Consider the following 253,147-nt stretch of genomic DNA (forward strand, 5'->3'; position numbering starts at 1 on the left):
TCTAAATAGCATTATCACATATCTGATTGAAACGCTTCAAAATGCAGTCATGGCTCCATCTGCTGCACAGAGACAGATTGATACTCTTCACTCCAGGCCTACATTCTTCTATCTTATTAAAATGGAAAATGTGAATAGAAAACTTATTTCCAGAAATGCTTCTGCGTGACTAAACTAAAGCAAATCTGCTTAAATAGATACTGTAGCAAGACATCACTTAGTATATGGGTCCAGTATATTATGTTTTGCCCCAGTTTTTCATTCTCAGTCGCCTTACGTTCAGCTTATTTGAACATTTTACATTCAGCAGTAATTCCTCATTTGCCCTGTAGCAGAATAAGGACCAATCAAGAAAAAAATACTAACTAATTTAGAAGATCCTCAAGATCGTACAGCTCCTAGAACAAAGAACAAAGAAAAGAGAAAATATGTTTATGTTAAAAAAAAAAAATACTGTCAGTAAGATTTTTTATGTCTTCTGTTTTTAGGGCATATTATACACTCTTAAAAATAAAGGTGCTTCAAAAGGTTCTTCACAGCGATGCCATAGAAGAACCGTTTTTGGTTCCACAAAGAACCATTCAGTCAAAGGTTCTTTAAAGAACCATCTCTTTCTTACCTTTTTATAATCTGAAGAACCTTCTTTCCCCACAAAGAACCTTTTGTGAAACAGAAATGTTCTACAGATTTTAATGTTTTTTTTATGGAACCATTTAGACAAAAAGGTTCTTCTATGGCATCGTGAAGCACCTTTATTTTTAAGAGTGTAAAATGGCATTTAAAGGAACCTTATGATTGAGAACCAAATCCAAAAGCATTTGAAATCCTTTCCATACTACACTATTCCCCAGTTACGCATCTGTCAAACTATTTGCAAGCATTCTCTCGTTCTATCTACATTGTAACCAACTCCTGTCAACCTTCACCACTGACCAGACAATCAGTGGGAAAAACAGCAGGAAAAAGCAAAACAACACAAGGACACAAAGTACATGCTACATGCTCAACCAAGGGCAGGATACTGTCAAAATCATTCAGTTCTCACAAACTCACATCTCTTATTATTTAAAGTGATAGCTTGCCCAAATTTAAAATCCTCTCATCATTTTTACACTCTCGTGGCCTTTCAAACCCATTTAACTTTCTTTCTACACAGTAAAAAAAATATCCTGTTATATTTATAGCAGTTGCAAAATGCCAAAATTCACCATAAAAAACATGTTCTTTAAAAAAAAAAATTCTTGCAAAAACCATATGTTTGACAGTATTTTACAGTAAAATTACATACAATATGATGTTAAACCATTTAGTTTTTCAACATATATGGCAAGGTAATTTAACCTTTTAACAGGTTTTTACTATAACATTTTCTCACTGTATTTGACACTGTACCGTGGAACAAACAAAACAATACATTTCTGATGAATATCTCAACACAGCAGATAGCCATTTACAATATTACCAATGGAGAAGTGGCCAATCAAATAGTCAGGAATAGACCGAGGGAAATAAACACAAAATAGTGTCTTTCAAAGAACATACAAAGAAAGCCAACTGGAAATGATTACACATTTCCACCACCTGGGCAGAGGCTGAACTTGTGACACTGCCTGACCAGCGCACTACGGTGACAGAGATTGTGGCCCAGTTTATTCAGCAGCTCTGAGAGTTGAGCCAACACAGGATTTGTGTGTCTGCCTTATAGGACCATAATAGATCAACCTAATTTCAGCGTGGTCACAAAAACGTCTAATATACCAGCTGGCTATTACAATATTCTTAAGTCCCGTTCACACTGACAGCAGTTTTATTGCTGCTGTTGATTGCTTGGTGTTCCTGCCGCTGAATGCCTTAATGTTACTGAGAGGATTTGTAACTGGCCACAGCTTTGAAAATATGCTCACCAATGAGATGTACTGCTGGGAAAAATAAGATGTCTTTGACAAGAAATCTGATTTCTTGCTGCTAAAAACATTTGTATATAAACTGCAGCAGTGCATTATCACAAACGATTGTCAGTGAATAAAATTCATTCAGAACGACAATCGCTGACATGGTTTCTATGGGATTAGAAATTGTGATGTTGAATGTAATACTACAAAATGTTAAGGACATTTGTCACTTTTTGTCAATTTAATGCATCTGTGCAAAATTTAAATATTAATTTAAAAATAAAAAAATGACACCCCAAAATTTCGAATGGCAGTATAAAGTACATTGTTGGCCAAACTAGACGGGCAAAGATATAAAAAAAAAAAAAATGCAAGTTCTTCAGTGCAAACTACTGCATAATACTGTAGTTTTTAAAGGGCATTTTAGCAGCTAGCTTGATCTTGAATATTTCCTGAAAATATATGCATTTTATTAATCTCATTGTGAGGAAGTGGGGCAACTTTCGTAAAGCTCATTATTTATTAATAACATTATTATTAGGTAACTGTGATGCCATCCTAAACGATTTACAGTCTTGTGACCTTCACTTGTGTGTTGAAAAATCAAAGCAAAGAGCTTGTGAATTTTAAAAAGATCCATGAATATTTGAGTAACATGTGATCCGTCCTGCTGATGTGTGAATCTTCACAGGTCATGTTGTGTCAGCAATTGTGTATGAGAAGATGTGCATTTCAGTCAGAATACAGATGAAGAATAAGAAAAAGCGACAAAGAAATAAAGTGCGTTCTAGTTGGGGGGGGTTCTAGTCAGGAATCACTGTTTATTCCAATCACGTCAACCTGCCAATCTCTTCTCTCCTCCCACGGTCAGCCTGCCTCTAGACTGTTTTAATAAGAAGCTGTGAATTAGGAGATGGTGGGTTGCTTTGCCCTGATGCAGTCTACTCAAGCTTGACACAAATACACAATTAGTCCCTTTGTGTTCAATAGATGCATTTTCAGTGAGACCACCCCCACTATGAATAACAATCTTCAATAGCATTGCATATATTATGTTTACATTCAAAAACGTAATACCTACCTAACTAGGTAACATTTCCAAAACAAGTACACCGAATACAAAACATATGAACTATAACCCTATATCAGCATCAAACCTATACCAATTTCCCTGTCATTTGTATCAATATTTTGCTTTAAATGGCCAACATAACTCACTCACTCAAGAAGAAAGCACAAACCAACACAAACACTGTCTGTACAGAGGTACAGATGTACTTTGTCTGAGAGAGAACGGGAGGCAATGAATCCTCTAAACAATTCTGAAAGGCAAAAAAGGCATACCAAGGGCACATAGGGGGCACTTGTGAAACCCTTCTTAACTTAAAATGACAAAAGGGGCACCCTCCAATAACGTGAACTTCAAAAACTCCAGCAAACAAAGACCACATGGCCACAAGTACAACACCAAGTGCAAATGAAGGCAAAAAGTCATAAATGGAGGCAGAAATGCTCAACTACATATAATAAACTTGATTAGAATTTTATGTGACTTGGTTTTAATAAATAATTTTTTACTGTAAATTATATTAATATAAATGTACATTAATGTTACAAAGCTTGCGGTCAATAAGATTTTTTAAAGAAATGAATACAGTTACAGAGCAAGTCTTCACTAAACTCTGTGATTAATTGATTCTGTTCTTTTGAACTCTAGTCATCAATGAATCCTGAAAAAATATATCACAGTTTCCAAAAAATATTAAGCTGCAAAACTTTTTTCAATATTGATGAGAAGAAATGTTTCTTGAGCAGCAAATCAGCATATTAGAATGATTTCTGAAAGATAGTGTGACACTTAAAATATAAAACGGTTAAATTATCACGATTTCACAATATTAACATTTTTACTGTATTTTTGATCAAATAATGCAGATTTGGTGAGCATGAGAGACTTCTTTCAAAAACAAACATTTAAATAGTAGTGTTTACTTTAAATGCATTAAATTTACATTGATAAAAGTAAAAATAGTATTTGTTGGTTGTCAGCAATCTCAAGTGTAAGCTAAGATAAAGTTCAATCTGTAAGCATCAAATAGAATTGAACAGAGAAGGGACTTTGCCTCCTCATTTCAGAAACCCCTCACACACCACCGGTCCAGAAGCATAGAGCAATGCCCTTGCTGCAGGTGGAAAAGTGAATTATTGATTGAGTGGATAAGCATGCTGAATAACTTTTACTCAGCTCTTCAGAAATCTCCCTCAGCCATCAGTCACCCTCCTCACACACAGCAGGGGCCGCTCTCAGCCTGCCATTGCAGTAGAGCACAACTGGAAGCCCCTGCTCTCTGGCTCTCTCTCTCCGCAGAGTAAGCTCTTACACTGCAGACGCCCACACAACACTGAAGGCTGTAGGCTGAAAAGCCGAAAAACTGTCTTTTCTGCCAGCGTACAGAGAATCATGACAGACAGACAGACAGACATACAGAAAGAGAATCAGAAAGAGCAAATATCGCTTCTTCATAACCTCAACTGGTTCCTGAGGTAAACCTAAGTAGGATGTAAACCGCAAGTCATCGAGGAACAACGATTACACTGCAAGCGCTGAAAATTATGCATCACGCAGACATCCTTACCTATAGCGATGATTCAAAAGGTGAAAACTTGTGGGTGTTTCCATGACTGGCAAACCACAGCACAACACACAACAGATGGGAAAGTAACACTTCAATAAAGAACCGTTATGTCCACCGAGAAGACAGCAGATGCATTGCTTTGCTGCTAGTTGTGAAGTCACATAGTGAGTAAGGGTGTTCCAGATCTGCAATAATAGGCGATAATTATAATAAAGTGCTAAACCTCCAGCATTCTGCTGTGTATGTGTGTGTGAGAGAGTGTTTATGTGTAGGCAGGCCTTTCACACAGAGATGATGCTGCACCATGGAAACCTGTGCAGATATCTGCAGCTAATTATGCAGCGACCTGCTGACAGATATGAAGAGGAAAAAGCACCATGGAATTAAAGTGCCAGCTCTGGCTGCCTCCATTCTCCACACCACTATTGATAGTGAGAAAATGTGTTTATAAGAGGGAGATAGAGAGTAAAAACTTAAAAGAGTAACACATGGCATGATGTAATCCAACAACTTTAGGAGAAATCCTAAAACTACATGTGAATCCAAATACTTAAAAATGCTTGAAGAGCAGTATGATGAAACGCTTTAAAGGTCCAGTAGCAATTTCATGCAATAATAATTTGATTAAAGCAACTGTATGTGTATTTCTGTGACTTTGGAGCCCCTATACAGTTAAGTGAGTGGAACTCGCTGTGATGTAAAATATATCACTGTGGTAATTACAATGGATAGCTGTACATGTGCATTCACCTTATTAGAAGTCAGTGTACCATCAGAATGATTGTGAAACCAATACTTCAAGGTAAAAAAAAAAAAATTATGAAACTAAAAATGGCATTTGTTATCATCAGACCTTGTATGTCTAAGCACTATATATGCAAACTGTATTTAGTATGTAACTAAACAAACTATTTTCTCTAAAATATTAGTTTTTCACCTTACCAGTGTGGACTATATACATAGATCTGTATTGGTAATCCACACCTCTTCGATTATTTTGTATGTTGTGAATTTAATAAATGTCTCTCCTTGCTCTATCATGATATAGGTACATTATGATTAAAAAAGCTGAGTATTTTCCATGGGACAAGCTATGTAGGTCGGGGTGACCTAGTTGACAGAAGACCTACTTTAATCTGATTGGCTTTATCAAGGCGATCCAGTCCCTGCTCTGCTGCTTCCTTCAAACCAGGTCTGTTTATGTATCATTAATCCTGAAATCATCATAATAAACTCTGAAACACAGAGCCTCAAATGGACCCGTACGTACATCAAAATTAATACATTTTAATTAATCACAATGAATAATTTTGACTCACCCAACTGTTAAATATTTTCTTTAAAAAAAAAAAAACAGGTTTTCTTGATTCTGAACGGGTAAGGAAGTTAATACCAATATTTTCTCCTTTTTCTTTCTGCTCTTTCTAACATGAGAGACCCAGATAATTTAGCTGACTCTTATTGGCCTGTTGCCCAGGCAAGATGGTTTTAGATAGATTTCTAGAGGAAAACATTCCAAGGATTTGGTGACCTTGTGAGGGAGTGATGAGCCTCTGGAAGGCAATGACTTCATATCTTTCAAACTACCTTTTTATCATTTCAAACTTTGTATACGGACATTAAGGATGTTGTTTTGCCATATAATGAATACATTTTGGTTACAAAACAAGCCAAGTGCACACTAAATGTCCACTGAGCTCCATCAAGCAATTGAATTATTTGGTTCTGTGCCTAAATATTATTCTGTTAATCATAATAGAATAATCTAACTCATAATGTAAATGCAAATTCATTCTGCATATCACTCTAAATGCTTATTTGTCTAACCTATACATGCAACCAAAATTAGAAACAATCCTGCATCTCTGACATTTTTGCAGATGCTTTGTAGAAGAGTAAATAATATAGGTGGCTTCTGAGTATAAAATGACAGTATATTATGTTAATTAATTTTATTATATTAAAATATAATAAAATACAGTAATTCTTGGCAATGCATCAACAAGAAGTCGATTTAAAGTAAACCTTTGCACTAAAATTCTAAGTCGTGATTACTGTTAAGTGTATATCATTCGCCCACTCTTAGAGTTTGCCCTTTTCAAACAACTTTGGAAACATTTAATAACCTGCAAGCTTAAACAACTTTGCTTTTATTTATTTTGCTAACTATTATGTGGGCTAAATGTTCTCACTTCAACATTTAACAACACAAACCAATCAAAGTCCCATGGAGTTTCCAAAATTATTCCTCAATAAAATAAGGATTCTGTTATGACATGACTAATTTTCAAACCTCTAAAGCCACATAAAGTGTATAAAATGTTACAAAGTGTTCTATATAGACTCATATTCTGTCTTGAGAATACTCTGAGAATCTTTAGGATCTCTTACACATTAAAAATATGCAAAATACATATGTAGGCTACTATTCTGTTAAATGTTCAGTTAACTAGAGTGAATATGCATCTAAAAACCCCCAATGAAATCAGTGCACCATAAACTAAAATGGTTTAACATTAATGCAGCCATTTTGGTTTACTGTATATTTGAAAAACAGACAAATGACAAATTATCTTCAAGCGTCCCACTTTACCTGTATTCACCCTGTTGCACACTTCTGACAAGTGACTGTTTGTTGCTGAAAAGTTGATCAACTACAGCCTCTTTTTTGGGGTTAATAAAACCTACGTATACACACTTAACGCGGTTAACTCAAGTAAACCTTACAAGCAACAGTGCCAACCTGAACACATTAATGATCAAAATTCATAATGATTTGACACTAGAAATGACCGGAGAGATTGCGAACAACTATGTTAACTTGTGCTACTTAGCAAGAACCCGTTATGCACCTGAACTCCTTTGGGACAGAGAGGTCAATACTCCATCAGAGGTGCTTCTAAATATTAGAGACATGATACCCGCAACATGCGCAAAGCTCTGCTGCTGACTTTGAGTAGGCGTACTTTTATTTCAGCCAGCTGCGTCTCAGTGCAGATGCATGAACATTCAAACGCTGGCACTACAATGAAACGAGTTCTTTAGAGAGCAAAATAAACATGTAAAACATGCACTCGATTCGTACGTACCGCATGGAGCAGTTGGCTCATTTTGGGACCGAATGAACAAGGTTAGAAAAAGACGTTTTCCAAAAAAAAAACGGATTTCGGCTCCCTCACTTCCAAAAAAATCCAGTGGAAATAACAGTGGATGACGTTTTTAATGAAAAACGACAGAAATCTCTGTTATTAACCATCGTGCCTCCTTGTAGATCTCCATCCTCTCTGCGTCGTCGGTGCGGTTCAATGCAATGGCTGCGCGCGTGCATACGGTGGTCTGCGGACGGACTCCCACGACGTCAATCAAACAAGTTCACCTACGCTTCACTCCTGAGTGCGAGGATTGGTTATGAAGTTGCATTATGTCTCAAATCATAAATTATGCTCTCCGCCACATTATTAATGTCATAGCGCCTCCTGCTCGCGCATGTGTTTACAGGCCACGTGAGTTTGCCCCGAGCTCATTGAGCTCTCACGCACCTTTATAACACAGTTTTAAGTAGCCTACAGAATCTAGATTTCTGAAGACGTAGACTAATACACAGATATCATGCAAATGTTTGGTTTTTAGGTGTTCTTGTTAAAGCATTGCTAAGACACAATCTTCCTGTTATTTGGCAGTAAAAGGTGGCAGGTGATTAAGTAATATTGTTAATTACTACGATTGCTAGTGTGTCATTGCTTTTAACAGTTCACTAAATAAGAAAACTTAGATTCAGACAAAAATGGCAAGTTACTTTATGCATTTCTTGTACGAAAATGTCTAAGAATAGTTCTTAGCACTTGTGAAGTCAAAACAAAGGCTTGTTTCAAATGTCAAAATCATTGGCAGATTAGGTAGTCAGAGAGTGAGTTTAGACAGTAGTAAATAACAGCAATGGCAGGGTTGTTGTGGGTTTGATTCATTGGGAATGCATGAACTGATGAAATGCATATCAAATGCTTTGGCTAAATATTTGCCTAATGTGAGAGAAGCTTGCCAATCAGCTGTTGTATCCTGGTTTGAAATCCAACACTCCTCAAATTCATAAGTATTTGTGATTTTATCGTGTGTCCTATTTGCGTGTGAAAACTAGACTTTAACACTCTGTGATATTCATTATACTGTACTCAGCCATCATTACCATGGCAACTATAGATCATGCACAAAATACACCAGTGAGCTAAATTCACTTTCCTTTTCAGTGAGCAACAGTAATGTATTTCTATTCCATCACAAATAATGCAATACAGTGAATACAGTCTACAGTGTATTATAGTTTAGACTGAGCTGGAAGTTAAGTGACAGTGGGGATCTACAAATATCTCATTTTTCTAGTTCATGAAAATGACGAGTTTAATGTTAGGTGATATTATGCAATGAGTCATAAAAAGGATTTTAAATGGCTACATGTCATAAACTGATGCCACAGGCTTGCATTCATTCAGATACAGCCCACTTAAATGGACAGTAAAACTTGCACACTGCAGTATAGAATGAGCACAAAGGCTAAACCACAAGTGAAGCTGCCAGTTTTCTCACAACCGAATATTATATTTCAAGCCATTGTTGGATTTTATCCATAGGGCAAAAACGGTTGTCTTATATTTGAGAGTTTGAATGGTGCTCGTTAAATAGGTAGACTTCAGTTACATTCACTTTCTCCATATTACAGCAAGAATCAGCTGAGAGAAATACACATGGAACACTGATGTGTCGAGTATGTACTGTACAGCAATTGTTAGGAGGTTATCTGACTTAAGAGGATTCTGCTTTATTTTACAGTTGCTTAGCAACAGCCTGATCTCTGAAAATTGCAGTGCAGAAGGAATGAATCTAAAAACTCTTAAAAAATGTTCATGCTCATTCTGTATTTTGTCCTTGACTTTAGACCAGCTTGAATTTTATATTTTTCACAGGCAATGCACGTTGTTATTAATTTTAAATAGTACAGAATGCAGGAGATACAGTACATTGGTTCCCATCACTGTAGGGCTTTATGAGCATAACGCACGTAATAAATTAAACTGTACATTCTCTCTACGCCAATTTGCATTTATCCTTGTTTTGGATGTTAGAGGTAAATATAAATTCTAAAAAAAAAAAAAAAAAGGATTCATTTAGTGCAGTACGTAGCTTTGAAATTAACCAAAACTGAACTGCTTTAAGAATCATTGAATACATTGTTTCTATAAATAAATATATATATATATATATATATATATATATATATAAACCAATGTTGAAAAGTAAGTGTGGTTGTGGTGTTTCTATGGCAGTACAGCAGAGGACAGCATGCTCACACCTCAGCACTGCCAGTGTCTCATCACTTTATTTCTAGAGCTTCTTCTCTAGACATTACAGCAAATCTGTTTGTGTGTGTTCTGTATACTGAGATTCGATCAGAGCAATACCTTTGCACTTTTGACTATTAAAGGAATAGTTCACCCCAAAATGAAAATTTGCTGAAACTTTACTCACCCTCAGGCCATCCAAACTGTAGATGAGTTTCTTTCTTCATTGGAACAGATTTCAGAGATATTTAGCATTACATAACTTGCTCACCAATGCACCTCTGCAGTGAATAAAAAAAAATATTTTTTATAAAAAATAAAATTATAAAAATTACAAAATAATTTCAAAAGTATTTTTATATTAAAATCCACCAACATAATTGTTTAGAACTGTTTTGGACTGTTTTCACTTGTAAATGTTGCTTTATCTGTGCATATTTCTCTCCTGATTCAGATGTCTTTTTCAGTGTTTAAAACATGCTTATAGATAAAAGACTATTTTAGACTATTTTATTTAGAAATTACTGGTTTGAAGTTAAAATGCCTTGATGGATTGGTTTATTACAAACATGCAGCTTTTCACTATACAAGATTAATTGTTGGGCACGAGTGACGTGGATTACTTATGGATTATTGTAATGTTTTTATCAGCTGTCTGAACTCTCATTGTGACGGCACCCATTCACTGCAGAGGACCCATTGGTGAACAAGTGATGTAAATTTCTTTAAATCTCTTCAGATGAAGAAACAAACTCATTTACATCTTGGATGGCCTGAGGGTGAGTAAATGTTCAGCAAATGTTCATTTTTGGGTGAACTACTCCTTTAATGTGAAATAATTAGTGTGAACAGCATGTGATTGAGATGTTTGTTATAGTGTAAATAAAAGGTCTGCAAAACATATTTATTAGTATGGACACCATACTGTGAGCATTATAGAAGTGTAAAAAGTCTATAATGAAAGCATTGCATTTAAGTCTTCCCATCTCACTTTTGTCAAATTTATTGATAAATATCACTGAAATCATTACATTTTTAATACATTTAAACATTTTGCAGATGCTTATCCAATAAAACTTGAATGGCATTCATGATACACATTTTACCAGTTTGTGTGTTCCCTGAAAATCAAACCCACATCCACACTTCCAGTGTGCATGTAGAACCTTATTTATTTACTTTGACATAGATATACAAGCAGTTTCCAATCTTAATGTAATAATAGCTTATTATTCATGTGGTAATTCACGTGGCAATTTAGGTAATTTGCAGAACTATTTCTTTTTATGCTAGCATGGAGAGAGCTGATGAGAAAAACTACTGGTTTAGAGGTCTCTAATGACCTGTTGCTGAGTGTGTAAATGCTCTTTTGCTTTTCAGCTGTCATTGACAATGAAACTACTGTAGATAGTCTTGCTTGTTTGCTTTTCTCACCCAGTACTGTAAATAAACAAAAGTTCTGCTATACCTTCCATATGATGGACCCTCTCTTAATAGTCCAGATCTTAGACCAACTGAGATCTTCTGAGAGATGACAAATAAATCTAAAACAAGTGATATTTTCTTTGGCATTTTTCAGTAATGCATAAGTCTTTCATATGTGTTACGAGCCCCTGCTCTTTCTCTTTTTGTTTTCTTTCCTGAGTGCAGCTGCTAATTGGATGGGGGCAGAGACTATTACAAACACCTGAGGCCTCTGACTATTTAAGAGCTGCTGGTGGCACTTCAATGGTGGCTTGCCCTGGGAACTCTGTTTTTGTGTTTGCTTTTGGTCTTGTTTTTCCTTATTCTCTTTTGTTTAGAATGGTGAGTGATTGCTTGTTTAGTTCGAGTACATAGAAAGCATAGGTAAATGAGCTGACCCGGAAGACTTTTGCTGTGTTTGATTTCTTCCTCAGGAGATAGGAAGTGTTCTTTACTCTTGTGTAAGTTGCAGTTTAAATTAGTTAGCTCGCCAGTCCTTATTTATGATTTGTTTGTTTAAATACATTTCTTGTTGTTTTCTATTTTTTTGGTTGTTATTTTACCCGAACAATAAAACATGAACTCTTTGCCCTGGCCACTGTGGTATGCCTTTAGAATGACTTTGGTCCCTAAACAGGGTCGTAACAAATTGGGGGCTCGTCCGGGATCTGAACCCGGGACCTCTCACAATATTCATATTCATGTGCAGTATTCATGCTAATTAACCACATATGTCAAATATATTAGGTTTATACTAAGCAATCATCCCTAATAATCTTCAAAAATAAATAAATGCGTGAGTCATATTGGTGCTGCATTAGTTATCTTCATCGCTCGCTTCGTTCTTGTGGCAATCCAGTATGTTTTCATAGTTTTTTTGTAGTTTCATATTCAACAAACACATGCTGAGCTTTAATTGAGTTAGAATGAATTAGCTAATTAAAGGTGCTATGAAATTAACTAAAAATGTAAACACTTTATGATAACCATCCTTTTATGTTTTTATCTGACTGTGAATTCTGAATTTCTACAATAGCATCTGAGTGCACTTTAACTGGTAGGTTGAGCTGCCAAAAGACTATATTAGATTTATAATGTAGGCACAACAGAAGGCCTACACAGAGAGAGTGTGTGTGTTCCCTCTGGCAGGAACAGAGGATTGTCTTACTCTAGGATTGCTTTGCAAGCAGCACAGCTGATTATTTTTATCTGCATTGATCCAAATTAGGTATATGTGCCTTAGCAAGCACAAAGCTGATGTTTTTTTTTTTTTAATCTTTTTTCCAAGAACGTGGGCAGCTCAGTCTGCATGCCTATCATAATACATTTCTGAGGCATTTCTTGCTTTCAGAATTAGGCTAGAGAAGGCTACTTCAGCATGACAGTACTTGTACAAGAACCATCTGGCAAAGAAGAAAAGAAAAACAAAGTGAATCTAATGTCCACTGGGAGCTCATTTTCACAGAACTATGAAACTTATGAACAGGACAGAGGAATCAATGGAAAGCTTACCCATGAGTGCCCTCTCTGGGAGCAATGCCATGTTACATATTAATTCATGATTTTTAGAAAACTAAGTAAGATTTGAGAGAATATATTATTATTCGCTATATTGACTTATGTTATGTTGATAGTATGTCAAAGCACATCACAGATCAAAAAGGCATTTTACTGTACCAATTATATATTTGTAATTTAAATATTTCAAACAAACATTAAACAGTGTAAAAACGATTAAGTGTAGGCCTAAATTAACAGTGGAATCTATTTAAATAAATTACACATTTTATTTATTTTTATTTATTTATTTTCAAATGTGCAAAACATTCGAATCAAACCATTTCTTATATTAAAACGTTAGCTTACAGAATGATGCCTTTTATATAGCGTTTCTGACACATCAATGATATTCGTTCCCATATTTTGAAAAATAACCCTTTTAATTTTTAATCTGAAGCCACTATGCAGACTATTCGTTAACTATTTCAATAAATAAATTATGTCTAAACATATTTTGAAATTACCTTATTCATAAGTGCTTAAAAATCAGTGCGGCCACACACAGTGAACAGTAGAGGTCGCTGCTGCTCTGATTATTTTTGATGAGGCTCGCACTGCACAGGTAGATAGAGGCTCTCCCCTCCTGTAAGCGTTATCCTTACAACAGATCAGCCTTCTGCCATCCAGCATTTCAGCCTTTGTACCTCCACTTTTGTACTTTTTGTGTTAGGTTAAAAACTAAAAGGGACATCTACTTGTTTCGGTTCGTACAACAGTTGGAAAACTTTGGATGTGGCTGAGGGAAGAGATGCAAAGTGCGGTGTTGATCCACTTGTTGATTGAGTAAGACTCGCGGTTAGCTGACTAGCTCTACCGGCACACGCATTTAACACAAGATTGGACGAATGTAACCTTGGTATGAACACAGCGAGACATTTATGACTAACGTTAATCTGGAATTCGGATTTACGACTCGAATCCGGGCAGTTGCGTTATCGACAGCCAGTCAGTGAGCGTTTGTTATTATTAATTCAGGAAACACTTGATGGCGAGACCAACTTAAACTGAACCTTTGGCTAATGCTAACATAATGAAAGGGGTTAGATAGACCATAAACAAACAAAACTACACATTTCGGTTCATCGCGGTTTGTTTGAAGAATTGAAACAAACATATATAGGTTTGTAAGTTTGTTTTGTAAGTTTACACCCCACTTTATTATTAAACGGTGGTCTTAAATGATGGACAGCGCCTCGTCCAGAGGAGAAAACAAGGCAACGAAGTATCCAAGAGATGTTCGTGTGGAATAGCATCAACAGCTGCTTTTAATGTGGAAGACTATGTAGGATTTTTGTTTTTGCTTTAAAAAACACACACAAAAGACTACAATTTTGTTATTTTGGGAGACGGGTTGTGTATGAAATGGACACGATCAACCAATACCCTATAGACTCTGGCTTTCCTGAAGGAGATCACAGGATCTTTTTCAGTTCAGAGAGATCTGGGAGTTTTGATGAACATCATGGTTATGGTGAAGGATGGAAAGTGGTGGATGTGACCCTTGCTGGGGGAGCACCATGGGGTTTTACCCTCAGAGGTGGACTGGAGCACAAAGAACCTCTTCTTATAACCAAGGTAAGATATCTATCGACTACATGTTGGGCAGGGTAACCTCAGGACTGTTTATCTAACCTGGGCATTATTGTTAGAGATGTAGCAAGCTTTGTAGTGTACAAAAACATCAAATTCTTGAGACTCGCTGTTGTTAACGTTTATTATATACAAATTATACACAATGATTCTTAGTAAAACGTTTTGTGTAATTAATATTTAATGAAAGTAGATTAACGTTAACAAAGCATAAGCTGCTCTTAATATTTTTAAACATATTTATTTATTCAGAGATGTTGTTTATACTAAAACTTTATTTACTTTGCTCATATTCTTCTTCTAATATTTTTTATGCATTTTTCCGTACCCTTTTTAAAATAACTGCGAAGTGTGATTTTTTTTTTCTACGATATGTGCTCGGCACAAGCGTTGGTGGTATAGTGGTTAGCATAGCTGCCTTCCAAGCAGTTGACCCGGGTTCGATTCCCGGCCAACGCAATGTTTTACTTTCTTGGAATCATTTGGTTCTTACAAGGAAGTAACTTGCAAATAATGCTGTTTGAGGAGAAAGTATAGATCTTACAAATGGGAAATGTAAGCAAAGCTGTATCGTTCCTGACCAGGTGCAGTAATAGTGGCCGAAACAGACAGCTAGCCAGATCTGCACTTACACACTGAATGAACTCTCCGGCGGAACCATCACATTTAGGTTATTTAGTACAGAAAAAGACAGTTTTTATCTTGCATAGGGCACCAGAATATTTAGGTTAGCTTAGTTTGGTCATCATCTGGTGTTTAAAGCTGACTTTTGTTTGTTGACAGCACTATAGTTTATGTCATGAGGCACACTTCACAGAAGTACCTTTTAGAAAGAGCTGTTTAAAGTAAAGTAGGTACAGTTGTTTGTTTGAACAAGTGTTTTAAGCATATTTGAAAGGAAAACCTTTAATTTTATACTATGGCTTAATCTATGCAAATTGAGTTATACAGGTCTCATCTGCTAATATTTAAAACAAAAGTCCCTTGCAGTGGTCTGCAAAAAATGAAATCAGGTCATCCAGTATTGTCTCATAGAAATTATTTGTGAGTAATATACCTTTAATATTCGAAGGGCAGAACAGGATACCCTTTCCCACATTGTACACTGACATAAGAATGTGAGCTATGCATCAGAAATAAATATCAGAAATTAAATTAAATATATATTTTTTCATGTATATATATTTTATTACATAAATGTTTATTCATTTACTAAATGTCACGTGTACCACCCAAATTTAATAATTCTATAATTACAATCTATAATTGAAGTCTATAATTTTATAGACCCTTTACCTACAACTACAAATACACTACCATTCAAATGTATTGCTTTCTGCTTACCAAGGCAGAATTTGTTTGTGTTAAAATACAGTTAAAAAAGCAATATGGTGAATTTGAAACCATTGTTTTCTGTTTTATGTATTTTAACATGTAGTTCATTCCTGTGATGGCAAGGCTGGATATTCAGCAGCCATTAATCCAGTCTTCAGTGTCACATGATCCTTCAGAAATCATTCTAATATTCTGATTTGGTGGCCGAGAAACATTTCTTATCAATTTTGAAAACAGTTTTGCGGGGGTTTTTTTATGATTCACCGATGAATAGAAAGTTAAAAAGAATAGCATTTATTTGACAGAGAAATATTTGTAACAATGTTAAATTCTTTACTGTCACTTTTGATGTATCTAACTGCTGAAATTTCTGAGATTTCTTTAAAAAAAAATAAACATTATTGACCACAAACCTTTGAACGGTAGTAGAGTGGTGTTATGATGGATATAGATTATCTAATATATTTATTACAGATATCTACATTGTTTGTGATTTCTCGAAAGAGTGTGTATTATCCAACGACAGTTTGCAAATTTTAGAATGTAGCCTTACATCAACATCTATTACTATGAATATTATAGTTTACATTTTTTTATAGGCTATAACTGTTGAAACGGCACTTTGGTCTCTTGTAGTGTAGTTTATCAGCAACTCATTTTGAAGCGTGACCGAAACTTTTTTTGTGTGCTTTTCTGGTTACTCATCAACTTTGAAGGACCTCGTAGATAAATTTGGAAAGAATACTCACCACTTTTACTTTTAGCTTAACGTTCTCCATTAAATGTCTTTCTTTTCTAGCCAATTTTAGCTCAAAGTTTAGCTAGAAGAATATTAAATAAGGCGGAATGTGACCATCTCTAAAGCTCTGGTGGCCACCCCTGCGTACACTGTAGTTTTGAGGTGCATGCGACTTTCAGAATTAAATTCCTGCCATTGCTGAGGTCTTTAAGGAGCTAAAATGTTAAGTTAGGTCATTTCATGGAAGCCTTTGATTTGGTACAACACAGTTTCTCAGAGGATGGTTTAAAGACTGAGTGTGGGTTTTCACATCTTTGGACGTGTATTCACCAACAACAGTTTCTGTGAGTCCTGCAGACCCCGTCACACTTCAGGAATTGGTAAGAGTGGTTAATAATATACTGAAGTTTTTTACCCCCCCCCTTGTTGATGCTCTTAAAGTCATTTGTTGTTCCTACTGGATCATATGATGGCAAATCCTGCTGTAAAATAACCTTTGCACCTGTTTTTTTTAGATTTAGGCTTAATTGTGTCTTTGTTTTCATCAAGGTTTCTTTACCTTGGTTCGTGACTGACTAGTCAAAGTGAGTTTAATTATTTTTCCATGTTTTCTATGCACTCATTTTTGCTTTGTTCTTGTGCCTTGTTTGCTGTATTTTATGAGGCCGATTTGTCAGTGTTATCTCTCTTGTTATACATTCGTGTTTTCACAAATGTATAGATTCATCTCGTGATACTTGAACTTGGAGTACAAAATAAGTATGATAGATAGTTTGATTTATTGAATGATTATTCAGTTCTCGTGGGAATATTCAGTATTACTGAATTACTAAAGCTTACTGTATGTTCCTTGCTCAAGAGTGCAGAGCTGTCATAACTTTCTCAGGAACCATGCTAAGATTTCTGCTAAGAGATTAGATATGTCCTTAGATATGGAGACAAAAACCATTTGTGGTTTCATTAGCAGCTCAAGCCTTAAACACGGGTCTATCGCTTTATCAGAGGTGTAGTACACTTCCTTTCAAAAAATTAATTATTCTGCTGATGAATGAGCCCGATAATTTATAAAGATGTTAAGGACTGAAATCAGAACCTTCATACTTGGCAAAACACTGTACCTCAATACATTTATTCTGCAGGTAAAAGGTTTCCACAGCTTGTGTGTAGTTGACTCTCCTCATATTGCAACATTAGTTGTGAATCCAGTTTGTTATTCTTGGCACATTGGTGTTTTTGTTCGAACCTACTGCTCTAGTACAAGTGCCATAGACAAAACAATTGAATGACCTTTATCAAGTATGACCAAAAATCTGCAGGTTGGGTGTGGAGCACCTATGTTAAGTGTTTCTTAAATATAAGATCATCTATGAAAACTATTTAAACCAAGGCCAGTTGCAAACATGGGCTGCATCTCAATTCACATACTTGTACTACGTATGTGGTAGAGGTGCTACTACCACTCTTGATGAAAACGTATGAGTATGTAGTAAGACAGCACGTTATGGTCATAAAATTGTCTTGTACTGTTTGTGTTAGCATTGAGTACATATATTTAAAAGCTGCTCTAACTTGCTTTCCTCAGAACTTGTTTGAGACTGAAAAGGTGAATCTCCTCTTTTACAGTACAAGAGGTTAGAAAGTTAATTTAAAAAAAAATCTGTTGGCTTACTGTTTTCAATGTGCATTCCTCGCATACTGTTTAGCCGCCCTAAATAGAATGCAAGAAATGAATTTTATGTGAATTAAGGTCATCTCTAAGATTTTTAAAATCTGTTCAACAATTATTTCTTATTGTACTGGTCTTTGTGAAAGTACACATTTCGTTATCGTGTTTTGGATTCCATCCAAACCTCAAGGCATACATCAAGTGACAGACATAATGATGAGGAAATTATTTGATGACAAATGTTCAGAAAGAAGTTCAAAAGGTCTGTTTTGTAAACTGACTGTTCTCTGAGAGTTACATTAATCCACAAAAGGCAAAAAGATACAAGGTTGTAAACAAGGTAGTACAATTTAGGGAAAACTTTACCTTAGCTACAGAAGTAAAAGGTTGAATTTAAGGTGTTTTGTAGGTTTGCAGGTTAATTAGCAGTTTGTTTATTGATTTTCTGAGCTCGCTCTGTTTTTCAGTGGATTATTTCACTACAATTCTCTGAGATTCCTGAGGCAAACTGGCAGTGCCAGGAACAGCACAGGAATGTTGAAGCTTTGCTTGATTATCCAAATGTACTGAATTATCTTCGACAGCCTGAAGCCAGTTGGACTTGCATGATACAGCATCTGGGATAAATTTTGATTGGATTAAAGGAACCTGGGCAAGTTCACTTTGCCTTTGACGTCTTGTAAGTGAAGGATGAAAACCGTCCGTGGTCTCACTAAATTCTTAAAATAATTGACATGAAGTGAGGTCATTGTAACATGTTTTGAGACAGGCTATCTGTATACCTGTGCGAATTTCAGTCACTTTTTGGAATAGACATTTCATTTATCTTTACCTGAGAGAAATATGGTCTGTGTTGCTCATTTTTTTTGCATGTTTTTGAAAGAAGTCTCTCTTGCTTATCGAGACTGCATTTATTTAATCAAAGATACAGTACAAACAGTGATGTTTTGCTTTCTATTTTAATATATTATGAAGTGTAATTTATTCCTGTGATGGCAAAGCTGAAGTTTCAGCAGCCTTTATTACTCCAGTCTTCAGTGTCACGTGATACTTCAGAAATCATTCTAATATGCTGATTTGCTGCTCAAGAAACATTACTTATTGGTATAAATGTTCAAAACACTTGTGCTGCTGGTGCTTAATATAACAATGCAACATTTGTAACATAAATGTCTTTACTGTCACTTTTGATCAGTTTAATTTAATGAATCTTTCAAAGATAGATTTTTTTTTTTGTATATCTATATGTATATTCAGAAGATGAACGCTAGGCTGTTGTGGGTGGTTACCAGGCTGTTGCGGTGCAATTTTGAGTTTTCTGACCCATTAGTTTTTATTTTATTCGTCCATACATTACATTAGGTGAAAGGGCTGCAGTAAGCAGCTTTATTTATTTATACAGAAAAATGGAACAAATTAAAATTCCCCTCATTCCTCTCATGCCTTTTATTTGCCAAAGGTCTTCAACACATTTATTTTAAGTCCTCTGTTTCAATAAACTCTAATAATCCTGTTTTACACTGCATGCATCCAGTGTAGCCTTTCACACGCTGCCTGTGTTTGTTTTTCATTTTATGCATTTTCAACACTGAGACCCTAAAAGGGCAGCCATTTAATGAGCACTGGTAAATCTATTTGTCGACAACCGGATTCATCAGTCGACTGTCATGTCCCGACCCGTTCAGAGCAAATTTGGTGCAAACAACCCTTCACCCACATACTGAAAGCCATCAGAGGAAGAATCTGTTAACGATAGTCTTTTTTTAGGTTAATAACTTCACTTGAGGAGTTGCAGGAAACAGTCAAATTTTGTGCAGCTTTCATTAGTATTTGTTTCAGAAGAGCTTGACTTTTAACTCTACAGTTCATGTCTGTTCATGTTCAGAGTAAGAAGTATCAGGAAAGAGTATTTAACCTCACTTTGCATGTTTTGAAGTATTTCAAGAACTTTGCTCTTATCTTTTCTGAGCCCTTGCTCAATGCAAAATTGCAAATACACACATGCGCACGCATCTATTGTTTAGCCTGCACCAAACTGCCAAAGGCTGCTGTGAAAATAATGGTGATTGTTTAAAGAAATGCACATTATACTGTGCAGTACGAAAGATTAATATTCATTTTGAGATTTGCTGAAGATTACATTGATAATTTAGTGCTTTGAATGATTAACTTTAAAGTGAGTGTTAAATGAAGGTAAATGCAGTCTTGATGTAAAAATAGGGGAAATGATAATGCACAATTAAAGAGTTTTAGGCTATCCAATATCAGACAGTATATTCAATATCATCAATACAAATAAATTAAGAAATATAGTATATGAACTGAGATGTTTTGCATCCTCGGTATGTATGAATCTCTTGATATTTTGAACATCCAGAGGTTGTCCATTCCCCACACAAACTCAGTATTGCTCTTTGGGAACGTATAGGAGGCCTCTCGATATGGAATGTGATTGCAGCAAAGCAAGTCTTTATTTTGTTGCCTGGAGGAATTTAGATGCATTCCTACTGCTAAGCCACAAGGAGCTCATGCTCTTTTGTTTGTGCTAGGATACAATGTTCATTCAAAAAAAACCTTAATCTGTACAGTTCAATACTTCTGTTGTAGCTGGAGTCGACTCAGATTCTTTAGTACACGATCAAGTTAAGCTGAAACAACAAAAAAGTCCTTAGTCATATTATTCTGTGCAGGCATAGTCCTGTTATAGCTCCCAGTGTGTATTATATGTACTCTCATTGTCAAGATTTGACAATGGCACCATTGTGAAGAGGTGATGTCTCTTGGAAGATCATTTGTACTTTGAGTATTGTGTGTGTGTGTGTGTTCAATGCAGCAGGATAGGATGTAAAGTAGCTCTAAAGCTCAGTGCTCTGTCAGCATAGAGCACAGGACACCAGTCAGCAGAACTCCCACATTCTTCTATGCCACATCCTACCCTCACCTCACCCCACACTCCAGACCCCATGCAGAGACAGCAAGGTCATGGAACTTATTTCAAGCTTTTGAAAAATTCTTTGGAAATGCCACCTGGTTGATGGAGGTGTAGTGTTCCATTAGCACATAAAACAGTGATCCATGGAGCCATTACCACTGTATTGAAATGGTACTCCAAGTCGATACTATGATTGATACATGTTGGAAAATGCCATGATATTGCTTTGACAAATGCACTCGCATATATACCATAGAGTAGGGCTGGATGATACATTTTTTTGCAGGAAAATATTTATTGGGAAAAAATTAAGCCATGATATTGATAAACTTAATTTTTATTTAGCCAACCTAGATAGAGTTAGAGTTCTGTGTCTTTGTGTGAATGAGCAACATAATTTCAGCCTGCTGTCTCACTATATAAGGGCAGTCTTCACAACAGTCCACCTAAATAAAGGTTTGGTTTAACTTGAAGAAATTATGACAAATGTATTAATTTTTGTTATTGAGGAATACTATACAATCAAGAGATTTTCATCCATGTGCAGCACACATGAAACAACACACATGTTTTAAGAAACAAGTAGATAGAATAGAAAAAAAGAAAGCTAGTGTTTGTTTTTTAAGAAAAGCTAGCAGTTAGAGAATAAATATGCAGTTGATGTGTGTGTGTGTGGGTTTTTTTTAAATTAAAAAAAGACAGATAAATATAATAGAATTAGAATAGAGAGTAGAGTTAGAGAGTCAAATAAAGATGGAAGAGATGTGTTTTTAGCCATTTCTTGAAGATGGCTAAGGATTCAGCTGCTCGGATTGAGTTGGGCAGGTCATTCCACCAGGAGGGAACAGTTAATGAAAAAGTCAGTGAAAGTGATTTTGTGCCTATTTGGATGGCACAATAATGTGTCGTTCACGTGCAGAACGCAAGCTTCTAGAGGGCACATAGGTCTGAAGTACTGAATTTAAGGGGTGCCGAGCCAGAGGTGGATTTTTAGGCAAACATTAATGCCTTGAATTTTATGCTATATATATATATATATATATATATAATATACACACACACACACACACACATAAACGCACACATGCACAAAAAGAAAAACAAGTAGATAGAATAGAAAAATAGAATTTTAGAAAGATTTTGTTTTTTACATTTTAGACAAATAAAGTAGAATTAAAATAGAATAGAGAGTGCTAGAGTTAGAAGGTCAAATAAAGATTTTATGCTGATTCATATGCATAATTTCATGCTGATTTATGTGCACTGATGTCTGAATTTGTTTATCACTTTTTAAAAATTCTTGTCTAAGAAAGGAGTAATTTAAGGATACAATAAATATGTTGTAAAATTGCTGAAATAGAATAAAATTGTCCTGAATATGCAAAAATGGCTTTTGAATTTAATTGAAAAGCAGTGAATTGAATAGAATTGTTAATTGAAATGTGACCCTGGACCACAAAACCACAATACATTGTATGGGTCAAAATTATCCCTTTTTCTTTTATGAAAAGAACGCTGCTGCCAGGATTCTGACTAGAACCAGAAAATCTGAGCATATCACACCAGTCCTCAGGTCCTTACACTGGCTTCCAGTTACATTTAGGATTGATTTTAAAGTACTTTTACTCGTTTATAAGTCACTCAATGGCCTAGGACCTAAATATATTGCTGATATGCTCACTGAATATAAACCAAACAGACCACTCAGATCATTAGGATCGAGTCAGTTAGAAATACCAAGGGTTCACACAAAACAAGGGGAGTCTGCTTTTAGCTATTATGCGGCCCGCAGCTGGAACCAGCTTCCAGAAGAGATCAGATGTGCTAAAACATTAGCAACATTTAAATCAAGACTCAAAACTTACCTGTTTAACTGTGCATTTGAATGAGCACTGTGCTGTATGTCCGAACTGACTGCAATACATTTTATGTATAATCATTTTCTTTAAATTTATTTTAAATCATTTTCTATATCATTTTAAAATTCCTTGTTTTTATTATTCTTATTTCCATGTTTTTATTGATTTTAATGTCTATTTCACTTTCTTTTATGTAAAGCACTTTGAATTACCACTGTGTATGAAATGTGCTATATAAATAAACTTGCCTTGCCTTGCCTGCCTTATGCCAAAAATCATTAGGATATTAAGTAAAGATCATGTTCCATTTAAAATATTTTGTAAATTTCCTACCGTAAATATATCAAAATTATAATATACATTTTTGATAGTAATATGCAGTTCTAAGAACTTTTTTTTTTTGCACCCCCAGATTCTCGATATTCAAATAGTTGTATCTCAGCCAAATATTGTTTTTTCATTACAAACCATACATCAATGGAAAGCTTATTTATTCAGCTTTTGTGTGAAATGCATTTCCTCCCCAGTAATGGTAGTAAATGAATATTGTTATAAATCTCTGCTTTTGTCGTCCAGGGTCACAAATAGTTCTGTATTTATTAAAATGACTTTTGAATGCACAATCAGTGAATCAAATAGTTCTATACCCCAATTTATTGGAATTGTACCATGGTAATACCATGACAAACCTTGAAATACCATGTAAATGACATGTGAGTTTGGCAGTCAATGTTGCAGTACTCGAAACCATACTCAAGTCCCAGTCCAAGAACCACATTTTCATGGTCTTGTCATGAACTCTAGAGCATTTGGACTTGACATTGACTTGGAATGCGTGGATGCATTTTGAGGTCACGCATATGCATGATACAGAGAAGAAAATATGTCTTAATTCACTCTCACCTCTGCTTTTGCTTCACATTCCCATTAAATGTCACCCCCACGCTCATCCCAATGCTCCAACAGTGTTAGCTATGCTTGTGTGGGTCTGATACCTCTCTAGTGAACATTTCCATTGTTCAAAGTCATTTATTCTATCAATATGGTGCGGAATGCCAGAGGGGGGCACCCACTGGCGTGCCTGTTTAACATTAACGTTTGAGGTTATTATAGTGCTTCTTATTTGGGCATGCTTAAAGTTTTCCTCTTCTTTTATAAACTCTGAGGGGGGCTCTTAAGTCCGGATGTCACAGAGTCCTGCTGCTGTTAAAATAATAAATGCAGGGAAGACCACATACAACAAAGGAATAACTAAAATAGCCACATTTGTGCATTCTTGACCATGCACGTATACGCAGTAAGATGGTTTATTATAGGGTCGACTGGTGTTTGAATCTAACCACAGCTGGTGATAAAGCAAGCAAGAATAATCACTCAAGGTTTGTTGTCCATTTGAGCTTAAAGTTGACCTTCTAAAAATGTTATGTTGCTAATAGTACCGTATTATGATAAAAGTACATTCCGGTGTATGAATATTATCCCTCCAGAGAGGATCATGTTTGATGAGTAGACATACCTGGAAAGTAAATAATGAACAGCCGTGATCAACTTTGGGGTAAAGGCTCAAATACCAGATAACTGGCTTACTGGAAGATAGAGCAGCATTACATATCATGTCAGGAATTTACTTTAGTTTAGACCAAACCCCCTATTTGGCTACATGTTCCCTGAAATCTGCACTTTATGACAGAATATTTATGATTAACTCTCTTCTAGCTCGGCTCTGGAGGTAAAGTGTTGATGTGGAAAGCTTATGACTTGCCCCCCTGTGCTGCTGATTTAGAAACGTGAACGTGCCTTTCTCATTTGGTCATTTAAGGGCAGAACACAACAAATAATGTATTTGGCATTGCACTGTTTGCAGTTGTTTAGGAAATGCTTTAATACTTTGCTCACACTTGTTTTTCAAATCGGATCTTTAGGACTGATTGTCCACACTGTCGTTTTGCACATGATAAAATCAGATCCGTTTCTTTCATACTGTATGTGTACACTGCTTATCATAGTTATGTCTGTGAGAGGTGTGTGATGTTGTTTTATGATGTGTGAGATGTCATTCACATTGCAAAAACCAAACAAAACACGCCTTGAGAGTCCACGCATTGACTGCTGAATGCAGTTAGAATGCCTACGAAAATGGTTTCAAAGAAAATACAGAGTAGAGCCGTTGCAACACAAAGATGTGTTTTGTTACTGAATGAATTTGCAGTTTTGAACAAATCAGTTTTGAATCATTGAATGATTCAATTACCCATTAATGAAGATGATCACTTGCTTCGTTTCTAAATGAAACGGATGATTTGAACGAATTGAATTGTAAACAATATGAAAAGCTTCAGGATGTCCAGAACAGGTCAGCACAAAAACACACCAAATATCGAGCATTCTCTCTAGAGAAAAGAACAAAGCAAAAATTGGATCTTTATCTCTGCTCATGTCTATCGTGACATTGTGTCATTGTAATGAATAACATAAGCATTGTTGCATTGCTGCATTTTTGTGTTTTGCATAATCTTTCATATACAGTGTATTTGCATATTTTTGCATATGATACTTGAAACGGGATGCTTCATTCATTATTAACTACACAATGGATGTATAGTTTTTAGTGAAAAAATAAAAATAAAGCAAAAAAGTGACCATTCACACTGAAACGTAATCAGATTTGAAACCAAAAATCAATTTGGTTTGGACTGGGTGTGTAAAAATCTGATTTCCATTTTAATTTTTTTTGGTGTGCTGTTCACACTATAAACAATTTAACTGAATTAAGTTGATTATGCCAAACCAGATTTTTGTTCCCTATATGAATTTTGCGCAATTGCACTACATTGCCTGACAGTGGCTAGGTCATTTACAAAAGATGAATGCTTGTCCAAATATTGTCTTAAGCCGTATTCGCACGGGATTAGTATTACCTGGTGACCTCCAGTCATTTGTAATAATTGCGGAGGTTATCTGTGATCTTAATCCTGTCCGAATCGGCCATGTCTGTAATTTGTAAAGTAAAAATTCCCCCGCAAATGACCTACCATATTTCGGCAAACACCGAGGTCCTGTGATAATATTAGTCCCGTGCGAATCGGCATCTCTGTGATTTGGCCAGCATTTGGCAGATCGTATATAATTTTTCAAGGTTTTTGTTTCCTGTGCGCCTTTTTATCCATCTTTCGCAAAGAATGGAGCTGCGTTGGAGTGTTTGATAGTATTTTGGGTGCTGTCATTTTGCTACACCATACAATTTGCAGAAAGAGAAAGCTGAAAAGGTTTAATGTATTACAAATAAATCAAGCATAAAGCTTGAGATATTATTTTAACCTGGTGAAATGTAAATGACACGGAGCACAAAACTATATTAGTTTCTTTTCTTTTTTTTTAAATCCATCTAATTGGACCATAGAACGGGACTCTCAAAGCCTTGACATCCGGGTATTCGGGAGATAAGTCAGTAATTTCGAGTAAAATCACAGGCTTCGCTTATCCCGTGCGAATGCACCACACGAAATTCAGATGTGGGGGGGTAATTTCAAAATCACACATGGTCCCCAGATAATACTAATCCCGTGTGAATAGGGTTTTAGTTTGTTCAGTTTCAATCTCTCAACAAAGGGAGAGCTATTAGTACAGGTCTATTCATCTGTAGCTGATGTATGGTCGTGAAACAGAGAGATTTGATTGAGATTGAGTGTATTGTGTCTGTGTCACAGGTGGAAGAGGGCAGCAAGGCCGCAACCGCAAGACTGCAGGCTGGAGATGAACTCATCAAGGTCAACAACATTTCTCTCAGCGGCTACAGACAAGAGGCCATCTGCCTAATCAAGGGCTCCCACAAGACTCTCAGCCTGGTGGTGAAAAGGTATTTATATTCAACCTCACTATCATTTTTGGGGGCCGATTTACACCTGAGATTAAGACCTGTCTATGGAATGTGATCACAAGTAGTCAAACTACTTTCCCCTAATCACATCACATATATATAGGTTTTGAGGAGAGGTTCCCTGATCATGCATCACTTTCTGCGTCAGTGTGTTATTGCATGTAAATAAGCAAGCACAGAAAGTCGACTGACTGTTGCTTCCAAATTTTAATCTCACTTCAGATGGGATATTTTGAGCAGAATGTTCAGTTATTTTAGTCAAGCCACTATACTAACTGAACTTTTTAAAGCCATTTGGCAAGGTTTAGAATCATTGTTTTAGCACAATGACTGACTGGCAGGTGATCAGGGTGGAATAGCATTTACACCACAATTGTGATGCGTTTACATGCATGCTACGAATGAACGAGGTCACAAGGAAAGAAAGCGGCATTCAATGCTGCCCACTTGTGATCAGGTTGTCAGAAACAGATGTTAATGCCAGGTGTGAACAGGGTCTTTAATATTTCCTCCTCAAAGGGGTAAGAGATACCGTGCCCTCCATAAGTATTGGAACAGTAAAGACAAAATTGCTCTGTTGGCAGTGTAGTCAAGACATTTGCGAATATGATTAAAAGATGAATATGAGACAAAACTACAGAATGTCACATTTGATTATTAGCCGTTTCAACACATACATGTTTTATCAAATAAAAAGAACAGCACTTTTAGAGTTCATCCCACTCATTGATGTGAGCATAAGTATTGGGACAGTTGAACATAAGGCAGATATAAAAGATTAAGAGCTATTATTTAGTTGTAGATCCCTTGCACACAATCACAGCAGTGAGTCTGTGACCCATAGACATCACCAGACTCTTGGTCTCATCCTTTGAAATACTTTTGCCAGACTTTAATGCAGCCAATTCCAATTGTTGTTTGTTTTGGGGAGTTTCTGCCTTTACTCTCCTCTTCAGCTGGTGAAATTCATGTTCAATCGGATTTAAATCGGGAGATTGACTGTTTCAGAGGCAGCCATGCATGCCCATGCCATGACACCACCTCCACCATGCTTTACAGATGAGACTTTATGCTTGGGATCATTTTCAGTTCCCTTTTTTTCTACACATTTTTGCTTTCCCATCACTTAGATAAAGGTTCATCTTTGTCTTATCGGTCCATAAACACAGTTCCAAAACTCTTCTAGCTCACCTGTGTGCTTTTTTGCAAACTCTAATCTTGCCTTTCTATTTTTGGTGCTGGTCAGAGGTTTGCATCTTGCTGTGTAGCATCTGTAATTCTGTGTCAAAGTCTCCTGAGGACAGTAGATTGTCAGAGCATCACCCCAGCTTTCTGGAAGTTGTTGGTGATTTTACAGACACATCTTTTAGGGTTCATTTTCACAGCTTTTATGATTTGTCTGTCATCAACTAATGTTGTTTTCACAGCCGATCAGGTCGTTGTTGGTTGCTGGTGGTTTCCAAACTCTTGATTTCTCCATGCCCTTTGTTTTTGCTATAGCTCTAATTGACTTCCTCTTTTCTTTTAGCATCCAAATTGCTTGCTTTTCTCTCAAAGTCAGCTCCCTCATCTTCATCCTGGTTTGTGTGTGTCATCATCGAATGCAAGATTCAGAATGCAGAAGTAATGGATATAACTGATACAACACATTCTCTGCTTTTAATATCTGAAGAATTAATGCAACAGGACACAGCTGATCACTTAGAAAGACCTGTGAGGCAACTGTTCCATTTACATTTACATTTATGCATTTAGCAGACGCTTTTATCCAAAGCGACTTACATTGCATTCAAGTTACAGTTTTTACATTTTATCAGCTCTTGCTTTCCCTGGGAATCGAACCCATGACCTTGGCATTGCTAGCGCCATGCTCTACTATTTGAGCTACAGGAAAGCTTCCAATACTTATGCTCACATCAGATAGGGGGATGCAACTCTAAAAGTGCTGATCTTCTTAGCTGGTGAAACATCTATGTGTTGAATCACACAATAATAAAATGTGACATTCTGTAGTTTTGTCTCATATTCATCTTTTAATCATATTTGTAAATGTCTTGACTCCACAGCCAACAGAGCAATTTTGTCTTTACTGTTCCAATACTTTTGGAGGGGCACTGTACGTGGTTGCTTACTGTTGTTGTTTGTATTTCATATGTTACAAGATGCTTTGAATATTTTGAGCAGGACTATTTGTGTTCCTATCAATATTGTATTGCTCTGTTACGTAGAAACACCAATGAATAAATGTACGTCACAGGTGGGAAGTGAATGAGTTTAGCCACTGGGGATTGGTGTTGTTTGCATCACTAGCTTAGGGAGCCGTTGAATGCTTGGCAGTCCAGTTCTGCCAGATCACTGTTTTCCTGACAACTGACAAGCACACACTGTGAGATAGGAATAGAAAGCTAAAATAATACTGAATCAGTTTTATTTCTCATTTTGGCTATATACTGAAAGTATATGCTGGAGGTATTATATATAAAAAAAAAAAAAAAAAAAAAAAAAAAAATATATATATATATATATATATATATATATATATATATATATATATATATATATATATATATATATATATATATATATATATATATATATATTAGTGTATAAATATATATATTAGTGTATAAATATTTATGTATTCTTTTTCATACATTTTTTGATAATTGACCTAGCATCTTAAATTATTTGATTTTAAATGGATCAAAGTTTTATTATTTATTATTTAATAAAACTTCATTCTCAAGTATTAAATGAACAGCTTTCAATATGGTCTCAGACTTTGGTTCCCAACTAATAAAAACACTTTTTTTCCAATTTATTTTGTTCTGTTGATGGATATTCTTACCTATTTGACATGGAATTTGTATGTTCTCATGAAAAATTTAATTGTTAATCATTCCGTTTCTAAATATGGAACATGGTACAGTCTTTGGAAAGTGAAAGTGAAAGTTCATTCACGTTTGTAGACGGTGAACATCAGATGTTATTTTAGCTCCAGTAACATGGCATTTATTTTTATTTTTTTTAAATTGAAACCTCAAATAATGCATCTTCTGAACTCATCTACTCTTCCAGTTTCTACTGAAGTAGTCAAAAGCTAACATTAAAGTGAACAACCGCTATGTTTTCACGAACAACCCTCTCTGAAGTTTCTATCTGATGCAGTAGATTTGCATGCAGGCTGGTAGTGATGTTCTCAGTCAGTGGACACTGCGGGTACAGAACGCGTGTCGACTGTGATGCAAATGAAGTGATTTGGTCCTGATTCACGTGGTCTGATTGTTATCACCTTTTCTCACGACTTCTGCTCTTTTCCAATCCCATACACAAAGGTGAGGTTTTCTCACCTTGAAAGCAGTGTATGCATATGTTTACAGCAACAAATAAATGGGTGTTAAACAGTTTCAGGTTTGCTTTGATCTCGTCTATAGAAAAATGTGTATTATGATACACGTAGTATTTTTCTGTTAAACATGCATTACATTGGCTCATTGCTGTTGAAGAGGAGCAGGCTGCTCAGTCCACGTCTTTGTGTGCCAAACACTGTCCTCTTTGTCTCAGCTTGGCCTATCTGGGAACACAAAGTGCGTTTGGTCGCATTACAGCATAACTGCTAAACAAACAATTTCATCCAGAGAGAAAAACTGCCTGTGTTTATCTATTAGTCCGAGCCATTACTGCGGGTGATAGAAGGTGACTCGAATTCTATGTTAAGGTGACTTAAAAATCTATTGACGATTCACTGTAGTTGATATTTAATGCATGGGAGTTATGAATTTAAAGCTTGGTTTGAATCAAACTCCCCTCTTGTCATTCATCAATGGCATTTGGCTTTGGCATGTGCTTTTTTTACTGGATAAATGTTTATTGTAAATGCGAAATGAAATGAGGGCTGTGTAATGTGACTTTAAAACCTAGGACTGAGTCACGTTTTCGCATCTCCAACAGTGAAATGAATGTGCTCCGATTAGGCAATCAGGGATAAGTGGTTGACATTGTTGAACAAACACGTAACTACTCACAGCCCATTTAGTTGGATTAATGCATTCCAGTTGAGTAATAATTAAAGAATTCAGTAGTGTTTCGTGATATGACGTTTGGATGAGAACCTAAGCCCTCAAGTGGAAAAAATAGTTTATTATTTGTAACTGGGCATACATTTTCCTGTATTTTTCTGTGCCTATAGTGGATAAATTCATTGGGAAGTGAATCATAATTATCACACAGAGAGCAGAGATAACAAATCATTGCTGGACCTCAGTGGAAGGTGCGGTGTGCGTGGGCAGTCTGCAAACTCGTGTGTTTAACGAGAGGTGTGAATCTCATTCAAATGGCTTTGAATGGCTGTCATTTTGGATAGCCTGATCTTTTAAGCTCTTTCAAAGGTTTGGGGTCTAGGAACCAAATAAATAGGGTTATTTTGAACTTTTGAATTTATCAAAAAAAATCCTGAAAAAAAGCACCATTGGTTTCCACAAAAATGTCAGTTTTTGGGTACTAGACAAAATGCAGTAAAACACTGATTTTTGGAACTAGACAAGGCTTGATGTTTAACAGGTTTTGAGTTACAGACAGAACTCAGTTGATTTTGAATATTAGACAAAATGCATATTTGCTGACAGGATCCAGTGCCTGAGTTTGGATCTAATATTTCTGACGTGGAGACTCAATCTAATATTTTTGGCATCGTTGGCATAATCTAACAAACTGTAATAAGAAATGCATCTTGAGCATATTAGAATTATTATTGGTCATGTGACATCTTTGCCATCATAGGAATAAATTGCACTTTAAACTGTTATTTTAAGTTGTAATAATATTTCACAATATTACTGGTTTTATTGTGTTTTTGATCAAATAAATGCAGCTTTGGTGAGCATGAGACTTATTTCAAAAACTTAAAAAAAAAATCTCGTCATCCCCTAAACTTTTGAATGGTAATGTATATGAAGTTTATAATTGTTGTGTTTGGGCCAGTGAAAATCTTGGAGGGCAAGTACAAATCTGAACTACTGGGGTCTACTTATGAAAATACGTTTTAAATGAAAATACTATTTTGTGTTGCCAGCATTACAGTTTGAGTGAAACGTTTTCTTTCAATGTAAAACATCTAAAATAAATAATATTTGAATCCCAGATTCGCAAAGTGGTCTTAGGCTTTGGAAATCCACTGTAACATACATATTTACAGTTAATTATAACGTGCTGTTTCATCACTCCACCCTCATGTTGCTTTAAAAACCTGTTAAGGCGTGTCATTTTCATAATTCTTTATAACTGCAAGAGATATTTGTCAGATGTTTTGTCAGCCAGAGGCAGATCACTGGGTTGTGACCAAAACGACCCTGAGCCCAGCATACCATGTGCCTCAATCTGTGCATTATGATAGAACAGAGGATGATGTGTGGCTTTTAACAGTGTACTTTTTGAAAGAGATTTCATGTCTGAATAAGGCCCAAGCAAAATAAGTGTTTGACTGTGAAATGAGGAAATAGGAAGTTGTTGTGTATGTAGGCGGTGCCTGTTTTGCATATTCTGACTTCATTTGAAACTATGAGTTCATGGTATGAGCTGGAGAGAGATTGTTTAGTTTGGCATGACCAAGGCACTGGACAAATAGAGAACACAGCATTTATGGTGGAACAAGGCCATCTGTATGCCTGGATAGTACAGTGTTCAGTGTCATAAGTTTAAAAACCATATTAAGAAATTTGCTATAATTTAAATTAAATGTGACCTCGGTAGTTTTTTCTTATTAAAATATTTTATACATAGAAATGAAAATCTTTAAAGGGGATCACATGAGATTCAGACTCATACAGTGTTATTTTAGTATAATTTATGGAGTATTATACTATTTATTCATATTTTAAATGAGGTTTTATTTTCATTTTTATTTAATTTGGTTTAGTATTTTTGTTATTTGCATTTGTCACTTTTATGAGTTTTTGTTTTTTAATTAAGCTTTATTTTATTTTAGATTTTTAGTTTTATTAATTTTAGTATACTTCCACTTAAACTCGTTTTTATTTTAATGAGTTCCCAAGGCTGCATTTCTGAATTTGTTTAATATAATATTTGACTTTATTTTAGCTTTAGCTTTATTTAAATGAACAGAAATGATTCCTATCATTAGTTTTCGTTTTATTTAACAGTGCTGTCATATTAGTAGCCTAATAAAAGCTTTTTTTTTTTTTTTTTTTTTGAGTTCACGTGAGATCAAGTGACCAGCCCAGTGCTATTCACTTTTCACTGTTCACATGTATTAATGTAAACTTTTGCTTGCGTAATAAATGAATCATGGCTAACTGAATTTCTACAAAGCTATTGGTAACTGAAAACATTTTTTAATTGGTTTTGCATGATACAGCTTGACAGCAAATTACTGAGTTCACCTTTAATTAGGCATACTTTTGTGTTAATGTAACCACTTATTTACACAGTAAAATATTGAGTAATACTGATAAACTACATTAACTGGTTTTTACACATTCTGATTGTTTTACGATGATTGTTCACTATAGTAAAACAAGTGTTATATGTCGTACAGTGATTAATAAGATGATTATTAACATGATTACTAAACTCTTAGTTGAATGAAATGCATCTAATGACAGACTAAATATTGTCGCTCATGCATGATGCACAATTGAGTGTTTCTGTGAATGCCAATGTGCCCAGATGCCCCACTGAGTAGGTAATCTAACCACAGAGATATTGGGATTATGGTCAGTGTGATTAAAATGGGATTTGGAGTCTGTTGCTTGTGGATTAGATAACTCATCCACACTTTTACAGACTGTCTTGTCTGGTGCTACAATTGGAGCAATATGATTCTATAGTACTGTTATATAAAAAGAGTGGAAAATGTAATGCAAAATCTGTCTTCAATCAACAAACACTACATTTTCTAAATTATTTGGGCTTTTTAAAGTTTTATTTTGGTTTCAGAAATATTCAGCTTTCTCTATAAACCCACCATTTTTTTTCTTTCAAGAAATGAAGGCAATTCTATGAGAGTATGTACTGATGTTTTAAACAAAAGCAGCAAACTGGATTTAACCCAGACAGAGATGGATGCGGATGGTTCATGTTCACAAGAGAACAAATACACTTGAGTCTCTTGTTCGAGAAACCAATACCTCACAGGTTCTCGGTTGGCAGCTTCATTGAAAAGTACATGCCAAGCAGCAGTTTCATCTGGGATGAAACCTTTTGTGCTGAGTTAAAAAAAAAAAAAAAAGCCACATCTGGAACTGATGAATAATAAGAAGAGATTCAAAGGGGCAAAACTATAAATTATTAGAAAAGAGAGTATCAGAGATGGATAGTCTGTTAGAAGAGCCCTACATACCAATAACACAGATGTGCTACAAAAAGCATCAGATGAACTTAAAGGGTTACTCCACCCCAAAATACACATTTTGTCAGTAATTACTTACCCCCATGTCGTTCCAAACCCGTAAAAGCTTCGTTCGTCTTCGGAACACAATTTAAGATATTTTGGATGAAAACCGGGAGGCTTGTGACTGTCCCATTGACTGCCAAGTAAATAACACTGTCAAGGCACAGAAAAGTTAAAATAGTCCAGTGGTTCAATCTGAATTTTATGAAGCGATGAGAATACTTTTTGTACGCAAAGAAAATAAAAATAACGACATTTATTCTACAATTCAGCTTCTCTCTGTGTCAGCGTAATGCCATTTTGGAGAGCATCCAATGGATGCAAAGTGCATACACTGTTCTCTGTCATCAGTAACGCATGGATACATTAATGACAAAATTTACATTGAGGGGTGGAGTATCCCTTTAAGATAAGCTGATTGAATGCATAAAATGCATGCTTTTGTTCCTATATTTCACAATTCACAGTATTTCACAAGGTCGAGAACATGTAAATACTGATTATTTTGCTTAAGGAAAGAGTAAGTGACTCTCAAAAGTATTAATGAAAATAACATTAGTCACTAGTGGAAATGTCTGAAGTGACTTTTTTGTGCATGTTCCGCATGAATATTGTGGTTGTTGAATTTAGAAACAAACAGGGACTTCACACATACAGTCCTTGAAACGGATGAGAGGAGGCAGTCATGTGACAGAGGTGTGTCTGACTCTAGAGTGGCGTTCAGAGTTACTCAGTTGTGACTGATTCAAAGAAATCTTTTTGTGAGTTGCTATTGTTTTAGGAACATCTGCTAAGTGTCTCGTCTTGAAATGACCTTCAATTCTCCAGTGAAACTATCAAAGAGAATGTGTATTGTGTCTGTCTTTCAGATTTGGTCATTTGCATAAATGATCTTCTCACATGTGTAGTCTGTGAAGTTTGTTGATTGTTCATTTACTATTCTCAGAAACTTTGATTGGAAAAAGACCTCAGGAGAGCAAGTTTAATTCATCATAATTTATTGACAAAAACTATATATATATATACAGAAGCAGGACTGGCCTATATATATATATATATATATATATATATATATATATATATATAGGCCAGTCCTGCTTCTGTAGCCAGCTTCTCACATAGACAGGCTACTGCCACCTAGTGATGTAGAGCCATAACACATGATATGTGAATGATAGCACAAAAGGACTTCTATAACAAAATGTTCAGACAGTAGAATCACATTGTGGAAAAACACATTGTGGAAAAAACGGAACATTGGATAATACCTTTTGTCTTATATAGGGGGAATCAAAAACCTTCAGTGCCTATAATAAGGTATGATGTAAAGATTCAAAGATAAATCGAAGATTAGTTTTTAGCGAACATGTCCTTTCAAATAAATAAATAACTGAGAAGTGAATTTCTGAATGTGTGTACAATGCCATTTTTGTAGAGTTTTTTTTTTTCTTGAAAAATACTTTTATTCAGCAAAGACACGTATAAATGTATCAATCACGTATCAAAAGTGACAAACACATTTAAACGGTTAAAAAAAAATCTAAATAAATGCTGCCCTTTTATATATTAGTTATTTTATGTATTATATATTAGTTATTTTATGTATTATATAAATATTCTATTTAATATATTTGGCTGGTGAACAATGTTGTACTCTGGTATTGTAGATGGTAGAATAATCGAATAATCCTGTGGTGACCAAAGCTAAGAAAATTAGCTCTCTTCATTCCTTGAATTTTTGGGATAGTGTTGACATTTGTGTTACACTTCCTGAAAGTGTTCTGTTAAAGGAAGATAAGAACCCACATCCCTCTTGCAATAGACCGGCTGTCAGTAACTAATGGTTTTCCCAGGATGCAGCTGGAAAGGGTTTCTTTCTTCTGTTGGTTTAAATACAGACTTTGGTTGCAGAATTGTTCCAAAAGCCTGCTTAAAACAGGACATTAACATTTTTCCTCCCTCTTTTAGTAATTATGTACTTTATACAGCTGTAAAACTGCATCTAAATGACTAAATATTTCAGCTACAGGATGTAGTTTAAATGTTAAAGTGATGCATTGGGTAATAGGCCCTTCTAAGACAATTGCCATGCCAAAATTTATGGCAGCACTGTGTACCCTATGCTTCTGCCCAATAGTGTAAAATAGGTGTGTGGCTATAGTGACGAGCTGTGTCACTCTGAGCTTCAGAATCCAATTATAACTAGTAAATCCCTCCCATGGCATTAACTGAGAGAGGATGACTTGAACTTGATCACCGCAGAAGGGGTGAAGTCAAGTCATCTGCATATGATTTATAGAGGCGCTCAGTGGTCCAATAAAACTACTTTCTTGTTTTCTTAATTTCACACTGTAACTCTTGAATTAGCGCTACCTAAATGCCAAAGTGGTTTTTAATTTGCAATTTCACATGGTGCTAATCCTTGATCCACCCTTTTCTAAAATGATTTGTGGAACGGTCCATTGCCAAGGTGAGTTGACACCCATGGGTTACACACATTTCATTAGCATTAGAGGAAGAGCTGCTGTTTTCACAAGTACTGTTGGAGAAAATATAATTAAACACAGAGAACCACAGTAATGGGAGTTGCGCATCATGACTGAATCAAACCAGATGCTATAGTGGGCTCAGACTTTTTGGACAGGTGTTATTGAGGTATGTAAAGTCTTGAAATATGAAAATGTTGGCAAACTTTTCCAGTTTTGTAGTGTCTGGATTTCATGGCTTAGAAATACAATATTTTCCTATTTTGTTGCACTTCAGTCAAGAGAGAAACAAATACTTCAGAAACCTGATTGTTGTTTTTTTTTCAGTGCTTTGATTTGAAAGAAAAAGCCTTTTTTGGACATCAGGTCTTATATTAACAGCAGGTGGCTTGGCTTTACAGGAAGCAGCATCAAACAATCATTCGGACACGCTCCTACAGTGCTCTGGTGATGAGATCCCTCTGAAGCTGTGTTCCTTTTAGTTGCTATGACACCTGTTACATCAGCAGCCTGTGAAATTGAAAGGTACATGGAAAGGTGGTGCTGTGGGATTTGTCTGCCTGAAACTGGCTCATTCAGAGGGGGAAACCAGAAATGTTTTTAACACTATTAGTACACTATTAATGTTAGATTTGGTCCTAATCTCAACACAAAGTAGCTACAACTGTCTATTACAAATGTGTGGCATTGTAAAATTGCTTATTATGATTCACTTATTCATTGTAATTCTTTCTCAAACAATTCTGGGTTAGTTGATCTATTCATCAAATTCATAATCTCATAAGTATTCTTATTTGATAATTATTTCATAATTCATAAGTACTTAAATTAACATGGATGACACTTTTTCAGACCTTTTTAAGTCTGATTATTAAAGTGTAAGAATATCAGGGCTAATCAAAATATAAACTAGATTCAAAAATGTATTGTAAAAAAATATTATTTTTATTTACTTTTAATTTATTTAAATAAATACACAGCATTAATTTTATGTAAATTCTTAAGTGTTTATTAATTAATTGCACATGTACCAACAGGTAGTTCTCATCTCTTCTCAATTTGCAACACAGTTTTATGAACTAGCTGTGATATTTGTCTTTATGATGATCAGGTCTTTAATAAAGTCAAAATTAAGTTTTTTTTTTTCTTTTTTTTTTTTTTTTTTTTTATTTAATGCTCAAGAGGAGCACTTTTTTATTGCAAAGGAATTGGAACATACAAACTCTACATGTAACTATTACCAAATTAAATTGTGTAGTAATTACAGAAGAGTAATTAGATAAGAGATCAAAAGTAAGAGTAAAAAGAAGAAATGTAACTAATAGATTAAAAAAAAGAGAGTTTGTGATGTCCTTTGTGTGTTTTCTGAAAGAAACCGGGTGAAGTTCTCATGCATTCTTACAAAATTAGGTTGAACTGTGTATTTTCTTCTATGAATGTAATGCTGTTTATTTAATCTCAGTAATACATCAGATCACTGCAGGCTGTTCTCAGTCTAGGTGTGTGATCAGATGTTGATCTACGGGTCACATTAAGTTTTTGGGAATGTAAAACTTTGCACAGAATGGTTCAGTCTCCTGTGCTTACCGTTTCCAAGAAATTTTGGCACGGAGCAATGAATTTAGAGTCCTTTGGTCACCTAAGTCTGATTACTGTGTACTTTTCTTGCTGCTTACACTGTTAGCTAAGGTTAGACCAAGGGTATCCTTAACCACATCAACATGCAGGAAACCCGGAGTAAGCAAGCCATCGATTTATTTTAATTTTTTATATTTAATTGTTCAGATATAATAGTAACGCATAATATGTGTAAGTTTAAGAAATGCTTTATGCTGATATATATTAGTACTGTACACCCAAACAAAAGAGCCGCAGCTGTGAAACCAGCAGGGGACTAGACGGCTATTGGTTCTTTGGCTGGTATGACATGCAGCTCAGGAATGTGCCTGTCATTACAGGCACCTCACGGTTGGCCTCTCCTGGCCCTGTATTAGTGGTCTGATTGAGATGCGTTCTGAAGAAGGCCTTTGTGCAGACATTCCACGGCCAGATAAATAACTGACTCCAATGTGGCCAAAACTCTAGCGGTGTCCCCTTGTGTCCAATATTACATTGAACAAAGTGTGTTTTCCATTAGATGAATCAAAGTCATTGATCAGATAAGATCTTGTTGGACATATCTCCTTAAACACTTGTTCTTGTCTCCTTGAAAAACATCAGCTTAGAATGGATTTTCTCTCTAAAATAAGAGGTTTACAAATCTTTACAAATTTACAAATGTTTTTGCTTGCTTTACCTTTTTGAGGCAGTGAGAAAAATGCAATGTTTATGGGAGCGTTAATGCCTAGGAATGGCCTCCTGTCTGGAGTGCACGGATGAGAAGTCGTCTCACAATAGATCATTGTGAAAGATTTCGTAAAAGCCCGCCCATCAGGCATAGGCCAAAACAATTCTTCTGTAATCTTCTTGAACTGTCACCAGACCACTTGTTTTGATGCCAAGAAAAGTTTTAATCAAGCTCGAAACTTTGTAGGTCAAGCTCCAATCACAAGCTTCACTCTTTAGAGATCTGTTTTACAAAGCTAACAGGTTGATTATTTGAGATCTCTAGCCTTGTTTTAACCAGATGGCTTTTGTCAGACCTGGAGTGATCTACTGGTCACATGATCGGTTTTGGGGGTTGGGAGGGTTAGGGTTTGAGGTCAGCGGTAATGGTGACGTTTATTGCCATCAGTTAGTGGGGCGCCTCAATAGTAAAACTCTATTGTTGTGTAGTGCAGAGCCACTACTGAATATTCATTGTTGGATTGATCAGTTTATGGCAATAAATCTGTTTATATTTTGAAATAAATTCACTTTTCTTTTAAAAATGTAGTTCAATTATTATCTTTTTCTTTGGTTTCGCTCCACTTGACAAACCAGTGCACTTAAGATTCGGCAAAAATCAACCTGTTGCCATAGTAATACAAGAAACAGAGGGCCGCTACACAAGAGGGGCTCAGCAAGAACATTTGGCCCTCTCGACTGCTCATTAGCATACCATCCCTGACCCAATAGGGAGACAGAAGCTGCTAGATTGCTTCAAGGAGACTGGCTATGACAACAGCCCCCTACTCATTCCCTACCCCCTTCCTTCCCGGGGTAAAATCACCATAATCCCTGTATAGATCTGCCCTGACTGCAAGTCACACAGGCACTGGAAGTAGATATGAGAGTGTATGTGCTAAGGCTCGTATGATCAGATCTCTACATGTGGTTTGTCAAGGCTACCTTTTTCTGTAGTCTTTCATATGGAAGAATTGGATGGTTGAAAAGACTCACACTGCGGTCCGGGACCGGCCGTCTATGGAGGGCCCTTTGTCCTGGCCTGTCTTTGATGTGAATGTGGAATGCGCTGCCTGGGGAGTCCACTGGAGCAAACCCGGCTCTCAGTACCGTTTCATCCATCAAAGCGTCTCAGGTCTGCTCATTTAGGGACCAGTTTGGCAAACTTACTTGCTTGAGGGATTGTTTGGTGAGTTTAGAAGTTTACATTTTGCGGTCTTTTTTTACATCTGCCGTCTTTGTCTCACACCTGTTGTTGTTCCTTTGCTTTTATCTTGGCATCTGTTTAGTCTCGTCTTATTTTACTGTTTGTGAAATCTAAGCTTTGGTGCAGCTTGTCCCTCAGACGACTTAAACGTGTAGATGGTATGTTAAAACTTGACCTCATGAAACCTGTTGCCTTTATCTTGGCAAACCAAAAATAGCCTTTGATGGTTTTCAAACAAACACTGCATCAGATCCTAATCATATATTAGTAAACAATAGCATTTTCCCTTTCAAAAGCTTGCTGATCTTTCACGTAGGTGTCTTTTGAACACTTTTTTTTTCTTGTTGGTTCATCCTGTGAATTAAGATTTGGATGTTAACTCTTTACCCAAGCTGAATGATTTGCATCAGGCTTTGGATTGGTTGTTGTCTTTTCAGAAGCGATTTGTTTGTTTTTGAACACGCCTTTTTCAAAAACAGTGGGGGACTTTCCCCTCCGAACCCCCCTCCTTGGCCTCCATTCCGCCTGGGCGACAATGATTCGGACCACTGGCATATCTGCGCTAGACCAGCTGTAGCCCTGACAATACGTCTAATAAAGAGAATGTCATTAGCATCTGAATAGCCAGCGCCATGTGTGGCGAGCACATACACACTTGAAACTTTTACACAGGAAAAGAGAGCTGCATTGAGCAAAAGCAGAGGGTGTCTTTTGGGCCACTCTGTTTATAATTTGCAGTTTAATCTGTTCCGCCATCTTTTAAACCTGTGACAGGGATGTACATGGACATCTTGTTTTAGACAACATCAGCTTAGGTAGCCAAAGCTGGTTTAAGCAAATGTTTCGGGGTCAAGGATATTTGGGTTAGCATAGTAGTTTTTATTTTCGTAGTATTTCGAAGAATGTCTCTTACTGTTTACTGGTTAGAGGGTGACTGGCACTTGACCTCATGTTCTAATGGAGCAGCACTGCATGTCTTTGATTGACTGTTGTTTTAACCCCTCCGGTCTCATGGAGAGTTGCATAAGCTTGGGTTTTAGACTGTTTGAAATTCAAGGAGATGGATTTCTGTTCTTACAATCCTATCAGTAAACCAAACGACTGAGTTTCAGAAACGATAGGAATGTTTTGACTCTCAAAACTTAAAGGTCACAGGTCAGGTGTGGGTGGACTCTTTAGTTTGGGGAGATGATGGGCAACATGCTGAGGAATGTTACATGCTGAACACATTGATGTAAAAGAAGTGGCATGCAGCCCTCAAATGCATGCACAGATCCTGGAAAGAGGTTGTAATATTTAATGAATTACTTATCATCTTTTTCTCAGTTTTACTTTATTTTATTTTGTCATACATTGTCACATGGAATTGTAGTGTTAAATCCTAACCACTAGATGTCTCCCCATGTCCACTATTCACACTATATGATTGTTTGTAAGTTGCAGATCTTTTTTTTTTTTTTTTTTTAGATTTTGTCCTTTTTTAAACCCTCTCAGTGCTGGTGCTGGCATTTGTTGAATGGCCTTATAGCTAAAGTTTTTGCATGCATGTGCTTCTCAACTCTGCATAAGCATTGAAAACACAGGTTTCATTTATGTGGACTGTCTGTTTTTTTACAGTGTATTTTTCATACAGTATAACGTTTTAAGTATAAAATTTTGTGGTTGTTTTGTCTGAATTTATGTTTTTTATGCAAGGCTATATTTGTGTTCTTGCGTATAATGCTTGACTAATTACAGACAGTGTTGTGGCCCATGCTAGTATGTCTGTATTTTCCCATCACAGAGATGGCTTTCCATGTCTCCATTTGGAATTCAGCACTAGAGTCCCTGTCAAACTTTACTGAACTCAGAGATTCCGACTATATGTGTCCCTCCCCCTTTTAACCCCCTTCAGGAAGATGAAAATGGTGGATATTGTAGCACAGAAAATGCCATCAGAGAGCGACGTGCATATGGCCCGGAGCTTTCTCACGAAGATTTTACGAAGTTCCATGAGGTATGGTATCAGTGTATCCACAAGAAACCCCACTTCCTTTCCTGTACCACCCATTCTAGCCATAATGATCTACAATCATATTCCCTCCATGGCCTTGTGATATCATCCATCAGAAGTTCAAATTTCCATCCAATAGTTTTCCACCTTGCATATGCTCCACATTCCTTATTCAGGGTTCCCATGATCATGAATGTCCTGGAAATATTAGGGAATTTATAATTGTTTTAAAATTTCCAGGCCTTATTTTTCAAATCCAAAATGAATGGCAAAAATAATAGAAATTTCTCTAAAATATTATTATCATTTTTTTAATTACTCTTTAAGTGCAATCTCGAAAATTATTTTTAAAAATTATTTTCCAGTTTGGAAATTTATTGGAAGCTGTGGGAACCCTGTTCATTAGTTCTTGCAGTATTGTTTTAAGTATGGATTTTGTGAGCATCGGTTCCAAATTTAGTTGTTTTTGTTAGTCTAAGATTTTGCAAAAATTTGGCAGTGCATATAGAAAAAATCTATGCACTGACTGAATTATTGATAATGTCATATGGACAATGTATTCAAGAGGCTCTGTTTAGTTGTGGTAGTTTCAGTAACAATTATATATTTATGTCTGTTTCACTTCATGCATCTCAGAAAGAACCGATTTAAAGGGTATGTTGCTGTGGTATGAGTGTTGAGAGGACATGTGGTTTATGGATATTTAATGGTGTTTGTAGGTATTTGTTAGGCTTTGTGGTTGACAGCTGAAAAATCTTGTGTTGATTGTGAATGACTGCAACATCGGCATGCTCACAGGCTACTTCTCTGACTCTTGCCATGATCATTACACTACTTCCATAATCATCTATCATGTTTTGACACTACTGTCCTTCTGAATAGTTGTAGTTCTGCTTGGTAATCTGTGTTTGCCATTCGTTTTGCAGCTGTTCACAAAGCAACATTTTATTGCCTTGTTTTCTAATCTTTCCTCCTGCTCTACTTCTTTCTCTATCCTTCTCTCTTTCCCTTTTGCTGCCCACAGGAGAAATGAACCCATGAGCAGACCTCACTCCTGGCATGCCACCAAGTTCAACGAAACCCACTCAGAAGCCAAAAACCAGTCCACACCCTCACCAGTCTGGCAAACAAGATATGATGCAAGGTAATTGGAGAGACAGAAAAGAATTTGTTTCTGTTTATATTGCTTCTTTCAGTTAAGATTTCAGAATGAAGACCTCTATTTTTCTTTTACGAATATACATCGAATGGCAGAAACTTTTGATATGGCTTACTACAGTTGCATTTTCAAGTATATACAGCCTAAACACTCTATACATGTGTTTGTTTTTCATAGTTCATTCTCTTCTGAACTCTCAACTGGCTGGGAGCAAACAAATCTACGGAGAGTATCCGACCAGTTCAGCTCTTTGGGGAGTATGGACAGCCTAGAGCATAGCTCGCATCCCTATCCACCTGGTCGTCTTTCCCCAAGCAAGTCCAACAATAACAGCATTGAACATTTGGGCAGTGGTAAGCGAGACTCTGCTTACAGCTCCTTTTCTACAAGCTCAGGAACCCCAGATTACACACTGTCCAAAAGTAACGCTGCATCCACTGAGAACATGTTGTACAAAATTAATCAGTGGGACTCAAGTGGCAGGCACAGCAATGGCAGACATAGCCAAAGCCTAAGCGAAGGGGTACGACAAGATGAGAGGCTTGGATACTTGCAGCATCTCTCAAGTTCAGGTAGCCATGAGATCCCAAAAGCCGAAGAACAACCAGGCACTCGGCATTCAAGCTCCGGAAGAGTTAGTATCGGACCTGTCTGGCATATTCCAGATATGAAGAAAAACATGGTATCCTCCACCCCACCTCCTGCTCCACCGACACGCAGTGATAGTTTTGCTGCTACCAAGGTTCATGAGAAGGGGCTGATCACAAGCACCTCTGAGGGTCTTGTTGTTCACGCCCAGTTAAAGCCTCAGGTAAAAGCATTGCAAAAGGCAGGAGAAACCCATGAAAGCACACAAAGGTCTCACCAAGTCAACGAGACTGCTCTTGAGGGTCGACGCGATTATAACCTGCCATCCAAAAATGATTCCTCAAATCCCTACATTTCATCCGATGCCCATCATCAGTATCCACCCCATATGTCATCAGACAAGACTTACTCCCTATCAACGACAGACGTCAGAGATAGACACCAATCCTATACCCATGTTCCATACCATCCACGGCAGTACAGCGACGAGGGCACTTTCCACGCTCAAACTAGGAAAATACCAGCACTGAAACCTCCATTCAGTGGCTACTTCAGCAGTATGCAGGAGCTGCCAACAAACAACCACATGCAAATCAATAGCCAGAATCAAACAAGAAGGCCAGCTGCATCAATGTCCAGTCATGTTGGAGTTACCTCTCATCATATCGCTCAGGGAATGACCCAAGCTTCTTTAGTGAGAGTTGATGACTCTAAAGCTTCTTCGGTCTCAGAAATGTCACACAGTGGACGGGACAGGATGTCCATAGGTTCTCAAGGAGGAGCAAAAGACCGCTATTTCCCACCCCAATCACAGCAACATGATCCAGAGCATAAAGACAACAATGCCTCCTTCAAACAAAGTGACAACCACCATCGCGTTTTCTCTGCACCAAGTAATCCCTTGAATGTACCTGATTTAACAAAATCTTCTGAATTGAGGGAGAGCCAAAAGCAACACCAAGTGTCTAGCTCAGAAGAGCATTCTGGTAGTTATCCCTCAAGTAAGCAACCTGAGCACAGGAGAAGTGCTGGTCATCTCCATCTTAAAGAGTACTCACAACAACCCTTTCCAACTAAAAGCGAGTCAAAGATTTGTCCCCAGAAAACACCTATGATGTATTCTCTGGCCCAAGAGCACAATGACGTGGAGGACTGTCAAGATGAGATCAACAGCAGAAGTGCACAACAGGAAGCCCTTGACGGTCAGAGTGGCAAACAGGCACGACGAAGTGACCGATTTGCCACCACCTTGCGCAATGAGATCCAGATGAGGAGGGCCCAGCTTCAAAAGAGTCGAAGTGCAGCCACTTTAGAAAGTCCAGTTGAAGCTGTAGAAGAGCCTGTAGTCTGGAAGACCACTGGGACTTCTTCTTCCTCCTCGGATGGCTGCTTTTCCAGCTCTTATAAAGACCATCTGAAAGAAGCCCAAGCCAGAGTCCTCCAGGCTACATCCTTTAGGAGGAAAGACCTAGAGCCAGTCTTGTTTGAGCATCCAGGTACTGAGGGTCCCCCTTGGAAAGACACACCTCCGCTTCCAGGTGTCTCCGAGGTCCCACCTACCAAACCCACCTCAGGGAGTAATCAGGTGCTTCGCATTGGTAGCCGCAAGCGGTTTTCTGCAGAAAAGAAAGTTCAGTCTTTTTCTGAGCCAGATAAAATTCATGAAGTAGGAGCTAACGAGCGCTCCAGTGTGCCTGATAATGCTGCACCCTTAGAAAATCAGCACAGATTATTTGAGGCAGTGGGGAAACCAGCTTTCCCTAAGCCTATGCCAAAGCAAAACCTGCAGATATCTGAAGACACCAGACTGTCCAAGTCTGGAGGCATGCACTATTCTGCAAAGAGTGACACAGCAGGGCGGAGTAACAGTGAAAGCTCAACCCCCACTGAACACAACCTTAATGAAGGTCAGGATGGCCCTCACTCAGTGAACCAACAAGCCATGCTAGAACAACAGCGACTTGGCACCTTTGCGGAGTATGAGGCCAAATGGAACATCCAAAGGAAAATGGCCGAACCAAGGGTATCTGGACGATACCACTCCGCTGATAACATCCTTGATACAGGAAATGAGAGACGGAGTAAGCCCACCTGTGTGCATGAAAGATCTAGATCCTCCCCTTCTGCTGACTTCTATGGACAGGTTGGTTATTTCATATTTAATGAAGTCTCTCAGTTTTCTGTGATTTAATTCAATCTTTTCAAATTGTGTAAACTGTTTTCTAAATATGTACTGTCAGAGTTTGTTTTTATTTAGGAAGCATCATAAATCAAAAGTGACTTGAGTCTCACATATAGCCCCAGTGAATAACAATATAAAAGACTGAATTTAGTCAAACATTAAACTAAGTCACACCCTCAGACCAGGAAAGTTGCAAGTAAGATCACACAATCATGTCAACCGACAACGACAATAATTACAAAAGACAATAGTCTTAAAATAGCCAAAGTTAACAGCAGTTGAGGTATATTAATACCTGAATGAGAAGTTGTATGTGTATTATATTCCTCCCAGAAACTTCCAGTTCAAGAAAAGAAGTCAGCTGACTATTCCAAGCCGGAGAAAAATCTCTGCAAACAGGATAAGAATAGCACAAGGTGAGTGCTGTTTTGTTATTTTTCCATTGCCTTGCAAGTTGTGTTAAAGAGTAAAAAGATAATGCATAATTTGAATGTGCTTATTAAACATCACTTTTAACATGTATCATTTTTATCATGATACGTCTGGTCTTGTTTGAAACTAAGCCAAACAACTCTTCCCTTTGTAATGGAAATTATACCAATGCCAACAGTCCTCGCTGAGACTGTGTCAGTGTGTCGGTGAAACTATTTCTGTGCTAATGGCTCTGATCTTGACCTTGTTGCATACAGAAATCCACAGTCGGGCCATCAGTCAGCCCCCTTTGGGTCAAAGACAAACAGTAGACTCTTTATGGTTCTTGCAGCTTTGGGATTTAGCCCAGCTGTGACAGCACTGCTATCCTCACTGACTGGGCTTTGTTACAACGAGATGGGTTTGAGGTGTAGGCATGTGAGTATGACATAGGAAGTGTCCAATAAGTCCATTCATAATAAAGGCAAAGAGTAAAATAGCAGCCTAAATTTAATTTTTGCTCTTCCTACTTCTTTAAAGGGCTTTTTAAAGATATTTTGCCTCATTTCAGTATTTTAAAGTTGTGAAACTTTGCAAAGATGAGATTTAATTCAAGTTTTACTCTACATAATTGTGTAATCTACTAGGTATTCCATTTTATCTTGTAAGAAGCATGAATGGTAGCCCCGTACTCTGCTAAGGAGAAACTGCAATGCTTAATCCAATTCATAATGACGAACATTCTGAATTTTAAAACCATCTAGATGAAGAATAGAAGGCTTGTATGTATATTGTGTGCTTGAATAATGTATGTAACGGCATAGAAAGGAAGTGGCATTAACTGTGTGAAGCTACAGTTTTTAAGCTTACAGCCTGATAGTGTGGTTTGCGGTGCATGAAATTACTTCCAGTTACCTTAGCAAGTTTTGAAATCACGTCTTTTCATGTCTAGCCTGTGAAACATGTTAAATTGATTCTCACTTACTTTATCACTTTTCCCACTATAATCTAGAAAACACAGAATGAAAGAAACTGTCCTTTGAAGATACAGTTTAAGGATAAGGGATAGTTGGCTGGATGTTATTCCTTTTACATGCAAACTTTTTAGGTGGGGCTCCAGTAGTGTGATTCAGGTCAAATTGGATATGTACTCTTTGAGCTGCTAATTAAAGTTTCAGTTTACATTGCCATTAATTTGACTCTTTCTAAAGCAACCATATCATTTTCTAATGTCACTTCCAGTTGTGTGTGTGTGTGTACAAATTTGTACCCAAAAGGGAGGTAAACCTGACAAAATCTCCAAAAACCTCCCTTTGGGGACGTCCTCATTTGTAAAACGGGTTTAAAAATAAAGTAAACAAATTTTTTTTGAAGTTGTAAAAATGCAGAAAGTCTCCTGTGAGGGCTAAGTTTGGGTGTAGGGTAGGTGGGTTGGTGCAGGGCAATAGCACATACAGTTTGTACAGTATAAAAACCATTACGCCTATGGGATGTCCCCATTTAGATAGCTAAGTAAACGTGTGTGTGTGTGTGTGTGTGTGTGTGTGTGTGTGTGTGTGTGTGTGTGTGTAACAGATGACCTACCTGACCCATCTTAATATTAAACCTTCATTTATTTATACAACCAGAACTTTTCAGGCATGTCATCCTTTGGCTTCTCTGGGTCATTCTCTTAGAATCCTATGTGTAGACGTAAGGAGTGGCAAACTTGAATAAGCATGTTACCGCCAAACATCCATCATCCAAAGCCTTGTAAATTGCCCCCTATGAAAGGTTTTGTCTTGATTCTTGCTTGTAATTAAGGTGCTGTGGAGAGCAAACTATGAATTATACCATAGACCTGCATCTTCATTTCATAGCGGTACGAGTTTTCTTAGAAATCGTTGTTTAAATGTAAAAGTTGTCCTGTCTGCCACCCAATCATTTTACTTGCGTGCAAACACGCACCACTCAATTATTAAAATCTAGCTGAAGGTCCTAGCTGAAAGGATTCATGTCAGTAAGTGATACTGACAGAGACTTCTAATGTTAGAAAACTCTTTTGCAACTGTTGACTTTTATAAGTACAGCTAGTGTGGACTAAATCCAGTTGGAAACATTTCAATTGAGCTACAAGCATTTTAGCCCCACCCAGATTGAGATTACATATGTTCAGGGCTTCAGGAAGCACCTGTCGCTGAGATGAGAACTCCCAATCATCAGAGGTGAGCACTGTTTCTCATACAGTCAAGTTTCATATTTAATGCAAGGATTGCTATTTAGTTGTTTTATAGAAGCTTTATATGGACAGCAGCTTGAGTACATGGATTATGGACTTTTCCGTTTGCAGTCTTTCTGATGAAGTTTGAGTCATCCTGAGTCTGTAAAATTAATTTCAAGAGCTGTTTTTTTATTTATCAGGTAATTATACTTTTCTTGGCTACTCTCCATTTTTTTACTTAATATGTGAATGCAGGTCAGTGTTTGCATGTAAAATACTTAGTAAACAATGAAACAGTTGCTTATCCACGTGGAGCGATGTTTGGTATGTCTCCCCATTAGACATTTCTAGTACTGGTAGATGTTTTGTCATATGAACTTTATCAAACAAGGGAAGTAAGCAAGAGACTGATGTTTGAATATAGGTGGGGTGTTGTGGACAAAAGCTTACATAGTATTACAGCAGAGACGTTCTGCATGCCAGATCATGTTGAGATCAAATGCATGTGTTAGACACTATAGTATCAGAAAGAACCTGCATCCTACTTGAATGTTACCCATGCATGCATGCAATACTAAAGGCATCTGCAATGAAAGCATGTTTCAGATAACATTGAGAATGACATCTTAAAGTTCATACTTTATATTTCTTCATTTGCATATTTCTACATATTTCCTTCATTCTTTTTTCTGAACTTTGCCTTTTGTCTTCCTTTTGTACACTACCCTTCAACCGTTTTAGGTCTGCAATATTTTTTTACTTTTCACGATTAATATTTTAAATCAGCAAGGATGCATTAGCTACATTTATCAAAAGTGAGAGACTTTTACATTGTTAAAAAATAAATAAAGCCTATGGGAGCATAGGACACTTCAAAACGTTTTAAAAAATCTTACAGACCACAAACTATTCAACTGTAGTATAACCACTAACCATTCAACAAATATTCACTACTTATTTGCTTTTCTTTACTCTTCTTTAATCACTTTATTTCTCTTTCTTTGGAGCACAGCCACTGGTTCTATACACCCAGCAGGTAATTCAGTATACCATGTCTTTCTGTGAAACTTGGTAGATTTTTTTTAAATTGGTATAATTCCTTTGCACATATTGACTGTGGGAGGTATCACCAAAATTATTATAAATTGTACAGTAGAATCTGTATCAGCTGACACATCTCTAATAAATATATACCATCCCATCCCTGATGGACGTCTGTAAGGTGGCTTGCTAAGACTGTAAATAAATACATTTATATTTAATATCTTACTTTTCTTTCCCAAGCTATTTTATATAAAATATTCAAACAAGAGCCGCCTTATCCCTCTCTGCCCACCATAAACAAGAAAGAGAGTAAAAACATAAACGAAAACAATCAAGATTAAGAAGGGAAAAGTGTTCTCTTTGCCAGTTGCTGCAGGGGAAAGATCATTCATTCTCCACAGCATGACAGGCTTGTGGGAACAGAAATATGCTGGGTATGACAGCCAGCCTGGGAGTTACCATGGAGAGATGGTGAAATGTGGGAGAAATGTCTGCCTGCCTATCGATTTACGCTGAACACAGTGAGGCTTTGTGTGCCAAAAAGGACAAATACATTCAGAGTCTGGGCCTTTGATAAATCTTCTTTGGTTGCGTGCATTGGTGGATTGAGAATTTTACTTCAAAGCATTTCTCCTTTGTTTTCTTAGGTTAAATGAGAAAGGATACAGTGAACTCGTATGCAAGGAGAAACCAGAAGCACCTCCTTTGGGTTTGACTGAAGACCTGGAGAAAAGGGATTTAGATCCTCCATCCAGTCATCATAAAACTGCACAGCATTTCTCTGACCATAGCACTCGCATTGAACCATCAGCCCTCTCCAAAAACAAGAGCTCTGTTCTCTTGCCCCATCTGAAGAAGTACAAATGCCCTGAGGGCACACCACCTCCTCTTAGCAAATTTCAGGAGGTCCAGCCTGGATCACGAGGAGGAGACTTGGCCTCACTTTCTCCTGTCAACAATCAAAGCTCCGCCCCTATTTCAGTCCCTGTTCCCTGGGAAGGTTCAAAGCAGCACAGCAAAGGGCCAACCAGGGAGGAGGAGCTACAACAAGAGCTTGTGCCTCCTCCCTTTCCTCCTCCTCCCCCTCCAGCTGTCCTGCCCACCCAACAAACCGCTGGCCCGACCCAGCCCACCATGGAGGGGCAGCGTTCGCCCTCGCCCCAGTTTGCTCCCCAGAGGCTGACTGACAAGCCCCCTGTCTCCGTCTCCATACAGGATGACGCTCCTGGAAGGTAAGACTTTGTGTGTTTAGAGTTAAATTCCGCCGTTCAGGAATTCTTTCAGGTCTGTGCTGGAATTCAGGGAGATTTCCACTGGCAAACCACAGCTGGGCTTCTCTCAACTGCAATCTTAAAACCATCACTGGAAACTCTCCCTACAGCCCAGTAATTTAATGACAGTGCTTCTCTGACTCTCTTTATTGTATTCATGCACATACAAGGGGCTTATTCATATGTGTCCTTACTGCAGATTGCCCATGTGTGCTGCAGTTCTTCAGATCAGTCATAAGAGGGATACCCCCCAGGCTCGACTAAAGACTGTTGAAGTATACCATTTCTGATGCCTTGTTTTTGCTGGAATATGGGAACTTTTTAGTAGTCTTACAGCCTAGAGAAGCCCAAGGTTTTGAACTGGACATTTGAGTTATAGTGACATTGTTGTATGATTCTTAACTCTATGCATGGATTTGGTCACAGGAACTGACATTTCTTGTTTTCCTGTATGCAAAGTCTGCTAGCCTGAAGTAAAAGATTACATTTCATGTTTTTCTACGCAGATTATACCCATGAAAATAGTTTTTCCCTGTCCTTGTTTTTTTATGCGTTTGCCTAGTTACCTAGTTTTTATTATGTTGCATTTCTTTCATTCACCATTAACATGTTTCTGTTTTCATTATTGTTGTTTACCAGGATGGATAGGGTTAAAGATGAGAACATGTCCGTGAAGAAAGTTCCCATTAAGATTGTCCACTCCGAGAGTGACACCGAAAAAGAAAGTCGTCAATATCTCGACCTGCCCATCGAGACCCCTGTCAGCTCTCAAGGACTTGGAGTAACTCATCTTCAGAGTTTGGGAAACCCGGATCAGTCATACTCTCTGTTCTGTACTTACACCAGGCAAAAGGACCAGGTGCCTGATCCAAGAGAAACAGATATGGGCCCTCTGAAAGACCAGGGTCCGCAAACCAACGTGAACCCAGTATCTTATGCGTTACATGGCCTGCAGATGGCCCATTCATCGGATCAAAGCAGCAACGGAGTGTCTCCACATCCCTCGCAGTCAGAAGATGATGAAAAAAGAAAGGAGCTTGCTAGAGACATAATGGACAAGGACAAGTCCCTAGTGGACATTTTAGACCAGAGTAAGATTAAGACCACCATGGATCTGATGGAGGGGATTTTCCCTCAAGGAGAGCAGCTACTGGAAGAGGCCCAACAGCGCAAAAAAGCTGCACCTAAACAGCTCTCTCCTCGCAACTCTGTGGAGAAGTCAGTATTTCTGTATTCCTATTTCCTCAGTTTGAAAAAAAAAATTTATTTATTTTATTTATTCTAGGAATTTACCCTTAAAGGGATAGTTCACCCAAAAATAAAAATTCTGTCATTAATTACTCACCCTCATGTCGTTCCAAACCTGTAAGACCTTCGTTCATCTTCAGAACACAAATTAAGATATTTTGTCGTGGGGCAGCTGACATAGAACAGCATACGTTGTTTACGTATATGATACTCTCCAAAATGGTGCCAGGGTGGCGAGGAGGAGACGAATTATTGAATAAAGTCGTTATTTTTGTTTTCTTTGCGCACAAAAAGTATTCTCATAAAATTACGGTTGAACCACTGATGTCACATGGCTGGACCTTAATCATGGTAGGATCCTTGCTGTCTATGGGAGGGTCAGAGAGCTCTCGGAATTCATCAAAAATGTTAATTTGTGTTCGAAGATGAACGGAGGTCTTATGGTTTTGGAACAACATTGGAACGAGTAATGACAGAATTTTCATTTTTGGATGAACTATCCCTTTAATTATAAACCTATCCAGAAGAAAGACAGATTGAATTTGTATGTTTGTTCCGTTTATTTATTTTTTTAATCAGAAAGTCAGGGTTGCTGTTGAGCCCTACCCATGTGGTTTTAATTTAAAAAAAAAAAAATCAGAGAAAGGTATTTAGTGAATATTTAAATTGTAGCCTGTCCAATTCTACTTCCTCATTCAAGTTATGATTCATAAGCATGGTTTATTTTTCTTGCAGATCTGGGGCAATCTGGCAGACTTTGTGTAAATCTGAAGTCACTGAAACCGAATAGCAAAAATAATTATTTTTAAAAACTATCATATCTGCCTTTGTTTGGGCAAACAGATAAACCCACCTCAAACTCACATCACTGTTTGTTTGTTTTTGTCACATGTAATTCTGTTGCGTTTGGATCCATTGTTTATGTTATGATCAATTTATGTTTCTCATAAAAGCCATCTGTGGGTTTTCAGGAAAGAGGAGGACAGCCTGGTGGCAGCCACTGCTTTAGTGTCTAATTCAACCTACTACAGTACATCTGCACCCAAAGCAGAGCTGCTGATTAAGATGAAGGACATGCAGGAGCAGAGTGTGGAACACAACTCAGAGGAGGAGCTAGAGGAGGACAATGAAAGCGATCTTGCCAGCAAGAAGGTACTAACATGCTGTAGCAAAACATCTGTAATACAATCAGATACTTCTTACTAGTCCATAGTATCAAGTAACTTTGTCCTTGTTTTTCTTGCAGCATGAGCTGATTGATAGTCTCAGCAAGAAGTTGCAGGTGCTGAGGGAAGCTCAGGAGAGTCTACAGGAGGACGTGCAAGACAACAATGCTCTTGGGGAGGATGTGGAGGCCATCGTCCAGGGTGTCTGCAAGCCTAATGAACTCGAAAAGTTCCGTATGTTCGTTGGTGATCTTGATAAAGTGGTCAACCTTCTGCTGTCTCTGTCTGGACGCTTGGCCAGAGTAGAGAATGCCCTGAACAGCCTGGAGGAAGACGCTTCACTGGAGGAGAGGGTGAGAATGAGGGATTTGGGAAAGCAGGACTGATGTTGTGGGGGAATGACTGTCCAGAATTAACAGGCTGAAAAAGAACACAGAATATTATGAAGGCTCCAGCATTAACATAAACGTAGCATGTTATGCCAGAGATATGGCCTACTGCTGACACAGACGAAACTGCTTTGAGTCCAGCTCACATCACTTCCAGATCCTGTTTTTTTGGGGTTTTTTTGTCCCCTATCCTTTACTCTTTCCTTACAATCTTAATCCGTAGAGCCTTAAATTGGTACTATGGAAAATGGTAATAACTGAGTACCATGGTATAAATTACATTACTATTCTAGTATCATAGCTTTTATATAGATTTAAACGGGCTACCAGATCATTAAATTGCACTTATCTGTATATAGATTCATGTTTTGTGTCCTATACACACACACGTAGAGAGAGCAAATTAAGAATATAAATAGCTAATAATCATTATTAATGATTTAAACTAACTTTTTGTCTTTATTTATATGTTTGTGAAGTTTTTGCATTGTTTTTGAAAGAAGTATTTTATGCTCACAAAGGCTGCATTTATTTGATCAAAAATACAGTAAAAACAGTAATATTGTGAAATATTACAGTATAAACACTGTACACTGTCCACACACACACATATATAATATACACACACAGACACACACATAATATATACACACACACACACACACACACATATATAATATATATACACATATATATATATATATATATATATATATATATACATACATACAAACAAACAAATATTCATGGCCAAAAACTTTTACAAGGTGCTTTGCATTTAAAGATAAAAGAATGATTTTGATTGAATTATTCTTTTATTGAAAATGTTTATCATGTTTCTGCAGCGTACACTGACAGAGAAACGCAAACTGCTGATCCGTCAACATGAGGATGCCAAGGAGCTGAAGGATAACCTTGACAGGAGAGAGCGGGTCGTCTACGACATCCTGGCGAGCTACCTGTCAGAAGAGAATATGGCTGACTATGAGCACTTTGTGAAGATGAAGTCTGCCCTTATTATTGAGCAGCGCAAGCTCGAGGACAAGATCAAACTGGGGGAGGAGCAGCTCAAGTGTCTGATGGACAGTCTCCCAATGGACCAGAGGACAACCAACTGAGGACTTAAAAAACAGTTTATGCAGTGATCCAGAGCAACTCGCTTGGCGTCACCCTAAATAACAGGGTTCCAAAGCAGTACTTAATGTGGTCCATTTACTGCCAATGGAATTGCATTCTGGTCATATATTGAGTGCTTCTTGTCTGCCCCAGCAGACAGCATTTTGGCAAGACTCATGAAGACTGTGAAAGTGCTGGGCACTTTTAGATCATGATTTGACCAAATCACCTATTAGCTGATCTTATACTTTCATGACGTTTCAATGTTACACGACCCATAGAATTATATGGTGAAATAATCATTTTTAAAGACGCTTTTAATTTTTTCCCCCACTTCTGTTTCAAAAGATCAAGCCCTTTTTGCACCAATGTGCTCTCAAAACTTGACAACTCTGTATGTACATGCCATGGTCACTCACTGTGCTGTATCTTTTTAACCACTAGAGGGCAATAAAAGACGCCTGAACGCCAACACAAAGTCTTGTGATTCAAAGAGACACTTAAATCCCGGTGGCATGAAGCTTTGCACATGTGAGCTGTTTCTATTTACACAAGGAGGTTGTAATTAACTTCCGAAAGTGACTTTTTGATGGTGCATTATTTCAAATGACTTGTCACTATTCTGGTCATAATAAAAATAATTCAGTGATATTTTTACTAATTTATTTTAGCCTTTTGAATCTTTGTATATAACTAGAACAGGCTAGAATTTTACTCCCTCGCTTCATTTTAGCCAAGCAAACTACCACTTTAGTCTGAATGCTTTTTAAAGATGAATGTATGATATATCACCATACAATGCATTGTAACATCAGAATTAGGATTGACTAAGTATTCTGCTGTTTAAAGAATCTAAGAGACAAACAATATAATATTATTTCACTAAGGATTCAGTGCTTGTCTATAAAATACCAGCTGCCTTTTACTCCATGTCATGTGTGTGTCATTTATAATTTAATCTGTAAGATATTTGTGGTTTCATGTTTTATGTGGTCAGAATAGACTCAAAATGCATAAATATCGGAGGGAAAAATGCATCATATTCCAGTCTAAAATCTCCTGAACATTTACACAGCAATTTACACAACATGTAATATAGTAAGTAGTAACAATTTTGCAGATAGATAATGAAAAGCAGCGTCATGAGTGTATTAACTTTGTTCCTCATAATTATTATATTTCAGTTTCAAACAAATCTTTTTCAGAAAAGATACATTGCATAGAAAAAACAGCATGTATTACTTGATCGTCATGTTGAATTTAGCCGATACATAACTGGCTCCGATTCCACAAATATGTGGATTTTAGCTGCTTTACCAATGACATTGTTTTAGAGGGTTTTTAAAGCATGCAATGAATGCTTTCTTTCATGCCACAGCTCAGGATGGTCACTATTACTTTATTATGACGCTTTAAGACAACGATGCAGTGTGATATAAATTCATCGTTTCCGATACAATTGTAGAAATGGCAATTATTGTTTTTTTTTATCTGAAAAGCTCTGATCACCTAATATTTAACTAAAGATAGCCTTGCCTAAAGTCTTATTCCCTTGGCCAATCAGGAAAGAGACTTTGACATGTAAAACTCACCTGATATTGGTTGAGAAAAACAATGGCGGAACTTACATAATATTATGGCATTCATATTTCAACATAATTACAAACGTATTATTTTAAAATCTGAAAACAGTAACAGAAATATCTACACTAAAAATGCATGCGCAGCTGGAGCAGCGTGAAAAAATAGCCTACGTGATTTAAGATGAAGAAACTAAAACAATATTATGCGATTGTTGTCAAGTTTTATTGATAATTTGAAAAATATTAAAAATAATCCGTTAATTCTAGGCATACCTAGATTTAACACAGAATGTGGCCTACTTGTGTTTACTGATCAAACGATGCAAATAACACGTTACATTATTGTGAATACATGTACAGATTGAGGGACGTTCTCAACGAATATTCACCTACGACATGTTCAACTGACCATCTGGGATAGACCGAACCAATACACAAGTTTATGGTAACAGTAGGCCTATGCTATAGGAACTTTTCATTGTTTTGCATTGAACCTCCCCGCCCTCTTATCCATTTATTGGATATGCTGCAGTAATCATTAACCACAGTTGTGTTTGACTTGTTCTTGTCAGTTCACAAAGTTGTCGTTTCCACTAGTTTCGTTTGAGTGGCACAGGTAAGGAATTCTGTATTTTAGATGAAGCGATTTACAGTTTAGAAGATCCTCCGGAGCTCAAAACATTTCACAGGTAAGCATGAGTTTGTGTTTTATGTATTGACATTTCGATGGATGTATATTCAGCCTACTTTATCAATCGGCTTTACACAACTGTTCACTATAAATATTCAATTGTGGATAACAAGAGCTTGAGAAACTGCTGGAAATAGCGAAAGGGTCATATTAGGTCATAGAACAACTGAATTTGCTCAATACATTTTACAACAATAAATATGACATATTTTGGCTATATAATATATTAGGCAGAAATATCGGGGAGTTATTTACTGGGGGTGGGGGTTGGCAAAGTGTTAAGGAAATCAATTCTCCAAAGCTCTATGAATTTGTTGCCATCTCTGATTCCTGTGCGTGAAAAGATTATTGTAAATGACCTTTCAGCTTATCCTGGAACATTCCGCAACCCCAGGTGTGCAGGGAGCCAAGCAGGAAATATTAGTGCTCTCTCTCTCTCTCTCTCTCTTTTCTTGTCCTCTTCTTCCTCCTCTGCTTGGTCTCAAATGCGTAGCCTTATGCTTGACCTTCAATGCAGTGTCCTTTTCCTCCCTCTGGAAACATCGCTCGTCACCACAATTTTTTAAACACTACATGTGAAAAGCATTTTCTTCAGTCTGAAATGTTTGCTTGACATTGACCTTCTGTGTCCAAAGGAAGCACTTTGTATATTCCAGCCATTTACTTGTTTTGTGAATTGTCAAGAAGGCTGTGGCACTATGGGATGCAGGTTTCATTCTGGCTTGCGTCATGTCCCTGTCCCATTCCCCTCACCTTCTTCCTGTATTGTCCTGTTTTCTCTTTATTGTCATATTGTTAAAGGTACAAAAGTCCAAAGGGGGTGTTGGTGATCCATGGAAAATTTCCATATAAAGTTTAACATTTATTTTATACTGTATTTCTAGTTTGTGATGACTGGTCGGAAATTATTTGATGATTAACTGTTTTTTTTTTGTTTTTTTGACAACCCTGGAAAAATAATCATATCCTTTTCTACAGCTTTCAATAGAAAAATGCCTTTGTTACATTTCTTAAAATCAATTAAATATTTTCCAAATAATATTTTACTCTCTTTTGGCAATTATTTCAGTTTTTTTTTTGCTTTAGTACAATTACAATATAAAAGTCAATTGTTTACTTTTGTTATACTTTTTATTATTTTGAACTTAATGATTTTAATTCATTCATTTTGTCTACATAATATCATGCTTACTATTTTTCCGACACAGTACAAATGCATTTTTACATGAAAATATGCTCTACCATTTAATGGTTTGGTTGTAAGATTTTTTAAAGCATTTTTTAAAAGAATTACTTTATATTGATAACTGTTTTCAGCAGTCGTTACTCCTATCACCAGTGTCACATAATTCTTTTCTAATTTCCAATATGCTGATTTGGTGCTCGTGAAACATTTCTTATCACGTCGACAACAGTTTTTTTTTCTTTCATATAACCTATATATAAATAGTAAGTCCAAAAGAACAGCATTTTAAATATATGTTTTGTAACAGTGTAAAAATATTCACTTTTTTATCAAACTAATGCTGAAAAAAAATGTACTGATCCCAAACTGTTGAATGGTACTAGTTGCTGTTGTATTTTAGGAATGGGGGCCCCTAGTGTATTGATTTGAGGGGTTTTTATGCAATTGACAAATGTTTCTTAGTTCTCGCTATCGCTTTTTAGGTTAAAATAGCTTTTTTATTTTCTCTAATCTAACAGAAGTGGTGTGACTGCGATGTAGCCATGCTCCTGAAGGACAGTGTGCAGACCTGAGGAAATAATCATCACCACCTGGTGTCAAGGACTCAGCAGTTTTAGCAATGGCTTACCTTTCCCAGTCAGTCCATTGGCAGTTTGCGGGTCTAGTGCTTGGGTTTGTAGGATGGATAACGACAGCCTCTGTTTCTGGGGTGAACGACTGGAGGATTAACATCCCGTGGTAACTAGGAATGACAGAAGCTACAGTCTGGATCCAACCCTTAAATGATCTGAGATGACCGAACACCTGAGAAAAGATAATGCCAACCCCTCAGAGGACCTCAGAGGATGCCAATGCTCAGACAACATACAGAATTGCCAAATTTTGCCGTAAGTTAAATATATTAATATATTAAATATAAATATATTGTGGAAACTTAAATTCCTGTAGAGCTGCTTTGCAACGATTTGTATCGTAAAAAGCGCTATACAAATAAACTTGACCTTGACCTTGAATATGGTACGTGGACAATCAGACAGTCATCACCAGAGGATTTGCCTGGGTGGGAGTGTGGCGGGTCTGTTTCAACAGCCACATTTTGGATTCGGCTGAGATCTGCAAAAGCATCAGCCTTACAGATTCTTTCACTCCACCAGAAATAGCAGCCGCCCAGGTAGTTTGCATGGTTGCTGTTGGCGTGGGGGTGCTCGTGATCCTAGGGGCGGGACATGCGGTGAGAAATGCCATCTTTGGGGTTAACAACAGGCGTGTCAGTTTGACCTTTGTGATGGCAGGTTCCTTGTTCTGGTTAACTGCAGCGTGTTCGCTGGTCCCCGTCTTTTGGAATATGAATTCTGTGCTGGCGAATCTCACTAAAGACTTCCCTGCCTGACTTCTACTTGCCTTCTGTTCCAGTGAAACAGGAAGTGGGTCCAGGGATTGGGATTGGGATCGGTTCAGGTTTCCTGCTCATTGTAAGTGAACTACTCTTAATGCGCTGCAGGTATCCCAAAACCAAAATGCCTAAGAGTGGAAAAACAGGACATTTTGACAACAATCCAAGGGATGAAGGCGTCCTTGGTGTAATTAAAGAGAATATGTGATCAATCCAGTTTATGAATCAGAGAAGCTTTAATAATTAATTAAAGGTGCCTCTCTATGGAAGCACGTTGAAGGCTCTAAACACAGTTTCTTAACTTGTATTACTGAGGACCCCAAACCAAACCAAATATCTAAATACGGTATATTTAAATGAATTTAATATAGTTATAATATGTCTATAACACTGGACTTTACAAGTTGTCGTCTTATTGTTACATAATGTGAAGGGCACACAATGCTGTAAGAGTATACTCACTTAAATGTCTGTAATGTATGCATTTACCACAGTTTAAAAAGCTTGGGGTCAGTAAGATTTTTTAATGTTTTTCAAAAAGTCAATTACGCTCAACAAAGCTGCATTTATTTGATGAAAAATATGATAAAAACAGCAATAAAAAAGTTGTCTAATTTAATATATATATTAAAAAAATTGGTCTTTGGGTTATTCCTGTGATGTAAAGCTGAATTTTCAGCAGCCATTACTCCAGTCTTCAGTGTCACATGATCCTTAAAAGAGTTAATATTTTTGTGGAAACCGTAGTACTTTTTTTTTGGATCCTTTAATAAATAGAAAAAAAAAATCTTACTGACCCAAACTTTTAATAGTGTGTGTGTATTTGTATAAATAAAATGTATGTAAAAATGTACATTTATTATTCTAATTAATATAATTATTATTTTAAAGTAAAAGTGATCTTTGGCTCTCATTTGATTAAAAGTGCAGTGTGAACTATTTTCTGTTGTTGTTAAGACTCAACATACATTCATCTGCCACTAAAAGCTGTTCGTGCAAAATATCTTGAATTTGATGTAAGATATGATTTAGCTGACTAAGAGTGGATCTTTGAGCGGGGACAAGGTGATTTCAGAGGAAATAACCCCTGCCATGAGTGGAATGAACTTTACTGTTATTTCACAGCTTGATACTTGCCCTTATTACTGTGTTTTTCAGCACCCCCCATGGGCTTTGAGTTTGTTACTTGCCAACATTTAATCTTGTTAAAATTGAACATTAATTTTGACAAATCCCGCTGGATATTACATGATTTTCTTCTATTATAAAACCACATAATCCCTCTGATAACTCGACAAAGGGAAATAATTTCTTGCCAATTAAAGGGGCTTTTGTTTTCTGTGTAAAGTTCACTAGTCCATTGAGGTCGCTTTAGGAGTTTTGATGGTTTATCCATCTAAAACACCCAAACATGTACACACAGAAGAGGTGTTAAGGTTCATAATAATTGTGGCTGGAGAATTTGTCTGCCAGGATGGACTCGCTTGGCCACTGGCGATTTGACATGTATTGTTCTGAGAAAGAGGTGAAAGAAACGTCCTGACAGAGAAGAGCCAAGACCCCATGCTGAGACGAACGCATTGTCTTAGAGAGGGCAGCTATAGCACAAACACATTTCTGCTCTCATGTGACCGAGAGTGGGGCGGGATGTTGGGGGAATTAAACAAGCTTTTATGGCTCTCAGTATGAAACCTCCTTTACAACAGTCTGCTATATACTGGCAGACAACACAAACGGCCTGTGCCTCAAAAGGATGCAAGAGTGATATCAAAACAATAGTTTCTTTACTGAAAACCTTTGTGCAGCGTATGAGCCGTGTGACATTAACACTTCTCATATTATCATACATACTGTGATAAGAAAGTAAAAACAAAGGTGAATGGCAATGAACAATATCATTGTTATATTGAACATATCAACTTCATTGAACAGTATTATTCCCATATTAGAGTTCAGCAAAATCATGACAGATAAAACAATAAACTTGGAGTGTTTTTCTCTCTCTCTTTTTTTTTTTTTTGAAGATTAAAAATGTTCTTTGTTGTGGAATAAAAATAATTCCATTGATTATTATATTTTTAGAAGGAACAGTTTTACTTTCTCTAATTGCTCCAAATTGAATCACTTTTTTCATGGACAATCTATGAGGACCAAAGGCTGCATACTGTCCCTTTGGTTTTTAAAGTGCTTAATTAAAGTTTAACTGCTTTATGGATTATAAAGTGATTACAGATGAGAGTAGATCAAAAGCAAATATTATGAATATCTCTGTACAGTCATTTAGCTTGTGGACATCAATTGTGTCTGTCTTAACCCTTTCTACAGCCATCTTTACCAATTACTATAGAACATATTTGGAGAGATAATAATTATAAACAATAAATTGAGCCATTTCCAATTTGCACCATTCTTGCTTTGTTGTGTTTATTTGTTGATGGATGGATGGATCAATCGATGAATCGATGGATGAATTGATCGATCGATGGATTGATTGATTGATCGATTGATTGATCAATAGATTTATCAAATCAATTGCATTAAAAAAATTATTACATTCAGTTGCATTTAAAATTATTATTATTGTTAAATATGCTTATAGACTATGAAAAATAGTTAAATAATAATAATTTTTAAAAAATTAAGCACAACTTTTTTTTATAATTCAAAGTGTTAATAATTCAAGGTGCTAGACTGTTACGCAGTTTTGGTGAATTGTGGGTGTGTACTGCAGGGTGTGTTGTGTGATAATTTGCTGGGTGTGCATGTGATCACACCGGGTGTGTTGTGTGATCAGCACTGCTGTTGCAGAGTGGCGTTGTTGTTGTTTTTTTGGCATCAGATTTTCACCTGTTAGAAACCATTGGTATTTTTAGACAATCTAGTTATTTATTTTAAGTATCTCCACTGGCCTTGAGCTTCAGCTTGTATCGCTACACAGAGGTCATCTTACCCTCTGCTGTTCTCTTCTGCCCTTTTGCATAGCAAAGCAACTAAGTAAAGGGTATAAACTCAAATGAGTAACAGCAATAATTAAGGACTTGATGGTATAATTTTACTTGAGGACATTCATTACAAGTCTGTATACTAAACCCGCTGAACAGATTTTTAATTTTTTTTCCCAGGGAGTGTTCATACACATAAATGCTTGCACAAAGCAGGTTATCCAAGCTTTTACAAGCTTGTATACAGTATATATATATATATATATATATACATATTTAATAAATCTATTTTATACTAGGTACAAAAAAGTGAAACACTCAGCACCGTTTGGACAAAAATGTCCCCATTGAAACCCATTAAACTGCTATTTTTAATCGCAGTGTCGTTTAACTGTAAAATGATGCAATTTTTTTTAATAGGCTTTCATTCTGTTGGCAAGGCTTCAAAATGTTTTTTTGTTTGTTTTTTTTACTATTTTTTACCAGATGGTGCCATTTTTTCAGGTTTGGTCTATAAAGGGTCTATAAAGCAAATACTTGCTTTATTCCTGTTTTCTGCTTCTGCATGTTATAGAGCCAATTGGATAAATAATGTAGCTATAATTGTGTGGATGTGTTGGTATAGATGTCATAGTGTGATTTGTATGTGTGTCATAAAAAAGAATTGTGTGTGTGTGCTTGTAATATTTGAGAAAGAAAAACTCTACTGTAAAAACTCTACATGTACAGTATTTGTGAAGCATTCGTATAGTTTGTATTTTTTATCTTCTATTTTTTAGTTTGTATAGGGTAATATTTATGTGAAGCATTCGTATAGTTGTATTTTATATCCTTTATTCTTTTAGTTTGTATAGGGTAAATATTATATATATAGTATACTTATAGTTAAATCTGTCAGTAGGTTAGTAGTGTATAGGTTTATAGTGCTTTTTACTTCATTGTTGTATGTCTGTATTTATGTAGCACCGTGGTCCTGCGAGACACGACATTTCGTTCCACTGTATGTCCCCACATGTAGCGGAATGACAATAAAGCTCAACTTGAACTTGAACTTGAACTTAAATCACAAATCCAAGCACTGTGTGCACCAGCAGAGTTTTGCTGGCATCTAATGGGGAAAATTTGGTACTGCACCCAAACAAAATCTTACTGAGAGCTCATTTTTTGAGATATCAACCTCAAATTTTGAACACAACTTGTTTAGATTTATGACTTTGATTTTCTAGCAGGTTTAGAGTTCAACATGTTTCACATATAAAATATTCATAAAATAAAATATAAAATATTGTTCATAAATCATTTTCATAAACTTAAACCTGTATAACTGTTTTTTTTTTTTGGTATCACTTTTTAAACTTTTTTTTACTTCAGCAATAATCTGCCATGGGTCTTCTTTAAAATGAGACCAAACTTAAGTCTGTGCTCCCAAGCTTCCAATTTTTATTTTAAAACAGTAGTCTTTCTTTGAAACAGGTACCTTTTCTAGTTTGATAAAGTGATTTTAAACAGTTTTGTAACATTTCAAAGATTATGTTAGGCATATAGCCCCAGTTTCACAGACATGGCTTAAGGCTAGTCCCAGACTAAAATGCATGTTTGAGCTGTCTCAACCGAAAATATCATGCTCTGACATATCTTAAAATATTATGTATAGATATTATAAATATTATATATTATATGTAAAATAAAATAGTTCTGTCTCAAGATGCACACATGTACGACTTCTATGGCATTTTTATAAAATCTGCTTAAATATCTTAATTTAATTTAGGCCTAGTCCTGGTTTAAGATAAGTCTGTGAAACCGGGCCATAGTGTGTTTAAATTGTAATAAATTGCAATTTGCCATCTCTTTAATATGCTGCAACTGCACGTTCTTGGAACATAATTCCGAACCTGGGAAGATGCTACAAGCTGTTTCCTAAAATAAATAATTTATTTATTTGTTTGTTTGCTAATTGAAAAAGGGTCAAATTATGTTAATAATAGGTTTGACAGCTTCACAAGAAATACATAAGTCAACTACAATCAAATATAAAGAGAACGCATTATTTTGAAGAAATAAATGAAAAATAAATAAAATAAAGAGGATTAATGTTTTTTGCTGATTTGTGGCTACTTTTTGCTGAAAGGAACAACAATCAGTGATAATGCAGCAAACATATTTATATTTGTTTTGATTATTGTTCTCAAAAGAACAAAATATTAAAAGGAGAATTGTACAAGTGGAAGTGTATGTTTTCTGTGTATGAGCTAGCTTTTTTCCATCTTAATGAATGTTTTCTCAAAGACAGAGTCATCTTCATGTAGAGATGTGATTATTTGGTTAAGCTCTACCTGGGATGGGACTGTACCTGTTGCAGTTTTCTGGAGGAAAGGAGCTCCCCCGTCTGCTCCTAACCTGGTCAAATCAGAGTAATGATGGAGAGGAGGAGGCAGCACTGTTTGGCATTCCTCAGAGGGCATGCTGCTCGTTAGAGTCTTCATTAAACACAGCTTAGACTCCATTCTGATAGCGAGACCATCAGAGACAATTACACTCAAGCAGGCATTTATATTGCCATTAGCTCACCTGACTGAACACACACCAAATCTGATTTTCTTCCATTCATCCCTTTTGTACTCTTGTTTGAAAAGTATTTCAGGAAAATAAAATACAATAAAATTAAATTCAATAAAACTGAATTTTTATTGTTTTTCTAAAAATTAATAATCAATTTAATAAAAAAATGTTATGTTGAAAACAGCTGAGTAGTTTTTTTTGTTTTCTTTGATGAATAGAAAGTTCAGAAGAACACTATTTATCTGAAATGGAAATCTTTTTTGACATTATAAATGTCTTTATCATCTTTTGATCAATTTAAAGCATCATTGCTAAATAAAAGTATTAATTACTGACTCCAAGCTTTTGAATGGTCTAGTGTATAATGTTACAAAAGCTTTTTATTTCAGGTAAATGCTGATCAACACAATAATCCCACAACTGCTCATAAATAAACTAAACCTGCTGGGCCTTAACAATTCCCTTTGTAATTGGATCCTGGACTTTCTAACTGGAAGACCTCAGTCAGTCCGTGTCGGCCACAACACCTCGAGCACCACCACACTGAGCACAGGTGCCCCACAAGGCTGTATGCTCAGCCCACTGCTCTTCACACTGCTGACCCACGACTGCACTGCCAAGTTCAGCTCCAACCACATCATCAAGTTTGCTGATGACACAACAGTGGTAGGTCTCATCAGCAACAACGATGAAACGCACTACAGAGAGGAAGTGGCACAGCTAGCTGAATGGTGTGGCACAAACAATCTGTCCCTCAATGTGGAGAAGACAAAGGAGGTTGTGATGGACTTCAGGAGAAACTCCATTGACCACCCCCCACTGACCATCGACAGCTCGACTGTGGAGAGAGTCAGCAGCACTAAATTCCTGGGGCTGCACATCACAGAGGATCTCACCTGGACCACCAACACCATGTCACTCTCCAAAAAGGCACAACAGCGCCTACACTTTCTCCGCTGGCTGAAAAGAGCAAGTCTCCCTCCACCCATCCTCACCACATTCTACAGAGGCACCATTGAGAGTGTGCTGACCAGCTGCATCACTGTCTGGTACGGGAACTGCATTGCTGCTGACCGCAAGACCCTCCAGCGGACAGTGAACACAGCTGCAAAGATCATCGGTGCCCCTCTTCCCTCCATCCTGGACATTTTCCTTACACAATGCTCCAGCAAAACCAACAGCATTGTGAAGGACTCCACCCATCCCTCCCACAGTCTCTTCCAACTCCTACCATCAGGAAGATGGTACTGGAGCATCAGAGCCCGCTCCGCCAGACTGCTCAACAGCTTTTTTCCCCAGGCTGTGAGAGCCCTAAACTCAAATCACCCACCCCCCTCTGAAACCCCATGCAAACCCCTACCTCCTGAAACATGGAGGTTCATGTGACACTGAAGACTGGAGTAAAGATGCTGAAAATTTAGCTTTGAAATCACAGGAATAAATTACATTTTAAAATTCTAATAATATTTTGTACCTTTTACGCTTTTCTATACTAGTTATATGTATATATAATATGTATATTAAAGCATACAATATCTGTGAACAAAATTCCGCAAAATGACAAGAAAAAAAATACTGTTGTCTTTTTTATCAATCACTACATCTCTATTAAAGCAACTGAAAATTTATTGCAACTTTTCAATAATAATGCATTACTGATAATACAAATAATCAAATAGACTACTCAGATATTAAAGGATAAATGCATCATAATAATGCTTTACCTGTTTCAAGAGTTTGATTGATGGATACACTGAATGTAAGTATAAAAAAGTTCCAGAAGATATTATCCAAAAGTTTTTTTTCCCTGCTCCATCAACATTAATAGGCATTACACAACAAAAGTACTTCAAACATACTCAGAGCGTTTTCTTGAACCATCGATAGTTCTGATCTCCTGCCTTTGACGGTGATACACCAGATGTGGTTCACTGTCTCTTGAGTCAGAGCAAGAGGCGAATAACAGCACGGCTGCCACAATGTCAAGAAGTCCAGCAGCCCAACCGATGAACAGCGCGTCCCCAAACTCTGAACGTGGCACCACATGAGGTACGGTTTCATCAAAGAACTTAATTACAATATCGTGAGCGATGTAGGAGACGGGAAAAAGCACAAACAATCCAGCGATGCATAAAAACACACCAGCCGTGATCTTCAAACCTCGCTTGGTCCTCCGTCCCTCCTCACTCTTACAGCAGTTGATCTGACTCATGGCAGGGATGGCGAGGAGAAGTCCGAGAAGACATGAGGCATCCGAAACGCACATCAGAACACGGGCCAGCATAAACTTGGGATCGAGGCCTAGGATAGTATCATAGGGGCGACACTCCGTGCCAGCAACCTCCTGGATCACGCAAGCCTCCCAAAGCCCTTGTTCGTAGCTCTCCATGCCCAGTAGTTCAGTGGAAAGTGACAGCCATTGAGGCATGATGGTGGCTGCCAACGAACAAAACCAGCCGCCCATCCCGATCAGCATCCCAAGCAATTCCAGAAACACCGTGCATGGGTTTGTCATGGTTACCTCTCACTACCGTGTCCCTCTCGGGGTCTGATGGCCCTCAGGTTTGGCTGGCACCTCAAGAACCTTCTCTCGATGAGATGGAATGAGAGAGGAATGGAGGAGAGAGCGACAAGAACACCTTGGATCCAGATACTGTAGAGTTCTGCTTGCAGGTTCTTCGCAGTCCGTCGGACTTCAGTAAGAGGAACTCATCATCCTAGCATAAGAGGTAGAGGAAATGTGCACATGGGGAGAGAGGGCACTCAAACTTTAGGCCCTGCCCTCTAGGATCCTAGAGAGAAAAAGAGAGATTCTTTTTATTCAAACCCTGGTCTCAGGAGGACACCAAAGGCCACACGGGATGCCATTAAACTGTAGACAGGATGCCATTAAATTCTGATTGTTTTCATTTTGAAGGGACAAACTGATGGGTTTACTACGTCATTACAGTTTGTTTGTATCTTTTCATTTGGTTTCCCTGCTATCAGCAACAGCACTTGCCGTAGAGGTTGCCATGGGGAAAAGAGAAAGGAACATTTTCACTGTTTATTAAGTTTTTTTCAAGGAACGAATGGGTGCCAGTGCCTGGCAGTCTATTCTTTGATGCAAAGAAGAGCACGCCAAATATGCAACGTGTACCTAACTAGGGATCTTTGATGCCTGCCGACTATAACTCCTCCACTGTTATTTTTAAATTGGAGAAATAAAAATTTGCAGTGAGGGCTATAAAGGAAAAAAGTTATCTGCCTTATTTTATTTTATTATGTTATTATTTTAATTTATTTCATTTTATTTCATTTTATCTGAACTATTTAGCATGTTTTCTTTTTTAATTGGTTTTCATTCCAAATTATACTATAAACAAAATGCTGAAGGGAGAAGTTAAAAATGAACATGCATTAGAAAATTTCATGATTCATTTCATTTACCCAGCATGGTTTGAGAGCATGAAGTGATTGGATGTGACCATATGTACAGATCACTGTCACAACTTTACTTATTTGATGTCTTAGAAATAGTGCAGAATCTTAAACATTTCTTTTCACATTAATTTATTAACACATTTAACTAAAGCAACTTCCACTGCATTCAGGGTAAATGTTTTGCCAGTACGTGCTTTCTCTGGGAATTGAACCCACAACCTTGTATTGTTATTGTCATGCAACAGCTGAGCTACAGAAACATTAAAAATGTTTTCCTGCTAATTTCAAGTTTTAAATTAGCCAGATTTTCAATGTAGCTCCAGACGTTACCTGTGAAACAATTCTCCAACCTTTCTGAATGGAAAGCAGAGTAAAAAGAACCTTTTTTTCAATTTCAAAGGTCTTACAATATGTTACCCTGGACCACAAAACCAGTCATAAAGGTAAATTTTTCAAAACTGAGATTTATATATCATATGAATAAATAAGCTTTTCATTGATGGATGGTTTGTTAGGATAGCCGAGATACAACTATTTATACTGAGAAAATCACCTTTAAAGTTGTCCAAATAGAAGTTCTTAGAAATGCATATTACTAATCAAAAATTAAATTTTTATATATTTAAGGTAGGAAATGTACAAAATATCTTCATGGAACATAATCTTTACTGAATATCCTGATGGTTTTTGGCATAAAAGTAAAAATTATAATTTTGATCCATACAATGTATTTTTGGCTATTGATACAAATATACCCGTGCTGACTGGTTTTGTGCTCCAGGGTCACATATCACTTGCAAAATCATTTTCATCTGTAGTATCTAACAAAAACTGTTTTTGACATATTTTACAAATATATCAGTGCAATAAACTTTGTGCAAGAAAACATTGTCTTTGATACTCATGTCACTATCTTGCTACGCATAAAAATGAATCAGTTATTCAAGGAAAAGAGTGTTACCTGAAGTGAGAGGCTGTCTCATTTGGTTTGAGATCTGGCTTCTGCAGCTTGTGAAATTGTGTTGAGCCAGACTTACAGAATGCCACGTATTGCAGTAGGAGGCAAAAGAAGAAATCTGTGACGCGATACAGTGGCTCTCCACAAACACATAATTGGCTCTCAACAAACACATAATTAACATACACACACTTTGTCTGAAAATTATGTTGATTACAGTTAGTTATCAACATTTGCAGTCAGATATGTGATTTTGTGATTTTATTTAATTAAATGTAATTTAAAAAAAAGCTTTCTTAGTCAAAGAATAGTATAATAGAATAGAATAAATGTATTTCAGTGTCTTATTGGCTTTTTCTCTCTTTCTAATATTTTATAGGCTACATTGTTCCAGTCAGAATGTACTTTTATTTATGATGACATTTAAATTGGTTTGACAGCATACACAGGCAAGTGCATCAGTTTGTAATGTTTTCACAGAGTAGCTTAATGTGTAATAGTGTGATGAGAAATGGAAACGGATGAGGAGGAGTATTGGAAAACAAAAGTTAGATTTATTTCATCCTACAGGAAATAGCGAGATAAGGACTACAATGATTAATTTAATTATTTATATTGAAATGGGTAAAGGTTTTAAAGTGTGTACAACTAAGGTAAGCCAGTGCAGTATTTCAGTGACTGAATAGGCTTAAAAATAAATTTTTAACACTAAGAATGTTCACAATATTGATTTGACAATAAATTGATTTGACAACTTTAAAAAAGGGAGAAAGAAAGAGAGAGTGTTCACGTGACGAGCAAACACCAACCAACTAAACACATTTCTTGTTGATCATACCAGTGACCCTTGCTGTGAAAACCCAGCTAAAGTCATTTTTTTTGGTGATTTACTGTTCTTCATGTAGGGAAAAAACTGGAAGTTGCCATCTCTAGATGGCGCTCTTATACTAAAAAGGAAAACTAATTCCAGTAAGAAGCGTTTGAGCTTCTGTGATAAGGTAAAAACGGTATTTTCACATTCCTGAAAAATATTCAGACAGAGACTGCAACAGTTTACCACAAAAATGAAATGTATAAGTTATAAGTAGACTATTTTGTGATCTTTTTTTCTCTTAATACGCCCTTAACATCCTAAACGAGACCAGTGCTCTAACAAAATCTAAACAAAATTTAAATATAGCTTATCTATTTTTTTAAATACTCTAATTGAATTAAAATGGATTCATGAGTCCAATGAGATAGTCGTTGCTTTGATTAATTATATTTATTAATAATTCTTAAAATGTACTTATGAGTATATAGGAAAAAAAACTACATCCACTTCCATCAACAACAATCCCAAAATCATACGAGCGCCACTATTGGCTTACTTTCATATACGTAAGCATTTGGGGCGGTGCTTATGCAAATGCGCCTGTCCGAATATGGACAGTGTGGAATGAAAGATGGTAGATAGAGTCAAACATGGAGGACCGACGCACAGAGTCATGAGAGCGCCGCAAAACTTTTTTGAAAAGGTGGATGCAGGACTGCCTGTGTCGATTTTACCCACGTTTGTTTCTTCGTCGTGAAGTTTTCTGTTTCCGAGGGTCGATGGGAGGTAAACATCTGTAATGCAGTAGAAAGTTGCGATATATTTGTTGTTGGAGCAAAGGCAGGGGGTCAGACCCCCCTAGCGTCCCAGCAGCGCTATGCCGTGGGTGAGCGGCTGTAAGCGGGGAGAGAGCTCGGAGCTGCCGCTGCCCCCGGGCTGGGAGGAAGCCAGGGATTATGATGGCAGAGTCTTTTATATTGACCACAACACTCGACAAACTTCATGGATCGATCCCAGAGACAGGTAAAAGTGACCGGGAGCGGTGCTGCTTGCTTTACTGGCTGAAGTTTGGTGATTGTTTGGTTGTAGAGGGCGGGGGCTCAGATTGAAGTGATGATTAAGAAACGAGGGAAGTTAGGAATGGAAGTGTTTTCATTCCACAGTCCAGAGCTGACACAGTGTAACATGGCTGGTTGTTTATTCATTCTTTGGGCTTGTCATGCCAATTTACTATCACATGAGCTGTAAATATGTAAGCTTTCTGGATTGCACATCAATAACTGCTCACCTGGAAAAAAAAATATCTCCTGTGAATTTGTATTTAACAACCTTGTTATTGATGTCCCTACGTTTAATACTTGTGAATGGTATTAAACATGTCCCAGGTGTTCAAAAAGAGAATAAAATTGAATAACATTTCTCTTTACATTGAATGTAATCTTCTCTCAGATGCTGAGCTGTGAGAGCTACATTATCTATATATCAGTGAATGTTCTGTTAAAACTATTTAGAAGGTGAGGAATAACCATTATGACTGTATTACGTTTTGGGAATGTTGTTTTATATGCTATAGATTAGATTACATTTAGAGCTCCCATTATCGTTGTTGTACAATTTAGCTTCTAATGATTGTCAGTCAGTTGTAAAAGATACACATTGGCATTTACCCGTGTTACCCACATCATTTCTCTCATTAGCCATGTTTGCTAAATCTAGATAGCTTGCAAGACAAATCTAGAACAGGGCCAAGATGGAATACTCTTTAAAAAAATTAATAATAATAATCTTAAAAAATTCATTACATGTGTGCTGGTCTCTTGACAGTAAGCTTGAAAAATTCTGAATTTAGAATATCAAGAGGAAACAGTTTCCACCATTATTTCAGTATCCTTAAGAAATCACAGAAATGCAAAGCACATTACTATTACTACTAGTTATTAAAAGTATGTCTTTTTTTCCCCCCTTTATTTTTTAAAAGTGGTCGCATAATGTAAACAGTGTTCAAATGAAAGAGAGAATTGAACTGTAGTTCCAAGAGTTCCATGTGCAAATATGTATGGAATGCTAGTTGGGCCGCTGGGAAAGCAGTGTGGATGTGCTTTGTGAGGTCTGTATTTTCACCAGCAGAGAAACCAGCCTTTCAGCCCGACTCATTTAGACACGAGTTAACTAGAAACCTTGTGTAAATTAAATAGACGGGATTTGCTGCCTTTAGGGGAGTTGATATGGTTTCATCTTAATTTGTATGGTCACTTGTCAAAACAATGAGGTGGTGATCTGCTTGCTCAAAGGCAGTCATTGTACGACTCTCATTTTATGGTGTCTATGTGCTGAGAAATGATCATTTGGATTACATTTTCAACACTAATGTCTACGTATTTTTATATTAATAACAATAAATACTTTTTGCAGTATTATTTGAGTAAAACTTGATTTTAACCTCTTAATGACTGAATCTACTTTTTTGTCATCATTTAAGGGACAGTCCACTCAAAAATGAAAATTGCATCATCATTTACTCACCCTTAAGTTGTTCTAAATCTGTATGATTTTTTCTTTTGTATAATATAAAAGAATGAAGGTAACCAAAAAGTTGGTGGTTACCACTGACTTCCATAGTGTGGGAAAAATACGGGACCAGATACTGTTTGGTTACCCACATTTTTCAAAATATCATCTTTTGTGTTCAGCAGAAGAAAGAAACTTATACAGGTTTGGAACAATTTGAGGGTGAGTAAATGATGAGAGAATTTTTATTTTGGGTGAACTAACCCTTTAACATCACACCACTGTCTTAGTCATGGACGCTGCAACATCCCACACAAATTGAAAGTCTTTGCCTTTTGCGTTATTGCTCTTGTTACATTCATATTTCATTTTCACTCAAAAGCATCTTTCATGCCCTCCTTCCACTTTTCCTCTCATTTTCAAGAGAAGGAATGGGGTAGCTTGAAATGAAGAAGAACCTGATCTGCTTGACAACGTCATGTGACATGCTTTTGTATAGACTCTGAGAAATCTTATATTTTCATGTAAGGAGTTATCCAACTGATGTTGAGGTGGACGTGTGAGGACAACACATTGAACTGGGGGCGCTCATGTGGGCGACATGAGTTAAAGTCTGTCTCATGACATTCTCTCCCTTTTTCTCCTCGTTTTCTGTCACCAAATCAAAATAGTTGAAAATAATACAAGTGTATCCACAGTGGAACTTATGAATCAAGCATCAGAGTTATTAATGCACTATATTATTATTTTATTAATGCCTCTGATTGTGCTTTTATGTGGCCTGTCTGTACCTAAACTAAATTTGTAGTTTTCAAAATGGTGTTTAATTTAAGTATACATTACAAAACAATAACAGTCTATTATTGAATGTATCTCTCAAGTTTGACTGTTGTTTTCCCAAAACAGGTTAGTCTAGTCTAGGGGTCAGCTTTAAATACACTATACCTTCTTTGTTACCTTCTTTGTTAATTAAAATAATTATTTGAATTATTTTATTTTACCAAAAAGTGCAAGTGCTGATCATATTTAGTATTGTCTCATCAAAATTTGACAGTAAAAATAGAACTTATTTCAATTTTGCAAATTTACAATAAAAAAATGAACATCTGTCGATTTAATTATCACCTTATTATATTGTATTGGGCTAATTTATATATATAAACATATTCTAACAGAGTTGGTCAGATCTTGATTTCTATTCATCTTATTAAAGTGCAGTAATTTCTTAAGGGCATACAAGGCCATAGAGCATTAAATCAGAATAGAATTTACTATGAAAAGTCTAATCCATAATTCTTGAAGTTTCAGCTTTGATTCAACTTGCATTTAGACATTTAATGTAATTTTTTTTACCATGTTTTTCATTGTTTGTCTGAGGTTCTACCTCAAAAATAAAATTATAATTAATATAATAATTAATACAAAATAATTGTTTGTTGAATTTGTTAAAAAAGATAAAATATTCAGAGGAAATAAAGCTGAACATGGCTGTGATATTTTACACCACCGCCTTGTTTGAGCATCAACTGTGCACCAATGAACATGAGTTTGAGGTTTTCAGGCACGGTGACGGCTTGTAGTGAAAATTGGAATCAGTGTGTGAATTCACTGCTCAGTCACCTGGGAAACCACTTGAGCTCCTCTGTGAAACAGGGCCATCTTCCAGCACCTGCCCCACTCTTCTTAACTGCATGTTACCATTTAGATTTACTAATCTTTCATTGAAATCCAAAACACACAACAGAATGCTGAAGATTTAAACCCTCTTTGTGCCTGTTTGTGTGGGGTTTTTTGTTGGTAATCTGTCATTTAGAATGTACCTGTAAAGTTTTTATCATTCTTAGGTGGGCGTGACTTCCATCGAAAAAGAGTGCAAAATTATTCAGTGGTATTGCATTTCTGTCATGGCTTGAAAATGTCACATGACTGCAATTCAAGCGGCAAACCTCAGTGATGGATGTGCAAAAAAGAAGTCTACATTTTAGAATTCATCCCTGACATTCTTTTGAGAACATTATCTTTAATCTCAATAATATAAAAGAGGTCTATTTATATAATGTTTTTTGGTATTGTCTGTAGTGCTGTAGTTTACAAGAGGGTCTTTGTGGCAGGAAGGACGCTTCACCTCAGCAAAACAATAGTTGGGTAAACAGCGAATATCGCCTGCGTCCGTTTGCCGTATAGACTGTGCGCTGCGTGGTTTCTTAAGGTGACTCCCTAAGAGTCAGATCTCCTTCGTCCACTTGTTCCAGCGTAGTTTCTGTGGGGAGGCTTTTGTGACTGGAATGAGTGCAATGTCAGGTATGCGTACACTAATGCCTGGGGGACTCTGCCCGTGATCGGCCCCAGACAAAGCTGCCCAATGGAGGCAGCATTTCCCACGTGTCTTCCCTCCCTCCATCCCCAGGCCTCAGCGGCTCTCCTTTTATTCTTTACAGGCTCTGTTATGCAATGGCCGAAGCCAGGACTGCCGCTTGGCAAAGGGAAGCCTTTATACGTGGTCACAAAGCACACCAAATTCAATTATTCTGGAAAGTGGAAGCCGTGTTGCCAGCGCCAAAAGGTTGTTCACATGAGCGCTAACCCCTCAGTGCTATTTTGCTTCCCTTGGTGTTTTCATTATGTCGGTTAAGGGAGGGCAAGTTTTTTGTTAAAAGTGAGTTGGTGAACATGGCTTTTGTTTCAAGCAGAGTGTGTTTGTTTGGAAGGTTTCTTTACTGATTTGACAGCAGTTTGTTTAGATATTGTATTTGCTCCATTTATTGTCACAGACTATATATTATGAGAGATTACAATCACATCCTTGTAAAGGAATAGGTATCAAGCGTGTTTTTTGGTCTACAGCCTACAATATGTTTTTAGGTAGGTTCAGTTTGAATCGTATAGTCCTAATGCAAACTAGCGCTCAATTAGACGATTTTTGCAGTTTTTGCCTGCTAAGTCAGTGACTCTTCTGTGTATTTACAGAAATATTGTTTCATTTCCTATGCTCACAAAAACTGCATTTATTTGATCAAAAATACAGTAATATTGTGACATATATTATAAGTTGAAATGTATGTTTTTTTTTATTCTAATATATTTCAAAATGTAATTTATGCCTGTGAAAGCAAAGTTGAATTTTCAGCTTGAATTCCAGTCTTCAGTGTCACATGAGATATATATATGTTCATGTGTGTATGAACAGGTCATAAAAATCTAGTAGTAATATACAGCCAATTGAGTTATTACTTTATTATTAAGGTAGACACCATACTTAATTTTATGTTGATTTGTTTCCAGTAAATACGAAAACTCCAGACATCATGGGTTGTTAAAAGTATGTGTTCCAAGACACTGAGACAGTCCAACCCTTTGAACAGACTTTAGCTCTATCCCTTTCAGCCTTTTTTTATTTGCAGTTAATTAAATTTAATAATCCATTGTAATAGATGTTATTTAGGGATGCACCCATGTTTTTATTATTTTCATTGCTGATTATTTGGATGAGCTTTGAGTGAGAGTAACATCTGATTCCTGTTGTCACACTGCTCACTCATGTGTCAGCGGTTGTAGCTTTTGGTCAAGGCCACATGTCCTGTTGTTTATGTCATATTTTTAGGAGAGTTTGCTCTGTTGCTTGTATCAGATCCATTTTATGAAAGTATTAGCACAATATGGGTACTACTTGGACTTCATTTCTAGTTTGAAGATTAATTTTAATTTGAACTAGAAATGAACAGACTTGTGTGACAGCATGAAATCAGTGTGATATCGGTAATATTTAAACAGGCAAGCATGTCTTTTTGATTTGATTTGATTTTCCTATTAAAAGTTTAAAACCAAAACTATTAGACACAGACCTCAGCCTCATTCTGATTTTTAAGCATGCCAGGTGCACTTGGTCACACACAGGTTATGCCAATCATGTCTGGAATGCTAGTTTAGCAGGATGCACCAAACTCGTCAGGGCCGTTTACTGAGGAATTTTAACGCATGGCTGTCTGAAGAAATCCATCGAGTGCCAGAGAAAATTTAATTCACCACACTTTACACCAAACTCCTATCACTGACAGACATATACCCTCAAGCACCTTTTGAGAAACGATTCAACAAGCTTTATGACCCTAATTCTAATTAGTTGTATGTCATATTGAGCCAATATCAGATGTTTCTGATAATTTTATCAGTTTTTGCATTCATGAAAAACAAATTGTTCTCTAATCTATGTAATAAGCCCTATCTAGTATAGTTGGGTGAGCCTGCTCGTGAACATATCCAACAAACATAATTGTCTTTAAACTTTATGGAGCCCAGGAGAGCATATTTCATCATAATATTGTATTATAAAAAATATCTAAGACTTTTTTATAATTACACTTTATTTTATGGTACCCTTTTTACAGTGTAATTAAACATTTAAGTACATTTAATTAACAACATGTTCTTACTATAGGTTTAGGATTAGGGTTTGGTTTAGGGCTATTACATGTAATTATGCATCATTTTCTGTTATTACTATAGTAAGCACATGTAACAAGAACACAAAAAAAATAAAGTATTACCTTCTTATATTTTGAAAATTTTAGGAACATTCCGTTTGATATATATATATATGTATGTGTGTGTATGTGACCCTGGACCACAAAACCAGTCTTAAGTCGCTGGGGTATATTTGTAGCAATAGCCAAAAATACATTGTATGGGTCAAAATTATCCATTTTTCTTTTATGCCAAAAATCATTAGGACATTAAGTAAAGATCATGTTCCATGAAGATATTTTGTAAATTTCTTACGGTATATATATATATATATATATCTCAACTTCATTTTTGAATAGTATTTATAGTAATAATCATTTGGACAACTTTAAGGGCGATTTTTCTCTTTTAGATTTTTTTTTTTGCACCCTCAGAATCCAGATTTTCAATTGTATCTTTCAAATGTTGTATCTCGGCCAAATATTGTCCTATCCTAACAAACCATACATTAATGGAAAGCTTATTTATTCAGCTTTCAGATGATGTATAAATCTCAATTTTGGAAAACTGATACATACATACATACATACATACATACATGTGTGTATATATGTATGTACATACATACATATATATATATATATATATATATATATATATATATATATATATATATATATATATATATATATATATATATATATATATATATATATATATATATATATATATATATACACACACACACACACACACACACATATATACATATAAACATACATACAGTGTCCTCCATAAGTATTGAAACAGTAAAGACTAGATTGCTCTGTTGCCTGTGGAGTCAAGACATTTACAAATATGATTAAAAGATTAATATGAGACAAAACTACAGAATGTCACATTTTATTATTAGCCGTTTCAACACATACATGTTTTACCAGCTAAGAAGATCAGCACTTTTAGAGTTCATCCCACTCATTTATGTGAGCATAAGTATTGGGACAGTTGAACATAAGGCAGATATAAAAGATTAAGAGCTATTATTTAGTTGTAGATCCCTTGCACACAATCACAGCAGTGAGTCTGTGACCCATAGACATCACCTGACTCTTGGTCTCATCCTTTGAAATACTTTTCCCAGCCTTTAATGCAGCCAATTCCAATTGTTGCTTGTTTTGGGGAGTTTCTGCCTTTACTCTCCTCTTCAGCTGGTGAAATTCATGTTCAGTCAGATTTAAATCGGGAGATTGACTTGGGCAAGCTTAGACTTTCCATTTCTTTGCCCTTATAAATTCCTTGACTGAACTGGCAGGGTGTTTTGGGTCATTGTCCTGATGCAATATGAAGCACTTCCCAATTAATCTGGTGGCATTTTCTTGAATATTGGTAGGCAAGATGGTTTTGTACCCTTCCAAATTCATTCTGCTACTGTCATCATACATTAAGTCATCAGTAAAGTTGAGAGGGCCTGTTCCAGAGACAGCCATGCATGCCCATGCCATGACACCACCTCCACCATGCTTTACAGATGAGGCTGTATGCTTGGGATCATTTGCAGTTCCCTTTTTTCCTCCACATTTTTGCTTTCCCATCACTTAGATCAGGGGTTTTCAACCTTTTAGGACATGCGCCCCCCTAATTTTGTCTAATTTCACTCGCGCCCCCGCGAGCCCAAAGTGTGCGAACATCATTCACATATTGTTTGCTGCGTTTTCAGTGCGTAGCATTAAGAAACATAAACATATAACCAGTTTACCTGATTCAGTGTGATGGCTGAGCTTGTTTCTGAGATAACAACATGCCAATCTGTGGTTGGATTTCTGACATGACTAACCGTAAATCATTTTACACCATTCTCACTGTCGCCGAACAGCGGGAGTCAGATTGCCCCCTAGCGGATGGCTGAAGAATTGAAAGCTCGTATTCATAAATCTTCAAGGCAATGTCTCTGAATTAATTGATGCTCGCGCCCCCCTTGACAGGTGCTGGTGCCTCCCTGGGGGGGCGCGCCCCACAGGTTGAAAACCCCTGACTTAGATAAAGGTTCATCTTGGTCTCATCGGTCCATAAACACAGTTCCAAAACTCTTCTAGCTAACCTTTGTGCTTTTTTGCAAACTCTAATCTTGCCTTTCTATTTTTGGGGCTGGTCAGAGGTTTGCATCTTGCTGTGTAGCATCTGTAATTCTGTGTCAAAGTCTCCTGAGGACAGTAGATTGTCAGAGCATCACCCCAGCTTTCTGGAAGTTGATTTTACAGACACATCTTTTAGGGTTCATTTTCACAGCTTTTATGATTTGTCTGTCATCAACTACTGTTGTTTTCACAGCCGATCAGGTAGTTGTTGGTTGTTGGTGTCGCTGGGGGTTTCCAAACTCTTGATTTCTCCATGCCCTTTATTTTTGCTATAGTTCTAACTGACTTCCTCTTTTCTTTTAGCATCCAAATTGCTTGCTTTTCTCTCAAAGTCAGCTCCCTTATCTTCATCCTGGTTTGTGTGTGTCATCATCGAATGCAAGATTCAGAATGCAGAAGTAATGGATATAACTGATACAACACATTCTCTGCTTTTAATATCTGAAGAATTAATGCAACAGGACACAGCTGATCACTTAGAAAGACCTGGCAACTGTTCCAATACTTCTGCTCACATCAGATAGGGGGATGAAACTCTAAAAGTGCTGAACTTCTTAGCTGGTAAAACATCTATGTGTTAAATCACCCAATAATAAAATGTGACATTCTATATATTTGTCATTAACATGATGTGAAGTAGGGAAAAAAGGCATTTAATTAATTAGGCCTTATTAATTAATTTAGTTAGGTAGTTATTTCAGATATATGGTCTGTATGGCATATTCTTGACAGGCTTTGTCAGATTCACACTAAAATATTACACATTTTCCCCATCTATTTCTTATTGTACAGTTTTCTCTGTTTATCATTGCAAAAGTGATATCAGGAGGGAATGCTGTATCTAATTGTGTCAGAACGGATGCTCTTCAGTAGTGCTACTTATAGTCGACTTATTTCTATAAGATGCTGTGTATTATGATAGGAGGAGACGTCTGTCCGGGGATGTCTGATGCGCTCAGCTGCCCAGACGTAAATGAACAACATAACTGAAATTCCTTGATAGTTTTGATATAGTCTTTTAAACTGAGAATGCAATTTTTAGATTGACACTTGTGGATCTATGCGTATACATAGCACAACCGCTTATGCTGTTGATGGTATCAGGATTAGCTCAGCCATAAGTGTCTTAGAATTTCTGGATCATCTATGTTTATGAGGTTACTTTTTATTTTATTTTATATTGTATTTTATTTTATAAATTTTTTATCAGATATCTCAATGTTGTGATTTTATAGATTTTTAGTTTACTTTGTTTTGTTCTGTCTGTTTTAAATCTAATTCAGATGCCTTCTGCCTTGATTCTGGTGATGGTAATGAGACAGTATATCTGATGGAAGCAAGTGGAACACCTGCTGAGATTGCATAAAATATACTTTAGCAGCATCTAAGCTTTTCCATTCCTCTTAAAAAGGTTTGGTTTGTCAAGTGGTGACATGTTTTTAACAGTAGAATATCTCTGCTGGTAAGCAAGCTGTTAAACAATTAAACATAAAACCGCAGAGGAGAGGCCGCGCTGTGCCATGGCGACAAGTTGTCTAAACGAAGGCTGCAAATTAATTAAGCCAATAAAAGGTCCTCATAAAGTTATACAGAACTGATCAGCCCACATGAAAGGTGACGCCTGTAACGGCAGCTTGCAAATTAAAATGCTTCTTAAAACATATGGTTGCCAAAACAAAAGTTCTGCCACTGGATTTTGCAGAACCAAGAAAGAAGTGCTTGGTGCTCCAGAGGCATTAAAAAGTTGCCTCCAGGCTACTATAATTTAGTTTATTTGGGTATATTATTTTTAGAGAAACACATTCTTGACAAGGAATGCAGAGCCTGTTGTTTGGGAGCATCTTAATTTGCAGACGGAATGCTGGTCCGGCCTTTTGTTGTCGAGAAAGGCTCAAGCTGAAGAAGCGACAGGGTGGATGTCCAGACGAGGCTTGGACCTACGGCCCAGACTCCAGTTACACATGCCTTTCCCACCAGGGAAAAGTGCATTGTTCCGGATGGAAATATCTGCTGGGAAACATCAGGGAGATGGTGAAGCGGAGAGTAGATGATTATAGATTTAGCAAATGTCTGACACTTGTGCTTTGTGTACTAAATTGCTTTTCATTTTTAATTTTGGCCTGTACGCCCAGAGTGAAATTCTATGACATGCCTTGTAGGGCGATTCAGGAGTGCAACTGCTCTCTGAAGAGAAGACAATCCCAAAAGGTGTAACTCATGAAGTTATTTTAGTTTTCTGAAGTGTTCAGAATGACAGAAGATTGTTTAGTTCTAAAGCCAAATGATTTCCTCTTGTAGACTGATTTAGTAAATAGCTGGACTTTTAAAATAGGATTTTAAGTGGTTGAATTTTCATAGTACTCCAGTTTGTGGAGTAAATGGCCTTGACATCCCTTCTCTGTTTGGTTAAAAAGTTGGGACAAATTGCATTGCTCGGAGTGTATTTGAGAAATTCCCAAGTCTTAAAATAACCCATGTAACTCTTTTTCTTTCTGCCAATGACGGGTCTTGGGATTCAGCCCGCTAAACACCCCGAGACCTCTCCTTCTGGCAGAGCTGCTTTCCTCTCTGGAAGAAAAGGCGTGGTATGGGAAGATTAGCTCTCTCAGGAACTGAAACAAAACACTCGCTTGAGAAACTTGCAAGTAACTTCAGTGCCGAATTGAGACTGAGAGCAGAAGCATTATGATGAATGTTCTCTGCCAGTGTATAAAACATTTAACATATCGTTGTTGAGGCCTGTGCTTTTGTTGGTGGCATGACAAAATATCTGAACTCAAAATAGAGGCCAAAAAATGATGTTCTGTGGAGTTAGCAATGTTGTATATTCATGACTCTAGTGATTCGTTTATGTCATTAAGTCATTCAGTATGAAAAATCTACGTGTATGCAGATTTCATTGCTCAGCTTTTGAGATCTGGTGTTCTTTTGTTTTTGAAAGCACTGCAGTAAGAGGAAACTGACCCGAGGTTCCTGGTGAGAATGTGGGGTGGTCCTATTTCCTGTCACAGGTCCACATCTCACATAATGTCCAATGTTACAGTTTGTGTGAGAATCTTTACTACATGAGGCATGTTTTTCTTCTGTCCTTGGGAGCGTTCAATAAACCTAGCAGGAGACCTGCTGTAAAGCTGTAGTTCATGTTTAGGAAATGGACATCATGCTTGTGAGTGTGGTGTTTCCTGCTGTGTTGTATTGTGAAATGAGTTGCCTGTGGTTGTGAGTCTTAGTGTGTAGACAACTTTAAAGGGATAGTTCATCCAAAAATAAATTCTGTCATTAATTTCTCGCCCTCATTTTGTTTCAAACCCGTAAGACCTTCGTTCATCTTCAGAACACAAATTATTTTTGATGAAATCTGAGAGCTCTCAGACTCTCCATAGACTACTACAGTCAAGGCACAGAAATGTAGTAGTAAGGACATTGTTAAAATGGTCTATGTGACATCAGTGGTTCAACCTTAATTAAAAAGCAATAGGAATACTTTTTGTGCGCAAAGAAAACCAAAATAACGACTTTATTCAACAGTTTTTCTCCTCCAAGTGACTGTCTTCCACCATTATTGAGAGTACCACGACACATGCGCATGCGTTCCTCTGCTCGTAAACAAGGCGCAGTGCATGCATGTTCTACGTCAGCAGCACCACACGCATGCGTTGTGGTGCTCTCCATAATGGTGCCTAGGTGACGCGGAGGAGAATGGTCAGAGAGCTCTCGGATTTCATCAAAAATATCTTAATTTGTCTTCGAAAATGAACGAAGATCTTATGGGTTTGGAACAAAATATTTGATTGTGAATATTTAATTTTAACCTAAATTACTGATACCAACTAATATTTATTTATAAGTAATATTTGTTTATAACATATAACTTCTACAAGGCAAATGTGTAAAGCTGTTATGCAGTAACCACGAGTTCCTAGTTCATAGAGAAATTGAGGCAACCATTTATAAGATCTTACTCTTGTGCATGTAATGATTTATCATTGGAAAATATTCCTTACATATATTTACATGTTTGTTGTTGTTGTTGTCGTCGTTATTTTCTTTCTTTTTTTTTTTTTTTGATGAGACAGCATTCAAGCTGGAACAGATTTAATTGACCACTCATGAATGTGGTGCTTAATATTTTTGAGGAAACGGATGCATTTTTTTCAGGATTCTTTCATGAATAGAAATATTAAAAGTAAGAATAAAAGTACTTTAAAAAAATTAAAAAAAAAGATGAAAAAAAAGGTACTGACCCCAAACTTTTGAACGGAAGAGTAAATGCTGTTTTAAGTTAGTTCTAATTTAGTTAAGTGTCATAATGCCTGTTGTGTCACAATCACAAGCTAAACTTTTGTGTACTGTAGAAAATGCCCTTAACAGAGAATGTTGAGCTGAGGGCATATAATCAGTAGTTTCAGCCTTTTCGTTGATGCACCCCTTGGCCACAACTACTGTCATATTCAGAACTTTGAGAAACTAAACATCTCCTGATTCTGATACGCAATGAATTTTCACATGACCTGGTGAATAGCTCAGTTACTCGGATCTTTTGCTGTCTCTTTGACTTGTTTTCCGCATGTTTATAGGGGTAGAGTGGGGGAAAACCCCCCCTACTGTTTTTCCCAAAATAACCACAAGATAAAGTCAAGATAAATTTTTATTGTAACTATGGACTACGTTGACGAGAGTGATGTAGAAGTTTTCACCATGAAGCTTACACTGGTGATGTACCGGAGAGAAAACGGTAAACAGTAAATTATCTAATTTTCAGTAGTAAGGAAAAGTGTTTTACAGCTTGTTGTTTTGTAGAACAATCACAGTTATATATGATGTGAGAACAGTAGGGCCTGTAGGTAGGGAGTACGTGTTATTTAATAAAAAATATAATTATATTTTCAGAATTACTTTTTTTTTTTTTTTTTCAAACATAGTCTGTGGGGTAAAACGCCCCCAGCCAGGTGGTGTAAAATGCCCCCAGGGGGCAATGCGCAATTACTGTAGTTATTCTATTCTGAACATCAAATCCTTCATTTTTCCATCAAATGTAGGTATTCTAACTAGTTGGTTGAATAAAAATTAGTGCTGTCAAACGATTAATCGCGATGTGTGTGTGTAGGCTACGGTGTATATTTATAACGTGTATATATAAATACAAACACATACGTGTATATACTTAAGAAAAATGTTATGTTTATATTAGTGCTGTCAAAATTAGCGCGTTAACGCAGGCGATTAATTTTTTCAGTTTAACGCGTTAAAATTATTTAACGGCGTCAACGCAGGGGCGGGACGGGGCCGAATTGCATATGCAAATTACTACACTAAAAATCCGGTTTTAAAACGTTAAAAACCGCTATTTATGCTTCATAAAACTAAAAAAAAAATAAAAACAGGAGGATTTCAAAAATATATTAATCTCAAAAATAATTTTTCACTCACCGTTGTGCAGATAGGTAGGCCGAAACACAAAACCAGGGATTAATTCCCATTCACCCTCAGAAGTTATCGTATCCAGCAGTTATCCTTGTGTGAGGATGATGTCTGTTTGGTGTACCATAACTTTTAGGAGGGGGGTTTGGTAGAAGCATGATGCTTTGCATCTGCCAGTCATGACCTTTGACCTTTTGTGGCCATTTTAGGCCTTTCATTTGAAATTTCAGTCCTAAATTGTGCTAATTTAGACCCTGTTGTCATTATCATATTTAAATTTCTAATTCATCTCAATATACATAACCTTTTAACCTTAATATCTATACATTCAATTAACAAATTGACCTTTGACCTTGACGTTTCGTCTGCGTTTTAGGCCGCTTTTTTTGTGTTGTTTCAGTCCTAATAACTTGTTTTAAATGACAAATTCATCCAAAACTCGACCCAGACCCCAACTACACAATTGTGGGCCTGGTCAACCTCGATTAGCAATTGCCTATAAGACACTCGCCTGGAATTGATCAACCAGGCGTGGCCGCCTCAGAGGAGGGTATCTAGTGTTTAAAGTGCCGAAACACCCGATGAGTCTGAGGTACACTACTGATGAAGGTGTCTTAAACATTTCCCTCACATAAACATGCCTGAGGGAGTAGGAAAAGAATGGCAAAGCGTGCCTACCAAACCTAACACTGATAGATCAAATAGTGATCTAGTCACTAAAATAGATCGAAATCTAACCCTGAACCAACACTTACCTTAAACCTACCATTCGTAGACCTATGGACGTGAAACCTAGACTTCCCAACCCTTGTGACCAATGCCCAAATAGGCTAGTCTATTAGAAGGGAACAAAACAAAGCCAACAGGAGCATAGTTTAACATTCTTTATTAAGCTATATCCATCATAATGATATCTTTACTTAACCAAACAAATAGATTTTGGAGGGAATGCGATGCTAGACCAGGATTATCGAGCTAGAAGCTTGATTCGCTGGCCTGGACCAAATCCAGAGCGAAAACTTCGTATTCCTCAAACTAAAAGAATACTAGGCCAAATCAGGCGACAATTTTAAGGGATAGTTTCCCCTCAAAAAAACAACCACCAAGCCCGAATAAGAATCAAAGTTCATTCATTCTCAAAAAATATGCGCTGGCCCGTGCTTTTCCTCGACCTCCCTACTTCAAACCACCCAGTCTGGTGAGACTGTGTTGGGGGGAGATCGTTGTATTCTTAAAAATACAATAAAATTGGCCACCCCACTCATAACTGCTAATTCTGTCTATTTTTCTTGACAAGTAGTGCATTTATTCAGTCGCAGAACGTCTTTATGAGCACATAAAACAGGAGACATTTCAGACGCGCGATTCAACTTCACTTCAGCGTCAGGTGTGAGGCAAACAAGCGCGGAAACTGTACTATGCTCGCAACACGTGCTCTTCAATACAGGCACAAAGGTGCCCATGTGTGTGCGTAGCCTATATCATTTCATATCAGATCACGAAATAAACTACGAGTATGCAATGTCGTGATCAGTTAAGTCATGAAGTTACCAAAAATGTGATTAAAGCTGCCATAAAACTGTGCATGAAAGTAATATGTTATAGCCTATCATTTACATTAAGAACATGTCTCTGGAGCATCCTATCACTGTCTCCCTCATCTAACACACTCGATTCACACTTTGATCATCAGCTCATTAGTAGAGACTGAAATGGGTCTGACCTGAATATAAAATATGATGCGTGTCAGATCCGCGTCATGTTCGGTAGCGGCAGCTCTTAAAGAAATAGAAGCCAAAACAACCTAATAATCAGCTGCTGTTTGATGTCTGTTCATCAAGAACAAAAGAAAAAAAGAGGAAATCAATAAGTTTTATAGTTTTAAGGATTTATCTGTATTTAGTTTAGAATTTAGTGTTTGATAACTTTATTCAATTTCTGTATTTCTGCTGAGATATATGACATTTATTATAATGGGTTTATGTGAAGATTGTTTTAAGTTCACTTAAATTAGAAGTTATTTTTAAAGTCTAATAAATATTAAAATTGATAGCGCTTATAATGTAAAGTTGAATGGCTATAGTCAATGGTTAAATATTAGGGGGAAACATTTATATAGCGAAATCAGTATTAATTAGTATCAGTGATACTGGCCTTCAGTCATAAAAATAAAGATGCCATTAAACAAATACTAAAAATATATTTTATGTTGTTTATTCATTAATTTGAAGATTGAATGTGAAATTATTGCAATATAAAAGTATATTTAAAAACTTTAATGTTAGGTGGGATTAATCGCGATGAATTTTTAAAAAAGTGCGATTAATTAGTTAATTTTTTTTATCGCTTGGCAGCACTAGTTTTAATTTACCCAGAGCCGTGGGTTGCGTTTTTTTGGGCTATTTTTATAATGTACCGCGGCCACCCAAAGTGTATATACACACGTGATCGCAAAAGGAAGTTATTACAAACACTCGATGGTGGTTTAAAGTGAGTTCTGAGTAAAAGTGTACCATTAATCTCATAGTTTGTCTTATGTAGCATGCTGCTAATGTTAGCTCTAATGCACCTGCAGAACAGGTACAACTCTTCTTCATAATGCATTTTGTCATAATACTTCATGTAAGGTCGCAAGAAAATGTTTTGTTGTATTTATTGATAAATACTTTTGATAATAGTTGGGTAAATGTATACTGGGATTGAAGCGATGTGGCTTGGTAAACGTTTTATTGGCAATATAAAGGCTGATAATGGCTGAAAAAAAAAAAAAAGAATAATAGGGATTATGTCTCATACCTGGCAGAGGTGTGAAAGGTTCTGTTTCCTTAAACTAGTTTGTCATGCTTTTCTTTATTTCAACACATTTACAGGTAAATCCTAGTATTTTAAATTTGTGATTTTGTGTCCATGACTTTGATTAACGAGATTACATTTTTTAATCGATTGACAGCACTAATTTATATATAATATAAAATATAAGAATATAAATGTATATACATGTAAATATTTTCAAAATATATACTGTATGTGTGTGCTTATGTGTGTGTATATATATATATATATGTATGTATGTGTGTGTGTGTATATATATATATATATATATATATATATATATATATATATATATATATATATATATATATATATATATATATATATATATATATATATATATATATATATATATATATACATACATACATACATACATACAGTGCACAAATAAAAACTTATTGTGGATGCGATCAATCGCGATTTAATCGTTTGACAGCACTAATAAAAATATTTGGATTTTCTATTTAAAAATGACCTCAAGTTAGCATCAGGTAGATAGTTAGCTAGCTAGCCAGTAAGCATCAGCTAACAAAATGTTTCAAATACACTATTATAATTTTGTAATTCATAATTATTAACTGTATTCTTTTTAATTTTAAGCAAAAACTGTCTGTACTCTGATTTTGCTGTATATGTTTATAGCAAATTGTTTTGTCAGACTGGGGGGCATTTACCCCACCCATGGGTACATATTTAATTTTGAAATAAGTTACAAGAAAAAAATAACTTTTTCACCATATTCTAATTTTCTGAGATGCACCTGTGTACTTGGTAGTCTGTGCTAAAGGAGGGACATGAGTCATGTCCAGAAAACAGACTATCCTTGGTACCCTTTGCACCTGGCATTAACATGCAATTAGTTTTGTATCTGGATAATATCTGGATCATTTTAAACATTTACGCATTACATGAAATGATAGCTGAAACATAATCATCATTTACCAAGTTAAAACATTGTTGGATAATTCAAAATGCTTTTCGCCATTTCTTGTATCTCCTTTATTTACAACCCCCTCAGTATTAAGGAAGGTTATAGGTGTTAGAAGGGAAGAATTGTTAAGAAAACTTTAAAAGGGTTTACTGTGTGGATTGAAGCAAGATTCCAAGTGTAGTGCTGTGAAATAATAAATTATATTGAATAATGCATACAAATCTTCATTACATCTGATCTATCCCAGAAATGTGGCTTGAGTGACAATGTGTCTTGTATACATTTACACTTAACTTTTAATGTGGTCAAATGATATCGGATGTGATCTGATCACTTAAATGTATATTAATGTCAGGTGTAAAGGACTGTAGAGACTGGGGGGTCAAAGTGTTTTTTTTAAACACCCAACACTTAATTTTGCACTGGCAAAAACCCACTAACATTTTCTTCAAACTATTTTTGCAGTTAGGTCAAAAATACATGATTCATCTTAATTTGTTTTAAGAATCATGTAAAATGGTGACAGATTATTTTAACAGATTAACAAGCAATTCCTTAATGAACAGAGTTCACTGCATTTCAAGTCCCCTCAAACAATACTTTATAACCCCACTAACAAACCCATTCATCTCTGTCTTTAAAGCACTGAGATAACAGCACTGCTTTCTGGGCTCTGTTCCAGGGTTGGCATAGTTGTTACAGTAAGGATTTGATGGGAGAATAAAGAGATTTTTGAAATTTGATATGATTGCCACAGTGCTTGTTTTCTCTTGTATCTTAGCTATATGTTTGTATTGGCTTGTGGTGGAACCATATGATCAAACAGGTCTTTGTCTATTTGTTATTTTAAGACATTGACAAATGTACCTCAGCTTGTAATGTCTAGCTTATCTTTATTATTTTTCTTGTGTTTTTATTTTCCCCCATAGATTTGAATAAATTGCCAAAAACTTTCATATGTATACAATGCACACAAACCTTCAATGTTGTCAAATTATATATATATATATATAATATATATTACTTACAGTGTCATACTGAACTCAAAAGGCATTCAAGAAAAAAAGTGTTGGGGCTGAATGGAATGTGTTGCATGAATGTAATTTGTAGATGGGTCCAAAAGCTGTTGGCTGACTAGTCTAGCATAACCAGACCTTTGACTAAATGACACAAGGTCTGGCCCACATCTCAACTTTTTCTGGCCAAGAACTGCCCATGTTGACAGGGCATATTGATTTTAGCAGCTATGCCTTAAATAACATGCTGACAGCATATTCATGGGTATCTATGGCAGTTCCTGTTGTATCCCACACAGTTTTTTGGACCATTCTAATGTTTGTGCAAAACATTGTGAATAACATAAAAATCATGTCTTGACATTTTCGCCTCTTGTTGGTCTAAAGATTACATTGAAATTACAGGGATTGCATCACTATAGTGACATCATTGGGATTTTGAGACCATTGCTAAGTAATTCCACCTCTCAGTGCTGAAAACTCCCAGCTCAACACTTTCTTTCACATTAAAACATGTCATTCTTGTAAAGTGCATCTTCGGTGTTGGACCATTGTCAACTTGTCATTCTCTGTTTTTTCTTTTTTCCTTGCAGTGTAATTCATAGAGGTGTAATACAAATGATTTGTTGTTGCTTTGTTTGATTACTTTAGTTCAGTTTGCTAGGCATAAGCAGAGGATGCTTGTTATGTGCTAAACTGCTTTAAAATGGAGAAAAGCTGTTAATGTCACTAATTGTGGTAGAGTGTCAAAAATGTGTTAATGATGGTAATTGCGAAGGGTCATGGAATCTCAACATTCCTCATATTTCACGTGCCTCCACGGCATACAGATTTTATGTAACTCCACACAGCCAGCCTGTAATATATCTCAAAATTGTCAAAATGTTTTGAAAGTGAAGCACATTTACTTGATTAAGTGTCTTGATTTTTAATAACAGACCATTTTTGTGAGGCTCATTCGGGAAATGAACATCGTCAGAAGATTCAGAAAGAAAATCAAAAGCTATGCACTAGACATTTCCGATTAAAATCCAATTGAAGTCTGACAATTATTCATTTTGATATAAAAGATTTTTGGAATTAAGGGCTTATTTTACTAACTGTTTGCAGTTTCCACAGCTTCCCTGGAATTCTTTTCATAACCCTGCTGTTATCTGACACAGACAAAGAGAAGGGTCAAAGCACACAGACAGTCCTACTGCGCACCTCAGGGCAAGCAGGGGTTAAGTGTTTAGCTCAAGGGCGCAGTGACAGGGATTTGAACCTAGAATCCTCCTGTGCTTTAAAGCTCTTCCCAACATGCCACCAAGCCATGAGGGAAAATTTGATGGAAAAAAAGCAGTAAAGTTCTTTGATTGAAAACTGATGCAGAAACTCAACACCACAAAAGGAAAGTTAAAATCCTCCAGGAAATGTTTAGATATGCAAGGCATTATTCATCTCCAATAAATTCAACCTGACCGTGTTACCCCACCAACCAAAATGTACCATGGTACTACTATGGTTTTTGAAACGAAATTTTATTTAAAAACCCTTCAGTATTAAATAGCATGGTACATGAGCATAGTGATCTTTCAGTACTCTTTAGGGCTAATGAAATCTGTTTTATTGTTTCCCAAATTCTTTTTTTTCTCTTTTCAAAATTCCTTTTTTTTTTTTTTTTTTTTTTTTTTTTTTTTTTTTACATTTACATACCGTTAAACTCTGTAATCGAAAAGCATGTCTAATTGATTGAAATCATGAAGCTTAAACTTTTAATAAATTGTTTAATTGTGTAATACATTTAGGCCTTATGAAATCAGTTTTATTTTTCTCAAATTCAGAGTTTCAGTTGTTTAATTAAATTATAATTTAATAACATTTGATTTTTACAATCATAGGGCCATATGCAATGTTTTATTTCAGTTTTTTCTGGATTCATGATTTAAAGGGGTAGTTCACCCAAAAATGAAAATTCTGTCATTATTTACTCACCTTCATGTCGTTCCAAACCCATAAGATGTTCGTTCATCTTCGGAACACAAATTAAGATATTTTTAATGGAATCTGAGAGCTCTCTGACCCTCCATAGACAGCAAGGATATTACCATGATCAAAACAGGGACATCAGGGGTTCAACCCTAATTTTACGAAGCTATGAAAATACTTTTTTGTATAAATTGAACACTAGAGCACATGTGTGTCTGATCTGGCTGAGTTTAACCCAAAACCAGCCAAATTTTTTAGTGCCCTTAATTATCGACAATTCACAGGGATACAGAGCTAGAGATTAATTCAGTGAGATATTTGAAGAAAGTGATTTGTTTTAGAGCTTTTCATTGATGTGGTTCATTAAAAGTGTGAAAAGTGATTTGTGCAGTATCCAATGTTCTGGTAGTGTTTGTGGGCCGTAGGGCAGGCCTGCTTTCTGCTGTGTGGAATGTGTTTATGGGCCGTCTCTTCCTGCAGTGCCTATATTACACACATTTTTGACCTGGGGTGAGGAGAGCAGTAGCTGTTGACTGACTGAACACACATTCATTAGCGATCTCAAGGAATGCTCCAGATTCTTCAAATGTCATAGCTTTGTTTTGCCTAATGCAAGTCTTTCTACAAAATAGTTTTTTGTACACATGCTTTTAGAGACCCAGAAATACATGAGGCGTATCACGCAATGTTGTGAAAAATAGTGAAAGCAGCGTTGTTGTTATAACGCCCCAATATGTTGTTTTTTGTCACTGGCCTGTTAATTTTAGGTGTTTTCAACTCTCATATTCATTCTCCTCTATTCCTGTAGGATTACCAAGCCCCTGACCTTTGCCGACTGTGTGGGGGATGAGCTTCCTCTGGGCTGGGAGGTGGTGTATGACCAGCAGGTGGGCGTCTACTATATCGACCACATCAATAGTAAGTTCAGCTTTCTGGTTTTGATTTTAAATGTCATATTTTACACATCTGGCCCATCTGGTCAGTTCTGTAAAACTAGAACTGTCAATAAGTTGAATTAATTACATAATATGCTGATTAATTAAACAATTAGCAAATAACCACCTAAAACAATATTTGCTGAGAAAATCACTCGGATTAAAAGCAGAAGTTGATTAAAAACAGAATTTGCCTTTTCAGTATTTGGGGACTTCAGAATTCGGATAAATAAATGGAAAATAGCCCAAACTTGTCATGCATTTATTTATTTCAAAACTTTTTATCCAAAGCGAGTGCATTATTTGAGACACTACTATGTTGCAACATGTATAACCATGGTACAGTGTCCAAAAACTGTGGTAGTACCATGGTACTTTTTGTGTCTGTTCTATCTATCATTCTGTCTTCTATCTTTCTCTTTCGTTCTGTCTGTCTGTCTGTCTGTGTTGTTGTGTCTGTCTGTCATTCTGTCTGTCTCTTTCTGTCGGTCTGTATGTCTGCTAATCGTTTTATGTGTCTATTGTTTTATCTGTCCATCATTCTGTCCATCTGTCTCTATTGTTGTGTCTGTCTGTCGGTCGTTCTATTGTTCTGTATGTCTGTCTGTCATTCTGTCTATCATTTGTTGTCTGTCTGTCTGTCATTCCATCTATCATTCTGTCCATCATTCTATGTCTTTCTATCATTCTGTCTATCGTTCTGTTTGTCTATCCTTCCGTCTGTCGGTTTTTGTCTATCTAACGTTCTGTTTGTCTCTTGCGCTATCATTCATGTCATTTTGTATGTCTGTCTATAATTCTATCTGCCGTTCTGTATGTCTGTCTGTCGTTGTCTATCGCTCTGTCCATCATCAGTATAATTTACCATTTATATTAATATCATTCAGTCTAGTGAGTTTAAGTATATAGTAATATAGGAAAGTTGTTATTTGTTGTTTATGATTATCAAATACTCATTTTTGGACTCTCATGGGTGATGGCTTTAACATTGTGGTTTGATGTTCTTCTCCACCAGAGACGACCCAGATAGAGAACCCTCGCACACAATGGCGTCAGGAGCAGGAGCGCATGTTAAAAGAGTACCTGGTGGTGGCACAGGAGGCTCTCAATGCCAAGAAAGAGATGTATCAAATCAAACAGCAAAGACTTGAGCTGGCACAGCAAGAGATGCAACTCTTCAACCAGCTCACTCAGGATGACAACCGTTCCATCACCAGCTGTGAGACATGCATCACATGATTCACATCTCACTTTAATCACCGCTGTTCACATCACACACTGCTGATTCAGCCATCTAACATTGCACCTCTCTGTTAGTCATATTGTGTGAGGTTTCAATGAAGTCATTCTTACTCTAGACTTGCTTCAGTGTCACTCATTGGCTGCAATCTGTTTCTTTCCTCACTCGTACTTCCATGGCCTCCTCCCTTCCTCCTTTTCCCTTCACCTTCCCCTCCCTTTCCTGTCACCATTCATCAGTTCTGCTCTTACTTCCTGTTTCTCACTAAAACATTTCTGCCCATTTATTCATACTCATCACTTATCGTCAAATGTACATGGTTTTGCCTAGCAAAAGTTTTAATTATAAAATATTAAGTGTATTATTATTATTATTAACAATATGACTTTCAATATTTTTAATGTTAAAGGATAGTTCAACCAAAAAATTAAATTCTGTCATTCATTCACTCTCATGTCATTTCAAATCTGTGAGTTTCTTTCTTCTGCTGAACACAAAAGAAGATAAAGAACAGTTAGTGGTAGACGTTGACTTCCATAGTGTGGAAAAAGTACTATGGAACTTAATGGCTAACGTCACCAGTTTGGTTACACGAGAGTGAGGAATTGATAACAGCATTTGAATTTTTGGGTGTACTGTCCCCTTAATATTAAGACTAATATTATTAAGGTTATTAAGAAGCAGTTTTTGTAACATTTTTAAAGAAAAATAGAACAACAACAAAAAACTATGCCAAACTGCTGAAAAGGTTTTTTTTTGTTATACTGAATTGTATTCTTTTAATGAGGCTTTATTATTGTTTTATTTTTATTTTTTACTCTGTGCTGACCAAAATACATCAGAGTAAATTTAAATTCAAACATGGGCATCAGTTAATTCTACATTAATTAGATATTTCTGTGCTTTTTGTTATTAATAATTCTTCTTAAATGCAAAATATGACCCTAACCAAATGAAAGCAAAAATCATCTGCAGTTTATTTGATATTTCTCTCTCTCTTTCACTTTTTCCATCTTTTAGCTTTAGCAAAAAAAAGTACTGTGGCAAAACATTGTTAAAGTGTTTGTATCAGTACTAAAAGACTTGTAACATAATATTTACACGTTAAAGAAAAAAAAAGACCTGTTCTCTTTGCCAAAACCACTTTATCCATGAAGCATGGTTTATTAGATTGTGCTGGTTTTAACTCTGTGAGAGAACTTTTTTTTATTCAATTAACTCTTTTAAAGAGATTTTTAAGCCAAATGCAGTTTTAGAGTTTTTAGCAAAAATAAATAGTAAAAATATAATATAATTCAGCCATAAATATTCTCAACATTAAAATAGCCACAGAAGCTGGCATGGCGTTAAACACAAACAAATAAGCATCAATGTACTGTACATCAGATGTACTGATTTCTTAGCTTGAGATATGAATAGTTCTTATTGGTTTGGATTATGACTTTTATATGCACTGGCACCACATGAGCATAATGTGATTGACTTTTTGACTCATTTTGATTTCTCTCATAGCTCACTCTGGTTCCTCTTCAAATGCAAAATATGACCCTGACCAAATCAAAGCGGAAATCGCCTGTAGGCGTGAGCGGGTAGGTCATTATCCTCAGAGAACAATGCCTCATACGTCAGGCCCAAGGGGGAGACGGGCCCCTCATGTGCTGTGTTGATTGTATGTGTGTGTTGAGGGGAGGTGTGTTCCTTTAGGAAGAAGAGGCCTAGGTTTGGGTTCACTGCAGTGTTTCTCTAGGGCAGAGCCTCTATGAATTAGTGCAGTACTACAGGAAGAGTCATTGTGTCAGACAGCTGGCCTGTGGATGATAAATACTACCTTTAAATCTTGACTAAATCTGTCGTATTAAAGGAATAGTTCACCTAGAGATAAGAATTCAAAAGTTGTTTTTTCATGTCTTGTCATTCCAAACCCAAACCATATTTTTTTCTTTTTCATTGGAATACAGAAGGAGAAATTGAGAATAATATTTACACAGCTAGTTCATGTTCATAGTGGCATTGCTTCAAGTTTGATTCTCGTATATCATTCTGTTCCATACTCAAATCAGTTGTATGAGTTGAGAAGAAATACACTACTGTTCAAAAGTTTGGGGTCAGCAAGATGTTATTGAAATAACTTGGTTATGCTCACTAAGTAATATTACCAGTAAAACAGTGATATTGTGAAAGATTACAATTTAAAACTAATTGTTTTCCATTTTAATATATTTGAAAATGGTATTATTCCTCTGATGGCAAAGCTGAATTTTCAGCATCATTACTCCAATCTTCATTGTCACATGATCCTTCAGAAATTATTCTAATATGCTGATTTGGTGGTTAAGATACATTTCTTTTATTATCAGTGTTAAAAACAGTTGTGCAGCTTAATATTTTTTCAGGATTCTTCAATGAATAGAAAGTTCATAGAACAGAACAGAACTGGGTTTGATCAATTTGATGCATCTTTGCTAAATAAAGTATTTATTTCTTTAAAAATAACTGACAACTTTTGAATGGTGGTGTATATAAGGGAAAAAAGTTGCACCAGTCACAGACTAATTTTACAATCTTTTTTTGGACTTTTTTTTTTAGAGTTTGACAAGCAATTAACTGTCATTTATAAGATTTTTTTTTTTTTTTTTTTATGAAACAAATGACAAAATTCTATATTATAACAGAATTTATGAACAATTTTTTAAAACACTTTTATCATAACTGATCAAAAAGTGTAAAATGTTTTTTTTAGCAAATAAACTCCTATATTATGTCATATTTGGTCTACTGTGGCCTGTTACCTACATATCTGATGGTTTTCACTGTATATTGAATGACCCTACATTCCTCCGTTGCGGTTTTGGGAGGGCTGTGTGTATGTGTGTGTTCAAGGTCGTTTTAAGTTCCTGTGTGTGTTGGGCGGGTCGGGAACGATTATACATGTCTCTGATGATGACTCAACCTTTATATATATATATATTTTTTTTTTGCAATGGTGGCTCTGAAGGGAATCCCACTGTGTGTTTTGATGTGTATTGACTGAGTGGCTCTTGTGTCCACAGCTCTCCAGACTCAAACAGGAATTGGCTCAGATGAGACAGGAGCTGCAGTACAAGGAAATGGGAGTGGAGACCCTACAGGAGTGAGTTAAACTGAGTTGAACCCTTCCTCACACACAAAGCATGTGTAGTTTACAAATTAGGACGAAGTTAGTGGCGATTGTTATGACAAGCATCATTATCAGGCCTACTATTGCTCATACTTGGGGTTAGAGGTTAGTATTAAAGTAATTTAATACTTAATAGAGATTTGCTGCTTCTTGTTTATAGATCAGATTTATGTTTTTCGACTGATAGAAGGTGAAAAGTGGTAAGAATGCCATAGAGAATGCCGTCACTGACAACCACTCTCATTTTTCATGTATAATATTGTATTGTAAAATTGTACTATTCCTCCCTGCCCCCAATCTTTTTTTTGTGATTTATGATACATGACCCCACCCTGTCATTAGTTTATTTTCCTGCTTTGTCTTATGTTTCCTGTTTATTCATGTTTCTGTTTGTGTGTCTCTCTTGTTTGGGTAGTTGTCTTTTAACTGAAACATTTCCAGCTTGTCCACAAACTTTGCTCCTTTGACTGTTCAGTGAGTGCACATCATGAGCCTATGATGTCACTATTTCAACGCTTAAGTTATGACAACGTTAATCAGTCTTTTCTATTGTTCAAATCACCACCTTCATGCTGAGTTTAATGGACACAATATATTAGCAACAACAAAATTACTTGAGATTACATAAAGTATAATACCAAGTAAGCACGTTCTTTCTTGTTTTTAAAGAAATTAAAACTTTTATTCAGTAAGGATGCGTTAAATTGATAAAAAAAAGTGAAAGTGAAGACATTTTTACTGTTACAAAAGAATTTGGTTTCGGTTAAATGTTAAGCAGCACAATTGTTTTCAACAATGATAATAATGACAAATGTTTATTGAGCACCAAATTAGCATATTAGAAGGATTTTTAAAGGAGCTTTGCCATCACAGGAACAATCTACAAAAGTTATTTTAAAATGTAATAAAATGTAGAATATTGTTCTTTTACTGTATTTCTGAGCAAATAATGCAACCTAAGAGTTTGAGAGACTCCTTACCAACCCCAATCTTTTGAATGGTAGTGAAGAGCTTTCATAAGGAGCAACCAAATAGTTGCTTTGAAAACTGTCTAAGTGCATCTGAATTGGGTCAGTGTTTGTAGTAATCGTCACCGTTGAGTGATTGTGGCACAAACAGACACAAATCAGCCCAAACACACGTTCTCTTTTAGTTTCAAGTCCGTAGATAAATAGTAGCAGATAAAAAGTAGATTTCATTTGCATTACCTGACAGAGATACCAGTGCTTTCAAGGCAGGAAAAAATATTTTTAAAATTTTAGGTAAGTTTTGGTTTTATGCTTTGGTTCAGAGGTTTACATTTTTTTTGTCTGCAAAGGCTAAAATACTAAAATATTACAGAAATATTACTAAATGCATCACAGTAGTTGGTTACATTTTGAATGGTGAGATAAGCTGATAAATTGATAACATTTTGGGCTCTGTAGAAGTTACTATGGATAATTCTGTGGATAATGAATAGGATAAAAACATGTCATATGTTTAACATTTCAGCAAAATGAATTACTGAAGTTAATTTGGGTTGGCATTTTTTTTTTTTTTAACCTAGTGAGAATGATCAGTAACTGTTTTGCTAGCACTCCAGTAATATTTTGCCAGAGTTCTTCATTTAGACAAAGCACCCATTATAGTTAGTATAGCTATCTAGTGCGTTCAGGACTAATTTCAGCCGTAATTTCACTATTATTCAGTTCAGTGGAGCAGCAAACCAAACAGTTACCAGATACCTAACTCCAAAAAATCCAATTGAATTACCTGCTCTGCAAATGTCTAACTAAATCTTCTGTTCTCATACTGTTTTCAATGCTGAAATGGTATAGGATAGTATTGAGGTCGCTGTGTTTTAAATAGCCAGTGGAGCTGTGTGTTGGTTGTTCTGTAATGTTTGTGTAACATTTTGCATCAAATCAGATTTTTTTTAGAGGGATCCGGGAATGTGTGTGGGGAATTTTACCTAAACCCACAAAAAACTGTGTGTGTCTGGAAAAGGAGACTCCACCTCAGGAAGAGGATGCACCAGTTGACTGTGGGTTGCCAAGGCAGGAAAAGCTCAATAAGCAGATAAAGAGTGAGAGTCCAGAGGAGAGAGAGAAGGGGTAGGAAGAGATGAGGAGGGAGTAAAAAGTGCTTGAAAGCATTTTGAAAAACAGAGATATCTAGCAGCAAATTCCTCTCTCCTTCCTGCATCCTAGCGAGGGCCCTTATCTCTTAGATAGAACACAACTCTTCTTGCTCCCAGAATAGCAAGATTAACACTTTACTCAGCGCTATAAGAAAATAGAAGCTCCCTCTTTACATGAATCATCAGAGCCTGGGGCCTCTGTTATTCCTTTTTAAAAATAAAAATAAAACATTTTCTTTTTCTTTTTTTTAAGTCAGTCGAATGTTCAGTGGAGACTTGACATTATGTGTTGCTAGTGTCTGGCAGCGGTAACTGTATTGTCAAAGTTGCATCAACTTTGCTGTTTGAGACACCCTCCAAAAAAGTTTTTATAGAATCAAGTGATAAAACTGTAAAATTAAGGAGCTTTTTGGAAGGAATTAAAATTATTTTATTCAGCAAGTATGCTTCAAATTGAAAATGACAGTAAGCACATATAATGTTACAAAAGATTTCAAACAAATGCTGTTCTATTGAACTTTATATTCCTCAAAGAATCCTGAAAAAAATGTATCAGGGTTTCCATAAAACATTGAGTATAATAAGAAACCAAAGCATTAGAATGATTTCAGAAGGATCATGTGACACTGAAAATCCAGCTTTGCCACAACAGAAATATATTACAATTGTAAATAAAGATTAATTATAAAATATATAAATATGTAAATAAATGGAGAACAGTTATTTTGTGACTTGGTGAGCTTAAGAGACTTTTTCAATAAGCTTTAAAAAAAATTTACTGTCCCTAAACGTTTGAATTGAGTGTGTATATGCAGTACTGTCTATATATATATTATGGAATGCTCTGGAATAGTTCACCCAAAAGTGAAAACTCTTCACCCTCAAGTTCTTCCAAACCTTTATCAATTTGTTTCTTCTGTTTAACACAAAAGAATGTTAAACACAGAAGAACATTGGTAACCAGACAGTGCTGGTAGCCATTGGCTTCCACAGTATGGAAAAACATTCTATGGAAATCAATGGCTACCATCAACTGTTTGGTTACCAATATTCTTCAAAATATCTCATTTTGTGTTCACCAAAAGAAAGAGATTCATACAGGTTTGTAAAAATGCGAGGGCAAGTAAATCCTTTTTTGGGTGAACTATCCCTTTAACTCCATATAGTTCCTAATAAGCTGGTTAAAATTAATTAGTGAGGCTGATTAATCGAAGTTGAACGGTTTAATTAATAAAAATGAGCATAGTGTCATTATTTAGCATGGAGGTGGTCTTAAACATTATTAACCACTGGATAGATTTTAGGTAACCAAACTTTATCAGTTTATGCCAAAACATAACATGACTGTAGATGAGATGATACCCTTTTATTTAATACCCATAAGTATTCACATATCTAAAGGAAAATATATAAAACTTACATTTGAATAGTCTTAAGCTCACATCATTCCTCTCCTTTCATCCTGTCTTTTTCTCTTTCTAAATTTTAAGAACTAGCAGCCGGCATGTCTGTTCTGTGTCACCAGCCAGTCGTGTGCTGCGGTATTGGGCTGGGCAGATGTCCGTAGTAGCCTGGCAGACTCGAGTCCTGGTCAGGCAGGGCTGTGAAAGGTTGTTGGAGGTTTGAAGGGGGGAAACAAAGCCCTGCTTGTGTGGAGAGGAGGAGAGGAAGAGGCAGGGCAGGCGAGCTGACAGTACCTGCTGTTGGAGGAGGGTGGCCTGCAGGAAGTGGCCTATGGCAGGAGCACAGGCTCTACACCAGAGACACACTGATGTGAAAGACATGCTTTACGCAGTCTTTCCCCAACTCTTGTGAACATAACCAACAATTTCAGCAACTTCAGTATCATACATTTCAATTATTATAATTTTGTGTCCATTATCATCTGTATGAAAGCTGAACATTCAATAGTATATTGAGAAACAAAACATTTCATATTGCTTTCCTGTGCAAAGTGATGTACAATGAGCCATTGAAAGGCATTTTTACAACTTTTTTAGCTGGTTTAGCAGGTTGTTTCTGTTTCTAGAATGGCATGTCCAGTATTTCAAGCATTACACTCTGGAGGATATATATCCCACAGTGCTTTGGTACTTTAGAAGGCAGACATTCCCCGACGGGAGGGTTTTAGTGCGGTGCTCTCCAGTTTCACTTGCCTAATTATTATGCCTTTGAGACTAGAAGCTGGTTTAAGTTAAAACAATATTATTCCAACATGGCTAAATGGTTAACCAGTCTGTTAGACAGGTCAGCAAGGCAAGTTTTAATAACTCTAAGCTCACGTCTACCACTGCCATCTCTCACAGTTTCTCTTTAAGAGAAATAGTCTCTCTCTTTAACATTCTCACACAATACTGTATGACTTAGATGGTGGTATATTAACTTTGTGTCAAGCAGTGATGTTGGCTTGGCTCTGGTAGAGTAACACCCTGTTTGGCGTAAATAAAGTCTGATGTCATTGCTAGTTTAACTCTTTATAATTAGTTGAGCAGCTTGAGGAGGGTAAGATTCTTTAAACCGTATTTAGATGTTTATGAACATATCCTGGTGCAGTCAGTGCACGGCTATGAAGAATGGAACACAATGTCAGTCTACATTTAGATTCATCTGTGCTGCAACAAATAGTGTTTAACAGGGAGTCACTTGAAATTATGGCATATGTCTAGTGCTTGATTTGATCTACTAGACCTCCAATATATTATTGTGTGTAAGAAAGAAACCTGTGTATTTGTATTTTCTATTCTGTTCTTTTCTGCTCCCAGTGTCCCAGTAATAATGGGTCACTGGTCAGAATTTCAGCAGATTAACAACATGGCTGATGGTTTGTTCTCATGTGTGTTGTCTTGAGCAGAATTGACCGGAAGATGTCAAGCAGTCAGACCAATTACAAATTAGATGAAGCACAGGCCATCTTCAGCGAGCTCCGCAGCATTAAAAAGGCCATCAGCACCGGCGAGAAGGAGAGGCAGGACCTCATCCAGGTCAGTCAGACCCAAATCATCATCTTCATAGAATATTCCTTCAAATGGATTTAGAATTTATTTATTACATTTATTTATTAAATTATACACTTTTTTTTATTAATTTTTTTTTAAGTCAAGGTAACTGTTAGTTAAGACAATGTAGAGTTATAAGTTTACATAAATGTAAAAATATGTAAATATAAAAAACTTCACTAGATTTACATTGTTAATAACTGATGAACTGAAACATCACAATGTTGTTTTAGCAAACTCTTATTCAGTTCTGCTCTTATCTGATGTGTAATGCCAACTTTTCAGACTTCCTAATGGATAAAAGTTCTGGTCTCCAGGTTTTTATTCCTCATTGAAAATAATGATTCACTATATAACAATTCTGAATGAATCATTATTTTCAATGAGGAATAAAAACCTGGAGACCAGAACTTTTATCCATTAGGAATTCTGAAAAGTTGGTATGAATAAGAGTTTGCTAAAACAACATTGTGATGTTTCAGTTCATCAGTTATTAACAATGTAAATCTAGTGCATTCATACATAGATACATACATACATATGTGTGTATGTATATGTATACATATTTTAGTAATTTAGTTTATTTTAGTATATCAAGTTAAACTAAATGAAAATTAGAAATGTTGCAACTATCTAAAGCTTTTTATATTTGATATTATTTCAGTAACAATTTAGTTTATTTCAAGTAGCAAAAGTTTGTTTTATGTTGTACTGAATGCATCAATAATCACTGGATAGATATTGATGTGTCCCCTAATATATCAGTCAATTCAAAACTTTCAGATCCCTCTCAAATATCGTTTATGTTAAGAGGTGCTGCCATCTTGTGGTCACAAGTGATCAACTGTTATGAATATCTCTTTAATTAGTTATTCTTTTGTTGTGCACAGAGCCTGGCCAAGCTGACGCTGAACTTCTGTGACTCCATTAATGAGGTGGCCAACAGTGCAAATACCCTTGGTGACTCCTGTAGTGTACAACAATACACAGACACTGGCTGCCAGACTGATCTGATGGGAGAGGTTTGTCAGGATTTGGTTTTTGTTGTTGTTGCTTTACAACTGAAATTTCTGTTGTTTTATATTAATTCAATTTATATTCATTATATTTATACATCGCAGAGATACATTAAAATCATCTATGCCCAATAATAGTATTTTCTCTCTCTTAGTTTGGCACCCAGGAGTCATCACTACTTGCAGACAGAGTCAAACTCAGTTGGCAGTATGAAGAGGCTAAGAAAAAGTAAGTGCATTTGCAAATTTGCACTGCATAACCATTATAAACAACAGACATAAAGCATACTGCATAACAGTCTGAAGCTGGAGGTAAAATCCCATTTATTTTCTCTACAGAGAAATTGATTTTTATGAATAACCTGTAAACCCTTTAAGACAGACCCACCATGAGCTCTCATGTTGTCAAATGTTAGTATGTGTATGTGCATATGTATATACAGTATATACAGAATTCAAAAGTCACTGTGATTTTCAGCATCATAAAAAAATTCAAAGTTTTTGATTTATGTACTTTGCAATGCATCATGAAATTTATAATGTATTATTATGTAAAGTACACTGTCTTTAATTTGTTTCTTCAATTTTCTAAGAGTTTTTGCTTCAAATATAATTTGTAATATTGTGATTCTTATTGGAGCTGATTCATAGCTTAGAACCTTTTGAAGAATTTAATTTTCAACTAGTGCTGCTGAAAAAGTAGGTGGTCACTGTAGCATTTCCCTGCAGTTGCTGGCGTATTCTGAGGTTGTTCTTTCCATATGGGGTTTTAGGTGGTTGCTAGGGTGCTCTGGATGGTTGCTAGGTGGTCAGATACTATCTCAAGACGAATATTCCCACCTCTGTATGATATGATGGTTACTAGATATACATAGAAGCCCATGTTATTGTAAGAATTTCCTTCCATTTTTCATTTACTTTGCAAAAATAATTCAGATCACTTTAAAAATAATATCACACCTTCCAATATCACCTGATTTCAATCATGTGATTTCAAGGAGCCCAAGTAGTTGACTATGGAACTTCTATTGAGCCTGGCTGTGATTCCTGAAAGTATAGTCATGTGCCTCACCCACTGCCTTTAAGGAAAACCCTGCCTGGATTTGCCATGTAATAATGTTGCTGCTACTTCTCAGTAGATTTTAGTGGTTTGTATTAAAGTAGAGTGATGGATTGATATGGCATACATTGCATTTGAAATCTTCTTTATATCTGAGGAGGAGGAGGTGTTGTAACAGTGGCTCCATGCAAACCTTTTTACAAGATGCATGTTTCCATGGCAACAGAGCTGGCCGTAGAGTGCCATCAGAGAGAGAGAAAGTGAGGGGGGAAAAGGGGAAAAAAGTGAGTTGAGAGAGGAGAAAGCTGTGGAAACTTGCATACTCTCGGACTGAGTCACAATATCTTAACCCAAAAAGTGCAGAAACACAATTGCTCATGTCAGACATAACGCTGCAGTCTCTGGCTGTTCTTTAATGTTTTTGCCAGCACTTTTACACCCTCACACACATACACATCCACAATATTACATTCTGTTCATGCAATTATTCCTGTATTACCATTATTATTTATTTTACAGGTTTTTTTTTTTTTTCAGTTTTGAAATCAAATTTGTTGAAATATGCATAATGCTTAATATTGTGGGAACCGTGAAACTTTTTTTCCAGAATTCTGATGAATAGAAGGTTCAAAAGAGCCGCATTTATTGAAAAAAATAGCCATTAATATAACAGTGTAAAAGTCTTTACTGTCTCTGTTGATCAAAATTAATGCATCCTTGTCGAATACAAGTGTTGTTTTTACAATAAAAAATATTACTGATCTTAAACTTTTGAACATTAGTGTGATTGTTACTGAATTTAGTGTAACACTTTAGTATTAGGACCAATTCTCTGGGTTAACTAGTTGCTTATTAGCATGCCTATTATTACCATATTGGCTGTTTATTACTTCTACATGCCTAATCCTACACAATACCTAAACTTAACTACTTTATTAACTATTAATAAGCAGCAAATCAGAGGCAAAATACATTGTTAATGGTTTGTTAATAGTGAGAATTGGAGATTAAAATAAAGTGTGACTGAATTTATTTAATACTAATCATGGAAGTGTATGTATAGCCTATGTGAACACATATATCATGTCTATTCATCATTACATCTTGTCTTTGATTTGATACGCTCTTGCTTGTATCTGCTTACAGACGTTGAAATTGATCCCTTGTTGTTTCTCTCTCTCAGGATGTCCAGTATTCAGCATCAGTTGGCCCAGTTGGACAGTGAGAGCTGGTCTGGACGTGCAGAGGCCGATCGGGATTGGGACTGTCTGCAGCTGCTGCGGGAGAAGGAGGCTCTGCTCCAGGAGATAACTCTACTTAGCCAGCAGCAGCACTCACCAGACACGCTGCTCCAGCTGCAGGAGGAGAAACACAGGCTGGAGGAGGAGGTGCAGAGAGCCCACAGTGTCCAGAGTCAGGGTGCCAAACAGAGGTCTGCTTTATTTCTTCATACAGTCATGTCTATGGAATAGAGTAGAATTATTAGATAGATTTTGTGGATGTTTAGCATGTGTAGTATCTCAGTTTGTGAATTCTGAAGGATTAGTTGGCAGGTCCTGTAGACCAAGTTACATCCATGTGAAAAAAGAAACGTTGCACTGGCATGGCAAAAACACGTCCCGTGAACATAATATACCTCTGCTCAAAACGTGGTAGAATTATGTATTTGTTATGAGGAAATCTTACAAACAAAATAGTTCAGTTAAAGTTTTGTAAATGCCCGCAGAGGTAAATAAGGGTGCCCTCATTTCCCCACTGAGCAAAGCAGATGTGCTTGTTCCAGCTCTGATCTGCTCATTATGAGACCTCAGCTGAGACATATAGGGGTCGTTTTGTCATATTACGTCAGTATACATATCAGCTTTCATATCCCGCCTGCATGTTTTTTCTGTTATGTTATGGATATTGATCAATTTTCTTTGTGATATTAGGAGTCATAAAATGGTAGAATGACATTTTATTATAATGGAGAAAATAAATTGCATAAATACTATGATAGTCTTCTTCCACAGACTGTGCGCTTAAATCGTTCCCAGTTTTGCACAATAAAAATTTAACATATTAATAAGTAGTCTTGCATTTGTGATCTTGTCTATGACTCTATGACAAATGGTTATTTAAAACTGACTGACTGACTGTATGAATGAAATATGGAAAAATCTGTATCATATGATGTGTGTATGTTTTGTAGGATATTACAGCAGGAGAAGAGGAATGTACTTATGAGGCAACTTGAGGAAGCCACCCGTATCACCACCTATCTACACACTCAGCTGAAGAGGTACATCACACACACACTGAACACCCTCATAAAACTTAATCCAGAGGGCACAAATCAAGGTTTGACACACATAGTTTAGTATAATAAACTGCTAACAAAATTATATAATGCAATAATATCATCTATAACAATAAATAATAATAAAAAATAGTTTAAAATATAGTTAATTGTGATAAATTAATGGCAAATTGACTCCGTGTGCCTGATTTAAATTTTTATTTATATATATATATATATATATATATATATATATATATATATATATATATATATATATATATATATAAATTATTTTATTAATACATTATTTAATATATATTAAATTATTATACATTCATATTAACTATTAAATGTACTTATAATTTATTGAGTAATTTAAGAAAGGATGGATTGCTTTGGACCATAAGCCACTGATACATGTATGTTCAACAGAATAAATATTTTGACTTTTGAAGCCTTTTTTCTAAAGCCTGTTTTTATCTGCCGGAATAATGTCATGAATATATTATCAGTTGGTGTATTTCTTGGCAAATGCTGATCAGTTCAAATTTTTAATCTAATTAATTACTTGATGTGTCAATTAATTAATCTAATTAATAGCAAAATAGCAATACCCACAAAAGATTATTTAAAGCTGTTTTTGTGTTAAATGAGAAAGTATCAAGTAGACATTACAAATTGTAGCTTTAGAAAGAAATATTTTTTCATAACTAATTAATAAACGTGTATGTATGTGTATACACATACATAATAAATATACACAGGACACACACAAATATATTATGTAAACATAAACTTTTATTTTGAATGTGATTTAATCTCGTTTAATCTTTTGACAGCCCTATATAGGATGTCTGGCCACATCAACCCAAAATGACCATTTCTCTCTCTGTGTGCAGCCTATCAGCCAGTAATCTGACGGTGTCCTCCAGCAGTAGCCGTGGCTCTTTAGCCTCCAGTCGTGGCTCTTTGGCATCCAGCCGTGGTTCTCTCAGCTCCATCAGCTTCACCGATATCTATGGCCTGCCCCAGTATGAGCGAACAGAAGGCAGCTCTGATGTTCTGGACCCGTCTTTCCGCTACCTTCTCCCATTGGAGACCCACAGCAGGGACAGTTTAGCCTTTGGGCCAAAACGGTCCCATAACACACCACAGTCTCTCACATCTCTCTCCTCTCGGTCCTCGCTTTCCTCGCTCTCCCCTCCCAGCTCCCCCATGGACACCCCTTATCACTCTGCCCCACAGGACTGCCCTCTGGCCCAGATGACAGAGGAGTACATGGAGGTGGCCAGCAGGGGTCTGTTGGCTGAAGGACTACGGAATCAGACTCAATCCCAGCACACTACTCTTCCTGGGGAAGGGGAAGTGGGAATCTCAGCCTCTGCACACCTCCTGGAGGGGAAGAGCCATAGAGATGGAGTTCTTCAAGGAACGCACAGCTCCACAGGTGATGAATAGAAACATGGAAATTTGTAACTGACTGATCAGTCGATTTAAAATGTTTAATTGCTGTTAATCTCATATTTTTCATAACTGGCGTGCTAAGCCATTTAGTTCCTTTTTAAGCACAGAAAAATGAATAAAATGTAATTGTGCATTCAAAATGTGTAGAAATAAATGTTTAGAACCCCAGTTTTTTTTTAAATAATGGCAAATTGAATGTTTAAAAAAAAAAAACAGCTTTAAACATTTTATCACACTGTTCTTATGTTAAAAATGATTTGCATCTCCTTTTTTTGTTGTTATGTATGTATCTCTGTGTAGGTGTGACCCTGCGCTGTAAAAGTGCAAGCAGGACCAGCAGAAGAGCAAGACGAGTGTCTGCAGGAGTAAATGAAGATGTTTTGGCAACAGACAGTGGGGTGTTTGAAGCCTGGAGCAGAAGGTGAGAGAAGATTCAGCAATAAAGATAAAGGCTTTAAAAGGGATAATTCACCAAAAATAAAATTTCTCTGTCTTCCATTCACTCACCTTTTATGTTGTTCCAAACCTATAAGAGAAAGATTATATTATTATGTAAAAAAAATATAAAATTAGTCTTTGTACAGTAATACTCATATCATCATAATCCCCCGATTTTTGGTAACATGTAAAAATATTAATTTACAAATAATATTTTAATAATCATCCCATTGAGTACCTTCTCTGGAATGTGTCGAATATCATGCATTAATCTTATGTCCTGTACACAATTGTAAAAGATAGACTACCGTTCAAAAGATTGAGGTCAGCAAGATTTTTTTTAAAGAATTAATACTTTTATTCAGCAAGTACTTATTATTGCAGAAAATTTCTATTTTAAATAATTTATTTTGAACTTTGTTCATCAAAATCCTGAAAAGATGTATCATTTATCCTCAAAAATACTAAGAACCACAACTGTTTTCAACATTGATGATGATAATAATAAGAAATGTTTCTTAACCACCAAATCAGCATAATAGAATGATTTCTGAAGGATCATGTGACACTGAAGACTGCAGAAAATTCAGCTTTGCCATCACAAAAATAAATTACATTTTAAAATATATTCAAATGAAAATATTTATTTGAAATTGTAATAATATTTCAGTTTTACTGTATTTTTGATCAAATAAATGCATCCTTGCTGAGCATAAGAGGCTTCTTTCAGAAAGATTTTTTTTACATTTTTACAAACCTCAAACGTTTGAATGGTAGTATATATACTTTAATAGTTGTTTTTGTTATAATTATTCATAAATGTCTGAATGTCTCTTTCCAGTAGGACAGAGGAATCAGAAGAAGTCAGTTTTACTCGAGATGTCCCAGCCTCAGATCCAGTTCAGATTCAGATCGGTCTTCTGTAAGTACCGCACACTCATACCCTCACCTGCCTCTCATTCCTCATCATAACAAACAGTACCAAACCACTATTAACCATCAGTTTGCTTGTTCATTCCTTCTGGGCTATTCTTTTGCAGATATGATTCGAATGGCATGTTTTTGCTGCTGCACGTCCTTCAGATGAGAAATTTAAGCAAGGCCACCGTTAGAGATGGATGCAAAGTGTAAGTAGTCCCATCAGCTTTCCATTAATACATTCATCCTCCTCTACTACAGTGAAATCCTCTGTAAAAACAATTTATGGCCATGTACACAATCAAGTTCACGAGTAGCGTTTTCTTCGTTTATCTCTCTCAGATTTGTGAAGGTTCATGTTCTCCCGGTGGACTCCAGTCGGCCCTGCATATATTACTGCTGTAAGGCCCAGGAGCCTCAATCTCTTTTCAGCTTTAATGAGGGCTTCCGAATCCCTCTGAGTGCTGGTGGCCCCGGGGCCCATGCGTTACAGTTAAAACTCTGCGCTGTAGGACCTCTCGCCCAGGAGGAGCTGCTGGTTAGACTAAAATTCACTCAATTCTTTACTAACCTGTTTAGCAATGAAACATTTTGTTTGCAAATACAAATTTGGATAAGTTTGGACCCCACTGCATGTAAAAAGATAATTTAAAGTTGTTGAAATGTGTTTTCTGCCTTAGCTTTAGTGTATATGTGGTTCATGCTTGTTTTCTGTAAGATGGTAAACTGACCTGTATCTGTTTGTGGTTTAGGGCTCTGCTCAGGTCTCGCTGACAGATTGTGCAGGCAGCACTGAAATGATCTTCCAGTGGCTTAAAGTGCATATCCACAACGCAGAGAACCACAGGCCTGAGCACAGCCACCTCAGTCAACCCAACCGCATCATGGATGAAGAGAACGAAGGCAAGCTTGAGGTGAGATCACTGGAGACTCTTCTTCCTCTGGCTAAAGCATTATCAGAGACTACTGAAGACCCACTAAAGATCTCTCTCTTAAATGAACAGTAAAGTAACATTCATTTCCCTTGCTGACCATCGACTGCCATAGTGTTTTAAAGGAATAGTTAGCAGGGGGGTGGGGGGGTTATGGCCTTAATGGAGATAATGAAAATATCTGAAGACTGTTATGAAAATGAATGTTAAAATTATGACATGAAAACATGAACACATGATTAGAACACTGTTAGATTGTGATTGTGATGCAGCAATAACATTGCTATATATATATATATATATATATATATATATATATATATATATATATATATATTTAAAGAAGCATCTAAAAAGGAATAGCTGCCTGAGGTGAAGTTGAGTGACTTTATGCCAATAAACTAAAACTTGTTCTATGATACATCCTATGATATTAATCATATAGCTTAGATTCATAACATAGATGTAGCATTACAACTTGTATCTGCACACGGGCAAGGAAAGCAGACAGAATTTACTATAGATGTCACATTCTATAAAGTTCTCATTATAATGCTAGGTTTATGGCAAATTTGTGCTATATTTTCATCTACATTATCAAGTGATTCCTGAAATTGCAAAGTACTCGATCGCTGTTGCACATCCCTAGCACCAACCATCTTCTCAAATTTGTGATGAGAATAATTTATAAATGTTATCTAAAAAAAAAACCATGAATGAAAAAATTATAATCATGTGCACAGATAAATCATTTATAATAAACACTGCTATATTCCTTTTAAGAATTGTCAAGTTTGATTTCATTGATTTTAAAGTCTCCTAGGAGTTTTCTGATAAGAAAAGCCCTATAATTTATCACTTTAAAGCAAAGAAATAAAGACAACATAAATATTAATATTGCAATTTACTTTTTTTTCAAAATTATTTAATATACTTTTTAATATTATAGTTCAGTAGTGTTATTGCAATAGTATTTGATTATAATTTGTATAATTTTAATGACTATATTACTGTTAATAAAAAAATGATGATTATATTGAATGGGGAAAATTCTATTTAGCTGATTACATAAATATAATAAAATATTTTATTCCAATGTTTATAAAGATTCTACAACAAACAGAACAATGTTTTGATAGTTCCAAAGTTTATACGCTTAATCAATCTACAAAATGACTGGTTTTTAGTTGTCTCTGAATATTTAGTTAAAATAACACACACACAAATTAAACATCTGCCTATTTTCGTGTAGGTGTCTGTGGTGACTCGTTTGGAGGAGATGAAGAAAGAGTTGCAGAGGAGTGAAGAGGAGCTGGAAAGGAAGGAAGAGCAAGGAGAAGCCGTTTCTGAGAGGTCCACACAATGACTGCCTTTCTATAAACTAATGAACCTTTCAGCTTATGCCTGTAAGCGCATTAATTTTAGATGATGTGTGTGTGTTCTAACTGCTGTGTATGATTTAGGAGTTGGCAGGCTGAGTCAGTGGACAGCGGCTGCAGTAACAGTACAGCGTTTGTCGTTCCCTGTCCTGAGAGTCTTTGCGGTGAAGGCATCTGCATGACCTCTGGGAGACGCTGTCTCCAGCCTGCAGAGAGAAATCCAATAGTAAAGGTACTGTGAAGATCTTTAACAAAAATACAAGCTACACATTTCTGCTCCTAAACGCTCGGGTTTGTTGTCTGTTATGGTTCTATTATAATTCATTACTAAAAATGTTTTGCTTACACACTCGGGATGTTGAATGATCTATGAATGATCTATTTTATATATATATATATATATATATATATATATATATATATATATATATATATATATATATATATATATATATATTTACATGTAATAGATCATTAAACATATTTAATTTGTGTGTTTTTAGGTGGACAAAGCAACCAACACAGAAGGTGTGTTTCCAGAACCAATGAGAATGCGGCCGAAAGAAAGGACAGGACGCTGGGGTCACAGCTCACCGTTCATGCGCAGTAGCACAATAGTCAGATCTCAGACCTTTTCACCTGGAGCGCGCAGTCAGTATGTCTGTAGGGTAAGCAGAACAGACCAGTCTTCAGTAATTTTATGTCACAGTAATGATGTTTCATGATCACAATAGTCATGATAGTGAAATTAAGCCACAAAATGTTCTGCATATTGCATTACTACATTGTTGTGTGATAACATGTAAAACATTTTGATTTATTAAACAAGTAAATTGAAATTAAATAGTTAAATTAAATTAGTAGACTCAAAGCAAATTATATGATTAGAACAAAATAAATGATAGATGATCTTGCATCTATAAAAAACCCCTTCACATGATGTTTCCCTTCCTTCACAGTTGTACAGAAGTGACAGTGATAGCTCTACTCTACCAAAGAAATCCCCCTTTATCAGAAACACTCTAGAGCGGCGAACCCTGCGATATAAACCGGTTGGAATGGCCGTGTTGCTGTTTAACACATTTTATTATTTATCCTTTGTTATGGAAGTGTACTTATGTGTCCATGTCATGTGACCGCAGCAGTCCCACCGCTCCTCTCTGGCTGAGCAGCCCACACGTACCTCTCTGGACCTGGAGCTGGACCTCCAGGCTTGCCGTACACGACAGAGGCAGCTGAGCGAGGAGCTGGCCGCACTGCGGGAGCTCAAATTGCGGCTGGAGGAGCCCATGCAGGGCCCCCGTGGCCCCACGGACCCCCCCCATTGGGCTCTGCGGGATGAGCGCTTCCGAAACCTGCTGCGTGAGGCCCAGAGACAGGTACTGCCCGTTTACATGCCTTTAAAGGGATAGCTCACCAAAAAAATTTAAATTTTATCATTATTTACTCACCGTCATATCGTTCCAAACCTGTGTGATTTTCTTTCTTACGCTGAACATAAAAGAAGATATTTTGAACATTGCTAGTAATCAAACAGTTAATGGTCCCCATTGACTTCCATAGTATTTCTTTCCCTACTGTGGAAGTCAATGGGGACCAACAACTGTTTGGTTGAACATAAGAAAGAAACTTGAGAAAACATGTTTTAAAACTATGATTGAGCTGAATAAGTAGAAGACACTGTGAATCGTAAATTCTGTTTGAAATCACATTTATAATTGATAATTTCTTTCTCTCTCGCAGTCCAAGCAGACTAGACAGGAGCAGAGGCAGGAGGAAGCTGCTGAGAGGAGGTTGCGAAAGGCCTCAAAAGAGGTTTTGCAAATGAGGGGCCAGAGCCACAAAGAGCCCCTCCCTGTGCAGACGTTCAAGTGAGTTATCTCTTAATCGGAGTGTCCCGCAAAGCATGTAGGGATCTCATCACTCACGACGTTTCTGAAAAATGCTTAATGTATTAATCTTTCCTGATGCAGAGAGAAGATGGCTTTCTTTACTAGACCAAGATTCAACATCCCGCCTCTGCCAGCCGACGACGTGTGAGCGCCCCCTAGGCCACACTATCAAATATGAAGAATCTGTCTGTTTTGTTTTTTATATTCATGCCCATGAAGTAATTAGAACAAAAATGTAGTTATTTCAGCACAAAGATTAAAAGTTATTTGATATGCAACATTCAAACAACAGAAAGCTGTACAAATCAAGCGTGTGTGTGTGGTTGTGCGTGATTGTGAGTGTGAGTGCGTGCATGTGATAGTACTAATGAACACGTACACTTATATTTTATGTAATTATTGACATCTTGGCAATTTTTCCTGCTTGTTTAAAGGAGGAAGTAACCGTTTTATAAAAGAACAAAGCATCTTTTTACTCCTGTACGATGTACTTCTGATATTTCGATGTCTACGCTTAAGGCTGGAAGACGGGAACAAAGTCAGTTTAGACAAATTCACTGTACTGTAACTTATTTTATAGTACTTTTCCTTGAAGGAAATAAAAATGCTCCCTGCTTTTTAATGTATTTTATAAAGCTTAAAACAAATAGCACTTACTGTAAGTGTTTTTGACGTACAGTAGAATGGAAATTTTGGCTGATTTTGTTTCTGTTACCTGATTCTTTAAAGTTATTTACTTAATGTCACTTTTTGATCCACTTTTGTTGCAGTTGTCATTGTGCTGTTATTCTATTAAAGATATTAATATTAATTATTACTTGTACTTTTCAATATATAGACAAATATAATTTTGTATGCTGTCTGTAAAAACGTCTGCAGTGTTACCTTTCTTATGAAGATAAAAGCATTAAAAACGTGAAAGTGCAGCTGAATTTGCGAAATGATCTTTCAAGATCAATACGATTGTTGGTTTGGTTTATTATGCTATGTCAAGTTTTTATGATCTTTAGGTGTTTAAAGTCTTCTCCTCTTCCAGATTTTTTCCAGACTTGTCCAGAAGGAGGCGTCTCAAACCTGCTTCTGTGTTCAGATGTGTTTTGGTGGTGTTTCAGGAAAAACAACCATGTTGTAGACTACAAAACTGCACACAGTAATCCTTAAATACATAAATATTACTCATTATGCTTTGCAATGTCATTTCTTTTATGCTATGCAATATTTAACAGCAGGACTATTAATGAACCATTACTTGGAGTGATTAAATTAACTTCAGCCAAATGATTCTGGTCCACTTTAGCACTTTTCCGGGCTTTAGATGGCTTTAAATAGAAGCACAGCAGGTTTAGTTAAAATGCATCAGATCTGGAACATTAATGAGGTGGAAATCTTAACACAGAAGACAGTGCTGTTTGTTTAAAAATAGTGCAAAATTGCTTTTGTAATCATTAATGATCTCGAAAGCTGCACGGGGCATAGAACCTCTCATTAAAGAAATTTCGATGGAGAGCTTTGATGGTTTTTTTATTAAAACCACAAATTAGAGGTGATTATCAAATTGCATTCATGTTTCTCCCAACAGCAGTCAACTGAAATGCAGTTATAAATAAATCTGGAGTCTGTTGATATTACATATGAGAAATTACACTAGGGTGATAGCTTGTTGACAGATTGTATGAAGAAGCATTAATGCGCTTTCTTGTTTCATACTTCATAAAGCTGCCATTCAAAAGTCTGGGGTCAGTAGTTTTTTTTTTTAAAGAATTTAATCATTTTATATTTAATTGATTGAAAATAATAAATGCATTTATTATAGAAAATATATTAATTTAATTAAAATGCTGTTAAATAATTTAAATAGATGTTCTTATGAAAAAAAATCATTTTAAATATGAGTGCGACAGCTGTTTTCAATATTGATAATGTTTTGAGTGCCAACTCAGGAACAAAATTTAATTTTTAAAGTTGAAAAATATATTTCACAGTATTAATGTTTGTACTGTATTTTTGATCAAATAAAGGGTGCCTCGGTAAGCATAAGAAACGTCTTTCAAAAACAATTTAAAAAATTGTACCAACGCCATTTTGAACTGTGTACACAAGGATGAGTAAATCATGATATTAATTTCATCCTAAGGTGAATTTAATATTAGTACAATCTTATCTTTGCAACCACTCAAGGCATGGAATCTCTGTGCTCTTACTATCTAGTGTTTTTAATGGCTAAAGCAGCTGTTGGGGGAGTACTTTGTTTTCCATCAAACTCCTCACATTCCACGTGTTATGAAATCAGTGATTTTGGGAAGCCTGGTATGTAAACACTCCTTATCAATTTCCCTTGTAAGCTTATCCATACGTTCAGTGTGTACTGTACTGCATTTAATTAGTCCCATGCTCCATCTTCCCTGTCGGCGAAGCGAGTGACATACAGCCTTGCGCACCGCATGGAGATTAATGACATGCTCAGCCGCTGGCACAGCCTGAAATACACAGCAACACTAGGCCTATCTTCCTCTATTTCGGCCAGTAAAGCGGTTTTATTCAGAAATCCCCAGCAGAGACCCTAAAAGTCATGACCCCAATTCAATCTGCTGCATCACCCAGTGTTCCAAACTCCCAGTGGCTTTGTTGCCTGAAATAGTCAATAAATGCAATTAAGTAATGCATATGAAATTGCTGTTGTAATTTAATGAAGTCCTCTTTGTTCCTGTCACTGTCATACCAGATGGTCACCTCTGTCCTTTCAAGGATTTGTTGTGGTTCGCTGGTGTTAACAAGCAGGGATGAGAATGAATTCGCAGCAATATATGAAAAGCAGGTGACAAACATTGCTCATTCAGGCTTCCTGGTCATTTGTTTTGAAAGTTCATTATTATTCCACAATTGAATTTTAAATCAAATCAAAAGCTGCCGATGTGACAAATGTGCTATTCAGTCAGCTGTGATTAATTATTTAATTAGTATTTGGCTGATCATGTCTCAACATGTCAGTCCTCGAGACCCGCTTCATGTGAAACAAAACAACTTAAGGAAAGATATGATCTGAGTTTCATTGTATGTAGGCCTATAACCTCTACATGATAAACACATCCCTATACCTAAACATCCCCCCAAAAGTATTTTTTATTTAGGTAAATACTGTAAATGAAAAATTCTAATTGTAACAGGAAATGTTCTGAATTTTATTTACCCCAGATTTCCTACTGCTTGGCTTAAGTGATGTTTATATTGTCATTCACAGGTGCCTTAAGATACCAAGCTTTCTATGATTTATTTGGCTTTATGTCTTCCACTAGTCCCTCTCTCTAAGTCTTACTGGAATGCAAAGGCCAAGGAAACTTGGCTTTTCTGGAGAACAGCCACTATCTCTTTCTACATAAACATTTTCCTAACAGGCACCTTGCCTCCCAGGAAATAGTTCTTTGATTTCATAATAGCCATGAAAATAAACGTCAGTATCTGAATTGATTTATCGGGCAAGGTTAGATAGAAAGCTTCTAGATTGAAATGGTCCATGTGGTCATTGTCCTACATAAGAAATAAACATAAAAGTGTAGAATGTTGCTAATAAATTACATGTATAATAGCCTTTGAAACAAATAATCAAAAATTACATTTCTTTAAAAAATAATGATGGAAAATATCAAACTTTGAACAAATTCTATCCAAGTTAAAATAGTGTTAAAATAACAATTGCTACTCTGTCTGAAATGTATGATTGGTCTGTTTTTCTCTCAAACACAGTTTTGCTCTGAGTGGGAGTGAACAGTTAGAATTTTGGCCCTTGACTCCTTAGGTTTTCTACTGCTTCTTGCTTCCTTCTGTCAGCATCAGTAGTTGAGGAAGCAATAAGAGGCTGATTCTCCCACCCACATACTCTCTATGTGACTGGAATCTTTCTCAGCTACACACAGAGGCACAGACCTGCCTTCCATCATGTGCATTTCAACAGCTCTACACTCTCTACTAATTAAGACTGCATTTAAGGCACACGCAAGTGGGTATGCAGAGAAAAAATGACTAATGGTCAGCATATGATGTAACATATCAATTTGTTTTAAAATGGTATGGAAACGTGATCCACACATATAAAAGATGAAGTTAGCTGGTTAGCTCTGTATTAATATCATAAAATCAGTTCAAAATCAACTCAAACATCTCAACATATTTCAAAGCTTTAACAAGCCTATCGTTTCCTCTCTTTTTTTCCTTTAAAGCTTGATTTTCAGGTCATGATCATGGAAGGCGTGAGGGTTTGGGCACTGATGAAGAACTTTCAAGAGTTTGTGTCTGCAGCGTGTTCACTGTGAACAGGAAGGCAATGGGTTGGCCGTTAGCACAGGCTGCACAAAGCGCACTTGTTTCTGTCTAATTGGATGTAAGGGGTTGTGGACAGGCCCATTCAGGCACACTGGCACAGGACAAGTGCTGTCAGACACATTGCTTGAAGGACTTCTATTTAGACCATCTTTTCTGACTGTCGCACATCAAAGGATCAAGAGTTTGGCCCACATTTCAACAAATCTAACTCCGTTTCATGATGTTTAAATGATTATTTGACTAGAAATGTGAAGATCAAACAAATAGCAGTAAATTTTATTCATTTCTATCAATAATTATTATTATCATTAGCATTATTATTATTATTTTAATAGAAATATTATAGAGAAATATTACATTCATTGTTATTTGGTTGACCCTTATATTCTAACAGTCACCATCTGGTTCAGAAGAAGACAAAGAAAACGGTTCAAACAGGTTTCCACAAACAAAAGTTTCTTTAGTAAAACAAACTCGGGTAATCAAAATATGAGAAGGCAATGGCATGTCCACAAATAATACCAGACAACAACTGAACAAACTTAAATACACAGGGTTATAGAACACAAATGAAGAACAGGTGATGACTCGTTAATTAGAAACCATAGTAACAAACAAGGAGAAACAAAAACAAAACCAATACAGGCAGTTTGTGACACTAACCGTATATTTTAATAATATATTTAAATTATATTCCAACCATATTCCTATTGTTATTGTTGTTAATCTTATTGTTTTCTGTTATTATTATTATTATTATTATTATTAACATTAGTTCCGGTCCTCTATTTTTTTTTTGGCTAGGAAGCTTACCAAGAATATTTAGAAAAGGCACTAAAATAGTGACAATTATTATGGTTAATAATAATTAATTGTTAAATAATAATAAAGATATTACTATTATTTATAGAAATAGGACTTATAGAAATATTATAGGAATGTTACTTTCATTGTATTTTGTTGATATTCTACCCATCTAATCACATACATGTAAATAAATCTAAAAGTAATATATTTGCCATAATTCATATTATATTTTAAATGTAGTCACTTAGTGTGAATGTTTGACAAATGTTATGAAGTTGGTGTTGTTGTGTGTCGTCACAGACGTATTTTGCTATAGTGGAAGCATGCGGCAATTTATCTCAAACAAAGAAAGAAAAGAATATAATCTTGAGACACTGTTGTGTTCTTCTTTCTGTTATTCATTATAGACTCCAGTAAATCTGTGAAGATCCCTTTGCCCCTGCCACTGACTCATTGCATCATAGTGTGGGATCCGTGTGGCCCGTTTATGCCCTTTTGTGTACTTCCCCCTCTCTCCCACTCAACTGGACATCTCCAAAGGAAAACACTCCATTCTGCTAACCTCTTGATGAAAATCTCCAGAGAATAGGTTAAAGAGACTATTTTACAATCTAGTAATGTCTTCATTTTACATCTAAGTGACTTTTCAGCAACCATTTTTTTCAGAAGTTATTCTAATATGTTGATTTGGCGCCCAAACAACATTTCTTCTTATTTTTCAGTATTGAAAACTGTGCTGCTCGATATTTTTGTGAACTACTGTGATACATTTTTACTGGTTTGTTTGATCAACTAAATGAAACATCGCTGGATAAAAGTATTAAAATCTTAAAACTTAAACTTAAATCCATGCAGAAATACAAGATGATGGTGGCACTAGAATAAAAATAATAACAAAAAAGATATTTTCAGTTAAATGATTGTCGTACATACTGCAATAATAAATACCTTACACTGAATGTCTGCAAAAAAAAAAAAAAAAAAAAACTAAAATTGAAGGACTGCAATTGGAAAGAAAAACAGAGCTTCACTTTCCCCGTCGATGGGGTTGTTTCTCTGTAGACCAGAACAAAACGGCAGGAAAAGAGGACCAGCTGTGGTTAGGCCACAGTCAGGGAAAGACTTACAGAGTTACTGTTCCTCTGATGTGGTCAGCTAAAGCGATTCTGTGATCTGGATAGCCACTCGGGTCTGGAGCTTTATTGTAATATAATTCTATCAGTCCACTGTGGCTGAATATATATATATAATACGTTCTACATATTTTTATTTTCATTTTCCAGCTTCTATCTGGAAAATACTAGCAATTTTTTTAACAAGCTTTCTTTTTTTTCCAGCAAGAGTGACTCAAGGATAAAACTACTCAAACAAGCTTCACAAAAGGACAACCACAATGGAAAACGAGATTTCATGGTAGATATCAAAGCCACTGTAAATCACAAGATTTAACTCCACACTACAGGTGCCAAAACCTTTCCTGGTGTTTGGTTGCTTTTCCGAAAATTATGGCTGAGCACACAAATGGAATCTGAAACTGAGCATTATAGACAAAACCTGCAATAACACCAGAGTCAAATGTGTTTCCTCACAGAATAAACGCTGGAAGCTCTCATAAGGATCCTTGAAAATAAATCATTCTTTAACAGAAATGTCACTTTTATGACATGAATGATGTAAATATCACATAATATGCATCGGTGTAAGCGCTAATAAAATGTATTATTTCACCATTTCATTTCATCTGATAAATATATGATCTGCACAGATAAGTGAGGAGATTAAACCACTGAAAAATGGAGGAATGGGATTAGTTGTCACTTTTTATTGCATTTTTCAAGGTAGGAATCATTCATTCACAATTTCTGAGTATACATATACCTTGAATGTTTGAGTACAAAAAAAAATAAAATAAATAAGTCACAGTTAATACATAAATTGTTGCCTATGAAAAGATACAATTCATTGAATACACACTGACTTTAGTAGCAGGGAATGTTGTCATACTATATGGGGTAAGTTGTCACAATGGAACATGCCATTATTAAAAAGACAATTATAGGCTTCTTAGCTAGAATTAACAAATAATGCAACAGTAAAAGTGTGATTTTGATTTTCATGAGATGCTGCCCTTGTGACAACTTATTGGTGTGACAACTAACCCGTCTCCTTTATACATTATATGCTTTTTCAGCCACACAGTTCATTTAATAACACATTTTGTTGATTCATATTTCATCTTTCACTTGTGTACTTTACTTTTATGAAACAATCTACTGTGCACACATTGTGAAATGAAGCAAAAATGTCATCACTGTGCACGAGGTCCCAATATTTGTACCCAATCTACAAATCATATGGTGCTAATTTCCGCCAACCCTCGATTTTTGTGATCTTTGGAGCCCCAGTGCTGATGTTCTGTGGCTAAAACCCCACCGAATCCCTCCAGTGGCTTCTGGGATATGATTAGCATCCCACCGTCTCTGAACTCCAACTCTGCCATTTAAGCAGCCAATGTGTTTAGTACTGAACTTTCATCTAGAGAAATACTCTGTTTACCCGGATATTTGTTTTTGCAGGCTCGCACAAACATTGCTAGTGTTCATTAGAAGGCAAGTTCATCAAACAGCTGTGACCTCAGATAAAAATTATAGTAACCTAGTCACAGCCATATACAGTAGGAATTGTTTGTTTTTGTTATGGATACACTGGGTAAAATACTGATGTCATATGGCTTAATATGTAAACATTAAAACTATTTCACATTATTTCATTAAGTTAAACCAAACATATACACCATTCCTATACCATAAAGACAATCACTACCATAAGACATTTATAATGTTACCAAAGATTTCCATTTCAAATAAATGCTGTTCTTTTGAAATTTCTATTCATCAAAAAAAGTATTGCTGTTGTAATAATAATAGTAATAATAATAATAATAATAATAATAATAATAATAATAATAATAATAATAGTTAAGCAGCACAAATGTTTTCAATATTGATAACAATACAAAAAAAAAAATATTAGCATATTAGAATGATTTCCAAAGGACTGTGACACTGAAATCTAATGGCTGCCAATTAGGGCTGCCACTAACGACTATTTTTATTTTGATTAATCTAACAACAATTTTTTTAATAAATTACTTAAAGTACATTTAAAATAGAGTATCAAATAAAGTATCAAAAGCAAGAAATGATATGGTTTTATTGAACAAAACTGTTAAAATACATAATGTATTATAAACAATAGTTAACGTAGATTACGCGTTACAACAAAGGCCTGCAGGGGCGCCAAAGGCCTGATGATTATTTTTACACATTACGGTTTAATATTGACCAAGCACCATTTAATTCAAACGTACACTTAATCTTTAATATTTGGCCATTTCTTTAGGGCAGAAATGCTACAGCCGCTGTAATTAAATGAATACGTGGACATCAAACCGTGTAAACTCAGACTGAGGGTTTGAGCTTTTATTTTGAAATCGCGATATATTCTGTGTTTGTGTAGATTTATAAATGATTTACCTTACACACCCGATGAAATGGGGCACGTTGCGTTCCCAGATGAAGGTTATAATAAACCCAAACTCACAACAGCATGCAGAGATGAGTTTGAGACGCTCCACATGCAAATGATAACAGTTTCTGTGGAGCTACTGTGAACTGAGCCGCTGTGAGAGGCACGTGCTTAATTAACTTACACACATGGAAATAATTAAAGCGCATATACTGTGTGAACTGCATCGCATATAATTATTTAATTAAATCATAGCGTTTGTGAATTCACAATTATGCTTAATTATGATTTTTAAATGGGTTTAATATATCATGCAGCCTTGGAAAATAGTCAAAAAATTTGTTTTATGGATTCTCGTCCGTGAAATGCGCCACTTCCGGTATTTTGCCGGTTAGTCGACGCGAGCAAAATGAAGTCGACGATTTTTAAAAATCGACAAGTCGCGACAGCCCTACTGCCAATACAGGAATATTTCACAATAGTTCTTTTTTTTTGTGCGTGTTAATAAATTCAGCCTTGATAAGCATGAGAGACTTATTTCAAAAACACAAAAATAATCTTACTGAGAACATTTTGAACAGTGGAGTGGTGGTGGTTTTTAATTCAATAGCACATACTAGAGAGGCAATATAATGTGTGCCCAGCATGATTGGATCTTGCTTCCTTGCTGCTGATTTCAAGCACTTTTTATACTTTGTTTTTTATCGTACGGGGTTTTCCACAAGCATTTCCTTCAATTCTTTGGGCACACCGGATGCAGGTAAATGAAACACAAGCAAGAAAAATGTGTGAAAACTCTGAACAGACCTCCTTCTTTCAGTAGTGGTCAGGCAGTAGATCAAGGGTAGTGAAGAAAAACGGAGTAGGATGTTTCTTTCATCGTCTATGTTCCTCATTCCCCAAAGAAAAAACAACTGGCATAGCCTACAAATCATTCCTACAAAGGTCTCCAAAGAAGTCAAAAGCCTCTTTAAAGAATCTCCCAGTATATGTGATTTGCATATTAATTTAGGTAAATGCTAGTCACTCTGGCTGGAGTTCTTTACTCTCACAAGATGGGGTGGGATGTTATGTAATTTAGACTACACATTTTAGAGTGGCCTTTTATTGTGGCCAGCCTAAGGCACACCCGTGCAATAATCATGCCGTCTAATCAGCATCTTGATATGCCACACCTGTGAGGTGGATGGATTATCTCGCCAAAGGAGAAGTGCTCACTAACACAGATTTAGACAGATTTGTGAACAATATTTAAGAGAAATTTTGTGTACATAGAAAAAGTCCTAGATCTTTGAGTTCAGCTCATGAAAAATAGGGGCAAAAACAAAAGTGTTGCGTTTATAATTTTGTTCAGTGTATGAGGATGTTTATCAGGCTCCTATGATAATAACATTGGACATTTTTGAAAATAATTAATTCAATAACTGACAACTAACCTTTTCTTTGCCATTAAGGTGAAATTACTGAACCTAATCGGAGCCTGATAAAAATGCTCATTTAAAAAAAAAAAAATGTAGCGGATTTTACATCTGAAGTCTTATATATATATATATATATATATATATACACACACACACACATACATCCAACTTACCAAAAATATTGGTTATATACTTTCTCTAAATGTGTGGGTTGATTTAAATAGCAGACAACAACTAAGGGGAAAAAATCTCTCAGCCTTTGGCATCAAGTGTGTTGATACCTGCCAACAGTTTTGCTGAAGTACTAGGAAATAAAATGCCATATACTCATAGAGAAACCATTTGCATGCCCCATAGTCAAACTAAGGAATGAGAAACAATCGCATGGATATAACACTATGCACAATGATGGGTTTGTGCAATAATCAAACTGTCAAGAAAAGGCAGGGCTCACATTTTCTTTTGGCTAGACAGCCACCAAAACTGCACTTGACAAGTGTACTTGATTTATGCTGTCAGTTAGCACACAGAAAGCTTTTTTTAAACACAAACAAGTTTTATAGGTGCAGAGATGCTTTATTGTGTGGTTAGCGCTGCAGAGTAAGGTACACTGCATTGAACTAACAAAGCACATTTAACACACATGGTTAGCCAATATGCTAACTAAGCAAGAATCTGTCATTTGGAACCCATTAGGTGATTTAACATCCTGCTGTGCTGAGGAATGTAATATAATCCCCAAAATTGGTAATGCAAAACAAGTTACGTTCAACATAAAGCTGAATGTTTGTTTTTCTGATGAGCTATCTGCCAATGAAGGCTAGCAAGATGGTTCTATTTAAACATTTAGCATTTTCTCACTATTGCTTATATATGCTGCTCATTTTATGAGACCACACAAATAAATATGAATAGGAGAAATCATAATGTTTAATATGGCTGAATGAATGAGGATGAAAGAGCCAATTGATTCCTTTGAGGTATTGAGGCATGCAATGTCTGTTTGTTTACTCTGAATGTGCATATGCATTAGCTGGACCAGCTGGGTTTTTTTTTTGTATGAGATTTGCGTAAAATGTATAACATATATTATTGTAAAGTTACTATAGAAACCGTTTGGGCTCTTTGTATCTGTAACATAAAAAACAGTATTCCAATAGTTAGCTTATATAATTTAAACCTGGAAATGAACAGAATTTTTAATTTTGAAAATACATTTTTCTCAATTTTAATTCAAAATGCTTTTAAAATAATTTATATAGAAAACCATCTACATATACATATAACTGCCCAGGAATGCAATAAATCTTGCTTGTTCTTATGCAGCTATGCAGGTTTTCCAAAATCTAATTTAAACATGGAAATAAATAGATGTTGGAAAATTACTTTGTACTTTTACCCACTTTTCATTCAAAATCCTAAAAATTTGTACTGTGTACTATATTAAAAAATTCTAAATTTTAAGCAAAGCATTTTGACTAGTGGTCTGAGTTTTGGACCCCACTTGCTTGCCTCTCTCATCTGATGTCAGATATGCAAGCATGTGATTCAGGACCGCTGCCGTTTCCATTTATATTTTTTATTTCATCTCTTTCCAACTAATCATTTGTAATTTTTTTAGTACCTGCTGCCTTCTCTTTGATCATCTTCACCTTCTCACTCCAATATCTTCACCTATTCCTGCCATAATCCAGTTGTTCACACAGTGGCTTCTGGGATTTGTCCTGTCTCCATTTCCCAGACTCTAAATAAGTGACACACACAAGTTACACACTATTCAGTAGTCATGGAAACCCTGTCCAAGAAGCAAAGGCATTATTAACTGAGAGTGGGTGTTTGAGGAAAGAGAAAGTCTGAGTTTAGTTACTGTTATAATACACTGCTCTTTTTCTGAACAAAAATAGACGAATGCATAAATACAGTACAGTGTTTTATTACATAACACACTATATGTTATACCGCTGAATACTGATAGTACTTTCAGTTCTTCCATTAGACCAAAAAACAAAAATTACATGAATGCAGTTCTTTTGGCATACAAAACATAGGCAATGCAGGATTATATCCAGTGCTAACACTGTGACTATTCAAAGTTACACCACATATAGAACTTGATTAATTGGTAAAAGTTAGTCATCTGAACGACTTTAAATTAAAAGTGCACTTTAGGTGCTAAATGTTTAAATAACAAGAGAAGACATCACAAATGCAAAGATCACAGCACAACCACTAGTCTCCATGCGTTTGTATGAGCAATATCACTCCATTGGACCTGTGCAGTGGAATATGACATCCTTAATTTCCGGTTTCTGTTTTTCAAGCTCATTTAATTTGGTGATCCAATAGAACCAGTAATAATTGGTACTTCAAAACAGGATCCTATTTAAAGCTAACCCACAGTTTACCTGATTAGATACAGCAGAATACAGAATACAGCATTTTTACTAATTGATTACACAAGCATTCTGACAGACAGAGTAAACTACAAACAAAATTTTTTTTTTTGAAATTAATATTTATATATATATATATATATATAATATTATATATATATAAAACATGGCATTCTGATTGTATAATTAATTGTCAAAGGCAACTCAAGGGTGTTGCTGATTCTGGACACAGGGTCACCTTGTAACAGATGGGAACATGCTTGGTATTCAGAATGGATTTATTCTTTGACTTTTAGATGTTAACGCAAAAGAACACACTCTGAGCTGATTTAAGACTTTGGTAGTAAAATGGAGCATGATTTAAACTTTCCCTACAGTTTAAGAGCAAATGCTGCACTTCATTTTGTCCATATTGTAATCAGCAGAAAGGTCAAACAAAATGGTCAGACACAGCATAAAAATCTATTCAATTTTGTAACAAAATAAATTGCTCTGTTTTCAAGCTTTCAGATTGTTTTAGCTAAACAAACTTTGGTCCACTTTAAAATATTAAGGAAATATTTGTGAAATAAATTCATTTGTTCAGCAAGGATGCATTAAATTGATCAAAAGTGACAGCAGATGTTACAAATGATTTCAATTTCAAATAAATGCAGTATTTTTTTCTAATATTCATTTTGATGACTTTATATTCTTTAAAGAATCCTGAAAAAAATGTATTTATTAATATTAAACTTCAGCTTTGCCATCACATTTTAAAATATATTAAAATAGAAAACAGTTACTTTAAATTGTAATATTTCACAATATTACTGTTTTTAATGTATTTTGATGAAATAAATGCAGCCTTTGTGAGCATAAGAACCCCAAACCTTTGAATGGTAGTTTGCAAAAACAAACAAAAAAAAAACTTTATGAATCGTTCTAAGAACTGTTTTAAAATAACCTAAGCACATAGGATTGAAACCGCATCATTTAAATGAAATTAATATACTGACATATTCAATAAAGTCCTTAATTACTGACTTAATAAATAGTTGTGTTGAAATCAATAGATGCCATTACATAAAAGGTTATGATCTCATATGAAATGCACATTTGAAATGTGTCCATAAACCACAACCTGAAGAAGAGTATATACTGTCATTAATTCAGGATTTTTAAACTCTAAGCTTCTTTCCATTCCTTATTTTTTTCCGTTGCTGACCTCTAAACCTCTGTCATTTCAGGAGATCTGAGAAGCTGGCCTCAAATTAATCAAAGATCAACGTCTACAAACAAAAGCCCAGTAGTGAATAGAGAAGCAGAGCAGTCTCCCATCAACACCTTTGGCTTGATCATGCATATTATCACAAAAAAGTCACATCATCCTGCGACTTCACCCAACGCCAGTGTGCGTCATACTCCAGTTGAACTTTGCCGTTCATTTTGCAGTTCTCTAACTCAACTTTGCCATTCTTGTAGGGTTTCATTTTAGGGCTCAGATTCTTCCCCAGTTTCTCAGCGAGACAAGCCCTGGGCGAATCTGGTCTGACCATTTGCTTCACTGCTTTGTCCAGGATTCCATTTGTCTTGCTGGGCTGGTACGGTCTCGATGTATCAGACGGTGCTTTATTACAAACCTGAGCTTCTTCTTTAGGGGCATCGCACTTGACTTGTGGAGATTTGGTTCCAGGTCCAGTAGAACTTCCCACTCCTCCTCCAGTACCTCGGAAGCCATCTGTCCCCATAGGGGTGGCACAGAGTATTGAATCAGTCCCACTAGAGGGGCAGTACTCATCCAGGTCATCAGCTAATGTGTCCAGATAGCTGCCAATGGAAATGTTGTCCAGCTTGTCATGGGGGTCCTGCAGACTGCTCCAGCTGCCCCTCCAGGAGGTGTCGGGACCCTCCCCTAAGCTGTACTGGCTGCTGGTCAGGCTGCTGCAGCGGCTGGGGAGCGCGCCACGCTCTTCCAGGAGCCATTTCACTGCCTCAATGCCCTCGTGAAGTGCTAGCAACTGGTTCAAGATCTTGACATCTGCTGCTCGTAGACAAGCCTGCCCAGAGGAAATACACATGGACATCAAGACATTTTTCAACAATCATAAATAGTTAAACATAAGTGCACGCTACACTTTTTAAAATAAAGGCTCTTCTGTGGAATCTAAAGGGGCTTTCGCACATGAGGAACTTTTTCATAGTTCCTAGAACTATTGGTGTATAAGTATATAAGTACCCGTTTTTTGGCGTGTTCACACTGCAGGAACTAGGAACGTATTTAGTTCTAGAAACTCCGTTTGACGGAACTAAATTAGGTCCTACTTCAGAGTAGGGTCTACACTGATTGGCCAAACGCATATGAAACACCAGCTACCTGGCATTTTTAAAAAGCCACGTAAAAATATTTACTCTACAAACATGGAAAACAGCGATAACGACATTTAGCTACTTGTTGTCTGCAGCTTCTTTTCTCAGCCTTAATGATATGTAACACTGCAAGTTATCATAGATTTAGTCAGACTGTCATGCTCTTTCAATCACATAAATTGTGTATTTACATTCCATCTCCGTTATCACAAAACCCATGACACACAACAAAAACAGCTTCGATCACGTCATCCTTTATTCACCGGTTGTTGACGTTTGTAAATGGCGCGAATAAAGACGTCACTTCTGGCCGCTTCAGAGTTCCTGCTGCCGGTGCGAATGCAACCAGGCAAACAGCCTGAGGGGCAAATTGGTTCTCTAGGAACCACCATGCTGGCTAGTTCCTAGAACTGAGTTCCTAGAACTACACGGTGCAAAAGCCCCTTATGGTTCCATAAAGAACCTTTAACATCATGGTTCTTTTAAGACCTGTTGACTTAAAGGATCTTTGTGGAACACAAAATGGTTCTTCTATTACATCGCAATGAAAACCCTCTTTTGGAACTTGAATTTTTAAAACTGTATAAAGGAATAGTACACCCAAAAATTGACATTTTTGTCATTTCATGCATATTTGCATGTGCTCAATTTGAATATTGATTGAATATTAGTTATTTGGTTTGTTCCTTACACAAAGCTATTGAATGTCTCTAAAAGACTTGGAACATAGCGCATTGTTGTATGGTCTACTTTATGGTGCTTCTTTGTCATTTAGGATGTGTGACAACTTTAATAAATGCTCTAAATGGATTCTGATTAGTGCTGATTGTTGTATTAAGTCTGAGGCTCACAAGCATGACTGGAGTCCTGTGCTGACAGCAGAGCCGGAATCCATTACTGTAAATGCTGTTGAGATTTATAGATCTTCCTGACAATATCCATTTCTGTCAAGCACTCTTCTCTTCCTGTTTCCCACAGCAAATGGGCCAAGCAATTTTCATCTGACACATCTAAACTTGATGTCTAAATAAAAGTAAAACCTTAGCAAAAGAATGAAAGGACTTCTAAGGGCAACAAAGCCCTTAGAAGGCGTTTTCTCTGGGCCAAGGCTTATTTAAAATGGACTGTGGCAAAGTGGAAAACTGTTCTGTGGTCAGACGAATCAAAATTTGAAGTTCTTTTTGGAAAATTGGGGCGCCATGTCATCCGGACTAAAGAGGACAAGGACAACCCAAGTTGTTATCAGCGCTCCGTTCAGAAGCCTGCATCTCTGATGGTATGGAGTTGCATTAGTGCGTGTGGCATGGGCAGCTTACACATCTGGAAAGGCACCATCAGTGCTGAAAGGTATATCCAAGTTCTAGAACAACATATGCTCCCATCCAGACGTTGTCTCTTTCAGGGAAGAAGACCTTGCATTTTCCAACATGACAATGCCATACCACATACTGCATCAATTACAACCTCATGGCTGCGTAGAAGGAGGATCCGGGTACTGAAATGGCCAGCCGGCAGTCCAGATCTTTCACCCATAGAAAACATTTGGCGCATCATAAAGAGGAAGATGCGACAAAGAAGACATAAGACAGTTGAGCAACTAGAAGCCTGTATTAGACAAGAATGGGACAACATTCCTATTCCTAAACTTGAGCAACTTGTCTCCTCAGTCCCCAGACGTTTGCAGACTGTTATAAAAAGAAGAAACATGTGGTATACATGGCCTTGTCCCAACTTTTTTGAGATGTGTTGATGCCATGAAATTTAAAATAAACTTATTTTTCCCTTAAAATCATACATTTTCTCAGTTTAAACATTTGATATGTCATCTATGTTGTATTCTGAATAAAATATTGAAATTTGAAACTTCCACATCATTGCATTCCGTTTTTATTCACAATTTGTACAGTGTCCCAACTTTTTTGGAATCGGGTTTGTATATATATATATATATATATATATATATATATATATATATATATATATATCTCTAGCTAGCTTCCTCTTGGACTTCCTGGGGAAAATCAATAGAGAGTAAAAATGGATGCAATTGATTCTTTAGTTGGTCTTTTAACTTAAAGCAATATATTAGATCATTCCTCCGTCATTAGATCCTGCTTTTTGAATGTATTCTCATTTTATGAGGTATATCTGTCAAACATTCCTTTAGAAGTATGTTATAAAGCTTCATTTGGCAGCAGTGAAACATTTTTGTCAAGAAGTTAGACATTTACCACATGCAATATGATATACAAAGTCCTGAACTCTTCTGACTGACTGAGCGGCTCTTCAGCCCATAAAACAGTGCTCATCAAATAGTCGGTGCTTCCTCTGAAAGCCACAGTGCTTTGGCTCCCACAATCCCTTACGGATACTGCCCTGTCTGCACCCCATCAGCTACGGTCACACAGCGATTCTTAAAGAAACAGTTCACACAAAAATAAAAATTTCATCAAAAATTAATTTTCACTGCATCATTTTTCCATACAGTGAAAGTAAATGATGACTGAGGCTGATTCTGACTTCTCCTTCTGTGTTCCACAAAACAAAAAAGAAACTCACACTGGTTTGGAACAACATGACAGTGAGAAAATTACATTTAATTAACCTTCTGACACATACTGTATTGTTACCATTTTTGAGCAAAAGGAAGATGTTCAAATGTGGATAATGTGCAAAATACCAATAGATGCAGGACCAACTTGAGACTATGAGATATATCAGTTTAAGTGCACTGAGCCTGCCGTAAATGGACAGCATACTCTTATACCCTATACATCCAGGCTTCTGTGTAATTTAAAGGCCATAGTGCACTGCTGACGTCAACCACACAAATTACAGTACAAAAAATCAAAAGAGAACATTTCGGTTAAAGAGAGCATGGGATTCAAAAAGAATAAATGAGGTAGTGAGGGGGGAGGGGCAATAAAGCTGAATTTAGAGGCAAAGACAAACAAGCGTTTTTACAGCAAATAGGGAAAGATGTAAATACATAGGCAAAAAGATGAAAGAGATTGAAAGAACAGATCGTAACAACTCTGCTCTGGTGAGGGTTGGGTTCATGTCGGCACCCCAGTCTGAGTTGCTGAGACTAATGAACACACTCGTAAATATTCTCCCTGTCTCAGCACTGATGTGGTGAGCGCTGATCTGGCTCTGGTCAACTCCAGTCTGTCTGCATCTCTGTATATGCATTAGGACCCGGATGAATTAAACATACAATTCTGTGCAAAAGTTTGGAGTCAACCTGGGATTCTTTGAATGTTTTTGTTTCATATGTAGGCTGTAATACAGTAAAATACTGTGAAAAATTATTACAATTTAAAATAACTGTTTTCTTATTTTAAAATGTATGTAGTGGCAGCCAATACTCCAATCTGCAGTGTCACATGATCTTTCAGAAATCTTTCTAATATACTGATTTGGTGCTCAAGAAACAAGAAATTTAAAAACAGATGTGTTAATATTTTTTGTGGAAACCTTGATATGTTTTTTCTGGATTCTTTGAATATAAAGTTTAAAAGAACAGCAAACATTTTGTAACAGTGCACGTTTGCAAAAATGTGTACAGTAGTGTACAGTGTCGGGTACGTTTAGATATCAGTTCAAATTCTAAGAAGTTTAACTTAACTCTGCTGCCTTGAGGCTGTAGTATTTTGTTTGTCCAAATAAGTTCAAGTGACAACAATGTTAAAGGTACAGTTAACTTAAAAATCTACATTTTGTCATTGTCATCCCAAACCCATGATGTGACATTATTTTTTTCATGAAACACACAAGGAGAAATTCTGGAATACGTACTGGTTGCTTATTGAATATAAAGTTTAAAAGACAACTGACTGGAGCATTCAAGCTTTGAAAAGGACACAAAAGCACTTTAAAGTATTACACAAGTTGTCCAATATCTTTGAAAGCTTTGATAGCTCAGACCTTTATTGTCATTGTTCACTGACAATATTGCCTTCCAGGGATCTGGACAGGATCATTTGAGTCAGTGAGTTGAACTCGAAAACTGGATCAGTCCAATTTGTGAACAAATAATTCAGACCGTTTGTATGAACTGAATCAATCCCTTTAAAAGCTTGAAACCAGTGCCCATTCATTGTAATTGCACAGATTCTTCTAAATGTACCCCACTTTTCCACAAATAAAAAAAGCCATATGGGTTTGGTACGACATGACTGAGAGTAAATAATGACTGAATTATCAGACATATTTCTGGGTGAACTATTTCTTAAAACAGGCCTCATAAAATGCTAAATAAATGAAAACAATAGAATTGTAACCCCATGCAATACAGTGCACTGTTGCTGCAATAATAGTATGTAGCTTCCATTCTTCCACACGAGCCACACAGTGACCCACAGACTCTCCTTAGGGAGAACATTCCACAGTGTCTGAGGCTCACACTGGAGATTCTCAAAGCCAGAAGAATTCCACTTTCCCACTCCATAAAACCATAGCTCATGTGTCCTGTGTTCTAATCCCTGGAATTCTGGAGAGCTCATTTTCCATGCTGTGGTGTCCTGCTCTGTTAAGAATCACAACACACCATGGAGCTCTGTGTGCGTGTTAAAATGAATATATAATAACTCAGTGGTGGATTTACAATAGGCACAGCTATATTGTAAGATTAGTTCTAACATTAGCATTCAGTTTATGGCAATAATGCATACTTTCTTGATTACGAAGAGGAGGCTTTTAAGCATAAACTCAAGTATTTGAAGAATGCTGACATTGCCATTTTTGGCCATTCCATTGTGAAATACTGTAATTAGTAAAGCTGCTGCATAAAAAATTAGACAAATTACCAATTATTATTAGTTTTTTTTTATTCTATTCTATTCTAGTTATGCACCTCTGCAGAGACCATAGTGTCCTGTAGTTGTCAGATACTAAGCTACAGTAAGTGGTTTTGGATGATTAAAAACTTAAGTCAGCTGTATAAACAGTGAATGTGAAGAAAACACTCCCAAACTTTAAAACTGCAAATCTAGCATGATGGTAGACAGTAGAGAGCTGCATAATCTAACACAGTATCCGGTCAATTATTTCAAATCTAGCAGAATATTTATTGTGCTATAATTTTTTTGTTCATTATTTACAACTATTTTACTGTATTTAATGTTAAACTGATATTTCATGCGCACTACTGTTCAAAAAGTTTGGGGTTGGTAAGATTATTTAATGTTTTTAAAATAAGTGTCTCATAATCACCAAGGCTGCATTTACCATATATATATATATTAGGGGTGGCACGGTACACAGATGTCACGGTTCGGTACGTACCTCGGTTCGGGGGTCACGGTTCGATACAATTTCGGTACAACAGGGGAAAAAAAGACATCTACTTTGCTCAGTTTCTTTTATTTTGATGTGAAAATGCTAAATATTATTACATGTTATATATATAAAATCTGTTTTGTTTTCATTGTGAGTGTACACAAATAAAAGCAGACCTTTAACTACAAGCAACAGCACAAATAAAAATACAATAGAGTAAAGATACAAATAAAATAATCAGTGATTTTCAGGGGTTTTTTTAGGTACAGAAATTGAAGTACGATTAAAGTAATCAAAGGTAAAACAGCATTGCATATTTGACTGTATAAATTAAAGATTACTCTTTATTAAAGTTACAAAAGCGATTCAATCAAGAGCAGTGAGTGATTTCTTTGTTGTTGCTGTTTATTTAATATTAACTGTCACTTTAAGAGAAAGCACTGATACTGTACGCCCAGCCGGCTATGTCTGCTATAGGATACTTACCAAGACGGGCATTTTGACAGAATTTTGTTTGAATTTATCCATTAAAACACAATACTTCAGAGAGAGCTTCATATTTGCACGCGTTCTGAGGCGCAGGTTTGTGCGCTTCTGATGAGCGCACGCACAAATCTTCTCACTGCGCGCGCGAGCTCGCGTCCTCTGGCTCTTAAATATTTGAGCTGGCAAAGCGTACATGACTTTAGTCTAAACACCGATATCAACGTGTGCTGTTCAGGTCTCACCTGTGCGCGCGCTATCAGCACCCGGGTGATGACGGAATAAATGCTCATATTCCAGCATACGGCACTCGCATTGAACAAGAGTGAATGATTTGTCCACTTATTTTTTTTTTTTTCTTTCTCATCGCTGTTGTTATAATGTACTGGGAAGCCAGAATGCGCATCGATTAACAGAAACATACATTAGCCGAACCCTATTTGTTTTACGTGTTATTTATAACAAACCACATGCGTTGTCAGAATTCAGTTGAACCGCGGTCCTAGCGCGTGCCGAACCGTGTGTGGAGAACCGTGCGGTTCGGTTTTTTTCCGCGAACCGTGCCACCCCTAATATATATATATATATAATTTTTTTATTTTTCAGCAACCATTACACAAGTCGTCGGTGTAACATGATTCTTCAGAAATCATTATAATATATTTTGGTACCAAGACTTATGCTGCTTAATATTTTTGTGGCATTTATTTTGTAAAAAAAAAAAAAAAAATTATAATTTCTTTCAAAAAAGAAAAAAGAATAACCCACTCAAAACTTAAACTGTAATGTACATGTACATAATGAAACAGTAACACATTTCCATGGCATCACGCTTTTTCTGTACTCATTTAACTGCAGCTGACACACAGCAACACTGACAGGATTGACGACATCTTTTATATTCCAATACGTCACTGCTCTCTCTCTCATCTAGCACAACACATGCACTCTATCTCCCTGCATTCCTTCCTAACCTCTACGTCCTCCCACTCTGCCTTTCAACCTTACTCCTTCTCTCTTTCTCCTTCCCTCATTTCGCCTCTCTTCTCGTTCTATCAGACTGGAAGAGTCATCTCCCTTTCCTCCATCTGTCAGCACACCATCCCCTGTGTTTTCCATCTGTGTGTCAAGCAGAGAGAGAGAGAGAGAGTTGCATTCACCAAGGGCCAAGATTCTCAAAGTCATCAAGTACATCTCTCTCTTGCTATCTTCACGCAGATCACAGGTGACATAAACAACAAGCTGTTTGATTTCCCAATTACTTCCAGTGTTTAAAGTCAGAAGTGATAATCATTTTATACAAGTCATTTATTTATGTACATGTTTTTTCTCAAAAAGTACACTGTCTCACACTGGTGTGTGTGAATGAACCGAGTTTGTGTTTGTTTGTGTGTGTGTGTGTGTGTGTGTGTGTGTTGTGTGTTGTGTGTTGTGTGTGTGTGTGTGTGTGTGTGTGTGTGTGAGGTTAAAATTCAATGACAGTCGGCTTGCTGTAGCTCATGACTGTTTGGGAACAGTGAAAAATGGCAGGAGAACACTAAAACACTAAATAAATTCTCTTAACACCCCATCTATTCTAGAATTGAGTGCTATTTGTAAAATTACCTGGAAGCCACTGTTTTACCACAACTACAATGTAACTTTTCGATGCCATGTATTCTCCCTAATATGATGATCCCCTTATGAGGGATTCCTTTCCAAACTTATAAAAGTGGCTATGTATTTTAATATATGAAGACTTATGTTTAAAATAATTTTCTTTGATGAATAGAAAGTTCAAAAGAATAGCATTTATTTTGATCAGATGTTTTGTAACAATGTAAAAGTCTTTGTCATGTTTAATCAATGTAATGCATCTTTATATAAAAGTATTAATTTCCTAAACAGAAATTGACTCCAAACATTTGAATGGTAGTGTATATAATATTGAAAATGATAATAAAACTTGATTAATCCAAGCAGTCTTTAGAAAAAACTTTTTTTAAAAAGCCCTAAAAACATTATTTGTTTTTGCAAGATAATCTTTTCTCTTAACATTTCTGTGGATCATCTTGCGGTCTCCAGTTTGAAAACCTTCTAATTTCTGTTTTAAGCCTGTGAACCACAAGTACACTTTAGTTCTAGATACACAAAGAGCACATTTAATTGTTTTGTTGAACAAGTTTTCCAAAGCATACCGATAATAAACACATATTTGGACAAAAATGTCAAGACAGCACCCTTCACCTTTTCTATCTGAAACCACATACACAGATATGGGCTGATGCAGTAAACCACCGACATGTTAAGATCCCAGATGTATCTGCAGCATAATAATAACACTGCCTTCCAAAAATCAGAAATGTAACTGGCAGTAGCATAATCCATGACAGCTTTGGGGCCTCCCACTCAGTAAAGAGCACCATAGCAACAACATCAGGGTCCATTTGCTTAATGGCACTGCATTCCACAGGGAAACAAGCTCATTTCCCTAACTACAACATTTCTTTATACAACCGAGGGCGTATCGGCCCCAAGTGTTTGAACTTACAGTATGAAGCATGAACATTGAAAACAGCAGAAAATCTTTTACCAAAACTCAAGCCATCCTTCACATCAATACCATCAGAGATATGTGGCCGCCAGCAATTCATCAGTTCATTAAAAACCATTACTGCCTGTATGACAGTTTTGGGGTCATGTTTCAACACACTATTTACTGTTTGGCCAGTGGCGTAACTTTGCTTTGAAAAGTGGTGGGGACACCGCACAAAACGTTTTGCTATTTGTTTATTTAATAACCGAATTTACTTGGGGACTGAGTTCAGAGTTGGAAATGCACTTAATTTCCACACATGCATCACATTCACAATATGTCTATAAACATCCAAATAAGCAAAACGTAACATTCACAATGTGGAACAACTTGCTAAAAGTAGGTGTGATCAATGCACGCGCTGAACGAAGAATCAACATTACGTCAAGAGTCAAGACAAGCCCACAAAATGTTTCCTCATCCAATCAAATAATTTAACCAATCCTGAACTACGCAAAACCTTGTGTAAAACATGAATGAGAGTTCATTTGTGTTTGAAATAGTTAAACTACCTTTATTAATTAAATAATTAAATAAATGAAATTGTTTTGACGAATCTTTTTTTTATGACGTTTTTATAAAAGCTCTATTTTTTCCTCCCCCACCCCACATGTAAAGGCTAGTTAACGGTAATTGTTGCTACCTATAGCATAAATGTTAAAACATCAACAAAATGTCCAAAAGAAAGTGTGGAAGTGATATAAGAAGCTTTTTAGTGAAGCAGCCACGCACATTGCACACTGAGTCCGAATTTTTCGTCCGAAATTTTCCACGTTGAAAAATAAATACGAACTCACGTTGTCAATCACGTTTGCACACTGCCTCCGAAATTGTCGTCCGTCAAAAAAAAATCGGATCGGGTTCGATTTTTTTGCGTTTTTCGCATCCGTATAAAGCATTTTGAGATGCATTGAGAAGGTGTTTTGACCATTCAGAGCCACCGTACAAGCGAAAGCCAAAATCCAAAATAGTGTCAGACAAATTAATACACTTCGTCTTGCAGCACAGAGCACTTTATGACAAACAAATTGCAGAATACAAAGATACAGAATATAAAGAACTGCTGTAGCCTATTTTTTTATGCCTGGCGCGCACCTTTCCGATGCCGTTCGGTGTGTGTGTGTGTGTGTGTGTGTGTGTGTCTGTGGGTGTATCCATACCTCAGACAGTCTCTGTTCAGGATCAATTGGTTCACGGAAATTGGTGGTCTTCTTTTTAATATGTGGATTCAGTATCGCTAGCAAAGTATCAAACTGAGGCACTGACATCCTGAAATAAACTTTGAATCTCTCGGGATAATCCCGCAGCTCTTTGATGAGGAGGTGGAATTCTCCTTCCTCTCTGCGCAATCTAAGGATTGGATGGACCCAATATTTCCTTTTTTTTTCTTTTTTTAAAAAGAGAGAAGACAACAAAATCATCCTCACTGCTTGAAGACATTTTGTATAGTTTTGCGAATTTTTTCGCAACGGATTAATTAAAACGCATCGGACTCAGTGTGCAAGGTCTCTGTGCGTGACGAATTTTTAAGATTGCGAATGCGAAAAAACGCATGCGAAAATTTCGGACTCAGTGTGCAGAGACCTTAAGACTAAAATACAGTATTAACATTGTAGACTACAAATACATTTTAAAAGAGGTACAGGATCTGTAGACTAATTAATTATAGGGAAAGGAAACTACATATCCCATGACGCATATCGCGTATCTCGCGATAGTTTCACAACGAGACTTAATATTCATTTTTGAGGATGTTGAAAAGCTTCTGACCGGCGGAAAAATGTGTTAAATGAATGAATTAGATTATGAAGAGTGACGATTTGTAGATGGTGCTTTTCCTTTAATACATACCTTACGCAATCTATTTTTCAGTTACTTTTTAAAAGTGGTGGGGACAATATCGAGCCTGGTAAAAAGTGGTGGGGACATGTCCCACCCGTCCCACCCGTAAATTACGCCTATGTGTTTGGCAATGCTGTGGGAAATTCTTTTGCTTCTGGTTGATTTGGTTTGTGGAATGTGGGTTGGGACCCTTCAAAATGAGAAAACAACAACATGCTGCAGGCTTCTTCTTGGGAGTTATGTTATGAAAAGTTACAATCATAGTCAGCATATAAGAACTTTACACTGGAATCTTTCTGTGACAGAAAAAAAAACAAGCAATCAAAAAAGCCAGAGGCTTTACGTTTCATAAAAAAGGAGAAACAAATTCACCATGTAGCATATCTGCTATGAGAGTCATCCACACACATTTATAAAATAGCACATATAATACACATTTTTTGACTCTCTGTTGTCACATCCTTCATTCATTTGATGCATTTTAGTATAAATGTGATTGAGGATATTAAATACAATACAGTTTGATGGAAGTAAATGAAATGAGTTTATTATAGATGTAGAATTGGCTCTTACCATCTCCATTTTAAGTTTTCGGATCTTCTCATCCAGGCCCTTCTTCTCTGTCTCATTATTATCAGTCTGATGATGGGAGATCATTTTGTGCTCTTCTCTCATCCACTTCAGAAGCCCCTCTGGGGTCTTTCTCCCCACTTTCAACTCCAGATCCTTTAAATCTGGCACTGATTCACAGGTATTGCCCTCCTCCATGATTATAAAAAGGATCTATTTAAAAGAAAAGAGGGGGAAAGGAAAGCAATTGCTTTGGATTAAAAAAAAAGTAGCTCCTTGACTAAGTTATGAAGCATCCCACTGATATACAAAAAAATCTTATGCGATACACTTTGATTATTTGTAAACATATTACAGTCATTCAGTAGGCTATTATTGCTGAAATCCGTTTATGTCTGATCCAAAAAAATTTATAAAAAACACGCCACATGCGTCAACTGAGCTGAACGCATCATCACACGAGAGAGTCATACCTGATTAATATTCTAAACATTCACACGACTGATTTTTCTCCCAAACGCAGCCTGTGTGATCTCCTTCAGTGGGAAAGACAGACCACCTGAGCATGATGCGAGTCTGTCTGAAGATCGTCGTTCAAATGTATCCGATCTGCGTGCTGTTCAAACTCCTCGGCTGTGCTGATGATCCCATGGCTGTGATGAGGTCAAATGTGGATGTGATGCTCGGAGATGAAGTCAGGTTTGGAGAGGAGCTCCCTTCAAACTGAATGTCTGTCCCGATGGGCTGCTGGACTGAATTCCACCTGCATGACAGACAGCGGAGCGCAGAAGATCACTGCCGTAAACAACGGAGTAAACGCGACCGAGGAAATGAACAATTCACTCCCACAAGCTAACCTGGTAATAATAGATCTACTTTATAAAATAGTCCTTTGTTATACCTATATATATCACGTGCATTTATAATTAATCACGGTTACACTTAATTTAAAGTTGCTCTTGTTACAGTGTAATTATACATTTAAGTAGGCCTACTGAGTAGTATTAATTGACAACATGTAGGCCTACTTGGTTAGGGTTAGTTATTTGCATGTAATTATGGATAATTTGCTGTTATTGATATAGTAAGTAGGCTACATATAACATGTAACAAGGACACTGTAAAATGAAGCGTTACCTTAATCACTATAATAGCTTTACAAAATTCATGTAATCCAAATATTTTGAATATGAATAGCCTATGTATTTTAACTATAAACTATATTTAAGTTCTAGCCATATTTCCTTCATGTGAATCTGAATGTGATATGTGCCTTGGAAACACAAAAACAAGAAACTAAACTGTCCTATTCTTAAACAAAAAGATGAAAAACTAACTGTACTGAACACAATGTCTGCATTAGCCTAAATAATGTATGTGCAAAATTATTATTTTGAGAAGTTTCTCTCTTGACTGGAACTGTTAAATATCAAGCACCACACTGTCTGCTAAACTCATCCTAGACTGACATTTAATATGTTTCCACTAAAATCCTATCCGTAATCTGCTTACCAGCCAAGTCAGAACAGTAAATGGTGAGTTGATAGTATGTTTCCATACTAATGAAAAAAGTTGTGGCCTGTACCGTATATTACCACATGGCTGATATGCATGGTCTGTTTTGTGTGTAGTTACATATAGAAATTAAATGCAGATTTAGACAAGAAGTATAAGTCCTTATTCTGCCCTGTGTCATGCTTATGTTCTCTCAGGGCCAAGACCATGTCAAGATGACATCATTAAACATCTGCTGGCTGCACAATGAGGATCCCCCCTCTGTTACAATCATCAGAGACAAAAACAGAACAGGAGTGTGAGGAGAACAACCTCACACAACAGATCCATTATGAAATTATTAAAAAAATATAAATAAGATATTTATGCATACTCCTCCACTTGATATTTTGAAATGATGAGCAACACTGAGCATTTCAGAAATTCAGAAGATTTTTTATTATCCTGAAACTGTTTTCATGTCATTTAAGACCCACAGTTCCTATGTGCATGTCACTGTTGTTGTTTTTTATGCTCTCCATATTTAGAGAAAGGATTCATTCTAGTGGTCATAAATAGAAATTACATCTAAAATGGAAATTATGAACTGACTCCATAAAACCCAGGGCCGGCCCAAGCCTTCATGGGGCCCTAAGCAGAATTTTATTTGGGGGCCCCTCGGTGCCGCCAATATGACTAGTTATTGTCAAAGCTTGATTATTCACACACTATAAATCTAACACACCCATTATCAGTTTTGTTTGTTGTAGCTGTGCTGCTTACATCATATCTGCCTGCATGTTTTTACCCTTCTTTGATTTTTAATTGTAACAGTTGCAAATTTACAACAGTGGTCAGGTGTTCATTTTCACTTTAACATTCCAGTTTCACAGACAGGCCTTAGATTAAGACAGGATTAGGCCATAGTTCAATTAGGACATTTAAGTGATTTTTATAAACATGCCTTAGAAAAAAGCATTACTGGTGTTCATCAAAACAAAGGCACTGACATGTTTTAAGATCAGTCAGAGCAAGTTTCTTTCAGTTGAAATAGCTCAGATTTACATTTTAGTCTAGGACTATGCTTAAGCCTTGTCTGTGAAACAAGAAACCGGGGGTTAAAGTATTAAGTGGCATACTTAATGTGGTGAAAAGTAGCTAAATAAACCAGCAGACAATGCATTTACAGAACAGAATGTTATTTTAACAACATAAATATTAATCGACACTATACAACAGAGAGCATCTGTACAACGTCTGTATATAAAACAATAGCTCTTAATTTATATCTAGCTAACTGTGGCATAATGATATTGGAATATAGCAAAGACGCAAACTGAGGTAAATAATGTTAAGCTGTTATCAGTTTATGAAACAGAAGCTTATTTGATGTTGATGTTGATGAGGACGGAGTTATGCTGAGTAAAGCAGTGCAGAAGGGGGCAAGGTTGTCGAATTATGTGATGTTACAGAATTTGCCACAGTATCTCGTTCATTTGTCTTCATCTCAAAGGCAGGATATTATACAGTTGGTTAACGGTTTTCCTCAATTATTTTATGATGTGCCTACTCAGACTCAGCGCCTATTAAACAGCACGCGTATCGTGTTAATATGATGAAACGATCTGTTATGCGTGCAGAAGTTGATTATGTAAGAATTACAGAACCTCAGACACTTTGAAGTCCTGAGATGGACAACACACACACAGTGCATTAACATACAGACATCTGTCTCCACATCCCACTGAGAGAAAATGCGGGAAAATGCCTCTCTCACATATGCATCAGTTCCTTTTCATCCCCTTCCTTCCCCTCACCCATCCTTCACTCAACTCACTTAGAATGGTCAACAGTAGAATGTAATGTTTTACATTAATGCAAGTGATATTTACAGTCATGTTTGGTATCATTTGAATTGTCTCAGGGCGACTGGTACAATGGTCTCATTCTTATAAGAAGTGAACTAAAAGGTAATACAGATCCTGAGAGTTCAGAGATATTTTGCACACTGTAGAGGGCGGGTCAGTTCCCAGTGGTTTTCATGCAAATTACCTTCTGTCCCAAAAAGGTGTTAACTCGACTTGATTAAAGCAAATTCCAATTGTTAGTTCCTGTCTCCATCTCAGGGGGTGTTGGTCTTGGTCTGAGGTACTTAAGGAAAATGTTGCAAAAGGGTCGGGGCGATTCTGTAGCCAGAAGCCCGTAGTGTGGTGTGTCTCAATACTTAACACTATGTATTTCTATAAAGTCAGGTATGCATCCTTTACTCGTAGATTTATCTTTGAGAATTCGATGATTTGTATTGATATGATTTGATCTCTTTGAATTGCCGTGGAATTGACATATACATACAGTATTTACCTGACTGATAATAAATTGTTACATTTGAGCTTATTCTGTTTTACTCTGTAATTATTGACTCTAGTAGATTACGTTGCATCCTTGTTAAAGACATGAGCAACTGAATGAACGAGTAAATATAAAGTCAAGAGTTAACTAGAATAATCAAATATCAGAAGAATACTAATTAGAAATAGACAAGCAATCAATTTGTATTTCAAGCTAAATACGAGGTCATAATAAAATGGAGTCAGATTAAATGATAAAATGGAGTCAGAGTAGTTTAACTTAAATCGAAGAACTTTGCACATTGGAAAGACCGAACACGCAGGAAACCTTCATCCACTATTTGGATACCTTCTTTGGGCCAAATGGGTGGACCTTACAATTACTTGGTGGAAAATGGATTGGCTGTATCCAGTTGTAGTCCATGGAGTAGCCCTTGTTTGTTGGTACCTAAACCTGACGGAACTTATCGGTTCTGTACAGATTATAGAAAGGTTAATAGTGTTACCATTTCTGATTCGTATCCTTTACCTAGGATGGAAGATTGTATAGACAATCTGGGATCAGCCCGATTTGTTAGCAAGTTAGACTTGCTTAACGGCCACGGGGGCCCTAAGCAGCCGCTTAGTTCGCTTATGCCTTGGGCCGGCTCTGGTGAAACCTTTATGTAGAATTGTGTTGGTTGAAAAGATCTAGGTAATTATTCCATATAGTCTATCTGAATATTTTAGAATTTTTAAGTATAAGTTTTTTAAGCACAAAAAAAAAAAAAAATCTAATCTTATGTCATCATTTACTCACTGCATGTGACATTATAAAAATGAATCAAAAGCATCAATAACTAATACATATACAAATACATATATATATATATATATATATATAAAGCTCAGATGGTTGTACAAGTCATTTCAACTTAAATTACATTAAACCAGCTTTAAAAATCAAGATTAATTTCATATAACTTTTTAAACAAAGCAAAACAAAAAAAAAATCCTCAACTTTTTCTGATGAGTTAGAGTAAGTAATGTAAAAAAAGTTTACATGACTTACTGATAATATAATTTTTATATATCCATTTTTGGGTAAACAACCCTCTTAAGGTAAGGAAGTGTTGAAGTAATAATTATCTGATCATTGTTATCTATATTCAAGAGAACTCAAACCAGTTCAGATTACTCTGTGCACTCAGAGAATAATGATAAAGGAAATCTTTATCAAAATACTCATCAGAATACATGAACTTCCTCACGTCTGGTGACATTTATCTCACTCCTAAGAACTTTTTTCACACACAGATCAAGAAGCTGTGATATAGAAATAGCACTATACACAATGCATTTTACTTGTTATTTTACATGCAGAGGATTTCATTTCTATTACAACTGGTAGTATTTAAAGTGGTGTTCTGTTTGGCCGATTCATGGCTGATGGCAAACCCTACATGACACCGAGGTGTGTCACTCAAATTCAGAAAGCAAGACTCATTCTTTACACAGTTCCTGACTCAAACACCCATGTTGTCCTTTGATATTAGCATGGGGTGGAGAAACCTGTTACAGGAAGCAAGAAAGCACATGTTTAACATCTTTCCTTACTCATGTCTCATTTCTCCTCCTCTTCAAACCTGTATTTCCTGTCCCACATATAAGTTGTTCTGTCTTAGTCAGGCATTGTCAGTAAGTGTGTGAGAGACAATGGAGGACAGCACAGAAGAAGACATTGAGTCTCTGATTGAGGGGATGGCCTACATCCCTGGCCATTTTCATTTGGAGCTCAATCTGAACGGTGAACCCAATGGACCAGTCAACCTTCGGCACCGGGACACCCAGCTCAAGCGCGAGAGCCTCAGGGCTGAGCTTGAAGCTGAGACGGGACTACTGCAGTATGCTGTGCGCAATATGCTGGGCCTACTGGCCTTTCATGTGGACGAACTGGAGACGGCAGAAGAGGCCTTTCACAGCATCTGCCAAGAGGACCCAGAAAACCTCAATGCCTGGGCCAACCTGGGTTACGTATATGAACGCCTGGGTCGCGAGCTAGAGGAGGGGGAGTGCATGGAGCGTGTGGCTGCCCTTATGGGCCCAGAGAACCATACTGACTGTAGGCTCAGGGTAGCGCGGTGCTTGGCTGAACAGGCATACGCATATCCTCATGATGTGGAGCTGGAGAGGGACGAAGATTTACGGGAGAGACTGACATCCGCTCTGATGTTATACAAACGCGCACTCGATAACGGAGAGGAACTGGTGAGCACTTCACAAATTCTTATGTATAGGGAGATAGTTCATACAGTACATATCATTATGTTTTGGGGGAGTTATACCATGTGATATTTTCGAATTATACTAGGCTTGTTATAAAAAGGTCAAATTTTCTGATATTTTGAGGCTTATTGACTTTGTTATATGGTCATGAGGGTGATCTGGGATCTTTGTTTTAACTAAAAGTTTTTTAAATATTAATAACTATTTTAGTACCTTTATTACAGTATTTTTTGCAAATAAAATAATAATAATAAAGGATTATAGCAAACAACGTTTTTAATGCTTTTTCTACGTTATGATATCAGCGTTTGACATTTTTGACACCCACAATATTTTGGAACCATTTTTAATTCAAGTCATTGTTTTTATTTGTCATTGTTTATGTGTTTTTGAATGAGTTATGAATTATTAGACATAAATAACCCTATTTCGTTGTTTAAACTTTAGTTCACCCATTTCCTTTAACCCTCAAACAAAACACAATACAATGCAAAATTCAAAATATAAGGCAAACACCCTGTAATAACAAGGAAAGGAAAATTCCTTCGTTTTTAAACAGTATTGTTATGTTGATTTATTTCTTACAGATATCAGTAGAGGAAAAAAGAAGTTGGTATTTCAAAATGGCAGCAATTTACATAAGGTATTTACCTAAGTATTTTTCACACTTACCTGTTCAGCTATCATCAAACTGCTTATCTAAGCATTTGAAGGAGCCATTACTTATCATAAACCAAAACAATAATAAGTTGATCTTAACCTTTGTTTGTTTTAATAGGTTAGATGGAATTGTAAGGGATTCAAAAGACATTGACCTCACAAGACTGAACTATTTCAACAAAGGCCTCAGGCTTCTCACAGAGACTCTAAAATCTGACAACACACATCTCAAAGGTAATTTTCATAAAGATATGATAAAGATTTTTAATAAATCAATAAACAGTTGGCTTATGTTCATAGATAAAACCATAAATCAAGGACCGATAATGGTCCTCAAAGGCCCTCAGTTGCGAGATGTAATGTACAAATACAGCAAATATGTGGCAAACATTAGATATGAAGTTACAAATGCATTACATGATGTTTATTTTCATGATTGCATTTTTGCAATTTTGTATAAAGCAAAAGTATGAAGCCCCGCAAATGACATGCTGAATAAAAAGACTTTGCGGCCACAAATTAGGAATTCATTCCCACTATTAATCCATGGCTATACATTTTTCTTGTTATAGTTCTATCATATCTACAATTTAAGTCTATTTCACACTGAAAAATACTCACTGGCACACATTCAAGTGCTTCTATAATATTGTACCATAATATTGTTACATTTACTTTACTCTCACCTTGAGGGCCCTGACAACCAAAGGCCCCAATGGAGAAGTGAAGTTCCACAGACCAGCCTTTCTGGTTTTATGTTGTCACATGTCATGCTTGGCTCTTTAATGACCTCTTATCAGTGTCTTCTAGCAGATCTCAGATGTCAATGGAATCATTAAGACAATGTATTTGTAACTCTCATTACTCTTTAGCCCTGGCCTGGTGTTATATCGGTCTCATGCTGGAGCGGACGGAGGAGTTCTCCACTGTGCCAATGTCAGTCCATGACTGTGGTTTCTCCGGATCTGACCCTTTGACGTGTTACGGTTCGGTACTGTATGTCAACCCAGTTAAAATTTAGAATGTCTTATTGTGGTCAAACTAATAGATCCAATTCCAGTCTTGAGATTATTTGCACACATTTCCTCTGTAGCCACAACATGTATGGGTGTGACGTGTTGTTTCTTGACACAGGTGTTAGAAAGATGTGCTTAGGCTTCTGTTTGATATGATTAAACATAAGCTGATAAATTGACATGTTTATGCATTAAAGCTAACAATACTATGACTATGTGAATTATAATGAAGTGTGAAAGACTCTAAATGATTAGATTTGTTCTCACTGCTGATTTCCACAGGCCATTAAGCTCGCTACGGATGATGCATTCATACTCAACAGACTAGCAAACGTGTTCTTCCTGTCAGGCAAAATAGAGATGGCCACAGGTATCTGTAACATGGCCCTGAGTGTCCTGCCTGATGCAGAACTCAATTGGCAGGCTTACTGCACTCGCGCCAAGGTTAGCAAAATACTTGATTACCACCCGATTCTTTAATATGTACTTCTGTTTTTTACATGTGCCTGTATATGAAAGCACTCACAGACATTGAATATGTTAAATTAGCAGTGTATTTTTTTATTACCGCCCCTTGAATAATATCATAGGATAAACTAGGATGACAAAAACAAATGCTTCTGCAAAGACAAAGAAACATCCATTCTGTGACTCATGATAAAAAGTGCTCCAAAATGCATGGACACAATGTGTGGGTGTCATTGCATCTAAAAAAAAACAATTATGTAAGAACTGCTCCCTTTAATTGGCCCAAATTTTAGTGGATTAAATCAGTTGAGTAAAGGGATATATGGTGAGAGAGAGAAAAAAAACATAAGATGGGAGAGAAAAAAATGTATTCTCTCATAAATCATAAATGTATTGCACTTCCTGAGAAACATTACGTCCACTTGCGAAACTTATGTGATGGAACTAATATAAGATGAAAAGAAAAACTGAATTTCAGTACTTTATGAAAAAAAATTCTGTCATTAATTACTCACCTTCTCATTCCAAACCCATAAGACTTTTGTTCATCTTCGGAACACAAATTAAGATATTTTTGATGAAATCTGAGAGCTTTCTGACCCTGCATAGACAGCAACACAACTGCAATGTTCCCAGTCCCAGAAACATAGCAAGGACATCGGTAAAACAACATGTGACATCAGTGGCTCAACTTCAGTTTTTTTCCCTGTCTAATCTTGTTTTTACAGTTTTAATGCACCTCAAAATATGTTATTGCAACTTTTTCTCCAGCTTAGTGTCACCACATATGCAAAGGATCTTGATAAAGCCAAGGGTGGCCAAGGTGGCATCCCCGACCGTCAGATTCTGAAAGAGGCCCGTGCTGATCTGGAACGTGTTCTGGCTGTGCGACCCTGTTTAAGGACTCATTTGGAGTTGGGTCAGGTATGAGAACATAAAACACACTACGGTCAAACATTTGGAATAAGTCCCTTATGCTCACTAAGGCTACTGACTTCACTATCACTTTTGATCAATAATACTTAAAGGGGCACGGGGCAATCGTGGCCTAATGGATAGAGAGTTGGACTTGTAACACAAAGGTCGCAGGTTTGAGTCTCAGGTCCGGCAGGAATTGTCGGTGGTGCTCTCTCCACTTTCAATACCACGACTGAGGTGAGACCCTTGAGCAAGGCACCGAACCCCCAACTGCTCCCCAGGCGCCACAGCATTGGCTGCTTAATGCTCTGGGTGTGTGTTCACTTGGATGGGTTAAATGCAGAGCACAAATTCCGAGTATGGGTCACCATACTTGGCCACACGTCACTTTACTTAAAGAATCTTCTTCAAAAACATTAAAAGGAAAAATAATCATTCCGAATGTTTGACTGGTAGCTTAACTACTAATATAGTTAATAGTTTAAGAGCCTAATATATCCATCTCTTTCCCCTTTTCTCAGGTTTACTACTACATGGGTGTGGACGCCCTGCAGGAGAGCCTGTTGGTCGATGAGATGGCAATAAACCAGGCCCTGGTCAGTCTATCTAAAGCCCTGCAGTGTCCTCTGGGCTCTACAATCTCTAAACTACAGCTCCTGCGGGGTCGCTGCCTGCTGCTGAAAGGAGAGGAGCAGAACGCCATTGACTGTTTTAGGAAAGCACTTGAACTGGAACCTCCCAGTGTCCAAGACACGACAGTCCTGTGCTGCCTGCTACAGGCTATTCTAGCAAGCTTCACCCAGAGGGGGATCGACACAGATCAAGCTATAATTCAATTAGAGGAATGTTTAAAGCAGGCTGAAGAGCGATATGGCACAAACATTGTTCAGACGGAGTTGAAGGCACTGTGCCGAGCACACACGGATGAAGTGACGGAGCTCTCAAGAGATCTGGTGAGGAAGGGGAGGTTGGAAGTGGTTAGAAAGTTGCTGAAGAGCATACAGCCACAAGGGAAAAAGTTCTCACTGGGAAGGTCCATGTCTATTTGAAAGAGACTGTGGAACAATGGGAAGGGACTCTAGATCATGTTCTGATGGGCAATTATGTGATGTCCATGAGTTGTGCATGTTACGACAGGAATTGACAATAATGTAGCTACTCACTTCAAACTAGAGGTATTGGTAGTGCTGTGTGATGGACAAGGGAAAGGTGTTCTAAAATTCTTACTATGGTGTTAAAATCCAAAAGGTTTATTTGGAATGTTGTCTTTATGGCAATCTTCCCTCCAGCACATGCAACAAATCATGAATAGCCAGTTAAAAATAAGTGTTTAAACCTGGAGATGTACTATGGGGTTCACAAGTCTCAGACCTCATTGAAAATCTGAGATTTTAAAAATAAGAAAATAAAAACTCGATTAAAATATTAAATACTATCTGTATCACTAATAAAACAAGCAAGTTTGTGAAACTGATCATGTGAACCTCTTTGGAAATCATGCTAGACAACATGATCAAGTTTTACACAAATGTGTGGATCATGCCAGCTGGAGTGCTGCTGTCATTAAAGCAAAAGAGGAATATAAAAAGTCCTTATTTAAATTATGCCAACATCACTTAACAATAAATGAAGTGATAAAAAACATAATTCTAAAAATCATAAAATCATGGCTTATTGGAACCGTATGACATTTCAGTTTAATCATGAATACATTTTTATTAAAATAATAGATTGTTTTATGTAGCTGAATGAAACCTCAGTAAATGAGGTCTGCATTAAATGGTAAACAGTAAATCAGTCCAGCACTGGTTAATGTTGTCTAAAAGGCTCCAACATTGTTGAGTCTACTTTATTTTACCCAGAAACTGTTTTAAAGCAATACTCCAGAAATGAGTTCTGTCATCATTTATTCACTCTCATGACATTCCAAAACTGTATGACTTACTTTCTTTTGTGGAACATAAAAGATATTTTAAGAAGTGTCTCATTGTTTTCTGTCAATACAAATGGAAGTCAAAGGGCTCCAATGTTAATATTTTCTCGTGTGTCCGCTAAAAACAAAATTAAGTCATACTGGTTTGGAACAATATGAGCAATAATAAAAATGCAGAGTTAAACATCGAAATATCTAAAAATAATCAGTTTTATATCTGTATTTTACACCTGTAATGTTTTATATCTCAAATTGCACATGAAAAAAAAATTTCCCCCCCACCAAAATGGGTGGGAGTTGGGATGGTACATGCTTTTAACGTGAATCATTGATGTTGCAGCAAAAGAAATACACTTCAAAGTCCTGCCTTAATCTCTAGAGTTTTCTCAAAGGGTGGGGTGAGCAGAAATGTGCTTAATAGCAGGAGGGTGATTTATAGCCAAGGCATTTAAAGTCTTTTAAGGTCCAAACAGAACATCATTTCAATCTTTGGACCTTTTTTCCTGATAAAAACTGCTTAGAAAATGGAGAGCCTGATACCAGCACAATGAAACTAGGTGTCCCTGCCTTCACTGAGCACCTGGAAAGAACAAAATAGAGAGGAAAAACATCAGAGAACTATTTAAGCAGTGATAAAGCTACTTCAAGGAAATTCCTCTGAAATACCTTTGGTGCTGAAGAACGTTAAGAAGTGACTTTTCAAGATCAACTTGATAAAGGTTTCCTTTTTCAGGATCCTCAAAAAACAGCTGAAAAAAAGAGATAAAAAAAATATTTTGGTATCTTATCACATCTAATTTAAATTCTAGCATCAGAGGATGTGTATGGATCAAAAATGTGTCCACCAGTGGTGTCTCTTTGTAAATCTCTTCGTATACCAACCTGTAGATTTTGTGGCTGGTATTTTCTTTCTGAATCCCAGGGGGGAAGCTCTTCACCAAACATTACTGCCAAATGGTCCATGAAGCTGAACAATCCAAAATAAGTTATAAAAATCAAATCTATATTTACAGATTTTCAATTTAATGTGCCCCTATTATGGATTTTTGAAAATGACCCTTCATGCCATGTGTAACAGCTCCAATGAAAACATCCTGCAAAGTTTTAAATCTGAAAGTGTATTGTGGATAAAGTTATTGTCTCTCAAAAGAAAGTTGACTGAATCATTGAAATGAGTCGTTTTTAAAACGATTCCCAAACCGTTTCATGTTGATGTCAACACGAAACATTAGCATATTGCCCGAAAATTAATCGTTTGGGAGTCGTTGAGCAAATAAGGTAAAAATAAATGAAGAAAATTAAAGTGTTTTTGACCTTGCATGCATGTCAACCTGTTGTTGGGGGCTCCCAAAACATGAACCTTTCATAACCCATAATAGGGGCACTTTGAAGAATAAATCAAATTCCAGCAGTAATTTAATATTTAGGCCTCCCTTCCTCATAAGGATAGACATTTTAACTTTGTAACAAACCTGGAGTTCTCGCAGAAAGCAGATATGAAGTCCGTCTGGCTGTGCTCAGGGTAGAGGAACAGCACTGGCCAGTGCAGGACTCCCTGCTCATCCATATAAAAACGAGCTCCTGTGGCCTCCTGAGAGCCAATTCCATCAAGCTCCAGATCCGCCAGGGCTCTAGACGCACCTCCATCACCATCCTCACTGTCCGAACCCCTGTGTCGCGAAGACTCGGTCTTCAGAAGTTTAATGCCACGCTCCTAAGTAAAAAAAAAAAAAAAAAAAAAAAGTAATTAAAGATTTTGCTCTTTCAGAACTCAAAAATTTCAGAAAAAAACACTTTTATAATTAAACTCTATATATACAGTACCTTAATGGCAGCTAACAATGCTTCCTTCTCATTCTGCTCCTTCCTCGCTTTAACTTTCGCCTTTCTGGCATCTCTGTCAGCTTCCCTCTACAGTAAGAATACATGGATAATGGACACAGGAGCAATCAATAGCAAAGAAAATGAGTTAGGAACATTATAAACAAAAATATGCACAGTTAGGTAGTGAGAGACTATAATAAGTAAAAATGCAAATAATAAGATGGTAATGTACAATTACAAACAAAATGAAGTTTAATTGTAATAACTGGACTTTAATTTCACTTTATCACATTAATTCTCAAATCCTTAAATGCTTTAAAGGAATAGTTCACCCAAAAATGATAATTTTCCTAAATTTTACTCACCCTCAGGCCATCTTACATGACTTGAGGAGTTTGTTTTTTACTGGAACAGATTTGGAGAAATGTAGAACTATATCACGTACTCACCAATGGATCCTCTGCAGTGAATGGGTGCAGTCAGAATGAGAGTTCAAAGAGGTGATAAAAGCATCAAAATAACTAAAAAGTAATCCACAGAACTCCAGTCCATCAATTAATGTCTTGTAAAGTAAAAAGCTGTGTTTGCAATAAACAAATGTATCCTTGAGACGTTTTTCCATTTCACACCATTTCTTCTGTTAAAATATCCATAAGTCCTATATTCATAATATTGCCCTCTCCAGTGAAAAAGTTGTCCTGTCTGAATCAGAAAAGAAATATGCCCAAATCAAGCACTGTTTGCAAGTGAAACAAAACAGTTCTAAACAAATATATCGGTGAATTTTGGTATGAGAAGATAACATGGGATGGACTTTTTCACTGGAGGAAGTGTTATTATGGATTATGAACTGGTAGTTTGGCCAGAAGTTACAATTTAAAGTTAAAAGTTCTTAGTTATGGATTTTTTTTTTACAAACACAAACTTCACAAGACTGATGCACGGTGGTGTGGATCACTTGTGTCTTATTGTGATGTTTTTATCAGCTGGCACCCATTAACTGCAGAAGATGAACTGGTAGATGTAATGCTAAATTTATCCAAACATGTTCTGACGAAGAAACAAATTCTCAGCAAATTATTATTTTTTTTTTTCTTCTTGTCAGGATTTCTACCTTCTGTGTATCTGCTGTGGCTCTCAGCTCCTGTAGTTTCTTGTCGGTAGGAATCAGCCTGAGACCTTCATCACACCACTGCAATGCTCCTGCATAATTACGCAGCTCCATTGAGCACTGTGCACCTAAACACATACCCAAAATTATGTACTTTGTACATAATTATTTTCTGCACACAAAATAATTGCTTTCATGAAGCAACTAAGAACTATAGAGACAACTCACCTCTGATTATAGCTTTAATGTGATCTGGCTTCAGTTTCTTTGCAGCTGTGGCATCATTCAAAGCCGAACGCATATTTCCTGGAGGAAAAAGATAATTGCATACACGAAAGAGGAAAAACGTAATTATGATGACATATTTGCCAGGCAAAATCTAACTTTAACAGACTTGTGTGTGTGTGTGTGTTTGGGGGAATAGTGACTGTACCTAAATGGAAATGTGCAGCTGCACGGTTGGTGTACAAAACTGCATTGAGTTCAAAATCTGTGCAGTTCTTTTTCAATCCTTCTGTGTAAGAGACTATAGCTTTCTTATAATTCTTCTCCTTAAAGTACTCATTCCCCTCATCCTTTAGATTTCTGGCTTTCTCTGAGGAAAAAGAAAAGGTTTAGTGGTAATGTATTCAATTGTAATTTAAAGGAGGTACACTGCTTACGTGAAGAAACAATCAAAACGAAGATCAAGTAAGAAATAAACAGCTTCGCACACCTTCAGGTGTTCTGTCATCATCATGGATAATGGACTGAATGCAGGCGAGATCAGGGTGTTTCTCTGGGTCTATGTTTTCTGGGGCTGTCTTCATAAACATGGGCACCTTATCAAACTCCTGCAAGATTTAAAACTAGTATTTATATATAAATACAAGCTGTGAGAGTCAAATGCAATGTTATAGCACACTGCTTGAAATTCTGTAATGCCATGTTCAAGTTCAACAGTGACATACTGTAACTAGTGTACTTTACTAATGTAACAGTTCTTACCTCCTCCCAGTTGCTTTCATTAAAGGCATTTTTGTATTTCTGCGTTTTAAACTTCTCCATAAATTCCTCCATGGCATCGTCACTGTCTTCCCCTTGCGCTGGTGCAGCCATCGTATTTCTTTTAAAAATAATTCTGTGCTATTTCCACTTAAATAAATGTGGTACCGGATGTATCTTAATTCGTCAGTTATCCGCTATTAGGAGCTAAACATACAACTTCAAAATGCAATAAAACGGCGAATAAACCATAGCAAAGAACCACATGGCCTCAGCAAGCAAGATGTTCCTGTGCTGCTTGACACACTTCAGAGACGCATTACCGCCCCCAGCTGGTCTGGAGGGAAACAAAACCTGTTTTCTGTCAGTGATACCGAGAAGGATATCTTTCAAGTATAACTAAAGACTTTGTAATTAGTACGGTATAAAGTCAGTGTTGATCATATTGTATCAAATATTTAATTAACCACATATTTAAATCAATTTATTTCTCTTAGAAAGGCCTGAAATATTGGCTTCTGCACCAAATGTCAGAATTCCTGTTTTATGTGAGTTATAATAATGACATAACTATCCAACATAAAAATGAAAACTTCTCTCACAAAAATCAAGAAGTTAATGGAGATATAAGCAAAATGCCCTATCAAAATAAATCATGAAAACTTTTTTTTTTTTACATGGCCATTTTTATTTATTTTAAGTGCACATACTGATTGGAAAGTCAGTGTCATCTGTGATGACGTATTAAATATGCTTATTAGCATAAGTTACCTTTCCAGTAGACTTTAGCTACTTTCCATTAAAGTATTTGGCAACACTTACGTCAACTTGCTGAAAACGCCATTACTGAGTTAATTTATTTCTTTTTTAAATGCTTCAAATGACACTTAGTGAATCTTTGGTGGCTCTATTTTGACAAGAATAAAGTGAAAAAAATAAATGAACAAACAGATCCATTTTATTATCAATATTTCTTTGTGACAACATTACAGAGATTTCTATATCACATACTTTTATTACAGACACAAGCAATTCTGTAACACTTAGCCTGTAAAATGTTATAAAACCCATATTAGATATTAGATAGTTTCAGCTTTACTTAAAAGATCCACTAGCCCCTCTTTACTTAGGAACATGGTCTCTCCACTCTGCTGACAAATCACCTCAAAGCTGGGCAGATCCTCTAGAGCTTTCTGTCCTACCACCACCACATATGGATATCCTAAAATTTTGGCATCCTTTAGTCGTTTACCAATGGTCATCTGAACCCTGTCATCCAGTACCACTTCTCCTCCCAAGTTTGGCAGACTGTTTCCCAAGCTTTGAGCCAGTTCCTCAGCCAGTTGTGTGGCTTCATTTGCTTTGCTGCCCTTTTTAGGTGGCAGGACACACACTTGATAAGGAGCGATCAACCCAGGCCAGCAAATAGCATCCTCGGATGACATCACCTCTATAGAAGCAGCAAGTATTCGAGTGACGCCAAGTCCAAAACACCCCATCTCAGCCACTGCAGGCACATTGGATGCATTAACGAACAAGGCCCTAAACGCCTGTGAATATTGTGTGCCGAGGTAAAAAGTGTGCCCTACTTCGATGCCTTTGGATTCAGTCAGTGTGCCCGTTTGGCACTGTGAGCACTCAGTCTGCCCTGGTTCCATGGTTTCAATGTTGGCAGAGAAGCCACATTTTCCACAAACAAGTAACTGGTCTTCGCCAATGTCTGCTGGCAGCTGAAACTCATGGGAAAGTGTGCCTCCTATGTTGCCGGTGGCAGCCTGTACCTGCACCCACTTCAAGCCCAGTCGGTCAAATATCCGTCCATAAGATTGACACACAGAGTGGTATGTATGAAGAGCTGCCTCTTCATTAATGTCAAATGAATACATGTCTTTCATGTAGAATTCCCGGCCACGTAGGAGCCCAAACTTTGGCTTCTGTTCATCACGGAACTTGCGTGTTACCTGCAAGACATAACCATGTTATCTACTTACATACATAACAGACTTAGATGAAAGCATCTCTAAAACAGTAGTTAGGACTTCACAATAAGAAAGACACTCGGGACAGTTACACACTAAATTTAGTCAAAATGCCAAGTATTCTTGCCAACACAGTCGGTTATGTCTTAAGTTAATGTAAACAACTGAAAAAGAATATGAATGTATATTATAGCAGGTCTTCAAAACAAAAGACAGAAAATCACTCGCTTGGCAAAAATAACTTTATTAACTTTCATAAAGATTACTCTAATTTATCGAGTCAAGAACTATGCAATATTTTTTACATTTAACTGCTTAGGAATTCTGTACCTGATTACTATTGTTTGACCTACTTGAGACACTACTTGAGACACTAAAATATTTTTTTCCCCCATTTGTATCAATGTTCTACAGTATTTATTTGTGCTATTGCTCATAATTTGTTTATTTGCTCTGGCTTTATTACTGACTGTTAACTTATTTTTATTAGTTTTTATTAACTTAATATTAGTTAGGTTTGTAGTTTTTTTTTGGAATTCATAATTGTGAAATTTAATGGTATCTAAAATGTTGGTGTCATAACCTTATTTATTAGAATACAAGATTACATTGGACAAAAAAAACAACAAAAACAATAGGCCCAACTATTTTCTCATTCATTCATTTAAATGTAATTGCCAGTGACAATTTTGGCTAGGCAAGTAAAAATTTCAACCTAAATCTGAAAAATCCTTAGCGTTGAGCCCTATTTTTAAAAAAAAGCATCAGCAAAGATACCTGGTATAGCAGAAGTGGCAGCTTCTTGTAAGATATCATCTGGGAAGCAAAAAGCTCTGTGACTGCTTCTTCATGAGTCGGCCCGAGGCAGTATTCAGCATTGTGGCGATCCAGTAACCTGAACATCTCTTTCCCCATAAGCTCCCAGCGGCCACTCTTTTTCCAAAGTTCTGCACTGCACAGTGACGGCATGTCAACTTTCTGCCCACCGATCGCATGCATCTCTTCATCAATGAGCCGAACCAGCTTCTCCATGGACCTCAGAGCGACTGGTAAGTAATAGAAGCAGCCAGGGTTGGAGGGATGGATAAGCCCTGTCTGCAGCATCAGTCTCTGGCTGCGGCATGTCAAGTCTCCTCCCTCCTGACCCTCCCGGAGGTTGGACGGCTGGAAGAGGCGAGACACAAGCGGTGGTGGGATGGTTGGTTTGGAAGGGGCAAAGACGAGGTGAGAAGTGTGGATGGCACATTTGATGTGGCTTCTTTTTAATGCTTTGAAGAGCGTCCTGGACATGAGGGCTGGGAGCTTGCGATAACAGTGATGCATAAACACCTCCATTTTTTGACAGCTTAAATTCTGTGAGAATTATAATGAAGAAACAAACAAAGAACAGCATGAACAAACAAAGGCATGGTTTACGGTGGACAATCGATTATTCCACACAGAGTATACACCAGGAGAAATTAAATGTCTGTTCATAAAATATAATTTTTTTTACACTATAAAAATGTCAGAGATTTAGTAAAAAAAATAAAATATATTTATCTACTATATGCTTTGCTAATTCGTAAAAATGTGGAATAATAAGGTATCCTCGTGCATTTACGTAATTTAAGTCATAAGTTTATATGAGAGAAAGAGAGACTTATAGTTATGACATATTCTTTATATTTTAGTCCTAATCATTGTCATTGAGTATGTTAACATGTCAAAATGAACACTCTGCTTTAAAACAAATGTACTCAAAACTCCATCTTTAGAATTTGATACTTTTGCTCTGATTTACCAGCTGTCACTGTGACTGGCTAGAAGCGAGGACACACACATTGTACAACAGAACAAACGACAAACTGTCAGACTTACCGTGTTTTGTGTCCTGCTTATATCTAAAAATCGTGCCAGATCAATCTGAGATCATTAATTGGAAACTGATGATTGCACACATGAATAAAAAACTAAACTAAAATTCTCCATCTGACAGAATGATGACCTTCTTCTTCTGGTAAATCGCGCAGCGAACAAGTGCACCACACCGCCGCCTGCTGCATGGAAGTAGAAAAGCGCACTGTAATGTTCTAGTAGGAGGAGTCTGTTTCTATGGAAATTTCAAACAAGAAGCCTCAGTCAGCACGGGTTTGTTGTCCTGCATGTAACTTCAAACCATTAAGCTAACCGCTTCTGTATTATTTTTCGCTTTTAAAAGTGTGAAACATGTCTAACACAACAGTTAAACAGAAGAGAACCGCCCTGAAAGTCGCCAAGTAAGTTCATACATAACAAAAGAGCAACTAAAACACTTTATTATTAATTGTGGTTGAGTCTGCCAGTCAGCATGTCACCAGTACATACGGATTTTATGTATATGAGTTTTTTTCAGCCTGGCAGTATAAAATAAAAATGCTATTCTACTACTAAAACTATTTTTAAACCGCATATTTAGTTCTTTACGATCTATTATTTTGGCTTGAATTGGTTTGTTTACGTCTCTGCCTTATTGGCTAAAGCAGGTTTTCTTTCTTCCAGGTCATCCAAAACACTGAATGTATCTTCTGGAGTATTTCGTGTGAATCAAAGCATAACAAAGACCATCAACCCTTCAATTAGTGGAAAGAGCTTTAGCTCAGCAAGTGACAGTAAAGTTCTGGACAAGAGCTTGGCCCAAACACCAAAAAACACTGTACAGGTAATGGGTGTTTTATTATGAATATGTATGTGGTACTGTATTCCCTATATTAATTTTTTTGTGATAAAAAAAAAAAAAAAAGAATTTCTAAGAGTATCACATTCATTTTTGTACTTACTTTGCCAGGTGTTTGATGAACATGGGCAGGACGTCACTCCTCACCCATTATATAATCCAGATCCTGGGGTTTCACAACCTAAACAAGGAAAAATATTCCCTGCACATGATACGTCATGGACTACCATGACAGACTTTCCCTCGGTAGCCTTCCAGACCACCAACGCAAGCTTAACTGGACCATTTACAAAGTAATTGAGGGGAAATGTCAAAATATAATTTCTTTGCAGCACTTGGAGTGAACATAAATCTGTGCCACACAGAACTATCCCACTTTTGCTGCTATAGTAACAAAAACGTGATCTCTGCTGTCATGTCAGGTCTTTTTTCGGGAGCGTTTCAGCATCCAGAACAAGCCAGACAACAGAATCAGTGACTGATGAAACTAAAGACTTGTTAGTGAAACCAGACTTGTCCAGCAGTCTTTCAGGTTTTTATTTCCATTCATATTTTTATTTGCCATGTTTCCTCATCAAGTTTCCCAAGTGTAGCATTCTGATATTCCACTAAATGTTTGTGTTTTTGCTCCATACAGATATTCAGGCTCGAAGAGAGGAGGTGAAAGAGCAGGTCAGGGAGGACATAATGGACAGGGTGGTGGATTCTTACCTGACTGAGACGGAGACCATCTGGATGCTGGACATTCCTGGAGTGTCTGTGTCAGTAGATTCAGAGGACGCTGAAGCAGTCAAGTGAGTCACATTTATTATCATTTTACCCAGTAATAAGATTTAGTCAACTCTGTGAACTAGAATGACATTTGACTTGTCGGACATTCAATTTATTAGTATTTCTTTTGACTAGCTAAACACACTCAGTCACTTTGTCCATGGTACTGTACTAATCTGGCTGTTTTTTGTTTTTGCGTTTTAAAAGGGAAAGAAACAACGCATACACGGAACTGTGCAAAAACAGACAGGGCAATGATATGTATGTGGAGCGATCAATGCAAACATTCAATGATGCACCAAAGACAAAGGAGGTCCAAAGTGATAGCATTACAATGGTAGACAAAGGTAAAATGTCAATACAAAGTATATATACTGTATAATCTGCCCTTAAAATAAAAGGGACTTCATTATTTAAATGTGATTTTTAACGTCTCTGCCCAGCTGTCATGTCCACCACCTGGGACATGTATGATTCATTCTGCAATAAAGGTCATGTCAGTGAAAACACTGTGGTGTCTGCTGAAGGAAATAAGGCGACTGTCCCAGTCTCCTCTTCAATGAGTCACCTCCTGAACCCTAGTGGTCCTGACCAGACCCAGAGCATGTCTGTGTTTAGCACCAGCAGTACAGGTAATTAAATGTTAGAGTAATGGTTCCCAACTGGTGGATATATAATCATATAATTATGCATAGTAGGATAAGAAAATAAACAGCTTGTGCATCCAGTCATACTGTGTGCTATTATGGTACAAATTTATCTGTCATTCGGGAGAAGCTAAACAAATGAAAAAGACATCAACACTGACAGGTTAAATTATGATAGCTCATGATAGGTTACGGTACTGTGGATGTTAAAAAAATCTTATGTATTATTATAATACCACATTTTATATATATGTATGCCGATAATACATTCTTCTTTCCTGTTCTTTTTGTTTCATATTTGGCTCTTTAAAACAAGCAGTTCAGTTATTTCAAATTAAAAATACATACATTTTTATCCTTTTAATTCAGTCAGTCGCGCAAGCGCTCATCTTGAAAAGATGACTTGTGTGCTTCCGGTGGAGGAAGAGCCAGACCTTGAGCTGATCTTACAGTCAGACAAATTCAAGCAGGATCTGGCCGTGATGGAAAGAGTGGTTCTGGCCAATGTCTTCCAGCCCAAGCTTGCCGCATACAGACAGCTGCCTGTAATAGAGGGTGATGTCTTTTGTATAGCATCTTAGATATGAAAAAAGATCAGGAGTTAAATGAAGCAGTAGTCTTTTGTCACTGAATTTAAATATTTTGGTATGAACATTTGCTATTTGCTAGAATGTGTATACTGCTATGTTGAACAGACCCAGACTGTGTGCAGACACAAATAGAGGAGGAAAGCTGGACAGAGCAGTCTAAAAACTCCCTCAGCCCATTCCTTGAGCATCTCTGGGTCTTCAAGTGTGAACTCACCAAGGGACGAAATGTTAGCAGTATGACCTGGAACAAGAAAAACCCAGTACTATCCATCTTACCAGCACATTTAATTCACAATCTTTTTGTTCATTTTTTTTTTTTTTTAATCTTCGCTGAACAACATGTGATTCCCTGCAGGATCTTCTTGCTGTGGGATATGGACAGCTTGATTTCAAAGATCAGAAACCTGGACTTGTGTGCTGCTGGTCTTTGAAGAACCCCACGGTATTCTGCACACTTTAGAACAAAGATAAATATCAGATTTAGCCAGTGCAACAGTGTTTATTAAGTATTTTATTTGTACAGATGCCTCAAGAGTTGTTCATTTAAATATATTGTTCATCTACAGTGGCCCCAAAAGTAATATGAGGGAATGCAAAAGCCACTGTATTTTTTTCCTGTTTGTATGCCTTAGCATGTCATATCATTTACATTTACATTTATGCATTTATCATCTTGTGTTTCTGTGAATATTCTTTGTTCATATGTTTCAGTGGCCTGACCGAATCTTTCATTGTGAGAGTGGAGTCACTGCACTGGATTTCTCAGCTTGTAATGCCAATCAGTTGGCAGTAGGAATGTATGATGGCACCATTGCCATCTATAATGTGCAGACCGCAGAACAGACACCCATCATTGACAGCAGGTGGGGCTGTGAGCATTCCTTCTTTTGATCAGAAACAGGAAGTTACAGGTTAGAACTTAGTTACAATAGGTTTCTCTGTATCAGTGGTTCTCAACTGGTGATTTGCGACCCAAAAAACATCCAAAACTATAGACTTCAAAGATCATACATTCAATCAAACGCTGTAATTTGTTTGATAATTTAGCATATTGCATTTGCTATGGAGTTCATCATAATTTCTAATAGTAATTTTTGTTTACTTTTTCATAATAAACAATTTTGGTACTATGTTGACACTTGATCAATAGTCAAAAATCAATAGTCAAGTCAAGTCACTATTATTTGTATAGCACTTTTAACAATGAAAATTGTGTCAAAGCAGCTTTACATCAGCTTTATATAAAGCTGGGTGGCTTTATATCAGTTTTACAGTATTTAGACAGGGAAATAGTGTGTTGAAATAGTGTCATTCTCCTCTGGCCAGACAAAATCAGCAGTTTAAATCTAGGCTGCAGTAGAGTCAGATTGTGCAAAGGACTCATCTGGTTCCTGTGGTCTTTTCCCGATGACCAGGAGACAGGGTCTTCACTGGGGAACAGTCTCTGGGGCTCATCTAGTTGTCCTGGTCTCCGCTGACGTTCAGGGCAATAACACACATACACACACAAGCATACATACATAGATACATAATTAAAACCAGCTGAGAATCGCTGATCTATATAACCTGAAAGTCATATGGTGCCTATATGGAGTGTATGCATATCAAAACTGTATTTTTGAACAAATTCAGAAATATAACAAAGACTTAGCCACTTTGTTAAGTCTCTTAAGATCTAATATGACCAACTAGCATTTAGTCAAGGGGTTATGCCTCTCATTTTTTGTATTCAAATTAGACCAATCTACATATTTATGTAGATTTATGTAACAGACTTTAAAAAAATGATGATGAAAAATGAGATGACTAACTTGTAAGACTAGTTGAAGCTTTTTATATAACCTGCCACAGATCTTACCTTTATTTTTTAGTGCTTGTAATGCTACTGAATCTGAATTTGACAGTAGTGAAGTCAACGCAATATCGGGTCACTGTTTGTTTACACAATGCTATGCCATCTTCTAACAGTGACTGCGTCAACATGCACGCATGTCCGGTGTGGCAGCTCAGATGGGTTGATCATGACACAGGTCTGGCTGGAGAGGATAAAGGGGAGATGCTCGTCTCTGTATCAGGTGATGGAAGAATCAGCAAATGGATCCACTGTAAAGGCCTGGAATGTGTTGGTATGTTCAAATGGAAAAAAATAATAATAATTTAATCGCCTTCTTATTTTTCCATTTTGCAATCTAACACAAAACAAGAACACAAAAACACCTTTACATTTCATAATCCAGAATCCAGTCATTTTAATAGAAATCTGTGTGATTGGGAGTTTTGCATAAGGGCAGAAAAGTTCACATGCAGATGTGACTACTCCTTAATACTGTACATACAGGGGTAAAACTAATATTTTGCCACTGGTAACTTGAGAAAATTTACTGCCCATTTTTACAGACCATGAAATGGTTTGTGCATTATTTATTGGTATTATTATTATTGCTAATATTATAATTTTTTATATATCAAAAGTACAATTGCAATGCTCATATTTATGGTTATTTTTACTTTGTGTTCAAATCTTATGGAGGATCAAACCTGCAGAAATTAAAAATAAAATAAATGTATAGATAAATAAATAAATGTAATAATAGGAAAATAAGTAAAGAAATAAATGACTTGATGACACAAATATATTTAATTTGTAATTCAATTAATTATTATAAATGATAAATTATTATATTATATAAGACAATCCTTTTACATATTAATTTAATTTTAAAAAATTATATATTTTTTCCTTTATGTATTATTTTATGCACTTAATTTTACATTTATTTTTATTCTTTTTAACTTTTATTGACTTATTCTTTCATTTATTTTATTCATTCATTTATTTATTTATTTTTACATCCTTTAGCAAACTTCGATGTCTAGCGCTAAATTGAATCTGATGCTTCTGCGTGAGTTCTCGACCAGTGTTTCGCTGGAGCTCCACAACGACCGCCTCCCTCATTTTGCACATGGAAAAGTAAATAGAAATAAATTAATAATTAAATCTGGAAATAAATACATGTGGGAATAAATAAATATAAAAAGTAAATAAATGCATGAATAAATACATTTAAAATAAATAAATAATATAAAGAAAATAATACATAAAAAAAAGAAATTCAGGATTAAATTTAATTACAAATGTACTAATTAATTATTAATTTCTTTATTTTCTTTGTATTACATTATCTATCTATCTATCTATCTATCTATCTATCTATCTATCTATCTATCTATCTATCTATCTATCTATCTATCTATCTATCTATCATAAATCATAGAGCTTTTATTTTGGAGTAGCATTTACTGTGAATTCGAGTGACTCATAGACAATGAAAATACTGTTCCATGAAAAGAATAGAAAGAAGACATGAAAAGAAACATGCGGCACATCTGATTACATAATCAGACTAAACCATATGCCGTTTTCAGGCTTACTTAGAATTAACAACAAAAAAGTTACCAGCCTCCTGGCGAATAACACTGTTTTATACCTGCCAACACTGATTTTTACTCTGATTCTGAGCTTGGCGAGTGTAAATTTATTTGTAAATACATTTACATTTACATTTAGTCATTTAGCAGATGCTTTTATCCAAAGCGACTTACAAATGAGGGCAATGGAAGCAATCAAAATCAACAAAAGAGCAATGATATGCAAGTGCTATAACAAATCTCAGTTAGCTTAACGCAGTACATGTAGCAAGTTTTTTTTTTTTATTATATACTGTAATAAATAAAAAGAAAACCGATATAGAGCAATCTAGTGTTAGAGGCCTTTTTTGCTTTTGTTAATTGTATAATAAAGAAAAATATAACAGATAGAATACAAAAAGACTAGAAAACCTAGTGTTAGTATTTTGTTTTAAGAATAGAAGTAGAATAGAGAGTGCTAGAGTTAGAGGGTCAAATAGAGATGGAAGACGTGTTTTTAGCCGATTCTTGAAGATGGCTAAGGACTCTGAGTTGGGCAGGTCATTCTACCAGAAGGTAATAGTTAATGAAAAAGTCAGTGAAAGTGATTTTGTTTCTCTTTGGGATGGCACAGTAAAGCGACGTTCACTTGCAGAACACAAGTCTCTAGGGTGCACATAAGTCTGAAGTACTGAATTTAGGTAAAGAGGTGCAGAGCCAGTGGTGGTTTTGTAGGCAAACATTTAATTTATTTGAGTTGAAATAGGCTAATATCTGAATGTTTGAGCCATGTGTTGCCTAATTTGTAATTTGTCTGAGTTAGATCTGATGAAACTAAAGTCGCCTAACATGATAGTCAACAACCAGCGGTGGAACCCGAAGATCTTATCCCTGGCTCCGGGGCTGTGTTTCGATTTCCATCCTAATGTGAGGCCTACCTTGAAAACAGTAGTACATCTCACATATGCACTCATAATATCAGAAAGCTGCGAAAGAGACTTATTAGCTCATGCTGTTACTTTACAGGATTCAAAAATCTACCTGGCTGGAACAGAGGAAGGTCATATACACAAGTGCTCTTATTCATATAACGAACAATTCTTGGAAACTTACAAAGCCCACACAGTATGTAGAAATGATAGTCTCATTTTTAAAGTGCCGTATATGCTTATTGTTGCAAAATGGAGTCCTTCTTCATATATCTTTAAACATTTACACTTACTTTTTCCTATTCGCTCTGCACCTTTCCCTAGGGTCCGGTATATAAGGTTTCATGGTCACCATTCTGTCCAGACGTTTTCCTAAGCTGTTCTTCAGACTGGACTATTTATCTGTGGAGGCAGGACCTTTCGAACCCCGTGCTGTGTTTCACCTCTGGTCAGAAGGTTGTGTTTGATATCATGTGGTCCCCACACTGTGCTACTGTCTTTGGAGCTGTCCGTGAGGGCAAGGTGGAGATCTGGGACCTGCGAGTCAGCAGGTAAAATCTTGCGTTCTATTCAATATCATTTATAGTTTTGAATAATAATTTTAACATAATTTTTGGTGCTCAGTCTTTCTGTCCAGCAATTTACAGTGCACTCCATTTTGTTTAACAGTCTGGACCCGACGATTGTGAGCGTGACCAGTCCGGGAGCGAATCCGACGGCTCTGCTGTTCACCCCTGAGACAGACTGTGTTCTGGTGGGGGACAGTGAGGGGCAGGTCACTGTGTACAAGCTGAAGAACCTCCCTGCTGGAGACAGCACACAGGTCAGGCCTTAGCTGTTCATTTCCATGATGTTCGATCTGTGCCATACTCGAAGTAACCCATTTACTCAAATGTCAAAATCATTTCTATCTCTTGTGTAGGTGGAGGCTTTGGAGGATGTAATTCGGACCACACTGTCCAGTCAACACACATTAGGAAAGACTGACAGAGATGCATAGGAGGGTCAGGCTGTTTGTCTTTACCACTCCATCATCATAATTTATATTCTCTGGCAGACTGAGTGACTCCATTTTACATAACAATGGGATTGCAGCACACTACCTGTTTGCGCTTCTTTGTAGGAATAAATACAGTCTTACAAAACAATGAGCTATCTTTTTGGGTAAATGTCTAAAAACCTAAATTATAACTAAATTATGGTATGATGAATTATTTATAATTTTGATTAGGTGAATGTATTTGTTAAGCCTTTGGTCATCATTATGGGTAGTATAACAACATACAAAAAGTATCAAATATATATTGTAAAAAAAAAAGAAACCAAAGAATTTGGAGATAGCAGGCTTGTATTTCAAACAATCTATTTTGAAAGCATTTTTGGCATTGATTGGTAAATATTTTTTTTTTCAGTCATAAAGTACTATACTATGGAAGCCCGTTTCTGCCACTGAATTTAAAAAAAAGGTTATTGCGACTTTTTTGTTCTCAGAATTGTGAGATATAAACTCGCAATTGTGAGTTATAAAGTCAGAATTGCATGATATAAACTCGCAATTGTGAGTTATAAAGTCAGAATTGCATGATATAAACTCGCAATTGTGAGTTATAAAGTCAGAATTGCATGATATAAACTCGCAATTGTGTGTTATAAAATCAGAATTGCGAGATATACACTCGCAATTCTGAGAAAAAAAGTTTATATCTCGCAGTTCTGACTTTATTTCTCTGAATTGTGACTCTATGTCTCGCAATTGCGAGTTTATATCACGCAATTCTGACTATTTCTCAGAATCGCAAGTTCATATCTCACAATTATGACTTTTTAACTCGCAATTGTGAGTTTATATCACACACTTCTGAGAAAAAAAGTCAGAATTGTGAGATAAAAAGTTGCAATTACCTTTTTTATTTTTATTCAGTGGCGGAACTGGGCTTCCATACTATACTGTATTGTCATACGATATTGTTTTTTTTTTCGTGGGAACCACAGACAGAATGTAAGTGTTTGTTCTATAGTAATGGACAGACAGTTTTATTACCACTTGGCTGCCACACATTACAGCTTATTTACAACATGAGGACCACATCACACTTTTAGAAATGACTCATTACTGAACTGTTTTTCTCTCTTACATCCCTGAAAAATCTATCATCTGAGCTTTTTAGTACAAATCAAACAATTTAGCGAAGATGTAACTCAGCTGATATAAGAGAGCTTTTAAAAAGAACAGCTGTGACATTATGACAGGAAATGGATCCTGCTTGTTTACTAATCTATATGGGACTTTTAATCCTTATGGCATATGGTCATTTATGCATTTTAAAACAGTTTCCCAAATGAGTTTTTGTGTTGAAGGACAAGTTGATATTATATTATAGTATATATTAGTATTTCCCTGCCTTTGGCCTGAGACGCTAGGATAGGCTCCAGCATTCCCATAACCCTAGCGGTTTGATGGATAATATAATAATCAAAACAATGTTTCTGAATGTCAACTCTCGCTTGCAGCTTATATTATATTATATTACCTTCACTAGCTTTTGCAGTCATTTTTAATTTAATATAGCATAAAATGAACTGATTTTATTTTTTTAAACATAGTAAATCCAACATTTACTATGCTTTCTAAAATTTAATTAACAGACATTTGATATATAATGTAATAATCAAAGCAATATTTATGTCAGCTTTTACTTGTAAGATTATGATAGCTTAATGTACCATGAATGTCCTTCAACACAAAATCTCATATATTATTATATAATATACCAAATGTCTGTTAATGAAATTGCAATTGAATCCAGGAAACAAACTAATTTTCTCTTTCTTTCTATATTTTGAAGCAAATATAATGTAATAGTTTGATACCAATTACATTAGTTTTTGATGATTTTTTTCCTTAATATTCTTCCTTTATTATGGTCCCTTGTATTGACCACAGACTTTTGTTATTTTGCCAGTAGAGATCATACTGTTAATCATCTCATGGTGCACATCAGCCATAAAATCATAATGGCTGGGATTATAGTCATATTACTCATTTGCACTACTTTTTCTCATAAACCAACTAGGTTTAAGGGAACAGAATTTGATAGTCACATCAGCAGATAGTGGACATCTGTTTTGCTCTGGGAGCAGCGTTGGTCTTTATGTGACTAGATTATCCATTCATTTAGGAGAAAATCACTGCAATGAGACCATTAAACTGGAGATGTTAAGAGACAACAGCTTGTCCCTAAGGATGTAATTTCATTCCAGATTGGGGCAGTAAAGCACCTAAATACCTGCTGGCCTTTGTTTTCCGATCAAAGTTGTTTGACTTGAGGGCATAGACTGTAAAAAGCTTGAGGGGATCGAGTAAGTGTTGGGTGGGGTTTGGACAGGATGGAACGGTCCAGCGTGAGCCGTCCAACATGCCGCCATAAATTGGGGTCGCGTCTCATGGGCTAATCAGACGTTCGCCAGACTTGAGAGAGGTTGGCAGAAGATAGAGAGGATCTTAGAGAGACAGAAGCAAAACGTAAGGGCAGAACAGGAGGAGCCGCGCTCACTGAAGCCACTATGAGAGCTTTTCACTGTCCTGCTCTGCTGCTGCCCGTTCTGCTGCTGTGGGCTGTGTGTAGCGTGTCAGACGTGCAGGCTGACGTGAAGACAGTCAAGCTGTGCGGCCGAGAGTTCATCCGTGCCGTCGTCTACACATGTGGCGGCTCCAGGTGGAGGAGGTTCAGCAGTCCGCAGGATATGGAAGGTGAGTTTACTATAGCAGAAATTCATGCTAATTATGAAAACATCATAATGTGTCTTGCATACTGGTGTCAGTGTATGAGTCTTTTTTACCATTTTAAAATGTATTACATTAAACCTCTTTCTATAGCAAATTAATTGTAGTTATCTATTTTAATAATATGAATGCAATCAGTAGAATTTTCTGATGTGTTATTTGTTCTAAAATAATTATTGTTGTATGTGCATGCGAGTATATTTTATTAATAATATATTATTTATTCTGCCAACAGCCCTGTCATCCTCTAGAAGTACTGTTAATTAATTTTTTAGTTTAAAAATTGGAAAGAATTAAGTTTAAAACAATTTTAAAAATTTGCAAATATATAAAAAAAGAAAGATGGAAAGTATTTAAAAATACTGAATAATATATAAATAAATATTATAATACACCATATATATATATATATATATAAACAGAAAATAAACTATAAAACAATGAGAAAAAGCATTGTAGTTTGAACAAGCATGACAAACTAATGTTTTTTTCTGTATTTGTTTTCACTGTTTATTTGACATTTATATTTTTTCACTAAACACTGTTCTATAAGTTGCTATGAAACAAAAGTTTTTGCCAATAACCTATGATTGTATAAATATCTGTGCATCTCTTACTCTTTATTACCCTTCAAGTCTGATGATATTTAACAGAGCACTGCTTTAATTATATCAGTGAGATCAAGTCTCCTCCAGTCAACAGATAAACAACATCTGGTGATATTACATTCCCATTAGACTGACACAAGTTGAGTTAAAGCAGGAAAACTCCTGTCATTTTCTCCTGCCATCACATCCCTTCAGACCTGATTAGAAATGTTATAGACTTTAAAATATTAGTACAAACGTTAACTTTGTAATTTGTGTTTGTCATTGCACAGGGTTATTTAATGGAGATCTAAGCAGTGCTGAAGATCTTAACAAGAGTCTGGGATCTAACCTGGCCAGGCGAGACGTGAATAGTATTTGTTGTCAGTTTGGCTGCAAGAAAAGTGACCTCACGTTGCTCTGCTGAGAAATGAACCTGTGTTTCCCCATTTGTCTCCCCATGTTTTCTTCCACATCGAGTCCAAATGAATTTGAACACTTCTCAAGTGTCCTCTATGTGTACAGTCAGTTGTAATTAATTTAACAGCTTAATTTGCCAGTAGATGATGCTAATTTACATAAAAAGCATGTCTAATTTGGGATTAGATCATTCTGCTACACTTATACTCTAAGATGCACCATGAAAGAGGTTAAATATCAAGTCTCAACAGCAGTGAAACTGCATAATGATGTGCACAGCAGTGATCATGCATTTAAAGTGTTTAATTCTAACTTGTATTTTGCAAACTTTGTCAATAAACTTTATTGCATATGCATCAGAGGTGTTTATTTCCCCCCATAAATGCTGTTAAACCAATTTGGACCAAACTGAGTAATAATATCTAATTACATTACAACATTCTATATTCAATGATTAATTAAATAATAGTATTACATAATACAGATGCACATTAATGTTTTACAATAATATTAATTGATACATTTTAAACATAACACAATACATCCACTAATCAGGCTTATATGTTTTATTGTTTTGGAAAGAGCAAAGTAATCTCAGTATCTCAGATCTTTGTTAACATTTTTTGTACAAACACAGCTTGCACATGTTGCTGGGAAGAGATGATTTACAATTACCAGACACACACACACACACTCGTACAAGCACACACACAAACTCTCCCTCTTACACACACACACAAATGCAATTCAACATTCACACACAGCTCCACTTACATCTAAACTGACGTGAGTTTTCTCATTTCTTTTGAGCATCTGAGTGACGTTTCACTTTAGACCATGTAGACATACTGATTAAGCACTACACAGAATGAAATTAATAGGATTTAGTTTTTTTTTTCCTTTCAGCTGACAGATTCCAAATTGTTCTTCGATTTAACTCAGTGCAATAAAAAAAACCCTTTAGTTACCGTGCTCAGGAAATATGCAATGCAGTGTTAATGGATGGCGACGCTCATCCTTAACGTTATTAAATGTGGATGGAAACCTATGAATCCCAAAGCACCAGTATATTCTTCTCCAAATCATCACGACGTCTACATCAGACACTCAAATATGTAACCAAAATGTTTGTTCTTGACATTGAACATCAGAGCATCTGGGAAGTTAAACAGTAGCACAGTGTTTTTTTTTCCTTTTCCTTTTTTTTTTTTTTTTTTTTTCACAAGAAACAATATTTTTCACTTTATTCATAGGTTTAAACATTTAAAAATATGCAGCTTATTTTCTCTTAAAGGACAATTTGGGAGATACACGTACAAACGAAAAGAAAAGAAAAAGCGATTTGGTCATTTAACCACTCAAGAACCTCGTCATCTCACAGAGACCGTTACCATTTGCAAAATAAAGATGTTCTGAAGCGCAGGGGCTCATGCTCAGGACACTCAATAATATGTGCTGTGGGGGAGAGGCTGGATACAAACACATCTGCGTGAATGATAAAAGAATTTACAATGTCCAAAAGCTGACAATCCATGTTGAACTAATAGTGCTGCTATACATAACACTGTAATAACATTAAGCGTGACGCATCTAGGTAGATACAGTATCCTGTTTCGTTTTCTCTTTTAAATGTCACCCCGACCCATATATATATATATATATATAGCATAAATTTTCTGTTGCACTCGAGTTAAAAAAATTATATCTGAAATAAATTGAAAAATTATACCTCAGCATTATACTGTACACAGCTACAACTACACAGATAACAAAAAGTCCAAAACTTCAAGGATCCTAAATTATGATACCATTCAAAGTCTATTCATATACAGTGTAACTTGTTTCGTGTTTTTTTTATACAACAAATCATGAATAAATAAAAATAGAATGATGTAGGCTACTCTGATGTCTAACACTGTTCCTTCAGGAACAACAGAAAGGCTATTTAACAATACAAGAAAACACCAAACGGCCTTCGAGATGTATATTATCAATTTAAAATGACTTTTCTGCAAGCAGGAGTCTTATTTTTCAAGCTGTGGCTGTCTAAAAACAGATTTGACAAAATATCATTTCTATCGTTGTCCAATTAATGAACCTGACTGCACTGTGTAAATTAAAATGAGATATTCCTGAATACGCTTTTTTAAATAAGCTTGAGCGACACCAAAATCTGATGCAGCCCTCATACTACATGCAACAGTATAGCGCCATCTTGTGGCACAGGCTCATTTCTCTTTTAGACCGTACTAATTTGCTACCTTGTTCGAAAATGTGATACTTTTGACAAACTGAATGCATAGAGTAATAAAAACATCACATGTTCAGTATCACTTTTAGAGAAGGATACAGAGATTTCAGGTTCAGTAGGCACAGCCAATAACACGTCGGACAGAAATAGAGGCTAAACCTTACCAACAAACCCAGGCCGTTTGACTGCCGTAATACAGATGTTGCAAAGTGAATACAGTTCACAAATATAAGAAGTACACCCTAAAACGGTCCACATTTTATAATGCAACTCATATAATACTGCTGGAGTGTGCGTGAGGTCCACCTGTATTATACATATACAAAGGTTTATCATAAGGTCAGGTAGGGGTCATGTCCTGTGTTTTAAATATTCAGAATTGGTCCAAAATATGCAGACTTGCATGGTGTTGTTTAGTTGTCTGCCATGTATTTTCCTATGATAAAAGCACAAATACAATTTTATGTTTTGAATAATTGCAGCGTAACTAAGATTTCTAGGCCATTACTGATCAAAACAGATGTCGCTTGCATTACTGACCTGCTGCAAACCTCTTCTTGATGAGGGAAAAACGATATCCAAGGCCAACCAGCTCAATGTCACAGCCTGACAGAGTGCTGCCCTCACTGGTGAACTGCACTGCCACCGGAGCGGGTTTACTGGGACCCTCTGTTAGCTGGAAACGGGCCAGCAGAGATCCAACACCTGAAGATATAGAAAAAAGGGTGGATGAAATAAAGAGAAGCAATTCATTTATTACTAATTATTATAGATAGTTTAGACCGTTCAAAAGTTTGGAGCCAAGACCACAAAACCAGTCATAAGGGTACGTCTTCACTGTCTGAAAGCTGAATAAATAAGCTTTCCATTGATGTATGGTTTGTTAGGATAGGACCATATTTGGCTGAAAAACAACTATTTGAAAATCTGGAATCTGAGGTTGCAAAAACACCAAAATATTGAGAAAATCGCATTTATGGAAACTTACAAAATATCTTCATGGAACATGATCTTTACTTAATATCCTCATGATTTTTGGCATAAAAGAAAAATAGAACATTTTGACCCATACAATGTATTATTGCTTACAAACAGACCCGTGCTACTTATGACTGATTTTGTGCTCCAGGGTCACATATATTTTTTTAAAGAAATAAATACTTTTACTATTACTACAACAATTCAGCAAGGACGTATTCATTTCACCAAAATTGTCAGTAAAGGCATTTACAATGTCAAAATATTTTTGTTTCAAATAAATGCTGTCCTTTTGAAATGTATATTCATTGAAGAATCCTGAAAAATTCAAAAATATCAGAATGATTTCTGAAGGATCATGTCACGCTGAAGATGGAGTAATGGCATCTGAAAATTCAGATATTACGTGTATATATACACACAAGAATGAACCATGAATCTGACCTCCATTCTCAGACTTCTGAGAAATATCTGGAATCTTCCATAAGATTCTCTGCTGTTCGGCATTCCTATAAAGATAGCAATAAAAAAAATATTATATTACCTAGAAAGAAAGTTGTTGATCTGTCAAAATGCTCGTACTATTCATAGTATCAGTTTTCAAACTCTCAAACTAAAATGCAATCATAATGCTTCATTTTCACAATGACAGTCTGATTTTTGTAGGCTGGTAGTCCATTAATAGAAGAATCTAGTTCATTTCTCACCAGGCAGCTGGGGGAAGCACAGCCTGCAGTTTGCTGACGCCTCCGTCCACAGGGATGAGGAATTGAACATTGTTGAGGGCGACAGGAGTGGTCATGGCACCACCATTGTACTTGTAGTCTATTCTCAGATCGGTACTGGTGGGCTCACACCTCCAGCTCACTGCTAGATTTAGAGGAGTGGACTGTAGACCATTCGGTAACACCTGAGGCAAATTCAATAATGAAGCATTAATGACATGACCTCATTCTCATCAATCTCAAAAACAAAACTATGTTTTAAATTCAATTCTAAAATTAATTGAAGTAATTAAGAATAACATTAAATTAATTAATTATTACTTTATTAAATTATTAATAAATAATTTAAAATAATGTAATAAAATAATATAAAATAAAATAATTATGTTTCAATTAAATTCTAAATAATTATTAATAAAATTATTTATATAAATTATTTAATAGATATTAAATTAATAATAAATAATTTAAAATTATGTCTTGAATTAATAATTATTAATAAAAATATTAATAAATTATTCGATGAAATAAATTATTAATTAAAAAATTATTTCATTTAAATTAAAATAATTTAATTTAAATATAAAATTACTAATAATTAATCAAATTAATTATTAATAATTTAATAAATTAAATGTTAATTTTATTTTTATATAAAAAATAAAAATAAAGATAAGTATAATATATAATATAATATATATATATATATATATATATATATATATATATATATATATATATACAGTGCCCTCCATACATATTGGAACAGTAAAGACCAGATTGCTCTGTTGCCTGTGGAGTCAAGACATTTGCAAATATGATTAAAAGATGAATATGAGACAAAACTACAGAATGTCACATTTTATTATTAGCCGTTTCAACACATACATGTTTTACCAGCTAAGAAGATCAGCACTTTTAGAGTTCATCCCACTCATTGATGTGAGCATAAGTATTGGGACAGTTGAACATAAGGCAGATATAAAAGATTAAAAGCTATTATTTAGTTGCAGATCCCTTGCACACAATCACAGCAGTGAGTCTGTGACCCATAGACATCACCAGACTCTTGGTCTCATCCTTTGAAATACTTTTCCCAGCCTTTAATGCAGCCCATTCCAATTGTTGTTTGTTTTTGGGAGTTTCTGTCTTTACTGTCCTCTCCAGCTGGTGAAATTCATGTTCAATCGGATTTAAATCTGGAGATTGACTTGGGCAATCTAAGTCTCCTGAGGACAGTAGATTGTCAGAGCATCACCCCAGCTTTCTGGAAGTTGTTGGTGATTTTACAGATACGTCTTTTAGGGTTAATTTTCACAGCTTTTATGATTTTTATGATCAGGTAGTTGTTAGTTGCTGGCGTCGCTGGTGGTTTCCAAACTCTTGATTTCTCCATGCCCTTTATTTTTGCTATAGCTCTTAATTGACTTCCTCTTTTCTTTTAGCATCCAAATGTCTTGCTTTTCTCTCAAAGTCAGCTCCCTCGTCTTCATCCTAGTTTGTGTGTGTCATCATCGAATGCAAGATTCAGAATACAGAAGTAATGGATATAACTGATACGACACATTCCCTGCTTTTAATATCTGAAGAATTAATGCAACAGGACACAGCTGATCACTTAGAAAGACCTGGCAACTGTTCCAATACTTATGCGTATACTTACTCACATCAGATGGGAATGAAACTCTAAAAGTGCTGAACTTCTTAGCTGGTAAAACATCTGTGTGTTGAATCATCCAATAATAAAATGTGACATTCTGTAGTTTTGTCTCATATTCATCTTTTAATCATATTTGTAAATGTCTTGACTCCACAGCCAACAGAGCAAATTTGTCTTTACTGTTCCAATAATTTGAGGGCACTGTATATATATATTATATTATTATATATATTATATATCTTAATAAATAAAATCTAATTTTACTTTAATAGTTTGTTTTAAGGGCATTTTTAATTTACTCCTGTTAACCAATTCAGACCTTTACTAGGTCTCGAAGCTAAACCAACCAAGAATTACTTGCGTAAAAATAAAGCAAATACTAGATATAAATTTTCTAAAATCCAAGTACTACAAGTACTCTTATGTCTCTGTGCTCAGTGTTGCTTTGAGTTTCTCACCTGATATTTCAGCATGTCTACATTGTAGTAAGTTGCTTGTGGTTTCTGTTCCGCCACCTTCTTTAAATGGGTCATCAGGTTTGGCATATTCACCCAGAACTCCTTTGAGTTGGGATTGGGCTGCGTGGTGTCACTGTAGGAAATTTGAAAGTGCATTCAATCTGCAAATCATACTCAAATAAAATTATCTGTTTGTCCTGTATCAACATGCACCATTCAAACGTTTGTGGTCAATATGTTTTTCTAATTACTTTATTCAGCAATTTTGCACTAAATTTTGTGACAGTTCATTTTTGACGTTTTAGTTCATCAAAAAATCCTGAAAAAAATGCATTATGGTTTTCTCCAAAAGACAGAGCAATTGTTTTCAACATTGATAATAATAAGAAATACTTCTTGAGCAGCAAATCAGCATATTAGAATGATATCTGGACTGTGTGGCACTGAAGTAGTAGTAATGGCTGCTAAAAATACAGCTTTGCCATCACAGTAATCAATTACATTTTCAAATTATTTTGAATTGTAATAATATTTCAAAATATTACCATTTTTACTAGTGCTGTCAAACGATTAATCACGATTAATCGCATCCAAAATAAAGGTTTTTGTTTACATAATGTATGTGTGTATTGTGTATATTTATTATGTATGTATAAATACACACATATACTACAGTATATTTTGAAAATATTTACAAGTATATATTTATATTCATATAATTTATATTATATATAAATATATTTAATATATAAACATAACATTTATCTGAAATATACATGCATGTGTGTGTATTAATATATACATAATAAATATACACAATACACACACATATTACGTAAACAAAAACCTTTATTTTGAATGCGATTAATCGCGATTAATCGTTCGAAAGCACTAATTTTTACTGTCTTATTAAATAATTGCAGTCTAGGCAAGCATATAATACCTTGTATTAAACCCCAAAGCTTTGAATGGCAGTGTCTAAAGCTTTTGCGAGATCAATAAATGATCACTACTCCCTCACTACTCCTACGTAAGTGTGGAGATCACATATAATTAGTCAGACAGTGTGTGAGTCAGCCTCAGCCGCACAGGAGTGATTCTGAAGTGAAATCACACACTGAAAAGATGCGCTTAGCCATAGAGAAGTATTACCATAAATTACAAACTCTCCATCCTTTACTAATCACTTACATTACTAGTTAGTCCATAAGCAAAGCAATGATTCATAATACATTTCAGGCTAATCCCTTATTTGTGTGACTAATAAAGAAATGTATAATAATCTCTAGTCAATAAATATGATGAGGTCTATGTGACAGCTCTGCTGTAGTCGATGTTAGATGAATGTTATTACCAGCATAGTAACTGAGGGTTAGGAAGGACGTGTTCCAGACGACTGTAGTTGGTTATGCTGAAGGTTAGCACAGCAGGCGAGGTGTTATTTGCAAAATGCCGTGTGATGCCTGCTGGGAAGGACAACACCATCTCTCCAGTGATCTTCACCACACACCTTAGAAAGTGACATTATTATACACATACATAAGTAAAGGTCTGGTGTGTGAAACAGTGTTAGAAACAAAGTGATCAATAAACAAATTCATGGGAGCCATTCACACAGAATAAGTTTTTTCCTTTTCACTGCACTACATTGTTTTTCTGTGTAAACACATGCTAGACGGACATCTTTGGTGTTCTAAAAAGCAGACACAAGTTAAAAGAAGTTCAACTTTTTAAAAAATGAACCTCGAGACCTTGCGTTTTTTTCCATTCCAGTACCACGAATAGAAAAAAATACAAATATGTTATGCTTATTTCTCTGTAGAAATTGAATCATAGCATAATAAATCTAAATATAAAGCATCAACTAATCTTAATATTATACTACAATAAAATATTATTATTATTAAATAATATAAAATATATGTTATGTATAATTTATTTATTATTACTTATCAATTGTGAAATATCACAGGCAGCTAAGGGTACATCTGTGCTGCATTCAAAATTCCACCAGATGGAGGGATTTCAATGATGGGATGTTATGCAAATATTGGATTCAGATGTGCTTCAATTGAGGAATAATTTTAGGTTTTGAAAACAGACTAAGACTATGCCTCAGAACTTGGTAAACAACTTAAAATGATTATAGATTATGATGATTATGGTTATTCTAGCCAGCTATATATATATATTTACATTTACCAGATACATAATATATAAATATTATATATATTAAATATATAAATAAAAGCAATATAACATGGTTCTGATTCTGAGATGTGAAGACTGTCACATACTTATTGGGGTCAGCTCCTTTGAAGTAGGCACTAACTGTCTCTGTGAAAGCTGCAGCCACAGGCAGTGTGTCCTGGGCCCCCATGGTGAGGGGACTGGGCCCTCGAGAACAGCCTGAGAGAACAAAAACACACACACAGAGTTACAAAACGCAATTTCGATCAGTCACTGAGATACAACACAGAGGCCAATACATGACTGACAAAGAATGGGAAAATGGAAATACAAACAAATAGACAAACAAAACATCTCAGTTTATGAGACAATCAGCGGCTGACAAAACTCATTTCTTCAGTTGTATTTTAGCAATGCACTTGAACCCAGACCAAAAATCTAGAACAATGCCTTCTTCAGATGAACTCTATTTTCAGTTTACTTTCCTTGACCACATTGTAAGGACTTATCAGTAAAGGTGTATTTAATGTTTATTGTCTTGTTTTATGCAAGCATGATCAAATTATGAATGTTAAATAGCCGAATCATGATTAGTTTTCACCTCAAGCTTGAGCAAAAGCATACAAATTGATGCCCATACTGAAGTTGCAATACACTCGTTTCAACAATATTAAACAAGAAGAAGAAGAAGAAGAAGAAGCAGCTCACGCGTGATGTTTAACTACAGGAAAATCATGCAGTTATTTATATGGTTGAATTTGATAAACTGAGCAGCAAAGACACTTGTAAATAAAGTGGCATTAAAACCGTAAAGTATATCTGTATTAATACACATATTACACATAATATTCAAAGTTTTGATTGATTTTAAGGAAAATTAAATCTGGTTTTGTGTGAGTGGGATGAGAATTAAGCCCCGTTCACACCAAGCACGATAACGATAAAGATACAGTTCTAAAAATCGTTCTTAGTATTAAAGAATAGCAGCGTCCACACCACAACTATAATGATAAAGGCACAGAGAAACGATAACGTTGGAATCACTTCCAGAACAATTTTTTTTTCCAGCTGATGATCGATAAAAACACTGACAGCCAATCCGAATCAGAATGAGCTTTATTGGCCAAGTATGTTTACACATACAAGGAATTTGTTGTAGTGACAGAAGCTCCACAGTGCAACAGAAAGACAGCAACAGGACAGGACACAGATAATAAAAGAATAATATACAAATATCCAAATAGGCAATGTACAAAGCAGCAAAAACACAATATATAATATAGACAACTACTATAATCCATCCAGCTATAATGTGCTCTTGAATTTAAAGCGGCAGACGCACATGCACTTAGAATAAACAGACGATATTGTTCGCTGGTGTGGACGCTAATATCGTTATCTTTATTGTTATCGTGCTTGGTGTGAACAGGGCTTAACAAGGAATTTAATGATTCTGATGAGGATTCCAAATTCCAATTTCAATGCTTTTGGTTCCTTAATGATTATTTAAATCATCTTGAGAAAAAATAAATAAAGAAAAAAAATAAAGAAGGACATTATTTCAATGTTTGGAAAACAGGATTTTAGACAAAACCATGATGATAAATTGGGAACAATTTGGAGCCATGAAATCTAAAAATGATACTATATCAGGTCTAGTACCATATTCAGCAGATCTTTTATTCAGACATTTTTAAGTGTGCCTTAAGAATTCAAAAGTGTCTAAATATTAGTAAGTATATTGTAACGTGTTATATAATATGGTATTTCAATCACTGGAAGCAATCACATAAATCACAAGCTGATTTTTAGCACAGCTGGACGTCATTCTTCAACTAGGGGCACTTTTAGCCTTGTGAAGTTGAATAAAAAAAACTTGTTCAAAAGTCACGTAACAGTCTCATAAGTTTAAATAATTTGTCTAGTTTTAAGGTCTGTAAGAGGACAAACTTAGATTACAAGAGAAATTGTTAATATTTTACTTTTTTTCCAACCTGCAATGAACAGCTGTTATTTTAAAATAGAATAACTTATGCCACTCAAGAATTGTCTAAGATCATTTTTGTAACTAGTTTCACCAGTTTTCCACAATGTACAATAATTATACATTTGTCAATGAGATGAATTAACGGGAAGTTGTGGCCTAATGGTTAGAGAGTTGGACTTGTAATTCAAAGGTTGCGGGTTCGAGTCTCCGGCCGGCAGGAATTGTAGGTGGGGGGAGTGAATGTACAGCGCTCTCTCCACCCTCAATACCACGACTGAGGTGCCCTTGAGCAAGGCACCGAACCCCCAACTGCTCCCCGGGCGCTGCAGCATAAAATGGCTGCCCACTGCTCCGGGTGTGTGTTCACGGTGTGTGTGTGTTCACTGCTGTGTGTGTGCACGTTGGATGGGTTAAATGCAGAGCACGAATTCCGAGTATGGGTCACCATACTTGGCTGAATGTCACTTCACTACTTCACTAACTGCCCTAAGGACCAAATGCTGAACTGTACACCTGTCACACTCTGAAATTTAATATGGGACTGGGTAAGGGCTTATTATAAAATAAATATAACTTAAATAACTTTATACCTCTATTTTTATATTAAGTAGAGCATAATCTCATAAATTGTGGATACATTTTTAATGTGTGATGAGAACTTTTTAAATATTTTTAAAAAATGTGTGTGGTGATGTAAATGACAGGGTGGTGGTGGAAATGAAATTAATGTGAATGTAGAGAAACAGTAGAGATATTTATTAGAAAAAGTCTTAAACTCATCACACTCATTAAACTCAATTCACAAAGTCATTAAACATATCAATTGTTCTTTGTAACATAAATGTCATTTCCACCACAGAGGGCAGTGTGGTAGTTTTTTGTGAAAAAATGGAAGATAGCTTCACTGATTAGCTTTGAATTAATACTTAGCATTTCATGCATGCAAAATACTCTTATTTAACTTAAAATTTTTATCTTTTTAAAGACACCCTTGAAGGTACAGCATGTTTGGAAATGACATAGAATAAATATATTAACTGATCAAGCAATATTTACCTTGATTTTTCTTCATTTGTTGTTGATGAGAATTTAAATTCCCTCCATGTCCAACATGTGCTCTGATGTCACTAAACATTTCCATAGAAACCACCTAAACAATATTTCACACAAACTTTTTAAAGGGACATTAAAGTGTCGTGGTGGAAATGACACCAATACTGTGCGACAGCTATATTTTATATAAAAAGTAATATTGATAGTGGTCTCACATTAAACACTATAATGTATTTTAATTATTTTACTAGTGTTTAATTCAGGTACATTAATAGTTACCAGATAAGTCATATTTTTAAATTATATTTTCATTGTTGAAGTTTAAAAGTCTGGGTGTGCGACAAGGAGAAAACTGTGATTTTGACCCCTATAAGGAGGTTGAAAAGTATGAAAAGGTAGAAAGGTAGTAAAAAGTTTATAAGGTGGTTTTATTGTTAGTTTGACAAAGACAGAGGAATTTGTCCAAAATTATATGTATTTTTAAAAATATGACCAAAGAACATAAAAGTGCCCATAGTCGAAAATGCAGTTTAATGCTTTTCCGCAAGAAGATTTTTCTAGTCTTTTTTTATTTAAAATTTTAATTCAACCTCATTCATTTGGATTCATAAGAACAAAAAAGTATAAGACCAAAGTCAAAATGAAGAGATCAAAGCAGACGAGCCACAAAACAACAAGAATGAGAAAACATACAGTATTAGTGACAAAGGTAAAAATATGATGATCCTTAAAAGAGAAGAAAACCTGCCAGTGACTGTAAGATGAACAGTTAAATGGCAAAGGAGCAATACAGAGCAAAGCAGATGTGTGGAGGACAAGCAAATGTGTCACAGTTGGTTTTGATGAAGGAACGAATGCATGAGAAAAAGGGGGAAGTCAGATGAGACTTGAGTGTGCACACGCTACATCCTTAGATATTAACCCCAACTTACCTTCAAAGGTTAAATAAAACTTGCCTCTGTCAAACCACACGAGGGAGGGCTGGTCTGTCTCTGTGTTGGAGGGGAAGGAGGTATAAGGATGGGGGAGTGAGGAGAGGCAGGGAAGGAGAAGTGGGAGAGAAGGACAGTAGCGTGAGTCACACACAGGTCCATCATATGGCACAGTGATGGGGGCCAGGGGCACAGGTCAAAGGTCAAGATGGTCACAATTCACCTCAGATGGAGATGATTAGGATACGTGAAACACTCACAAATGTTGCACAGGACACTGGACAGGCAAATAAATAACTGCAATCTAATTCAATCTGTGTAGTTATTAGTCATTTTATTTGCAGCAAGACTACAAGTAAGAAAATAAGGTGACTTACAGCTTCTATTAGCTTCAGATTTATAGTTATTATTGTTAATAATAACGCATGTGTAAACTATTTTAAGGTGCATTGTCTATTAAAGGCCTGTTCAACAACTAAGAATTGATGTTTTTGAGATCGGGGGAGATTCGAGAACACAAAAATTATATTCTTACAAATTCTGATTCATTTACGTATAATATCAGGACAGATGAATGCTGGAAATGATTTGCACACTGCACACTGAGTCCAATGCGTATTAATTAATCCGTTACAAATCCATTTGCAAAACAACACAAAATGGAGACTTCAAGCAGTGAGGATGATTTTGTTGTCCTCTCTCTTCTTAAAAGGGGAAAAAGAAAGAGGAAATATTGGGTCCATCTATACCAGAGAGGAAGGAGAGTTCCACCTCCTTATCAAGGAGCTGCGGGATTATCAAAGTTTACTTCAGGATGTCAGTTGCTCAGTTTGATGTTTTGCTAGCATCAATATGGAGCCACATATTAAAAAGAAGACCACCAATTTCCATAAACTCAGTGTGCAAAGACCTATCGAGTGCTTTGTGCTGCGAGACGAAGTGGTTCTACTTGTCAGACGCCATTACGGATTTTGATGTTCACTTGTATGGTGGCTCTGAATTTTCAGAACACTCTCAAAATGCTTGCTATGGATGCGAAAAACGCAGAAAATCGAACCCTATCCCAACTATTTTATGATGGACGAAAGTTTAAATTTAAGTTGTTATTCATGAATGAATTGTTCTTCACTGATGTGGTTGATCCTTTACGGAGAAGAAGATGATCAACACAGAGTGATTTCAGTCTGGTCCGCACACAACTTATAATATAACAAAAGTCTGGCGCTTTTATAATGTTTTTTTATAATGTAATTTCAATGTGTTTTTGTTCCATGGAAGAAATAACAGCAAAGGGGTTTAGAACAACATGAGGGTCAGTAAATTATGACAGAATTAAATTTTTGGGTGAACAATAAAAAAAAAGCACTTATAAAGTGCTTTTAGTTACCTAAAGTTTGCGTTTTGTGAAAAGTATATAATGTATATTTCTTATATATTTCTGATATTTGAATCAGAAGAGATAGCTGCAGTAGGGATGATGGGCAACAGGGGGCGGTAATGAGTGACAAGAGGGAAGAGTAAATGAGGACTTCTTCTACTGTGCTGGAGAGGAGTTATACAATTTCAGACAAAACCAGGACCAGGACTATGAATGAAGTGAAGATCATTTAAGCAATGAGAAGATGAGAGTTGTACAGTAATGCATCTTTAACTAAAAAAAAAAAAAATGTTCGAAAAAACTAGAACCTGGAATAGTGCATTAGAAGATCAACTGAATTTGGACTTGGAAAAATTACATTTTGCATATTGCAACCCAGAGAGATGTAAAACAATGAATGTTAAAAATGTACTTTTAAGCAAATAAAGTAATTGTCTAGATTCTAGATTCTAAATTCTTAACAAACTTATTTGTTTAAATGAAATTAGTAGAGAGAGAAATAATTCTCTGTTGATAACCTGCAGAACAAAATGCTTGCTTTGAACACCATTTCATACAGAATACTGTAATATTTGACATAAATTGCCCTGTATCAAGAGCGATATATCATTTTCGCATACATACATTCTCTGGGTAGATGAAGATATAATTTTATAACATATATATAAAATACCCACAGTAACATGTTTATAATACCTATATGATGATTTTTAAACATTTGTAACTACCATGTCAATAATGCTTCTAATTCTAACTAATGCAATTAGTTACCGTTTATACGGTGAGAGTAGCATATTTTAAAAGTTTATTGGCTGTGCTGGCTGCTTTAATGCCAGGCGTCCATTATAAGTGCATTGCTGTAATCAACAATGAGCCACAGTTTCTGCCCATGGACATTAAGCCATAAATGACCTGGAAAATTCCTTTAAAGACTCTTTATATGAAAATCAAATAATTTTTCATCTTATTTACTAGTTTAGTCACTGGTGCAAATGAAAAAGATAACTATGAATGAGCTATGCTCTGACAACTGACACTATGGGAAATGTAACCATTTGTTACATTGTTGAATCACTGGTCTCCATCCCCATTCATTAAATCAGAAAGGGTTTATACAGTAGCGTACCTGCTGGCATGTCTGCCCATCTCTCAAAGCTGGGAAGTTTGTCTACAAATGCGTCATCTTCTGACATCAGACAATTACGTCAGCCCAAAAGACAGGACAAGAAAGACGATAGAACACAAACAAATAATAAACGTAATTCAAATTAAATGACAAATAATTGCAAAGAAAACCAAAAAGGTCACAGTTATTAAACTCAGATGTCAAAAATGGATGCACGGCACAAAGATAAATGAAGAAGAAAAAATGGAATGTGAGAAAAAAAATGACCAAAGCGGAAAAAAAATCCAAAAGGATGGAAAAGCACAAGCAACAGATAAACCTACATCCATCAAAAGCTTTAGAATCTTGATTCACAAAACAGTAGTTTGCAAACCTCAGGAAATTCTGATATTGAAAATACAAAACAAAAAACTACCTTTCCGGCATCAATGAAGGCATCCAATAACAGCATTCAAATTGGTACAGCAGATACCATAAGTCACATTTCAAAAAGTCCAACAAAGACACAAATAGCTTATTATGTTTGTATGTTATCTGTTAATAGCAATTTTTCTTTAAATTGTTAAATATATCTTTTATATCTTTTTTAGGTCTTCGTTTATTTTCTACAATGCAAAGATCAATTACTTGGATTCAGATTTGTAGGGATTAAAGGGGTCATATGATGCTTTTTTAAAGATCATTATTTTGTGTATTTGGTGTAACAGAATATGTTCACATGCTTTAATGTTCAAAAAACACATTATTTTTCAAATACTGTACACTATTGTAGGTCCTCTATGCCCTGCCTCTCTCAAACGCTTCGTTTTCTACAAAGTCCCTTCTTCCGACAAGCACAGTCTGCTCTGATTGGCCATCTGGCACAGTGCATTGTGATTGGCGGAACACCACAAGCCACATCGGAAATGTAACGCCCCTTTCCATAACAGCGAGCTTCAGCTTTCAAAATTAAAGTAAAAACAGTTAATAATGTCCTTAGTTTTACCATCAGTTCAAGCCCGAGAGGGGAACAGAGTCGCGTGACAGACACAGTGATGAAGCTCATATGTGTTTCCACACAAGCCGTGGTTAAGACTATTTCTGGCGGGCTGTACATGTCTCTCTCTCTCTCTCACACACACACACACACAACGTGCAAAACTCCGCATTTGAACAGTTAATAGCAAATACTTAAACTAATAACAAAACATACAGTCGCTGATTCAGAAGCGCCAGATTGTCATAGCAAAGTCAGAATGACCTCCTCTCCTAGGTTCATGAAACGGTTGTCCATAAAATGTGTTGTGATAACATCTGGGTTGTGCTGTTCTGTTGTAAGTAATCGTAATGATTCCTAAATGCATCTACTTTCAGAAGGCCAAATAAAGTGCTTTTGCTTTCGCCTAGAAACACACAGCGTCTCCCTGACACAGCTGTATCTACACTACTGCGGTTACTGAAACCACGCCTTATGCAAATATTTCCACAAATCTTGACATAGACATGTGGGGGCATGTTTGAATAAGCCATTTTAGGGGGGCGTGGCAGAATCTTAACTTTGATAAAGAATATCTCTTTGGTTTTGAGACTTAGTCTTTGCGACTTCAGGGATCTTATCTATGCACAATCAGATTTGAAAACTTGAAATCATATGACCCCTTTAAAGATGAAAACTTTTTATCTATACAATATCTAAGTAATCTTAGCAATTATTTCCACTTAAACAAGCAAAAGATCAACTGATGCACAAGCTATTATACAGTGTATGAGCAAAACTGTATTTTAGCAAAACAATTCATCTTTCAAAATCTTTCATAATTTCCAGTGATCTAAATACATCAATGCAGAATGATGGAGATTTCACTTCAGTATTTTAAACAAAACAGCATCATCACCATACTGTTTTGGTTCAAACTAAATCCAAAGCTGTGAAAATACTACGACAATGAATTCATAACAGTGCTGAAAACTGAGAAAAGAGGCCCTTGTTTTGCCAAATTCTAGTTTGAAAGGCAATTCCCAGAGCAGACACATAAAGACAAAGCAGCATGGCAAAGCAGAGAGAATGTTGGGAAATGGAGTCACACCTGACACAGACACGGAGAGCTCTTTACCAACGGTGGGAGTGGTGGCGGCACTCAGAGAGTTGGTGGAGGAGATTGAAGAGGTGCTTTCTGCACGGGCCAACGGAGCCAGAGGAGGGGGGCTTGACGAGTGTACAGGGGGGCTGAACGGCCGATTCTGACAGGAAAAGCAGGGGAAAGGAAGAACAAACAGAAGGGATGTTAAGTAACAAAAGAGTAGGGGTTTGTCATTCTGGTCAGGTGATCAGGAGGCATCTTGTGGTAGTGTTTCTTGGATTTTGTTTCAAGGTTTTTATTTATAGAATATTAGATACGTAGTAAATATCAACCTAGGCTTGGTCTGGTATTTTGAGGGGTGGGTTCTGACATCTTTTAAAAGTTTTAAAAATTACATAGGCCATGGAAAGGTCAGAGACATTGAGAATTTGTTGGGAACTAACAGGGAGAAGTAATAGTTACTATTTGAAAGCACGGTAAATATTTTATGTGATCACGTACCACGTCCCCTACGCTTGGTTTTCCAGGTGGCAGTTTGGGTCGTGAGGGTGGCCGAGGTGGGGGAGGGGGAGGGGGAGAGCTGCTGGTAGCCAATGGCGTAGAGGGACGTGCAGGGGAGGAGGAGCCTGTGGAGCAAGAGTATTCCATTAAAGCAAAGCCATTCAAAGAGTAACATGCATCAAGCCCAATCAAGAGCTCTTCTCAATTCAGAAAAAATGATTGTACATTCAAGAACGTATGATACTTGACTGGAATAGCCTTAGAAAATACCTATACAAACCAATCCAATTTTAGGTGAACTAAAGCTTTAATGTTCTGTGACCGCTGGCCCGGTTGACAGTTGTTGTTTTTTTTAGATAGGACTCACCGCTTTCATTTCCACTCGTACCAGCTGGAGGGATGGGCCCTGGGGATGACACTACCGCCCTGTATGTGGGAGGTGGAGGGGGAGGAGGTGTCGAACGTGGTCCTTGACCAATCTCTTTGGGTGAAGCGCTGCTCTCACTTGGGACCTCTTTAGGTGTGGTCTCCTCAGGGCTCTTCTTGTCCTCTTGGTTCAGAACCAAAGGTGGCGGGATTGTGCGTTCACTTGTCTCTACAATGGTTGGCGGGCTGTTGGTTGAGTCTGATTGGGTCTCTATCAGAGGAGCACATTGCGAAAAGTCTGTTTTGAAGTGAGAAAGATCATCTGGTTTTGGTGGTGGTGGTGGGGCCTCTTCAACCGGAGGAGGCGGGACAGTTGGAGGAGAAGGAGTGGTGTCTTTGGGAACAGGTGGGACAGGAGGGAGGCTATCCTTTGGCGACTCAATGGAAGGAGGAGAAGGTGCTGTCTCTGCAGGAGGAGGTGGAGATTTTGGTAAAGGAGGATTCGGTTCCTCTGATGGAAGGGGTGATTTAGGTAATGGGGGTGCTGGTTCTGCTGGGGGAGGTGGAGATAGGGGGAGTGGAGGTGCTGGCTCTCCCTCTGAAGGAGAAGTAGGTCTTTGAGGTGACTCATCATTGAAGCAGACCCACTTATCTCCAACATCTTGATCAGGGTTTGGAGAGTCTTCTGGACCAAAGATGTTGTCTAGATCAGCTATAGAGGGCCTCTGCGAGGTCTGCCTTGAATTGTCCTCTTCTTTCTGCCCGTCTGCATCAGGCACCACACAAATATCTTAGAAAAAACAGAATAATGATAAACAGGCCAAAAGCAAAAGGGAAGACAAAGGCAAGTAACACAAGTCAGGCACAAACAAAACCAGACACATACTCCTTGGGGTCAGATATTGGTATAGACCAGGGGTGTCCAAACCTGCTCCTGGAGGGCCAACTTCCTGCAGAGATTAGCTCCAATGTGCCCCAACAGACCTGCCTTGAAGTTTCTAGTATTCCTCAAGACCACGATTAGCTGGTTGAGGTGTGGTTAACTGAGATTGAAACAGTCTGTTGAAACAGTCAGAAATAGTCTGCCGAACAGTGGTCCTCAAGGAGCTGAATTAGACACCCCTTGTATAGACTGAGGCCTGGGTGAAGGGGGCTCTTACCAGTAGGTTCTGTAGCAGGAGATTCTATTGGAGGGGGGGAGGTCGGCACATTCTTAGGCGGAAGTGGAGGCAGAGCTGCAATGACATTAGTGCGGCTGAGACAAGCTCTCACATACACCCCCCACCCCCCGTAGGCCACACCTCCATGCCCCACAGCACCATGCAAAGGCAAGGTCTCATTCAGGTAGTTAGGGACAACAGAGAGGGACTGTGGCGTGGGATGAATAGCTCAGACTCTATGATAACACTTCACTCTTTGTGACCTAGTAATTCATACCATTTGTATTATTTAGGATGTTACATATTTTTTTATGTTAATATATGTAGAAAGATCACTTATTTGTTTAGTATGCTTTTACTAGGGCTTGCACAAACTAGTCAATTAGTCTATAATTTCTACAGTTCTATTAGTTCTCTAGTCCAGGGGTTTTCAAACTGAGGCCTGTGGACCGTCAGGGGGCAACAAGGGTGCTTAGAGGTCCATCAAATTTGATTGAAAAAAAAAAAATCTTTCAAAATAAACATGTTTCTAAAATATTAAATATGCTTAAAACCATTTTATTTAATAACACATAGACCAAAGATTATATCATTAATATTTTTTTCTGCTTTCAAATAACTGGTCAGAAATAATTTATTTTATTCTACTTACATTTCTAGTCTTTAACCATGAGAAATCTTGTTTTATATCATTATTTATTTTATTTGGTTACATTATTTTAATGGTTTAAACTTACATCAACATAATAGTGACTAGAGAAATATACAGTATATAATACAAATATAATATTTATTAATTTGGCTTTAGTACAATGACAATTAGTCAATTATTATTTTTTGGAAATAACATTTCTTTATAATATCACACCTAATCTGTTTCTCACACCATATAATGGGTAAATAAAGCAGTTTTTAGTCTAGTCTTTCATGTGGTAACAACAGGAAGATAATTCCTCTGCCCACAAACTGCATCCCAGTTCAGCTGCATGTTATTAGCCTTGAGTAGTAACTTATAACAGGCAAATATTTGGAGTGCTTTGCAATTTTAAACTTTCTTACCCGCATCGTTAGCTGTGCTTTCCAGCTGGCTGTCAGACCAGTCTCTGACTCATTTACATAAGATAAACACTGACTCACTTCGCAGTTGACTACTTTACTAGACAACTAGTCATATAGTAAAAAAATTAGTAGTCATGCAAGCCCTAGTATTGACACATTTATGTAAAAATTCATTTAGAAAAATTACTATTAGCAAGCCAAACATTTGCTTCATTTAGCCTTATGCTTAAAATCAACTCACACAGTGTGGTTTTGCTTTTTTGGCTGACAAAAAATAGGCCACGTTGAGTAAACCGTCACCAAATGACACGAGTACAAGATGAGCTGGATGACTCTTAGGATTTTGACTGTTTTCCTGGCTTATGACTTAGAAATTAGTAGGTTAATGGAGATTGCCAAAAGGGAAAGTTATTTAAACAAAAGTTCGGAGGCAATCATGATTTTCCACTCAGACAACCGTTCACTGTTTTGGAACGCATGGGTTTATGATACCAGGATGATGGCAATCATGCCACAAGCAATGACTTACTTCCTGTAGGAAAAGGTCTTGCCAGAGAGGAGTCTAGGTGTTGCTCAGGCAGGGGTGCACCCCAAACCTCAGGTTCCTCTATCACCACTAATTCATGGAAAAGGACATGATACACAGTTGATGGTGGAGCAGAATTAATAACTATGTGACTCACAGAGAGGAAGGAATCATCATGCAACACTTATCCATCCCTATTTCTGTAAAAAATGGCCTATGAATCTAATTGATTTCATTTCAGCTGCTGCAAATGGAAATGAGTGGGAGTCAACACAACTTGTAAGCACTAATGAATGTTCTGTAGCTTACATTACAGAAAGCTAAAAAATGGTACTGGTAATAGAAGCATACAAACAAACAGTATTCTTAAATACTTAGAAAAATAAGGGTCATCTTTAAACACTCTGTGAGTCCCTTGAAGACACATACTGTATATGACATAGAAAAATGAATTTTTGTTCAAGTGATGAAGTGAACATAAAGAATCTGGGCTGTGATCAGGTTCTGTTGGATTGTGAATGTTTAATTTCAGTGCTCCTGTAAAAGAAATATCAACATCCATAAGCAGCACTAAGGGATACGGTCATAAACAGTACCTTCACTGGTCTTCTGCTCATCAAAGGCTGTCTCCAGCGGAGGGCCGAATAAGGCTGTTGCATCCTCTGGCACTGGAGATTTCTTATTACTGAAATGGAGGAGAATTAATTCAGATTTGCATGACTCATCCAAACAGATGCACACCAGTCACATCCAGGCTGCTACTCTCAAATTGTCTAATATAATCCATTTAAACTCATTTAACATCAACAGATGTTTTAAAAGACTTACATACAACGCTAAATCGCAACAACCAGGGTTATATACCATATAACTACACTTGGTAACACTTTAGAATAGGGATCAATTCTCTCTATTAACTAGTTGCTTATTAGCAAGCCTATTATTAACATATTGGCTGTTTATTAGTGCTTATAAAGCACATATTTTGCATGACCATATTCTACACCCCTAATCCTACCCAATACCTAAACTTAACTACCTTACTAACTATTAATTAGAAGTTTGAGGCAAAAGTCATAGTTAATGGTTTGTTAATAGTGGGAATTGGACCTTAAAATAAAGTGACTCCACACTTTTTAAAATGTAAATGTAAAATGTTTTGTATTCTCGCTTTTAATCAAGGTTTTACTTAGTTGAATTGCTTAAATGATGCATAAACACTTTTTCATTTGTATTTGTTAAAAACAAATACTTTTTTGTTTAGTTTCCATTTCAGACATTTTAGATCCAACACAAATTGCTCCATCTACAAGTGATAACAAACACACACTGCACTTTATCAGAACTGCACCATACTCAAAATAGTACCATTCAGGTTAACAGTTTCTTTGTCAGATTCACAATGACACAGCATACTGCAGTACTTGTGACTGATGAAATGATCTTAGAAACAAATATCTCATAAATATTTACAACTACATTTAGCATTAAAATGCAACATTTAACCAAAAAATGAAATTTACCTTATTCTAAATGTCAACCTGAGTTTTAGACATTCACTTCCTGTCATATCGGGCAGGCTTTTTGTTTGTTTGTTTTTTTACGGAATCCAGTCTGAAGTCAGGCTTGAAAGGTTAATTCAATCCGATCATCCAGCTTTGATTGAAAAAAAAATTCTCTATAATTTTTAATCTTTTAAATTTTGTGTGTACATTTGTGGTCTTCTGCAAACATTTTTTTTTTTTTAGTTTACAAAACAATAATAAACGTAGAAACAACAGACAAAATGACTGTTTCATAAAGTTTGTGTATAGATACCTAGCAGGCTCAGGAGGGGGCGCAGGTGCAGGTGTCGGGGAAGGGGCAGGAGCTGGTGCAGGCGTTGGAACAGCACGTCTCGGTCGTGCAATTTCTTCACCTAAGGTTAACAGCATGATCAAATGAACACAAATAAACTGCACCTACTCATACACAGGCAAGCACACCTCTATATTCACATTTTAATTCCAGACAACTATTTAGTGTCAGATTTGAATCGACATAGACATTAAACTCATTAACCCAGGAACAAATTGCATTATGTGTACTTACCGGGATTTCTTTTTGCCAGCCCCTGAAACAAACAGAAGGCCAAAACATTCATAAGACTAAAAGCTCATAACACTTTATCTCTCATCAGCTGAGAAGAGTGCATTTTGGGTAAATTTAATCAAGGGAATGGTGAGTCAAATTCAGACAGAGACATTGCCTCGATGCCCTGTAAATTGCTGTTTCATAATGCATTCTACAGCTGACAGAAGAGCTGATTCCTATGATTGACTCAGGTGGTGAACAATCTTATCTGACTCACTGATGCATTAGTAACAAATAACACTGGCATCAATGTTATTACATCAGGTTCTTCATGGTGGCTGTGAATTTCAAATAGAAGAACACAGCATTCGTTTTTCAATCATCAAAATGGCATTCGTTGTACTAAAATATGTCTTTAGCACATGAGTAAGCAATATATTTATTCACATGGGCCATTTAATTAGCTAGAAACGACCAGCTGTTTGAAAGAGAAAGTCAATAAAAGTGCTAATGTTAACGAATAGTGATGTCTATAAAGAGTAGTCATTATTAATAAAAAACTGATACTGATTCTGACCTTTGCATTTCTATATGGAAATATAATTTACATGGAAGCATCATGTCTCTCTAGACATCTACTCTTTTAACAAAGGTATCTTCAAAATTCAAAAGTTCTGCTTCTGTATACTGTTTAAATCTAATCACTAAGTGGTTCAAGCACCTGGAGAACAGAAGAATAATGTTAAAAGACACTTACTGGACTACGCCTCTGTGACCAGCAAAAAGGAAGAGAGAAGAGACACCTGGTCAGAAAGTGATAAATCAGTAATACAGATTTCGATCAAAAGCAACCTCTGTTCCTAAATGTTTACCTTTATGATGTGCTTTAATAATGATTTTTATTTAAAGATTCTTTCATTTTGAGACCCAAGGAAGGCAGTGACAAAGTTAACAAAATTAAGATTAAATAAAAAATTCAGTCTGTTCATCACATAAACCTATATCATACAGCTGGAGAAAATACGGAACACAAGTCATATTGAGCACTTTTATAATAATTTTTATTGTCTTTTGTGTCCTTTTTTGAATCTTAAAAGTTCCAATTCAAAATTCAGCTTTTTGCTTTTGAATGACATGAAGGATATTTTTCACGTAACTGTGAGGATAACATTCATATCCCAATAAAGATCTAATCTTATGTTAGCGCTATTATAAATAACTTAGAAATACTCTACTTCAAAAGGCACTTTTCCAGTTTTCAGCATTTCTTGAAAATGATATTTATGCATATATTGCCAACGTTGCACCTGTGCAGTGCTGCTTGTCTCAGCACTGTTTACTCTTAAGAGAATCTAAAAGCATAGAAAGTGTGTACTGCTCACGAGTCACTTCAAAGAGATTGCAAAAATACTGTATGTCAAACTAAAAAATTATGGTCATGATACTCCTGGACAAAATTTACAGTTAAAATGCAAGCGAAATGACAAGAAAGTACATTTTCTATTGACATTCACTCTAGCTGTGGACATCCGTTCCTTCTCACTCCAATTTAACCTCATTTTTCTTTTTTCCTATTACTCTCTTCTTGAAAGCTGGATTAAGTCCAGGAATGAGGGCTCTGAGTTCAGTCTGGCCCGTGAGTTCTGAGTGATTAGGCTGATGTACCAGTGGCAAAGTCTAATCCTATAGACTGTAAGCAATGGTCACCACTAATCGAAACCTGGAAAGACTGGCATGCAACCAAGCACTTTAATGTAAGAGTTAGGCTGATGACTAAGGCTGCCCACTCTTTCAAATGATAAACAGTTAAAATTTTTTGAAGTGTAACATGCACAAACACCAGATGCAAAAGAACAAGATCAAAATTCATTGTTCATCTAAAAAAAAAAAAGTAATGCTCAAGCACTGGGTCCAAGCACATAAGCCCATTTTAATATACTGTACAATGCTGGGTAAGAATTTAATTGTAATCTGGATTTCATAATCAGATTCCAGAAATAAAGTACTTGTAATTAGATTATATTACATTTTAAAATGCTCATAATCAGATTACAGTTACTTTATTATTACATGATTACATGTTATTCACACAATAGCAGTGAATTTCTCATTATTTATTTATTATAGCTAATTCTTATTTAAAATCCTTTTTAAAATACATTCAGAAAGTCATCTAGTAACTTTTTAAAATTTATTTTAATATATTTAATTATACATTTTTAAAAATTTAATTAATAACTTACGTACTCCCTACAGTTCCTTTACAAATCCTGGTTTGGAAAACCATACTATTTCTTTCTCTTATAATTTCTTTTATAATTTATATATCAGAGGTGTGACCTCGGCATCCTGGCCAAATTTCCCCGTTGGTCTCTGACCATCATGGCCTCTTAATCATCCCCTTACACTGATTGGCTTCATCACTCTGTCTCCTCTCCACCAGTAAGCTGGTGTGTGGTAGGCGTTCTGGCGCACTATGGCTGCCGTCGCATCATCCAGGTGGATGCTGCACACTGGTGGTGGACGAGGAGACACCACCCCTCACAATGTAGAGCGCTTTGAGTGCTTAGAAAAGCAGAAAAGCGCTATATAAATGTAATGAATTATTATTATTATTATCAATATGGTACAAGCTACCAGGCAAAACCAAGACGCAACTAGACTAGGACTAGGAACTAGAAACTAAAGACAGGGAACTGGCTCTGTAAAGTAGCTATCACTAGGAGAGCGATGATTGCTAATTTTGCTACAATACTCGGCGATCTGAGAAGGATCTGAGTGTGTGTTATATAGTGTGTGATTGGCTACAGGTGAGAGTGTAATCAGTGAAATGGAACATGGGAAATGTAGTCCGGGGTGACATGTTATTCATATATAATATGAATATATTACACAATTCAGCACATATATTCATCAGCACAAGACCACAGTTCGAGTCATGGTTCAGCAGAGGTATGTGCAGTTGATAATTTAACATGTGCAATGGGAGAGTCAATAACCTCCTGTGGGTGTATGAGGCATGTGACCTGGGTGTGCCTACCTGGATGATGCTTCATCAGCACAAGACCACAGTTCAAGTCACGGTTCAGCAGAGGTATGTGCAGTTGATAATTTCATTTCAGTTAACTGGCTTAGTTAAGGATTATTGTTTTATTTTTTAACATTGAATTAGGTTTCATGCATGTGAATTTGTTTACGCATGTGAGCATCATCTTTTGCGTGAAATATTATTGAGACTAAAATTGCTCCATACTAGAGTCTATTATCTGTTTCAGCACCCACCAGTCCATCCCTAAAAACCCAAACTGAATGGTTTATTAGTCACAGAGCATGCAACCTTCACCATGCCAAATGAGAAACGTGAGAAGATGTCACTCCAAAAGAGTAAGACACAGTATAAACAGCTTACCGGACTATTCCTCTATATCAGCCAGTAGACAGAAACAGACAGACAGGTAGAGAGACAGAAGAGAGAGGATGGTCTACATTAGTATAGTGCTGGTAAGCATGCACAAACACATTACAGAGGAATTTGAGAGGAATGACATGGCAGAAATGTCTACAAACACAGATCCCAGTATGATGCAACACTGTGCAAACCCATTTTGTCAATGTTTTGGTGTCAGCCAGAGATATTGCCTCCAGCACACAATATATCTCAGCTAATAAGGAGATCAGTGAAATGTGGCAACAGATCAAGATCTCAGGGAGTGACCCGATTGAACTTTACTTGTAATTTAAATGAACACTGCTACAACAATCAAAAACCACATGCTCATTTAACACATTCAAGGAATATTTCACCCAAAAAAATGAATTTTCATATGCGGTTCCCGTATGATTTTCAAGTTTCCATTAGCATACAGAATGATACAAACAATAAAAAGTTTTGGGTCTCTAAGAATTATTTAATGTTTTTGAAAGACGTGTCTTATGCTCACTAAGACATTTATTTAATCAAATATACAATAATATTATAACAATATAAAAATACAGCAATATTGTGAAATATTATTATAATTTAAAATAACAAATTTTCTATTTTAATATATTCTGGTTATTCTGGTTATTGCAAAGCAGAATTTTCAGCAGCTATTACTCCAGTCTTCAATGTCACATGATCCTTAAAAAAATAATTCTAATAATGCTGATTTTGAGCTCAAAAAACATTTCTTGTTGTTATCAATGCTGAAAATAGTTTTGCTGCTTAATATTTTTGTGGAAATCGTAAAACATTTTTCTGAATTCTTTGATGAAGAGAACATTTAAACGAACAGCACTTATTTGAAATAGAAATCTTTTGTAACAATATAAATGCCTTCACTGTCTCTTCTGATCAATTTAATGAATTCTTGTTGATTAAGTAAATACATAAAATACTGACCCCAAGCTTTTGAATGGAAGTACAGAGTGGTGCATAATAATGCACCATATTTGAACTGAATGACACTTATAAGCTACACTCTAAAAAAAAAAGTAAAGGTTTTTCAGCGGTTCTTCAGCGGTTCTTTGGGGAGGTTGAGGTGCTATATAGCACAGCTACCGTATAAAGAACCTGTTAAGCCCCTGTATGGTTCTTCAGTGGTTCTTTGGGGTGGTTAAGGTGCAATATAGCACCACTGCCGTACATAAAGAAGCCATTAAGCCTGCCATTAAGTTTTTTAACTGTGTTTGCAGATGGATTGGATTAATCATTTGTTTTATTTAATGAACAATTTAATGAACACACACAAAATAAAATGTCTCTGTAACTCATTTACATATACCATATAAAAGTAAAATCAGTAAAGAGTTAAAGCTAAAGAATTATCCACACGTTTTGTTTTTTCCTCAAATTTCAGACCCATCACCTATGTAAGTTTAATTTGACTTCCAGTGGCGATAATGCTCTTAAGGAGTTACTCGCCATTAAACAAGAAGAAGAAGTTACATCTGGGGCATTTACTTTGCGCGCCAAACGGGCTGAAACTTTTCTCACAGTCGCCATTTTCTTTGGCCCGCGAATCGCGATGCGGAGTAAACGAGGAAAATACAGAGATGAAATGTTTTATGTTATTCACACAGTATTAATTTTATAACATCACATTGTTTTAGAATGATATTTATGTGCTGTATGTGCAGCTCACAGTGCGGAGCTGACGAGGAGGTTGCATTTTAACAGGAAAACACAAAGTAAGTGTTTTATCTCATTTACAATATGTATTTTATAACATATTGATTTACAGTGGTATTTATATGCTGTGCGCGTTTGAACGGTCCGAAATTTTTCTCAGACGACATTTCCTCTGACTCGCGGTGAGAGAAGACTGAAAGTAAGGTTTAGTCTCATTTATGTATTTTATGACGTTATATTATTTTATAACGATATTTTTGTGTTGTGTGCTCCTAAACTTTTCTCATAGACAATTTTCTTTGACTCGTGATACTGAGAAGACAAAGATTTTTCTTTTTGGAAAACACCAAATGTAAGTGATTTACCTCATTCACAATATGTATTTATAGCATCATATTGTTTTACAACGACATTTATGTGATATTTACTCTTAAACTTTTCTCAGAGAGACATTTGCTTTGATTCACGATGCGGAGCAGGCAAAGAGGTTACAATTATCAACAAGACACCTAAAGTAAGTGTTATACCTCATTTACAGTGCTTTTTGTAACATAATATTGATGAATCAAACCATTGTAAACTCCCCAAATTTAAAATGGTAATATAAGTCATTGGTTTTTGCATGTCTCGTGAACAAATATGTGTTCACGAGACATGCAGTGTTTTTCTGCTGTTTGTCAGCACTGTTTTATCTGGATTTAAACTAGTTTATATCAGTTGACATATCGACTGCTACTAGTTTATACCAGTCATTTGTGTTCTTCGCTGAATTCCAGCGCTTCTCACTGGATCTCACAGCGCTGTTTAGTGGCTGAGTGATCGGTGAGTAATCACATCTGCTCTAGTCCACTCGCTCTGCGCTGCGCCGCTGTTTGAACCGAGCGGATATGGCCCTGTAGTGCGGTTCAAATGAGTAGCGCTGTTTTGTTCCACTTTTACCGCATAAACATTCAATTTAATATTTATCGAACTTAGTTTAGCACTATATAATTATAGTTATCGTTTTATCGCCCAGCCCTACCTCAAAGTATATCTGCTCCTGAACTCTGGCGCCCCCCAGGTTGGGAGCCAATACTATATAGCACTTTTGGTGCTATATAGCACCTTTTTATTTATTTATTTTTTTAGAGTGTACTGCAAAGGGAGAAATGTTTTAATTAGCAGCTTTTTTTTGCTTTCCCCTCATACAAAATGAATGCATGGCTTGAGAAAACATAGAATGTAGCATACAAGCCTTATGGCTTTATGGTGTTGTTAAATACTTTTTTGAGCTCACTCTATTATATAAAAAAAGTTGGACAATCTAAAATATTTATTACAATGGATTCAAATAGAGGGTTTGGAACAAGATTAGACGGAGCAAATGACAAAATTGTTAGTTTGTGTAAACTCTTTCTTTGAAAAATCCCTCCAGCTTGCTACATATCTAGATTCTGTCACACAGCTTGGAATTAAGACTGTGGAATGATTAAACAAGTTCTGAGCACACAGTGTTTCCCATGTGTAGCTTTATTAACCCTTATTGGATGACTGCCCATATACAAGAGGCTTAATAAAGAAGCAAACCTTATCAATAAAACATGAATACCAGCTGGAACCCAGCACCTGGCCAAGAGGTGTGCTATATAAAGAACCCCCATGGCCTTTGTGCTCTGTTTTCGCTCGACTATAACTCCACCGTTACAGTTATCTCTCCCAGTGTTCTAGATGGCTGGCTGGATGCAATATCTCTTCTCTGACTACACAAGTGAAGTACAGTAGAGAATACAACAAGCTGAATGAATTATCACTCTACTCTTAAACAACGAGAGCACGATCTCTATTGTAGAGCTTCTGTTGTTCAACCTTTGCTCACACTTTCTTCTGATGAGTATTCATGGCTAATCCATCACCATCGTTACACACACACACACACACACACGCACAGGTTACCATGGCACAGGATGGGCATGTGACTGATGTTTAATTCATGAGTAAGGAATGTCAGGCGTTCAAATATACTGGACAAAGTGGATTTCAGTCATAATAAGATAATAAGACTGCTTAAAGCATGTCGTTTTTCCAAAATACAAAGTACAAAACATTAGGATGAACTCCCTAAAAAAAATTACCATTAGTTACACATATTTGATGCAATTTTTTGAATATAAAGCAAATAAAATGTTTATGCAAAATATGCATTAAAAAGATATTTTTTTTATATATATTTACATTTTCTGAACATGCAGAACTTTCCATTTATTTGAAAGGAATTAATACTTTTATTCAGCAAGGATGTATTAAATTGATCAAATTATATTTTTACAGAATATTTATAATTTAAATAAATGCTATTTTCTGATTTTGTATTCAAGGAATCCTGAAAAAAATATATTGTTTCTATAAAAATATAAAAAAGCACAACTGAAAACATTTAACCCAAACTTTAAACAGTAGTGTACTAGATGCTTATCATAAATATAATTTTACTAGATGGAAAAATAACAACTTTATCTTTGTGGTGCTTTCAAAGCTCTATTTGCTTGAACATCCTGTTCAGTCCCATTAGTGACTTCCTTCTGCTCAAAGATATAGTTCCTGACATAAAACAACAGAAAATAAAAAGAATAACGATCCACTATGGGAATATCAGATCATAACTGTTACTTTATCATGGATCTAAGAAGCCAGGACTAGAGCTATTTTATACTACACATTCCACAAATGCAATCAGTAAGCAATCAGTTCATAAAGCTGGCTACAGCTAAATAAACTGCACTGTTTTAGGGGTAAATGTGCTCAAAGTTCAAAGTGGTTTAGCATTCATTGAGCATACTGTGAGAGCAATTCATAAAAGTGCAGATTCAAATTTAACTTTGGGAATAAGAGCTAATGAAAACCCCAGAAAAGCTAATTACTTTGCCACAAAGACCAATCTGAGTGACAATTAAGTTTAGGAACAAAGCAGAACAAGAAACACCCCAGGTGGTCCTGAGGTGTAGATCAGAGTAAGATTGATTGAAAGCACATTGACGGAATTACATGTATCTGCGTGTGTGAATAATTTAGCGTGCAGGTTCATCATGTGACAGGCTCTGGCCTGGATGCTTGTGCTCAGTCTGCAGGCCTGCCGCACCATGCAGTGGAGACATTGTTCCCAGTTTCCAAGCTGAATTATTGAGAGAGAACAGAGTGACACTTCAGTGCGAGACTCCACCTGAAACTCCAACTCACTCTGACTCCAGATAACAACAGTGAGTCAGAGAAGACCTCTGTCAGATGAACTTCAGATGACTTCACAGGCAAAACGTTTTTAAAAGTCAGTACTTCAGTACAGATAATCTTTCTGGAATCTTTTTTAACCGCACACACCATATGAACCAGATGTTCTCAGGATATTCTCTGTTGTGAGTTAACGAATATTAAAATTATATAGTAAAATCTGATGGATGCTTAGGAAAATGTTATCAGCAAAGGCTCTGTCATCTGTATTTATTGCCAGTGAAATACAGTGAGACTGTGAAATATTATTGCAATTTAAATTAAGTTTTCTATTTTAATATATTTTGAAATAATAAAAGTAGTTTATTCTTGTGATGGCACACCTGAATTTTCAGGAGACGTTCCTCATCTTCAGCATCACATGATCCTTCAGAAATCTTTCTCATGCAGAAACATTTCATATCTTATCGATGTTGAAAGCAGTTGTGCTGCATAATAGAAATTTCAAAACAACAGCATTTATTTTGAAATAGAGATCTTTTGTAATATTTGTAAATGACTTTACTGCCACTTTTGGCCAAATGTAATGCTTCCTTGTTGAATAAAAGAAAAATGTCATTTAATTTTAATACTGTTTTGTTAAAGGAGTCTGTTTTGAGCCAGTGGAGAATGAATAGATGTGCTATCCCACACAGACATATTCATCTCCTAAATGCTGTATATACAGTATAAGGCACACAAACATAGACTTTCTTGTTCAAGGTACATCCTAAAAATTCATTTAAAGCTCATAAAAAGAGCCTTAATTAACAGGATGCAGTGAAATGGCAGGCAGGCGTTTTTGGACTATTAAAATGGCAGGCAGCTCCATCTGAATTGTTCACGCTGCTCTCTCTAGAAACAGCCTCCACCGTGTGATAGCCTCATATTAACCACACACTACAAGCAACACTCCACAAAAAACAAGCCATTTGTACTGTAAGCCAAGTCTGGCTAGTGGCTTTTGTCATCATGTGACTATAAAATTGAGTTGACAAGGTTAATAAAGAACCTAAAGCACTTCCTCCATTTCATGAGCTTCCTTATACAGTTCAAATAAAATCTGCAACAGTACAACAGGCTGTTTCCTCTCCTTACTGACAGAAACACAAAGCACCAGTAAATTGCCTCTCAAACATGCACTGAGAGTTACAGTCAATATCAAAAAAGGCAGGTGTGAGCTTGACCCAATATGCTTATTCACAACAAAATGACAGCAAAAGAATTGAAGTATACATTCACTGTATGGAATACTATATATCTACATTTAATGTACAAGCTTCACTCTACCATGGTACTTTCACAATATATTTTCATAAGGGATGTCAAAACAAGTACAAAATACAAAACCTTTAACACAAAACATAACAGAGACTATTGCCAAGTGATATTAAAGAATGAAAAGTGACAGGAAACAATATCATAAGCTTGGGATGCATGGGTAACATTGGCTGGACTCACCAGAGGCGAGGGAGACAGAGCTATGTTGCCTATGGAGGCTTTTAATTCATCTACCGAGGGAGCTGCAATGTTAGTGTCTGCTGGCAGCGGTCTGATTTTGATCTTAAACTTTTTGCGGTGGTCCTCCTCTTCTTCAGACTCACTAGAGGAGAAAAAGTGAGACTTTTCTTTGGGGGCTGGTGGAGAGCTGTTAAGGGACCAGTCGTAAATTGCCATGATTACAAAACAAGCTGAATATTATAGAACTTAATGTAAGAAGAAAAAAGTTATGTAAAGTTAGGAAAGCTGCAGTAGGTGAAAAAACATTAGCTAAAACAATAAGAACGCACTGAACAGACTGTATGTCTATACCTCACAGCTTTGTTTTTATTCACAAAAAAAATCTTATAATAAAAAAAAAAGAGAAATCAATTATTCAAAAATGTAATAACACTAATTTATGGCAAACTTAAAGGATATCTCCCTCTTCCTCATCTGGCCTGATGCTATATCCTTCTTCATCTACCTCAGGCGAGTTCTGCAAAAGAAAAGAACTGAAGTTAGTCTTTATTACAGATGCAGTGGTATTTTTTGATAGTCTAAATTAAATAGCCATTAATGTAGTAGGCTTAAACTGCCATGCTTTGCGGAGTATCATCAGGCTTTTAAAAAAGATGTACTTACAAATCTGTCCCAATCAATCTCCCCATTGAAGCCATTTGAAGCCCCGTTGGTTTTTTTCTGTGGCTGAGCAAATCAAAACACTCAAAATCAAAACTTTAGTAACACCAGATTCACTGATTTCTAGATTAGATGAGTTTGGCCTATTTAGAGGTGCCGCTGGGGGAATCTACAGGTGCTAAATGAGTATTCAGTTTTAGGGTTAAACTTCAAGCTATAGAACTATGCTGTTTCTATATTTTCAGTACCGATTCAGTCTCTTGGAGCTCCTGTGCCATGGACTTCCATTATACAGAAAATAAAGACATCATTTCAATTATTACACTTTTTCACCATATCAGATTATTTATATTTCAAACAAGGCTTCACATGAAATTTTTTTACACGAACACTTATTACAAAGCCCTGCATAAAGTAATTAAGAATAAAGATATATAAAAAAAAAAAAAAAAAAAAAAAAAAAAAAAAATTATATATATAAAGAGAGAGAGAGAGAGAGAGAGAGAGAGAGAGAGAGAGAGAGATAGCTCACCCAAAAATGAAAATTCTGTCTTACGGGTTTGGAACGACACGAGGGTGGGTAATTAATGAGAGAATTTTTGGGTGAACTATCCCTTTAATGCACTTGTCAAAATAACAAAAGCAGTAAAAATTTAAAAGTTTTGCAAGGCAAAAATAATTATTCATAGCGTATCATTTAACTAACTTACTATCTGCAAATAAGTGGAATCAACTGTCAGTCTTTTAAAATACTGAATGACATTAACAGTTTTTCATTAAAAATTTTATAAATCATTGTAGGTAAATATTTCACTAATTTATTTTTGATGATAATGAAATTTTACCATACAAAAAAATGCAAATGACTCATCTGGGCTTATTTTATAGATAAATTACCCATAAAAATGTCTATCTTCATCATTACATATATGTAATGTGATAAATTATAAATGTGTGGTATGCTAGGGTCTTTTGTGTGCGTGTGTGTGTGTGTGTTTGTGTGTGTGCTGCAGCTCTAATTAGCTCAGAATATTTCAATAAATAATTTCTCAGAAATCACAAAGAACAGATTGAATTGAATACACACAATGTTAAACATTTGATTAATTGCATATGTTAATCATCAACTTTGGCAGCCCTAATTAAAACAAACATCAATTCAAATTCCAAAATAGTAAATCTGGCTCTTGAAACGATGCTGTAAGTTAAGAGGCACTTACTCCACCATCTCTGTCTGGTGACCCCCTAAAAACAGGGAAAACAAAAGAAGGAGACAAAGAGAGAGACAGAGAGGTCTTTAATACCCACTTAACATGCAAGCCTCTCTTTTTTCTCAACTCAAGCACAGAAGCAATTAGCCAGGCTTCGCTCTGAGGCACAGAAACACCTGTGCGATGGGCCCCAAACAGACACACGCTCTAAAAACAGGCATATAGCACCCTGAAGCAGGAGATGGATTCATAGTGTGCAAGCAGCAAATGCTCCATTATGTTGATGGGTTTGTGCGAGAACTCCATCAGCCTGCCTCAGGGAGCACTACTATTATAATAAGTTCATTAATCCTGTATGGTCTGAGATATGAGATAATAGTCAAACAAATCAAATTTTTTGGAATGGAACATTTTATTGAACTTTTAGACAAAATTTTATTCAGAGGCCCATATTAAGCAAAATATGTAATTTAGTGCAGTTACTGATATGGCCATAAAGTAAGTTATAATTCTTACAAATTATAATGTCAATGCAATCTATAATAATACTACTGGCATAAATTGCATATAACTATCGGTTGTTACTCTATATCTCCCAATAGTAGGTCTAAGTAAGATTATATTTAAAAGCTCTGTATATTTATTGTGGAGAACATAAAAAGATGTATTGATAATCAAGTAAACCTAGATGTTCATCTTTAAATATTAATAACAATATAGAAGTTAGTCTTACTTTTACTTTAAAAATCAGTAAAGATTTAATAACAAAAAGACAATTACTATTACCGGAAGGGGATGAAACGCAACGTATAACTGTTTTTTTTTCAGCAAGGATTTGATCATTACAAATTTTCATATCAAATTCATATAGCAGGCTTTGTAGGTGTTGAATTCCGGTATATAAATTAATGAAACTTACGTAGAGTCAGTGTCCTTTTCTTTCTTCCGTATCCCGAAGGCCTTCCTGGTGCGTTTTTTCAGTCCTGTTGTGTGGGGAGATATTGTTAGTTGTCTGATATGACTCAAAAAGACACAGTTCAGCCTCACAGACAGACACATGGCATCTGATGAATGTACAAATGCGCTGTAACTGTAGGTGTGTGTATCTGTGTGTCTGTGTGTGAGAATGTAAGTAGGTGGATGTTTGTAAAGAGAGTATGTTGAAATGGCTCATGTCCAAAGTCCTTTGACATTTCAGATCAAAGAAAGAACTGAATCCATTATTGAATCACACTGCTGACTGCTGATACGGAATTGATTTCAGCATCACCAACAACAGACAGAAAGCTAGATAGATAGATAGATAGGCTACACTTCACTGCATAAATTATACAATGATTCTTATTAAAGCAACTGTATTAAAGTTCTGCAAGAACAGTGAGTGATTTTGCGTTTTGTTAGCATTAAAAGGATAGTTCACCTAAAAATACAAAATAACATTTTGTCATCATTTACTCTCTCTCAAGCTTAAAACCTGAATGAGTTTCTTTCTTCTGTTTAAACTTAAAAGTCATTTTAAAGAATGTGGGTAACCAAGCAGTTGCAACTTTGACCAAGCAGTCCCCCAGCAACTTTGGTTACCCACATTCTTCAAAATACCTTCTTTTGTGTTCAGCACAAGAAAATAAAATTAATACAGGATTGGGACAACATGAGAGTGAGTAAATAATGACAGAATTGTAATTTCTGGGTGAACAATCCCTTTAATGGCAAGCGGCATATTTAGCATATTTAGTACTATTAGTCTGCTGTCCCTTTAAGATCTGCATGCATCATTTATACAGGCAGGCATCTGTTTTCTTCTCAACTCTTTACTTTCACTTTAGTCATAAGTTAACCAGCTGTTTAAATGTAAACCTTGTGTGTTTTTGACAATATTAGCGCAATCAAATGCAAAAGATAGCTTAGTCCAGTAATCAGATGCTGTTTGACAGGCTTTTTAGTGTGCGCACCTTTCAGGAGCACGCGCTTAGAAAAAAAACACAGAACAAAGCTCAAATTAAATGTTTAACTGCCAATGCTTTAAAGCACATGCAAATAATTTAATTTTGTGATTGAGAATAAGTGCAGTGTCCCGTGAGTTAACATTTGATGGGAATGTATATCGTGTTGAACTGCAACTGATAGAATTCTATGATATATGATATAATGGAGGCATTTTAATCACCCACAATCAAAAATCATGATATCGCACACCCCTACACTGGAGTAAAATTAATCATGGTCCCCATTTAAAACTAAATTTATAGTAAATACCCATATAGTTACTTGGATATGAGGACATGATTGTGCAGCTATGGGGCCTCCGGGGCTCTGAGTCAGGCATCGATCCAGTCAAGCCTCTGCAGCGACAGGGAGCTCCAACATGGCGGATGGCATTATTGATCTTTACTAAATATTTCCTAACACATCCACAGGCTCAAGCGCTGCTGTCTATCTGAGAGCGAGAAGAGAGAGTCTATGTCTCAGAGCCATCAGAGAAAATTCCCAGACATTGCCTTTACGCGTCTACTTTTTCTTTGCCTTACATGTTCCACTATTCTTTAAGCATTTCTTCTAAGCAAACATTGTTTTGTCTAATTAAAAAACATGCCAATCAATAATATAACTAAGGAGGAGCAATTGTAAAGGAAGTTCACAGTGGCGAGGATGAAGGGGAAAAAGGGAATGAGACAAAATTTAACAAAAGAAAACTATTTTACTTTGGGGTTGTGCATGTAATGAAATGTAAAATACAAAATTTATATATATAAATCTCCAGAGGTAAAAGCGTTAGAGATTGATGTGAAAACAGAAGCTGACAGCTTTATTTGCAGATCTGGTCTGTAAAGGGAATAAAACAGGTCAAGGCAGGACTTGAAAATAGACTTGATCCAGGGCTTTTGAACACCTGACTGTTGAATGAGCATTTATTCATCTGGGCAAGACTCCTTTTAATTGCGCCACAACTACTATTATGTTTGTGTCTTGTGTTTTTAATTTCAAAAAATAATTTTCTAATCTGTTGCTAGTATAAAAAAATATATATTATTATATTAGTGTTTATTTTAATATCTAAACAATGAATTAAATATACATAAAATATTTAAAATTATATTTCAGTATTTATAAAGTTAAAGAATTTGAAAAAAAATTCTTGAAAAAAAACCCCAATAGAAAAAAAAAAGTTGTCAGTTAAGGACATTCTCTTTATACTGTTTGTATCTCTTTGTATACCTGAAAATTAATTACTGGTAGGTGTCAACTCTGTTTTAAATACTTTTTCCCTTGCAGAACAATTCTGATATGAATCAGGCTTAGATATATTTTGCATTTAGTGTTATGATTGCATTAAGTGGACTATTACATAATCTAGATCTATGATATGATGCTACAGAAGCAATCTAGCAGTTTTGCATTTGAGGGTGGATAGATTAATAATATGTTTATATTCAAAGAGCTCTTGAAACAGTTTGACGCAATTAAGATTTTATATAATAAGTGGTTAGTTTGTTTACACTATTTTAGGCAGAAAATAACTGTTTTGCTATGAACTATATACTTAAGGGATGTAATTCAGTATATAATAGGTGGTAATTCAAGGCTCTTCAGATAGAAGATATCCAGGCTCATAAAAGGGTCTAAATTTGATGCAAACAGATCCCACCTTTACAAAAGAGAACTGTAGAGGTACCATAACACAATGGTGGTGTAGGGTATCAGAGTGAATTAAGATTCGATCAGAACATCGTCCAGGATAACCACACAAAAAATGCTGGGTTAAATACAACCCGGCACTGGGTAAAATATGGACAAACCCAGCGATTGGGTTGTTTTTGACCCAGCGGTTGGGTTACTGCCCAGAAGGTTGGCTGAAAACAATCCGATCGCTGGGTTTGTCCATATTTAACCCAGCATTTTTTAGAGCGCAGACAACGTCATAAATCTGTCCATGATACCCTGGTGCCACCAACTAGCAGCTTTGAGCATTCTCACAGCATTGACAATTCCAACTCAAGAAGAAGTTTGTCAAATTTGGGGCAAGTAGCCAAGATTAATGGTCAAAGAGATGCACAGCATGACTATCACGTGTAAATCCATGATAAAAATTATGAGCCAAAGACTTCCTCGAATTGACTTCCCCTCACCTAAAAACAAGAACCAGACTGAGATTCCTTCTAAAGCCTTCTGACCTTTGTTCTTCACAGAACATGTCCCCACATTAACAGAATGACACAGAAACTGCTTTCACATGTATATATGCACCTAAATGATGTCAAAATGACTTGTGCATAGAAATGATTAGTTGCTCATAACTCAATATTATGTATGTAACCCACACATTTGACTATCATGTCCTAATCACTCATTATGTATGTCTTTTGAATAACTATTTAATAGTTTATAGGTTTATATTCATGTTGGGTATGTATGGGTTTGAAAATTCATGCTTTAAACATTTCTATCAATCAATACTTTGTAAAAATGTATTATATTCTTGTTATAGAAATCATGTACAAATTATACTCTGCAAGAGCGGGAGAATTCAGACCATGTGACTGATAAGATAATATTTTATGTATTGGGAGGAGAAACATAGCACCACCTAACGTCTAATTGGTCAAGACACCATTTGGGATGTGTCCAAAAGCCTGGTTTAAAAACTCAGGACACCATCAAATTATGCTTTTAGTCATTGCTTTTTGCATTAGGGCTCTTAGCCATGCTTTTTGCCATCACTTTGTTATCGGGGTTCGTGACATAACGGACATGGGAAGTAGTTCGTTGTAGTCCTTATGAGCCGTTTTTGTAGACATTAAACTGCCAGAATTTTAAACGAGGATATCTCCGTTTGCACTGAACTTTCAGCGCCGCAACTTTGCAGATATTGTTTATGCCCAGACAGCAACATTACACACTAACTAACGTTAAAAAGTGAAATTGCAATCAACCACCCCTTTAACCATGATGTGAAGAAAAACCATCTAGTCTTGTTACTTTTATTCCTTTACTTTAGTTTCTTTTCTTTCCATTGAGAGTTTCATGTTCTGTGAGTTTTGCCGCAAAGCTGTGTCTCCGAGTCCGACCTTGAGTGCCCGCCTAAAACTTCAACCAGCCCACAACTCTGCAACTTCAGCCAACACCCAAGACTTCACTATGAACGACCAAGTACAACCTCCAAATTCTAGCTGAACTGGTGCTTTTAAGATTAAGTTTATAGCCTCATTGAGAAACTGCGAGGGTGAATTAGATGACTGATGGTTGTTCAGGTCTAAGCAATTGCATATATTGCTATAAACTTGGAATTTCATATTTTCACTCTTCCAAACTTATTCTTTCCTTACTTTCTCTCTTTCTGCAACCTGTGTGAATGCATGTGTTTATGTATTAGATTAGGTTACATGTCTTAGATTTACCCAATAAATTCTTATTTATATTAAAAAGAGAAGTATCTTGTGTTTTGTGCTAACAAGTTAAAGGGTTACTCCACCCCAAAACGAAAATTTTGTCATTAATCACTTACCCCCATATCGTTCCAAACCTGTAAAAGCTTCGTTCATCTTTGGAACACAATTTAAGATCAATTTAAGATGCTAAGTAATTAACACTGTCAAGGCCCAGAAAAGAATGAAAAGCATCGTCACTATAGTCCATCTGCCATCAGTGGTTGAATTTTATGAAGCGACGAGAATACTTTTTGTATCATAATTATTTATTTATTAATTTTTTTACTTTTGACCGGTAGGGTAGTGTGTGTGTGTGTGTGTGTGTGTGTATCCGGTATTTATCATGCTATAGGGAAATATAGCACGATAACCAAGTAATACCAGTAAATTTTGACCTTGTGGGGATATTTTTTAGGTCCCCATGAGGAAACAAGCTTATAAATCATACATCATATATACATCATACAGAATGAAGTTTTTTGAAAATCCAAAATATGCAGAAAGTTTCCTGCGAGGGGTAGGTTTAGGAGTAAGGTAGGTGTAGGGCAATAGAAAATCCAGTTTGTACAGTATAAAAACCATTACGCCTATGGAATGTCCCCATAAAACAAGGAAACACAACGTGTGCGTGGTGTGTGTGTGTATATACACTGCCCTCCAAAAGTTTGGAAACGCCCTAGAAAAGTGGGGTTTTGGACAATATTGGCATGAATCCTTTTTAATGTGTGATAATTTTGCACTAATAAGGGACAACACAAACTATGAAAACATATATTATTACATAAACAGTATATACATAGAAAAACTTAAATTTTCGATTAATCAAAATATCCACCCTTAGCAACTATTACAGCTCTGCATAATCTGGGCATCCGAGCTGTCAGTTTATTCAAACATTGACTTTGAATTGGCAATCAATTGTTGAAGCTACAGTATTAAGGTGTGCTGACCCAAAAAGCTTTTAAAAACCTGAGCCAAGTTTAAACCAGTAACCAGGCATCACAGCTGGCAAAGGGGCATGTCTGACTTTGACATGTATATATTGCCATTATTATGTTTTATTGCTGGTCTTCAATGATAATGTCAAGTTACTTTAATGTATGTGCACCAAAAAATTATAAGGATTTATGCTGATATCGTCCAAAATTTCCCTGGGGTGTTTCCAAACTTTTGGAGGGCAGTATATATATATATATATATATATATATACACACACATACATACACTATATAGTATGAAGTGAACTCAGCAATCTGTGAGAGAACATCCTGCAAAGCAAAAACATTGTGCAGTAGTATAACATAGACACACGCAGCTCAATAATGATGACAATCAACAATCACCATATAACAATTAACAACTGCCGACTGAATGAACAACAACATTAACTCAGCAAACAGCAAAACAATGTACCAGAATAATTTAGTCAAGCTTCAAAGCCAGCTGGAGGCTCACAAAGCAAATCAGCATCCTCTATGAAAGAGGCAAATAGAGACAGATAAAACGGAAGAAAAGGAATAAGTATTCCGCATACATTAGGATGAGGGTGTTGGGAGGGTGTTCATCATGGTCATGATGCAAATGGCCATTTCATGTCATGTCATTTCATGACATTGTCATAAATACATAGCATTATCATGGTACATCAACAGTAAAAAATAACATGGTATTACAATAGTACTTTTTAATACATGAGATCGCTTATTCATTAACAAATTGACCATTGAGCTTCTCAGGGAGAACTCCATAACTGCTGAACTGAGATAAACAGTCGGGTTTTTGCATGTACTGTACAGCTTAAGTATTTGTCCATAGATTTGTATTAACATAATTTATCTCACCAGAATTAAAAAAAAGTACAGATACAATGTACAAACTCATTTTGAGCACCAATATACAATGTACTTCAATTCCACTCCAGAAATTTGCACTCTACATACTGTAAAATTGGACATATTAACAGAAAGCCAAGGGCTCTTATCGTCTATTCTGTCATTTCACCAAAAAATCTCCATTAGCTTTGAGCACAAAATGTGAACCTAATAGCCTATTCCCTTCATTGGGTCCAGGTGGTTTCACCGTACGCCATGTACTCAAAAGACCAACACACACACTCACAAACTCTCATCCACACAGAAGCAGATAAATGACTGCACATACTCAAAGACACACTCAGCTTGAAATCCCAACCCCCCCAGAGGAAAAACATCCACCACAGGGGAAACTGAGTCAGGAGAAGAACGGCCTGTGCTCATCACTAAAACAAAGACCAAGTAAACGATGAGACAAAGACTGTTTTGGAAAAGGGCATTTTGTAAACACCAGAAAGATTATACTAAAGGCACATGATTCAGTTGTGACACTGAGAAAATCTGAAAATTCTGTCATTTATTTACCCTCATGTCATTCCAAACCTGAATGTCCTTCTGTAGAACAAAATGTAGACGTTTAGCAGACTGTTCATGCTGCTCTCTATTATAAAACCATAAAAACAAAAAAATCATCATAAAATTAGAACATATGGCTTGTGTGTTATATTACAAGTCTTTTGATGTTATTTGAAAGCTTAAAATGTTCACTTTAATTGTTTAGAACAGAACAGACCGGACATTCTACTAAATAATTCATTTTGAATTTAACAGAAGAAATAAAACAAAGCCTTTTTTACATTACAAGTCATCATAGTTAGGTAAATGTCTGGTAAAGGAAACTACCATTTGGAAAATATAATTTTCTAAAAAAATATAATTTATAAAACAGAATATTTACATTTTCATTTGATCTAAGAGCAAAAAATTAAATCTATGATTCTATGACTTCTCAAAAGAGGCTTGATTATTATCATATAAAAAAAAGATTTCAAATTTGTCTTCACTCCCTTAACTGTATTATTAGAAACACTCACCTTTAACAAGTTTTATAAAAAGTCAGTGCTAAGGTAATATAACACAAAGAAAAGTCTTATAAATGTACATGACATCAGTGTTAATTTTGACAGCAAATTTTGATTTAGTTTTAGTCATTTTGACTAAAATGCCATTTAGTTTTAGTCATCTGAATTGTTTTTAGTTTTAGTCTAGTTTTAGTCGACTAAATCTACAGTAATTTTAGTCGGCTAAAATCGAATGGGTTTAGTTACAGTGCATTTATTAAGCATTTCTCTAAAATTTCCAAACTCATTATATAGGTTTGATATTGTTTTTTTTTTTATCATGATAGATTGCAATTTAACTGCGGTGACACACAACATGCGGTTTTCTTTTTAATGAAATACCAATGGTTATATAGTACGGTGGCCGAGAGTGCTCAACGCGCTGCAACTTCAGAAAACACATGCAAATAGAAAAAGCACCAGCAAATCAAGAAAACATCTTCATCAGTTTGACAGCAGGTGGTGCAAATCCTCACAACACAAACAAATAAATTTTATTTGCAGTGCGCTTCTTTGTTTGATTTTGTTGTGAGCATTTGCAGCGTGTGTGTTGTCAAATTGACGAAAGTTGTTTTCTTAATTTGCAGGCATTTTTTCTATTTGCAGTGCATTTCTTTTTTTGGTTGTATTGTGAGCATTTGCAGCGTGTGCGTTGTAAAATTGAGGAAGTTGTTTTCTTTGTTTGCCGGTGTTTTATGTATTTGCAGCGCGTTGAGCTCTCTCGGCCACCACAATATAGGCTAATTATGCATTCTTTATAACAACGTGAATACTCTCAAAACGGACATTTCGACATCATTTTGTGTGTATTTCTCCGTTCATGCGACGTGAAAGAGTACTCGCGTGCTGTGAGACGTGCTTTCTGTGTGTGTATGCTTCAGTGTCTGCGCTCAGAAAACCGGACCGAATTGAGTTCTCTCTTACGTCGTCAGATTTTGCATATGTCTGCTCTACTCTTACTCCCACATATTGACATTTTTGAACGTTTTATGCGCCGTTCAGCAAGTGTATTTTATCTTCTGTCCTGCCGGTTCATATGTGCGCATCTAACCTTCTAGCAGATTCGTTCTGAATGAATCTCTTCCAAAATCGTCCCTACCTAATATTTTCGTCTTGTTTTTATTCGTTGACGAAAATGTCAATAGATTTGCGTCATAATTTTTGTCCTTCAAAAAGAGTTTTAGTTCGTCATCGTCTCGTTGTCATCAGTGAAAAAAATGCCGTTGACGAAAATTATTTGTTAACGAAATTAACACTGCATGACTAAAAAAAAAATCAAATATCATTTTTTTTTGCTAGATCTACAATGTTAATAACTATGGAAATGCATCATCACAGTCTGTGAAAAGGGTTCATACAGTACAATAAATGACAAATGTGAAATGAATGAATATGAATGATATTTAATGAAACCACTGATGAGGGTCACGGGCAGAAAGACTCCGAAATATCTTTCCCCTAATTAAAATGTCTACAGCAGTCTCCAAATGGTTGTATTATCACAGCACCGATCACAAACAAGAGCATTTCCATCATAAACATAACTTATAAACCATCTGCAATTTCAGAGGAGCGCCATTAAATGAGGCAGGGTCCAGTTCCTACTGGTATTCAGCAGGGGATAAAGAGGAAAAAAAACAAGAGAAACTAAAATAAATCTGTCGGGTGGTTTAATTCTAATATATCACGGCCAGAGGTAGCATGGCAGATTGACTTAGACAGGGATTAATGCTTAACAATCAGTTCATCTGAAGAGAGTTGAGCCATCACACTGAGAGAAGAGATCAGAGAGAGCATGCAATAATCTTAAACTCTCTCTGTAATGATCCGCACAGCTGCAATGACCCCATCGTGATCGCCTACATCACAGAGTGCTGATCTTAATCTGAGAATATTCATTAACAAGTCTGAAGACAGATGGCTAAATTTATAGCCGGATCAGCTAGAAAAATTTTCTCATCAACGCATGTTTTGTTTGCAATTGGTTCAACATCTCTCTATCTAAACCAAAAACACCTTAGAACACATTTTGATTACCTCAACAAAAATATCTGAAAGTATAAAGTACTGGAAGAAAGGTAAATATTTTGTTGCCTGATATTACTAATAGCTCATAGCAACTCGTACTTTGCCAGCATAGAGAAAACTATTACCCAGCGGCTCTCCCTATTAAACTGTTGAACATGGAGTAAATGGGGTTGCCAAGTCTGACTCGCTGCCATAACATGCATTATGCATTTTACCACTAACAAACATACATACATGATTGATGGGCCTGTGTTCATTTCTTTGTGATCTAAATTAACTGTTCATGACAGGATGATAAAACTTGTATAACTTCTCCTAACAAAACATTTATCAAAACAAGTATCATGAGCTATATTAATCTTTGGCATGACAATTATTTTCTCAAATGCTGCATTTGAGATTGTGTTAATGGCCTTGTATCTCTAGAACTTCCAGTATCTATTTGAATGTACTACTAATACCTATTAAATGAAAATATTGTGAATATTACATATTACACACTTCTGCTAAGTTTGGGGTCAGAATGTTTTTGTTTGTTTGTTTGATTTTAAAAAGTCTATTATGCTCACCAAGGCTGCATTTATTTGATCAAAAATACAGTAAAAATTGTAATATTGTTACTATTATTAAAAATGTACAACTATTTTTTTCAAATTATCAATAAAGGGTTTCTATTTTAAAATATTATAAAATGTGGTTTAATCCTGTAATGTTTTTAGTTTTTAGTGTCACTTCAGAAATCATTCATGCAGATTTGGTGCTCAAGAAACATTTCTTATTATTAATGATGGAAATGCTCTTTAATATTTTTGTAGAAACCATTTTTGTGATACATATTTTCAGGATCCTTTAATGAATAGAAAACTTAAAAACAACAGCATTAATTTGAAACACAATATTACAATTTAATAGTCTTTACTATTACTTTTGATGAATTTCACAAATCTTTGCTGAAAAAATATTGATTTCTTTTAAAAAATATCTTACCGAGCCCAAACTTTTGAACGGATTAATAAATAAATAAATCTCTGAATATCACTAAAACAATCACTAAACATGCCCGTTCATTTACACATGCCAATGATTCACCAAACTGAATGTTACCTTCAGCCGGTGTTACTCATGCAACCACATACTCAGTCAAGTCATAACTAAAACACATTGCAGGCTAAATTAAACATAATTTTAAAATTACAATATCTTAACAAATAAAACAAAGCAGAAGTATGTGGCAAATGAGGCTGAGATTTCCCTGGAGAAGGCCAAGGAAGTGCTCATCATTTCAGATCTCATGCTATCTGAAAACCTTCACTTTGCTTTGGCTGTTTGAAGAGGTTTACTGAGATGCTGTAATGATAATGTTTTAGAGCTGGGTTCTTTCACTTTCAGTCAAGCACAGTGCCCAGTCACGTTGCATGGACGCATTATGACTAACAAACACTTAAACCTAGCCAACTCATTTGGTAAAAAGGACAGTGGAGGCCTTTTTTCCATTGTTATGGAAATACACCAACAGTCACGCAGAATAATTGAGTGTTTACTAAACGAACGGTAAACACTCGCTGCACCTGCACATGTAAACGGCTGTGAAGATTTGTTCCTACAAAAGAGGATCATGACATCTCACTTGTACATTTATTTGCAATATAATGGATTAATGGTATTGTTAAAGCAGTGATTAGATTCATTTTTAAAAAGTCTTGTGACATTAATTATACTCTTACAGAGAAAAGAGCTGTTAAATTTAATTCATGTTAACAGTGCCAATGTTTGCGTAACATCCTGTCTACTAACAAGCTTTCATGATATCCTTTAACGGGTGGTTGGTGGAAAAAAATACGGTTGTCTTAAATTCTACCAAGATATATGCACTGAAGTCACTAACGTTTAACACCTATTTGCCTTATTTCATATTTTCCTGCACAGCATCCATAAAGGTACTTGCCTTCTAGAAGAAAATGGCACTTAAATAAAAATGGACTTAAGATCAAACATGAATTCAGATTAGACTACCTAATAGTATACAGGTATATTTTTAGTAAGAGGAATTGCAATGATTAGCTATGGTACTGTGACACAGCAGCTTACGCTCAGGGCTGGTTACTGCTAGTTGCAGGATCTAGCTTTGCATTATCTCATTATTCCCTTGAGCAACCTGCTCCAGTACAGGCAACTGTCCCAAAAAAAGTGCAAAAATAAGCTGCGATGACCACTATTTGATCTCCAAAGTCATAAGCATAGGTTGTAAAATTCAGTGAATTTTAGCAACAATATTCCTTATTAAGAGCTTATAAAGTGAAATGCGACAAGAATGACAAGAATTCAGGAATTGTTAGCTGATATTTCACAAATAGCTTGTAGTAAAATAAAATAAAATAATAATTTAAACATTATTGTCAATTACCATTTTACTCCTTAAATTACAAGTGGCACAAAGACAGTGCTCTGGAGCAATTATGTTAAATCACACCAAATCTGGTGGAGGTCTGGGCACTCTGTGTAAGACTAAAGAGGGGAAGTACAGCTCTCGTGCCAGTGTATGTGACATGCGCCAAGTCCTTGAGCTGACTGCCAGCGAAACAACCAACCAAGTGGCTTTGCCCAAGTGTCTTAACGCAATGAATGCTGATAGCAATCCATCGTAAGATTGGCAAAAAAAACTGTAGCAGGTGATAACTGAGAAAAGTATTAAGTAAAATTTAGAGAGCAACTATAGCAATGCTACCAATTAAACTATATTATATATATTATTATATTATTTAGTAGCACTTGTATTTTTTTAGCTTTGTTGCAGTTATCTTTTTTGTGAGCAGTTTGTAGTGTACTTCAGTGTTTTTGAACATAGTGTAGCCTTTTCAGTGCTAAGCTAATTTTTCGAACATGTAACAATGTAGCATTGTTTACCACTACATTATTTTTCACTTTTTCAGTGTAGTTATCTTAATTTTGTAAGTATTTTGTAGTGAATTAATGTAGCTCCCTTAACGGTTGTCTATCAAAACCACACTTGGATTACTTGATCCTCCAGACCACAGGCTTCGTCTTCAGCCAAACACCATTTAAGATTCACTGCATCAGCTCTGCTTTATGGAAATCCTGTTTATTAAAGACAATCTTCACATTGAATTGATTCAGTACTGGCAGTGAATAAAGATTCTTTGTTGAGAAGCAGATGGAGCATCATGAGACAGAAGCAGATGGAGAGAGAGTCACAGGGAAGCTCACACACACTGAACATTAAAAGATCAGCTGCTTCGGCCTCAATGCAACACCAAAAAGCTCCAGAAATCCCAGTATCATTTACAGTTAATTTTTTAATTTGCTAATCCAGTTTTGTACTGTATAATCCTATCACAGGTTGTTGACATGATACAAGAACAAGTGTAACACAATTACTTTGGAAAATGGCAATAAAAAAGGCCAATTTTATTTATCTCAAAATTCTGAGTTTGAATATCACAATTCTAAAATTTCTTCTCATAATTCTATAAACTCAGAATTGTGAGATGTAAACTTAGAAATGGGCTTCCATAATAAGATGCATTTAGAAAATTGAGAATTTTAATTTCCACTTCATGTTTTACGTAGCTAAAAAACTTATTTTCTATAATGCCTATAATTGTGATATCACAGAACATTCTGGATCAACTCCTTGCAGTGTTTGGACATGATCTGTAACATGGAACCAATTTGTCTGACATAAAAACTTTTTCCTATCCCAGGAACTGGTTATAAACAGAAAAAACAAACTTTCTTCTATAGTTTTCTATCTGTAAGCACTGTTCTTGTTTTCCCCTCATGACTTTCTCCATGGAAGGTGCTTTTTAAGGAGTGTCCGTGGGTTTCTTACATTAACCTCTATCTTTAATCTTGACTTTGCACATGGGAGTTCCCTTCATCTGGATTTGAACGCGGCAGCGACTATGTTTGTGATGGGTTTGGTCCATGCGGACCCAGATTGCTCTTTTCCTCCACCACCCACACAGAGATAGCACAGGCAATTAAAAAACAGTTATAATCTCTAAATAATCTCTTTATAACAACAACAACAGCTGCAGCAAATTGAAAATCTACTATTACTATACTGGGCCTTTGTCAGTTTGCTTGCAATCAATATTTTAAATGAGGAGTGTTAAAGGGGCATAAACAAAGGTCTTGCACCTTGCCCAGATTAAAGTAGCGGGATCAATAAAAGGCAGTATATTTTAAACATGTTACATATTTTATATGGTTGTAGTGTTTACAGCTCCACTCCTACTCAGAAAAAAAATACATAAAAAAAACACTGGTCACAAAAATAAAAGTACAAATGCAATCCTTCTGCAAGACATACTGACGATAAAACAGTCGCATACATTTCACATGATGGAGAAAGACAGGAGAGAGCAGCAGTGCGGTTTCTCAAAGGGCTGATTAAGCCTTCAGGCCTCACCAGCTGATGCTCCTCAGCACAAAAGCAAACTTAGTTTTGTACATTCTTGCTATTAGAATGGTAGAAACACATGTAATATAGACAAAACTTAACAGTAAAAAAAAAAAAAATCATCTTTCGATATTATTACTTTTTTTTACATGGTTTTTACTTTTAGCTTATGAATGGTAGCTTTGAGGTTACCTATACTATAGACAAATGTACTCCTAAACATTGACAGAAATGTACTTTTTTAAGATATACATTTACTCTGATATATGGCCAATCAAATGGTGTACAACTGGCAACTAACTAGCAGTGACATTACTAAAGTATATTGGCATAATGCATAATGCATGGTGATCTAAACTTTACCACAAGTTCAACACATCTTACAATTCGTGAGAGAATAAAGCTATGAATTATATTACATGACTTTAGCAGCACTCAGCAATATCAGAACATTCTGCTTTGCTTCCCACAGTGTTTGGATGACTTAGGTTTTTCAGTCTCTAATACTGTCTTCTGAGAGGCTCACACAAACTCCAGTTTCAACACACATTTCAAGGCAGCTGCACAATGCCTACTGCGCAGATTCTGCTGATTCGTTCTCCTGCTCCGTTCTCTTTCTGATCCACTCTGCTGATGATAAAAATCAATGGAGCCTCTATTGTCTAGAGCAGGGAGGTAATGAAACCTAATCAGAATGACTCATCTTTGGGAGAGGGACAGAGTGGCATGGGGTCCACAGCCATGGTCAGTATTTAACTTATCTGAAGCCCAGTTACACATGGAAAGGCCTCTACATCAAATTAATTGCCACCAATTTGGCTACATCTAAAAAATCTGTTTATACAATTATTTAACATAAAATTAACCTTTAATGAAAAGTAACTAGTTTTAAACATATATTTATCCCCTTTAAATGGTGATCTTTGCCTGTCAAACCTTTTGAGCTTTTGAACTAAATTCATAAAAACAGTCCATAATTTGCAATAATCTGTTTATTTAACATTCAAGTAATGTGTCAAGAACTAATTTTAATTAGCAAAAGTGTAATTTTATAAACAACCCTATTAGGGGTCGACCAATATGTGTTTTTCAGGGCCGATGCCAAAAACAGTAACTACAGTAAGTACACCGATAACCGATATTTTGAACCAATATTTTGAACCAATATTTTGAACCAATATGGCGTAAAAGTTAATGATTACATTCATGTCAAAATTAAGAATAACAAGGGCTCTGGCAAAAACTTTCTTTAAATGCTTTTAAAAATTGTTATTGGCATGCAAATGAAAATGATCAATACTGATAACCATAAAAATGTTTAATATCGGCACAGATAATCATCCAGGTCAATAATCGGTCAACCCCTAAATCAGGGATGGGCAACTTCGGTCCTGGAGGGCCGGTGTCCTGCAGAGTTTAGCTCCAACCCTAATCAAACACACCTAAACCAGCTAATCAAGGTGTTCAAGATCACTAGAAAGCTACAGGCAGGTATGTTTGATTGAGGTTGGAGCTAAACTCTGCAGGACAGTGGCCCTCCAGGACCGAAGTTGCCCATCCCTGCCCCAAATCTTCAATGTGATTAGAAATGATCTCGCTTCATAATGTAATTTTTTTTTTTTTACAAACTACCATTTAATTACATTTCTGCAATTTATATGAAATATGTTTATTAATAACAATTGGTCTTTCAATTCAATTTATTTATTTATTTAGTTTCATAAATCTTGTTAAGTCTGACTTCACGTGCCACTGTTTCTGGGTCAGATGCCTAAAGAAAAAAAAAAAAAAAAAAAAAAAAGTGTTAACATACACTCATGGTGTGCTGTACTACTACCGAATTATCATGATGATAAAATTTATGTCCATACTGAAAGCTCAGACAGTGATTCATCTTTTGAATCATTAAAATGATGGTGTCTGGGACGCCACGAGCCTGAGACTGTAGTGTACAAGGAGAATTTTTAAGAGCTTAAAAATGTCATTAAAATAAAATAATGCTCATAAACGGCTGTTGAGATAATATTGTTAATTGAAAGAGGCTTGGACCAGGAAACAGTATTCTTTACTATACATCACAACTTGACAAGCGGATATTTCATTTTTATGTTTATTAGACGTTTATGTCCAAAAAACAAACTAACTGCATTTAGACTCATATTTCGGTCCTCAATATTGCAATCCTCACATAATGAAAAGAAATTAAAGCAACTCACATAATATTTAACTTGACCTTCTGAGGTTGATATTCAACAATGCCATCTCTCTTCACTAATCATTTTAAGTTTCATAACCTATTATGCTGCCGATTTGAGGAAAATGCCAAGTATTATTGAAACCCTTTTCAGTAAAACATACTATCTTTTATTGCTATGACTTGAGAACAGCTCATACTCATGCTTTAGCTGCTAATGCAGCCAGTCAGCTCTGAGCGAATCAGCACCATATCTGCCATCCGTGAGATAGTCCAGCCCACAGTGAGCAGCACAGCTCATTCAGATGAGTCATCTCACATGCAGGCCTTAACACACGCCTGTACAGCCATGCAGTAAATTCGTATGTGATTGTTTAGATATCCGAAACATATGATTAAATTACATGGTCAGAAATAAATTTCCTATCCATATGGAAACAGAAAATACATATTTCACAGAAATTCAGGTGTAATGTACACAAACAGAGGGTCAAGGGTCCTTTCTCTCTAATGCGTCATATATGTGTCTTGATGACAGATGCTCTTTCCTGTTATGTCATAGTCAAGGTCCATCCAGTAGGTACTTAATCCATCCTTCCTACAATAGAACTAATGCTTTCAATCATCAGCCCACTAAGAGCACAGTGGCAGGACAATAAATTGCTTTTTCGCTCTAAGGCAAGACTACTGTTTGCATAACAGGGCTCTGTAGGGTCATATACAGAAGTACACACATTCAAGTAACCTTCAGTCAAACCAAGAAACCATTTCAGATAATAACAGGATCATAACTGAAGTTCACATTCACATACAGGGGCGTCATGCACCATTTTTTTTCAAGGTTACACTGGTGAGTTCTGCCTGTTGTGGTGCCCTAGGCAAGATGAAACCAAACCAAATGGAGGAAGTTGTTTGCAGTTTGAATGAACATGACACTTCATTTCACATACTCATTTTGACTGTTTGGAAGAGAAACAGGAAAAGGCCTGCATAAATAAGCCAGGACAAATAGTTAATCAATAAAAAAAAAAAAAAAAAAAAATCACAACTCTCTTTCAGTCCATCTACTTAAATGCATTTAGACTTAAAGCAATCTTGTATTTTTAGTTGTTTTAAGTATTTCCAGAAGTGGCACAACCTGTCCATCCAACTCCTATAACCAGGATTTGAAATTAACCCACCTAACGCAGATGAAAATCAAACTTGGCGGGTAACACATATCAACTAGCCAATCTGGAGGTTTATAATTCATAAATGATGTCCTCCAACCAGGAGCTTCCAACAGTAATAAAACACTGACTTTATGAACTGACAGCATGTTCACTAAACTTTAATGTGTTTACTGTTTAACATTCATATTGGAGTGTGCTATATTTGAAAATTACAATGAAATGCTGTTTTATAAGTATAGTCAGTGAAAAGAGTTTTTATTTCTGTTTAATTTAATTTCAATTTACAAATTTAGTAGCTAAATTGTATGGTGGGTGAAAAAGTTTATTTCAAATCCTGCCTGTAACCTTTGCAAAGAGCAAACCAGTAAAAAGAGAGGCAGCAAACAAAGAGATATTCCACTCTAATACTGTAAACAGGAAATGATTTGTGAAGTACTCTGTGCTGAGTGTTTCCCCATCAATTCCCACTTTTATCACAGTACTTTGATGAATGAAACTTCTCTCAAATGAGTAAATAATTATGAAAATGTTTGTATATGCCAGAGTAAATTAATATTGAATATATTTCAAGAAGGCTGCATTAAATTGATCAAAAGAAACAGCAAGACATTTTATATTGTTACAAATTCTATGCTATTTTATCTATTTTACAAATTCTATTCTATTTATCTAATTCTATTTTATTTAAAATAAAAGCTGTTCTTTTGAACTGGCTATTCATAAAGACAAATAAATGCAGCCTTGGTGAACGTAAGAGTCTTCTTTAAAGATTACATTAAAGACATTTTACTGACCCCAAAATGTTGAATGGTATTGGAACATTGACATCACACATCAACCATCAAAGCATTTTTTGAAGTTCTTTAGAGTACCAAGTAAATGGCATGTAAATGTATATTCAGTACAATGGTCTATATCACCAGCCTGTCAGCCCTTCCACCAATGTGACTGTCAGTCCCTCACTGTCAGTCATCTTCACATCCTCACACACCTTCTATAATAATATATCTGTCAGTCCTCTGTCGTGTGCGTCATGTGTTCCCACCTCTTGTTTCCATATTTGCTTTGTTTCCTGTCCTTGTCTGATGTGATTATTAGTTTATGCTTGTCCAGCCGTGTTTGTCTAATTATCCATGATTATCCTGTGTATTTATGGTCCTGTCTGTTCAGTGTAACGTTGTCTGGTCTACTCGTTACTCCCCGGTGTTCCTGTCTGTGTCAGCCTTGCCTTGTCTTGCCCTGCCTTGATGTCTTCAGTAAAGACTGTTATTTTGAGTTACATCCTCGTCTGCATGTTCCTTGTTCCTCCCTGCTGTGCGCACCGTGACAATATCAACCACTAATAACAAAGCACTATTCTTTTCTCCTATCACCATTTTTCCAACAGCATTTTTCTCTCAATTGTTTACCCCATGTTGCTTCTAGGGGCAAATGAGGAAACAGGGATGTGTTAATCCAGTGTCATATTTGGCAAACAGCTCTAATCTGGGGCCTCTGGATCTGTACAGACGTAAACACCCACCCATACACTCCTTTGCAAACACAGGCATATAATGTGGCAACTATTAAAATTTAGTAAATAATATGCCTCAAAAGCAAGAGGAGGTAAAATCTTTGAATTGCTGATTTTGTTATAATCTCCCTCATAATACAGTTGCCCCAAAAAATATTTAGGAGTAATTTCAGTTATATAGAGCATAGAGAGAGAGAAAGAGAGAGAGAGAGAGAGAGAGAGACTATGGCAGTGTTGTTGCAATATAAGAATTTCTATAAAAGCATATTCCAGACTTTCATAAATGTGCTCTGGTCAAACTCAGGCACACTTTTTTTCATTTTAACTTGATTATTTATGCAGTGGAAGGAAAACTAACAGTTTGGAATCAAACAGGATGGAAATGAAGAGCTAAAGTTAGCCGTTGCTCAGTGAGGCATTGAGAGTTAGTGTTGACTTGAATTTAAAGTTATAAGACCAATTCATGTAATTTTAATTAACAGGATGGAATGTTTTAAAGTGAGACAATCAACTAATTGAACAGCAAACATTGTTTGCTATTGTTCTCCCTAACAAAAATGGTACTTCCTGGAGAATAATGTCACCTGGGCCAGGTTGCTGATGCTGATAATAATCTGGCTTCCACCCCTTTTAACTAATACAACATACAGACATACATCATACTATATGCTCATACTAAGCTAATGTACACATTCAGTTCAAGACACGATACTTTCTGAAAACACATCAAAATTCAACTATCCGCACTACAAAATCTATAGTCCAGGGCTGAAACCATTAAATAAATTGTATTATTAATGATGTTTTGTTTGGCTAATCAAAACAATACACCTCTGCTAGCTTTATGTACAATATCAAACCACTATCCAAATATCAGAATCTGTAACTGTATTACTATACTGCATGCTCATATTTTCAATCAAATCTGTATTCCAAACACAAGCACATGCACAAATAATTTAGAAACTCATATACTCATTCATGCAATGAGTTCAGCTTCTTTCCTCATTTTGCGAAGTTCATCTTAGTTCTTTGACCAATCTATTGTTGCCATTGAACAAAGGCCCTCATTCTTCAAAGCATGGAGTGTTTCTGTAGTAGGGGGCGGGGAGAGTGTTATCACAGTGAACTCAAAGCCCAGTGGCTCTTTTGATGTGCAGACAGGCACAGACACTGGGTTAAAAAAAAAAAAAAATACAAAGTGCCCATATCTATAATGTTATCAAAGTTGACCATTTTCAATTCAGCCTATCACCTTAATAATTCTCCACATTGTTGGGCCATTTCAGTACAAGGTAATATTAATACATTTTAATGTTTGATATTTATGATAACTCCTGAAGCAAAACCAGTTAAGAACTACATTTTCAGAGAACCCAGACTTCTTTCCTGACAACTTCTCCATGTGTGGAACCCTGTCAGTGCTTCATGTGTATTATTGAAGTACTGTCCGATAACACTGGGATGCTCCTGACATCATGAGACAGTGAAAAAATCTTCTTCCACTTCAGCCAGATACCAAGCCACTATTTTGTAGCCTGCTGGGAAATACTGCTCCAGCTCAACTCCAGTTACTGCCAAAACAACCAGAGCCGGCCTCTGTCTCGCCACAGTACAGTAAGAGCCCTTTCACATGCTGTCTGTGTTCACTTCCTCTTCTGCTGTCATCATGGAATTAATTTTTTTGTCACTAGTGCTCTCTCACTGAGCCTCAGAGTGGATTATATTATATTACATTATATATGTAGAAGTTGCAAGCCTTATTTAACTTGTTTTAAAGTTTTTCAAACCAAAATGAGTTGTGTGTAAATGGCCTCTTAGATATTCTGGAATTTCCAGCAAATTTAGCCACTGAATTAGACACACCCCCTCTTTACAAACTCCGCCTTCTACAAAGATTAACAGGCAGAAAGCAGCTCAGTCTTCTGATTGGCTAAAATGCAAAATTAACAGACACATCAGTCTTTTATTCTGTACTTCTTAAAATTGGCCAAGCTTCATATTCACTCATCAGAGTTGTAAATCAAAACTTTACATTACATATTTTAGATTTGTTGGCTGATGAGTTTGCTTTATATTACAGAAACAAAATAATGAGTAGTCACTTTAAGAATGTATGTACATTTATATTATTACTCACAATTTTCCATGCCTCCTACACAAAGTAACAAATAAGCACTCAAGCTAGTCTTTACTCAATTTAATATATTCATTAAAAGTAGAGCAAGAGGACATAATGGAATTATTATTTTATGACTCCCACATGGCACACAGACAAAACTCCCCAGTTAATACAGGCTACAGGAAGCTACTTCACCATTTCACTTCTGATGCATTGTCTTACTTTCCTACCAACTGGAATGTCTACAATTCTGCATCAATATAGTTTGGTTTTATAAACTTCAATATCATTCATTGCACTTCCTTCCTGCACAGTGCTGATATGACAGCTGCTACTCTACCTTATATATGCTACAAATAAGAACAATCATACAGCTTTAAAAGTACCAAAAATATCGAACAATATTATTATATCCTTTTTTTTTTAAAAGTAGTATGATATTTTGCTCTTAATCTATTTATTTACCATTCTACAAGGCCAATTTTATAATCAAAATTCTGTGAAAATCCCTTCTTGTATCTCTGACATGGAGTTGGGTGGAGCCAAAGCTCTGCTGTACAGGAAATACTATCACTACCACTAACACTATTTAAAGCAGTCTATATGGCAACCCTTCTATTTAAAAGCTCAGTCGAACCCCACCCATACATTGCCAGGGTCACTAACAATTGGTGTCAGTGGAGTAGAGCAGTCATATAATGGGTAATGACACAGACTAATTGTTGTTTCCCTTCAAAAAAAAAAATGGATTGTGATTATTAAGAAACCATTGCAATAATGGACAAAAGCATTTAAAGGTCAAAAACGTGGTGTGCTTATCGTGCACGAGGACATTTAGACTGGACCACATGCCATTGAGCTAGTGAAAAAACAACACAAGCATCTTGAAGATATGATAAAACAAAAGTATTATTTATGTTAACTTAAACTTCTTACAGTATTTTTGGAGTCATGACATAAGAAACAGCAATATCGTCAGATTCCTTTTGTTATCAAGTCTCTAAAAATGATCTGTTTTGGAGTTTAAGGATCCTTGAGAAGGTTTGGGATGTCTAGGGCAGAGATGAGAGGATGGGAACAGGATGAGAGGAAAAATGTAGACTCTACACGAGGAACCAATAGGAGGGTCAGTAATGCTTTCAAAATATCCCAGTAATGTAACAAGTCACACAATGAATGAACTAAATGAAAGAAAGAGAAACAACCTATTTAAAGTACACCATAAATAAAAGCCTGATAAATACCTGACCTACTCAGAAAAGAGTATCTTAGCAGCCCTACATGCATATTAACCAACTTCAAACTATCTTTTTTCACAATTCAACAAGGTGGACATGGCAACTTCGAACAGACAAGATTAGAGGCAAAAAATAGCTTGGGAGTTGAAGCAGGCTGAAAGCATCATTTTGAAAACACCAGGTGGATTACCTTCCTATTTTACACCTTCACGTAATCCACGCATGGCTAAGCCTGTACTATCCACACTAAGAGAATCACCTCTATGTCACATCTATTTGAGGCTACAGTGACAGTCACTATCACTTTTGCTACTGCGTTACCTAACTGCGAACACCTAAAGGCCTGAGATCGGTCACATTTGGTTTTCTATCAAGATAAGGACCTTGAGTGACTCGAGTGTTTATACTGAGCTAATGATAACTTATATCTTCTAACCCTAAATCTATCCCTCACAGGAACCATTCTGCAGTTTTATAGTTTCATTAAGACTTTATTAAGTGATTTCTCAATATTAGTGATTTTACTGTCCTTATAGGGACATTTGGTAACCAAAATGCAGGTGAAATCTGCATAATACATTTTGCCATAATATATTGTGAATTAAAAAGATTATATATGCACATATATATTACACATACACAACCCACACTCAGTGTTACACAGAATGAGTGAATGAGGAAGTAGCAAATGGTTTGTTCTGACGTTTCTCCACATGCCTCGATAAATTGCATAACACATGTTGTAATCCATATAAAAGGGGTGGATGACAGACATAATCTGATGTAACAAAGAATATGTGCCATTGTACTCTAGTCAGGGTAAACTGTACAAGCAATTCATGCTTAAATCTCCTTAACCGATCACTATTCTTCTGATTTCAACCATTAGATATGATCCAACATGATTGTACATCAGAAACGACATGAACCCGTTATGCAAAAGGACAGACAACAGTGTTTGGGAACAGGTGACATGATACTGAGTTTATCTGATCCAGTGTTATAAATAAATGATATGTTCTCATCAGGCCGACAGTTACATAAAAACCACCGTCAACACATGCGAATCAAACCATCCCCTGTTTCTCCCTCCAAAACACAGCTGACAGCGGCGTTCACATGCACACACTGAATTACACACATTAACACCTCCCTTTAGCAGACAGACAAACGATTAAAAACGAGTGCCGCGTTAAAGTATGATGTGTACGTGAGTATGTGTGTGAACTCTACATACAAAGAGAATTCAGAGGCGGCCAGCTGGGCACATAAGCCGTAACTGCAAAATCCAAATAATCCTTTACAAAGACAAGCCATCTAAAGGGGGGTGAGGTAAAAGCACAAAGAAAAAAAAACAGGATATATGCCTGTACAATCAAGTACAAATACATATATGTGAGTGTGTGTACAGTACATATGAGATGTGTGTGCATGTGATGATGTGTGTCTATATTTGAGATATCCAGCACCTTCGGTTCTATATTGAGTTACCAGAATGTAAAGCCACTCAAAATAGGCGGACAGCTTATGGCATTTAAAGCCAGCACACGCCGGGCTGTACACGCAACGAGAGGCAATAAGATAAAAATAGACCAAGCCCTCACCTTCCATCATGATTGCAGATTTGCATTCCTCTATCTCCAAGGAGCCTGAAACGGGAGGAGGGGAGAAGAGAAGCCCCTGGTTACCAGATGGAGAGATATAAAAAAAAAACAGAGCACACTTCCAGACTCGGCTTTAAAGTCCCCGTGTCCCTGGTACGACGGGCCGGTGGATGTTTTAGGGCTCCGTGTTTAGGCCATGGATGCTGCTGCTAGCCACTGCGGCTGTGGTCTACACGATCACCAAAGGATGCTCAAAAGAGGGCAGGAAAAAAAGCAGAGTGGAGAGAGACAGAAAGAGAAGGAGGGAGGTAGGGAGAGAGGAAGGGAGGGAGGAAAGCTTGCTGAGGTCATCGTTCAGCTCAGCCAATCCCACGGGCACTGCTGCATGTCACATGGCGAGCGGTTCATCGCTTCTGTCAGCGTCCTCACTGGGAATTCACATACACGGACACAGACACACACACATACACACACACACAAACACACAAGCACACAGCTTACCTTGTTATGGTGCAGCGTGCCGCTCCTGCCAGAACAGAAAGGAACTGGATTAATGGGGCATTGGGTGCTAAATACAGGAAACTGTCCATAAGAACATGACTGAGATACAGTTTCTTCAGTTATATTTGTAGATGTAAACGTTGAGGCTCAGCTGGCAGCCTGTGCCTGCCTATTTGCCTGTTTCTCTCTGTGGCAAATCAATCAGTGTGACATTACATCTGACAGAAACAGTAGCTGCCCAATGGAGGGAGGAGCCAGCACTGACTTGTGACTGAGGAGGAGGGGAGGAGAGAGAGGCTCTGTGTTTGCGTGAGGGTTGGTGATTCTTTTAATATGAGGAGGTGGGTCTAATGAAAAAACTAAACAAAAAAAAAGGTTGGGTGGACTGAAAAAATTCTGTTTCTTTCACAAAAACAACAGCTGCAGCTTCGATTGCATATAATAAAGGGGTTGATGATGATTTTGTGAAGAACATGTTTTACTTGATTTAAAATAATATGGTAAAACTTTACAATAAGGTGTCATTTGTTAACATTAGTTAATGTATTAACTAAAGTGAACAAACAATGAACAATACATTTATTACACTATTTATTAATCTTTGTTAATGTTAGTTAATAAAAATAGAGTTGTTCATTGTTTGTTCATGTTAGTTCACAGTGCATTAATTAATGTTAACAAGCACAACTCATGATTTTAATAATGCATAAGTAAATGCTGGAATTAACATTAAGATTAATAAATGTTGTAGAAGTATTGTTCATTCTTAGTTCATGTTAACTAATGTGAACTAATGAACCTTATTGTAGAGTGTTACCAATAATATTAAAATAAATACTCAATGATACATTTAAAAATAGTTTTTTTAAATAAAACTATAAATGTAAAATTCTATACTGTACACTACCATTTAAAAGTTTGTGGTGGTATTGTTTATGTTTTTGAAGTCTCTTATGCTCAACATGCATTTATTTAATCAAACATACTTTAAAAACAGTAATATTGTGAAATAGTATTAAAATGTAAAATAACTGTTCTCGATTTTTAAATATTTTTAAAATATAAATTATTCCTTAGAATCACAAAACTTATCGGTAAAAAAAAAAAAAAAATTATATATATATATATATATATATATATATATATATATATATATATATATATATATATATATATATATACACACACACACACACACGCACACTGTGTGAAGAACTGAAAATGCAAACAAGATAATGAAATGTATTTATATGGGCATATGAATGTTTGAACTGAGTGTGCATAAGGACTATATAGCACAAATATGTGTGTATTCTGTGTGGCTGTTGTCCAACATGACACGCTCTTTTTATTTTCACAGTTAAGAGATGCTGTTTCATTCTCAAGCCTCTGTCATGCTCTGGTCCTTGTAAGCATCTCTTTCCCTTATCACTGTCTGTCTCTAGCGCCCTCTGTCTGTAGTCTTGTCTGTAGTACCATTTATGTTAAACATTTATAAAAGTTGAGTATAGGGGGCCATAGCGCCCGAATCCTACCCCCCAGCCTCCCCACCCCAGTTTTCAGTTACGACTCAGTTTTAAATTACATTTGACATACACCTCAATCCTGAAAATGTGGTCACATTCACAATCTTCCAACACATTCTGCATTACCACAACACACACCCAAACTCACATCACCCTATTACAGAAGATGCGGTCTGTGAATACCTCCCCTCCCCCACTTCACCCATTTTACCCCACCTCTATAACCCCCTACACCTCCCAGTGGACCCGATCTTATCCATCCAGCATGCAGGTGCACATGCGTTTGTGTCTATGTGTTTACACATATTGCTAAATAAAGCCTTAAGGTCTAATCCCATTGTTAAGGCAGTAAACTGTCATTTTTCTGTAACTCACTTTGACAAGGTTTTATTCAGCTTGTCGCTATTAGTAACATAGTGCCAAGGAAAATGGACTTTGGCTGCTCTCGTAACAGTGCAGCAGGAGAGAGAGTTATATAGACAAGCAGAGTATTTATAAGTGGAAAAAACGTATTGCTGTGTGCTATATTATAACATCTAGATAGATAAAAAAATCATAGTTTATATTTTGCTATGCATATATTAAATTTTTTTACATTACCGTTCAAAAGTCTGTGGTCGGTAGACTCTTCTGAAAGAATTCTCTTATGCTCACCAAGGCTGCATTGTTAAATATTTTACAATTTACAAGAACTGTTTTCAATTTGAATACATTTTAAAACATAATTTATTCATGCGATGGTAAAACTCAATTTTCATTCTGTATGAATATGCTGATTTGCTGCTCAAGAAACATTTCGTATTATCATCTATGTTGAAAACGGTCTGATATTGTTTAATAATGTAAATTTTTCAATTATTATTTAATATAAAGCTTAAAATTGTGGACACTGTAATATTTTTCAGTATACTTTAATGAATAGAAAGTTCAAAACACTTATTTGAAACAATATTTTTACAATGTATCTTTGTAAACATAATTTTTGATCAATTCGATGCATACTTCCTGAATGAAAGTGAAAAAAAAATACTGACCCCAAACTTTTGAACAGTAGTGTAGCCAAAATAGAGACAAAGTATATACAGTACACAAGGTTACTATTTAACATGATTTAAAATGCTACAAATCATGAACCATCTACCACCAACCACCAGCTTCTGTCAACATCCTCCCAAACCCAGCTGGAGTACAAAATATTTGTCAAAGGATATTTGTGGGAAAGAGTAAAAGGGTGGGGGTAAACACACACCTACTTTCACAGACATAAATAACTCAAATTTTAGAAAAAGAGAGAAAAGGGAGGAAAGCCAAATTAAGCAGCCAAAAAACAATAAACATGCTATAGCTGTATCCAAAATCATCCCCTATTACCTCATTCACTATTCTCTATATAGTGTGAATTCATACACTGATAACAGAAAAGCTGTGGAACTGTCACAAAAACTATTTTATCACAAAGGATTTCTAGACTAAATATTATGTTTTTAGTAATTATGATTTGAATTGTCGGATATTAGGAAGGTCAGGACCTCTCAGGCATTTGTATAAGCCAAGGAGTATAACATTTGATTTACTTCCTACTTTTTTCATGCTACAGTAGTTTACTTTGTTGAATTTATACCTCCTGCGTTTTCAAAAAAAGTCATGGGACACCAAAGTGTACCATATTTGTGAACTGAAAAGTGGCAGCAAAATTTTTTTGAATTCAACATACTGTACTATGCAATACAAAAAACACTTCATCATCATTATGAGAGGGAACACAGTGACATTGAGACACATATGTGCAGACACACAAAATGATGATACCTCACCAATGTAGTTTCAATAACTATCCAGTAAGAGGCTCTTTAGTCGTGTTTATCAATCTCTTTGAGACACAATCAGCAGCATCTTTAGGTGCTAAATGAAGAGATGAAAGGGACTGAGATGGAGAGTGTCAAAGAAACTGGAAGCAGATAGACAGCAATCTGAAACATGAAAGAACAGGCAGGACAGAACAGTCCAATTATTTCTCTGCAGAGGACAAACACTAGCACACAATGACAAGAACCCAACAGAACACACACACACACACACACTGTACAACCAGGTATATAAAGCACAACACAGAGATGGTATCATGTGAATCTTCATGAATAAATCTTATATTTAAAAAAAGAAAACATTCAAAAACATCTGCCACAAATTAAAATTAGTTCCTGTAGTTCAACTGGTAGAGCATGATAGTAACAACATCAATATCAAGGATTTCATCCCCAAAAAATTAATGTTGAATGCACTGTAAGTTGTTTTGGATAAAAGCATCCAAATGTAAATATACTGTAATGAATCTGCCCCCTACTTGTCACTGCATCCGATGTAAATAAAACACGTCAAGCTGTCTATGTTAGTTTTGCTTCTAGGCCTGTTTTGGCAGATTTGGCATGACGTGTCTATTAAAGGTCTTGGTTATGTAATACATTTCTGTGGACATTCCTGGGTCAGTGACACTGCGTGGAGGGCATATTTTATATCACTTTCCAATGACGTACGTGAAAGGAAGAATATTCCTCAGTTTAGAGTTAACAAACTAGACAGAAACTTTAAAGGTCATGTTTCTTTTTACACATTTGTTAGAAGCTGTAATTCAGCAATTTAAAATGCATTCATAATTCAAGAATATTTATTAAAAACCTAAAGAACATAAACCTCTCAAATGGCTTGTTTTAATAAGGTGCCAGTTTATGGTATTTACTATCTACTATTTCAATGGAAAAATAAATAAATTAATACATACATAATCTGCTAAATTTAGTGAGTAACCTGTAAATATTTTGAACATAAAAAGCACTGTGCATGTCAAAATAAAATTATATTATTAAAAGAAATGGGTCAAGTTTGCAAGTTCATACGTGTAAAATATCAATAAAATTGAATCTCAGGCTAAGAATAGCACTCTACTAACTATTTCTGTAGTGTGCATCATGTATAATGTGCTCAGTTTCCAGATTTGCTATATGCATGGAATATGTGGATGACAGACTACTGTACATTTACTTAAATGTGTAGTACATAACAGAGCACGCTGTGTAATACTGTATCCCATAATGCAATGCTCTCAACTTGACCTTATATTTCAGTCTGGCAAATTAAATTTAAATAATATAAACTAAAATAATAAACTAAAAATATCAAAAATACCATCAACTCTCTTTCTTTTATATGATCAGACTTTTAAAAATTAAATAATCATACAATTGAAATTAAAATAAAATTTAACTAAACAATCACTCATAAATTAAACAAACATACTTGTATTTCTGAGAAAATAAATGGACAGCACTCGAATTGCATTAATTGTATTGAGGTCTGGCAGCAATTTAGCACCCCACCATTCAAAAATATTAATATTTCCATATTCAATAGTGCTTCAAATTCTTAAAAAAAAAAGAAGGCAGTATACACTATACGCAGCATGCAATTCTGTACTGCAACAATTCAGTGCAACACTGCCACCTTGTGCTATTTAACGTAATTTACAGTCGTCGGCTTGCCAACGCACGAAATTCTCTGTATTTTAGACCAAAAAAGAATATTATATTAAATCAAATAACTACAATAGATGTTCTTATTTAAATAACAGATACCCCTTCTCTTGATATTCTTCATTTTTGGATTGGTAAGAATGTGTAAGTTTGCTCCTGACTGAATTAACCAGAAAAACAAATGCACTTAGTATATGGGATAATGAATCTGAAATTTAATGGAACAGAAACTGTTGTCCTGATTTCAGTAAAATAGCTGTAGTGAGATTTACTTTTTAATTCCTTCAGTGCTAAGGATACAACAGAGGTTGCATTTACATACGTTCACTGGAAACTAAAGGAACTAACTGTTTTTTTGTTGCTGTTGGTACTTCACCTAAAAATTCTATTCTTTTGTTATGTACAAATAAAAGAGCCTTTTGCTGTCAGAAAAGGACTAGGTTGTATCAAAAGCCACATGTTTTGTAAAACACCTCTCATTGTTGTATGAGAGATTCAAGCTATGCTGACACTATTCTGTCATAACAAGGTTTTGGGCAAATATCTGAGAAGGGAGAGAATTTAACAGACATAAAGACAGACAGCAGAAGACAAATGTGTGACGTTAAAAAAAATAAAATAAAAAAAAGAGACATGTAACATGTAGCCAGCTGTGATATTTTCAAGTCTTTCTTCTCTCTCCTTCATCCCTCTCTCTCTCTCTCTCTCTCTCACACATCTTGGTTTTTCTCCTGCAATTCCATCTTCCTCCATGTTTGCTGACCTACTTTCCCCCTCAAGTGTTATTTTAGTCTCCAATAGATGGCAGGCAGGCTCTGGGTGTCTGGATCATTAGTCTTCACGTACATCGATGCACACTAGGAGCTACCAACTGATTTAGAATCGGGCGAGTGCGTGTGCTGGGTGTGCACCTGTTTGGCCTTAATTGTGCAGTAAATGGCTGCTTATCTGGGGATCTTCAGAGGGTGTGGTCGACATGTAAACATGTAATTCTGCCATGGTGCTGCAGGAGTCAAAAAAGAGCCCCAGCGTGCGTCTGAGTTCAAAACCGCCCACAACCGCCCATCTCACTGGGTGTGATTGTCCCTCAAGACAAAGTCCAATCATAGGCGCTGAGAGATCCTTAAATCTAGTCAGTGGCTTTCATAGGAGACATAAGGGGGCAAAGTCTTGACACGTGCACTGCACATCTGAATGCACATCTTAGTTCCAGTGAAATTAGTACATACAACACAAAACACACACAAAAAAACCACTACTGATATTAAAAACAGATTTAAATTTATTTTCTATTATAATAAATGTTCATCTTAATTTATAAAAGTCATGTTAACACTTTACTTTACTTAAAGTAGTTTTAATGCATTAATTATGCCTTGATATGCACCTTATAATGAATTGTACAATCTCATGAATAATTGCAACCACAGTTAAAACATTATAACACTCATCAAGTCATTGTTACACTATGCATTTTAAATTCGGTTATAATTATTTACGACAAGATGCAATGTATTACAAAGCATGTTATGAATAATTATAATGCATTTTAACCTTTAATAACCCTTTATAAGACATTATACATAAAGGCTTTAAGTAAAGTGTTACCAAAAACTGTTGTGATACCTAAATGTACTCAAAAAGATTCAAAAGTCTTGAGACATTAAGATTTTTTTATTTATACTGATAATAAATGTTTCTATTTCTATTCCATATTAGAATGATTTCTGAAGGATCATATGACACTGAAGACTGGATTAATGGCTGCTGAAAATGTATAGCTTTGCCATCAGAAGGAATAAATTCAATTATAAAATATATTAAAACAGAAAACAGTTGTTTTAAATTGTTATATACATGATTACAATATTACAGTATTCACTATATTTGTAAATAAATAAATCCTTGATGAGCTTAAGATAAAAAAAAATACTGGTTAAAATTTTTTTTTATAATTGTACTGTCATTTTAACAAAAAATTATAGAAGAATATTAACATTGTAACATAATTGTCTGCATCAATTAAAAAAATATTCTAAGAATGTCCTTTTAATAATGAGGTGTTTACACAAAATGATATCTTCAACAACTCACTGGCGTAACCAAAGGATGAATTCCAGTAAAAGATGTAAAAAATAGTTTATGATAACTTCATATCTTTTCATCTCAGCCAGGACCATTAGAGCTAATGAGGTCAGTGCTAAAAAGGAAAGGTGATATGCCCGGGTCACTTGCTTACATGAAACACACTCTGATAAACAATTTTTAAAACCACCAAGTTACAGTTTAAGTAGCTTAAGTCTCATTTGAACCTTTTTTTCTGTTTTAGTTTGATATTCAGTATTTGTTGCTGATATGAGATGCTGCGATATGCTCTAAAAGCTCGTCAAGCTCAACTCCTTTTGGTCAGCAAGTAGGCAGGAAGTGAGCTGATGAGGGTGTGTGAAAGTGTGAGACGACCCTCGCCCGTCTTCTGTAAGGCACTGCTTGGTAAACGGCACGTAGGCAAAGCAGAGGAGCAGACGGGCATGTCGCTAATCTTGCCATCGCTCTGCACCAGCAATGTTGTTTTGGTTTGGGTTACTCCCGTAATCATCGTCGCTCATCGGCAACGGAACGAGAATCAGTGTTACACAAAGCTTGTGAAGACGTGGGGACTTTCCACACGTGCAGACGTGTTTAACAGTTACCCTTCAGTAGTTTTGGGTTCAAGAGAGGTTATGACTTCATACGCTTGTGCTGATCTCAGTGCAAGCCAGTCTGAATCAGCAGTGCTGTAAATGCTGTGAAGAGATAAGGTACCCCCCACGTTCTAGAATTGTAGATGATGTCTTTGTACGCTTGTCTGAAGAATACAGACAGAAACGTCATGCCCATTCAGACTGACTGATGTGCCTTCTCGGATTGTTGAGTCCAATGTATTTTTAATGCAACTCCCTTGTGTCTTCGATAATTATGTTGCATGATTACTGTTGCTTAAAAAATGTGACTGTCTAGATTCCTGCAGCCGAAATCACTTATTCACATGGATAAGTGAAGACAATCCAATTAGATCAGTCATTCTACACATAACTGAATCATTTAAACAGAATACCACCCTCATGTCAAAACTCACACGATTTTTTTCCCCCCCCGTGGAACAAAAAACAAATTACTATCAATATAATAAAAATGCTTCCATACGTACAACAAAAGTTCATCACTGACTGCCAAGTTGCAAGTATGCTTGGTGAGAGAAGAATTAAAATGAGCATGACAAACTTATCAGCAACCAGTAAGTAAGATCTGTGAAGATATGTTTGCCATGACACTGCTGTTAAATGTAAATAACCAAAAAAGCGACGCCATCATTTAGTCTAAGAAGACACTAAGCTACAAGTATGATGCTTACAGGATTCTTAATAACTGCACGTTTAACAAATCCTATCCCTGTCTTTTCCTACTTTCTATCAATTAAAGACATCTTTTAAAGCTACTTATATAATATAGTAATAGCACTTTTAAATTTGAATACATTTTACTCCAATTTCTATTAGTGCCAAAACTCTTCCCTCTGTCTCAAAATGTCTCCCCATACAATACCAAAAAATTAAAAGAGCGTAAGTATATATGAGAATCAATGACCTAATATAAACCACACACTTTAAAGCAATATATTTTTCATCTTATTAAAAAATCATTTAAAACTAGTTCAATGACTGGAATAAATTATTTCTCTACTTATCATAACCAACTGATCTTATTAGCAATATATTCATAGGAAAAAGACAATCAAAAGAATAATGTACATTGAGCCATTCATTATCACAAAATAAACCCAGACAGGGCAATTAGGACCCTGACGGAAGCATAGGAGTATGGCCTCACCCTGAAGGAGTTTATTTTGTGATAATGAGCGGTGGACTGAACATTATACTTGCATGACGTCTTGCTGAATAAATAATAAATGGCCATGAAATACTGACATAAGTTGAAATTACTTTATTTAATGAGAAGAAAGTGCCACGAGAGCCACAAGCCTGACTGCTTGCTAGGAACAGCAGGCAAATGTACAGTTTTGAGGTCATTATGTCAAAATATTAGACTACAGAATGCTCCAATCAGCCAATCAATCAGCATCACATATATTGATATTCTAAAGATTTTTGTAATCTTCACTCACATGATTTATTAATAGAGAGAAGGTCATGTGTGTTGACTGTCCCAGAGAGCACAGCTGAGAACGAGACAGTGGAAAAGTTTAACACGCCAGTCTTATAATTTGAATTCTCTAGAGAGGGTCTCAGTTTAGGACCTCTAATAGTCTGGTGTCATTATAATGTGTGTGTGTGTGTGTGTGTGTTTGTATATATTTAGTTTTACTCACAGCAGTTAGCGGTTCTAGATGAGACCTTAGGCCTGAATAAACAACACAGTAAATGTACTTCTGTATCCCTCCCTGATCTCATTTCCCGCATCTCCCTCACTCCACACCTAAAGTAGAGTATACTTCCCATAAACTGGGCACACTAACTGCATAGGCTAATTTGTGGTTAAAGGAATATTTCATACATAAATGCACTTTTGCTGAAAATGAACTCACCCTCAGGCCATACAAGATGTAGATGAATTTGTTACTTTATGTGAAGAGATTTGGAGAAATTTAGCAGTACATCATGGATCCTCTGCAGTGAATGGGTCCCATCAGAATGAGAGTTTAAACAGCTGATAAAAACACTCAAAAACATCAATTAACAATATTTAAAGTGAAAAGCTGTGTGCTTGTAATAAACAAATCCATCATCACTTCTGTCCATATAACCAGTCTATAATCTATAATAACCAGTGAAAAAGTCCATCCCCTGTTGTCCTCTCACATCCAAATCCACCGATAGCACTGTTTGGGGCTGTTTTTGCTTATAAACGGTGCTTGATTGGTGCATATTTCTCTCATTTTTTCTGATAAGACAACTTTTCCCTGGGGAAAGAGATATTATGAATAGAGGACTCTCTTAGCAGAAGCAAAAATTTGAAGTTAAAAACATCTTAATTTATTACAAACACGCAGCTTTTTCACTTCACATTTGTTGATATAAATTACTTGTGGATTATTGTGATATTTTTATCAATTGTTTGAACTCTCATTCTGACGGCACCTATTCACAGAGGATCCATTGGTGAGCAAGTGATGAATAAGCAAGTCATAATAAGCAAATGATAATAAGCAAAGTGATAAATGTGTTACAATGAAGAAACAACTCTTGGATGTCCTGAGGGTGAGTAACGTTTGAGCAAATGACATGTTATTTATATAAAGACAAGTTAAACAAGTAATCAACTACTTGAAAAATATTAGTTTAGTACATTAGTAAAGTACAAACCCGATTCCAAAAAAGTTGGGACACTGTACAAATTACGAATAAAAAATGAATTACGAATGACTTGCCTTAAGGGACTTTGGTATAAGACACGGCGCTGCATGTACCAATCCCATTATCACTCAATATTGTTTCCTGTCCCGTCTACTGTTTCTATCCTTATAAAACGGAGCTCGCCCCCTCTGGCATACTCCTCTCCATTTATGACTGGATTACTTTAAGACAGGATGACACTATAATTTGGGATGTGCGTATGTAGTGATGGAGAAGTGCCTAACTGGTGCAAATAACCAGGTCTCTGTAATAGATGTGGGATTTCTCAAGGTAAATAAACGCACAGTGAACTGACACTTTGCCAAGCTCTATTTCTAGACTCAAGAGGAAGAATCACTTCCGCCGTATGACCCTCTGATGGACCCCACATTGGTTAGGTCAATCGCGGGGGTCGGATCTCCTGAGATCGTAGAGTTAGAAGAAGAGATATCCGGCAGAACCACTAGGGAACCTGTATGTAGGGCACTCCTACACACTAAAAATCTGCATTGACACATGAAAGAGAAACGATTGCGCCTGCTTTCCTCCTTGAGGCAGTGTGGCAAAGCATAGGAGCTTTAAAGGAACACACAAAGAAGATAGCAGAGACTATGCTTGTAGGTAATCTGGCTCATTTAGGGCCAGTTAACTAGCATGTGATAGAACATTATGAAAAAAAAAAAAATTGTTACATGTGCAAAGACACAATGAAGAAATGGGTTAAAATGGGTTTTCCTGTCCTTTTTTTTCTTAACCAAGAACTGTATGAGTATACGAGGCTTCAACCCACTCAAAGACTGAATCATCTAACCTGAAACACAGCTCCCCAAGAATATTCCAGCATCTTTCATCATGCTTTTCTATCCAGCAAGACTAAACAGTAATGATTTTCTCTGTTGACCAAGTCAGTTCAAATATGAACTTGCCCAAACAGCATCAACCAACTGACCAACCAACCAACTACCTGTATGTGTGATAAATATATATTTAGATTTTATCTTTTTATTTGGTTGTATCAAATTATCTGTTTGATTTCGGAATAATAGATTGAAAATAAAATAGTTGTGCAAAATAATTTGCTGATTTTAGCTCATTCTAACTGAAGCTTTCTAAAGTATCCAAGTTAATCACTGTAATTTCATCATCCATGTTAGACACAATTGTCCAACACAATAAAGGCAGCCATTTACAGTAGAATATTACATAGGTTATTTTCTCCAGCATTTCAGCTGTAGTTATGACAAAACTGCTTGTTTTCGATCTTTTGGATTTTCAGAAAATGAGTGCTTCAATATATGAATTTACCACAGTTCATTTTGTGATTCCAGAAGTTTCCAAAACTGTATGTTGAATAAAATAATTATGATTTCAGTAAACTTCTTGATGTTTTCTGAGTTTTTTTTGTAATTGTGCTATACAGTGCATGCATATTGATATGCAAGTTGATATTCTGGTCAGTTTTTTGCCAAGCACATTTTACCAGTTCCAAACCACATCAATCTTAATAACTACTATTCATTTTGTATTTAATCATTTATAAGTGACAAATAATTGTTAAAGAGGGCTGGAAGTGAAAAATGCCTCATACTCAGGTGTGCATAATTATTAAGCAGGTATACTTTTGCAGGTAAAATGTGCCAAAAAAGAGATTTATCTCACACTGAAAAGTCAAAAATTATTATGGAAAATGTCACGGTTTATGGGTCCACGGACTCATTCTCGCTCTGTATGTGTGTGTGTGTATGTGGGCGTGTCTGTGATTGCTACTGACGGGCTGATCAGCGCTGCTATTTAAGACCTGTGCATTCTGTCCTATGTTGACAGATCGTTTTGGTGTTCCCGGTTGTGTTCGAGTTCCCTGTTCTTCGTGTTCTTGGATTCTGTTACGAGTAACGTTGGATTCCGTATGTTCCTGGGAGATACACAGCGGCTGCCCATTTTCATCCCTGTGCTGCCAAGAGTGACTGCGACCCTGCACATGCTTCATTTGACTCTTGCTATATGTCTTGCTCTCACAAATAAATTGTTATATTTCACATTCGCTACTGAATCCTCTTTTGTGATCGTGACAGAAAATATATGGGAAATATTAAAAAATAATGCAATAAAAAAAATTGCAAAGTTAAATCATGACCACTGGACAGCGAAATGCTCATTGGCTCAGCAGGGTCACAATAAAAAACAGGTGGAGAAGAAAAGATGCACGTTAATAGCAAAAGACTTAAAGGAGGGAGGGATTTTGCTAAATAATTTTAATCATCCTGTTGTGTACCACTTAGAAGTTTGCTGAGGGCCTCTAATCGTTTAACTTAAATTTAGAATACACTGAGGTACAGTAGAGCTACAATAAATCCAATATTCCATGCTATTAATGTACTGTATGTGTGTGTGTGTAAACTAGAGGTCTTCTCAGGTCCTAAAATCCGTACCCGACCCGAATCACTTCTTACCCGAACCCCACATGCATAAATAATTTTTTTAAAAGATAAACCCGACCCAAGACAGACACGATGAAATTAGACCCGAGTCCGACCCAACCCGACCGCATTTATTTTCAAACCCGACTGTAAACAGCATTGACGTGTGCACAGCCTGCAGCCCCGCATCGGTCCAGAAATATCCTGGGGTCCTGCTTACTGATTTGGCCGCTGCTCCATTACTTTCATTCAGTTTATTTACTTATTTGTTAACCTATTACTTTATATTTTTGCCTGCCTGATGGATATATGTTATTTCTGAGTTTGGCTTTCAGTTAACCAGTGGATTTGAAATGGGTATAAACGTGACAGTTTTATAAAAATTAAATCGATAGGTTAATAAATCATGGATTTGCTAGTTTTGTCTGCAATGTTATTTACCTCATCTCCGGTGAAGGGCTTCTGCACACAAAAAGGAAAAGCCTTGCATTGACATGCAACAAAATGAAGTGAGTGGATTTTCCTGATGGACCTCATATCTATAAGATGGATTTCTGAGGTTACAAATGCATGTTCGTTTTTTTTACGTGCGTTTCTCAAAAATTAACTTAACACAAGTAGGCTACGCATCCGGGAAAGATGAAAAGAATTCAGGTCTAATCAGGTCCATTTGGGAAAAGCATATTTATTTTAATTACCCCGAGACCCGTGAAGACCTCTAGTGTAAACCTACAACTGTTTTAAATGTCCCACACAAAGGCCTCTCCTGTTGACATCCCTCACCTCATTCTGGGATGAACCTTTTCTAAGATGAACTGGGGAGCCATTTATCAATTATGTTTTCCTTGCTCTTCCAAACTTTGCTTTTGTAGAAATGCACGGAGCTGTTAAACCTTGAGAATCAAGGTCACAGGACACTGCCAAACGATCATTGGGATAGAGTACTGATTTATGGGACGTGAAAGGAGTCAGGAAAACGTCAGCTGCTGCAACTATCGCTGAGCCATGACTGGGTCAACAGAGGTTGCGATGGCGGTATGACAAGTATGACATACGTAACGGTTTGGTTTCTGTTACAGCCACTTTGCAACATCATGTCACTCTGTCGTGCCAAGTTGAAATGAGAACAAGCAAAAACGTCTGTGAAGCGACAGCATCGCTGTTTCAATTACAGTGGGTTTGAATCACTGTCACTTGCATAATCTGCTTAATTAATAGCACAGCTGTTGCTAGGCATTCTGACATCTCAAATGAAACATGGTTTGTTTCCAAACTGTGTCATGTATTTGTACTGTGTGACTGCAAGCTTTCGGAAAAGGATCCGATAGTTCTCCTCACTCTTCAACAGAGATGAGTGTCCCCCATTCCCCCCCTTTCTTATGACAACTTTTTGCGATTCCGATTTTACTTTAATGTGGACTTTTGCAAGGCTGTGTCACAAATTTTAACCAGCTGTTAGATTTCCTCAGGTAAGTGTGAGTAAATATGGTACTGACTTCAAATGGATCCTCGTGAGCTGGGAGCCATGAACGGCATGAGCAGCCAAACAAAAAAAAGTGTCAGCAAAACACTGAGACTTTTTTTTTTATATATAATTAAAAACAGGAATCATGCTTTATCATCATTCTAAACTATTGTAAATCTCATTAAAACTATTGAAAAAACTCAAAATTGTAAAATTACTAAATAGAGCAAAACATGATTATTTGATTAAAAACAAATGACTGGTTAGCAATTTTCCTAAGCTACAAGGACTCTGAACTTTTAATGTTGCTCCAGCATAAACAGAAAAAAAAGTTGGGGAAATAGAAATATATCTGATTTTCGTCATACTGTATATTGAATATGTGAGAAAACATGCAAAAAAAAATCTGTCTGCATGTCCATTGATTTTCTATATAAATGAATCTGTGAGAAATCTTGAAAAAAATGGGGCATTGCTTAATTCACAAAATAAATACATTTAAATAAATTAATAAATTAATGTATTTTTATTTTGTACAACATTTAAATATCTGTTAAATAGCTTAATCAGGGTAGTACTAAAAAATAATGTAACAAAAAAAAAACTAAACTAAATGTGTATTTTATGGTACCTCTATTTATGAATGATAAACACTAGATTCTGCAAGAGTTGTGTAAATTAATCAATTAAACACTATATATACCTTTGTACCTTGTTTCAAATAAAAGTCCCTCAGACAGGGTGTTTACCAAAATCTAAATTCTTTGTAAAAAATTACACAGTGAATACTTAACAGGTTGGATTCATGGGGTGTTTCTCTTTTCCCGACAGAAATAAGTTTTTTAACATTAACATCAAGAAGCATTGCTGGTTAGTTAGTTAAAGAGTCTTGAATGCAAAAAGTGGACAGTCTGACTCTGTAATGTCACAGATAGCACGTCTTGGCAAGTTACTAGATCATATTTTGTGTCTTGTCTTGGGCAAACGCTACCCTATATTGGATACGTGTAATCTGAGCTGAATGTGTGCAGTGGGTCACGTACTGTACTGCAGATCTCAAGGAGGTGTTGCAAACAGTAGTTCCCGCAAACACTAGCCCATTCAACTTAAGCTGTCATCACGCCCTTCAGTCTTTACAATGCATTATTAAAATAGAAAGAATCTCATGAAAATAATACACTTTATCTGACAAGCTACCGAACATGGCATGTTTTCCACAACGTTAACAGTAATGCAAACCTCTGAGGATTTCATAGCCAGCACAAGTCCTTACTTGTTACAGTCTATCTTACTGCAGCTGGCTACACTGGTTCCTCTTAGTGAACATACATGCCTGCTTTTAAAAAGCTATGAATGCGCATAGTTTTGCAAATACTTGGTTGATTTGGATTAGAGACTGTGTATTAATTATGCCCTCTGTGTTGAATAATTTTGGATTCTTCTGGTGTTGTGACGTGATTTTAATGGGATAGTTCACCCAATGACAATTATGTCATTGTTTACTCACCCTCATGTTGTTCCAAAACTGTATGAGTTTCTTTCTTCTGCTGAGCACAAATAAAGTAATTCTGGTAACCAAACAGTTGACTTTCATAGTAGTTTTTTTTTTTCCATACTATGGAAGCCAATGGCTACCAACAACTGTTTGGTTACCAACATTATTCAAAATCTCTCTTATTTTGTGCTCAAAAGATGAAAGAAACTCATACAGGTTTGAAATAACTTGAATAATTAGAGAAAATGATGGAAGGATTTTTTTTGGGGGGGGGAGAAAACTGAAAAGAATCAGTGATGAAAATCAGCTGATTTTCTTGAGCAGATTTTGCCATTCGTTGGCCATCATTTTGCCATTGTACATTAGGTTTGTTTTGGAAATCTTTTAGGCCTCCAGGTTAAAATGTAGAGTGATCCCTATATTGGTCTTAACATTTTACACTTAATAGAATAATAGAGAATATCACTAACATTAGCAGGCTTGAATCTATGCATTTTAAGTGGTTATAATAAAGATTATCATACATGTCATGCAGCTACTGTATTGCTTAGCCACTGACAAACTCCAAAACAAAGTAAACAACAATAAATTACCTTAGGTAACACATATCAAACTATTTACCATGACTTTCTTGAAATCTGATGTCCTAGGATCGAAGGAAACATGTTGTGGTTGCCATGAGGTAAACCTGCATGTAAACAGAGAATAAACTGGCTGATCCAGCGCAACTGCAATAATTCCCCTCTTCACCTGCTGGTATATCACCTATGTAGACAAAAACACAACTGTTAATCCACATTTAAAAAACAAAGTTCAAAACACGCTTAACATGTTTTTGTACACTACCATAAAGGGTGTAAAACTGCAATATTCCAACCATAAATCCCAAAATACTCCAACTTCCCCATAATTAGCCTTACACATCTCAAATCCACATCCATCTTCACCCCTAATACAATGACTGTCAAATAGAAACCCATTTAAATTAAATTAAATTAAGAATTAAATTGTTGATATCAAGAATAGACATTTTAACTAGTAAAAATTTAATTGTTGATTTCAATTATTCATATTATGTGAAGGAATAAAAGTCAAAACGGCTTGCCATAAACCCATGGCTTCTTTAACACAGTTCTGAAGGACAGTGTCTTAACCAAACCTAAAAAGTTTTGAATAGCCTAAACACACTAAATTATCTTGGGTTTATCCTTTAACGAAAAAAAATAAACTTCCCATGGATGGGGTATAGAAAATAAAGCTAAAATCATATTATCTAAAGTTATATAATAGCTCATACTAGTTTTGCTTAAAAAAATGTAAATATCTTGTTTTAAGCATGTTTACATGATGGTTATTGTACAGAACAACAATGCAGCCATAAAAAGAAAGGCTACTGATGATTTTGTGCAGTGTATCACGAAAGCTGCCATGATTTATTTAACATCGCGTTGTCGAAATATAGTAAGAAATAAAACATCGTCACATTAAATGAAAACAGAACCACCTCACATAACTGCAAATTAAAGCACAACAGCAAATTAATCCACATTACCACATTTCCTCGGATTACTCGGATTCCTGCTTCTCAAAAACACCCGCCTGTCTGTGTGTGTGTGTTTGTGTGTGTGTGTGTGTGGACCTGCCCTTCACAACATAAACAAAGGCTCTCACACTACAAACATTCAAAGAAAAAGAAAACAAAACTCCAGCTTTCGCTGAAAAGATCCGACAACACAATTTTTTTGTAAAGTATAAAGAATCTGTATAATATTGGAGAGTTAATTCAAAATTAAGACGTGACTAGCATTAGAGAGAGGAAACTGTTGCCACGTGATTAAGAGACACATGTAAACACAAAGACCGATTTATGATCCACGTATTATTTTATAAAATATAGTTTCCACTACACTATAATGTTATGTACATTGTTTTGAGAATATATGGATTACAATTTAAATATTAAAATTAAATATTAATATATGCATTATATATATAAAAAATTATATACAGATTAAGTGACGTATTAATATTGTTGCATAGAAGTGGTGATTTACTGATTAGCCAGCAACGCAAATGCTTAAAATTTTTTTTTTTTTCCACCGCAGAATGCTATTATACACAATTCATAATCTGAGATTTGACAGAAATGTTCATGACATGAAATATGACAAATTACAAAATTATAACTGAAGAAACACCAAAATATAACATTTTGTAAATACGGAAGCTTAATTATTTTGATGAACTGTCTTTGAATAAAGGTACAATTGTTTTCACACTGCTTGCTGTGGGTCATTTTCTCTGTTCAGATCAATAAATCCATATTGCATAACCAAGGCAATCCCGGATTGATTGAAAATCCTTGCAGCAGTCACACTCAAATGGCATTGTGCCTACCCTTACGTAAATGTGAAATAATTTTGTCTTCCTGTTTACACAAAAAGACGAGGTTTTGTTTCTTAAAAATTTCCAAAGTTTATTACAGAGGTGTAGCAAGAGTTACAGATGCAGTCCAATGATGAGGTTGCCATAGTAACTGCAGACATTGTGTTCTAGCACAGCCTGTACTGCGACACTGATGTTTGTGGGAGAAACAGAGGATGATTAGCATTCAGCATGATATCATACGGTCACAACTCATGATATGATCTCTCTCTCACTCACTCTGCCTTCTCTGTGGGGAAGTTAGACCTTTAAGGTTTTCATATTGGTTCACATCACTTTTTACCACTGCAGAAGTCTTATGTAAATCACACACACATTCCAACACACTAAATGAAGCATAAAGATGGCTAAACATGAGTGCATTTTCTAGATGGCTATTTTATGCATAGGCCTAATTTGTGTGTGTGTGTGTGTTTGTTTGAGTGTGTGCTCGCTCGTTCTGTGGGCCAGCTGAGGCCAGGCACATGCTGCATCCACCAAATGTCAGAAAGCATTTCGGTTCCTCATTTGAGGCAGAGCATTGTCCCCCAAGGGAGAGCAGCTTCCCTATCTTCTCCTCCTCTCCCTGCTTTATCTATCCCTCCCTCTGTCTGCCAGCTTCACTGCACTGCACTTCTCTTCCTGGAGCAGACACAGCTGAGCGGATGCAGGGACATGTGGGTGGAGGGAAAGAATCGTTTAGAGAATTATGCAGCTAGATGATACTGCGCCATGTCGCATCATTTTAAAATTATTTGTTAACTTTGAGTTGCTAAATGTAGTGTATCATTCTTGATGTGCAGTTAACTCTTCAGACAATGTACAGTTCAATGCATAACACATTTTTGGACACTTAAAATGAATAAGTGTAATTTTATTAGATACAACATTCCAAAACAAGTGGCATATGCAAATCAATGTGTTTGTGGTGTAAATTCCTTTAAAATACCTGCCAGCCAGTTTGATCATTTGTTATACAGTCAAATGCAAAGATGATCATACTTTGATACTTTTAAGTGTAGTTTGGTCTCCATATAAATATATATATATATATATATATATATATATATATATATATATACATTGTCAGCCCCCACCACCACCAAATAAATAAAAGTATTTTTGCCATTTTTGGTTGCATCTCAGTGTAAGCCTACTTGTTTATTTATTTTAGATAGTTGTCATAATTTTTACACCAGTATATATTTCAAAGGATTATTAATTAATTTATTCATTCATTTTTATATAATTTTTTATTTAAATGTATTTATAGGCACATACAGTGCAGGGTAAATAAGTAAATAAATAAATGCATGAATGAATGAGTGGATGGATGGATGGATGAACGTTCATTTTGCTTTTTGACGATAGTATGCTCCGCTACTCTAATCTAACAATCTGTGAAATCAGACAGAATGTTTAAACAGAATGAATGAATGAATGAATCAGGTACACTAATATGCAAATATAAATCCATTGTTTTGGCTAAAACTTATTGCAAATAAACAATTGTATTAAATAACACACTGTACAGTATCTGATAACTTGTTATTTATTTTATTTATTTTAGTGCTGTCAAACGATTAATCGTGATTAATCACATCCAAAATAAAAGTTTTTGTTTACATAATATATGTGTGTGCTGTGTGCATTTATTATGTATATATAAATACACACACATGCATATATATATTTAAGAAAAATATGTTATGTTTATATATTAAATAGATTTATATATATAATATAAATTATATTGATATAAATATATACTTGTAAATATTTTCAAAATATATACTCTATGTGTGTGTATTTATATATACATAATAAATATACACAGTACACACACATATATTATTATGAAAACAAAATTATTATTTTGGATGCGATTAATCGTTTGACAGCACTAATTTATTTATTTAGGTTTTTCTTTATTGTTTGTTTGACAGTTAATTAGACAGCAAACCATCCACACATCTCTTATATCAATTGTTTTTTGCCTTAGTTTCAGGCTGCTTGTAAACTCCTTGATTGTTTCTAGTAAGGAATGATGTCTTGGGCTGCTGTGCAACTGTGAACAAGCAATAAAATAAATCAACCAACCAGCACGCAGCCTGGAAAAATCTCCTCTGACATGCCATCAGTGCTGAAAGCCTAGACAGCTGCTGCATAAGAGCCCAGTGAGGGAGCACTGCTGACCCGCAACTAATGAGTGTGGAAAATGAATTTCGTAGCACTCTCTGGTTAAGTACATCAAACAGAGAGTGAGTGAGGGAGGAAGGGGAGATGAAGAAAGAGGAGCAATGTAATTTTGTCGTCCAGACAGAACAGAAGAAAGCTCTCTCTGTGGAAGGCCTTTTTGAATCCACAAGTCTAAATGGACCAGACACGCTGTTTCTGGCCATTTTGGCACTCTAGGCCTGTCACTGGGGGTGATTTCCAAATTTGTCACAGCAATAAAGAGTAAAACAAGGAGCTCTCACCAAGCCCCTTGTCTGACTCCAGATGGGAAATTTCCAAGAAGAATGGAAATTGAATATTTTTTTAGACCCCTCATTTTTTCCCTTTAACAAGCTGACAGAAGTTAAGAAGTCCTTGCATTATTTTCCATCCCGTTGTGCTGTGCCTTATGTTTTTAAACTCACATATATTTTAGAATTTTTATTTTATATAATTAGCTACACAATTTTAATCTATTAATCTAATAGCCCTGATTTAAATTTAAAGTTAGATTAAGTTTAACAGAATGCATCCACCTGATACACAGTCCCATCAACTCATTTTACTAGAAAACACTACTACAGTATTTTGCAAGGTGGAAATTTTGTGTGAATTCATACAGAAATGCATCATTTTCGGAAAAAAAGGTCCACTCCTTAACCTAATTTTCAGTGGGGCCTAAACAGATTATATGAAAACGTATGCATGAAACTGAACAAATTCATGCAAATTAGCCACTGATTTGCCGTGATAGCAAGTTGATCCCATGCACATAATGATTTAGGCATAATATGGAAAATTTATAACCTATTGCTGTGACTAAACCACCCAAATATTCCTCAAGTGTGTGTGTGTTTGGGTCTGTTTGTATATGCACACACACTTATGTCAGTACGTGTTTGAGTGTTTTATGGATTTCATTTTGAATCGATTTCGGCGAGCAGGCTGAGCTAGACATCTTGACACTGGGCAGCAACTCACAAGGAGAAAGACTGTCACCAGTCTCTTCTCCTAATTGGTTGGAGGTTAAAAATAGCTCTGGCTAGCCATCATGAGACTGATTTACAGCCTTCATTTACAAGGCTAACACACTCTCAGGGGTTTCTTCGAGCACTCTGCATGACGTTTCCAAACCCTTAGTTATCCATAGCCATGGAGGTCCTACAGTATACAGCACTCCCTCTTGCATTTATCAGTTACAGTAACAGACTCAGAGTCATAACATCTGTCGATTGCTTGCATTACAACATGGTGCTTGAGCATGAGAGAGAAAAGTGTTTGTATGTGGTACTTAGTTATTTTTTTACCTTATGGTTCTCCCATAAACATCTGGAGTCAGTTGAAAACATACTGTAGTAGAACATACTGTAGTAGATGGATTATACACACACACACACACACACACATATATATATATATATATATATATATATACATATATGAAATATTAAATGTGAAGGATCCTGGCCTGAAATGGCCCATGTTCCTCTGACCTCACATAAATTCTTGAGATTCTGGCCAAAATGATTCACACAAAGAGATTTCACTCGGGACTCGTGTCATTTGAGGGCTGACTTAGCTGGAGGAACAGAACAGGACTGATATTCACTGGATGCAATGTGACTTGCCACACTGCATTCAGCTTCAAACTAGACGACCACACAAAGGGTTCAAATGCAAATCTGATGGCCTCATTTAAGATCAAGGTTCCTGTTTTCACATAATACTATATATAGTTTTATTTGTCTTTTTTATGTTTTTGAAAGAAGCCACTCATGCTCACTAAGGCTGAACTTATTTGATGAAAAAAAGAATAAACAGCAATATTGTGAAATATTATTTATGATATAATTATTTATAATATAATTTAAAATAATTCCTTATTACTATCAGTGAAAGCAGTTAATACTTTTGTGGAAACCGTGATACTTTCTTTCAGGATTCTTTTATTAATAGAAAGTTCAAAAGAACATTTATTTGAAATAATTTAGATTTGTTTTTGTAAAATTGTTAATATATTAACTTATATTAGTCTAATATTAATATATTCATATTAGTTTTTTTGAGCAATATAATGCTTCCATCCAAAGGTATTGTATTTATTGTATGCAATGTTATAATATTTATATATTAATTTATTTTACTGTTATATTGTTTTGTGTTATATTGTTAGAATCAGTGCAAATTGACAAGATATTGATTTAAATAGAGTTCATGTAACATAAAAGCGATGAAGAATGAGATGAACACATGGAGTATATTCATGCTTTGTCTTTAATCACTTCATAGAAAAGTAGCTTCAGATTTTATTGAACACAATATACAATATTATTACCATACATTGTGTGAAACATTGAATATTCACCTGCAACAATGTGGGATAACCAGACAATAAAAACTCATCCCTCATGCAGATAGCACTAATTCTGTTGAATCCTTTTAGACACAAATCGGACCAAAAGATCGCAAACACAGATTAACAAAGTTATACTGACAATTTGAATTTCAAAACTGCTAACAAGGTCAGAAAAATAGTTCACATTAGCACAAATAATTACAGAAGATCACATTTTCGTAATTATATCGATTTCACATTGTTGTTCAGAGATTGTGACGTTGGTGACCAATTCCTCTCCTGCAAATGTGCATTTACAGGCCACTTCTGAGCCGTTTTTAGCAATCTCCATTCAAAATGTTGTATATATTTGAGGGCCACATTCTGTGGAGAATCTCGTGAGATACTGATTTATCGATGTTACACCAAACAGTGATACACAAAGCTTCTAATATCTGACAGATGTCTACAGTATGCATTTATGTCTTATCTACAGACTCTCCCCGTTACCAATGGGTCGCGTGTCTCATAGGCTACTGTTCTGGGCAGTTGAAAATTGTGCAATATATTCATACATAGTATATATAATATATATTTATTTATATTAAAACATAAACAATATTACTAAATAAAACAGACTCAGTCCAAGAGCCCACCACACAAGAAACACCACCAGTTTTAGGTAATGCAAGTGCATATAAATTAACCCATTTACAAAGAAACATTTTTTCTTATGTACAGTTAACGGTAATAAATAAACTGTTATAAACAGTAGAGGACCAATCTGAGCGCATATAAACAAAGTGAATGGAAGGAGTTGTGAAAGGCGTGGGCTGGTGATCAAGCGACCTGACGGACGCTTGCACACACAAACACAGCAACGTGTAGACACACACATATA

General features: G+C 36.1%; 10 protein-coding genes and 1 pseudogene across 14 annotated transcripts; 6 read left to right on the forward strand and 5 right to left on the reverse strand.

Annotated features, from left to right (window-relative positions):
* Positions 1-13,441: 13,441 nt before the first annotated feature.
* Positions 13,442-56,005, forward strand: LOC306845372 (protein Shroom2-like). 2 transcript variants are annotated; one of them, XM_079378133.1, is made up of 10 exons: positions 13,442-14,460; positions 26,714-26,862; positions 43,327-43,446; positions 43,639-46,192; positions 46,565-46,647; positions 50,534-51,118; positions 51,797-52,375; positions 53,377-53,557; positions 53,652-53,924; positions 54,806-56,005. In XM_079378133.1, the coding sequence occupies exons 1-10, from the start codon at positions 14,248-14,250 to the stop codon at positions 55,076-55,078; spliced, it is 5,010 nt and encodes a 1,669-aa protein (XP_079234259.1). In that variant the 5' UTR covers positions 13,442-14,247; the 3' UTR covers positions 55,079-56,005. The 2 variants fall into 2 exon arrangements, with proteins under 2 accessions (XP_079234259.1, XP_079234260.1); XM_079378134.1 differs by lacking the exons at positions 13,442-14,460; positions 26,714-26,862 and adding an exon at positions 37,202-37,302.
* Positions 52,979-69,880, reverse strand: LOC306845373 (putative claudin-24). 2 transcript variants are annotated; one of them, XM_079378135.1, is made up of 3 exons: positions 67,293-68,164; positions 65,225-65,379; positions 52,979-53,991 (listed from the first exon to the last, which is right to left on the reverse strand). In XM_079378135.1, exons 1-3 carry the CDS (start codon positions 67,946-67,948, stop codon positions 53,984-53,986), a joined length of 819 nt encoding a protein of 272 aa, XP_079234261.1. In that variant the 5' UTR covers positions 67,949-68,164; the 3' UTR covers positions 52,979-53,983. The 2 variants fall into 2 exon arrangements, with proteins under 2 accessions (XP_079234261.1, XP_079234262.1); XM_079378136.1 differs by lacking the exons at positions 52,979-53,991; positions 65,225-65,379 and adding an exon at positions 69,818-69,880 and having other exon boundaries at positions 67,023-68,225.
* On the forward strand, positions 57,236-60,182 carry LOC306844753 (claudin-34-like; annotated as a pseudogene). The gene is made up of 3 exons (XR_013785990.1): positions 57,236-57,348; positions 59,055-59,271; positions 59,584-60,182. The product of XR_013785990.1 is annotated as a claudin-34-like (transcript).
* A 1,360-nt stretch (positions 69,881-71,240) lies between the features above and the next one.
* On the forward strand, positions 71,241-115,458 carry LOC306845369 (protein WWC3-like). 2 transcript variants are annotated; one of them, XM_079378127.1, is made up of 23 exons: positions 71,241-71,651; positions 92,712-92,821; positions 93,854-94,057; positions 95,591-95,667; positions 97,129-97,208; positions 102,209-102,338; positions 103,244-103,375; positions 103,525-103,598; positions 105,613-105,861; positions 106,621-106,710; positions 107,610-108,157; positions 108,475-108,595; positions 109,454-109,534; positions 109,653-109,739; positions 109,873-110,068; positions 110,283-110,444; positions 111,715-111,815; positions 111,926-112,073; positions 112,345-112,509; positions 112,801-112,893; positions 112,984-113,220; positions 113,585-113,712; positions 113,815-115,458. In XM_079378127.1, exons 1-23 carry the CDS (start codon positions 71,506-71,508, stop codon positions 113,879-113,881), a joined length of 3,426 nt encoding a protein of 1,141 aa, XP_079234253.1. In that variant the 5' UTR covers positions 71,241-71,505; the 3' UTR covers positions 113,882-115,458. The 2 variants fall into 2 exon arrangements, with proteins under 2 accessions (XP_079234253.1, XP_079234254.1); XM_079378128.1 differs by having other exon boundaries at positions 109,457-109,534.
* Positions 115,459-127,395: 11,937 nt separating this feature from the next.
* Positions 127,396-140,074, reverse strand: LOC306845393 (leucine rich adaptor protein 1-like). The gene is made up of 3 exons (XM_079378169.1): positions 139,772-140,074; positions 139,302-139,511; positions 127,396-128,238 (listed from the first exon to the last, which is right to left on the reverse strand). The coding sequence occupies exons 2-3, from the start codon at positions 139,494-139,496 to the stop codon at positions 127,549-127,551; spliced, it is 885 nt and encodes a 294-aa protein (XP_079234295.1). The 5' UTR covers positions 139,497-139,511; positions 139,772-140,074; the 3' UTR covers positions 127,396-127,548.
* A 4,728-nt stretch (positions 140,075-144,802) lies between these two features.
* LOC306845241 (tetratricopeptide repeat protein 22-like) lies at positions 144,803-150,449 on the forward strand. Its single transcript, XM_079377928.1, has 7 exons — positions 144,803-145,387; positions 145,993-146,048; positions 146,184-146,299; positions 146,938-147,056; positions 147,364-147,525; positions 148,321-148,473; positions 148,989-150,449. The coding sequence occupies exons 1-7, from the start codon at positions 144,836-144,838 to the stop codon at positions 149,514-149,516; spliced, it is 1,686 nt and encodes a 561-aa protein (XP_079234054.1). The 5' UTR covers positions 144,803-144,835; the 3' UTR covers positions 149,517-150,449.
* LOC306845242 (tetratricopeptide repeat protein 4-like) lies at positions 149,703-154,643 on the reverse strand. The gene is made up of 10 exons (XM_079377929.1): positions 154,323-154,643; positions 154,051-154,168; positions 153,769-153,930; positions 153,564-153,641; positions 153,339-153,463; positions 152,225-152,311; positions 151,873-152,114; positions 151,283-151,367; positions 151,067-151,149; positions 149,703-150,980 (listed from the first exon to the last, which is right to left on the reverse strand). Exons 1-10 carry the CDS (start codon positions 154,431-154,433, stop codon positions 150,878-150,880), a joined length of 1,194 nt encoding a protein of 397 aa, XP_079234055.1. The 5' UTR covers positions 154,434-154,643; the 3' UTR covers positions 149,703-150,877.
* A 351-nt stretch (positions 154,644-154,994) lies between these two features.
* On the reverse strand, positions 154,995-158,315 carry LOC306845004 (putative proline--tRNA ligase, mitochondrial). The gene is made up of 3 exons (XM_079377485.1): positions 158,159-158,315; positions 157,076-157,651; positions 154,995-156,280 (listed from the first exon to the last, which is right to left on the reverse strand). Exons 2-3 carry the CDS (start codon positions 157,631-157,633, stop codon positions 155,399-155,401), a joined length of 1,440 nt encoding a protein of 479 aa, XP_079233611.1. The 5' UTR covers positions 157,634-157,651; positions 158,159-158,315; the 3' UTR covers positions 154,995-155,398.
* A 73-nt stretch (positions 158,316-158,388) lies between these two features.
* dnai4 (dynein axonemal intermediate chain 4) lies at positions 158,389-166,479 on the forward strand. Its single transcript, XM_079377489.1, has 17 exons — positions 158,389-158,556; positions 158,819-158,978; positions 159,105-159,286; positions 159,416-159,525; positions 159,631-159,787; positions 159,972-160,111; positions 160,208-160,396; positions 160,781-160,966; positions 161,107-161,261; positions 161,357-161,443; positions 161,713-161,864; positions 162,970-163,127; positions 165,233-165,336; positions 165,436-165,534; positions 165,663-165,889; positions 166,008-166,161; positions 166,261-166,479. Exons 1-17 carry the CDS (start codon positions 158,507-158,509, stop codon positions 166,336-166,338), a joined length of 2,388 nt encoding a protein of 795 aa, XP_079233615.1. The 5' UTR covers positions 158,389-158,506; the 3' UTR covers positions 166,339-166,479.
* A 2,423-nt stretch (positions 166,480-168,902) lies between these two features.
* Positions 168,903-170,136, forward strand: LOC306844633 (relaxin-3-like; the record flags this gene model as incomplete). The annotated part of the gene is made up of 2 exons (XM_079376905.1): positions 168,903-169,089; positions 170,003-170,136. 2 exons carry the CDS (start codon positions 168,903-168,905, stop codon positions 170,134-170,136), a joined length of 321 nt encoding a protein of 106 aa, XP_079233031.1.
* A 551-nt stretch (positions 170,137-170,687) lies between these two features.
* LOC306844795 (SH3-containing GRB2-like protein 3-interacting protein 1) lies at positions 170,688-205,356 on the reverse strand (the record flags this gene model as incomplete). Its single annotated transcript, XM_079377170.1, has 25 exons — positions 170,688-172,816; positions 172,921-173,085; positions 173,803-173,867; positions 174,066-174,268; positions 176,202-176,334; positions 177,556-177,711; positions 178,499-178,610; positions 182,364-182,423; positions 184,868-184,927; positions 186,934-187,087; positions 187,429-187,553; positions 187,796-188,560; positions 188,955-189,029; positions 190,543-190,629; positions 191,136-191,224; positions 192,358-192,457; positions 192,631-192,652; positions 193,370-193,381; positions 196,022-196,033; positions 202,427-202,602; positions 202,883-202,943; positions 203,090-203,152; positions 203,335-203,355; positions 204,307-204,331; positions 205,217-205,356. The coding sequence occupies 25 exons, from the start codon at positions 205,354-205,356 to the stop codon at positions 172,794-172,796; spliced, it is 2,904 nt and encodes a 967-aa protein (XP_079233296.1). The 3' UTR covers positions 170,688-172,793.
* Between the last annotated feature and the right edge of the window lie 47,791 nt (positions 205,357-253,147).

Source organism: Barbus barbus, assembly GCF_936440315.1.
Source record: "Barbus barbus genome assembly, chromosome: 25".
Classification (NCBI taxonomy): domain Eukaryota; kingdom Metazoa; phylum Chordata; class Actinopteri; order Cypriniformes; family Cyprinidae; genus Barbus; species Barbus barbus.

Bases quoted from the DNA above. Each gene is read 5' to 3' on its own strand.
- LOC306845369 (XM_079378127.1), top strand. From the start codon at position 71,506: ATGCCGTGGGTGAGCGGCTGTAAGCGGGGAGAGAGCTCGGAGCTGCCG. The intron at 95,668-97,128 runs GTAGGTCATTAT...TTGTGTCCACAG, and splicing joins TCGCCTGTAGGCGTGAGCGG to CTCTCCAGACTCAAACAGGA. The intron at 113,713-113,814 runs GTGAGTTATCTC...TTCCTGATGCAG, and splicing joins CTCCCTGTGCAGACGTTCAA to AGAGAAGATGGCTTTCTTTA.
- LOC306845372 (XM_079378133.1), top strand. From the start codon at position 14,248: ATGGACACGATCAACCAATACCCTATAGACTCTGGCTTTCCTGAAGGA. The intron at 14,461-26,713 runs GTAAGATATCTA...TCTGTGTCACAG, and splicing joins AACCTCTTCTTATAACCAAG to GTGGAAGAGGGCAGCAAGGC. The intron at 53,558-53,651 runs GTACTAACATGC...TTTTTCTTGCAG, and splicing joins GCGATCTTGCCAGCAAGAAG to CATGAGCTGATTGATAGTCT.
- LOC306845004 (XM_079377485.1), bottom strand. From the start codon at position 157,633: ATGGAGGTGTTTATGCATCACTGTTATCGCAAGCTCCCAGCCCTCATG. The intron at 156,281-157,075 runs GTATCTTTGCTG...TATGTCTTGCAG, and splicing joins TGCCACTTCTGCTATACCAG to GTAACACGCAAGTTCCGTGA.
- LOC306845241 (XM_079377928.1), top strand. From the start codon at position 144,836: ATGGAGGACAGCACAGAAGAAGACATTGAGTCTCTGATTGAGGGGATG. The intron at 146,049-146,183 runs GTATTTACCTAA...TTGTTTTAATAG, and splicing joins ATGGCAGCAATTTACATAAG to GTTAGATGGAATTGTAAGGG. The intron at 147,057-147,363 runs GTACTGTATGTC...TGATTTCCACAG, and splicing joins CTTTGACGTGTTACGGTTCG to GCCATTAAGCTCGCTACGGA.
- LOC306845373 (XM_079378135.1), bottom strand. From the start codon at position 67,948: ATGACAAACCCATGCACGGTGTTTCTGGAATTGCTTGGGATGCTGATC. The intron at 65,380-67,292 runs GTATGTTTGAAG...TCTCGCTATCAG, and splicing joins GGTTCAAGAAAACGCTCTGA to AATGGAGTCTAAGCTGTGTT.
- dnai4 (XM_079377489.1), top strand. From the start codon at position 158,507: ATGTCTAACACAACAGTTAAACAGAAGAGAACCGCCCTGAAAGTCGCC. The intron at 158,979-159,104 runs GTAATGGGTGTT...TTACTTTGCCAG, and splicing joins CACCAAAAAACACTGTACAG to GTGTTTGATGAACATGGGCA. The intron at 161,262-161,356 runs GTACTATCCATC...GATTCCCTGCAG, and splicing joins CCTGGAACAAGAAAAACCCA to GATCTTCTTGCTGTGGGATA.
- LOC306845393 (XM_079378169.1), bottom strand. From the start codon at position 139,496: ATGGAGGAGGGCAATACCTGTGAATCAGTGCCAGATTTAAAGGATCTG. The intron at 128,239-139,301 runs GTAAGAGCCAAT...TCCTCTGGGCAG, and splicing joins GAAAACTTAAAATGGAGATG to GCTTGTCTACGAGCAGCAGA.
- LOC306845242 (XM_079377929.1), bottom strand. From the start codon at position 154,433: ATGGCTGCACCAGCGCAAGGGGAAGACAGTGACGATGCCATGGAGGAA. The intron at 154,169-154,322 runs GTAAGAACTGTT...TAAATCTTGCAG, and splicing joins ATGAAAGCAACTGGGAGGAG to GAGTTTGATAAGGTGCCCAT. The intron at 152,115-152,224 runs GTACTGTATATA...TTTTTTACTTAG, and splicing joins CATTGTTAGCTGCCATTAAG to GAGCGTGGCATTAAACTTCT.